The sequence below is a fragment of the Lissotriton vulgaris genome, chromosome 6 (genome assembly GCF_964263255.1).
Source record: "Lissotriton vulgaris chromosome 6, aLisVul1.2, whole genome shotgun sequence".
Classification (NCBI taxonomy): Eukaryota; Metazoa; Chordata; class Amphibia; order Caudata; family Salamandridae; genus Lissotriton; species Lissotriton vulgaris.
Genome location: NC_141694.1, coordinates 308,991,691 through 309,280,048, shown reverse-complemented (window position 1 = coordinate 309,280,048; position 288,358 = coordinate 308,991,691). Strand labels below are relative to the sequence as shown.

Genomic DNA, 288,358 nt, shown 5'->3' with positions numbered 1-288,358 from the left:
GTCACAGTCAACTCACCAAACATTCTTCCATATACTGCTTGAACCTGTCCTCAAAGCCTGATCCTTCATTTTGCTCAATAATAGACACTCTCCTAACTACCACACACTACACTACACAAACCACATTTTTTTCAAAAAACAGTATAATTTTCTTTTTTTTAAGTCCAGGCCTTCTCACTCAGGCAGCAGAGTAGCAGGTTGTCTTGCAACAGAGCAGCACAGCAGTCCTTCTGAGTTTTCCACAGGTCCAGAGGTGTACTGAAGAGTTGGGTCTGAGGATCCACTATTTATCCTTAGCCAGCAATGAAGCAGGAGAATGTTCTAGAGGGTTACACCTCCAGGGGTGTTTGGAATTCTACTTCCTCCCTGCCCTGGACCCAGCTTGTCTGGTGGTACAAAAGACTAGTGTGAAACCCTTTGGAGTGTGCCGTGTCTTTGAGATGTGCAAGTGTGTTAGGTGACAGCTGCACCCCCCTATCAAGTCAGAGATGGCCCATCCATCCAGCCCACATTATTGACCTTTTGAATGATGTCATGCCAAGTTAGATTCTCTTACGTCCAGTGGAGCACAATGAGCATATGTGGATTACTTCTCTTAAGTTTCACATTTTCCCTCGCAAACTTTGCGTTTCCTATTCCTATATTTGAAAGCTTCTGATCTGCTTCCATAATGGCATTAGCAGTGCCCTGCAGGCTGGCCAACGGTGCACACAGCTGAAGGACCCACTTTGCAAGACCTGCACCCCGACGCATCCCTCTCACAAACTCTAGTACGCCTTCCTGGCCCTACCACACCCACAAAACCACACCAAGGCCGGACTGGCCTCTAGGGTAATCGAGGCAGTGCCAGACAGGCTGCTCGTACAAGTCAGTGAGTGTGACTTCTTTGGGGTACCCCCCACCCCTCTGCTCTTACCTGAACCGGCAGCGCCTGATACAGTCTATTGCAGAATAGAAGTGCACAGATGGCACTAAAGCACAAGACTTTTCAATACCTCACAGGTTTATTTTTCATATGTAAGCGGATGTAACAAACAGCAGTTTGACAAAACGTTTGAACACAGAAAAGGTGGACTAGCTTTAGCATCCACAACAAGCTCACGGCAAACATGCAGAGATGATGCATATTTTTTCTGTGTCGCTGATGATTAGCTCTTAGAGGGAGAGCTAAGAATAGCTGGCTTCCCATGTGTGTAGGACGCAGCTGCTCCAAAGAGGCGGAATCTGCTCTGCCTAAGGTGAGAGAATCAGACATTAAATGGAATGAGAAAAGGGAAAAGATGCCTCAGCTGTCGCCACTGGATTGCAGCTATGTTTCTCGTTCAGATCTAAGATAGCAAACAGGGCTGGACTGGGAACCAAAACCGGCTCTGGCAAACTGCTCATTACCCCCCCTGGGGAGGCGGGGTGTGGCTGAGCTGTTTACTAGGGCCAGTTTCAGACGATTTTGTTACAGGGTGCCGATATTGCCGACCCCAGTAACAAGAACGGCCCCCCCAGGGACCCAAAACCGGCACCCACCCTGGCGGCCCACCAGGGAAACACCCAGTGCCCACTACGGCCAGTCTGGCCCTGATAGCAAATAGCCATGGACACTGGAATTATGTAATAGTGCAGCTGCAGCAATGTTTGCATAATTATAGATTTACAGCATTTGCCACATAATCCATCATCGTCTGCATAATCTGCCCAAACAATTCAAAAGTTACTAAAAATGCAGTGACACGTGGTGCCATGCACTGAAAGGCCCTTTGCAAAGCTGGACTGGTCACCTTTTTGATGCTCATTACTATATTTGTATTATTGGGTGCAACCAATGCCCAGACAGTGTTACCAAGTAAAAAAAAATATGAAATAATGAAGTAATACTATTACAAAATGTGTCACATAATGCCACTTAATTTGCCTTTCTGTGCTGCATAATCTACTGAACCCTACCACATAATTGGCCCTCTCCTGCCACATAATTCAAATTGCCCTGCAAATAGCTTCCATTCTGCACACTTCTGACCACTGCTCAGGTGCAGATTTTGAATTCCTCCTCACTTTCATCATCACTGTATTTTCACAGGCCTTGCACATGAATGCTATTGACAAAAAAAAGTGTTTTCAGTTTTGAATGGTTTAATACAGATTAAATAGAAAACCAATCATTCTAAAAATCAAAAAAGAGAGGTAGAAGTGGGAAACATCTTCAAAGAGAAATACCGGACCTGTTCATAATTTTAAGAGATAATGTAAGACTCCATTTATTTAAATAAACTGCAGAGTTGGGTTTGTGGAAAATAAGCAAGAAATCTCGGTGATACCTGAGAAGCACCGGTACTTAATACATGTTAAAAGCGCTGAACTGGAAAACTGCAGCAATTTTATGATGGCTGCCAAAGTGCTGTTTGAAGAAAAAAAACAGCATAATTTGTGTCTTAAGATGATTCACTCGAACAAAATTGATTTGTAAAATCTCTCATTACAGAAATTCTCGCCTCCTCATATAAATAAATGCCTTCGAGTAACGTCCAACATAGCACCAATCATAGCGAAGGGCACATCATTTTACATTTCTAGAGAAAAAGGGTACAATTGTGCAAGTTTACATACCTTTATATAGGCACAGGCGTATATTAAAGTGTACCAGGCACATAAAACTCGATTTACAGAACCGGCAATGCAGGTCTGTGATTGTGGAATCAATCCAGGCCCTGAACCACAGTGACAGGCTTGAAGCGCCAGCTAGTCAAAGTGCATTAAAAGCATTGGACTGCAAAACTGTGGCAATTTTTAGAAGAGGTGGAACGCGCTACTTGGAAAACAGCCCTAATTTGTGTCATGTCATTCTCAGTCAAATTTGATTTGTGGGAAATAGTAATCTACAGCAGTACTCTTTTAGGTACTCTCACATGACTTTTCAAATCAGCCTGAAATGTGCAAGTCCCTATTGGTGAAAGTGCAAAGAGGGGACACTCCTGTAAGGTTCTTCTTCTCCCCCACAGGATACACAGAGTCATGTGTAGTGAAGCACTCACGTTTATTTAATCACAACACTTTGTATAATTGAGCTAAGGGCGCCGAGCGTCTAACTGCCTCCAGCTCCGGTCGCCAACTGCCGTTTCTGTCCTTCGCGCCTTCTCTCCTGTCCTGGTGCGCATGCGCGCCTATCTGCTCTAGCCTACGGCGTTACGCGTCATCGCGTATGCGCCCGTAGACTAGAGCGCATACCACATATCTCCCCCCTTTAATGAAACAAAGTTATAACATTTCCCCCTCTTGAGAGTGTCCTCCAGCCGTGAACATTGTCTAAGTGGGGCACCGGGGGACGGCACCAGGCTAGTGTCCATCCATCACAAAGTCACTATAACGAGAGGGCACTACAATTGCCCTTCCGCTGCGGGTGTGTCTTACCGGCATGTTCTCTCTCGCCTCTGTCTCTTCTTGGGACACCCCAGCTTCTCTCACTTCTGTTCTCCTCTCTGCATTCGCTTGCACTCCTCCTCCATCGGTCGGCCTGGCTCCCAGGACAATCGCTTCACTGTCCTCACCTGCACCTTCTCCTTGGTTGTCTATGCCGTGATCTGAATGGGTTGTAACCTCCGGGTGATCCATGTCTCTTCCTACTTCCTCTGCTTTGGGCCAGACTAATATTTTATTGACTCTGGCCATGCGCTCTTGTGACCAGACTTTGCCATCACTGAGGAGGGCCGCTCTGCCACGCACTTCCCTAACTTGTAGTGGCTGGCTGAATTTGCTTTCGCCCTTCTTTTGTAGAGTGAGGAGTTTGATCCTAACCCACTCCCCTTCTTCCAGCGCCGTTTCTTTCGTGCTACGTCGCTTGTCGTAGTGCGCTGCATAGATCTTCTGGGCCTTCTCTAGATTGTGCTGCACCACCGCTGGGGACCACTTGCTGGTGAGGGTCTTCTCCCTCCATGCTACGTTGTCCCGGGTGAAGGGGTGCCGTCCTCTTATCACTTGGAACGGACTATACCCCACCACCGAGGGTGTTATCCGATAGGCCCATAGCATGTTCATTACTTCCACCTCCCAGTCTTTTCCTTGCGATATGGCAGCCTGGATGGAGCCCATGAGCACCCTGTTGAACCTTTCGACCTGGCCGTTGCAAGAGGGATGGTACACAGCAGTGTGTTTCCCTACTATTCCGTTTCTCTTCATGTATCTCCCCCACTTGTCCGACACAAACTGCGGTCCATTATCGCTGAGGATGGTTTTGGGTATTCCCTCTCTGAGGAACACCGAGGTTAGAAACTTCAAGATCGTGTCCGTGTCCATTGACTCTTGTATGTCCACTTCTGGCCACTTAGAGTACTTGTCTATTAACACACAGATGTACTTATTCACACCTCTACTGTCCAGAACGGGCCCCAGAATGTCTATGGCCACATCCTCCCATGGGCCCTGCGGGGTGTCGAACTTCCCCAGTGCTGGTCGGAGTGGGCGGAGCACCTTGTCCGCTCCTTGGCATTGCCCACACTCCCGCACTTGTCTCTCGATGTGGGCATCCATTCCTGGCCACCAGTACATCTGTTTGACCAATGCCTTGGTTTTCACTATGCCCAGATGCCCCTCGTGAAGCAACTTCAGCAGTCGAGGTATTATTGTCACTGGGGGAACCACTCTCTCTCCTCTGTACAAGAATATCCCGGAGTCACTCAGGGACAATTCTTCTCTTATCTCATAAAAACGTCGGACCCCCTCCGTTAGCTTCTTCTTGTCCGGCCATCCCGACGTGAGATGTTTCTTTACTTCCTTCTTCACTTCATCGAGCTCATAAGCCGCCTGCCATTCCTGCGCACTGATCGATGTCTTGTGGTCCTCCATGCTGGCAACCATCTCCTCTGTGTCCGGTGCCTCTCCCGGCGCCTCTTCCATGGCTGATGCCCGACTGAGGTAGTCAGCTACCTTGTTCTGCGTGCCAGGAAGATATTCCACATCGTACGTATAATCAAGCAGCTTCAGGGTCATTTTCGCTATTCTCGGGGTGGCAGTGTCATGGCCCGATGACGTCAACACTTTGATGAGTGGCTTGTGGTCCGTTTGGAGCCTGAATCTCGTGCCCCATAAGAACTGACGAAACTTGTTCAACGCCCATGTGACAGCCAGCATCTCCTTTTCAATTACGCTGTACCTCTGTTCCGTCGGGGACAGCGCCCGGGATGCGAAGCTGATGGTTTCTTTGGTTCCGTCCTCTCTTTCCTGCGCCAACACAGCCCCCAAGCCCTTGTCGCTCGCATCGGTTGTCACAATGGTCTTGCCCGTGGGGGCGTACCCCTGCAATGGGATGGCATGGCTGATACAGTCTTTAATGGACTCAAATTCGGACTGGGCCTCCCTGTCCCATTCGAATTTTGTGTTGTGCCTAATTAGTTCTCTCATCCTGTACGCTCTTGTGGCAAAATGTCTGACAAACTTACTGTAATACTCGGCCATTCCAAGGAATGACCGCACCTCCTCTTTAGTTGTTGGGGCCTTGGCGTCTTTTATCGCCTTCACATTCTGCTCCTTCGGCGAGATGCCATGCGTTCCTATCTCGTGCCCTAGGTAGGTCACTGAGCGAGACCCAATTCTGCACTTGCTCCATTCCGCCGTCATTCCTTTGCTTTGCAGCACTCCTAGCACTTGATGTAGTTTCTTGTCGTGCTCACCCTTGTCGGAGCCCATCACTAGGATGTCGTCTTGGAAATATTGCACTCCCGAGATGTCTTTAAACAACCTGTGCATCAACTTCTGGAAAACGGCCGCAGCGGATGCCAGGCCAAAGGGCATTCTCTTGAATTGGAAGCATCCAAAGGGCGTTATGAAGGCTGTGTACTTCCTGCTCGACCGGTGCAATTCTATCTGGTAGTATGCAGACGTGAGGTCTATGGTAGAAAAATGGTTGATGCCTTTTGTCCTTGCTAGCATCTCCTCTATCCTGGGGAGCGGGAACCTTTCCACGATGAGATTTTTGTTGAGCTCCCTCAGGTCCACGCAGAGCCTGACCTTTCCATTGGGCTTTTTAACTACCACCAAGGGCGATAGCCATTCCGCACTGTCCACTGGCTCGATGATATCTAGTTCTTCTAACTTCCGTAGTTCCTGGCGCACCGCTTCACTCGTGGATATCGGTATGTTCCGGACCTTATGCACTACTGGTACTGCTCCCTCCTTAAGAACCATTTTATGCACAAACTTGTCTAGTTTGCCTACCGTGCCCTCGAACACTTTGGGGTATGCTGCCTTCCAGTCTTCCTCCTTCGAGAGGGGCCATTCGTCCGTTAGTAAAATCTGTTCTTTCCCTCCGGGATTGAGTATGATGCCCAGATCACCTGCGTCTCTCCATCCGAGTACCGATGGGCCCTTCTCCGCTACATACAGGGTGCACGTGGCCACCCGTCCTCTGAATTCGAACTCCAAGTCCCTGCATCCTACCAGTGGGATGGAATTTTCGGTATACGAGATGGGTCTGATGTCCGGTGGCCACAGGTCGGGTCCTATGACTGGTGCGAAGTCCTCTTCCCATATCGACCTTTGCACGATGGTCCATGGGGATCCTGAATCCACGGCTACATGTACCTTGACGCCCCCGATGAGCATGTCGGTGCGGGGCTTATCCCTGCGCTTCCCGGATACATCCAGCACTTGATCCTCAATGCACAGCACCAGGTCATCCTCCTCTGGTTCTTCCTCTTCACTCACGTTGGCCGTGGCTGCGTCGATGCACTTGACCGTGGATTTCGACCCTTTCTTCCGACAGACCTTTTCGAAGTGACCAGTCAACCCGCAGAATGAGCACCTGGCGCGAAACGCGGGGCAACGCCTGTCCTGGGCCGTGTGCGCTGCACTGCCACATCTGTAGCATGCGAATTTCGTCCCCTGGTTGGGGCGAGACATCTGCTTCCCAGACCCTCTTGTGTCCTTCCTCGGGTCTCCGTATGCACTTTTGGGCTTGCTGGATTGTGGTGCCTCGTCGATCTTGTTGATCATTTGTCTCGGCCCGCTTTCCCTCTTTGCCGCGTCTGCGCCTCTCTTCGACATTTCTGCCTTCTTGACCATCGCCACTACTTCTTTCAGGGTTGTCTCATTCATCGCCCATAGCTTGTCTTGGACTGCTCTGCTGGTGGTGTGCATTACAATTTGATCTTTGATGTATTCATCCTGCAGGTTTCCGTACCTACACGTGATTGCAAGCCGGCGAAGAGCTGCCACATAGTCATCAATGGATTCTCCTGCCTCTTGTTTTCTCTGTTGGAAGTTATAGCGGTCTATCGAGACGCAAACTGCAGGGCGGTAGTGGCTGTCCAGGTCGTCCAATGCATTCACAAAGACATCCGTCTCCGCTGCACCCCTTTCCTTGGGCACCAGGTTCTTAAACACCCTTACCCCTTCTGGGCCTAAGTTGTGGAGCAACAGTCTCTTCTTCCTTTCGGGTTTGTATTCACCTTCACTCTCGTCTTCCAGAGCCTCAATGTAATTGAGGAAATATTCTTTCCAGTCTTCCCATTTTAATTGGGGTTCACCAGGTCTGGTTAAGAACGGGACGGGCGCCATTAGGGCTGACGCTTGGTTCGCCATACTGGCTTCACCTCTAGGTCTTCCTTCCTGGGCCCTGTGGGTAGGCTCACCGGACGCTCCTGCGTTCTCTGCCGTGTCACCTTGACCCCTCGGGCTACCTGGGGTATTGTCCCTCGTAGTGGGCGCTGTCTGTGCTGCCTTCCCCCCTTCCTCTAGCTTGGGGGAGTCTCCCTTGGTTGCCAGGTTGATGCCTGAGGGCTCCTGGGGTCTTGGGTCGCACTAACCTGCCTTGGAAGGCTGTGGTTCTGTTCCTTGCTGTGCTGCTGCGCTGCTGCCACGCCCTTGCTCTTCCTAGTGGGGCCAGTGCCTTGTTGGGGTTTTTTTTTTTTTTTTTTCTATTCCAGTACACTGCACCTGGTGGAGTCCAGATCCCACCTTCGTCGCCACTGTAAGGTTCTTCTTCTCCCCCACAGGATACACAGAATCATGTGTAGTGAAGCACTCACGTTTATTTAATCACAACACTTTGTATAATTGAGCTAAGGGCGCCGAGCGTCTAACTGCCTCCAGCTCCGGTCGCCAACTGCCGTTTCTGTCCTTCGCGCCTTCTCTCCTGTCCTGGTGCGCATGCGCGCCTATCTGCTCTAGCCTACGGCGTTACGCGTCATCGCGTACGCGCCCGTAGACTAGAGCGCATACCACAACTCCTTTCGATTTGTACCAACTGCATATTATTATTCCCTGAATATTCCTATTTTATTCCATTTCAGATATTTTGGGGGCACTTCACCAGGGGCAGCTCCTCCATTAAGGGGAAGGAGCGTCATCCCACTGATTGAAATGCCCCCTGCCCCCTATGAACCCGAGATGAAAAATGAAATGGCAATACAGTGAATGTATTACCATTTTTTTTTCATTAACTCTGTCCCAAGCCGAGCTTCAGGACGGGGGCAGGGCAGTGTCATGTTGTCTAAATGACCCACACAGAGACTGGTGGGTGATAAGTTTGTTCTTCAGTCTTCTGGTATCTCTGTGCCTACGTGCACGCCTGTTCCCTCTGCCCTCGTGTCCAGTAATGCCCGCCCCACTCCCTGACCGGAAGTGGTGTCCGGTCTCTGTCCCCTTCCTAGATCCGAGTGCAGGGTCCTAGTGCCCCTGACCCAGGTGACTACATCTCCCCCTTTGTCATGAAAAGAATGCGTGGAGAGAGAGCAATAGATCTAATGTATGTGTCGAGAAGTAAAAGGGAAGATGAGAAAGAGAGAGAGAGATGGAAAATGGGAGGAATGGAGAGACATGTTGTAATGTCGGGATGCAGTCTAGTGGTTGGGGTGGAGCTAAGGGGAGGAGCAGGAACAGGAGGAGCAAAGGGGACGAGCTTAGGGGCAGTGAGAGTAGGGACGAGGAATGGATAAGACGTGTTGAATAAAGGCTCTTGTATGACAATATATTGTCTATGTCTTTGTAGCAGGAAGACACAACAGCTGGCGACGAGGGTGGGATCTCGCGCTCTTGCCGTCGCGCGGATCCCCAGGAGCCAAGTGACCGTCCCGTGAGGCACATGTGCAAAGTCGCCGTCGCAACAAGTGTACCCAGAGCGAAGACCGCCGCCGGAACCAGAGCGGGCAGTCTCGCCGTCTATGTGCTGCTGCTCCGTAGTCGGAAGCTACGTGGAGCGTGAATGCAAAGCGCTACCGAGCGCTGAAAGAAAGTGCTCACCCCGACGTGACTGCGAAGCGCTGCCGAGCGCTGAAAGAAAGTGCTCACCCCAGATGCGTGACTAATTGCGGGAGAGGTAGCGACGTCGGGAGCCCACCCCGGTCCTACCTGTGCGAAGGAGATCCTGCGTGAGAGGAAGCTATGGAGAGTGAAGGCCCCAGCACCCGGCGTGAGTCTCATCTGCCCGATGAGTGTCTAGAACCGGCCGATGACTGAAGTGCAGAGGAGGGAGCCAAAATCTCGTGGGAAACGAGATTTCAAGCACGGCGGCCATTTTGGAGTCAGGCTGTCCCCACCAATCCCCTATCGAGGCCTAGAAGCGGCCATTTTGGAGTCAGGCAACCTCCAGTTTGATGAAACAAGCATTGGGAACTGAAAACCAGCATTGGCACCTGTAATGAAACAAGCATTAGCAAATGCAAGAAGTATAAAAGAAAACAAGCACATACAAGTGCAAGAGGTAGATAGAAGTAACAAGTGGACACAAATAAGCACAAGCAAATGCGAGAGGTGCACAAATGCAAACAAGCACCTGCTGATGCAAGCATCAGAAACCAGCAAACAAGCACAAGATAAGGCAAGAGGTGAAACGAGCACAAGTAAATGCAAGAGAACAGAATGAACAAACACGAGCAACCACAAAACAAGCATTGATAAAGACAAGAAGAGAGAGTACAACAAGCATTGGTAAACGTGAGAGAACAAACACTGGTATATGTAAAGCAACAAGCATTGGCAAATGCAAAAGGCCAAACACTGGTAAAGGTAAAGGAGCAATCATTGGCAAGGGTAAACGAACAAGCACTGGCCAATACAGGAAGTGTGATGGAATAAGCCTAAGCAAATGCAAGAAATGTAATCAAGTAAGCATGAGCAAATGCAAGAAGTGCAACAGAACAAGCATAAGTTAATGCAAGCTGAGTAACTAAACAAGCATAAGCAAATGCAAGATACAAGTAAGGACAACGGTAAACGCAAACAAGCACTAATAGAAGTGACCAGAAGAAAAAGGAACAAAAAGTGTCATTAAACACAACAAGCACTGGCAAATGCAAGAGATACACTGAAAACAAGCACAAGCAAGCACATGTTTCAAGTATAAACAAGACCGAGCAAATGCTAGCCTCGACGTAAACAAGCACAAGTCCACACAAATCTCGAATGAAACTAACACAAGCAAATACAGATCCTGAACGTAACAAACACGAGCAAAAGCAAGTACCGAAGTAAACTTCCAGCACCACACGAAGATAAATGATCAACAGTAAGAAGAGCCCCAAATTACCTGCAGCTAGCAGGCCACCCTAACAAAAGTGGGAAGGTGCTGAGCCAAGCGTCATGTATGGACCAGCTGAGTGGTGTCCATTTCGAAATCAGGAAATCCAAGCTTAACTCATTGAAGCCTACCGAGACAGTCGTGCTAAGGGCGGACAGAATACAGTAGTCACCCAGGAGTGGTGAACCTGCCCAAAATCAAAAGAGACGGCTAGACACAGGATCTCGGCCGAAGAAAGTCAGTAAACAAGACGGGAAGCAAAGCGAACAATTCTGCGACGGTAGCAGACGAAAACACTCCTCCCTCATGGCGGTGGTAAAAGCAACCCACCGGCCCAATCCTTGCATTGAAGTACCACCCCCAGTGACACAGACTGACAGTCAGAGCTTGGGTCCCGAATGGAACCGGTGGCTGGATTCACTGGATGAACGAAGAGATGGAAAATATCTGATACTACTCCTCCAGCTAGTAGGTAATGAGGGCCGACGCTTAGTCAGAACATTTCCTGAAAAGGACACAGAGACCTATGAGAGACTACAAGAGAAGCTACATGTGCATTTCTACGCACAGACAGACGTGGATCATGATCGCATTACCTTCAACACAGCACGGCAGGAACCAGGAGAACCACTGCCAAAATTCATCAACCGCTTGCAGAGGCTGGTACAATGCTGCCATTTCAACACACTTACAAATGAGGAAGCAGTTCGGCTCCGGATAATCGAAGGCTGTTCAAGGTCTACCACAAAGCGCAAGATCCTTCGAGGGCATTGGTCGCTAAAAGAAATCATCAGGAAGGCCGAAGTTGGAGCGCGGGTCAAAGCAAGAGACGGATCAAGGGAACTGCACCCGAATGCAAGACACCAAGATACCCGGAAAGAGACATCCCTCATGTCCGGGAATAAAGCTCAAGTAACAAACAAAACCAGAAAGAGGGAGGGTGAAGGCAGACCAGAGATAAGACAGCGGGAGTGGCAAAGTCATGAATACTCCTACAGAGACATGGAATACTCTGAGTCAACGATACGAAAGACAACCTCAAGGAGTTGTTCACCATCAAGGAGTCATTCAAAGTATGGCACAAACTATTCTTAAGAGGACGAAGCGTCAAGTAGGACAGATCATACCCATGGACACGATGACAGCCTGCACAACAAGTGGGTGAGAAAGACAAACTATAGACGATTGGACCAATCATGTCAACACTGGAATTCGGTGCACAAACAACCCCGAGCATCCCACTATTCGCCAAACTCTGTAGATGAGTCCGAGGAGACATCAAGCAGTGGGACACATCACCCCCATGGCATGGATGCCAGTGCACCAAACAAACGAGAAGAAGCAGCAGCAAACCACATAAGGGGGAGTGATTCACTCAGACACCGGAGAGGCAAAGACAAACGCACGCATGACACCCGAGACAACGAGGAAACTGAGAGGAGGCCATTATCATTATACAAGAGAGGCAGAGACGAAGTACCCTGGGATCAAACACCAGCAATAAGCATGTGGCTATCAAACAACTTCTCCAGTGAGATAGCACCGAAGCCACTGCAAGAAAGGTACCTAGAGAAACATCCCAAATAAAACTCCGGCGCTACGAGCAACCTGTCACAGTCTACCTGTGTCAGAAATATATCATTCAAGACACACCCAAAGGAACGTTCTCGAAGGAAATCAGCAAAAGACTCGTCCGATTCAGAAAGCATGTCTGCTCGATCCCTCTGGTCGACCAAGTCATGGTTCCGACAACATCCATGGCCTCAATCACCCGAACACACCATCGAACCAAAGGATATTCTTCCCATCAAGGGCAAAACATCGCACACCAATGTCTCCGAAGACAACATCACATCACAAGACAACCTGTCATGTCAGTCACAGGTATGTCGAGACATAAAGAATATACCGTCACCTCTGATGGGGTCAGCGAGGCTGACTCAAAGGGCCTACCGCATGAAAACAGGTACAAGGGACATTACACACCGGATGAGAAAGGACTATCCAGTCACTCCGCAAGAAAAACTTGACGTGTTCACAGAGACAAATCATCATCAGCGGAGAGGGAAACAGGCACGTGTTCAGACAGTCAAAGGATTCACCAGTCCCAAACGCGAGTGGGAGTGGGTGAATCAACCAGCAGCAGCAAATGAGTCCCCGGACCAAACCCAGATGATCTTTCCAAACGGTGTATCACCATCTGGTATGCATGACGTTGGAAAGGAGGACAGTGCTGCCCTCGACTGGAGAAGACAAAAGGAAGTAAAAGTATATGCCGGTGCTTGGAAGAGAACCAGAACAACATCCTCCCATGAAGGAGATCAAGCGTCAATCGAACAAGAGCCCCAAAGGAAGACAGACTGCCGCCATCACGCAGAGCCCTTCATGGTCACCTCACAAAGGGCAATCGTGATCGCCCCGGAGACTGAAGATGAGTGGATAACCCAGAACCCTATCGGAAACCGCCATGAATCTGGGAACAAGAGGATCACACGAGACATTTCGCAACTTCAAAGATGCGTCCATGTAGTCACAGAGACTTTTGTCAAGGCCAGAGAAAGCAACACCATGGAACTGGATATGTGTCTTCATAGCTTAAACGGGCGGCCTGCAGACCCGCGTGGCTGATCGAGGAACGCTAAGTTTATTTTGTTAACAAGGGGGGAGATGTAATGTCGGGATGCAGTCTAGTGGTTGGGGTGGAGCTAAGGGGAGGAGCAGGAACAGGAGGAGCAAAGGGGACGAGCTTAGGGGTAGTGAGAGTAGGGATGAGGAATGGATAAGACGTGTTGAATAAAGGCTCCTGTATGACAATATAGTGTCTGTGTCGTTTGTAGCAGGAAGACACGACACATGTCTTCATCCCCATCCCTACATTTCTTCAATTAGTCTTTTTGTCCTTTTGCCCATTCTTTTTGGACAAGTCCCTTCTTTTCCTCCCGGTGACTCCTCCTCTTGTCCTTCACTCATTCACTCATTTTCCTTCATTGTCCATTGCTCTGCTTCTCTCCTGTGCACCGGTGTTCTCTGCCACAGTGTCCTCTCCGTCTTCATCGATGGTCCTCACTCCTTTGAAGTGAGAACCGTTTCTTGTTCTTCGGTAGGGGCCCGACTCCGCTGTGATCATTGGCCCCTTGACCTCTGTTATTGTGTGTTGGTCCCTTGAGAATGGACTGTCAGACTTTCTCCATTGCCGCTGACGCACCACCAGTTGGTCCCCTTGCTTGAGGTGCATTGGAGTGGCATGTCACCTGGCGTCCACGTATGCTTTCATCTTCTCCTTTGCCTCCTGGGCCCTGACAGCAATGCTGCTGTTTTCTGGTGGCCTCTTCACTTCTAACTGTGGTAGTCTCGTTCTGCTTGACCTTCCCAGCACTAATTCAGCTGGACATCGTCCAGTGGAACTGTGGGGGGTGTTGCTATAATCCCGTAGTATTTGACAGAGCGCCTGTCCTATGGGGATCTACGCCAGCTTTGCTCGTTGCACCGCCTTCTTTATGTTGCCCATGAATCTCTCCACCATACCATTCGCTTGTGGCCACAAAAGCGTAATTTTCCTGTGATGAATGCCTAGGTAGATCCTGAATTATTTGAACTCCTCCCCTGAAAATGGAGGACCGTTGTCTGTCTTTAGTGTCTCTGGTGATCCCCAGGCTGCAAATATGTCATCTAGTATCTGTAATGTCGCAGTTGCTGATGTCGAGGAGATGTGGCGTACTATGGGGAACCTCGAATATTCCTCAATGATCACGAGCAGATAGTTGTCCGTGTCTAGTGGCCCGTAGAATTCTGCTGCTAACGTTGTCCATACTGCCTTTGGAAGTTCTGACTTTTGTAATGGTTCCGGCTTTGCTGGCTGGCCTCTTCTTTGACAGATGTCGCAGCTCAGGATGGTGTCTTCCACCATACCTTCTCCCATAGCATCTTCTTTGTTGTGACCATGCCTCTGTGTGACTCATGTGCTAAGCTAACAGTCTGTAGACATAGTCCTCTTGGTATTACTATCCTTGTCCCTTGCATTAGTATACCATTTTCAGTCTCTGATAGTTTGTCATGTATCTTTTTGAATGCTATAATTTCCTCCTTGTTGACTCCGACTCCCATTGCGCAGTGGTTGTTGATGTGTCTCCATCTCTGCTGTCTTGTTGCTTTCCCTGCTTGCAGTGTGTCATCCTTTGCTGTCTCCTGCTTGAGTTCAGCCAGTGTTATTGGCCCCGGCGTGTTCTGTCTTAGTACAAAGTTGAGATATTCTTCTGCCATTGAGGTCTTCTCTGGTGCCCGTGGTAAGGGGGGCCGAAACATGTAGTCAGCCGGGTTGTGTTCTTTGCTCAGCTTGTGCACTATCTTGATTTCGTAGCCCATCAGTCTTACGCCTCAACGGGCAATGCGAGGTGGCATCTTTGCATTCGGATTGTCATACATTGTCACCAGGGCCTGATGGTCAGTTACGATGGTGAATGGTTTGCAATAAATAAACATGTGATAGTGCTTGCGCGCCCATACCACCGCTAAGCTCTCTTTTTCAGGTTGGGAGAATGCTCTTTCAATGTCAGACAGACTTTTTCTTGCATACGCAACAAGTTTTCTTGGTGAGTCCCTACCAGGCAGGTGTTATGCTAGAATTGCCCCGGGCTAGCGTCTACGGTCAGCTCGGGGCATAGCAACAGATCGAAATAGGCAAGGTGATCTACTGCCATCACGGCCTGTCTGATGGCTTCAAATGCCCAACTGCACTCTTGTGACCAGATGAACTTCTGACCCTGCTTTGTTAGGTCCCACAGTGGTGTGCTCACTATGGCGAAGTCCGTTATGTAGCGGGCACAGCAGCTGGCAAGACCAAGAAACAACCTCACTTCTGCAACATCTATTGGAGGATTTGCCTTTTTTGAGGACTCTACCTTGCTCGGGTCCGGCCTCATTCTTTTCTAGGAGAAGATGTGCCCAAAGAATACCAGTGCACTTCTTCCGAGCTCACGTTTGTCAGCGTTCAATGTTAGTCCTGCTTGTTCCAGCTGCAGGCATACTTCACGTAGGGCACTGTCATGCGCTTCATTGGACCGACCAAACACCAGGATGTTGTAGCTGTAGATTATCACTTTCCTTATTGTTTCCCGAAATATCTCTGCAGCGGATGATATGCTGAACCTCAGAAGCTTGTAGCGGCACAGGCCCATGTGCGTGGAGAACATTACAATGTACCTTGATTGCACGTCGAACTCCAGTTGATGGTACCCTTTGCACATGTCCAGCTTCAAGAATAAGCATGCACCAGTGAGGTAGCTTATTATGTCGTTTAGGTTTTGGATCCTCCTGTCCACGCATATACGAATCTTTGAGGTGTTCTTTTTCAGAACCGCCACTATTGGAGACACCCAGAGAGTTGGTCCTTCAGCAGGCTCAATGATGTCCTGTGCCAGTAGACTCTTATTTCCTCTTCAACCTGAGGTTGTAGATTTATGGGCACTTATCGGTGATGCTTTGCCACAGGTTTGACTGCTTCGTTGATGTGCAATGTTATTTGTTTCCCTTTTAGTTTTCCTAGGCCTCGTAGTATGGCTGGATGTTCTTATAGAATGTTCCATTCCTCTGACATGTGGTATGTCATGGCCAGAAGGCCCATTACCTGTGCCGTGACATTGCTTAGCAGGCATGGTGTGGGGATGTCTCCCCGTGGCACATGTACCTCTTCTCTGCATGACCTGTCCTTGTACATCAGTGTTTCTGTGAACTTCCCCATGTTTCCAACAGGCTTCTTCGAGCCCCAGGTGAAAACATCAACGGTATATGGTGATAGTGGCAGTCTTATCTTCATCGCTTCATACTCCAATGTGCACGGGATGTTGCACGTGGCCCCACTATCAAGCACGAAACGTGTGCTGTGGCCTCCTACTTCAATCTCCACTGTTGCTGTTTTCTTGATCTGTTGCTTCTCCTCAGTGTTAATGTGCTCTGGCCTTCGATCTTCTGTTGGTGCATCTTACATCAGATACAGTCGTTCCGCTCTTTCTGATGCAACTGTTCCTTCGGATTAATCTGAGGAGTTGCAATTTGCCGTCTCCATGTGCTTGGCATACCTGCTCGTTACTGCTCGTGGTCTTGCCGGTCTTCCTCGCTGACTTTTGATCGGTCCACTCATGCAAGCACTCAAAAAGTGATTGTCCCTGTTGCACTTACTGCATTTCTGGCCCATTGCCGGGCATGGACCGATGTGTGGGAAGTCAAGGCCTCACCAGTAGCACGTTCTTTCCTGTTTGTTCGTTGGCAGTGACGGTGTGCTGTCTTTTTTCTTGTTGCTTTCCATTACGTGGTTCGCTTGTTCCGCGCTTCTATCTTTACCTAGCTCCATCTGTTTGGCATGTTTTGTTGCTCTTGCTTCTGCTCGGGCCATTGTCAGTATCTTTTCCAGTATCGTTGGTTCCTTCAAAATACGTGTGTGGAACTTCACAGACTGGCAACCTTCAATGATGAGCAGTCATATCGCTTGTTCATTGTCAAACTTTTCAAACTCGCAATTTGTTACTAGCTTTCGCAGTCTTGTTGCAAAATCGTCAAGGGACTCCTCTGCTCGTTGACATGTGGTGTTAAATGTGTACCTCTCAAAGTCAATGTTTCCTTGCGGGTCGCACTTCTCTGTGAGGCACTGTATCAATCCCTTGTATGTCGCTATTTTATCACTGGGAAATGTTGTGAGCAGATCCTCCACTTCATTTTCTACGAAGTTTAAAAAGAGGTCAACGTGTTTTGCCTCTGCTATGTCCGTGGCGCGCATGTAGCGTTCGAATTGCCGAATCCAGCGTTCTCACCTGATGACTCTCTATGGTTCCGATAGGCTGAATGGTAGTGGTCTGCAAAATATTGCCTGTGCGCTGGTCTTGTCACTTTAGTTTGCCATCTTCCTTCTTTTCTGTGTCTTTCCTTCTTTTTTTTGTTATGCTTTGTTCCTTCTTTCCTCTTTGTGTTGCAATGTTCCTTTAGTTCTTTATTTTCTCCTTGTCCTATGACTTTTTGTTAATATATGACCTCAAACTGGCCGCCTGACCCTCTCCAGCCTCTCATTGGCTGTCCCGCCTGACTCTAAGATGCCCTCCGGGACTTCTGTGGGCAAGATTTGCTATCTATTGCACTGCCTGACTAAAAAACGGCAGAAGGGCCTTCCTCAGCTCTTCATTGGCTGTCCCGCCTGACTTTAAGATGGCCACCGAGCTCTCGCGAGATTTCGGGTTTAATCTCAATGGGGGAGGCTCGGGCTCTTGTTTAGTCAGGGGGTGACTTTTCCACGATCGGTGCCCGTTTTTGCACTTCACTCACCTCACTCTCCTTGATGCGGCCGGGGTGGGCTCCTGATGTTGCCGTAGATGCTGCACACGGACCAGGGTGGGCTCCTGGCTTCGTTTCCTTTGCGATCGGGGTGGGGTCCCGATTTTGCGTCTTCTTTCTTTGGGGCCCGATGGACCAGGGTATGCTCCTGGGTTCATCTTCTTCAGTGGTCGGATGCACTCCCGACGTCGTCTCGTCGATCGGCGGACCAGGGTGGGCTCGTGGCTCCGTGTGGAGGTAGTGGACGAGGCACGCTTCGTGTCGCTTCTGGTGGTGACTCCTGATCCCACCTGCTCATCGCCATTTGTCGTGTTGTCTGAATGACCCACAGCGAGACTGGTAGGTGATAAGTTTGTTCTTTATCCTTCTGGTATCTCTGTGCCTGCATGCACGTCTGTTCCCTCTGCCCTTGTGTCCAGTAATACCCGCCCCACTCCCTGACCAGAAGTGGTGTCCGATCTCTGTCCCCTCCCGAGGTCTGAGTTCAGGGTCCTAGTGCCCCTGACCCAGGTCACTACAGGCAGCTGCTGACTGGCAGCAGGAAAAAGAAGTTATGGGCACTGTACGTATGTTTAAAGTGAGAATGTCCCTTTGGCCAGCCGTCTTGTGATGGCCAGCCAGACATGCACACTTTAAGCCTCTTGAGACCGAGCAAAGGCATCTAGAGCTCTTTGGTTTGCTGAGAGAGTCTGCTCCATCCAATCTTGGTGCTGCTCTCATGCTGCATGAGAGTAGTGCCAGGATGGATTAATGGGAGTTACCTGGGGCCCGGAGTGAGGAACAGTGGACGGGAGCAGGGATGCCCCGCAAGGTAAGTTAGTTTTCTTTTCTTCTTTTAATGTTTTGAATCTATTTAATGTATATGCACTAAATCGACGACATGCATTACATTACCATTTTAAAGGTATGATAATATAAAGCATGTTGACAAATTTGTTGATGTAATTTGCATTGGCACCCACCTCCTATTTGCCTGCCTCACCACACCTCGTTAGTGGCAGCGCCACTGCAATTCAAAAAGACATGTAAGAATATGCACAAGTGTACTACAGGGATACTTTGTCAACTACTCCCAAAATACCTTTGTGAGTATGCCCCAACTACACTAACGTGCTACTGTGGTAGAAAAGGAGATCGAAATCAAAGTAAAAAAATTATTAATGGAAATTACTGATGCAAGTATGCAACTGTAAAGACACATCACCATTTTCAGGCTTATTCATAAAGGTAAACCTACATGTGTAGATGTACTACTAGTATATCTACTCCTACTCTTTTGAGTACTTATACTACTTTGGGTTGTTCACAAAATCTGAGTGTAAAGATACTCCAAAGTGCGGACATACTTGTCCGCACTTTGGAGTAGTATGTTCTGAAACAGGGAGTGGAACAACAATTATGAGTGTAAAGTTACTTCTGCCAAAAAGGAACAGTAGTAAGAAGATTATTTCTAATAGTTAAAACATATTGGTAAGCTTAATCTGAAGTCAAAACAAGTATCTAAAAATAAACTTTTTTATTTTAACATTTTAATAACCTTTTTTTAATTAAAAAATGAATACATATTTTATTCAAATTATTCAATTAATGTTGTACATCAATTTTAATTATTAATGCATAATAATACATAATATTGACCCTTTAGATGGTTTTTATAATTTATGTTTAAGAACAATAGTAATTTAATATAATAAAAATAATTAAATTTTACATTTAAATTAATCCTGTAATTTTTATTTTATTTTATTCCTACAGTTAAACATATACAGCTAATATTTATATTCAATATTATCATATTTTTACTAATTTGGGTAAAGTTTAATGAACTTCAATTTTCTTTTTTCTTTTTTAAACTCTTTATTATTTTCAGTTATACAAACGTAACATCAGCATCTACGAAGTCTGTGCAATTTACAGATTGGATCCATTTTAGTCACAATACCATGCAGTATGATCACACAAGTCATTATCTATAAGGGCATAGCCTGTTAATGATAAGACGAATACAGGACAGAATGTCTGACAGTACCTATCTCAATAGCAATCAACTCCAAGTTCTTTCACCCCTTCCATGTTAACATTCCTGTCTCACTATAAATATATATTTGTTCTGCTGCATCCCCAGTCCTGCAATAGGAAGCAATGTTAGGCAGCCACATTATTATCCCCACTACATACTACCCGTCACACGTTCCCTACTCCACTGTTTCCTGCTGTCCGTTATTCAGTCCGTTGTAGTCTCTTTAAGGTAGATCTCTCGGGTTGGAGATCAAGTAGCACGTTAATGGGGCCCATATATCCCTGGGTCTGGAGTCCAAGGGCAAAAGTTTGGCGTAAGGCGCTCCTGACAGTATACCAGGTAGGCCATCCAATCCTTAAACTGTGGTGCCCGTCCCCTACACCACCGGCAGGCCACCCTTCTCTTTGCCATTAGGAGTGCCAATGCGAGCAAATTTACGATGTTCTGCTCGTAAGGGCTTGACATATCCCAGCAGGGCCATAAGCGGAGAAGGTTCAACAGGTGTATCAATCATTAATTGCAAAGCATGAAACACTTGATCCCAGTATGCTCTCACTTCGGGGCACTACCATGCCAGGTGTAAAAAGTCGGCACCTTCACCCCGACACCTGTCACATTTATCAGACTCTCTCAACTTATATTTACACATCTTGGCCGGGGTATAATACAGCCTGTGTAGGAATTTATAATGCAATATACGGAGCCTACTGCTAGCCGACACCCGCTCAGTCTGCATACAACAAAACTCCCAGTGCTCATCAGTTAGGGAAAACCCAAGCTCTTCACCCCATCTTGTGCGTGACAGTGTAGCTGGCATTTCACTCTGTGTGTTTACTGTCCTATATATCAGTGAGACGAGCCGCTTAGCCGTAGCAATCTCTAATATTAGCTGTGGTGGTTCCAATGCCTGTGGTTCCACTGGGAAATCAGGAGTGAGTGATCAAATCCCTTGCCTAAGTCTAATATACAAGAAGAAATCGAGAGGTGTCTTCTGAACATTCTGAAACATATGGTCAACAGTGCGGAATTGGCCATTATGATATCAATCCCCCCAGGTTTGGATATGAGCTCGCTGTTGAAGATTATGAAATACTGCCTTCTGTAGCAATGGCATGTTTGGGTGGTAAGTGATAGGTAACAATGGCGAATATAACATGGGGACATCAAGTATTCGCCCCATTCGCTGCCATAGTGCAACCGTGCATGTGAGGGCGTTGGGCGTTCTATCTCTTTTAACAATTGGCATATATAAGGCACCTTCTATTGGAGTGGGGTGCCCAAGCCAGTGTTCCGCTGCCACCTGAGGCATATATTGCGTTTGCTTCACCCAAAACAAAGCATAGTGGGCTTGTGCACTCGTGAAGTACAGCTCAAAATTCGGTATGCCAAACTCTCCTTGCGAGTAAGGACGAGTCATTACATTCCGCCCCAGAAAAGGCGTATCTGTTCCGACTTCAAGGTCTTGAAAAAATGAGCACCCGGGTAAAACGGGATATTTACAAACAGATATAGCATCTGGGGGAGCACCACCATTTTTATCAAGGACGTTCGGCCTGCCATGGAGAGGGGTAGTGCTATCCACCGCGTGACGCAGTCCGTTAGTCGAGTCATAGCTGTCCCATAGTTCAACCTCATGAGTTCATCTCTATCTCTGGTGATTCGTATCCCTAGGTACTTCAGTTCCTCACACTATTCTAAGGGGTAGTCCAGCGGGAATCGCGCAGTTGCAGCCGTCAGCGAGAAGAGGCTTGACTTTCCCCAGTTAATTTGGATCCCTGATAGTTGCCCAAACACTATAAATTCTCTAAGGATTGGTTTCAGGTTTTGCTGTGGATCTCAGATGTAAAGAGTAATATCGTCTGCATTGAGGGAAATAAGAATTTGGCGCAAGTTGCATCATAAAGCCTTGTCATTGTGGTGTTGTCGCAGTTTCGCTGCCAGCGGCTCCACTGCAATAGGAAAGGGTAACGGGGAGAGGGGGCACCCCTGCCGGGACCCCCTAGTGATGTAAACGACTGCGATGTGTGCCCATTTACCAGCACCTTGGCAACTGGCAGGCAATATAGTAGTTTGATCCACAAGAGGAATAGGGGTGGGAAGGCCATATATAGCATTACTCCGAAGATATAATCCCACTCTATGGAGTCAAACGCCTTGGTGGCGTCTAAAAAAACGTGGCTTAAAGGAGGTCTGGTGAAACATTATTCAAAACAGCAAAGAGCGTTCTCAGGTTATGGGAGGTGGCCCTCCTGGGCACGAAGCCCGATTGGTCAGGGAGAATCAACTTCTCCATCAGCAAGCTCAGGTGAGTCGCAACCAGCTTGGCCAGTATTTTGGCATCACAGTTAAGGAGTGATAGCGTTCTATAGGAATCGCACTGCTCAGGCGCCTTCCCAGATTTCAGTAATGATATAATGAGGGCCTCCCTCATAGTAGCCGGTAGGCGACCAACTTCCAGCGATTCCCCATACACTTCCCTAAGGATAGGGGCCATCAAGTCTATGAAAGTTTTGTAGAATTCAATAGGAATTCCATCTGTACCAGTGGCCTTCCTGGATTGCACACCCATGATCGCTTCCCTTACTTCATCCAGCTCGAAAGGCGCACCCAAAAAGGCTCTTTGTACGTCACTCAGCCATCCCAGTGCCACGTCACCAAGGAACCCCTCCAGGTCCATGTCAGTCATCCCATTTGTAGTATAAAGCTTTGAATAATGGCATTAAGTATGTTGGTTGTGTCTTGGCAAACTACCCCTCCAAATCCTCCACTTCCACTACATAATTAGAGCAGCATGGTTTCTTCACCTTATGCGCCAGTATCTTACCCGGCCTATCTCCCTCTCCATAATTTCTGTCCACCCAGTATTTCCTTCTAAATTGCGCTTCCCTCTGTGCTTCATCCATATACTCAGTGAGCTTATCCCTAAATTTAGCTTGTGTCTGACCAGCCGGGTTCATGGCAAGCTCCGTTTCCAGCTCCTTAAGTTCCATTTCTAGTTTCCACAATGTATGTAGTATGTCCTTCAGGACTCTGGCATCTTTCGATATACAGTATCCCCGGATCGTGACCTTAAATGCCTCCCATATTAGCTCAACACTATTGACAGAATCCTTATTCCGCTAAAAAAACTCTTGTATCTCTACACGCAATTCCTCCCTCCTGGAAGACTATGTCAAGTAGGATAGGAGCGTGAAGTTGCCACTGACTGCGCAGTGTGTTAAAGTCAGAGGAAGAGAGTGCAAGCAGCACTGGGGCATGATTTAAGTAGAATCTAGCTAGATGTTGTACTTTATTTATTGTAGGGGCCAACCCTCGGGACACCAAAAGGTAATCTAACCTTGCCCTGTGAAGTGTGTAACCTCTAGCCCATTCGGATGAGTATATCTCCAAGCATCTATCAACTGATAGGCAGCAATGATGTCTTGTATCACTGCTTGCACTTTGGTGGATGGTGTGGTGCAGGATGCGATCTGTCCAGTCTAGGATAGCAGATAACATTGAAGTCACCCCCCAAACGACATGAGTAGAGTCCACCTCAAATATCTTGGCCCACAGTGCATTAAGAAAACCTGGGTCATCCGTATTCGGCCCATAGCAGCACGCCAGTGTAACAACCCTGGCCCTAGCCGTTCCCATGCCAGAAAGTATCGACCCTGCGGGTCCTATGTGGCTCCCACCAGGCAAAAGGGCACCTGCTTCCTAATTAGAATCACAGTACCTCTAGCATATGTGGAATAAGAGGAAAAAATTCAGTGGCCTGCCCACTTACTGGCAAAGCTGTGTGGAGTGAAGTGAGTCTCCTGTAACATGGCTATGTGCACATTATAGTTAAGAGAAAGGGGTAACCCTGTGTCCCTCAGAACCTGGGTATTTATGGTTTACAAGAAAAGTGGTTCTGTTGGGTCGGACCAGTTACTTTTGCAAACATTCAATTAATGAGAACAAGAACTCTCTGATACAAGTCCAAAAAATTGAGAAATAAATAAATGCTCAAAAACTTTAAGTCATGTATTCAATCAGTTGTATTAAAGGTTTTCAAACATTTGGTATCTGAATTGTAATCATTCTTAGATAACATTCAATGCTTGTAGTGACTGTCAAATAAATAGTGACTTTTGGTGAAGGGTGCTCAGTGAATGGCAAAATATACAGTGCAATCTATGTACAAGTATATACAAATTTCTTCATTGGCCAGATAATGCTTTTGAACCAAGGATTCCTAAGTTTCTATCCGGATCCTGGTCTTTCTGGGCCTGTGGTGTTCGTCGACGTTTCGACCCTAATGCGCCCCGGTTGGTGGTCGCGGCGGGTCTTTCTCAAGACGGAGGGACAGTTTATGGGACAGACCGGAGACCTTCAGCCTGAGACCGGTGTGGCAAAAATGCCAGTCAGCTCTTGAAAAGAAAGTTGCTTGCAGGATAAACGGAGGTGCTTCATTCCTCTCGCTTGAGCGCTGAATCTCGACGAACAGTTTTTTGCATTTGTCACCCCGAGTGAGACGGGTATGCTCAGACGTGAGTCCCGTGCTCTCCATGCCACTGGAATCAAGCTCTCCAGGCTGATGGGGGCTTAAAGCCAGAAACCGGTCCTTGGATGCTTGTTTCCAGTCCAGGGAGGACCTGGCTTGGTAGTTCGGCTGGACTGTTCCCATGGGGCACAGGGTCAAGACTGATTTGCATACGGCTGGGTTCAAACCGGAATGGCATGGTGAGCAAAAAAACGATGGATTTAGGCCCAGATCTCTGTACTGGGGTGAATGTGTGACATTGTTCTGCATTCTGTCCATCACCTGTTGTTTTTTGCATTTGTCACCCCGAGTGAGACAGGTATGCTCAGACGTGAGTCCCGTGCTCTCCATGCCACTGGAATCAAGCTATCCAGGCTGATGAGGGCTGAAAGCCCAAAACCGGTCCTTGGATGCTTGTTTCCAGTCCAGGGAGGACCTGGCTTGGCAGTTCGGGCTGGACTGTTCCCATGGGGCACAGGGTCAAGACTGATTTGCATATGGCTGGGTTCAAACTGGAATGGCATGGCGAGCAAAAAAACGATGGATTTAGGCCCAGATCTCTGTACTGGGGTGAATGTATGGCATTGTTCTGCATTCTGTCCATCACCTGTTGTTTTTTGGGAACGGAGACAGGCACCGCCAAGACGAGCTAAAAGAAAAGTGTGATTGCAATAGCGTACTCAGAGCCCCAGGGTGCTATCCCAAAATGAGAAATATGCTGTCTCAGCAGCCGTGGCCTGTAGGCCTCGAGAGTATAGATTGGAGGGGGGGCGTGGCTGAACTGAGCTGCAAGATGGCTGCTCGCTAGTGTGGCTCTGCCGGCCGAGCACACAATCCTCCAATTATCTGGTGCCCAACTACGTATCCGAAGCTAAGAATAACCAGAGAGACGTTGGAACGTGAGAGGAATACATAGCAGAGTCCTCAGGGGCGACAGGCCGTGATCTGCACACAAAAAACCGCTGTGGAACTGCCATACTGGCTCGCGACTGCAGAATAGAAAATGGCGCCGGCCGAGTAACAGCGACACATGGAGGTAATCAACTATCCGTGACGGAGCTGCACCCGGAGCTCGCTGAACCGGGAGGCAAGAGCGCCGATGGCCACAGACTGAGGCAGCGAGTGAGGATCTGGAAGTCTAACGCTGTGAAGCCAATCCAGCATTGCACGGACAGGTGAGTGAGTGAGCGGCGGAGCCACCCATGCGGCCCTGTGATCTCCGAGGGACAGGAGGGGACCAGCGGCGCAGCGAGACAGAGACTGCCCGAGCCTAATATAAACATCCCTCACCGACAAGAGCATACTCACTCTGGCCCGAGCTCAGGAGGCTCCACCAGACACAAGCTTGTGAGCCCTGGGAGACTTAAGGGAGACTAATAAGGCGGACTCAAGCATTTCCCCACAGATTAGAGCATTCACCGCAAGTGAGCGCCACCGCAGGTACGGGCCGCGCAGGGAGTGCTACACTGCAGTGGGGACAGGGAGTATCAACAGGGGTAGCGCACACGAGCAGGAGGGACACCAAGACCAGCTGCAATGGCCATGCACTAGCCACCCCAGCGCAACCCCATACCGCTAGGCCAAGAGTGGCAAAGGGACGCCCTCGCTCTACCAACAGCAGCAACGTTGAGTAGGCCTGGATATCTCCACCGAATGCCGAGGTGACGCCCCGACAACACTCGCTGCCTGCCTGAGGGGCCCATCAAGCTGCACGGTCTGACCAACATAAGCCGAGAAGGACAGGGACGGAACTCCCCCACTAGCGCTGCACCATCACAGCAGGAAAGACACTGAGCAAATCTGCTCCCCAGCCACATCGGCCTGCGTGGCGCATCAGCAGAGGAACACAGGTCGGTCGGTCCTCCTCTTCCTCCTCATCGTCATAATCATCATCTCCGGCACAGAAATCAAAGCCCTTTGTAGCTTGCACAGGCCTGAAAGGAGGAGATATTGTGAATGCTGTTACTTGTATAAGCGCGGGGCACCCACCATTGAAACGCAATGCAATACTCCAGAACATAGTGACAATGCAACTCCCAGACACGAATGCGACAGAACACCAGAACAAGTGACTACGCTCCAAGGAGGGTGGAAAGCCCAATGGACGGCCCCGAGATCGGGCGAGCTGGTGGATCGGGCCCTGAGGTCATATCCACCATAGACAGACGTTACCGGAGGACAGCCAGCATGGGAAAACCGGAAAACAAAGAGGCCAAAATCAATTTTGAGAAACTCTTTCAGGTTGCCAGATATCGACTCAACCCCAATTACGGTGCTGCCAGAAACAAAGATGGATCCGGAACAGGACGAATACATAAAAAGCATGTTCCGAGAGGTAAAGGTCAGCCGTAGAGCGATAGATGCCAAATTTGAATCCCTGGCGCTGCAACTGGACCATGTCACACAAAAGGTGGATAAACAGGAATCTAGAATTGACACCCTGGAAACTAGAGTCTCTGACTCGGACGACCGGCAAGTTGAGACGCAAGAGCAACCACTCAGGATGGACAAAGTGCTGGATGTCATCAAGGCACGTAATGAAGACCTGGAGGCTAGGTCATGGAGGAATAACGTCCGAATAACGGGCAACCCTAAGTCAACCAACATGGAACAATTTGTAGAGGGACTCCTGAGAGATCGGTTTGGTCCCGACTTGTCGTCGATGTCCCTGGTGGAAAAAGCGCATAGAACGCTGGGACCCAGACCCTCACCTGGTGCACAACCTAGAACAATCCTAGCTCGATTACTCAACAACAGGGACAGGGACACCATATTGAGACTGACCTGGGAGAAAGGTGACTTGAGACATCAAGGCAACAACGTTTCATTCTACCCGGATTTCACCCAAGCAGTACAAGCAGCAAGGCAAGAATTTATCACAGCAAAGAAACTGTTCCAAAAAGCTGGTTAAAGATATGCAATGTTATACCCTGCAAAGCTTAGAGTGCACACTGGGGGAAAACCAATGATTTTCACCGAAACCAGCACGGCACTAAAGTTTGCCAAGCAGACGGCAAGACAGCAACATGGCAGAGATGTTGCAGCTGCGAGAACATCCGGTAGTCAACTGAGCGACAAAGACTAAACACTGGCCGCTGCACGAACTATCACTCACTGGGGTGGGGTGGTGGTGGGGGGGGGGGGGGGAAGAGAGGCACTCCCAGTACCGAATACCAACTGAAGCTCAAGGTTTGATTTGATTTAAACTGTTCGATTGAGTAGGCTTAATGCTCGGCCACCCTGTCACCATAAGGACTGGGCAGTATGCCGGCAACTCCATGCCCCTACGGGATGATTCTCACTGACCGAACATCACCTAGGTCAACACTTGCAAAGGGGGAGGGTTCTGCGGAATATACAACCTGATTGGGGGGTTGGTGTGGGTGGGTGAGTAGGTGAGTAGGGAAAGTTCAAGTTCTTAGTTGGCAAGTTCAGTACACCATAGATCTGTCAGACAGCTCTCCCAAGCCGGAGAATGCAGCATCCCATATGAGCACCATAAGTTAAGTCACAGGTGTATTACAAGACATGATGGGAGCGGACATCAGGGTCTTGCTGCCTCTATACTGGTATCCAAAGACATACATATTGCCTAAGCGCCACGTCTCTCAATGTCTAAGCTAACATGTACCACTTGGAACGTTCGTGGTTTCAATGAACACCGTAAAGTAAGGCTAGTCCAGGCATATCTAACTAGATCTATGTCGGATATAGGTCTCCTACAGGAGACACACCTGAAGGACGAAGCCTGAAGAACAGGTGGGGCAAAGTCCTCACATCCAGCGTCTCAAACTATTCTCGTGGGGTGGCCATAATGGTTAAGAAAGGTATACCGTGGCAGACACACAAAACATTATGTGATCCAGAGTAGATATATAATACTTGAGGGATCACTATACAATCGATCGGTCACAATAGCAAATGTGTACGGACCCAACACAGATGACCCCCTCTTCTTCCAAAACATCTCGCATAAGATTCAGTCACGGGGTACTGCGGCGCTATTGTGGAGAGACTTCAGAGCTGTGATGTCGCTCTCTGAGGACAGGGAGGGAATATCCCGCTCACACCACCCTAGAGCCATGGCAGTATTAGAGGGGATATTACAAGATCACCATCTGGTAGACTCATGGCGCACGCTGCATCCTGCGCAACGGGAAAGCACGTGCATAACACAACAGCATCAGTCATGGTCCAGATTGGACTCCTGGCTCACAACTAAAGATCTACATGGGTAGTAGATGGACAACACCAAGCACGCACCCTATGAGACCACGCTCCGGTGACGCGGACTCTGGCTGTCCCCAAACTTTATATACAGTCATTTGTATGGCGGCTCCCGCCTAATGCATTATTAGACACCTGCTTCAGGGAGACCCTTCAAACGCAGATTACAGATTATTTAAAGCAAAACACAGGGTTGGTAGATAGCAGGGGAACCTTATGGGAGGGCGTTCAGAGTGTTGATACGGGGGCACTGTATAGCTGGACAATCCGGGGTGCTTCGAGACATTAGGGGATGCTTGCATCAATCTATTGGAAGCGAAGATACTTAGAAGCACAGAATTATTGCACACCTACCCCCACGATCCTAGCTGACATCAGAGCAAAGCGCACTGACTACCAAGAAGAGGCAGATCGGAAAACCAAATTTTGACACAAACATACTAAGGCGAGCCGTTAAGGGTAAGGGGACAGGCCGGACACTGGCAAACATGCTCCGAACCCCTAGAGGGTCCACTTTCATTACTGAGCTCACCGCTCCGGATTACTCCGTGGTGCACACCCCGCCCGACATATTCGACACCATGACAGACTTTTATCAAAAAAACTCTATACCTCCCGGTCTCACCCGCCAGCTCAGGTTTTGCAAGAATACCTCAACTCTGTGAAGTTATTATGGTTTAGCAGAGCTTACCGAGAATACATGGACTTTGCTTACACTTTTGAGGATGTGAGGCGTGCCATCAGATAAAGCACCTGGTGACGATGTCCTAACGGCCACATTTTATAATGAATACTCCGACCTCCTGGCGCCACAACTTCCAGCTGTGTATAACGAAGCCGCAGAGACTGGCATTTTGCCAGACTCCATGCGGGAGGCACTCATAACTATATTAAAGCCTGATAAGAACCCAACAATATGCGACTCTTATAGGCCACTCTCACTTATCAACCTTCGCTAAGCTTTTGGCGACCCAACTCCAGCCGTTGTTGCCGCTGATAGTCCAGCCAGACCAATCCACTTTTATACCGTGGCGTTCCACCTCTCACAACCTCAGAACTCTGTTCACGCTCATACACTACCTTGCCCCTCATGTGCCTGCAGTGGCAGCGTAATTAGATGGCACGAAGCCATTTGAATCCTTGGAGTGGGGGTTCTTGTTCGCGCTTCCACCTCGACTTGGCATGAGCCCGCTATTCATTAGACAGATACAACTGCTCTATACCAAACCAAAGCCGCGGCTAAGGGTGAACGGCCTAGTCTCTGACCCGATATCTATTACAAGAGGCACACAACAAGGATGCCCTTTGTCACCGCTACTATTTGCAATAGCCACTGAGCTGCTGGCGGCCAGAATCAGGCAACATCACACATGTAAGGGTATCGGATTCACCACACGGGCACTCACTGTGTCAATGTACGCAGACAATATCACCCTGTACACGGTAAACCCAAAAGATAATTTCGCGCCTATGACACGAAGTGGTGGGGTACGGTGGCCTGTCGGGAGTGGAGGTAAATTGGGGCAAATCTGTAATTATCCCCATGACATCCGGAACACAACCCTTTGAAAAGGACTACCCCATTGGCTGGGCAAATGGGCCAACGCGATATCTGGGCATTTGGGTGAGCAACGACTTACAAGCAATCTGGACGTGCAATTGTGGAAAAGTAACAGACTGGATAAAGGACAGGGTGAAGCGGTGTAACAATCTCCCTGTGTCTTTAATGGGCCACATAGCAGTGGCCAAAAAGGTCATCCTGCCTAAGCTGCTATATATTTTCTAAATGTTCCTATCCCCCTCACGGAACTATTTAAAAAAAAAAACTGTTTTTTAATGATAGAACTGATCTGGGCAGGGAGACTACCAAGGGTAGCTTGGTAAATACTCACGCTACCACAGGCGCAGGGCTGACTGGCAGCCCTAGATTTCGCCCTTTATGCCTACTGTGCGCAAGCAAATTTTCTGCACTATGGGATGCACCTACCTCCTTCCAGCCCCACGTTGCAATCGAAGTGGACCCAGCAGCTCCCATTCCACTTAGAACAGCCATCTACAAACCCTTCAAGCGTCTATTCAATGAGGTGGACACTGTGGAGGCGCTGTGGAGGGCATGGGGAGGGCTATGTAAGTGTGCCAACATACCCGTTCTATATGCTCCCTCCATGCCATTAGCGGATAACCCACTGATCCCCCCCGCTAATGGACCACAAGATGCGTGAGCACGCCCAACTGCACACTATACTAACCGGCCAGGACATATATCCCGGGGATAGCTTTCTTACACTACTACAGATGTGCGGGCCCAAGCCTCCATCAGCACTAGACAAGCTGCTCTAATATCAGGTAAGAGCGGCCTGCAGACACACCTTTGTGACATTACCCGAGCCGCCCCCGCAGCTGTCCATGCTAGAAAACATACTCTCTGTATAATCAGGCCGCAAACTGATCACGCAACTGTACACTATCACACAACAAGATCACCCTATCACCGTCTCGTCATCTCGCGCAGCGTAGGAAGCAGACCTGGGTGAAAGCCTTACAGAGGAGCAGTGGAATTTCAGCTGCAGGCAGCTGGAGCAGCTGACCCCAAATTATCGGCTTCGGCTAATACATTTTAAATACATACAAGTCTCTACAGGACCCCCATGAAATTACAAAGGATGGTATTGCGCACGGAGGACCACTGTTGGAAATGTGGGGCTCCACAGGCATCATTCATACATCTATCATGGCAGTGCAAGCACACAGCAGCTTTCTGGACTAGAATGCTACACTACATTGGTATCATAACGGGTCAAACACTGCCATACACGCCTCTGGTGGCACTACTGAGTGTTCTACCCAGGCCCGGTTCTAGAGGGTGGGCCAGGACCACCCAAACATGAGCCTGGCCCACCCAAACATGAGCCTTGGACCGAGGCTTGATGTGAGCCGTTTTTTTGCCCCAATCGGTGTTCGGGCTGGTTCTCCTGATCGGAATTTAAGAGGCTGCAGCAGCCTCTGCGCAGCCCAGCACAGATTATTGCGGCCCATTGTCACATGTAATGGGCCAAATCCAGCATTCCCATCATGCGGTGGGAGCTTCCGCCCTGGCCTTAGGGCACAGGTATTCAAACGGTGGTGCGCGCCTCCCTGGGAGTCCATGACTGCATTCCCAGGGGGGCACAACTGCGTCTGCAAGGAAGGAATTGTAAATGAAGATAGCCTGGAAGCGTCGATGTTTATCTGGTGAGTTCACAGGCTGTCTTCTTTTATATGCAGAAGTTAAACAGCATAAAAAGTTTGCACCTGTAATCCTGAGTGTTTCCTGGAGCACTGTCAGGGAGTAGGGAGACTGGGCTCAAGGGTAAACACAATATGCTAATAACTATGTAATTTTTTCATTTTCATCATATATAAAAAACGCGCACACACAGTAAATGAAAAAACAAAGAAACTGAAACGAATTTTGGGGAAATATACTCTTCTACATTATAAACCTCAGTTATCTAAAGCAATCACTGCAGATTTCTGTGTGACCAGAGAGTCGCCGATTTGAAACCGGGTTTTCACAGTGGGAAATAGTAACTAGTGTAGTTATAAAGCTACACATTCCATGCCAGTGGTAAAAAGCACTCTGCTGACATCAGATAAAGCATGTATTAGCTCCTCGGCTGCTTTTATGTGTGTTGCTTAACCAGTTGCATACGGTTCAGCGTCATGAGAGGCCTATTAAAGCCAGGGTCACTGGAATTAGGCAGCAGGGAAGGACCAAATCATGTGGCAGGGTTGACTAAATTATTTGGCATGAAAAGGAAAATTATGTGGGGTTATACAGAACAAAATTATGTGGGGTTATACAGAACATATTGTCATACATTTGCTTTGTTACATTGTCCTTTTTACATTTGGTAAAAACTATCTGGGCATTGGTTTCACCTCATTAATGCTGGTATAATACCCAAATATAGCAAAAAGCAAAAGAAAGGTGACCAGTCAAGCTTTGCGAGGGGCGTTTCACAGAGAGATGAGAGCACCTTTACTGCAAAAAGTTGGGGGCAGCACGTTGGAGCTCATTATTTCTAAAAGGGAGGAGTTGGGTCCTAATGGCAAGAGCTTCCTACGTTGGAACCTAGTTCAGGTCCTCCTGTCAGCTCAACTCAAAATCACTTAATAGTCCAGTGCCTACAATAAAAAAAAATATATCATAAATTAATATGAACTTGTGTTTTTGTAATGTAAATGGTGCTTATTTAAAGTTTTCCAATGCCCTTGGGCCGGGTCCTCCCTACATAAAACCAAAAAAGGGGTGGATAACCTGTTTCCAGATTGAAGTGATAGCCATGGTTGGTAAATTGTGAAAGAGGCAGAGGAGGTAGAGGGCTACTTAGGGCCTCAGCTATCATTAGTGCAGAAAGTGCAATTCCATTGAGGCCCAGGAGTGCGAGGGGCTCACAAGAACCAAATTATGGAGAGAACAGTTTTTTTGTCAATTTCTGTTATTGTTTGATGATTTTCCCTATCATAAGTTTCACATTTAATGTGGATTATGAGCTACAAAAAAGTATCCATTATATGATCTCAAAAGCTCTGTGTGGTGATGTCTTCTTTAAGAAGAGAACTTTCTGATGTTTGTGTGACATCATGAAAGATTCTTTTGCAAGCAGTTGAAGCTGAGGGTCACTGAAAGCTGTATCTGAATAAATACTTCTTCAATTTTACCAAGTTTTAAGTGTGATTACTACACTTTCCATGGCGACGAGGACAACTGGATCGCTGCGCAGGGGGCGGTGTACACAGTGACCTTCACCCCTGGATTTTAGCGGTAAACGGAGAGAATTCAGAAGAATTGTATTGAAAACCGTGAGTTTGAAATTTATTCTGTGGTGCTTTTATTGGATAATTCAGCAACTAATCTGATTAAAAGCAAAAGAAGAAGCTAATTTTCTTGAAGAAATCAGCTAAATAATTTAAATGACTTTAGTTTTGGATCCTAACCATTGTTTGTGCATCCTGACTTACATAAGGATTATTCAACTTAATATACTCATTTAAACAACTGATGGCTTTATCCAAGACTTTTTACAAAATATATGACAATTGTATTTCAAAGCGCATATTTGGAAATCCTGTTTGATTTCTGTAGTGTTGAAGAAAGGTCACAAACGCAGGAAGCTTGTGAACAAGTTTATTAGGCTCAAGAGCAGCACAGCGACAGCTAAGAGTACAGCATCCAACTGACAAAACTCTCAGCATTCTCCTCAAGCCTCGGAACTCCCAACACTAAAGGTTCCAACAACCAGTGCCCAGAGGGCACAAACACAGAATACTACATTATCCTCATTTCTGCAAACAAAAGGAAGAAAAACAAAGAGTTAAGAAAAAGACAGGAAGAAACAAAGAACTAAAAGAAAAGCAAGAAATAGGGAAAAAAGAAACACAAAAGAAGAAGAGAAACCAGACAAAACACGTAACAGGAGAAGCACCACACAAAACAGGATGTAGGAAAAAGAACCCCACAAAGCAGGACAGGAAAAGGAAAGAACTATCTGAACCCGACAGGAATCCTGGGTACCCTCACACTCCTGCGAAGTGTGGGCGACAGATCTCCAATAGCAGGTTTGCTTCCAGAAATGGCGGATTCAGAGGAGGCAACTTTAACTTTGACAACCTTACAGACATTCCACCAATGGTTGTTGTTAACCTGCACAGCATTCCCACAGACCTTGTTGACAACAAACGGTTCAGAGAATTTACTCCTGCCTTTGGTGACATGAGCAGGATTCTTAATGCGAACAACATCACCAACACAGAAGCCATGAGACACCACCCTTTTCCTCTCATCAAAATGGCTTTTCTGTCTAGCCTGGGCTTTGTTAACGTTCTCTCTCACAAGACCATCAATGCCATCTATGACATCCATCTTGACCCACTTGGACATCCAACCTGGACAAATCTTAGTCGACGGTTTCCTCCCTCTTAGAAGCTCAAAAGGGGAAAAACCAGTGGAAGAATGTGCAGTGGTGCGGTAAAACCATAGCATGGAGCGAACAGCGTTCTCCAACACACACTTACTGGCAATGGCCCATTGGACACAGTTATTCAACACACGGTTCATTCTCTCGACAAGGCCATTGGACTGGGGATGGTACAGAGAACTCTTCTTGTGAGAGACTCCACTTTGGGTAAGGAAAGACTCAAAATCAGAACTAACAAACTGTACCCCATTATCGGTCATTATACATGAAGGGAAACCCTCTCTAAGGAAAATATCCTTCAGGAACAAAATGACATTAGCGGAGGAGGGCTCATGGATGAACCGAACCTCTGGCCACTTTGAATAGTAATCAATGGCCACGATGGCAAATCGTGAGGTGGAAGGTAAAAGGTTAAAGGGCCCGACCAAGTCAACTCCAATTTTTTCCCAAGCTCTTTCTGGGAGTTGAACTGGTTCCAGGGGAGGCGTCCTCACTTTTAGACTTTTGTCGGAACTGTTGCATATGACACAACCATCAATCATCGAATCAACACAAGCATCCATTTGCGGCCACCAAAAGACATCTCGCAACCTGCGTTTAGTGAAAGTTTTCCCTAAGTGACCCTCATGAGCACCATCCATGAGACGTGCCCTCAAACTCTCCGGAGGAATCAGCCTACCACATCGCAAAAGAATACCATCCTCTACGGTGAGTTCTTCAGCAATCTTAACATACGTCTGAAATGGTCCAGAGACATACTTTTCCCTCGGCCAACCAGACTTCAAAAATTCAATGACACGAGCAAGGATAACATCCTTTGCCAATTCTCCTTTCCACTCAGATTCATTCACAGCACACATGCCTTCCAAGTCCAATGCCGCAACAAAACAATCTTCTTGATCATCTTCTCTCTCAACCTCGGAGTCATTCCCAGAGATAGGAAAACGTGAGAAATAGTCTGCCCTGACATTTTTTGCACCAGGCAGATAAGTAATGTCAAAATCGTACTGTAGAAGCTTGGTTGACAACCTTGCAATTCTAGGGGAGTGCTCTTTAATCTTTTCACCAGACAAAATTGAGACCAAGGGACTATGATCAGTGCGTATAGTGAAATGACTGCCCCAGAGAAAAGAGTTGAATTTTCTGACCGCCCACCAGCAGGCTAATAACTCTTTCTCGATGACCGAGAAATTCATTTCTGCACCACGCAAAACTCTTGATGCATAAGCTATGGTATTGTCGACCTGACCATTCTTCTGGGTGAGCACAGCCCCAAGACCAAACCCGCTGGCATCAACAGTCACCACACATTCCTTATTGGGATCAAAAGCTCTGAGAACACTGTCACTCACTAGCTGAGACTTGATCCAACGAAAAATTTCATCACAATTCTCATCCCACACAAAAGGTACATTTTTCTTGAGCATGTTGGTTAAGGGTTGAATTTTTGATGCGTAACCCTTGATGAACCTAGAGTAGAATTCACTCAACCCTATGAAAGATTTCAAACCAGGTTTATCCAAAGGAGGAGAGGCATCAACAATGGCTTTAACTAACCCTGGACGTGGTTCAACCCCCTTGTGAGAAACTACATGCCCAAGGAATTCCATTTTCTCTTTAAGGAAAACACATTTCTCCCTTTTGAGAACAACGCCTTTACTTTGCATAATGCCTAACACCTGACCCAAAGAGACGTCATGTTCCCCTTTGCTTTGCCCAAAAATTAAGACATCGTCTTGGAAAACGATCACTCCGGGAGTGTCCTTGAACATCTGACTCATCAACCTCTGGAAAACTGCTGCCGCAGAGGCAAGGCCAAAGGGCATTCTACAGTATTGGAAGCTGCCAAAAGGCGAAACGAAAGCAGTTAGGTGCCTAGAAGACTCACTCAACACCACCTGGTGGTAAGCAGATGCTAAATCCAACTTAGTGAACCACCTAGCACCCCTAGTTAGAGACAATAAATCTGTGATCTTGGGCAAAGGGTGCGAGTCAACCCAGATATTTCTGTTTAAGCTGCGTAAGTCGACACAGACGCGTAAATCTCCATTCCTTTTCTTTGCAACAACAAGGGGAGACAACCACAACGATGACTCGATGGGTTCAATAATACCCTTTTTGCACAAATCCATGAGTTCCTTTTCAAGACTGTCCCTGACACTAAAAGGGACACCCCTTACCTTATGCTTGACTGGAATGGCCCCTTCCTTAACTCTGATCTCGTGTTCGAAACCTCTAATTGTTCCAAGGCCTTTACTAAAGACTGAGGGAAACTTAATTGCCAAACTCACCACATAGTCATCAGTTTCTACAACTGCCAAACTCTCAGGAATTAAAACATCCTCTTCCATTCCCACCTGTTCTCTTGCACCAGGTCTTAAAATTAACCGAAACAAACCACCATGGAACCACCCCAAAATGTTAAGACCCTTGCAAGCCACATAAACTTTCCCAAAGATTTTCCTCCCCCTGAACTGAATGATATCCTCAAAATACCCATCCAAAGCTATTCTGCGCCCCTCAAAGGACAAAGGAGCTCTGTCGGGAGGTTCAAGTTTTCTTCCTGGCCAAGTCTCATTAAATAGTTCTTGGGTGATCATAGTGACCCTTGCTCCTGAGTCTACTAATAAAGAAATTACTTTGTCACCCACACCGAAATTTTCGTAAGGATCAACACAATCCGCAGGGTCACCCACAATGACCCCATCATCACGCACAGCTATGACCATGTCTTTGTCGACTTTGGTAGACACATCAATGGAAACTTCGCCCTCATGAACCACAACAACCATATCTCCCACCCTCGTCGCCATCATTTCTGTAGTGTTGAAGAAAGGTCACAAACGCAGGAAGCTTGTGAACAAGTTTATTAGGCTCAAGAGCAGCACAGCGACAGCTAAGAGTACAGCATCCAACTGACAAAACTCTCAGCATTCTCCTCAAGCCTCGGAACTCCCAACACTAAAGGTTCCAACAACCAGTGCCCAGAGGGCACAAACACAGAATACTACAATTAGCTTTTGAAATTTACTGTGTCACTGCGCACATTTAAGCACTGTAATGCTCTGTAATGCTGATAGAAGATAAATGTTGCGCGTAGAAGAGCCAGCATATTGATACACATTGCGTCTAAAGAAAACTGTTAATCCTAGCCCGGTGTGCTTCCAATTGAATGTAAACACCATGGCTATTTGAGCGTGAAGGAGCGCATGCAATTCAGCGCATATTGTGTTCTTTTGAAAGTAATCATCGCGTGTGGCCGAGCGTGAGGGAAGCTCGTGCTGGGAGCGCTTGCCGACTGGATAATTAAAAAACAACATCGCGTGCTACCAAGCCTGAAGGCAGCGCTCGTGCAGACAGCGCCGGCAGTGCGCACTATTTAAAGACATCGTGTCACAGTTTAATTAATGATCAAAAGCTCATGCAGGCAGCGCCGGCAGTGCGCACTATTTAATTAATGGTCAAAAGCGATTGAGTATTACACTGTTGTTTTTCATTTTAATACGCGCAGACCAACATTTTACACTACATGTAATGCTAAGTAAAGCATTAAATTGTTAAACGTCTGTCATCATTACCTGAGGCTGCATTGTTCTAAGAAGAGTCATTTCCTGTTCCTGTTCTGACATACTAGAAAGAAAAGGAGGACTAAAGCTTGATGCCTGCCTGATACTTTTGCAAGGAAATAAAAACAAAAAGAGGACTAACTCGCTTTTCCTACAGTAAAAGGAGGAATATACAAAGGAGATTTTGATGTTCTGGACTAGAATAATTATTATTCTAGATAGTTATTTTAAATTGTTATTTTAGATAGTTATTTTGAATTGTTATTTTAATTCATTATTTTAACTTATTATAGTAGTTTGTTGTGTTAATTATTTGTGGTAATTTATTATTTTAAATTTATTACAGGTATGTCAGATCAGGGGATGTCAGCACCACCCACCTTTTTACCAATTCCAGGTGAACCATCTATTCCCTGGAAAAGGTGGAAAAATATATTTTTTACTTATTTGTTAGCGATTGGTGGGGATAAATATGGTCCCTTAAGGAGACAGGCCATTTTATTACATCACTTGGGAACTGAAGGTAGAAGATTTTATGATGATCTACCTGAAATTTCCTTGGGAGTTGGGAATGGACATCCAATTAATGTTTATGACATGTCTCTCATGATGTTAGAAAAGCATTTCACTCCTAAACTAAATGTAGTTTTTGAACGACATATGTTTTTCTGTCGCACTCAATCACAAGATGAGGATATAATAAACTATGTAGCTGCTTTACGAGGTTTAGCGGTAACTTGTGATTTTCAGGGTTTAATGGATTCTTTAATTCGTGATCAAATTGTTAGGTGCACGAAAAACAAAAAAATCAGAGAAAGACTTTTATCTTTGGATCCAACTCTTGATGAAGCTATTCAGATCGCAAGAAGCATGGAGAATACTGATGTTTGGTTAAAAGAAATTGATGTTGGAAAATCAAGCAACAAAGACGTTGTTGCGGTCGATGTTGAGGAAGTGAAGGACAAGAAAGAAATTAAGATACTTGATAATAAGGCCAGTACAAATAAGTTGCCTGAGAAAAGGACAATTATTTGTTATAGGTGTGGTGGACCAGGGCATATTGCCACAAGTCCAACCTGTGGAGCAAGGAATTCGATTTGTAGAACTTGTGGAAGGAGGGGACATTTGGCTAAAATGTGTAGAACAAAATTGCGTCCTGCACAACAATCTAATGTTAAAGTAGTAGAAAACCTTGGTGTGGTACATGAAGATGTGATTGTTGCAATTGATGAATGTGATATTTTTAATGAAACTAGTAATGACAATGTAGTTGGGTGTAATAATATTGATGGTACCAATGGTGTTGTGGTAAAAAGAGAAAGCACTGACAAGCTTGAAAAACCACATTGTGATATTATGATTGGAAAATGTATGGTAAATGTCCTAGTTGATTCTGGAAGTTTATTCACTATTATTTGTAAAATGGTTTTCATTGAACAAATAAAGGGGCGAATAACTGACCTACTACGATCTGATATAAAAGCAGTTGGATATGGAGGAAAAACTATCAATATCATTGGAATGTTGTGGAGTAATATTACATTTAAGGGGAATGCTGTTCATGGGAGAGTATACATATCTGAAGATGGTTCCAATTTGTTAGGTTGGCGGCACCAAAAGGACTTAAATATAATTCTCAATCAAAATAGTCAAGAACCTGTGATGGTCGTAGAAAGAGTGTGTGAGATTGAGACAGAGTGGAGTGAAAAAGTCATGTCTGGATTCCCAAATGTTTTTACAGACAAATTGGGTTTGTTGAAGGGTTTCACACATCGCATAATTTTGAAGAAAAATGTGGTGCCAGTGGTACATAAAGTTAGGCCTATTCCTTTACTTATGAGGGAACCTCTTCAACAAGAACTGAATAAATTGTTGGAAAATAAGATCATTGAGCCAATAGAAGCATCATAATGGCTTGCCCCCATTGTAGTTGCCCCCAAGGAGGGTAATAAAATTCGTTTGTGCATTGATCTCAGAGACCTGAACAAAAATATCTGGGTGGATCGGCAACCCCTACCCAATATTGGGGAAATGTTGAGTGGAATGAGTGGTGGCAAGGTTTTTTAGTGCTAGATATGTCAGCTGCCTACCACCAAGTAAATTTACATCCAGACTCGAGAGCCTTAACATCTTTTGTAACTCCGCTGGGTGCTTTCAGATATTGCCGCATGCCTTTCGGATTGGCTTCTGCTTCTGCAGTTTTCCAAAGGATTATGCACAATATTTTTAAGGGGATGGATAAGATCTTGTGTTTTCAAGATGATATTCTTGTAGTGGGTGAGTCCTTTGAAAAACATGATGAGCTTCTAAATGAAGTATTAAGAAGGATTGATGAACATGGCATGACCATAAAGAAAGAAAAGTGTCAATTAAGGAAAGAACAAGTGAACTATTTAGGACACAAGATATATGGTAAGGGCATCAAGCCAAAGAATAGCATTGTAAAAGCTATTGTTGAAGCTCAGAGGCCTGTAGACAAGGATTTGCTAAGGTCATTTCTGGGTTTGGCAGAGTACTGCTCAAAATTTGTGTCTAATTTTTCTGATCTGGTTGAGCCGATGAGGGCATTGTTGAAAAAAGGTATTGAATTTGAGTGGAATCAAGCTTGTGAAGAGGCGTTTAAGAGGGTCAAAGATTCTTTGATTTGTGCTCCTGTGTTGTGTCATTTTGATATTCGTAGAAAAACTGTGTTGACGACAGATGCTAGTAATGTAGGTTTGGGTGCAGTCTTGACACAGTATGCTGATGGAGAGGAGAAAATAATAGGATATGCATCGCGTCGTCTACAAGGTGCTGAGAAATCTTATTCAGCAATAGAAAAGGAAGCATTGGGATGTTGTTGGGCAATGCATCATTTCAAGTTTTATCTTTGGGGTTTGCCTTTTATGCTCAGAACTGATCATAAGCCACTATTGTATATATTTAAAGGTGGTAAAGGTCTGGAAGGAAATGTGACTCCTCGAATTTCTAGATGGCTATTATCGGTCATGGACATGAACTTTACAATTGATTTTGTAAGAGGAAAAAAAAATATTGTAGCAGACTGTTTGTCTCGCATGCCGATTGTGGATGAGGAAAAGATTTCTTCTTTTGTTGAAGTTGATTTTATGCCAGATGGAAATGGAGTGGCCTTGAGTAGTGAGGAGTGGTGTGTGGCTTTGGAAGGTGATGAGTTGTATGGAAATTTAAAGAGTGCTATAACTAATGGATGGAGAAATATGTCAGATTTGGATGAAGATCTGAAACTATATGTTAAGGTGAAAGATCAGTTAAGTATCCACTCTGGGAAGGTATTAAGATGCAATAGGGTTGTACCGCCAAAGATGTTGAGACCAAGATTGATTAAACTGGTGCATGAGGGTCATTTTGGCAGGAGTATGTGTAAGAGAAGATTGAGGCAAAGTTTCTGGTGGCCAGAAATGGACAAAGAAGTAGAAATGGTGATTAAAGACTGTTATGCTTGTAGTAACAGTGACAAGTGCAAAGTTATACGTGAGCCACCCTTGGGATGCGTGAAGGTTCCTGACCGCCCATGGGAGAAATTAGTCTTGGATTTTTTGGGTCCTGTGGAAAGATTGGGTTCTAGGAGCAGATTCTTGATTGTCTTAGTAGATTATCATAGTAAGTGGTTCACCATTAAGCCAGTTGAGAATATCACAGCAACAAAAGTAATTGAGTTTTTAAAGGAAGTATTCATGGAAGAAGGGATTCCGAGAACACTGGTTACTGACAATGGAGTGCAATTGGTGTCTAGCATGATGAAAAGATTCCTTGATGATTTTGGGATTGAACATGTTCAAGTAGCACTGTTCAGACCACAGGCTAACGGCCTTGTTGAAAGGGTCAATAGGATTGTAATGGACAATATCCAGTTATCTCTGGCAAACGGTCTAGCTTGGAGGGAAGAATTAAACAAGATGATGTGGGCTCATCGGGTAACTTCTCATTCTGTTACGGGAATTTCTCCTTTCATTGCATTGAAAGGGAGAGAACCAGCCACTAAAGAATCACCAATTTGGCTAAGGAGGAAAGATCAAGTTTGGGTAGATCGTGAGTGCATGGCTGAAAGGATGGAAGATTCTCATGCTAGGAACAAAGAAAGTTATGATAAAAGAAAAGGAGTGAAAGTTGTGGGAATTGAGAATGGTGATTGGGTTGTTGTGAAGAAGTCTGGATTTGTTAAAAAAGGAGAAAGTAAATATTCTCAACCTCAAAAAGTAATTAGGGTCATGGGGTCTGTTGCAAAATTAGACAATGGAAAAATCTGGAGTTTGGGAAGTATATGTAAAATTAATCCTCGGTAATCCTCAAATTGTATCTTGAACATCTGTTTTATCAAATTGTATGCAATGTTGTTAGTAACATCTATTATTATAATTTAGGAAGTTGTGTATTTTATTTATATTTTATTATGAGGGGGAGATGTGTGGTGATGTCTTCTTTAAGAAGAGAACTTTCTGATGTTTGTGTGACATCATGAAAGATTCTTTTGCAAGCAGTTGAAGCTGAGGGTCACTGAAAGCTGTATCTGAATAAATACTTCTTCAATTTTACCAAGTTTTAAGTGTGATTACTACTCTCTGCCTTTGCGCTCAGCCCTGCCTCTCCTGTTTCCCGATCCTTGGAATAAAGTTTTTCAGGGGTTCCCGACTTGAAAACATTTTGCTTTGGGGGGCTCCGTGCAAAAAAGCTTGAACACCTCTGTTAGAACCGGCTGTCTCTAGTTCGCAGAGGTATGTACTTCTGACAAATAGGGACACACCTTTTCTAGTCAGGGCAAGGGGATCACACCCTTTGATAACCCCTGCTCACCCCCTTGGTAGCTTGGCAGAGCAGACAGGCTTATCTCAGAGGCTGTGTGTTAAACATTTATGACCACATACAGTAATAACGTGAATACACTACAAATGGACACGACACAGTAGTATTATAAAAATAAGGATTTTTATGTAAGGTTTAGCACAAGACCAAATAACGACAAAAATATACACAATCTTAATAAATACTCTTGGAAGGGGAAATAATAGTTCACGTGTAGTTTCTTCTTTAGCACAAAGTCTTTAGTAACAAAAGCAACTCTTCTTCTTTAGGACACAGTTCTTGGCAACAATGTAACCCACACAGGAGTCACACGACGTCGAGGTAAAGTTAATCCAAAGGGTTCGGCGACGACCGCGAGGAGCGCTACGTCGAGCCCGGAGCCACACGGACCCCTCAACAACACAGTACCTTAGGAAAAGGAAGCACACGATGATCAGCGGCGTCGAGCAATCTGGCGTCGCGTCTTCGGTGTCGATCAGGCTTCAGTAGTCGTCGATGTCGATGATGCTGTTGCAAGAGTGAGCAGCGCTCACGGCGTCGAGAGGGCATGAAGTCGATGCGATCAGCAGCGGTGCAGACACGAGGTCCCTTGGAGCTGGAGCCGAACTCACTACTCACTGGCGTTGCTACTGGCGTCGATCAGGCCCGGCGGCCGGCGTCGAGGAAGCGGGACACTGGAGCCGTTACTCACGATGTCGAGCTGGATTCGGCGACGTCCGTCGGCGTCGAGGTTGCTGGTTTCTTTCAGAAGTGCTGGATTCACAGGTTCCAGCAAATAGCACTTTTAGCAGATGAAGTCCTTTAGCCCTGTGACTTCAACAGGAGACTGGCACTCTTCCAGTCCAGATTTTCTTAGCAAAGCTTGAGAGTACACACACAGTTCCTCTCTCCTGGTTCCTTGGCAAAAATAAAGAAGCAATGCAGGATTCCCCCCAGCAAACAGCACACTGGCAGAAGGTGTAGGCAAGTCCTTTTATCAGCAGGCTTCTTGTCCTTGGTTCAGGTTTCCTTGTCAGAAGTGATCTAAATTCTTGGTTATGGGGTCCTTCTCTTATACCCCTTTTTGGCTTTGATCCCTTTGTCCATGCAGGGGGATTTCCCAACATCCTGGGTCTGTAGTGGGTGGAGCCAGGCAGCGGCACCTGGCCTATTCACTGAGCAGGGCTGGGTCCTCAGACGCCCAGCAGGAGGTGGAGCCAGCATTGTCACTGGCAGGAGCAGAGCTATCGGCCTCCTGGTAGGAGGTGGGGCTAAGATCGTCCATGGCAGGCACAGAGCCATCAATCGCATGGCAGGAGGTGGAGCCAGCATTGTATCCGGCAGGGCAGGCTATCAGCAACTACTCTCCCCCTACCCTCAACGCAAATGTCCCACTCATTCCACACTGACTCAGCAGATCTCTGGAGCCACCCAGCTCCTGTCACACACACACCAAACCAGCAGAAACCAGAAATAGTTAGACAAGAAAATAGCCACTTTCTAAAAGTGCTATTTTCAAACCCAGAGTCCAAAAACCATCCACACCAATGGATGCGTGATTAAACCCCGAGTTCAGGGATACCAAACTCGACATTGCACCATGCTCCCCGAGCCCGCTAGGATTATAGCATTAATAATCCGGGCAGCCCATTCTAACTAATGGAGAGCAGGTTACCTCGCAATAGTGAGAAACGAATATGGCTGTAATTCACTATTAGGACATGCCAACTTGGTCAGGCCTGTCCTACCTTATGCTTACAACGCACCCTGCCCATGGGCCTACCATAGGGGTGACTAACATTAAGTTAAGGGAAGGTTTAGGGCATGGCAAGTAGGTGTACTTGCGCAGTCAGCGTGACAGTACTAGACTGCACGTGGGTCTGGCAATGGCAGACCCTCAGACATACTTTTACTAGGCCGCTCTTGTGGGTGGCACAACATGTGGTGCGAGCCCACGAGCAGCATTTGCATTTACACGCCCTGGCACTCCTGGTGCACTAGACTAGGGATTGACAGTAAAGCAAATAAGCCAAACATGGAATTCAATCAATACAGTAACTTAACATAGGGAGCATTTGCACGGTGGCACTGATCAGCAGTGGCACAGTGCCCAAAGCATATACCAGCAAAAACATCGTAAAACAGTGGAGGCAAACAGAAAAAATGGAGGAGAGACTCAAGCCAATGATGTCGGGTCTAACAACCTCTGTCTTAGGGTATGACAGTGAGACCTCACTCGGGAGATGCTGCTACCTTGGGCCAGAGTTTTCACTCCTCTTGGAACAGGAAGTGATGGGAGCAATAAACAGGGTTTTGCTCCCTCCCTCCTCGCAGTGGATGGCTGGCCCGACTTCAATTCATGCTGGCCAGGCAAGGCATCCTCACTGCTCTACCAACCTCCCATCTCAAACTCAGAATTGAACCAGAAACCAACCCCGCCTTACCTGTCTCTTTGAGATGTGGCATTTAATGTATAGACTGTCAGCAGATGCCCTTGGCAGCGAGTTTCCTGGGCCCTAGTGCCACCACTGTGCAACTTTTAAGTTATCTCAGTCAAAGGAGGCACACCACAGAAACTGTTATAGTTTTTTTGAGAGACCAAATGTTTGATCATGTACTCCTTCCTTGTTAAAAACATAAAGCCCTTTCAATCAAAACCAGCGAAACTGAAAATGTTTACGCCTGTAGGTTATTTTTTCAGATAGCACACCCATTAACTGCTTCCTGCTGGGGTGTATGGATATAACCAGGGCCACTGGAATTATGCAGCATTGGGGAGGGAGCCTGGCTGCTTGCATCCTGAGCAGGAGCCGAGAAGACATGGGAACCGGTAAGCTACATTTAAAAAATATATATATTATTAAATTAACCCCCCCGCGTGACCCCCCTGTCCCCTCTGCCTCCCCCCGCGAGTCATGCCCGCCGCGATTAACTCAGTAGCCCACCCGAATGCACCAATGGCCCACCCAAATAAAAATTCCTGGAGCCGGGCCTGGTTCTACCTCACATACCACCAAAGCTGCGGAAACTCCCGGCCATGTTACTACTGCTGGCTAGGAGACAGGTCGTGATGCTCTGGGGGTCGGGTCGGCTCGCCTCCCCACGGTGAGGGACTGGGTTCAGGTGGTGGCTTACTGTAAAACTCAATTGACAGAATATTGGTAACTGATGCCGGTGCGCTCCTGCCCCAGGGAGATATGGGACCCATTTGTGAGTTGGCTGGGCTTAGTGGATTTAACTGCAGTATAGACAAAGGTAATCACGAGCCAGACAGACCCATATTAAACTGTGTACCAGGAGTCGGTAGCTTGGCCTAAATGTGAATGTGAAGCAGGTGTTCTACCTGCTGTTCTATGCACGGAGACCCACCGCTAAAAGGGGCATGTCATGTATTGCTTTATCATAACGAATTCAATACAAAGCGAATGGTGAAATGCTCATGTTAAACAGAATCGGATGCTACTTTTTACACAATACTATGACGGATCGACTTGTAACGCAGAATTGTGTAATGCCATTGTTTGTAACCTTATCCAAAATGCCAATAAAAAATAAAAAAAGAGTGTGGATTGGAAGTTCAACTAGCCGACCATTTGAGACAAATGAAACAACTAACTGGAGTTCAACCACTCCTGCACCAATCAGCAAGCTCCTTTGCCAGCAGTACTACTGAGAAAGAAAATCTAGCCAAAGGCATGCACGGGGGCTTGGGGTAGCCACACGTGTAGGGTCCAGACATAGAGCAAGTGTTTTAGGGTCTACCAAGAGCTTTTCGAGCAAAGGCATGAACAGGACCTGCTTCTAGCTAGCATGCACCGAAGACAACGAGCTATTACATACTGTTGAGTGCGCAGAATTTTTATTGGTTTATCCTCCCCCTCAAACTCCCCGAGGAGAATACTTGGAGTTAATAAATCCAGCTTTAAGACGGATTTGAGGTTACTAAGAAGTTTGGCCACTTCTGAATCTCTTTTAGGTAAAAACGTTGTTAACAGTGCAGTTGTACAACAAGGAATCTGTGTCAAAGTGATTAGCAGTGTGATCCATGGCAGTGGGTTGGAAATTAGTTTGAATGTATAATTTCTTTGTTTGTATCTGGTTTAATTTAGTGATGGGGTTTTATTTTTTAAATAACCAACTTTTATTTGGGTTAGTATTATGGAGCAGTTTACACCAATAATCTTGCAACATCATCACTTTTCATGTGAGACAATAGAATTGAACAATCAGTCATAATTAAGAATATCCTCATATCAGACACCCATGATAGGCCCACCAAACACCCCATATCTCATGTTTTTATGGGCAACCTCTTGCTTCGTAAATGTTTTCTCCTGGCATGCACAACAGTCAACTCCCTTCCTCAAGACTGCTAGAGAATGGGGCTCTGGTTGCTTCCAAGTTTAGACGATGTCCCGTTTGCCCACTAAGGAGGTCCTTGCAGACCGTGGCACCCCCATCCTCCTCCAGGAGACCAAGCAGAGCCATCAGAGGACCCAAATCAATATGGAAGCCCAGCACCTTCGAGATCTTGTGTTCCACCCACCTCTAAAAGGATGATAGTGCCAGGCTGGACCGGACCATATGGAAGAAGTCAGTTGCTGGAGGGAACACCTTGCACATGTGCCCAAGCCACAAGGCACATCTGCTGTATTTGTTGGGGGTCCGATACGTCGTGAGAAGATAGCGGATTTGAACCATCCAAAGCAGCAAGAAAACTGATAAATCTCTCAGGTCCATTTATAGGTAGATGGAGAGCTACTAGTAATTCGCAAAGCACTTGTTGGTTAAGTTATGATAGCACAGGCATTGAAGCAGCAGCAGAGCATTAAGGTCCAGTTGGAAATGGACATGTGCATTTGTGATCTCTTAGTGCACTACAGGCCTGGAGAAAGCACACAAAGGTTCAGAGTCGGACAGCAGCGTCAGAACCGGTTAAGAGTTTGTGTTGGTAAGGAAAGGACCTCTGGTTGACCATGGAGCCAGAATGGAAGTATGAACCAGTGATGGAATGGGCCCAAGAGCCGGTCAGCTGGTACCAAGGGAGGGTCCACCAGCTGAAATTCAACTGAAGCTCCTTGCAACCGCAAGGAGCATGGGGGCCAAAGTGGCACCAGTGAGAGCTGGAAGTGCATGAAAGATGTGCATCAAGGTTTCCTTAAAGAGGGAAATTTGCTGCAGCGTCCAGGACGGCCTGGGGAATTAGGGACATGCAGGACCAACTGCTGAACCAGATTGGAGTTTGAAGACACTTGTGGTTTATGATTTTTCACTTGTACTCATGCACATTCTCGCCTCATTTTTTTTTTTTAAGTTTTGAAAACCTTTATTGAGAAACAATTTGCACTTCAAGTTACAGTACGTACAGGCAGAAGGTCCACAATCACAAAGAGAAACATATTTGCTACATACATCACAAGGGCCATCATATACAGGAAACCCACGGCATTGCACAGAGGGAGAAATTCGGAGGTAGAGCAGGGAGGGATGCCCGCGGGAGACACCACACAAACGGGAGAGCACACAAACATTCTCACCTGATGGTGTGGAGTCTTGTCTTCTTGCGCTTATAGTGTGTCTATTTTATTGCTCTGGGCTAGTTTCTTGACAAGACTGTGAAAGGCCCCCAACCTGAAGAATGAGGGACATTATGTTTTAAATGTGACCTTTTATGTTTGGTGACAGAGTTTTGCCTCATGCTCCCAGATTCCTTTGGGTGCATGAAGGGGCACTTATTGGACAACTTTGAGTCATGAACGGAGCTTAAACATGAACGGCACAGGTTGTGCGGTTGACCTAGAGCTTGAATCAGGTAATTGTTTGATGAAATTTAGCAATCATTGGAAAACCGACAAAGATGAGAGCGGAGGTCTGGCTCTACAAAGGGCACAGACAGAAAGAAACTGATAGGAGTACACATGGGTGGTTCTTAGATGCAGCTCTGCTCTTTCACCTCTGGGGCAGTACAGAGTCATTGTGGAGCCACATGGTACCATCTATTGACGTAAGGGAGCATTAATGAACAAGTTCTTCCAGCACTAGTCTGGTGCCTGGTGTTATAAGTATCCATCTTAATCACAACTTCAACAATGAACTTTAGCCTCATGTTTTTCTTACCGCCTAATGATGGAGCGTGGAAACGATGCATGGGGAGGCCTCTTAACATAGGTTCAATGAATGTGATCACTTTAGATATCTGCCAACACCTTTAGAGTTAGAAGTAGTTTCTCAATTAAATCTTTTAGGTAGCATTCCATCAGCTAGTGGTGGCTCTCAGTGGTTGCAACTCCGAAGTTCTGCTCCTTACGTTACCTCTATATTGAGGAATAAATGTTCTTGAAGTTAACTGGAGTCCTGCGTCTTTTTTGCCATTCCTACCCCTGCCACCCATAAACTCCTGTTTTACTCCCCCTCCCCACCCCCTTCACAGAGATGCCCAAGAAGGCCGATATTGTCCATACAGCACTGGTCCTCCAAATAAGTGATTTGCAGATCTTGAAACTTTATGTCTATTCTCAAACCATCAAGACGTCAGTATGTTCAGACACCACATATTCAATGTACCAATCCTGCACTTGACATCTGTTGCTGTCCCTCGTAACTTCTGAAGGTCTTGTCAAATATTGAAGCTATTTTGTATCACTTTTTGCCAGCTCAGCTTCTGAGACAAGTGCCTTGACTTCTTTGGAAACAGCATGGGATGTTCCAGATTCCCCTGCAATCCCTCTTGATGGTGGCAAAGTTCCTGAATTGAGTCAATGGTGAGAATTGACAGCCATTAATGATCTGATTGTCATACCAGGTTTGTAACATGAAGAGTTTTAACCCAACGTATCCCCTAAAGCTACAGAAGCTACTACTCTGCAAGAAATCGATGACTCCATTGCTTCACTTGTTATATTCCTGAGGTAGGCCCATGTAGCGAAGCAGTTATTCCTTACATTGCCCTCGCAAATAACATTTCCAGCTGTGAACTTGTGTACACATTTTCACGCACAACAATATTTAATTAGTTTCTCTAACTAAACATATATTTAAATCTAGCTTCGTACATTATCACAACGTCCTGAACATCATGTTCAAGGTCTTGTTTCATACTACATACAAATGTCATCACTATTGTCATCCACGGGGCAATTTAAATTTCCATAACATCACTAATCCATTCGTACATTGTAAAGCTGATTTCTAATAGAAAAGTTGAAAATCCCGATAGTTTAGTAGAGGAGGTACTTCCATTGGCAACAAGGTCCTTGCATGCTGAGACATCACCACGTAGCAACACAACATATTATGAGGGGTGTCCAGTTCATGACCAAGACGAGGTCCTTCATTCTATCCCATCAGGTAATAGGGTTGTATCATCCCATGGGGGGATTATTGGCTCTACATCTACACACACTATAGTACACTTGGAGTGGGATTAGCATAGGAGTACGCTAGATTAATGCCTTGTTAATATACCTGCATATATACATTGTTTAGCACCATGGTGGAACTATATCTACTATTTATGCTTTTGGTGCTTGTAATCACTTATCTCCTTCTGTCTACTAATCATTGCAGCACACTTATTTTATGCAAGAATAACCTTGGTTCAATAAATATTATTGAAAACGTCCCACTGTGTATACTCTGTATATTTCTCGGAGAAGAAGTAAGCACAAGTGACTGAGCTGAAGGTTTTGTACTGTTTCCAAGATCCCTGAGGGGTCAGGGTTGTCATGTTGAATGGTTGCCAGAAACTATTAGCTCCCTGGTAGGTGGGGGCTTACAGTGGCCCTGTGAGCTAGCTACTCTATATGCCAACATATTCTGCAGGGTGTCAGGAATCAATATTGACACCAAGCCCTTAGTCTATGTTGTCCAAACAATGCGCTGGTCCCACGAATTGGTAGGACCTACACGACCAACAGCCCCTCATGGTGCGGAACCACCATCATCAAGAGCCCATTCCTCAAATGAATGAGTTTCTGTGGCAGTGCAGATGACAGTTCTGCTGCCCCCGAGTCCTGGTTCAGCAGGTGCTAGCCATCTGCCCAGCGGAGCCACCTCCGCTAGGGTGGAGGAGTGTTTCCCCGCCGCCAGCATCTAAAAAACGCGAAGAATAAAAGTATAATAAAAGGGGTTTAAAATACGTTTTATTTGTCTTGTGCCAAGGCTTGAGGGCTGTGCCAGGGGGATGACAGGCTGGAGGGGGTGTGTTGGACACTACTATTCATTGCGCATGTGGGTTTGGCTAGCTGTCTCAGCTGCACTGCCAGGTTGGAGAGAGCATGCACAGGCTCCCAGTCTGTATAGGAACACAAATCCTCAGCACTCAGGCGAATCCTGAAGCTGCTCTCATGTATGAGCAGCTTCAGGATTGGCCGCAGGGCAGCCTGGGAGGCTGTGCCCGTCTACCTGCAGTGGAGGGAAGAGCGCCATCCTGGAGTGCGGAAGGTATTTTATTGGTCTCAGCCCCCTCCCACTCCTGCCCCTCTTCCCTGACATGAGCCACGTCTGTATCTGCCAACCAGACTATCTTGATGACAGTAACTACTTAGTCCTCTACAGTGTCACCACTGTGTAGGGCCAAAAGACCCCCAATGTTTCCAGAAGCCAGCTGGTTCCCTTTTCGGTATAACGGTGTGAAACAGGTTGGGGTCAATTATAGTGATGTATTCAGGAGCAGTCAGAAGGGGAAATATGAATGGTGGCTGCCCTAAGGAGATTCTTAATCACAGACTATGTGGAAACTCGCACATGTGATGAGATGTGTATTGCTCTGATGGAGCAAGGATTCGCACGTTAAGCAACTTGCTTGTACTCATGAACCTCAAATACCATTAATAAAATAACCAACATGTTCGTTTTACTAATTTTGCACCTTTTTTATTATAATGGGGCGACCGAGTGAAGCTTGCTTATGTGTTTATTAACCTTAATACGCTTGCATATTAAAATGGCCGCTGCTACGCAGAAATGTAGACTGCGCATGCATTCGTCATACCCATGCGACTTATTCAATGTCTTGAAGGGAAAATAATTGCACATTCGCAATAAAGCTAAAATGGCTGCTCTGTGTTCTCACATGCTCAAAGCTTGCATTGCTGCTTTCGCTAAGCTGTTTGTTCTGCATAATCTTAATGCTATAGTTTATTATAAAGTAATGGGAGTAGTATAGAAATTCATGGTATACAGTGAAATCATTTATTCTATGTTTTAAAACTGTTTCTTTTCCATTTCATGTACACTTCGAAACTTGGCCCGTTGTATTATGCTGTAACCCATTTTGAATGAAACTGCGTCTGCGCGAGATCTGCGAGTCTCCAGAGCAGATGACCTTTGAATCGCCGCTAAGGAGCTAATTGACTGAGAAGATGCTCCTGGGAAACTCACCTCACGAACTCTAAACAAATACAATGTATTTGTAAATAGAATATTTATTGTTATACGAAAAGAATATGTCATGAGAACCTGGAATTTAAGGGGCGGGTACAGAAATGGAATATTAAGCCTGAGAGTCATAAATGTCGGTGGTGTGATGACCTAACCTCCTCCTTTGTCCAATCAAAATTGGGAATCCTTACACTTGCAACATTGGGGGGTGGTACACTGACCCGAAAAACAGTATAACTAGCCTAGGTTTAGCTAGAGAATTTGTCGGACTTGTCCAAATAGCTGACCTGTCACTGACCCAACACCCTCAATAGGTGACTGAAAGAAGAGAGCTGCGAAGCAATTTGCTGGAAGGTTCGAGAAAAACCCATTCGGGGTTTTGGGAATTGAAAGTGCTGGCGAAGCACTTTGCTGGGAGGTTCGAGAACCCAATCGGGGTTTTGTCCGATTCCTTGCAGAGAGGGATTAGCGCAGGCGTTGCAACCGAAGCTGCAGGTGTTTGGTCGTACCCTTTGGTGAACCCAGTCCTGATCCAAATTTTGGGGTTATCCTGTCCATGAGCTGCACCTGCTCGCCTGCTGGCACCTAAGTCCTTGAGGGTTCTTCCCGTCTTTTCCAACTGACCCGTGGCCAGGGTTGGTCTTCACTCTATCCTAGGTAAATATAAAGTCTGTATAGATGATTTTGCTGGTCTGTAATTGCATTCCTAAATTCGCGAATATAGCAAAGTTTAATTGCATATGCTCCTTTTGTGGTAAATATTTGATTTACCGTCCTAATTTCTATGCAGGTAAGTACTTTAACAAAAATAACTCAATCGGAAAGAAAGAGGCAGAGTCCGTGGTGTTAGAGTTCTTAGGGGTTTATTCCTTAAAAAGGAATGGTCATGGTACCAGATCGGATATCATGTTCCTGCCACCACTGGGGTGCAGGAAGGGATAGAGCAATATTTTATTGACAATACATAGCTTATATACTTAAATCATATAATAGAAACCAATACAGTAGGCGTAACAGCTGAGAGAAACAAGATAACAGCATACACGTGGTAGTGATACGTAATTAGAAGGCGTGAACTAGGCGTGAACATAGAGGCATGTGTTAGAAACGTCATATGTAAGTGTCACGAGTAGGTGGGTACAAAGCAGAATTTGGCAATGTCAGCAGAAATCTGAGGCCTGGATGCGCGCGCAGCTGCATGACGTGTGATTGACGTGAAACTGGAGGGTGCAAGGGACTTGACATTTACACTGGCGGAAAGAGACAGAAGTCTGGCATGTCAGATCAACTCGTACCTCTATCATATCTGGTATCTGATGTTTAGGAACCATATTATCTGGAAGGAAAAGGTCTCTGGGGCAGAAGCTATTCTATACTGACTGAGTGCGTGTATAAGCGTCTAAGTGTCTGCATGAGATGCGGGGGGGCATGGGCCTACCATGGTAACAGAGGCTATGAATTACTTGCACGGAGACAGTGAGGCCGGGCCCTTTGCTCTGCAGCTGGGGGGATGTTTACTTAAACTAGTAGGTAGGAATGCATTTTCGAGGAGCGGAACAGATAATTCGAAGGTTGAATTCAGTCTTGGCAGGCAGCAGGCTGAGCTAAGCGCCGTTAGCCGCACAGGAAGTAAGGCAGAGGTCACGGGTACAGAGACAGCCCAGGCTGAGGCGTTCAGAGTTGGAAGGCAGGAAAAAGGCTCGATGGCAGAATTCAGGGCCTACTTCGCCAGAGCTGAAAAACGTGTAAAGTACACCACAAAAAGACGTTGGCATAGCATACTTAGGAACGGAATATTCAACCCATTCAAGGTGGGTCTGAAAGAGGACATGTTAACGTTGGACGCAAATGTATTTGCGTCTTCATAGCTGGCACAGGAGGGAAGTTACATGCACTTTAAGCTGGTACATGGAGACGGTGGGGTACACGTTAGGGAACATTACTTGACCATAACATTTATATTTCCTCATTCCCTCCTTGTTCCCTACGGACCCTTCATGATATATCGATCCTCATGAATCGATCAGTCTGTTCTTGTAACATCATTTGCTCTTCTTTCTTCTTTTCGCGTTTTGAGTGAAAACTGGAATGTGCAATGCACGATGTGGCGCACAGACCACAAATCGCTGGCCCACACTGTAGGCACAGGCAGCAACTGAATACTATGACAAGGGCAATGCCTAGGAAGGATAGGATCTTCCATCCCCAAGCGGTCAACGTTGTCCAGAACCAACCGGACCAAGTCCAGGTGCCTGGATTCTGATGTATCAAACTTGCAATTTTATGAAGACGTGTAATAGCTTGGTATACCGTTGGCGCGTTTTCTGGAATGAAAACACAGCAACTTGACCCGATGACCTTACAAGCTCCGCCTCTATCTGCCAAGATGACGTCAATAACAAGACGATTCTGAAGAACAACAACCCGCATGGCGGACTGCTCCTCTGTTAAGTTGCCTAGAGCGGAGGCAGTTTCATTCACTACTGCTTCAAGTGTTCTAGTTAATCTGCGTATTAGTTTACTATTTTGGACGGGGCCTGTGAAGAAAAAGCATCCTTTATTGAAGTCTGTGTATTGCTCCCATGCCGTTTCAGTATAGTCGACAATCGGGAGATCTCTTCGGAGTCTATTCTTTACTAGATTTGTATTTCTGTGATAATCAGGAGGCGCTAGAAAAACAGGTGGCAGAAGGAATGCAATGTAACAGGTACCATCCCAATCTGGAGGTAGGCGTATGTATGCGGTATGGCCACAAACAAAGTAGGAATGACGAGTAGCTCTAAAGGAAGACTTGCCTTGATCACTGAATTCGACCACAGTAGTACATTTACTATGACCTAAGTGTACTGAACCCTTCTTTCTGACACATAAATCACCAGTGACTGGTAATACTGACATAGCAGGGAGAACTGGTGCAGCTTCGGATTCGACAGTAAGAATCATAAGGTTAATTGTATAATTACCTAATCCATATACTTCATTTTCTAGATCAGTTCCTATTCTAATGGGAAGTCCCTTCTTGTCAGGGTAACAGGCATTAAGCAGAACTAAGTTCAAGTTTCCCCAAACCCAGTTTCCTTTGAAAACAGCAATATCAGGATCTAAGGAATTAATTATTCTAAACCATGCACCACAGGAGCCATTGTGAGTGAACGGGTACGGAAAGAGAGGCAGAACTCCCTTGTATTTCTGATAGGGAGGGAGTCGGCCACATATCCAACAGTTTGTAGCATTGTTAGTCTGATGGGAGTGATGTAACATACTAATGAATGTATTGTTGCGCAGCGCAAGTCTGTAAGATAGCTCATGGGGAGGTAATTCACTAAAAGAATGTTCGGCAGTGACATTGTAAGCAGATTGTTCACGCTTGAAGATAGGGTAATATATGGGAAGCAATATACTGGCAACAATAATCAGAAGACTTAGAAAAAACATAATCAATAATGTCACTATACAGTGACTGCGGAGTGATTTACAATATGTACGTTTCTTGAGTTGTCTCTCTATCTCGATCTAGGGGATACATGTCAGAAACTATTTAACCGATTCACCTAGGGGAGGACTTAAACAATTAAACTGTCTGACTTGCTAGATCGAAGTTTTGTTCGATACTCCTCTTGGGGAGTTTTCTCTCTTTCTGGAACTTTGAAGTCTTTAGTATCGAGGCAGTCCTTTGAGGGGGTGGACGAGTCAGTTTCTGGCAACAGTTCATTACATTTTTTAATATGACTCGTGTGGATCCACCCCTTTTGGCCTTCCACTTTGATGGCGGTCCTCGTGGTAAGAAGGACGATCTTTGGCTCTTTCCAGCGGGGCTCCAGCTGGCTTTTCCTGTCGAAGTTGCGAATTAACACTGTATCTCCGGGACGGACATCGTGTGGCTTTACATCAGTGTTGTCGGGAAAGGCTGCAGCAACCTGTGAACGACATGATTGGAGTGCAGACATCAAGGAGGCAAGGTAATCTGTCAGCATGTTACAATCAACATCGGTTATTTTCTTAGGCATGGGCGTCCCCCACATATTCGGTGGTCTGCCAAAGACCACTTCATACGGGGATAGTCCTGATCTCGAATGGGGGACCATTCTCATATAGAACAGTGCAACGGGCAGGGCGACTATCCAGTCGACCCCTTTCTCTTTACAGATTTTAGCAAGGCGGGTTTTTAGTGTCTGGTTGTGCCTTTCTACAAGGCCAGCGGCCTCGGGATGTCGGACACAATGGAATCTCCACTGATATCCTAGCAGGAGGGAAACCGGTTTCATGAGCTCGGATGGGAATGGCTGTCCGTTATCTGGGTACACGATACGAGGCAAGCCGTACCGTGGGAAGAATTCTCGAACCAGCTGCCTGGCAGTGGTCGGAGCAGTGTAATCTGGGACTGGATATGCTTCGGTCCAACGGGAAAGTGCACAAACAACTACGAGGACGTACTTGAATCCTCGACAACGGTCCATCTGGATATAATCCATCTGGAGGACTTCAAAAGGGTGATCGGGAGGATGGAATCCACCTTGCTCTACAGGGACGCTTTTACCTGGATTGAACTGACAACAGATCATGCAAGTACGCACTTTCTGTTTTGCTGCTGCTCGTAAGTGTTTGTTGTACCAGAGATTCTGTAAACTGTCTAACATAGATTTTTCTCCTAGATGTGCTGGACTATGTGCTGTATTTATTATGACTTGAACCATAGAGTCGGGGAGAAACCATGTAGATTTTCCCTTCGTCATCCAACCTTGATCTGTTTGAATCCCTCCTAGTTCAGTCCATTTCTTTATTTCATCTGCAGTAGCATGTGTCTGAATATCGATTACATCTAGTGTGGGATCCCTAACTGTCATACAATGTGTCGGTACTATGATCTTTGTCACGTCAGTTGTCTGGGTGTGAGTCAATGCTGTATGTTTTGCTGTTTGATCTGCCAGATCGTTACCCTGGGAAACAGAATCTGTAACTTTAGTATGTGCTTTACACTTCATGATGGATATGCCTGAAGGCAGATGTATTGCTTCTAACAGTGCTTGAATGAGGGGACCGTGTTGGATCTTGGCACCGTGAGAGGTCAAAAAACCTCGTTCTTGCCATAACACTCCGAAGTCGTGCACGACTCCGAAAGCATAACGGGAATCAGTGTATATGTTAACATTCTTGTTCTTGGCTAGTATACAGGCTCGGGTCAGAGCAACGAGCTCCGCCGCTTGAGCAGACAGTGTATCAATACGATATGTTTCTTTTACTTCAGTTTCAGAGGTCACTGCATACGCGGCCACTAATTCTCCTGTACTTGTTCTCATACATGAACCATCCACGTAAAGTGTCAGGTCTGGATTTGTCAATGGAACATCTGTTAAGTCTCGTCGGGGCTTTGTTACTGCATTAATGATCTCTATACAATCATGCGGGGCTGGATCTGTCATAATCGAAGGTAACAATGTTGCGGGGTTCAGAATGCTGCAGCGTCTGATTTCTATGTGTGGCTGGAATAGCGTCAATTCATAACCTGTCAGTCGTGCTATAGTCAAGTGTTGAGTCTGAGTTCTGTTTAAAAGAACCTCTACAGAATGTGGAACTTGTACTGTTAATGGATGTCCTAAAACAATTGAGTCGCTCTGTCTGATTGCTAGAGCTGTTGCTGCTACTGACTTCAAGCACGCAGGGAGTGCCTGGGCTACTGAATCCAATGTACTTGAAAAATAAGCGCAAGGCTTATGTGATCCTGCTTGATCTTGAGTGAGGACAGACAACGCTGTACCATCACGTTCTGTAACAAAAAGTGTAAAAGGTTTGCTGTAACATGGTGTTGCTAAAACTGGTGCTTGGCATAAAGCTTTCTTTAATTCCTCAAAGGCCTGTGTATGTTCCTGAGTCCAAGGAAGGACAGTCTAAGTCGCTGCCTCCTGTGTTGTCAACTGAATGAGTGGTTTAGCTAGAAATGCATACTGAGGAATCCATTGTCTGCAGTACGAGGTGAGGCCTATAAAGGCCCGCACTTCCTTTTGTGTCTGGGGTCGTGGCATATTTACAATTAACTGGATACGGTCAGGAGTGAGCTGTCTCCCCACTTTGGACAGCAAGTGACCCAAGTACACAACTTGCTGAACACAGAATTGTAGCTTCGAAGGAGACACCTTGTGTCCCTTGTCGGCCAGGAAATGTAAAACTGTCAGTGATGCTTGTTCACATTCGGGTTCACTTCGTGCGGTGATCAGCAGATCATCGACGTATTGCAGTAAGGCGGTGTTAACTGGCATTTGAATACAATCAAGTTGTCTTTTCAGTGCTTGACTATAGATGCTGGGGCTTTCTGTGAATCCTTGAGGTGCGCGTGAAAATTTGAAACTTCGTCCATTTAAACTGAATCCGAAGAGATATTGGCTCTCTGGATCAATGGGCACACTGAAGAAGGCGTTCTTGAGGTCAATTACAGTAAAGAACGTTGCTTCTGAATCAATAGCAGTCAATAGGGAAGAGATGTCGGGAACCACAGGGTACTGTGGAACGATGCATTTATTCAGTTCTCGTAAATCAATCACCAGCCGATATACTGGCGGTGCATTGGGATCAGTACGTTTAAGAATCGGAATGATAGGGGAATTACATATATTTGAGTCGGTCTCTACGACCACTCCTTGGGCAATGAGCTCTTCAATGATTTCCAGTAAAGCCACTACAGCATCGGGTGGTAACTTGTATTGTCTGATTCGGGGTAAAACAACACCTGGCTTGAGTGTAACACGGTATGGTGTAATGTGCATGCAGCCTACATCGGTTGGGCCTTGTGCCCACAGGTGTTCTGGTACATTTTTCAATCTGACATCAAACTCTCATAATACATAGTGACCCTTAAAGTCACGCAAGAAAAGTCTAACTCCTTCCGGAGAACAACATATCACAGCTCCTAGAGCCTTCAATGTTTTGATACCTAACAGATTTTCTGGACATGATTTCGTAAGTAACAAGTCTGTAACACGTGATAATGGACCCACAGCCAGGGGGACGGGTTCCGATACCTCATTTACAATAGGCTGTCCTGAAAAACCAAGGGAAACATTCTGTAAGCCTGAGAGGGGTGCCCCTGGGACTTCATTATGACTGATTGTTGTGCGGCTTGCCCCTGTGTCAATTAAAAACTTTCTGTCTTTTCCCAATACTTGACTGTGTACATAAGGACCCTCTTGATCTACAGGAACCTCAATAAGAGGCAAGCCAACCTCCCTCTCTAGGCTGTTTCATGTGTATCGCTGATAATCGGGATAATCAGATTGGGCATACTGGCACATCTGCCGTGATACTTGCTGCGTCGCGGCAATGGGCTGTGGCTGTGACTGTGATACCGCTGCGTTTTGTCCTGTATGTGGTGGAGCATGCATAGGTTGTGAATTCTGTGAAGTCTGTTGCTGGACCTGGTCTTGTCTAGACGGATGCGGTCTTTCTTTAGTTTTACCTGTTGCTATATTGTGTTTCAGGACCGGGCATTCATGTACGTAGTGACCTGGCTGCTTGCAATAGTTGCATGTCCCTTTAACGGGAGCTGCTGCATTTCCTGTCTGGGTCGTACCCTTTCTTTGGCCGTCGGCTGGAACCGACTGGGCCACTAACATTTTCATTTTCGTGTCTTTCATGCGTCTCTGTTCATGATCCTGTTCTTCTCTGATTCTGTTCTGGTGGTACTGTAACATCTGTAACATCTGGGATGGCGTGTTTGCTTGCTATGTACTCTCAACCTTATATACACGGTTCTTAACTGATGTCAAGGAATTCTCGACTAATTTCGTCACAAAAAGATGCGGGTACGACTCGCTACCTGGTTTTAGGCCACTATTAATAATAAAACATTTCTCGAATCTTGAATAGAAGTCACTAGTATCTTCATCGTGTTTCTGTTTGCAGGCTGAGATTCCGTCCCAGTCTTCCTTTTTAGTGGTCAGTAATCTTGGCAGAACCTGTACTATCAAACCTGGTAATGCTTTAGCTTTCTCCCCAAGGCCTAGCCCTGGAGTACGAAGTTTTTCCTCGTCTTCTATTTCTGTCCATATAATCTTTTTGTCTCCCACCTCCCATTCTCTTTCCTTGAGTTTCTCGTAGATGCCTGTGGGCAACAATACCTTTAATAATTTCATAACATCAGCATATGTGTAATCTCCCATCAGTAACATGTCTTTAAGTTCTCTATGAAAACCTGCAGGGTCTTTATCGTGACAGGGTAATAGTTTCTTCATCTCCAATAGTTCTAACTTGGTCAGAGGTGCGTATACATACACACGTTTCAAGGTATTATCGGTACCCATAACTGGATGTACTTCTCGTAAAGGGTTCTGTCTTTCAAGACGCTCCATATGATACATTTTTCTTTCTGGGGGCGGAGCGGGAACATATTGTGGGCCTAAGAAAGTGTTATATCTGTGCCGTTGTTCTAGAATTATTTGTATTAACTTGGTACTTAGGCCTCTCCATCTATCCATGAGTAGTGCTTCTAATGTATCGTGTAAGGGACCTGGATCAGAATGTTTATTTCTGTATAACGTGAGGAGGTGCTGAATCATATATATACCTGCTAATTTCTGCTCGTCTGGGGATAGGTTCAGAAATGTCTGCGCTACTGTGTCATCATTGTATATATTAGGATTGTCAGCCCATAGTACTGCTGACCGGGCTAGTTCTTGTTCATCCATAGAATTGAGTACATGGTACCCCATTCGTTCTCGAAGCATTTTATCAGTGTCTTGAAACAGATATTCAGGAGAATTCGGTTTTGATATGCCAGAGAGAAAAACTGTCTTGCTTTCTGGACGAATGCCTTTCCTAAGGTAAGTTCCCTTACCTACATACGCTATCGTATCTGTAGTCGTTTCTGGTTCTTCAGATCCTTCCTCCTCCTCCTCGGAGGCATTTTCTTTTTCTTTTTCGTGCATTTCTATTACTGCTTTTCTTATTTTCTTGTACATACTAGCTATACAATTCACTTTATCATGTTTTCCTTCGGATATATTTTGACCCCACCTGTTTAGTGCTTCCATTTCATCCTGGTCTGTCTCTGGCCTGTCTCGGTCTCTTATTAAGCAATTTATGAAAAAACGTAATATATATGCTTGAGTGTCAACTTTCTGATGTGCCAGGGCCTCATTAATACTTTCAGGATTTTCCCCAGTCTGGACAAAATGATATATTCTATCTAGATGATCAGTCATCCCTGAGAATAACACTAGGTAATCTGTAGCTTGTCGCAAGCGTAGTGATGCTATCAACATTCTATCGTCTTTGCCGGGTACTGGTTCGTATCTGCAAACTGGAAGTTGTTCTTTGAGTATGTCGAGACGGGGTGATTGGAGCGTAGGGTGCTTCTGCATGTCCCTAAGGTGTAATCTGTGTGTTGCTGGCGGGGTCTGGTAACCCCCGGTCGCACCTCCTGAGGCGGAGGCTTGGGCATTATCCCTCTGTGGAGTCTGTATATGTACTTGAACTTGTCTCTTAGTAGGATCAGGCTGAAACGGATTTGGTATCTTAACCTTAGGTGTGGGAAGTGGTGGGGGTGGAGGGACGACAGGCTGTCGGACGGGGGAACTTTGTTGCGGTAATGGCGGGATATGGTCTGGAGGCGGGTTGCCGTCCCCGTCACCGTCAGTAGGCGGGGCGCGTGAATTGGTGTAAGCGGGTGCTACATCATCTAGATAGGAATTCAGAAATATGTCTTTAGTAGTCCTGTGAGTTACTTTAGTTGGAACCAATGGTGGCGGCAGATCTTTCGGTATTTCTGAAGTGGCTTCAGGCGAACCCTCGGCCACTAAGTACATGCCATTTACAAGATTGTTTCGTGCGCGGTCTACTTGTTCTGCTTTTACTCGTATTCCTTCAGTAACTAATTCGTTTTCTCGGACTTTGTCCGATGCCTCTCTAAGTCTGTCTTTTCTTCGTAGTTCTTTCTCGGCTCGTTTATGTGATTCTTTACGCCATAATTCTATGGCATCTTTCTGGGATTGTCTGGCTTTCTTTCTCCATAGTGCTTCTTCTACTTTCAGGATGCACTCAGCATCCCACGTTCCTGTAACGGGCCATCTGTGTCTTTCTTCTAGATGCTTAGTATAATCGGCCCATAAATCTAGATACAATATGGCGTCTATGCCATGCTTATGGTACATGAAATTTCCAGGCGTGTCCCTAGGGGGGATAGGAATTTCTTCCTCTAGTATCCCTTTCCTAGTTCCTATCTGCTTTAACTTATTGAAAAACGGCATCTTGTTTACTTAATACTGTATACTCAATCCTTGCTACTTAACTCTGAACACAACTAATTACACAAAAACACAATAATGCACATTAAACAATCACTCATACCACGACATTAATCACATGAAAAACATTTTGAACATATATCTCTACCCTAGATACTGGATGTACTGCTAAACAGCACAGATACACTGTCGAAGACAGTGCAAGAACTTGAATAACTGATATACTGCTAAACAGTACAGATACACTGTCTAAAACAGTGCAGACCGTGTTTGTGTACCCAAACCCGTCTTTACCGGATACATAATAATGCACCCGTCTAGATACGTCCCAGCAATGGTACTCACCGGGAAGCACGGAATCGGAAGGCCTCGGAAAACTCGACTGGACTGGACCGGACTCGACTCGACACGTGGATACTTCGGAAAACTGGTGGGCCTCTTGACACCTCGGACCTTGCTTCTTTCGGCTAGGCTCTGGTCGGGATCCTCCGCACTCCTCACCGCCTCGTCTGGGTGCTGATCGCAGTCTCCGTCACCTCCGTGGGCCAGAGGGAGAAACAGGAAATCCTGCGGGTACGCGTAGTTCCGTCTTGACTTATGGCAGGGGGCAAAGCTTGCAACGCACCAACCGGCGCGTGCTGTGGGGGAGGGGTCCCTGTTCGGGCGCCAAAATAATGTGGTAGATATTTGATTTACCGTCCTAATTTCTATGCAGGTAAGTACTTTAACAAAAATAACTCAATCGGAAAGAAAGAGGCAGAGTCCGTGGTGTTAGAGTTCTTAGGGGTTTATTCCTTAAAAAGGAATGGTCATGGTACCAGATCGGATATCATGTTCCTGCCACCACTGGGGTGCAGGAAGGGATAGAGCAATATTTTATTGACAATACATAGCTTATATACTTAAATCATATAATAGAAACCAATACAGTAGGCGTAACAGCTGAGAGAAACAAGATAACAGCATACACATGGTAGTGATACGTAATTAGAAGGCGTGAACTAGGCGTGAACATAGAGGCGTGTGTTAGAAACGTCATATGCAAGTGTCACGAGTAGGTGGGTACAAAGCAGAATTTGGCAATGTCAGCAGAAATCTGAGGCCTGGATGCGCGCGCAGCTGCATGACGTGTGATTGACGTGAAACTGGAGGGTGCAAGGGACTTGACATTTACACTGGCGGAAAGAGACAGAAGTCTGGCATGTCAGATCAACTCGTACCTCTATCATATCTGGTATCTGATGTTTAGGAACCATATTATCTGGAAGGAAAAGGTCTCTGGGGCAGAAGCTATTCTATACTGACTGTGAGTGCGTGTATAAGCGTCTAAGTGTCTGCATGAGATGCGGGGGGGCATGGGCCTACCATGGTAACAGAGGCTATGAATTACTTGCACGGAGACAGTGAGGCCGGGCCCTTTGCTCTGCAGCTGGGGGGATGTTTACTTAAACTAGTAGGTAGGAATGCATTTTCGAGGAGCGGAACAGATAATTCGAAGGTTGAATTCAGTCTTGGCAGGCAGCAGGCTGAGCTAAACGCCGTTAGCCGCACAGGAAGTAAGGCAGAGGTCACGGGTACAGAGACAGCCCAGGCTGAGGCGTTCAGAGTTGGAAGGCAGGAAAAAGGCTCGATGGCAGAATTCAGGGCCTACTTCGCCAGAGCTGAAAAAAGTGTAAAGTACACCACAAAAAGACGTTGGCATAGCATACTTAGGAACGGAATATTCAACCCATTCAAGGTGGGTCTGAAAGAGGACATGTTAACGTTGGACGCAAATGTATTTGCGTCTTCATAGCTGGCACAGGAGGGAAGTTACATGCACTTTAAGCTGGTACATGGAGACGGTGGGGTACATGTTAGGGAACATTACTTGACCATAAAATTTATATTTCCTCACTTTTCTCTCCTATCCCGTGGTAAATGAAATATTCATGTATTGCTGACCTTAGCATGTTCCATTTTTCAACCCACCTTTAGTCAATGCTAAATCGTTCTCTATTTTAGTATATGTTCCTTTTCTAACCCTCCCTTTTAGGAGCTAAGCTGAATTTAATACTATGTTCCAAATCTTACCTACCCTATAGTTCTGAGTTAAAATTAAATCTTTAATTGCAATAAGTTCTTCTTTAAACTACCATTTTTAATTGTGAAAGTCTTTGGGTTTAGCATATTCCTTTTCTTTACCCTCCTTTAATCAAAAGCTACGAAAGATTGTGATCTAAAATTAGCATGTTACTTGTTCTTACCTTCCCTTTAAAGTTAAGTTCTTAAATGCTTAGTAAACTCTATCTCTTGCATAGCTATACGTTGTTCATGATTTTGATTATTGATAGTTAAATCTGTTTTAACCTTATGCTCATGACATATGATGATGAAGATGATTAGATAAAACTTTGAACCTACCCAGAGTCTGTGGTTATTTCATTTTACAAATGTCATAAATGTTCTTGAATAGCTAATTTATAACTCAACTCCCTGATCCTATGTGTTTTTGATTCCTAGTATCTACATTGCTAGGTTAACAGTTATAGGAATTAGTAGTATAAAATCTCAAGTTATACTGATAGTAGACTGTGAGTTACCTAAGTGATGTTAAGGTGTGTATGAAAATTATTGGCTCAGGTGAGTGTGTAAAAAATTCCTAGCTGGGTGACCTGCGCGCTCTATCAGTATATTTTTCTGGTAAGCAGAGGGATGGTTAGGGATTGGTTAAAGTTAGGTAGTTAGTTAGTAGGTTAAAATTCATATTTTATTGATCGATCAAATGTGCTATGTTTGAAATGTTTATTTTGATGCTGCTATATTGAAGTTTATGTACTAACTAAAATTGTGCGTACCTGTTATATGTTTTGTCTGGAATCCCCGGGGGCAGAATAGCGGGTGGTAATAGAAACCACATCGCAGTGAAGTCAGTGGCTCGAGGAAAATTAGTGCATGGTTGGGCAGAACTGGAAGCACTAATTAGGGTTTTCTGTACGAATTACTGAATAAGTGATAGCAATGAGTTCACTAGCAAAACTTCTATTGTGATATAACCTAGTAAGGGTCACACGGAAGGAGTAGCAGGTTTGTCTGCGCTTGATTGATAGCAAAAGGGTTCACTGGTGAAACTTTAGACTTAGTATATATCCCAGAGTGGATGAGTCAAGGGAGTAGCAGGTTCTCTAATACTTGTTTGAAGGATAGGCAGAAGGGATCTATACACAGTATATGAAAAGTAGACTGAAGAGGTTTACTTGCAGTGAAATAAGACTTTCCTTTCTAGATACTCGAGTACAGTGGCAAATGTTTTACGTTGTAAATTAAATAAAGCACTTGCACTTTAAAAGAAAGAAATTGAATTTCAGTTACCTTGTGAAGGAGGGAGCCAGTTGCGGAGCTGCGCTGACATCACTCAGTGCTGCACTGATATTGGTCGAAACAGCGGGCGTGTAGCTGAGATAGTATTGTAAAGGAGGGGTGAGCGCATGAGCGTGAGAACTTGACTCACGGGGAAAAGCCGCGCATTCATTGGTTGAAATTTACTTGCAACCACACTGGTGATTGGTTGTCGTGAAAAACAAGACGAGCTAGTATTGTAATGATTTTGTAAAAAAAGGAAAACTTGTAGAAAGTATATGTGGTATCCAACTTTCCCAGAAATTAGAGCTGATCCCACATACCAGGGGTTTGCAAGAGAACAAGCGATACGAGGTAGACCTCGCAAAATGTACGGAAGCAAGAGAAAAATGACTTTCGTAGACAAAGTAAAAAATTATTTCCAGAAAGACAAGCCGATTAAAACTAGAGAAGGAGTTATTATTCCACCACCAAACACTCCTGCATCTTTCATGATGTTTGACAAAGGTTACCATTCTTGTGTATGCTAAACAATGGAGCAATGCACTTCCCAAATCATATAATGTCCAATAAGGAAGCCCAATCAGTGTCTTCTTTGAAAAAGACTTTATTCAGGTTCATCAGACAAAGTAAGCAAACATCAGCCAACGAGTTTCATTCGATTTCCGAACTTCGTCAGGGCGTATGTAATGTATCCCAATCGACATATATTTAGTGCATGTACGAGATCCAAGGTCATCATGTGCAAATATGCAGTCAGCATGCCAGGGCGGCCTCCATGTTAAGGGCTCTCAATCAACACCATTTCTTGTGTATGGTTAGAGAACTGGGTGGAATATACCAAAGATGATCGAATTTTAGCATTCCCTTTAGAAGGTACCTTTAACGGAAGAATTTTGTTCAACTTGAGAACCCGAATGAATGATTTACATCCCAGACCTAGATTGACACAATAGGAGGCATTACAGGAATGGGAAATAGAAGCTTTTCAGCGGGACAGACCAAGAATTGACAAAGGGTTAAGTAAGTTTTACCCAAAAGTTAAAAGAGAAACCAAAGAAAAAAAGAATGAAAGAATGGAGACAGAATATGCTAGTGGAAGGACTGTACCCAGTCCTAATGGTAGAGGAGCCTGTAGGAGGTAAAAGAACTGAGAAAACTAGACATTTAATGTATACTGGTGATTCCGATGATGATTACCTGGAGGATTTATTAATGAAAAATCCACCACCGCATAGTGAAAAAACGAGAATAGTAAACCCAAATAACCCCATTCTTTAGGCCTCCCTGTAATGAGGGGTCAAGCACATTGAATCAGACTGCTCCGTTTTTTAAGCCACTTTTAATTCCGCAAGTGATTCATGAAACCTCCATCGAGAGGGTATTAGAAGAAAGAGAGAAGGAAGCTTTAAATAAACAGAGAAGTGATTTAATTCAGAAGATATCCCAGTTAAATACAAGTCCTGAGGCTTTGACAATTCCAGTAACCATTGGCAGAGTTGTTCTATTGTATGGAGATAAACAAGCTAGTCCAAAAGCTCCAGTTATAACTACATCAGTAGTACAGCCAAGAAAAGAACCCATGATAGTAGATTATCAGGCAAGTGAATGTGAATCAGTGATCTCCTTAATGGATTTACCAATACGAGAGCCTGAAAGTGGTTCCATGAGAAAAACCACACCCATACCCGCAAAGGAAGTACAGATAGAGACTTCATCAGGTACAAGAAGTGCCACTGTAGTAACTCCTGAAGAAATAGAGAGATGGACCCAAGAAATAGAGAGAACAAAAATGCAGCCCAAGCCATTAGACCTATATAAATTAAGAATTGAATTAGAAGAATTGATGTCAGGAAATGTGAGATTAGAAAGATTAAATACCCTTAGTGAAGACGAATTGCTGTTTGTCTGTAAAAGCATCACTAGAAATACAAGGGTGTTTCACGAAAAATTAATGGATATGGCGGCTAGCATGGGAATTGACATTGGCAAATCGAAAGTGTTGCAGAAACCGTATTGAGTAGAATTTTCTGACAAAGATTTGGAAAACATGAATGTGTCAGGGAAGAAGGTCCAGATCAGAGAACTGATGAATGTAATGCAGAAATGGGGTGAACTAGAGAAATGGAAAGCAAGATGCGCAAAGATAAAGGAGGAAGTGCGATCAAGACAATTGGCTTTAGAATATGTCTTAAGAGGCAGAAAAGGTAGAAAAATGATGTCCCATGCGAGAAGTGCCAGGTGGAGGATATGTACATGTACCATGGTCCAGACAAGATATTGTATCATTTACAAATGACTTCCCAAAATTACGAGAGAAACCTGTAGAATGGTACAGACAGGTCGAGAGATTTGTGAAAGTTTCAAAATGCCTCCTGAAAGATTAAGATGGTTTCTTTGACATTGTAGTGCCTGTAGATCTGTGGACATAATGTAAAATTGCTGTTGATTGGCCAAATAAGGGAATACCCTAGAGACCCAAAGACAGGTGCTCCTTCCGAAGAGGTCATGAGAAAGTACAATCAGGTGATGTTGTACCTAAAAGGAAAGGTGCCTGCAAAAGAGACAGACTGGACCCGAATAGATAGAACTAATCAGAATCGAGATGAGACAGTACATTCATATTATAAGCGTCTGTTACAAGTGTTCAAAACGTAAAGTGGCCTGGATAATATTGAAATAAAAGACATGCCCCACTACATTTATCGATTTGTGTTAGGGTTAAGGCCTGAGATTTCACAGTGGATCAAAGACAATAAAATCTGTTGGCAAGCAAAACCAATTGATGAAGTTCTTAAATATGCTAAATACTGTGAAGATGAGCTAGAAAAGAGTTAAAAGAAAAAGTCCTGTGGGCACAGGTTAAATTAGCAAAGCACCAAGAACAGCAGTTAAGCAGTTAAGCAAAATGACCAATACTCAGAATCAGAGCCCTGGGAGTGGGGGAAAACGGAGGGTAAAAATGAGCAGAGAAGAGGCCAGGAAAAAGTTCCCCTGCCATGGGTGCGGAAAGATGTGGCAGTGGAGGGACGAGTGTAAGGCTGTGCAGAATAATAATGTACAAGTTCATGATTTAAATCCACAGGCGCAGAATGAGGTACCGCGGAGGATCCAGCAACAGGTAAAACAGAATCAGTGGCCTTGTGCACCTAGGCCAAAATTTAGGAGCAAAGCACAGCAGGGTGAAGACACTGAAGTTTGAGAAGGAAGGGAGGATAGAAATGCAGCAACTTTGCAATTTCTGTTAAATGATACATTCCTCTGTGACAAACCGTACTGACGGTGCCTGAGAGGGGGACGAGGAGTGCGTGCTTGGCGCCTCTTTGCCGGTGGACCAGTCAGGGCCATACATTGAAGGAAAGGTTGAAAGAAATGAGGTCACCTTCACCTTTCTGTTGGACACTGGTGCCATCCGTTCTACTGTGAGAACAGCAGGCGTTCCATAACCTACCCCTCTCGGGAGAAGAGATCCAAGTAGTGGGCGTTTCTAATCAATTAATTGGCACCCCAGTTACAGAACCTATGGAAATTACAATAGGGAATTTCAAAGAAATGCATAGATTCGTTGTTTGCAATTCAAGTCCTGTTAACTTACTAGGACGAGATTTGCTGTGCAAAATGAACTGTACCATCTTTTGCACTCCAAATTGTGTCGAAATTCAGACCCCAGATGAAGACAGAATATATAAATTAATGCTGTTAAGACCAGACTCAGAAATTAAAAGACTGACAATACAAGGCTTACCTGAAGAGCTCCAACAGACACTGAAACCAGAGGTATGGGATTTTACTGGAAAAGATGTAGGATTAATGGCAAATGTTGACCCAATTAAAATTACCATAAAAAAAGATGCAGTTTACCCGAATACTCGACAGTATAAAATGAGTGCAGAAGTAAAAGCAGGGGTTGCTATTGAAATAAAAAGGTTGTTGGAAGCAGATATCATACAAGAGGTGTTGAGCAGTCCTTGTAATTCGCCCTTAATTGGAATAAAAGATACCAAGTGGTAAGTACAGGGTAGTACAGGACCTGCGCAAGGTTAATAACATTGTTGATCCTTGCTGTCCTATTGTGCCAAACCCTGCAGTGATCTTGTACCAAATACCATGGAATGCTGGATGGTTTACTGTCATTGATTTATGCCATGCATTCTTTTCAATTCCATTGCATCCAGACAGCAAATTTATTTTCTCATTTGAATTTGACAGTCATGTTTACGTCTGGAATCGTGTTCCTCAGGGGTACACAGAGTCCTTCGATTTTCAATCAAATTCTGAAAAAATGCCTTGACTCCTTGGTATTGCCTGGAAAATAAGTCCTGGTGCAATACGTAGACGACCTCTTGGTGGTGTCTAAAAGTAGGAGAGACTGTCGTTGACACCATTGCCTTACTGAACCATTTAGGTGAAGGAGGACATAAAGTGTCGCCAGACAAACTACAGTTCTGTACCTCCTCAGAGAAATATCTGGGGCACCAGATAGAGATAGATATCAGGAAGGTTACCACAGAAAGTATTAGAATAATTCGAAACATGGAACTGCCCAATACCCAGAAAGAAATCAGAATGTTTCTTGGAGTTGTAGGATACTGTAGGCAGTGGATTGTGGGATTTGCAGTCCTAGCAAGTCCATTGATAAAAATGACAAAGAAAGAAGCTAAAGACCCAGTGGAGTGGGATGACGAAAGCATGTCAGCTTTTACGAAATTACGGGAATGTCTGTGTACAGCTCTCGCATTAGGAATGCCTGACTATTCAAAGGAGTTTGCACTGTTTTGTGACACACAAGATAATTGTGCACTTTCAGTCCTGACCCATATTCATGGTTTGACTAGACGTCCAGTAGCATATTTTTCCTCTACTTTGGATCCAGTGGCTGCTGGATTACCTGGATGTCTGAAAGCAGGAGCTGCACCTTGCATGAGTCTTGAACAAAGTGAATCCATTATTATGGGACATCCTGTAACTGTCTATGTTCCACATGCAGTTGTAATTTTATTGACCAGAACCAAAACTCAGTATCTCACACCTAGTTGGCTAACTATGAGGGAATTCTTGTAGGTGCAGGAAATGTAACCATTGCCCGGTGTAATATTTTGAATCCAGCTACCCTATTATCAAATTCTCTCACAGCAGAAGTGAAAGGGGAAGTTGAGCATGACTGCCTTGATCTGACTGAGTATAGCACAAAACCACGCCCATACATAAAAGAAGTGCCCCTAACTGATGAAGATTACGAGCTGTTTGTAGATGGCTCATGCATGAGACATGAGGACGGAGGCTTAAGCGCTGCTTATGAAGTATGCACTTTGGGAGGTCCAGTGGAAGCATCCTATTTACATGGAGTCAAGTCTGCACAAATAGCTGAATTGGTTGCATGGGCAAAAGCCTGTAAATTTGGAAGGAACATGAAAATAACCATATACACTGATAGCCAGTATGGTTATGGCGTTTTGCAAGACTTTGGCCACTTATGGTTGCAAAGGGAGTTCCTGACTTCTTCAGGCACTCCTATCAGAAATGGAAATTTTGTGAAAGAATTACTGGAAGCAATCCAGTTACCAAAAGAATTGGCAGTGGTCAAGTGTGCTGCTCACAAATCTGGTAATGACAAAGTGACAGCAGGTAATCGATATGCTGACCAATTGGTCCAACATTGTGCAAAATACAAATTAATAAAACTGTGACTATTAATAAAAAGATGGGAGTAAACGGAAACAGGTGACAACTTCTGATGCTTGAAGGAATAAAAACATGGGAAGAAGTAAGATTTACTGAATGCAGCAGACCCAAAGGAAAGGGGAAGATGGAGAAAACGTGGTTGTCAGAGAAGGAATGAAGATGGTGTCATTGTTTACCTTGATGGTATGCCTGTGTTGCCAGACTGTCTGCTTGCTCCCATGGCTAGATTGATACATGGAGACACACATTTAGGAAGAGATGCTAGGATACGCTTCTTTAGACAGACATGGTTCAACTCGAAATTCAGGAACATAGCAGAGGCACTCTGCCAAAGGTGCCTGGTTTGTCAACAATTCAATCCCGGAAAGAAAACTATAGTTTTGCCAGGAAAGGCAGAAGGCCCTTTCATATGATTACAACTTGACTTCATTCAGTTACCCCCTTGTCGAGGAATGAAATATGTCCTCGTCATTGTCTGCCTATTTTCAAAGTGGGTGGAAGCTTACCCTGCTCGCATAAATGATAGCATCACTGTAGCCAAACTGTTACTTAGGGAACTAATACCACGGTACGGATTTCCAGTCACAATTGAATCAGACAGAGGTGGGCATTTCCATAGCGAAATAAGACAAACCTGTGAAGCATTCAAAATTACGCAAAAACTGCCCTGTGCATATCGTCCAGAGGCTTCTGGAGTGGTAGAACAACTGAATGGCACTATCAAGTCAAGTTTGGGAAAAATGTGTGAATCTACTCAAATGGAATGGCCAGATGCTTTGCCACTTGTTTTGATGGGACTCAGAAGTATTCCAGACCGGAACACAGGCTTCAGTCCCCATGAAATACTGATGGGAAGAGCAATGCGGCAAGCATGGGTGCCAGGATACAAACTGATAAGCATATCTGATGATTTGGTACTAGAATACTGCAAGCAACTGGGTGACCAAGTGCGTTCTGTCTCTCACCAGATTGGGGAAGATGCCGTCGCCAGACCAACAACTCCAGCACATGACTTGAACCCAGGTGATTGGGTCGTAATAAAGAAACATACTCGGAAGAGTTGCCTTTCACCGAAGTGGGGAAAACCAAGACAAGTAATCCTGGTTACCACAACAGCTGTGAAGTGTGCAGGTGTGCCATGGTGGATCCATGCCAGCCATACGAAGAAAGTGACTGAACCTGAAGAAACTGAGGCTGAAGGTTGTGCAGCTGAGGGGTCTCAAGAAATTGGTCCTGAAGTAGCTGAAGAAAAACAAACGAGCTCCAGTCAACATGATTGGGTCCCAATAATCGACCTGACTCTAGATCCAATAAGAACAAGAAGACAAACCTATTTAGATAGAGAGTGGGATAGTGAGGACGAGACAGGAATAGAAGAAGACAATCAGATCATCGAAATCCAAATCAAATCTGATCATGAGGAAGACCAGATAGGGAGAGAACAGATTATTAACACAGCTCCAAAAACTCCAGAGCCTGAAAAGGGACAGATAGAAATTAGAGCAGAAGTTCAAGCGGAAGAAAATCAAAAGTTCGAAGTGCTTGAACAGGATCAGATAGAACTAGATAAATGTACAAAACAAAGCCAAATCAAGCATACACCTGAACAAGGCCAAGTTAGCAACCAGGCAGAAGAAGCTGAAATAAGACCTGGAACTAGTCAGATAGGAAAAGAAAAAGAAGACAATGGAGTAGATGTGCCACAACTGAACGAGAATAAAAGAGCACTTGAAGAAGGCCAAAACACAGTGCCAGTTAAACGATTCAGTAAAGGCGATAAAATACCTAGATTTGTCAAAAGACTAAGACTATCGACGAACAACTTGAGCAAGAAAATCAAGACTCCAGTAAAACTGATTAGTCTGTGATAAAAGCGAAGAGAAGAAGTGCCTGAATAAAAAGACTGAATAACAAGTATCAGAGTCCTTAATGGATTTATCTGGTGCTGGAGGACTTTGAAAACCTTGAAATAAGTGACAAAAGTGAAGAAGAATTGATTACTGATCAGACTGACGAAGAAGTGAAAGCAACCTGAAAGTTGCCCTGAGTAAGCAACCTGTGCAAAGTTACAAAGAGGGGTTGAAGCTTCTTTTGAGTCAAAATGTCTGATTTCTCTGTGAATGGAAGACAGACAAAATTGTTGTAAAACATGCTGCAAAGTATGTTTATGTAGTATAGCATTAGTACTTATACTATGGATAGGACTAACAATAACTATTCCTTACATGATGAGTGAAGATACTAATTTGTACCCTACTAAATCAGTGACAAAGGACACAGAAGAGCTGCAAACGAAAAATACACCTCAAAGAGTAGAAACACAAGAGAAAGCACTTAGCCTTAGACAAACTAGAATGGACGTAGATGCACCAGATGAGGAAGGATTGCATTATCATAGAATCAAGAATAGAACTCATTTAAATGTATTTGCAAACCTTTTAGTACATTACGCAGAAGCAATGGAGATAGAAGACTGTTACGTCTGTATGAAGCTACCTACTTCAGTAGCTGAAGGTGTGACCTACCAACACTTGCCACTAACATAGAATTTCCTGTAGTATTTTAGCTAGTTTATTCTATAAGAGAGGACCTTTACAGTATTATTACTCTAATTCAGATGTGATATTTTCTGACCTTCCTATACGTGGAAATCTAAATCCTGTACATACTAAGAGTGATGTAACACGTTATATGGGTGAATACTTTCTAACTATAGGTACAACAGATTTAGGTGAAGCACACAGAGATCATTTAACATGTTCATTACACGAACAAGAGAAAATGTTTCTAAATATGGCAGAGAAAAGAAGAGAAAGTTTCCAAAGAAAAGCAAATGACAAAAGGCAGAAAACTCCTAAATGGGCTGAAAATATAGGGAGCACTTCAAATGGTGAAGCGAATGCTGCTATGTTGCTCGATTTTGAAAAGAAGGGGAAACTTTGTCTTCACAGAGAAAAGACTAGTTACTATAATAACATATTCATTGGTTCCAGTGTATGCAAACACAATTACAAGGTAATTGGAGGTTGGGGTTTCAAAAATGGGTCAGAACCTGTGTTTCCCGGAATCTATTATATATGTGGGAACATGGCTTATTTCAAATTACCAGATCATTGGTATGGAAGCTGTTATTTTGGTATTGTCTTTCCAAAGATATACCATGTAAATGAAGTCACTGGAAGCAATGAAAACACTAATGGATTAATACGTAGTAAAAGAGAAAGTGTTGGAGAAATAATAGGTGATATATTTAGTGCACTGATACCTACTGTGGGAGTGGCTCTGAATACACACAGAATTTGCAAATTGTCAACAGTAGTAGATCGGTTATCAACTGACACTGCTGGAGGTTTCCTGATGGTCAATACCGAATTGGTTGCGATCAGATCTATGGTTTTACAAAATCGACTTGCTCCTGACACCCTATTGGCAAAAGAGGGCGGAGTCTATAGAATGTTGAAAGCGCAACATTGTTGCATGTATATTCCAGACAAAAGTGTTGAAATTAAGAAGTATGTGAAAAACATCACTAATTTGGAAAGAGAGCTCAAACCACTCGAGGTTGATAGTGCCTGGAAGATACTTCCTGATGGTCTCTCCTCTGTAGGTAGCTGGTTTTCTAATCTAGGTAAAAGTCTTGTGAGTAAAATACTGATGCCAATAGCGGGAATAGGTTTATTAGTGTTCATTATAATTTGCTGCAAATGTCGAAAACACAAAAAGAAATATAATGTCAATAGGAGAGGGATAAAAAGAAATGTTGAAGAACTCGAACTAGAAGAAATGAAAAATCCAATTTATAAAAGGGTGAAAAATTCTCATCCTAATAAAGATGCTGAGAAAAATAGAAAGTTTGAAGAGATTGAAATGGGTGAAATGTGGAAAGCTGGCATCTGGTTCCATTAATAGTGATGATAGTAAATATCATCAAAGAGGGGATTGATGGAGCAAGGATTCGCACGTTAAGCGACTTGCTTGTACTCATGAACCTCGAATGACGTTTATAAAATAACCAACATGTTAGTTTTACTAATTTTGCACCTTTTTCATTATACGGGGCGACCGAGTGAAGCTTGCTTATGTGTTTATTAACCTTAATACGCTTGCATATTAAAATGGCCGCAGCTACGCTGGAATTTAGACTGCGCATGCGTCAGTCATACCCATGTGACGCATTCAATGTCTTGGAGGAAAAATAATTGCACATGCGCAATAAAGCTAAAATGGCTGCTCTGTGTTCTCACATGCTCAAAACTTGCATTGCTGCTTTCACTAAGCTGTTTGTTCTGTATAATCTTAAAGCTATAGTTTATTATAAAGTAATAGGGGAAGTATAGAAATTCATGGTATACAGTGAAATCATTTATTCTATGTTTTAAAACTGTTTCTTTTCCATTTCATGTACCCTTCGAAACTTGGCCTGTTGTATTATGCTGTACCCCATTTTGAATGAAACTGCGTCTGTGCGAGATCTGCGAATCTCCAGAGCAGATGACCTTTGAATCGCCGCCGAGGTGCCGATTGAATGAGAAGATGCTCCTGGGAACCCCACCTCGCGAACTCTAAACGAATACAATGTATTTGTAAATAGAACATTTATTGTTATACGAAAAGAATATGTCATGAGAACCTGGAATTTAAGGGGCGGGTACAGAAATTTAATATTAAGCCTGAGAAAGTCTAAAATTTAGGTGGTGCGATGACCTAACCTCCTCCTTTGCCCAATCAAAATTGGGGATCCTTACACTTGCAACATTGGGGGGTGGTACACTGACCCGAAAAACAGTATAACTAGCGTAGGTTTAGCTAGAGAATTTGTCCGACTTGTTCGAATAGCTGACCTGTCACTGACCCAAAGCACTAAATAGGTGACTGAAAGCAGAGAGCTGCACAGCACTTTGCTAGAAGGTTCAAGAAAAACCCATTCAGGGTTTTGGGAATTGAAAGTGCTGGCGAAGCACTTTGCTGGGAGGTTCGAGAACCCAATCGGGGTTTTGTCCGATTCCTTGCAGAGAGGGAGTAGCGCAGGCGTTGCAACTGAAGCTGCGGGTATTTGGTCGTACTCTTTGGTGAACCCGGTCCTGATCCAAATTCTGGGGTTATCCTGTTCTGATTGTCCATGAGCTGCACCTGCTCGCCTACTGGCACCTAAGTCCTTGAGGGTTCTTCCAGTCTTTTCCAACTGACCCGTGGCCAGGGTTGGTCTTCACTCTATCCTAGGTAAATATAAAGTCTGTATAGGTGATTTTGCTTGTCTATAATTGCATTCCTAAATTCTCGAATATTGTAAAGCTTAATTGCATATGTTCTTTTTCTCCCCTATCCTTAGGTAAATGAAATATTCATGTATTGCTGACCTTCGCATGTTCCATTTTTCAACCCACCTTTAGTCAATGCTAAATCGTTCTCTATTTTAGTATATGTTCCTTTTCTTACCCTCCCTTTTAGGAGATAAGCTGAATTTAATAGTATGTTCCAAATCTTACCTACCCTATAGCTTTGAGTTAAAATTAAATCTTGAATTGCAATAAGTTCTTCTTTAAACTACCATTTTTAATTGTGAAAGTCTTTGGGTTTAGCATGTTTCTTTTCTTTACCCTCCTTTACCCTCCTTTAATCAAAAGCTACGAAAGATTGTGATCTAAAATTAGCATGTTCATTGTTCTTACCTTGCCTTTCAAGTTAAGTTCTTAAATGCTTAGTATACTCTATCTCTTGCATAGCTATACGTTGTTCATGATTTTGATTATTGATAGTTTAATCGGTTTTAACCTTATGCTCATGACATATGATGAAGATGATAGGGATTCTTTCACGGACTCACCAGCGCCTTGGAGCCTCGTGTTTCTGCTGCTGACCTACAACGCCTTGCCAGACCCGCGGTGCGGGTCCCGCTGCGTTAGTGTGACTGTCTTCAACCAGGAGGAGAAGGGGGAGCCTGTCCTGCAATCACCAGCAACCCTTGGACACCGGCAGGGCTGCGAGCTGCCTAACAGGGACTCCAGTGACCAGGAGTCCCTGCGTGCACCACCTGTGGCCGCTCTCCCTGCGGCACCGCCCCTGACAAGCGGAGCCAAAAGTGAGTGTTTTCCCTTGCCTTGTGGGATTCTTTCACAGACTCACCAGCGCCTTGGAGCCTCGTGTTTCTGCTGCTGACCTACAACGCCTTGCCGGACCCGCTGCGCGGGTCCCGCTGCGTTAGTGTGACTGTCTTCAACCAGGAGGAGAAGGGCGAGCCTGTCCTGCAATCACCAGCAACCCTTGGACACCGGCAGGGCTGCGAGCTGCCTAACAGGGACTCCAGTGACCAGGAGTCCCTGCGTGCACCACCTGTGGCCGCTCTCCCTGCCGGCACCGCCCCTGACAAGCAGAGCCAAAAGTGAGTGTTTTCCCTTGCCTTGTGGGATTCTTTCACGGACTCACCAGCGCCTTGGAGCCTCGTGTTTCTGCTGCTGACCTACAACGCCTTGCCGGACCCGCTGCGCGGGTCCCGCTGCGTTAGTGTGACTGTCTTCAACCAGGAGGAGAAGGGGGAGCCTGTCCTGCAATCACCAGCAACCCTTGGACACCGGCAGGGCTGCGAGCTGCCTAACAGGGACTCCAGTGACCAGGAGTCCCTGCGTGCTCCACCTGTGGCCGCTCTCCCTGCCGGCATCGCCCCCTGCCCTCCCCTATATCTATCAGGTAGGGCACCCGCGGCGCGGGAGCGACCGGGGCGAAGACCGGGCAAAGAGCGGGCCATTTGAGGCCGTTCGAGGACTGAGTGGACTGGGCTGGGCCAGCCCCCTAAGCCGCTATATACGGGCCCGTCCTGTAATCACAAGGTAATATGTCATCCCGGGAGTATAAGGAGAGGGCTGCTAAAACTAAATTAAAAAACGGAACCTTAGATGATTTTATTACTAAAACCCATTCCGCTATAGACAATGAGATTGCCAAAATGCAGCGTCGAGTGTCATCTGAACTGGACGCTGCAAGGAGGCTGTCACATGAGATAGCTGCGGCCAAAAAATCCTCCTTAGGTGCCTTTGCCTTTGCCAAAACCCCCGACCGTTCCACTGCCCAGCCACTAAAATTGCTTGAAACAATTGCAGACATTCATCAGCCAACTGTTCCTACTATACTGACACTAGGTGAGACCCCACCATCAACTTCATCGGCCCCTAATCCTTCAATGACACCTATGTCTGGAGTAATAGAGGAATTGAATGAGTGTAAAAAAGATGTGCCGGTATCGGCGTTAACAAAGCAGGCTGGGGGAACGCCTGAAAAGAGACAGCAAGGGCCAAACACCAAAAGGAAGCGTGGTAACCAAACATCTTACGCCAGGAAAAAAGTAAAGGTTGCAAAATCCCAATTGTCCACCAAATTGCCATCCCCATCTCCAGCAACCATCACACAACCTCTTGACTTTATATCAGAGGTTGCGGTGGATTCGCTGGAGATAATCTAAGAGAAGGATAAACTGACGATAGTAAAGGAGAATAATGAAACACCACTTTGTGTCATAAACGGGGAAGACGTTGAATTTTTGACCGTAGTGTGGGAAACGCTTAAAAAGCTTTTAAAACCCTTTGAGGACAGATTATCACAGATAGGATCCCAACTTTCCAACATTGATAAGAGCATCTCACAATCAGGGAAAAAACACCCCGGTAAGGAAGATAAAGACCTAATGGTCGGCATCGAGAAACTTATAAAAAGTTTATGGAACCCCCTGATGGAGAAAACTCAAATAATAAATTCAAAATTAGACCAATTGGAGTTCATAACATCTAAGAACACCGCTCTATTGGAAAACCTGGTAGGAAGTAAAAAAATACCAGCTACCACTGTTGGCAAGACTAATAATGATAACACCAGTTCAGGGAAAAAGGGCCCTAAGCCCAACCTGATATCCCAACCCCTATCTAGCGGCACCCTCTCTTTAGCACCGACTTCAACAATAAAAACCAAGCAGGGGAACGCGTTGGGCACTAAGCCAAGTAACACGCCGGTGGTAACCACACCGGTTACTAAATCTGCACCGGCCCAGATTAATAAGGAAGTAAAAGAAACTCCGAAGAGTAAACCTCAGGCTTCCAGCAAAACCCCATTGCAAGGCAGAGAGATCTATGTAAATATACCCCCGGAGTGTGCCCCTTACATGGCAATCCTGACAGGTGTACCATTAATCCCAGAGAACAAATATGAGAAAAATGAGGACCTCCTAAATAAAACAAAATTTTGGCTAAATACAAATAGGCCACTGACTGAGGATACAGTCACAAAAATCCTAAGTGTTCGGAGGGTCCCCTGGGTTGGTCCAAGTAAAAAAGACCTGGAGGGTGATTGTATTTTGATAAATTTTAGAGATAACTGGGTCAAGGATATTATTTGTAGCAAGGCCAGGTTTGGGAGGATGGGGGACATTCAGTGTATAGGTCTTGAATATTTTTATCCCAATCTCTATCAGTCTTTCCCTGATCAAAATTCCTCCCGCCAAGGACATGGCATAAATGGTAGATACCAAACGGGTTGGGCACATAATCCAAATACGAATTATGGCCCGCATCACCTTTATACTCCTTGGCACGAGACAGCCAATTTCATGGGGCCACCAAGTATGGGAAATTTTATACAAGTCCCTTATAACCCGCGAAGACCAAGGTTCAGGGGCACAGAATATCCTGGCTGGTTCCCAAATAATAATAATAATTATAATAACAACATCCCACTGAGGAATCGCTTTGACCCTTTAATGAACCTAGATGAGGTAGATTGACTGCCATCCAGGTCTAAGGCCATAGAACCATCAGTAAAAACTGGGGGAATAAAAGAAGACCAAGGGTTATGCATTAACGATGGTAACTTAGTGCGGGCAACTCCGGAAGGTGAAAATGCGACTGTTGGACACTCACAGATAGGGTCTGTTGCTGTGCCAATGGTCAACACAGACAAGGGCCATGAACAGAATAGGTTATCATAGCTTAACCCAAATACCACTGTTGTAGGAGATGATTCGGGAAATAGTCATGGAACACAAGGGTCTTCATCTTCATCTTCATTAATATCCCTATTGTCCTGGAATATCTTTGGAATAACAAATAAGCTAGAGGATGAGATTTGGTTAGATTTTGTGGATTCTCATGAAATCCTGTGTTTACAAGATACATGGTCTAGGACCACCTGTGACATCGAGGGCTTTCAATCACTTGCTGTCCCGGCTGTCCCATCTACATCAGGAAGGGCAAAAGGTGGAATATTGACTGCATTGTCTACAAAACTACAGGATCTCAAAATCTCGACACTGGTAGAAACAAACTGGTATCAAGTGTTGTTATTGGAACACCTTTTCCCTGAAGCAGTGTTATTAACTGGTACTATAACATCTTTAATGGACATGATACCTCAATAATTCAAGATTTGGAGTATGCTTTGGGTAAAGTCAGCTGTAGGCACCCTTCTTCTCCGCTCATTTGGGTTGGTGATTTTAATTGTACACTTTGCAATCATGCAGGATCGAATGTATGTGGTTTAGAGGATTTGAATGCCCAGCCTCTAAACCATTTTAGGCACACACCGCAGGGGGATGCCCTGAATAATATCATAACTAATGATTTGTGTGTAGTAGACCCCTGGTCTCCCCCAGATACCCTGCATCTACCGACTTTTCAGGGCTTGAGGGGTGAAATGAGTACAATTGATTTTGTTTTGGTATCAAGTACCTTTCTTAAGTACGTGGATAAGTTGGAGGTGGTAGCAAATCCCACCAGTGATCATAATCCTTTAATTCTATCGATTTGGGTTCCGACACATGAATCACCAAGGTCCTGTGAACAATCTATTCAATATAACAAAAATCAGGGTGTTACTCTGAAATGGGGGAAGATAAATGTGTCCCAGTTGCAAGATGATATTACTGCTAACTGTAAAGCTGAAATAGATATATGTCTAGCAGGATCTGATTCACATAAGGTCATAGGAAGTTTTGAGAAGTTGTGTTGCCATATAGGACAGTGCCTAAAAAAGCCTAAAGGGAAGGGTGGCCAAAGGGCCTTTAGATGGTTTGATTCTGTGTGCTCTGCCACACACAGATCACTAAAATTAGCTTTGTCTCAAAAGCCAAGAAATAAAGAGCTTGTAAAGATCAGTAGGAAAGCTTATAGAGACGCTATTACAAAAAGAAAGCAAGACCTGAAAGATATGGCCTGGGATGATCTTGAAAAGGCAGCAGAACTGAAAGATAGCAGGCTATTTTGGGAGGTCATAAATCGCCCCCTTTTTAAGAGTAATAACAGTGAAGCTATAGCTATGCAGGTCACCGCCGAACAATGGGTTCAACACTATAGTAAGATTTTTAATCCCAAATCCTATTTAACAATGCCAAGCGTTGAGGGGACAGGGGGCGTGGTGCTACCATCTCCCTCGGCTTTGACCCTCAGCTCTTCAATTACATTGACTGAGATTGAGGAAGCCCTAGGGAAAGGAGCATCATTAAAAGCCCCAGGCCCTGATGCTGTCCCTCTGGATCTTTTTAAATCTAATACCAGTCTGTGGGCACCCATTTTATTAAATGTTTTTAAAGCTGTAGTGGTTGGCCGCATCCCTGGCACATGGAAAGAGGCAACTGTAGTGCCAATCTTTAAGAAGGGTAACAGATCTGATCCTCGTTACCGTCCGATTTCTTTAATAGACGCTGCCTGTAAAATCCTCGGCAGAGTAATCCTGGTGAGATTGGAAAGTTGGGCAGATTCTGTTGGATTGATAGTTGATTCCCAATATGGTTTCAGGCATGGAAAGGGGACAAATGAGCAGTGCCTCAATTTGGCACTGATCTTGGGCAAGTATATGAAGGCCAAAAAATCCGCTATTCACCTGGCCTTCATGGACTTGACAAGCGCTTTCGATACTGTCTGCAGGAGCAAGTTGTGGAAGATGATGAGTGATATGGGCTTTGAGGAACCTCTGGTGACCTTGCTCCGTAGGTTACATGAAGCTACAAATGTGTCCATCAGATTTGGCTCTGGAGGGGAATTAACGAAACCAATACCTTCTACGGAAGGAGTGCGTCAAGGATGTATCTTGGCGCCTTTCCTCTTCTTGGTTTATACAAATGGACTAGAACAGTACCTACTAAACCAGGGCTGTGATTTCCCAAAAATTAATGGTAAAAGCATTCCTATGCTTTCATATGCGGACGATACTGTCCTAATGACATTAACATGCAACAGCATGCAAATGTGTTTAAATGCATTTAACAAATTCATGCTTGACTTAGATTTAAAGGTAAACTTCGAAAAATCCTTTGTAATGTCCTGTGGCCCAAAGGGGTCGTCTATTAGGAAGTTCGAGGTAAACAACCGCATAATTGGGAAAGTGGATAATTTTAATTATCTTGGTAATCTGTTTGATAGTAAACTAAGCTGGACACCGGTAATGAAGGTCCGAGCTCAGAACATGACAAGGGCGATAGAGGGTATCTTCCGCTTCTGTAGTAAATTGGGGCAAAAGCACATCATGCATCTCAGAACCCTTTACACCTCAAAGTGCTTATCTGTTGCCACCTATGGGGCAGGGGTGTGGGGGACTGAAATGCCTGCCGCAATACAGGTGGTGGAAAATAACTTCATAAAAAGGGTCTTGTCAGTTCCTAAAAGCACCTCAAACACCTTCTGTCATGACGAAATTGGTATGGTTAGCGTATCCGATACAATCCGTATGTCCCCTTTACTGTTATGGGGTAAAATCTGGCAATCTGAAGACCTGCAATTAACAAAAGAAATCATTACTGACTGCATGGCTTTAGAAAATTCCAAACAGATCCCCTGGTTATCTTATGTCTGCAATATGTTGAACAAAATCGAACTTGGTTCTTATTTCCACAGCCCCGGGAAAATCAAGGGGAACTATAAGATAGACATAAAGATAAAGTATTTGAAGTCAGCGAATCAGCCTCCTATGGATATAATTGACACTGGAACTACTTATGCTTGTAAACCACAGCCGCCGTTTTATTTAACATTCACCCTTCATGTGCAATGGCGATTTCTTTTAACACGGTTTAGGCTGGAGATTCTTCACCTTTTACTTGCTTTTCCTAAACAAGGGGGTTGGGGTGAGAGACTGTCCCCTTGTCCTTGTAACAACAAGGATAGGCAGAGTACCTTACATCTGGTTCTCTTTTGCTCCCTGTACAAAGAGCCAAGACTCCGGTTTATTAAAACAATTTTGAAGGGTAGGCAACCTTGCACTTACAAGGAAGGTTATGAATATTTGCTATCCTTATCTTCTGTGGAAATCTGTTGTGCAATGTTAAATTTTATCAGAATCTCCCTAAAGATTAGAAAGAATTATGGGTAGCACCACAGGTATAGAATTTTTGTAAAAATCTTATACTGTAAAGCTTTTTTTGAATCTCTGTCATTGTTATTATTATGTCTCTTTTAAAAAATCTTTTTTTTTTGTTTAAATGTGTTTTCAAATTAGTTTTTTAGTACAAATGTGCTCCTATTTGAAAGGCGATATGATTGTATGTTCAATACTTTTATGATTCATTTTATGTATCGAATAAAGTTTTTGAATACGAATACGATTAGATAAAACTTTGAACCTACCCAGAGTCTGTGGTTATTTCATTTTACAAATGTCATAAATGTTCTTGAATACCTAATTTATAACTCAACTCCCTGATCCTATGTGTTTTTGATTCCTAGTATCTACATTGCTAGGTTAACAGATGTAGGAATTAGTAGTATAAAATCTCAAGATATACTGATAGTAGAGCGTGAGTTACCCAAGTGATGTTAAGGTGTGTATGAAAATTATGTGCCCAGTTGAGTATTAGTAAAAATTTCCTAGCTGGGTGACCCGCACGCTCTTTCAGCTCTGGTACAGGGAACCACAACTCTGAGAACGGAAAGCCACACCTAAGCTTAGAATCTCTGAACACTAGTGGATCACAGAAGCAGGGGTCTAGGTCTATTCGGAGATAAGGGGGTTCCATAAAGATTGGCATAAAGGGGTGACTCCTAGAATTTAGTAAGGGGGGGGGGGGGGGGAGGATACATAGGAGATAAGTGATGCACGTTCTCGTTCCTTTTGCCAAGTATCTGGTAAGAAGACTCTTATTTTGTATTCTGTGTTTTGGCTATTAGTCGGCTCGTTCATTTTATGAACGAGATAAACAAGCTAAATGGGTTACAATCAGATCCAGTCCTTAGGAATTAAGCTGAGTGGAAGACAAAAGGTTCGGGTGTGTGTGGAAAGGGAGTAGGCTGATGAGGAGTGGATATATTACTTTTAGTTAATGGTGGTATTTCTTAATTTTTTGCTCCGCCTTGCACATTTCCTTCTTATCTCGAGTAGACGGCATGAATGGGCGATATAGTAACTCAATTTTTATGTATATGGTCAATAAAAACACACATCTCCGAGCCTGCAGTCCGAATAAGGCGCTGATGGATTTCAGTAAATGAGCTGTTTAAACAGACGCTGCGCTCGGTTTTCCCTCTTATCTTGTTGACTGAAAACAGTTTTAATTGCAAGAAAAGGCTGAAAACACTAGTTATAAAGAGTTAGAAAAAAAAAACGGAACACAAACTTGTTTAACAGGCTTTAATTAAACTTTTTTGGGGAAAAGCAGTAATTCAAGCGCTGTAAACACACAAAAAAAGACCTTAACAATTATTCTGGTAAAGTTTAGTGCTAGAAAACCATTAAGTACATGCAACAAAATTATGATTGAAAATTAGCGGGAAACAGAAAACAGTGGCATTTAATTATTTTCAAGCATACAGCGTTTTGATATCGTGTCTCAGCCGATGACTTACTACCCCATCTAGCTCCAAGATTGGGGCATTGCAAGCATAAACACACTGCTCATTTGTTTCTGAGCTAGATATATATCCAACTTCGCTGTATTCACTTTAACAGCTTTTAACATAATTTAATTACACGTGTCCTGGAATTTACAAAGTAAGTTTTATCATGATCTTTTAATAACTTTACAAAAATCCACCCCATCTGTCAGAAAAGTGGAGAATGACTAAGCTGAAGTCATTGACCCGGGTTAAATCTGCCGCATGATTACCTTCACGGATTTACGTGCTTCGAACTCTCGCTGCTGCCGGGAAGGACGTCAGAACACATTACAATCTATTTCCAAGTCTTCATATTTCATCTCAGCTCTGCTGCTAGAAGGATTCTCCGCTTTTTCAGATGAAAGGCTCGCAGAAATCCTGCCTTCCAGTAGAATTGTTGGCAAATCGTTCAGGAAAATCCATTTCCGATAAGTAGAGGGTTGGGCAGGTAGCATGCGCCTCGGATAAGGACACCACGGCGGGACCCATGCTTGCAGGTAAGCACACTTCACCCATTCTGATTAGCACTCTTGATTAACATAGTCTATAAACATTTTTTTTTTACAAAAGAATGTAAAGCAATAACTCAGAGGATTAGAGCTGCACCTTTAGGAAACATACTGAGATGCCTGCTTGAAGTCATCACGAGAATCCAAATCTCAGGTAATTCTTAAGGATGAAGCCAGGGAGCAAAACACTTAGCTGTGCTAGATACTAAGGGAAATATGTATGAAATGATTTTTTAATTGCAAATCGCAAAAAATAGCGCTTGCGATAAAAAATTCGCAAATCCCGATGTATGAGACATTCGCATCGCAAACTAAGAATTCGCAAATATAGCGATTCCTTTTACTGCAAAACGAAAAATCTGCAAATATCCTTGCAAATTCTTGAGTTGTGTGATTTTCTGTTTGCGAAATTCGCAAAATGGAATTCACATTTTAAGAAATCACAAAGAAATGTAGGAGAGAAAAAAACCGCAATTTGCAAAAATGGCAAATTTGCAAAATAAGAAATCGCAATTAACACCAAATGCATGCAGGTGGTAACCAGGTGCAAGGTACTTAAACCAGCCCACAATGCAACTGATCCTTCCACAATGGCAGCACTATATGTGATAGCCAGGAGGCTGCGTATTCGGGCTCTTGCACAGGAGAATGAGACAAGAACGTATCTTCAGCCTGCGCATCACTGTTCCAGCAGACTGAAGAGGACATCCATGACAAGTACAGGCTGCACCCACAGACCATGCTGGACCTGATTGAGGAGCTGAAACCCTATTTGGAACACCCAACACGCAGGACCCAAACAATTCCCACCCATGTGCAGGTCCTGTGCTCCCTGCACCTCCTGGCCTCAGGGAGTTTTCAAGGGGTCATAGCAGAGGTTGGCGGGGTCTCACAGAGTGCCCTGTCACACTTTTTCCATGCCTTTATAGATGCCATGCTACAGAGGCTATCACATCACATATACTTCCTCAGCACCCAACAGGCATTACAGCAAACAAAACTTGACTTCTACCAGATTGCACGTTTCCCCCACGTCATTGGCTGCATTGATGGGACCCATGTGGCCATCACACCCCCATCAGTAACTGAAGGTCTACAGAAACCGTACATGCTACCATTCCCTGAATGTACAGATTGTGTGCAATGCTAAGTATATCATCAATGACATTGTACTTAAATACCCTGCAGTATACACTACTGTTTCATCTTTAGACATAGTGGGATACACAGACATCTGAGTGCTGGAGAGTTTGGAGAGGGACACCTGCTAGGTAAATACATGGCACACATCCATCCATCCACTACATCTTCTGGAGGGGAGGGGGGGTGCTAACAGCGACTCACCTATTGTGGCTATCCCTGCAGGAGACAGTGCCTATGCAGTGCGGGACTTCCTGACCTCGTACCTGGATCCAGCCAATGCAAGAAATAGGAGATACTACAGGGTACACAGATCTACGTGCTGCGCCATAGAGCGTACGTTTGGAATCCTAAAGAGCCGGTTCCGGCGCCTGCATAAAAGCGGAGGAGCACTGCAATAAAGCTCTGACACCTGCTGTAAAATCGTTGCAAGCTGTGCAATGCTCCATAACATGGCTAGGAGGAAAGGCACCACAATTGACGTGACCGATACAGATACATCGGATGACGATTGGCCTGCTCTACCTGGCAGACCAACATCAGGAGTTGGGGCAGCTGCCAGACGGACTGAGATCACACAGAACTACCTCTAGGTGAGTAAGGATGACATGAGGCAAAATAATGATTTAAATCAGTGCTGTGTTTATTCATAGTTCAAGCACATTGACTGTTGCTGTACCCAGCACGTTATGTCCACAGTGTAGGTAGTTCCTCAAAAAGTGTTCAATATGTATTAATGGGTTGCATCACCCATTGACGCAACTGTTTAAGTGTGAAGTTCACCTCCTTCGGTGACAGATTGGTGCTGGTCGGTCTCCAGGCTGAGTGCCCTCCGTTGGGTACCCAGGTACTGCACCCTATCTGCCACTGCGCCTTCTTGCATCTGGCAATGTAGGTGTGTTGCTACTCCTACTTGATGTCTCCTCACTCTCCCTAGAGACCATGAGTGCTGTGCCACCTGTGTTTGCCGTCTGCATCTGCTCAACTGCACTGGTGACCTGCGCTAGGCCTCTTGTAATGTCGTGGCAGCAGTGCGACATTTCCACCTGCATGGTAATGCTGCGACAGGTCAAGTTGCTGGTGGTGGTGCACAGGCGGTTCACCAGACTTGCGTTGGCATGCTGGGCAACCCTGTCCCTGGCGTCTTGGTCATGCTTCAATGTGTAACACAGGTCACGTGTGGCAAATGCCATGGCCATGATGCCCTCCCCCATGTAGCTGATTTTTGTTAAGTCTGCTGAGCTGCCTATTAATAGAGCGCAATGATATCTGATGAGGGCGCTGTACCTGCAAAGGCTGTTTTCTTCATCTGTGGCAGTGCTGGTCCTGGGCCTTGACCTGCGTGTTTCCGTTCATGGCACACTCATTTGTGGGGTTTCCTGCCCACGCATGTGTGACACACCCTGCCTGGCCTCTCTTTGCTCACTCTCCTCCCCTGTGGCCTCACATATGTGCGTTACCTGCGCATGATTGGTGTGTGCTCTGTCTCTTCACTTGAGTCCCCACCATCAGCCTGGTCCTCAGGATTTCCAAACTTATCTCCCTCTACACTGCCATCAAGTGTCCTGGATTGTGCTGTGGATGTAAAGGGGAATACATGAGTTTGTGTCATTGTCTGCATTTTGCACTCAAAGTTTCTACAATTTGTCTTGGCTAACTTCTGACACTCTCTTATTCCCTTATCACTGATTCACGTTGCATTTAATTTCCTATGTCTCATGGACACACTATCATACATCTGACTACGTCTCCCATGATGCATTGCTGGGTGTGCTGTAAGAAGTGGACCGGAGTGACATGTGTATGTCAGCCACACCACCGACGCTCTCAGGCAGGAGGGTTGACTTCACCAGTTCCTCATGGGGTGTTGGGTCTGCTGCTGTGGATGATCGTCCCCCGGTCTTGTTGGACTCCTTCAGTCTGGCTGCCACCCTCTCCTTCGACCTTTGCCGCATATCATACCACCTCTTTCGCAGTTCTTCCACAGTGCGATGAGTCACACCCACAGCATTTACTTTTTCCTGAATGTCCAGCCAGATCTTTCTTTTCCTTGACTCAGGAACTCGCAGTGCCTTTTTCCCCAAAGAGGAGCTCCTGGCTGCACACCATCTCCTCAATGAGCACCTCCTGCTCATTGTCGGAGAATTTTTGTTTCCTCTTCCTTTTTTCTCCCTCCTTGCCCTCATGTTGCTTCTGGGACTCCATTGGGGTTGTTCCTCTGCTGTGCTGACTCTTCACACACTCCAAACAGCCTCTGACTGTGGTTCAGGCAATCCGGTGCAGCAAATCACTCCCACTTGCTGGTTGTGATTTCATCAGGCTGCACCTGTATTGCGATTCCGTTTTTTGCGATTTCTTAATTTACGAATTTCACAATTAAGGAATCGCAAATCATAATTGAGACTTTTTTGCGATTTTTAAGAAATCGATAATAGTTAGCGATTTTTCAAATACATCCCAATTTGCGAATCTAAAAAAAAAAAACACTTCACCAAAATGTTTTCAATTAAAAAAACACAGCATGCCATAGCAGAGCGCTGTCTTAGCATCACCAGGATAACCACACAAGAAAGACAATTTAGATAAGGAAACTACAGGATTTCTGCAGCAAAGCTGAAAACATTCAAAGTACCTTCCTAGCACTTTGGAAAGGCAACCATGTCGCTTTGACTACTTTTGGTGCAGCTGAACCAAGAGGCAAAAGAGAATATGATATAATTATTTTGATGAATGTACGCGCTCCTTACGCAAACACACGCTTAACATTTTTGATCTGCTAAAAGAGGAGTTTAGATGGGCTTTTCTGAACAGAAACTTGGATGAACCAGGTCTCCTGTACTGACCTTCATTTTGCCATTCCCAAGTCCAATGTATATCAGCATCTATAAAGAGTGGGAAGGAGAGGGGGCAGGGTCGCAATGGTCTATACCAGCATATAATTGTAAAACCTTCAATCCCGAGGGGATCATAAGGGGGCGGAAGAGTTAGGCTTCAGCATATCTATTGATGGTCAACACCGCTTCTCTGGGGTATTGATTGGATGCTACCAACTTAAGTGTCGCATTTGCTCATTGCATGATGGCTCTGCTTGACTGGTTGAAAGCTAATAGCCTGCAGTGTAACCCAGATAAGACTAAAATATTACTATTTGGGCAGGATACCCTTCCAGGAGGGGCAGGAGCTTGGTTTAAAATGTTCTCTCACCACCCCCTACTGTTAGTATCACTGACATTTTGCGCCTCCTCAACCATCCTGCCCAATTAGGGCAATGAAGGGAAAAAACCACAGTACCTCCCGGAGAATATTCGCAGAAAGGTTTTGGCCGAAAAACCCCGGCACGGAATATTCAGAATACATTTTACTAGAACAGGGATCCCTTTCTGTTAAACCCCCTGAATGAACAACATTTTAGTAACATCTGAAATGTTTCCTAGCCACACTCTTGAGATTATGGTTTCCTTAGAGCATCCTCTTTCAATGTCCCTTTTAGGGAGATGGCATGAAATAACTTCTTCAAAGTCTTAACTAGAAAAGATTTCCTTGGTTAATATGACGCTCTTAGTCAACATCTTCTTTATTCACAACTAGTTGGGAATGCTGCTGCCATAGTCCGGTTCATAACAGACCACCAAAAGAGGTTGCAGCTTTAAACGGAATGAAGACTGAACATGTGGGTATGTCTGTGTGCCTATCAGACTCCACAAATCACACGCATTTCTCATCAACTGTTCCAAGACACTTTGAACATGCTTCTTCAGACTTGTCAGCCAATGAACAACATATGCGTACAGGAGGTCTGTAGTGTGATTTTATGGCCGTGGGAGAGCTAGAGTAATAATACAAGGATCGGTAAATGGAATAAATTACAAGTTAAATGACCCAGCAGATGCCGACAAATAATGCTTACCAAGCTTAAAGAAAAAACAAATTGTGAAGAACTTCATGGACAAGAAAGAAATTCCCAATAGGAGTGTAGTGGATAATGCCTACACAAAGCATGATTTTACTCCAATGTGGCTGCCTTACAAATTATTGAGCTGGTATATGCAGCTGAAAAACCACCAATTCTCAGTTGGCCCTGATTGAATGAGCACAACGTGTGTGTGGAACCTGTATGACTTACATTTCCTAACTGCAAAAATACAGCTATAAGAAATGTCACCTGTTAATAGTTGTGTTAGCTTTCTTGTCATCAGGGAAAAGGAGGACCAGAAAAAATAATGCATCTCAGAGGATCACAATTCCTTTCTTGCCAAGCAAAAACCCCAACAAGACAACTTTAGATTCTTCCAATACAGCTCGGCCTCATGGATAACACTGCAATAAAGCATTTCTGGGTGGGGCAGGGAATGGAGGGTGGTTTCTTGGGTCTGGCAGTTGTCACTTAGGAATGCGCCAAATGCAATTCGCATCAACCTCCTACTGCCACTCACGACCATCAGTAAGTATATTGTGAGTCTCATGAACAAGCATTAAAAGCTACTCCCCAAGCAAATGGTTTTTGGTTATCCGCTGGCTATGTTTGTTCTTTTGGATTAGTGAACAGCCTTACGATTGCCTATTTCATGGTCTATAAATGCACAGTGGAACACATGGATCTGTGGGGACATCACTTGAGCTGCAGTTACACCTAAAAGGTTCACTGAGCTACATTCGTTGGGCACTCGTACATGGCTAGAGTCGCAAGGGTGTCACATGGAGGAGTCAAAGAAACATTACATAAGCAGTTCCTTGTTGTGGAAAGGTGGCTGACAGCGAGACCCAATGGTACCCCCAAGTTACAGCTGATCTTTTTAAGGGAGAAATTAACAGGAGTGCCCTCAAGTTGGGTCTAACCGCTTCTTTCCAGGAAATAATGAGTCGGAGAACCTCCGGGATCTTTATAGACTATTGTCCAAAAATCGCAGATACAGCGCTTTGTGTCTATCAAGTACATTTTGGCAGCATAATATTAAGAATTTAATTATCTGACACATCAAAAGAACAGTAAAGAAAACCTCTAATCGGAGGAAAAGAACTTAAGAAATGGCAGCAGTGATGGCATTAGGCAAAGCTGCTTGCTATTCTTTGACAGCATGCAATCTAAAGAGCCCAGAATTCCCAAGAGCACAGCAAAACACGCAGAGCCTCTCAGTGAAGATTTATCCAATTGAATATATTCCTATTCTTCGAATATGGATGCAATAAAAAACACAACGCTGGTGGATAAATGGTTTTCCACTACTCAGACGCTTTAATTGATTTAACACAATAAGGCAACAAGCAATTTAATTATGGTACTCCGCATAGTGTAAAGTATGTGATAGATGGAGAAAATGAAAATATTAGAATGTGCATTTGTCAAAATTTCACAATTCCAACTGAATGTAATATTTTTCCTTTTAAAAGGCCAAAGGGAAATTTCAATCGAATTGCTGGTTACAATAAAAGGCATACAAAGCGACCAAGTTTACAAGTCATTTGCCAGTTACCTGATGAGTCGAATTCATAAAAGAGGAACACAATCATTTTGGTTTTCCCGGTTTTCTGAATACATTTATCACAAAAACTGGGTGAGATAAATATAAATACTCATATTCCAGATTTAGGTTTACATTAGGATATCCTACCTTAAAAAAAAATCTGTGAAAATGCAGCTTGGCATTAAAGTGCATTCTCTCAAAACTTCAAGTGCTGTTACACTCTTGAATGTTGTTACAGATTAACTTCTTTCCATAAACTGCTGCAGTGCTACAAAACATTTTCTTTCTGTTGCAGCCTTCCATCTTTCTTCGATCCTTAACAGTTTTACATGAATAACTGATCAGTGTGTAGAAGACGATAGGTCTCTAGCAGAGCTGCGGTTAAAGCATTTGGACACAATGCTGTGCAATTTATTTGCAAACAAGATCCAACATGAACACTGTACAAAACTCATGGAGTTCAAACTGGTGCTTCCCAATTCCAATCGCCTGGAGGTATTTCAATCTGTAAGGGCAAGATAAGAGGTTAAACTACCATGTTACCAGACTCGCTTTTACATGAAGTTACAGTGAACTTTTTAATAAAATAAATAATTCAATTATTACTCATTAAAGAATAAAAAACCAATTTGAATTGAAAACATTTTTATAAAGCACCATTACTAACAAGTGGTGTCACCAGGCTGTGTAGATCAGGCAATTCTGTTTTTTTAATTTAAAGATTCATTTAGAGACATGAAGGTCGGTAGCTTTGGTCTGAGCACGTGATGGAGGTGTGTCCAATGAATCATGAAGGTGGTAAGTTGTAACTTTAGATGAGTCTGCTACAGTTGCCTGGTTGTGTTAAATGCTAGCAGATTGTAAGCTCTGATGAGCGTGGAAGAACCATAGGCAATGAACTGGAACGCAGCAGTCAATAGTGCAGCAGGTGCGGTGGCACAGGGTCCCAGGGTGTTTGGTGCCCATAGCACATCAATTATATATGGGATAAAGTACCCACCTGCTACACAATGGATATTGCAACTCACCAAGGTGTTCCGGGACAAAATAGAGGAATGCGGCCACAGGCCAAAATCCTTTAAAAGGTCCATTTGTGGTAAAAATTTACAGTGGGCGCATGGGGAAAACACAAAGTTCTAGAAAGCGAGAGGCTGCTATGTGGGACGATTGCGTTTTTGCACGAAAATGCCCAAAATGTATGCAGAGATGCATTTCCAGCAAAAATGTAGTACTAAACGGGTTTACGTTTTATGTAACTACATGTAGTTTCATAGCCAGAAATTCTGAGTATGTATGCAAATTTCCATCTCTCAAAATTATAATGTGTTTTATATCAGCATTATTTTGCTTTGCTATACTGCTCATGACAGGTGTGGTTAACGGGCCCAAAGCTTTTCAATATATAAACCACAGAGAATGAGCGGCTGAATCCTCCTAGCGTTCAACCTGCTGAGACACGAGCCTACAGCTTGTACAGAATACTCTTTGTTAAGGAGTTAACTAGAAAGGGCTTACCTAAATGTGGATGTTTGTTATTTCAGACATTTTAATTAACCAGCCTGGGTTCATGTGCATGCTCAAAATGTATGCGCATAGATGTATACTTGGTTTTCTCTATGGTGACAAGAAAATTAGACCTGGCTAGTTATTCACAGCTGGCCATGTTACATACTGTTTTAATTGGCTATTGTATTTAACTATGAGTCGATACAATGTGATACAATTAGATATATGCAGGCAAGTACATGGCATATTTGTATTATTGGCGCTCATAAAAGTTTATCATACTTTCAACCGGTTCAACTAACCACTACCAAATACAGGGGATGGGAAAAGGGACTATAATACTTTTTCCTCTCCAAATGTTGCTGTCGCTGTGACTGAAGCAGTAGAGGGCTGCTACAGGACATCTCTTCCCACAGTGCTGGCAGACAGCCAACTACATTTGCCTGCTGTCTGGCGAAGTCCCTTGAAGGATAAGCAAATGACTGAGCCAAAGACCAGCTTACCATTTGCAACTCCAGACAAAAGACCCTGCAAAATCACACTGCCTTATATACGACCATAAATCCGCCCAACTGACAAACTACTACTTCACTGTCTTTATAAGCTCCCTAACTACTTCAAATATGCAACATCTAAGGCGGGCCGGACATTATTCCTTCTCTGTACCTTCCACTGCCACACTGGGCCAGCTGTCCATGTTACTCTCTACAGTTACAATTGATCCTTTCCTCTCTTGGAAGTAGCAGTCAGGAGCCATGTGCACGATTGGTGCAGAAGTTGTTTGCTCACCTGCCCTTTCATTATTCCAGGGCTGCCTACTGAAAGAAACCGGGTTTCCTCACTTCCACCTATCAATCAGCTAACAAGCCTGCCCACTTACCAAAGCAGAGCTGCCTCCCAACCCGTTGGTCTCGAATACAGATGGAGACATTGTGCTACCGAAGAATCTGTTGGTACTCTGGGCCTTGGCTGACTTATATAAAACCCCTCATTGTAAGCCTGTAACCAACAAAACTAACACCCTTTCAAAGTATAACTTGCATTGTCTTAGCAATTTAAACAACCACACAGAATTTTTTTTAGTACAATCTGTCCAGATTGCTCCACTTGCTTCGCTCCAAACTACTTACAACCCCCCTCCCCTCACCCCAGTTAATCACCTCCTTCCAATCAGCAAGATAACTTGGGGAGTTCAAAGTTTGCTGCTGTAAAATGCGGTGATCTGCAGGTCGGAAGTTTGAATCCCAGCAGACAGCTGATCATTCCATTCTTAAGAAGTCGTTATCATTGAATTTGATTAAAATGGAGTTCTAACACCTGGTATTCGCAACACTTAAAAAAGCAACAGTGGGGCATTATGAGTTATGTTAAAAAAAAAAGAAAGAGAAAAAAAAAAAGCTATCTTGCAATTGAAAAACCATGAAGATTACTCCCATATTCTACGCCCTTAGAGTAAAAAGACTGCATAGAATGAAAGAGAGCAGGCTTAAAGGTTGAACGCATAGTTAATATCGACTATACTGTCACAGGGGCATTTATTTTTGTTGATATTTGTAATGTTTCACAACCCTCGATGCAGCTTCACATGGTTATGATGTACTGAATGAATTGGAGTGTATGACAGAAGTGTAAGGGGCTAGGATTATGCTTCCGTTTACCCAGGTACCTTGCTTATTTCTGTAGGCTAACAAAGATTAGGTGTTCGACAATCATACATTTCTGTTGCTCACAATGCAAAGCTTGAGAAGGCTGTTTCTATTCCGTAGCAGTGTGTTAAGGTAGTTTGAGATCTGCACGCAAGCTGACCCTGTACAAGTTCCGTGGTATGAAACACTCCAGGCAGCAAGAGGGCCCGGGCTAAGATGCTGAAAGGCTGGTGGGGAGAGATGCCGAAAAGCAGATATCCGCGCTGAGGCCTACTGGAATACTGATATGTGGGGAGCATTACATGGCTGCAAATATCAGTCTAAACTGAAATGTCACGCTGTAACCCGGATGAATAACAGTCAATGAGCTGTACTAAAAGGTTAGAGGTGTGTGATTAAGCAATGTTGATGTATTTAGCTTTCCCCCACATTTCATTTTTAGTTGTTGACACAACATTCTGACGATTTTACAAGAACATGAAACAATAACTTGTAACATAACATTCGATACCCCTAGCTGTCGGTCACTAATTCTGGAGATCGAGTGGGGCTCTTCTTCATCACCGGCATATGTCCCTCTGCCTTCTCCTTTTGGAGTATCGCCATCTTTTCTCTGTCCCACTCGTAATCATGTCCCCTATGTAAAAACCCTTGTAGTTCTAACTCTTCTCTGATCCTATTTCCCCATACCTTCAACTCCCAAAAGTGTCCTCCATAATATATGAAAGGGTCTGTCACTCCACTCCCATTACACCCACTTAATTTGAACAGTGAATGTGGTCTATCCTTTCGCAGTTTCAACAACTCAACCAGCACTGCCAATATGTCCTCCAAGTTTTAACCTAGATATTTTGCTGCACCATCTGTGATGCTTCAAGCCCATTGATGTCTCACAGGAGACCCCTTTATCTTTGCCCAACCACTAAAGCCATCGCTGGGCTTTTTGTATTTTCTTCTGCACTTGTAATATTCTTCTTCTCATTTCTTCTATTCTCCTCAGCTTGACTTTTCATCTCAACCTCCTGAACTTCCCGGTTTACTCACCCTTCTACGGCATCCTAAATCGTGTCACCATCAGCGTGGCCAATAAGACCCAGCTCATCGTGCTTTCAGATACGTCTTTTTAAAGTCTCTTCTCTGACTCAGAGAGGACCTACTCGCCATAATCACAAACTTGTTCCAAGCTACTGCACACTGGAATGTCTCATTGAGGACTTATAAATGGTAGCTCTTTTCTCCTAAGATTCTGCACTGACCTTTTTGCACAAGTGTGCTCCAATGTCCTTCCCTTATTTACTGCAAAGAATGCCAACCTTACGCTTCTCACTTTAATAAATCCTTATGCATCAAAAAAACGAATGCCACATTAGCCATCCTCTCCTGTCTTCCTGTACGCAATGACACAGAACAATGAACTGCATTCTACTAACCTCATCAGGGGCAACATATATTCGTGCTCACCCTACTCTATCCACACCTGTTCCGACAACAACTTTTCTCCATCTGTGGTCTACAGGCTCGAACAGTGTGGCATCAGCTAACTGACCCACAGGCAAGCCTTCTACGGGTCTAGACCATTCATTTGACACCACCATATTCCTTACTTACCATGCTGCTGTGTGGTATTCTATCCAACACTTCCCTCTAATATCCTGACAGGCTGCATCCTGTCAGAGATGCTTTAGTCCTCCCTGCTGACCCGCCTTCTGCTGCAGAACAGTCTACAATACCAGGACCTAGATTGCTCCAGCCGGTATTTTCTTTGCAACCATATGGTTGCCCTGTATGGTCATTCCATTGTGTTGCTTTATGAAAATTCTTGGCTAGAACGTGCATTCAAAGCAATAGCTTGACTACGATCCGGTATCCCCAATGTTACAGAGAGCAACTGAAGTACCTGCTGAGATGGTTTCGCTTTGAAAGATCACAGAACTGAGGGGCTCATCCCACCAAGCAGGGGGGAAGTAATTGATGGCTCTGGAAGGCATTAGGCAAAACACTGAGAAAAAAATAGTAAGTAGTCTGCAGTGATCAGCAATTAATTCCATGCAGGATCCGAGTGGAGGAAACAGAGCTCAGATGATTAATTACTTTCTCTGTTTTGTCTGATCATCTGCCCAGACATAACACTACAGCACAAGGCTACATGAGTCATTGAAACAAACAATGCTCCACCTATCCAAGGCGCACTTAATCCATATAAACATTCTTACAAGGATAAGCATTTGCAATGTAACAGGTCTCACATTTTTTTTTAGAGTTAGAGCTATTGGTGTAAATGACAATGTATTTTACCTATGTGTTTTGGTTTGGAGTTTAGTGGCACAGCTGCAGCACTGTCTAGAGGACTAAGAATGGGGAATTACCACTGGGAACAGAGACACAGCAGCAGCACTGTTTAGAGGAGATAGAATGAGGAATTGCTGACAGTACCAGAGAAGAAGCTAACAGCACTGTGTAGGGGACGCAGAATGAGGAATTACTAACAGGAAGGAAGAAGTAGCTGCAGCACTGTCTAGAGGACTAAGAATTAGGAATTACCAATTAGACCAGAGATGCAGCTAGCAGCCTGTGTAGAGGACTTAGAATGAGGAATTACAGATTCGTCCAGAGAAGCAGCTGGCAGCACAATGTAGAAAACTAAGAATGAGGAATTTCCACTGGGCACAAACACAGCTTCAGCTCTGCCTAGAGGACGTCAAAAGAGGAATTACAGATGAGATCAGAGAAGCAGCTGTAAGCATACCTACAAGCTATAAGTATTTAGGCATGCAGCACCATTTTTTTTAAAACCTATATCTAGATACTACATCTTTCTTCGAGGCAGCGCATGCATTGCCTAGGCGAGACGAACAAGTTAATTACCTTTGTTAACGGTTCATGTGTAAGAGACAGATTAGTTATGAATTCCTCACCTTAGAATTACACACTGGTGTCAGACTGGATCCGGAGAATTTTTCTTGAGCAGTACCCCTGCACATCTGTAGGTGGCGTCTATCGTGCGTTTGTCGTCGGAATGACGTAGCGGTATCTACTTAGACGCCATCCCTGCGCGCTGATGTCAGTTCTTTACACGACATTCCACGCCAGTAGCGCAGAGCCATGCAAGACACTGACCACTGGTGCACAAAACTAGGGCCCTTTAGGGAAGTCCCTTACCCTAGAAGTCAGTTCACAGAACGGGGAGGATGGGTGGGGCAGTGAGGTAATTATAACTAATCTATGTCTCTTACAGACATATTATTACCAAATATAAGTAACGTTCATCTGAAAGAGAGTTATGGATTCCACACCTTAGAATAGATACCTCAGCAATACCAACCCCGGAGGTGGGTTTCCGAACTAAGTTCACACCAGAAAGTCTTGGAGAACTGAACGGCCAAATGGGCAGTCTCTCCGGACTTGGCTGTCCAGGCAGTAGTTTTTGGTAAACGTGTGCAATGAAGCCCACGTAGCTACCTGGCAGATGTCATGAAGGGGGACTCCACGTCCCAAAGCAGTAGTAGCTGCCGTCACCTTGGTGGAATAGGCACGCAACCCCAATGGAGGTTCCTTTTTTGCGAAGGAATAGCAGATTTTTATGCAAACAACGAACCATCGAGAGATGGTTCGTTTTTGCACGGCCCGACCTTTCTTGGCGCCCACATAGCCAACAAAGAGCTGGTCATCCACCCGGAATTGTTTTGTGCGATCCATACATAATGAAATAGCACGGTTTGGATCCAGACGGTTGAGCCTCTCCTCCTCTTTAGAAGAGTGCAGAGGCAGGAAAAAGGTGGTCAAAGTGACGGTCTGTCATACGTGGAAAGAGGTAACCACTTTTGGAAGGAAAGAAGGCCTAGTGCGAAGGACAACTTTGTCCGGAGGAACAGCCAGGAAAGGAGGTTTGAAAGAAAGAACCTGAAGCTCACTCACCCTGCGAGCAGAGGTGATGGTGACCAGAAAGGCAGTTTTAAGGGTCAGAAGTCTGAGAGGACAGTTATGTAGCAGCTCGAAAGGAGCGCACATAAGGTAGGTCAGAACCAGGTTCAAGTCCCAATGGGGCATTACGAAAGAAATTGGAGGAAACAAGTGAGTAATGCCCTTAAGGAAGGGATTTACAATCAGGGACTTGAAATGAGAATGCTGATCAGGAGGAGTGCCCAGAGCAGAGCCCTGCTGGGCCAAAGAAAGAATGAAGAGGAGAACCTCTTAAAGGGGAGCAGAAAGGGATCCATAGCCTTTGCTGTGCAATATGCCACAAACTTGTTCCATCTACAGGCGTATACAGTTTTGCTGGAGGAACGCCTGGCTGCCAAGATAACGTTAGAGACTTTGTGAGGAAGGTCAAAAGCTGTCAACTGTCGCCACTCAATCTCCAAGCAAGGAGGTGGAGGCTGGACAGGTTCGGGTGGACGACCGTCCCCTGCTGCTGCCACAGAAGATCCTCCTGAAGGGTCAATCTGATCAGAGGATCGATGGCCATGTGCAAGAGCTCGGCATACCAGACTCTTCGTGCCCAGTCTGGGGCCACAAGAATGACTTGGGCCCAGTCACGCTTGATCTTCTTCATCACTCTGGATAGAAGTGGTATAGGCAGAAAGGCATATGGAAGACCGCAACTCCACTTGCGACGAAAAGGGGCACAGTGCAAGTGCCACCTTCGAAATTCCAACGCGCAGAACTGCTGACATGCGCGCTCTCTTCAGTGGCAAATAGATGTAACCAAGGCTCTCCCTACCACTGAAAGAGACCTTGCACCACCTCAGAGTGAAGACTCCATTCGTGATCCATCATGCACCGGCGGCTGAGTTAGTAATTTCTGGCGTTCAGAGAACCTGCAGGTGCTGACCCACCAGGGACATGCCCTGATGTTCCAGCCACTTCCATTGACAAAGTGCTTCCTGACATAGGGTCGACGATCCCAGCCCGCCCGGTTTGTTGCAGTGCTCCATGGCCGTGGTGTTGTCTGTGAACACCTGCACTACTCTCCCTTCGACAAAGGAAGGAATGCCTTCAGTGCAAGACGGATCGCCAGAAGCTCCAGAAGGTTGATGTGGAGCCTGGACCCTGCCGGAGACACTGAGCCTCTGATCTCCGCCTCTCCCATGTGGCCGACGCACCCCTAGGAACACTGGCTGGCGAAAGGAGCGGGACCTGCCGTTGACCCAATCCTGGTTCGTTAGCCACCACTGCAATTGATGAGATCTGGACGCAATTGGAAAGATTCCCCTGATGCTGTGCCCACTGGAACTTAAGGTCCCACTGCAGAGCCCGCATATGACACCTGGCATAGTCCACCAGCAGGATGCATGAGGCCCAGTAGCCTCAGGGTCATTCCAACCGAAACCCGGGATAGAGGTTGAAAGATCGGAATCATAGCTCGAATATCCCGGACTTGCTGCTCGGGAGGATAAGTCAGAAACTGCGCTGTGTCCAGAACCACTTCGATGAAAAGGAGCTTCTGAGAAGGAATCCGGTGTAACTTCGGCACGTTTATGGTGAACCCAAACAAATGCAGGAGGTCGGCCTTATCAAAACAGGGAAAGGAACCTGCCCAGAGGTTTAGATGGAAGGCCTACAATAGGTCCAAAAGACTACACATCACTCTGAACCCTAAAAGGATATATCTCACAGATACATTACAACATACATTTTATCAAAACAGTTTATTATAAATTATTGCGATTCATTTTTTCTTATTTTCATTTAGCATTTCATAGTTATGGACAAATATATTCAACAATGACAATTATAAATATACAATAAAAGGTAGAGTAGGAGAGTTTTTTTTCTAAACAAGGCCCATATTCCCACAGTTCATGTCACCAACACACACACACACAATCATTCATGGTCATTCACACTTTGCTTCACACAGTTGCCATAGATGTATAGGATGGACGTGGGACAGATGGCATGAAGTCCCACAGAAGGATTTTTTTGGGGTTCCAAAGGTGGAACAAACACTGACGCGCGTTTCGGTGTATGGCCACGGGCGGGCTACACCTTCATCAGGGCGGAGGTGAAGAGGAGGGAGACGAGGGCCACAGATGGAAGGATGTTCTCTTAGAATGGGGGGATAGAATGTAGGGCGAGCGTGGGTCCCCTGCTCGCTAGAGGGTCTAATCCAATGAGAGGTATGGCATGGTGGATCTTGAGCGACTTCAAAAAGTAGAGAGTCCACAGGAATGGGTTCATATTCAGAGTTCAAAAGAAAGGGTTAATGCGCTTCAGGGGAGCGGATCTGTTGATCTGTGCAGATGAGCTGCAACCACGGCCATCACCTTCGTGACCACCAGAGGGGCGCTCGTAAGGCCAAAGGGGAGCACGGTGAACTGAAAGTGCTTGTGGCCTACCGTGAACCGTAGGTAACGCCGATGGGCCGGCAGGATGGGGATATAAAAATAAGCGTCCTGCAAGTCCAATGCTACCATCAGTCTCCAGGGTCGAGGGCAGAGAGGACCTGAGCCAGTGTCAACATTTTGAACTTCTCCTTCCGGAGGAAGCGGTTGACGTTCGAGACCCAAGATAGGACGCTGGCCCTTTTCCTTCATGATTCAGAAAAGGGGGTGGTGAGGAACAGAGTGTCTGAATTAAGCAGACCACTCTTACCCAGTCCAAAGATCAGGGCTTGATCCATCACCGTTATTTATCTCACTGCACCATCCCAGCTCAGAACCCGGCTATATGCAAATCAGTCTGTCCCTGGCCCAGTGCATCATGGGAACAGGGCAGACTAAACTACCAAGCCAATTCATCACCACCCCCTTTTCTGAATCATTTTGTCCACCATAAGCGTGGAAGGGTATACTCCGATATGAGTCCCTTGCTCATTGCACCATCAGGATTCAAGCAAGCCAGGCCGAAGACGGCTGAAATGCCAGAAACCGGTCCCCGGAAGCTTGTTTCCTTCCCAGTTTAAGAATTGGCTTGGTAGTCTGGTCTGCCCTGTTCCCATGATGCACTGGGCCAGGGACAGACTAATTTGCATGTAGCCAGGTCCTGAGCTGGGATGGTGCAGTGAGCAAAAAACGGTGATGTATCAAGCCCTGATCTTTGGACTGGGTAAGAGTGGTCTGCTTAATTCAGACACTCTGTTCATCACCACCCCCTTTTCTGAATCATTTTGTCCACCATAAGCGTGGAAGGGTATACTCAGATGTGAGTCCCTTGCTCATTGCACCATCAGGATTCAAGCAAGCCGGGCCGAAGACGGCTGAAATGCCAGAAACCGGTCCCCGGAAGCTTGTTTCCTTCCCAGTTTAAGAATTGGCTTGGTAGTCTGGTCTGCCCTGTTCCCATGATGCACTGGGCCAGGGACAGACTAATTTGCATGTAGCCAGGTTCTGAGCTGGGATGGTGCAGTGAGCTAAAAAACGGTGATGGATCAAGCCCTGATCTTGGACTGGGTAAGAGTGGTCTGCTTAATTCAGACACTGTTCATCACCACCCCCTTTTCTGAATCCTTTTCCTTCATGGGCACCAGAAGGTAGTGCCAATAATCAACCACGACAAACTTCTGGGTCAGGAAATCGCTCGATGGCTCCCTTGGCCAAGAGCTGTAACTTCAAGTTGGAGAAGGGCCAGGTGATCCCCCGACATGCGATGAAATTGAGCTGGCATGGATGGAGGGGTACTCTCGAAGGGGAGGGAGAAGCCCCTTTCGGACGAGCTGCAAAACCCACCTGTCCGACATGATGTTGAGCCAGTGGGGGGAGTTGTTGGGGAAGCCTGCGGCCCACTGGAGATTGGTGGCCCTGAAAGGTCAAACTAGGCGGGCTTGGAGGCTGCTGCAGAGGGGGTGCTGGTGGACTGGCCCACCTGCTGGCTAACAAACCCAGGACAGTGGGTCCTACTTCCCCGGCCGCACAGAGGCTGGACAGCTTGCGCAGACCTGAGGCTCTGGGTGGAACATGGTGGGGCACCCCTTCCGTAGCCATGAAAGGAGTGGAAAGAAGACTGCGCAGGGCGAGGTGGAAGCGAGGTCCAAGGATCTGGCCGTAGCACTGGAGTCCTTAAATTGCTCAAGTGTTGTCTGCTTTGTCACCGTACATGTCCAAAAGTGTAGCTTGAACATCACCCGAAAAGCCAGTCGACCTAACCAAGGCGTAGCGTCTAAGGGCTACTGTCGTTGAAATTGTCCTGCCAAGCGAGTCAGTGGTGTCCAGCCCACATCGGATGGCCAACTTTGCTACATCTCTCCCTTTGGCCACTAAACGGGAGAGCATCAACCGGGCCTCCTCCGGGCATTGTGGTAGCACCTGCGCGACCGTGTTCCACACAGAGTGGGAGAAACAGCTCAAGAAACATGCCGTGTTCACCGACCGCAGTCCTAAGCTGGAGGAAGAAGACATTTTGTTCCCAAGATGGTCCAGCTCCTGGGATTCCCTTTCAGGTGGTGCGGTAGGGAATGCGCCCTTGGAAGTAGAGGCTTGGACCACCAAGCGCTCAGGGGTCGGATGTATGGAGAGGAAATTGGCGTCGCCCAGGGTCAGGCGGTGGAGTCGGGCAATCATCTTGTCCACAGGAGCCCCCGTGTTGGGCTAGGACCAAGTGACCAAAAAGATGTCCGTGGGGCCTCATTCAAGGGCAGCAGGGGCTCAGAAGAGGCCACTGTCGGTTGAAACACCTCGGTCAGGACGTTAGTCATAACCTCCACTGTAGTAAGCTCGAGGTTTAAGGCCTCAGCCGCCCTACGCAACGCCACTGCGTATGATGCACCCTCCTTCGTAGCCATGGTAGGGGGAGAAAGCATGCCAAGGTCTGGAGAAGTGTTCAGACCTCTGGCCTCACCAAACTCCTCTCTCCTGTCCGTTTCTTCCAACTGGTCAGCCAGAGGAGCCACAGACCCCTCCCAGTCCTCCTCACCCACCTTCGGTAGCCACTCAGGGCGATAGGGGAGACCAGGGGTACAAAAGTACAGGTCGGCGCCGGTCCCGACGTCAGTCTGGCTCCGTGTCCACATTGAGGGGGAGGCCGGTGTCGACATCGGCTGGAGACACAACCGGAGTCAGAGTGGGCGGAGGTGTCGCCAATGGATTCTGCGCCAGAGGAAGTGTCACGAGGTCGACCTGCCCTGATCCGGATCTGGGCCTGGATCCCTGGGGGCCCTGCGGCACTGGAGCCAAAGCCGCTGGTAGAGCCCCCAGCCGAGTCTGTGGTGTCCGAAGGAGCACCGGTGGATTCAGGCTGCCCAAAAAATAGAATGGAGGTTGGGCAGGGGTCGCTCCGGCTCCCGGAAATGGATGGAGGCTCGGAGTTGACACCAGGCTGGGCGGGCAGAGCCGGACGACTACCATCTGCATCACGAACGGCGACAGATGGGGAGAACGCAAAGAGCAAAGGGGCATCATCACCTTCTTTTTGTGCTTCGACTTACATGAAGACAAAGACTTAGACGAGGAATAGTGGTGATGGCTTAGCGACCGATCCCACAACCTCTTTCCACCGGGACCTCTGGTGGCGCAGAGCCGTCTGCCGGGCCTCCAGACGCTTCGGGACTGCTCCCACAAAGCCTTCAGGGCCATGGCCCGGCAGTTGGAGCACGACTTTGGGTTGTGGTTGCACTCCAGGCACACAAGATGGGGGTCCATCACCGACATCAGCTTGTTGGCAGGAGTCAAGGATTGAAACCAGTCCACTGAGATGACATCCCTGTGCACCAGGAGTCATAACAACTCAAAAGATGTCGACAAAAAATTGCAAAAATAGAGTCAAAAAGTGACTTGAGGGGCGTAGCCAAGATGGTGGCTTGGTAGGGAGCAGTTTTGTTTTCCTCCGGCACCGCCACACAAAAGCATTGTTCCCGCACCTCTCTCCTGCAGTCGTGAGTAGTGTGCTGGTTCCGTTTGGCACCCGGGAGTCACCGAGCATCAGCAGGGAAAGTTCCAGCTCAATGAATCGCTGGGAAGCAGCTCTGTGATGTCTAGGGCCTTGCAGAGCTGCAGTCCCACGAGTCCTCGATCGAGGTGGGTCCCCGAGTTGGTGTCAGCGGGGACTGGTGACAGAGTTTGGTGAAGCGATGGGGCGCTGAAAGAGCGGCAGCTGTGGCGTCCATCCTCTTGCTAGTGTCGGCCGCTAAGAGATGCACTGCAGGAGGTTGCCTCCACCATTACGTGGCCTCTGCCATTACGCGGCTGGGAGTCTTAGGAGCGGCGCTCTGAGCTCGCGCCTCCCGCGACGGTGCTGAGGAGGGCATTAAGAGGAAGCCTGCAGGGGAGCGATCAGTGCAGGACGCTCTGCCTCCTGTGTGACGCCCTGGACGGAGGCATCCCTGACGCAGGGAGAGTGCTGGCTGCCCCATCCCGATCTGTCGGCCGCCATTTTGCATGGCAGACGAGTGTGCGCGGCAGTGGCATGCCTTGGTGTCTGTACCTCTAGTAGAGCGGGGATCCTTGCCCTGGGAACACGGGAAGAGTGGGGCTCTGGTACCTAGTAGAGCACAGGATTCGCACCTGGGATGAGAGGATCCTGTGGCCTGGAGCCTGTTGAGTGCTGCACCCCTTCAGAGTAGGCTGGCACAGAAGAGCCAGAAGAGCCTGAACCTCGTATCTGTCTACAACCCTGGTGGAAGTGACTGGTCGCTGTTGGTCCTTAGGGCGTGCCTTTGCTTTTGTGGTGTCACGCTTGTTTGGTGGACTGCTGTTGGTGCCTTTAGCGCAGCTGCCTCCTGCTCGGATGCCCTTTCCTCTGCTGACGTGTGGAAACCCTCCTGGGGCATTGAAGCCCGTGAGACTAGAGGAGCATGGCGACGGCCCCACTGGAAAGAGAAGGCTCTGAAAGACATGCTTTTGAAGCGAACAGCAGCATCCTCTACGGGCGGTGAGAAAACGCAAAGTCTGTGTGACGGCTAGGATGCCCCGGCCACTAAAGCGTTCTTAGAGCAGTTTGTGGCCATTAAAGAGGACATACAAGACTTTAAGGACCAGCTTGCCGTGGATTTGCGTGAAGTGCGGAGGGATGTGGACAGCCTTGGGAAGCACGTGGCCATGTTGGAGGAGCACAATGTTAGCATCGAAGAGGATCTCCATCAACTACAGCAAGACATGCTGCACCTGGGGGGACAGCACTTGGACTTGCAGGAGCACGCCGAGGACCTCGAGAACCGGTCTCGCAGGAAACAACGTAAGGATCCGGGGTGTGCCATGGAAGGAAGAAGGTGATGACCTGCGGGGCTATGTAGAGGCACAGTTTTGTCAGGTTTTGGAGGAGCCGGAGACTACGGACATCCAAATGGATCCTGTGCACACAGTGGTTCTCCCGCATGGTGTCAACTCCCCGCCACCGAACATCCTCGCCTGTATCCATGACTTCCAGCACAAGGAGCGTATTGTGCGAAAGGCGAGGAACACACAGCCCCTACACTTCAGAGGTCAGTCCCCGGCTATTCTCCAGGATTTAGCGGCCTCAATGCTTATTAAATGATGCAAATTCAAGGTGGCGACGACGTATCTCAGGGAGCAGGGGATACCCTACGCATGGGGTCACCCCATTCGCATCATATTTAAGCATAAAGACAAACTGCTTCAGCTCTGCTCCCTGGCAGAGGCCACAGATTCTTGGATTGGAGGGTGCCACTGCAACACCAGCAGATGAACAGCCAAGAACTCTGAATCACCGTTGCACGACAGGTTGGCAGAAAGTGGGAAAGGGGATCGTGGCGCAGAAACCGGACCAAGCTGCGCAGAACAAGGAACGTGGAGCAGTCCTTACATCGTTGATGCAAGTGACGGAGCGACCGGACGTACCATGAGGTATTTTGTGACGGACAAAGATGGTCACCTTGTTGGCTGCCAGAGGGCTGTTCTGGTCTGTTGTTGTTAAGGACCTCTCTGCTGGCGGGTAGGCATGAACTTAGCCTGCTTTGGGCTGGGTAGCTGCCTTGCGCCATGTCCCTTTGAGACTGTGTTGGTCTGGACTTTTGTCCGTTTTGTATGTAAATTTTTTGGATGGCGAATTTGTTACTCTTCATTGGGGGAGGGGGGGTCTCGTGGTTGTTGGGGGAATTCTTTTGGGGATTCCGCACCAGCCAACGTATCCGTGTTATTTTATGACTGTGCTAGATACCTTTCCAATCACAGTGCGAAGTGACATCATTATGACTCTGCATCACCTATAATCGGGGTTACACACGTGGGATGGGAAGAGATCTTAAAATCGTAAGCCTCAATGTCAGGGGTTTGAACAACCCGGTGAAGAGGGGTGCTGTTTTGTCACTCTTGGACAGTGTCGAAGGGGATACAAGTCTCCTCCAGGAGACTCTTCTCCTCTCTAAAGATACTATGCGGATGCGTGATAAGACGCTTCCCACAGCAGTACTTGTCTGCTGGCCCATCTAAACTGAATGGTGTAGCTGTCCTGTTTGGGACCTGCTTCTTGGGCAAGTTTCTAGCGCCTGTGGCGGAAATAAAGGGTTGTTTATTAGCCATTAGAATACATTGGGAGGAAATTCATCTTACTGTGGCGTCCCTCTATGCTCCGAATACAGAGGAGTTCTTCCTTCTCTCCCCCTTCGCAGATGTCCTTGCTTTCCCAGATGCAGCGCTCTTGATAGGTGGGGATTTGAATCTTGTTATGGACGCCGCACTTGATAGGTCGGAGCAGCACACACAACAATCGGGGCACTGAATGGTTAATGGGTTAATTGATGTATGGCGCTCTCAGCATCCTGGCGAACAGGACTACACGTATTACTCTGCAGCACACAAAACCTATGCACGATTGGACCACTTTCTCTCCACAGCTTCCCTCTTTCCTTATCTCCACACTACCACGATAGAACCTCGCTCTCTCTCTCTCAGATAACGCTCTTATCGCTACACACCTTCCAGCGCAGCGTGCACAGGAACTTCCCCCTAGCTGGCGCCTCAGAGTCCCTGTAACACTCTGAAGAGACTGTGCAAAACGCCTCAGGCGGGTAATAAAGGATTATCTAGTGCTTAATGATGTGGGCTCCTCCTCCTTGTCTTCTGTCTAGGAAGCGCTTAAGTTCATGGCCAGAGGGGAATTGAATGCCATCTCGGTGGTTCATAACACTCTCCGCAAAGAGAAGTGTGGGGCGTTAGAAAAAGAGGTCCTAGAGCTTTAGTCTATCCACAAACGAACGGGGCTCCAAAGGTCTGGAGGGCATTGGAAAATCACTGGCGTATGTTTAAACATCTAGATCGGGCTGAATACGCTCTTAAGATTTCGTCATAGGTTCTTCCTTAGTAGTGACAAATGTGGAAGGATGTTAGCACATAGATGGAGAGCGAAAACGCAAACCTCACTCATACAGTCAATTTGTGACCAAAAGGGGGAAGAGCAGGTTTAGGATGATCGCATTCTGGATGCACTCCGATCATTTTATAGTGCTCTATACTCTGAGCAGGACCCTCCGGCGCTAGATCAGAGTGAATATTTAAGTCACAGTGGGATCACACCTCCTGCTGAGGCTGCGGCCGATAGGCATGATATGGCCATTGGCATAGAGAAGGTTATCTCAGCAATTTCCAAGTTGAAGGTTGTTAAGTCCCCGGAATCCGATGGATTTTCGGCTACTTTTTATTCGGAGCTCGCTACCTTTTTAACAAAGTTGTTTAACTCTTTCTTGGAGACGGGTAGGGTGACCCCCTCCAAGTCAGAGGCGGCGATCTCAGTCATTCTTAAGCCTAGTAAAGATGCGCTGGAGTGTGGTTCTTATAGACCCATTTCCCTTCTTAATCTCAACGCGAAGATTTTTGCTGGTATACTGGCAGCTCCCTCGATCCCCTTAAGCCGGATCTCATCAAACCCTGACCAATCTGGTTTTATCCCTTCTAGGCAGGGCATCGATAATACGAAACAACTCATCCCCCTCCTAGACAGTACTCGGCGTTCAAAGAGATAGGCCTTCTTGTTAGCCATTGACGAAGAGAAGGCATTTGACAGAGTGGGGTGGGTCTACCACTTTGAAAGTCTGCGTTGCTTTGGGTTTGGAGAGAATTTTATCAACTTGATTCGTTACATCTATTACGCTCCCAGGGCTTATGTACGAGTCAATGGTAGTAGGTCACACTCCTTTCCAGTTGCCAGGGGGACGCGACAGGGGGCCCCCTTATCCCCACTTTTATTCGCGCTCTATCTCTGGCTCAGCGGATTAGGGCGGACTCTCGCATAGTAGGGATGAAATTGGCACGGATATACATTAAATTAGTCTGTACACAGATGACGTGATTCTCTCTTATGCATCCGCAGAACACCCTGCCAGCGCTGTTGGCGGAGCTCACTTCTTTCAGCAATGTATCAGGCTTTAAGGTTAACCTGGCGAAATCGGTTATCTTAAATCTAGGTATTCCCCCCAATGCTATGATGGTGATGCAACTACAATTTCCGTTTCAGTGGACGAACCAGGACATATTATATCTTGGTATTCGGCTGGCTACTACCATTGCCCGCACGGTCACGCTTAACTCCACAGGGCTTCTAGAGCAGACGACCAGAGCGCTGGACGCTTGGTCCCACCTCCGCCTAGCGCCTCCGCCTAGTGTGGTTTGGGCGGTGAAAAGGACCATACTTCCTCGCATCCTCTATATTTTTCAATTGCATCCAATATCTCTCCCACCTCAGCAGATCAAACAATTGCAGGTTCTCACCAATAAGTTTATACTGAGTGGGAAGAAGTAGCTTCTTCCGTTTGCCCAGATGGTTTGCTCGAAAGCACAAGGTGGGGTGGGATTGCCTCTGATCAGGTGCAAAGCTTCCAGCCTCCGCTACATAGTGGAGTGGAACAGGTCCATGTCCAGTAAGCTCTGGAACTTTATGGACCAATTGGTTTGCATAAATTAATATTTGGAGGGAACTATGGTTACCCCGCAAACATAGGGCTTGGGGCTTTTATTCCTCACCGGTCACAGCGCCGACACTTCGGACATGGGCGCTTAAGAGGGGCTGGACCTCTTTCCCCTCGCCGATGACGCCCATTGTAGATAATTCGGATTTCCCACCGGGTCAAGGCTCCGCGATCTTTCACCGATGGCAGGAAGCTGGCTGTAAAAGAGTCTGATCCCTATTTGACACGGAGGGGTTGATCCCGTTTGGTTAGCTCTGACAGGATTATGGCATTTTAACTACTGACAAATTCTATCGGCAGCTTTCTCACTGGGTGACAATGTCCTCTAACTATGCCCAAATGTCTAAACCCCTTACCACATTTGAAAGATGGTTGGTCCGTAAAACCGATGATCGTCGCCTTATCTCTGAATTGTATACTATGATAGTATCAGACCCAACTCCCAAGCGTATAAAGGCGCAGGTGCGATGGGAAATGGAATTGGGTAGGCCTCTATCGTTCAAGGAATGGGAGCGCATCTGATACCGCACTCACCATACAGCACACTACACAGCGGGCGTGGAATCTGCCTTTAAGCTTTTTTCCCTACTGGTATAATACACTTGTCCGCATCCAGAGTTGGAATAAGAGCAAGACAGACCTCTTTTGGAGGAGATGTGGGATGTCGGGAACTTTAGCACACTTGTAGTCGCATTGTCCGAAACTACAGCGTAGGTCTGAGGTCCTCGATAAAATCGATATGGTATTCACCATCGCACTGCCCAGAGCACCAGAGTACACACTCCTTGGCCTTTCTCATCCCAAAGTTTTCCTGTTAAAATCCTTGCGGGGTAGACAGATAGCCCCAGCGCTATTGGCAGCTAGGCAGGTGATACTAGCTCTGTGGAGAACAACCTCAGAACCTGAACTGTTTTCCTGGGTACAAAGGTTATGGCACCTCTTAGCAATGAAACGCATGTCTATGAGTGGTGGGCGAGGGAAAAGACTATGCTAAATTATGGGCGCCCTTTTTAGACTTGCTGACGAGATATATGAGGGAAGTTACTTTTCCAAAGTATTTGCAAATTCTTCAATTAAAACCACTGGGCCAGAAGTCAACAGACCAATCTTGGGCAGCGTACCCTGTCAAACACTTCATGCAATTCTGTTTGAAGTCTGTATTTTCTCAAAGAGGCACGGCTGGTGCGGAGAGGGTGGAGGGTGAGTAGGGTGGGTTGGGAGGGATCTTGTTTATTCATCTGTTTTGTGGTCAGGAGGTGTTTTTCCTTTTGTTTGAAAATCTGGAAACCACCACATGCTTAAGAAACAGCCCTGCTCAATACGCAGCCTGCCGCCGTGTTGTTGGCTTTTAACGCTGTGTACTTTACTATATGCTTGCTCTGACGGCGTGACGATGTAGGCAGGAAGCTGTGTCTGCTAGCTAAGTCTTACGATAATAAAAAGGATTGATTCCTAAAAAGTGACTTGAGGTACCGCTATCTGGATCCGCACTGGCTAGCGCGGAAAAAAAAAACCAACCACAACGACGAATGCGGAGTCGACCGACGCGCAGGGATACTGCTGAAGAAAAATTCTCCAGATCCAGTCTGACGCCTGGTGGTAATTCTAAGGTGAGGAATCCATAATGAATTGCCTCTTTCAGATCTAAAAAGCATGTCCTCCTTCTTTCCTTCATAGTAGTCAGATAAGAGCTTTTCCTTAGTTACTGTTTTGTTTGTGCTATGTGGCAGTAGTATGCACATATCTTAGTAAGTGGCTATTATCGTTGATAGTAGGGATTACATAAGCAGTCTTTTGTAGCCAAAAACACACATGGTACTCAAGTGATAGCAGTGCTAGCAGTGATCTGCGGGTCACTTAGCTGATCTCAGAGTTAGGTGTGAAATGAATGGATGCTCTGCGGACAAGTGGAGCAACAGGGACCGCTCTGACAGGCAGCAATGGAGTGTGACTTGCTAGGAGAGTTGTACACAGAACACACTGCTCTTCTCCTCTTATCTCGTAAGTCTCTTCCAAAGCGAGATGATGGGGGTGAAGAGCCAACGTTTATAGCATGCATGGGGATTATTATAGGCCCACTGTGCACAACAAAGTAGGGACAGTGCAACACCTAACTTGAGAATTCCAGAGAGACTCAGAAGATTGCAGCACTATTGGTAGGTACTTAGTGCGATTGGTATGGGCGAGGTTACTTTTGGTGGGGTACAACTGTTTAGGCCCTCCATATTCAACAGGAGAACGTGTAAAGCCAATAACACAGATTTAGTGTGTATTGCTCAGTAAAGAGAATTAGAAGACCGCCTCATAAGCCAGTATAAATGGTCATTACACCAGAACAATATGGACGGTGCCCATAGATGGGACTCAAGACAAGAGTCTGATGAGTAACTCTTTCTCTCCATTGATGAGGTGTTTGCAGGTGCTATTCACTCATCCCTGCAGAAGGCATGTTCAGCAGCCTTGTGCCCCAGAGCAGACAAATCCTCATACTTGCGACTAACTGTTGCATGAAATCCCCAGTAGGGGAAGATCCTGGACCTTTTGGCTATTTGACCCTTTGAACGTTCAAAGGGATAAAAGAAAGGTGGAAGCCAAAAGCTAAGACTTTTCTCTTTCACCTGCTGCCAAGAATGCCGTAGACAAGTGGTTCATAACCTTTTGTCTTCTGTGGACCCCCACTAAGTCATTACTGGAACCTGGGACTCCCACTGAATCATTACTGGAATCTGGGACCCCAGCAAGTCGTTACTAGAAGGAGGAGACACCAGCTTAAGCATTTTCCCTGATTTGAAATTAAACTATACCTACAAATACAGAAACAAGCATTCAAACAAATAAACACATGATGAAATATTTTATTTAGTTAACAAGCAAATCTAAATAAAATAAATCTGTTTTAATTTTAGTGGGAAGGATGGAGCATTTCTAAATTCAATTGAAGTCACTCCTCATCCATACTATATTCTGTTTGATGCACTTGCTCTGCTAACATTAATCAATCGGAGCATACACCTTTTCAGAATGTTTAAAAAGTTTAATTTTAAATGTTGCTTCTTTATATATACTTCATTAATCAATCTGCTAATATTAATTTAACTTCCTGAGCAGTAGCGGACCCCCCTGAGTAGGCTTCGAGGACCCACAGGGGTCCCTCGACCACAGGTTAAGAACCACTGCCTTAATCAGGCTTGTCCTTAAAAAACTACAGCTTCATAGAAACTTAGCTGGATGTAAAACACCATAGAAATACCCTGTTGAGCCTTAATCAGAGTACCTCGATGACTGAATATTCAGAAGTGTTAGAAGATTAATTGAGACAGGGTCTCAGACCACTGTGGTGACCAGAGGTAGAGCCAAGCTTCCCAGGATGGATACCAACCCTGTAGAAGAGGTCAAGGGAGTTAAGGAGCCCATCAATGTGCTAGACCCAGATAGTAGATATCGCCAGCAGTCCTCCGAATGGACGCAGGAGGCCAAGGTTGCTTAAGTGAGCAGAATGATCAGAAAACCACTGGACAAAGAGGGTAGGGGATGCCTTGCAGCCAAATGTGCAACATCATTTCTGGAGGGGAAAAAACTTGCGCTAGTCACAGAAATCAACAGGAAGACGGTGAAACAGATTACTAAATTAGTGAAAGACCATAAAAAAACGTGGATATTGTGGGTCCACTGATGAAAATTCATGATATGACGGTGAAGACTAGGAAACATGCGAACATAATATCATCAGATACTCAGTTTGGCTGGGCCCAAATGGTGATAGGTTTCCTCTGAAATGCAAACCATGCTCTGACCTTGGTGAGGCAGCGCTCCCTCCTGAAATGGCCACTGCAGAAGCAGGGCCTCCGGCCGAAGGAGGTCTCTTCAGAGATCACTTCATTAAGGACTTGGCAGGGTTCACTACACTACAGTCCATGTAATGAGTCTTCGGCCAAAAGGTTTTAGGACGGCGAGTAAAGGCAGTTGGTTCTTTACCATCTGTACGAGCACTCCAACCTCCCGAAGACTGCACACCAGAAGGTACTTTCATTGGTAGGACCAAAAGAAGGTTAGAGTTTGAGGGGTTTTCCCGCCCAGAGGCATGAGCAGAAGTCTAGGAACATTCCAAGTGGGTGCTAATGCGCGAAGGGTTTAAACCAGTAAGGACGACCTCCCCCGCCCCCAACAAAGGTGGGGAAAGATTACACCTTTTCATACACAAATGGAAGCAGATAACAGGATGTATGGGTCCTCCAGACTATCACGCTTCAGAAAAGAATTGTTCAGAATACCATGGTGGAAACCCGTTACCCTTACCTTTTCAAAGGAGAAGCCATCCTCCTAGACTACACAAAGTGCAGTCGTTCCACAAGAATGACATAGTATTGATATTTTTCCTCTGGAGGAGTTTCTTCTACAACATTTTTTTGGGTGGCAAAGAAGAATCAAGGCCACTGACCAGAAATCAATTTGAGGGATTTCAGTCAGTGGTTGGTTTACTGGCATTTCAAAATTGAAGGTATTCATCTTTTCATAAAGTTCTGTTTCCGAACTGGATGGTCAACCTGGACCTGAAAGACTCATCTTGCAAGCTCCATTTTCGTACCACAAAGGTTTGTCCAATTCTTGTGGAAGCATCAGGTGTACAAGTTTGAGGTCTTACCATTCAGTCTCTCTTTTGCACAGTCTCGTTTCACAAAGGTTTTGAGACCGTTGTGGTGATGCTAAGAGCCAGAGGTAGCAGGTTTACTGTCAACCTCAACAATGTCCTGCTTGTGAAGCAAGACCCAATACGTCTAGGATATTAACTCAACATGGCGATAGGGTTGTTGGAGGATACCAGCTTTGTCATCAATACATAGAAGTCGGAACTGACCCCATCCCAAAAGAATGTTCTTGGTTTTGTCAGATAGGACGAGATTTCTCATTGAGACAGTTGGCCTGGCCAGAAGAACTGTTACCGTCCTCAATACAATTAATCTTCTCGGACCGTCTGCATTTTAGGGCACTGCAGAGATGGAAGGATTCACATCTGCAAATCACACTAGTTGGTACTAAAAGCAATATTCCAACCAACTGTCTGGGGGATTACAGGAGACACTGGCATAACCCAGACCTTTCAGAGCAATCTACTGGTTTCATAAGGAAAGCATGGTCAAACACTACTGTTAAACGATATACCTACACATAGCGGAGATGGTCACCTTGGTGTGTGGAACAGAGTTTGGATTCCATGGGAGCAAATGCATTACATATTGTGCATTTTCTGTCAGACTTGGCCCATTCAGGATTGGCGTATCACACAATTTATGCTTGTGGGTCAGCAATCATTGCAGGATATGTACCTATTCATAGAATACCTGTGGAACTACATCTAATGGTCTGTAGACTGCTAAAGGGTGTACGGCTAGCTGACACACCGGAGCGCTGATGCAATACGTTGTGGGATGCAAATGTGCTGCTGAGGTTTCTGGAGTCCTAGCAGGATAATGAGATTTTTGTCCAGAAGAGAAATTTGAGTTAAGTTGCCGATGTTACTAGTTTATCTCATGTCAAGCCAGAGGTCAGGGCACTAAACATATCTTCTAGAATTGTGTTTTTTACGGTATCTCGAAGAACCAAAACGATATTGGTTCAGTAACTAGCAGTTTTGGATAGTCTGAAATTGTGTGCGATAGACTGCATTGAAGTCTCTAAAAAAATCAATGAAGAACTGAGGCCAGTGTGTGCAAATAAACTGTTGATTATTTTAAGAAACCATACAAATCTATTTCACCTCCTACAATGGCAAGAATGGTCAATTGGATCATGAATGAAGAAGATATGGATACTTCACATTTTACTTTTGGGAGCCGCTTGGAAGACTTCTGAATGAGGTAGACTGGTCTTCAGATTTTTAAACACTACACAAAACACAGAGATATACATGTTCCATGGCATCAATGTAGGTTGTTTTGGTTCCAAGAGTAACTAGTTTCTGTAAATGACAACAATAAACTATGCTTAGGACAAAGACCCTCACCCACCCTCAGGTGGCATGCTTCATCACAGGATCTCCGAGAACCAATAACCTACACTGGTCTCAGAGACCATGTGCATCTCTTTGTACTTTGTAGAACTAATGGGGATTGATGCACATTTGGACTCTTAAACCTTCCCCTTAGAATGTAGAAATGGTCTTCAGATTAAACATTAAAAAAGTATCTCAGCCTCCGATCCAGTCGTGCAAGTTTCCTAGATATGATGAAGGAAGGTTTCAATTCTATGAAGGACACAGAAGTGAGGATTATCTCACCACGAACGTCAGGGAGGACTCCCACCCAAAATGTTTACGCCAGCCTACATTGGATAGTAGTATAGGTCAGCTTATTAATTTCAGTTAATGCAGGTACTGGCGAGGCTGTTTAAGTTTGAATTTCTTTATGAAGGTAGAAAGGTTGCTTTCTCGACTATTTTTCATCTTTGGAATGGAGCTACAGCAGGACTGTTAACGGACAGTATGGAAAATTAGAAGCTGGACAAAGGAGCATAAGAAAGAGGACATGCTTTTCCTTGGAGGCTTTTTATATAAACGAAGGGAGCCCAGAATTGGTGGAGAATTGTTGGTTGTTTCACGTACTCATGGGAGTCCTAGTCACTGTGTTACAGTGTTATGTGTGGGCTGCTGAGCCAATAAAACAGAGAAAATAATGGATAATGCTTAGCCAAGTGTCCTTAATTGAAATGAAAATTTCCATTACTATGGTTAGGAACTTACACATTCCTCCCCTTTAACAAAAAACACATACATGGATGTGCCCCAATGACAGTGGCGCAATAATATATAACAAGAACCCAGATTATTTCTTTCATGGGAAATACTGCAAATAACATTGCACTGAACAAATAATATCACCATACCACTTAAAAGCTCTGTGTATGTACTGTTATAGAATGGTCACTTATTCAACACCTATATGCTACCCATGTGATCCCGTAAACAGTAAAAAAATAAAACACCTGCACCTCATGTAGAAGCACCCTGCCCGATAAGGATTCTATCTTGGGGTGCCCTTTCGCTACAGCCTTTCTCTCCCTTAGTTCTACTTTTTAATGCATCTCGGTAGGGGAATTCCATCAAACCCTTAAACTTGCTAACCCATGTACAAGCCAGTTTGGGTGACTAGTTTACCTTAAACTTACCCGTCAGAAGGAATATTCAAATGTAAGATTCCAAATCTTGAAGGGGTTATCCCACATTGGGGCATCCGATACAGTCGCATTGCCTGAATAATTTAGAAACTATGCTGCCTTTTCGGTACCTTGGCCTAGTGACAACCTTTTTTTTATTGGTTCAATAATTCACATCCTCTTCAGATTCTAGTTTGGTTTTACCCGATCCTTGCAGTGTCTCAGCTCAGAGTAGCACTCATAAGACAAATGGATGGACTAGCCAAGAGGTCCCTGCCACCATCGCGCGTTCCCAGCAGTCGTGAAGAGACTGAGGCAGTGTTCTCCCAATTCGCACAAAAGACCTTGCGCCACCTCCGGATGTAACTTGCATTCCTAATTCGCAAAGCATCTACCGCTTAAATCGTCCGCTCTGGCATCCGCGTCACGCCGAGATGCGCAAAGCCTCCTGGCATAAGGTCCACAAACCCACTCTGCTCTGCTTGTTATATGATCACATGGGGATGGTGCTACCTCGGAGTACTTGCACCAGCTTCCCTTTGATAAATACCAGGAAGGCTTTCAACGCCAAGCGGATGTCTCTCAGCTCCAGAAAGTTGATATGAAGCCAGGCCTCTGAGGAAGGCCAGATTTCACTGATCTCCACCTCTTCCAGATGGCCTATTCAACTCCGGAGCAATACATCAGTTACCACTGTGAGCTCTGGGTGTGGTAAGAGGAGTCCGCCACTGACCCAATTTCAGTATGGCAGCCACCACTGCAGATCTTTAACAGTCCCCTCTGAAATATGGACCAGATGGGAAGGATTCTCCAGGTGTTGCGCCCACGACAAAGCCTGCATATGCCATCTGGCATGCTTGCCCAGTTGGATATAGAAGGCCATCAGTCCCACAAGCCTTGGAGTCATCCTCAGTGAGATCCAGGACTGATTTTGAAAAACCAGTTCATAGCTCAGCTATCCTGGACTCCTTCTCCGGTGACAGGCACAAAACTGTGCTGTGTTTCGAATGTCTTAGATGAAGGGGAGCATCTGTGAAGGAGTCAGGCGTGAATTGGCAGGTTGATAGTGAACCTAAGCGATGTTAGGAGGTTCAAGGTAGTATGGAGGTAGTACCTGTAATGAGCAAGTCTTTAACAGCTAGTCATAAGGGACAGACTGGAACCCCTGCCTCCAAAGACATGCCGCAACCAAAGCTAACTCTCTCCTTAACACCTGAGGGTTGCTGGTAAGGCCAAAGGGAAGCACAGTGAACTGAAGGTTAGTAGCCTACTGCGAAACACAGTAACGCCTGTGGGTCTGCAGGACGGGGTTGTGAAAATAAGTATCCTGCAGGTCCCTGGGTCCTTCCAGTCTCCAGGGTTAAGAGCAGACAGGACCTGGGCCAGGGTGACAATCTAAAACTTATCCTTTTTCAGAAAGGCATTGAGAGGCCAAAGGTCTTATATACGATGGAGACCCCTAACCTTTTTCAGCACCAGGAAGTAGGAGGAATAACAATCATGAGCACCTTCTGGTGTCTGGACCTTCTCTATGTCACCTATTGCCACAAGAGCCTGCACTTCCTGCTGCAAAAAGGACAGATGACCCTCCGTCAGCTGTTCTGAGGATAGTGGTAGGTGCAGCAGTTTCCCAAGACTTGGTAAAGCCTAACCACTCTGAACAATATATAGTGCCCAACCGTTTGTAGTGATTGCCTGCCACTCTGGCAGCAAGTGTTTGATCGTGCCACCTACAAGGGGGCGGTGTGCCTACAAGGGCAAGCTAAAAAGGCTAAGAGGGGAGACCAGCTGGGGGAGTGGAAGACTGGGCTGACCACTGTCCCTGTTGCCCTCTCCAGTGGGTAACGCCAACGCAGCCACAAAAGGGCAGTGTTGTTGTCTCTATGGGGTTGCTCACAGTATTGGGAGCAGCTACAAAATTCACGTAGGGCAAGTCTGCTGCTTTGGCTGGCATGCCCAAGGAGCAAAATGTTGCCATGCTATCTTTAAAGTGCTCTTGAGTAGTCTGACCTCTCTTCAAACAGTTGGGAACCATGGGATTGCATGTCCATAACATTTACATCACATAACATTTGAAAAGGGATTAAGGAGCAAGCCACAAGACGAGTCTGTCCGGGTGGAATCTGGAAGACCTGATCCTTTCTAATTAGCCCGGACGGTGTGGAGGGCCATAGCTCCGGTGGTCAAAAGAATTTGAACCGGTATATCCGTGTAACCAATGAGACGGTGGTCCTTCGTTGATGGTTCCCTTGGTGCCGGTCAAAGCATTAAATAGGACTTGTTAAAAGACCATTAAGGGATGGGTTGTTTGGCCCCCATATTGAGTACGTACATTGCGGTTTACTGAAGAGCAACCAGCCTTGTGATTAGGAGAGACACATATCCTCCCATAGCTCACCAAGTAATGGATTAACTCTTGGGGAGATTCAAGAATAGTATTTGTTAGCCTGATGAAAGTGGTGAAGCATTAAATGCCACCGAAACGAGTCGCTTCTGTTTTCAAATGAACACCCCTTACAACACCCGGTTTGAATAAAGCTGCCACGTTTAAATATCTTGAAATAACATCTTGCTTGGACAAAGGAAAAAATATATTATGTATACATTAAATGTGATACATTAGTCATATGCATTTGAAGTACCCCTAAAGTGCAGCAGGTTGTTGGTTTGGGGCTTTGACAAAACTTTGTAGTTCTCCCTTTTTCGCAAATGAACTGTTTTTAATATGTGTTTTTAATATCGTGTATGGAGTATATACTGAAAGAGTATATATATATATATATATATATGAATAAAAAGGTGTATTTTTGATATACAGCTAATACAATTATATGACTTTTATATTGCGCTCTAGGTTTCTAATTGGTGCTGGTGAAAGATTTATGAGTGGAAGTAGTGTGATTGGGGTGTATGTTTTCAAAAAAAGAGCCCAAAGGGATCATTTTATTTGACTTTAATGTCTATAAGATTGGCCTGAACGTCTTAAGAAGAACCAGCTGAACACATCCAAGCATGTCTGAGAATGGCTGAGCTAGTGCCAATATCCCTTCTGATGGAGCCAGTAGTATCCAGATCACAGCAGATGGTGAACTTGGCTGCATTACAATCAATCCTGCATGGCCTGAGAAAGAATCGCACAGGTCTTTGCCAACACTATGGGCAACATTTGGGTCACCAAGTCCCGCAAGCATGTGAATTATAACCTAAAAGGCAGCTGGCATTAATGGATTTAACAACCAAAATGGTAGAGGAGATCCCTCTTACTAAAGGTCTCTATTCTCTTCAATTCCATGTCAGGAGTCGCCATATTTGGGTTCACTCTGCAGCTGAAAGCCTGCATCACAAAGCTTTCAGGAGTCTGGTGCTGAGTGAGGAAAAGCAGGGTTGCCTGGAGCAGGGCAATGATGTCTGGCGACGCACAGACAGTTTGGCTTAGCTACCCCATGAGTATCTCTGAGAGCCTCAATAAATGGGAGAAAAGCATCAGAATTCAACTCGTCAGGCTGCAACATGTTAGTCAGAATATTGATTTTAACCTCCTGAGCATAAAGGTGAAGATAAAGGACCTCCGCTGCTCTTTATAGAAGCATTGCAAAGGTGGTGCTTTCTTCTAAAGTAGGGCTGGGGGTTGAGGGGGTGGGTCTCAGTCAGAAGGGTGATAAAAGGGTTGAAGCTCAGAAAGAGAAGCATGCGGTCTCAATCAAGGTCTAAGCGGCGCAGTTTCTGCATTCAACAAGACCATGGGTTCGCTGTCACTGCCTGGAGTAGACAGCATCGGTGGGTCACATTCCGGCATGGGTTATGGGGCTGGGGAGGAAACGGGTACCGAAGTCAGTCTACAGCCCTGAACAGATGCATAGCAACCACCTGGAGCAGAGGTCAAACCCGCCAGTGGAAGCCCAAATGGAAAGCCTCTCAGCTCGGAGCCTTAAAATGCCAAAAGGGTGCAGCATAGCATTGTGGAAAATCCTCCATTTGCTGCAGTATTGCTGCCAGGTCTGGAAATTCAGTGACGCAGGATCAGGATCGGCATTGACTTCCAAGTAAACAGACTTCCGAAGTATAACCTGGAGGCAAGATGATGCCCTTACGCTAACGCGAGGGCAGAAGAGTGGCAAGAACATGGCAGAGTCCCTCTTGGACTTCATGTTCTTCTTTCCCAAGGAGTTAGAGAGCAAATAAAGCCAGTCACTGCAGCGACCTAGACAATTGGATAGGCACTCATACCTTTAGACCTCGACTGATCCTGGTGGGGGTGCCTTGCGGTACTTCATCACTAACAGCTTAGCTTCCCATCTTGAATGGCCTTCAGGTGCATCAAGGTGCAACCACTGCAGGCCCAAGAGTGATGATCTGACCCTAGGCACCACAGCCAAACCACATGTGGGTCTGTCACAGACATTTGTTTGTGACATTCCCCGCAGGGTTTAAACGCTGTAGACTTGGGACATTTTGTACAATCGGAAGTTTGTGACTATTGGCATAGAAGGAAAGGAACCGATATATAGGCCCCCGCATGTCCCATGAGGAGGAGCAGCAGCAGCAGTGTGGCGCTGCCAGCGCCACCTGTCGGCCTACAGGGACACTCCTGAAAACATTACAGATATGGTCTGCTAGTTGGGGGAAGTATTCTTAAGGTGAGGAATCTGAAGTTAAAAGTCTCCATCAGAATCATCACACACCCAGTGCATCTTACAGAAGAGTTCTGGGCCTCAATGCTACAACCGTGTCTACCACAAATCTATGTTTACAAAATGCAGTTTGAATGTCCAAAGGGGAAGAAAGAACTCTGTGTTGAGTGAAACCGATGCATCTATTTTAGGGGGTGTGTATAACTAGGACCATGGCACAAACTGCATGAAGACTATCCTGCAACCAACCAGCACAGTGCTTAAACTGCCTACAGTTTTTCACCTTTAGGATAAAAAGCTCTAGCTCCTTTTACAGTCAAAAAGGTCCTAATACAAAGGTTTAATGTGCTAATACTGCAGTTGAAATTTCGACATGCAAAAATATTCATTTATCCACCGTTCAACAAACAAGATTTCCTCAAGGCAAGTATAGGTATGTATACTTTATATATACTTAACTCCATAAGTTCTTACATTGAGGCGATTTTGGGGATGATAATTTGTTCCTGCTGTAGTGGTTTAACATCTCGAACCACACACAATTCATTATCACATTTAGGTTAAAGTAGTTTATATCTCGTCATATTTCCCATCAGCAATATATTTTAGCATCACAGCATTTACCTTCACTCATAGATACATCGGATTGCGGCTCCTTCAATGATGTTTCTAATTCTTCACAAGTTTCATTTTGTAAGTCACTGGTTTCCATCACATGTGAGGTGTCAACAGCTTCATCAGTCTTATTTTCTGAATTACTGCTAGTTTTCAAAGAAAGATTCACATCAATAGTGTTACTTTCTAATGTCTTTTTTCCCACTGGTAACTTTGCATCCAAATTTTCTGAAGTTTTACTTTCAGATTTTATTTTTCTCATCTTCAGTGCAGAGTTTAAATCTTCCAAAGTTTTACTTTCAATAATACCATGCTCCTTCTTTAGTGAAGTGTCCAAATCTTCAAATCTTTTACTTTCAGTGTTGGCTTGTGCCATGTCACACAAATAAACATCAATTGGTCCTTTTGAGCTCTTAATATGCACTTGTATGCAATTCTGTAAAATTCAAATATGTATTAAGTTAATGGGGTGTCAAAGGAAGTATTATTTCTAAATAAATTAGACATATTACATCAAAAGTACAGTTATGCGGTGTACATATAAAATAATTAATAGCAAGGAAGTTCAAAGTTAGGTTTACTAACAAATGCCTTTTTGCCCAGATTTTTCAATTCAGGATTAGTGATACTTTTTTCTGAGCGCCAATCCAAAAAACAACACATTCAACAGCATAAAAATATGTTAGGACAACAAAGTGCTGGGTTTACCTACAACCTGCTCCCACCTTTAACAATAACCATTACAAACATAATAGCGAATAGCTGGGGAATCGCAGCCCATTGAATAACCCTTTCTTAAATTTTAATTGTGGTGATAAAAGCCCAACAAATCGAAGACTGCACACACCTAAGAGAGAACCCCTTTTGAGAAATGTAATATGAAACCGAAATCAAAAACAGTTGTTTTAGCCACGGTCATAGACGTTAGGAAAAAAGTGGTTAACAAATTTCAGTTGGCACTTGTAACTAGTACCTTGGTTACGATCTGGCCTGAAACAGAAATGACTAAACAAAAAGGGGTACCCCAGAAAGTGAAAATTTCTAAATCAGGGAGAAAATTGCAATTGAGTACAAAACATTTAGGAAATTCAATACTAAGTGGACCTTGGAGATTTCTCCATCAATGTAACATATGCCAGATGCTTATACTGTACAACATTTTTTTTATTCAACACAATAAATATATTTTACTTTTTTCATCATTGTTTTTTTAATACTTAAATTTCATTTTAATATTAAAAACTTGAATACAGTGCTTATCATTTCATTCCTTTGGTGTTATGTTATAACCTAATCCTATCCACACTTTCACATTCATTCACTATTTATCTGGCAAAATTAATATAATACAAAAATGATAATAAATGATAAACACAATTCAGATTGTAACGTAACATGAAATGTATAACAATTTAGTAGGGATAAGGTTTCATCAATAGGAATATGAGCTCGGTTTCAATCGAGGAAAACACTCAATGTAATCATGGCTAAGATTAGCTGTGTCCTACCCGCATTTCAGCTTTGAGCCTTCATCAGGAATCCATGTATGGTGTGAATCCTTGTAACTGGAGCTTGACAATATAACCTCAAAGAGAAGGACCGAACCCATTGCATAATATAAATGGTCTGTAGACCAAAAAAGATGGTTTTCTAATAATCCAGTCATGATTAAAAGAAGAAATGCAGTAATATCTAAATTGTTTAAGTTCACAACCATCCAATTGTGGGTGCTCCTTTCTCTGCCAAAAGTTATGTGATTTACTGGTCAGCAGCTTGCCGGTCCCAAGTTTTCAGGCTGTCTCAGAGTACCCTTCTTGACAGCAGGGGGCCACGCCAGTACCGCATATAGCGTCCAGTTCAGTGGTCCAATTTGCGATGTTTTGTACTAAACTGAAACAGAAATGAGCCACCACCTTTTCTTGTTTATCCCTGGTGTTATCTTCTTTGGCTCCCTGAACAATGCCCAATCCCTGTTCCTGCCTCACTATTAAAAATATCTTTATTCAAGTGTTCACATCTTTCAGGGTAGCAGAATGCAAATGCTACTTACCAGTATGCATCTGTTCTTGGCATGTAGGGCTGCTGACATTCATATCTGTGCATAGATCGCCACCTAGTGTTGGGTCCGGATGATTGCACATTGTTGTCCTGGAAGAGTCTTCGAAGTATCACGAGATAGGTGGCTCCTCCCCTGGACTACAGTGCGCATGGGCATCGCCTCCATCCCCAGATTGTTTTTAGCCATTGGCAGAGATGGAGTGAAGAATGTGAGTGATGACCATGCTATGAGCATATGTATGTATATGAATGAATTCTGCAGCTGCTACAGGCGCCGGGGAGGAGGGTGGGCGATATGAATGTCAGCAGCCCTACATGCCAAGAACAGATGCATACTGGTAAGTAGCATTTGCAGTTCGAGGCATGTGGGCTGCTGAATTCATATCTGTGCATAGAATACATAGCAGTCCCTCCATTATCGGCGGCCGCCCGTGCCAGCTGCAGCAGTCTGAAAAAGCGTTTTTAGAACAGCCTGACCAACAGCTGCCTGCTGTTTGGAATGCACGTCTACACAGTAGTGTTTAGTGAAAGTATGTGTGGTAGACCATGTGGCTGCTCTACAGATATCTTCTAAGGGAATGTTACCTAGGAAAACCATTGAGGCCCCCAACTTCCTGGTTGAGTGGGCCCTCGGTGGGATAGTGAGAGTGCGCTTAGCTTTAGCGTAACAGATCTGAAAGCACTTTACTATCCACCTAGCAATCCCTGCTTTAGAGATAGCGTTTCCCTTGTGGTGAGTGGCAAAAGCAACAAAAAGCTGCTTGGTTTTGCGAAAATCCTTTGTCCTGTCTACATAATACATCAAGGCCCTCTTAACATCAAGGGTGTGGAGCATGCGCTCCGCCAGTGTCTCCGGGTTTTGGAAAAACACCGGCAATTCAATTGTCTGGTTTAAGTGGAATTGGGATACCACTTTGGGTAGGAATTTAGGGTTAGTGCGGAGCACCACCCTGTTAGCATGTACCTGGAAGTAAGGTTCTTGGATGGTGAGCGCCTGCAGCTCGCTAACCCTCCGTAGCGATGTAATTGCTACTAAGAACGCAACCTTCCAAGTCAGAAACTGAAGCTCACAAGAGTGCAGTGGCTCAAAGGGAGGACCCATCAGTCTCGTAAGAACCACATTGAGGTTCCATTCTGGAGCTGGTGGGGTCCTTGGTGGAATGACCCTTTTGAGTCCTTCCAGAAAGGCCTTGATAGCAGGGACCTTGAAGAGTGACAGGTGTTGCCTATTCTGGAGGTATGCTGCCATAGCAGACAGGTGAATGCGGATGGAAGAGTATGCCAGATTGCATTGATACAGGTGGAAAAGGTAGCAAATGATGTTTTGAATGGAAGCATCTAGAGGGTCAATATTGTGGTTAGCACAGTAGATGACAAACCTCTTCCATTTAGCCGCATAACAAGCTCTGGTAGTGGGCTTCCTTGCCTCCCGAATGATGTTCATGCAATCGGGAGGAAGATTGAGGTAGCCAAACTCTAGGACTTCAGGAGCCAGATCGCCAGGTTGAGCTGTTGCGGATCTGGGTGCTGAATGTCGCCATGGCTCTGCGTCAGAAGGCTGGGAGTGAGATGAAGCCTTTGATGCGGCACCACGGACAGTTCTAGAAACGTGGTGTACCATGGTTGGCGAGCCCACGTTGGAGCAACCAGGATGAGAGTCATCGAGTGCTGCCTGAGCTTGCGTGCCACCAGCGGTATCAGAGGTGCTGGGGGAAAAGCGTACGCAAATTTGCCTGACCAGTTCATCCACATCGCATTGCCCTGTGATTGGGGGTGTGGGAATCTGGCGGCGAAGCTTCAGCATTTTGCGTTCTCCTTTGTGGCGAACAGGTCTATCTCTGGATGACCCCACCTTTGGAAGTACGGTTGGAGTACTGATGGATGTATCTCTCACTCGTGCATCTGATGGCTGTGCCTGCTGAGCAGATCCGCCATTTGATTGTCCTTGCCCGGGAGATGCTCTGCCATGAGGAAGATGTTCCTCTGAATGGCCCACTTCCACATGCTCCGAGCCAGATGAGACAGCTGTGGAGAGTGTGTGCCTCCCTGCTTCTGGATGTAGTACATGGCCGTCATGTTGTCCGTCCGGATCTGTGGGACAGGCTCTTGGAATGGTCGGCCCTTGCAAAGGTTGTGTGGATTCCACCAATGCAGAGAGTTGTATGCCCGACCGCTCACCAACACTAGGTCTGTCAGTTGCCCATGAGCCTGAGTCCACTGACGTGCAAGGCACTCCTGAAGCGGACGCATATGTAGTCTCGCGTGCGGGACAATGGAGATGCAGGAGGCCATCATGCCTATCAACTGCATGAACACCTTCGCTGGAAGCGAGTGTTGGGGTCTGAATCGTTGGATCAGCGCCTGGATACTGGCGATTCTCACTGAATTTGGCTGCGCGGTGGCTGCCAGAGTGTTGATCGTCGCACCCAGGTACTGTCGCACGTGGGTGGGCTGTAGATGGGACTTTGGGTAGTTCAGAGAGAATCCCAGATCGTGCAGGAGATGAATGGTGCGTGACACGTGGTCGACGCACTGCTGTTCTGTCCTTGCTTGAATGAGCCAGTCGTCCAGGTAGGGAAAGACGTGGACGTGCTGGCGACGGAGATGCGCTGCCACAGTCGCTAGGCACTTGGTGAACACTCTCGGTGCCGTGGTGACCCCGAACGGCAGAACCTTGAACTGGTAATGCTGGTCTAAGATCGTGAATCTGAGGTACTTCCTGTGGGAAGGATGCAGGGGGATATGAAAATAGGCATCTTTCAGATCCAGCGTAGCCAGGAAGTCCCCTGTTGAAGCAGGGGAAGCACCTGCTGCAACGTGAGCATATGGAAGTGCTCCGAGAGGATGTACCAGTTCAGGGGCCTGAGGTCCAGGATCGGCCTGAGGGATCCGTCCTTTTTGGGAATCAGAAAATACAGGGAGTAAACCCCTGTTCCCCGCTCTTGCAATGGAACGAGCTCTATTGCCCCTTTTTGCAGCATGACTAGAACTTCTTGCTGCAACAAGGTCAAGTGCTCGCCTGACATAGGACGGCTCCTTGGGGGTATGTCCGGTGGAATGGACGTAAGCTCTAGACAGTACCCGTACTGGATAATAGACCTCACCCACCTGTCCGTGGTGATGGTCTTCCACGCCGGCAGGAACTGCTGGAGTCTCCCCCCGACCGGTGTTGCATGGTCGGGGGGCAGTGACAAGACGTCACTGTTTGTTGGTGGTGGTGGACCTGGAACTATTGTTTCCACGTCCCCTGCCCTTGACATTATTGCCTCTGTAACCACCTCAACCCTTGTTGTTATACGAGGCTTGGGTGTTACTCTTGTAATATTGGGTTGACTGGGACGCCTGTCCCCTTGAGGTGCCTCTGGAGTTTGAGCGGCGAAAGGAACCACTCCGAAACTGCTGACTTTGTAGAGCCCCCATAGACTTGGCAGTTTCCGTATCTTTTTTCATTTTCTCCAGTGTGGCATCCACCTCAGGGCCAAACAGGTGGTCAGGATTCACCGTTTGATTGAGGATCGTAGTTTGGATGTCGGGTTTGAACCCCGAAATTCTAAGCCAGGCATGGCGTCGAAGCAGCACACTGGTATTGATAGCCCTGGAGGCTGTGTCTGCCACATCCAGTGCACATTTGATGGATGCATTCGTAATGAGTTTACCCTCCTGAATGAGCATCTCTCCCGCCTCCTTGTATTGGTCAGGCAAGTGTTGCAGTATGGCCTCTAATGTGTCATAATGAGCCCTATCATAACGTGCTAGTAAGGCTTGGGTGTTAGATATTCTCCAGATATTAGCTGCCTGTGCAGCAATTCGTTTGCCTGAGGCCTCAAAGATCTTGGACTCTTTGTCTGGGGGAGGAGCGTCACCAGTAGTTTGAGAGTTCGCCCTCTTCCGAGCGTTGGAAACAACCAAGGAGTCCAATGGCAAGTGTCCCTTAATATATGTGGAATCCGTGGGCGCTGCCTTATATTTCTTGTCGATGCGAGGGTTGACCACACGCGCTCGGGTGGGCTCCTTGAAAACCTCCGTTGCATGTTTCAGCACCCCCTTAAGCATCGGTAGTGTTTTGACAGACTTTTCGGCTACCGAGAAGGTGTCGAACAAGAAGTCCACATCCACGGGGTCCGAGTGCAGCTCGACGTCGTGGTTAGCAGCAGCTCTCTCTATCAGAGCATTGAAGGCCGCCGAGTCCTCAGACGGGGACGTCTTGGCCGCGAAAAGTTGTGTCCTGAGCCGACTGCGGGTCCTCCGTGCCGCCTCCGGCGGACCACGGTACGTGCTCCTCCTCCGGATCTGAGTACGCCGCATTGTTGTACTCGTCACCTTCCTCGTCCGCATCGGCTGCTGCGGAATGCGTCGGCGAGTTTCCCAGGGTTTGCGGGGACACAGGTTCCACCAAAGCCGGAGAGTCCTCGGAGTCCCTTTTGTTTTTGAGAGGAATCTTAAAGGGTTCCAACGTCGGCTCCGTCGTGATCTTCCGTTTGAGGAGCGACAGTTTTCCGGTGTTGGCGTCGATTATTACCGCATGATGTTCCTCCTCCGCAAGCGGCTGGAGACGCAGCTTCGACACCGCCAAGGCAGCCTTCGGCGTTAACACCTCCCTCGAGGGTCCGCCCTGTTTCGGTGCGAAGGCCTTCGGCGCCGACTTGGGCGGCAGGGTGAAACGGATAGGCGTTTGCTCCCTCGCAGGCTTAGGCGTCAGCTTAGGCGCACTGGCGTCCTGTGCGGGAACCACACTGGCCTTTCGAATCCGCTGCAAGGATTCCGCTACCTTCTTTGTCCAGGCCGGAGAGGGCTGGGCCGGTTCGAGCGACCCCTCATCTTAGAGAGCCTGTTCGCCGGCAGGCACAGTCTTCGGGGCCGACGCCCCATGCCTATGCGCGTCGTCGCCCTGACGCTTCTTCGAAGCAGCCTTCGGGTCCGCGACCCCTTTCGGCGCCGACGCAGCCGCGTCGGAAGACTTCGCCTTCGGCGCCGACCCCGAGGGCTTCGGGTCGGCCATTTTGGCGTGGCTCTTCAAGTCGGCCATTTTGGTTTTCTTGGAAGTTGACACCTCCAGAACCTTCTTCACCTGCGCCACTTTCAGTTTCGGTTTCGCATCCGAGGATGTGTGACCAGTTGGCTTCACTTTCGTTTTCTTCGACGTAAGTGATTGTTCATAAGTGTCCGTGACCGGGCCCGGAGGCGGGGACGTAGGACTCATAATTAGATCTTGGGTAAGGCCCGAAGGCGATCCCTCGACCTGGGCCGTATGAAGGGGAACAACCCCTGAGTCAGTTTGGGGATGCTCTTCCTCCGAGCTATCACCCATCGTGGTAAAAGTCTGATCGTCGTCCCCTACCTCGTCGGTGACTTCGGCAAAGTTCTCCTCACCCACGTCGTAGGCCTCACCCTCGGATGCGGGATTAGAGTCCGAACCTTGCACGTCGTCTTCTTCCTCGACATATTCCTGGAAAATGTCGTCAGGCGGGGGCGCCGTGGCCGATAACCTAGCCTGGAGCCTATTGGCCCGACGAATCTTTAAAGTCTTCTTGCTCCTGAATTTCGAACACGCCATGCAGGTGTCCTCGCGATGATCCGGCGACAAGCAGGTATTGCACACCGGGTGCACGTCGAGGTGCGAGTATTTAGAGTGACACAACGGGCACTTTTTAAACGGAGTTCGCTCCATAGCAAGAGTGTAGTACAGGCCCGACCGCGCCGAAAGCACGTGGAAGGGCAGCAAGAGATCGGAGCTGAGAGTCAGATAGAAACCCGTACGCAACTATACCGACGCCCAGCCTAAAGACCTTTTGGTCTCGAGTAGAAGTTGAACAACTATCGGTTCCGACAGAGGGAACCGAAACACATCCGAACCCAATGGCGGAAAAAAACAATCTGGGGATGGAGGCGATGCCCATGCGCACTGTAGTCCAGGGGAGGAGCCACCTATCTCGTGATACTTCGAAGACTCTTCCAGGACAACAATGTGCAATCATCCGGACCCAACACTAGGTGGCGATCTATGCACAGATATGAATTCAGCAGCCCACATGCCTCGAACAAGATGTTCTTACTCATCAAAAACTATATAATTTTTTCCAGTTAAAAATCACTTTTGAAACCTTGTGGAGATATTTAGGGTTATAAATTGTTTCTAATGTTGCTTCTTTTATTAGCACAGATCAAAATTAAATATTTAGTTACAAAAAAGATCACAATATGTAAAATTGTCTCATACAATAGCTAGACAGGAGTTGATAAGATCATTCAAGTCCTGATATTGAATGACGTTAGTAGGTTAAATCGAAGATTATCATCAATTGACCAATAAAACCATTATCAGTTGTAGAAAAGTGATAGTTGAATAGTTAATCACTCTGATGTCCACTTCAATAAATGACTTTTTTTATATTTCCTCCTAATATGAAGGAAGGCTGAGCATACACAGGTTAAGTGTTCAATAGAATTAACCTTATAACTACAGAACCTGCAAAGATTAGATGGCAAACACTGGGTTCCAAGTTCCCTCAAACTGGAATATTTGGATATAGAGTAGTCAAGACCTTAAATACTTCTTTTTCCAAGCCGGCTTCAGTGACGAGATCAGATAATGCTGTTTAGAGTTGGAATAGGTTTCCAAAATATAGCTGCCATATCTGGAAGACTGGAGAAAGTGGAGTTTAATTTGCTATTTCTCTTCAGGTCATTCTTCACTTTATATTAATGATTTGAACAAGAGGTACAAGTTAGCTTGTTAAATGGCAGCAGATTGTTCTCAACAATTCTATTTTGAACCTCGGAGGCTTGGGTCTAAATGGGAGGCTATGGATTAAGACATTTCCTCAAATATGAGCACTATAACACAATTATACTTTGCTTTTAAGCAGGTGCAAATATAATGTAAAAGGGTACCCGCCTAAAGGGTGACTAAAGAGGGAAGTGAGAGCTCTAAACATAGCTTCCTCTGGAATGATAAATATAGTAAACCTCTAAAGCCATGCAAGTAAATGTTAATTAAAGTATTGTTTAAAATAACGGAGGCATATAAGAGGACTGGAATGAGTTTGGCTTCTGTAACATACACTGATTGGTCTAAAGGCCCGCTCCATGTAGATGTTTCTAAATCTGTGAAGAGAAGAGAATTCACCACCACGTTCACTTTGTGTCTTCTTTGCAATATGGACACCCCATGCTAATTTGTTGCCCACAGTCAGACCCAGGTATTTAGAATTCGTTAATTGCTCAATAAAAATTCTGTTGACTTCCCATTCTACTTTTAAGCTTTTCTTAGATTTTACAAAATGAAAGGATTTACATTTTTCCTAAATGCTTCCCAAAGTCATTTGTCTTAGCAGTTGGTATTGTAAACCGGCTGACAAAGAAAAGAGGATATAATCTGCTTATGCTAGATATGAATTTGGCTTCAAACAAAAAAACAAAGCTTGTGGCGAGACCAATTGGAATCCCATTTAGTTATCACACTATAAAGGATTGGACTCTTTTAATCATTAGGTATATTTCCTTCTTCGTAAAACTTAGATACATGTTCATATAAATTGGCAGACAGGTCTTATCGCAAACACAACAAGATAATGGACGGAGTGCTGACACTTTTTAAACACTCACTTTGTTCAAGAGATCTGGGTTAAATCCATCGCTCTTTTGCTAACCATGCCACCTCAGTTTGGACTCGGCCATATGCAAATCGGTCTTGACCCTGCTCCCCATGGTACAATTCGAGCCTGAACTTCTAGGCCAGGTCCTCCCTTGACCGGAAACAGGCATCTTGGGACGGGTTTTGGGGTATCATCCCTCATCAGCCAGGCTAACTTGAATCCAGTGGCACAGCGAGCAAGGGATCAATGTTTGCGCATAACCGTGGCCACGGAGGGCAAACATAGCAAACAACAAGATGATGGACAGAGTGCTGAAACTTTTCAAACACTCACACCCAGCCGATGGATTTAACCCAGATCTGTAACTAGGGGTGAATGTGACAGTATTTAGCATTCTGTCCATCATCTATTTATGGTGCTATTGACTGATCTTATCACCGAGACTGGAAATATACAATTTGTTAATAAGCAATTGCCATTTGTTAAAAAGGACATGGGAATCTAAGGCTGTTTAATGAGAGCCCGTTCCATGGCCCACTACATTTAAAAATAAATTGTAATTAAGAGTCTTTTGACCTAACAGCGGAGGACAAATGAGCCCACAATTCTTGACGGGATATCTCTAAATTCCTTTTACTATGTTATACCGTTTATTCTCCTCTTTAATCCGTTTATCTCATTCAGAGGATGACTTATTCCTCTGGAGTAGCCTCACCTGTTTTCAATGTAGTCTTTTTGGCGTCTGTTTTGAATTATTGTTTATCCACCATTGAACTCTTCCTTTAATTGAAATATTTTTGTAAATAGAACATTGAAAACTACATTCAAGATCAGTTCTGATACTTTAATCCAGTCGAACACGGTATTACATTGCAATACGTCTGTATTGTGACATTTTGTGATAAAGCTTTGGCTTTTTTTTTTTCAAAACCATTTTTATTAGAGGGTCAAGCAAATGCAGGCACAGCCCTCCACAATCAGGAGGAGACTGTCAACAGCAAGTATAAAAAGGCCCATTTATGGCATAGCATCGAACCCCTCGTATACAGCAATTTTCAAAATATTCAGAACACACAGCCACCCACCAACCCCCCAGAACTCCCCCCAATCCCCAACTACTGCCCACCCCTTATCCCACCCTAACCCTGTGCACGTGATCATTAAGCAACCAGAATAGAAGAGGGACATATGTGGGGTCGGCCAGCGGCCTAAGGTGCAGGGTCCACATCCTGAGGCAATGCATCGTCCATGTCCATGGGAGGGTCAAGGGGGAGGCCCCTATAGTCCGCCCACCGCTTCCATATTTTGAAATGCTTGCGGGGGCACCCCCGAGCCTCAAAAACAGGCTGCTCCAGTCCCATGATGAAGTCCAGGCCTGCCTTCCATGCACTAAGGGGAGGGGCTCGTTCGCTTTTCCAGGCCTGCGCCAGGTCCCTCTTTGCCACCACCAGTCCCAACAGCAGCAGGTGGCGCTTGTAGACGTTGCCCCCAATGTTTTCCAATACATGCAAAAGGCCCAACCGGGGTGTACGGGGCAAGTCCCATCCCAGCACTTCAGACAGGCAACCCCAAACCCCAGCCCAAAACCGAGTCAACCGCTCACAAGACCATACAGTATGAAGGAGGGTGCCCCTCTCTGAACCACACCGCAGACACTCCGGGTTGGCAATCAGACCCGCCCGCCACAGTCGCTCCCTCGTAAAATAAGCTCGGTGCAGATATTTAAATTGTATAAAGCGGAGGCGGACTGCAATGGCCGTCCCCCGGGGGGATTCCAGGGCTTCGCGCCAATCGTCTTCGTCCAAGGGGCCGACATCGGCTTCCCATAGGGCCTTCAGTGTCAGGAGTGAGGGGGAGCAGTGCGTGACCAGGGATCGGTAGATCTGGGAGACTTTTTTATCACCTAAGTCACCCATAAACAGCTTCGCTTCTATGGGACTGAAGTCTGGGAGCTGCTCCAGCCCCACCAAGCTAGGAGTAAGGGCGTGGCGGAATTGGAGGTAGCGAAAGAATTGGGACCTGGGCATGTCGAACTCAGTGCTGAGCTCCTGAAAGGATTTAAGAGTGGTGCCGGAGAGAACATGCCCCAGGGACGAAATCCCGATTGTGTCCCAGCCGTCAAAGCCCTGCAGCGACGCCAGCGCTGGCAGCAGGCCGTTACGCCACAGCGGAGTCTCCGCCGTAAGTTTGCCCCACCACCCCATGCGGTGTAGAGCCCTCCGCCAAACACTAACTGGGTCACGCGGGGGAGCAGCCGCCTCCTCCTGGCCGAGTACAGCAGAGTGTGGAGAGAGGCGCCGTCCATCAGAATGTGCTCCAGGGCATAGGCCGGGTCACCACGGTCCCCATACCACCACTCGTTGAGCACCAGGAGATGGGAGGCCTGATAGTAGGACAGCATATCCGCGGTAGCCAAGCCACCGCAGTAGGTAGAGAGGAAACACGTACGGAGCGCCACTCTAGAGGCACCTCCAGCCCACAAGAACCTGCCTAACACCGAGTCAACACTGCGAAACCACTGCGGGTCAATCGGGTATGGATGGTTCTGCAGCTGGTAAAGAAGACGAGGCAAGGCCACCATTTTGAAGATGGCCGACCGGCCATATATGTTAAGGGGCATACGTGTCCACGTTTTGATGTCCAGCTGGACCCGGTCCCAGACCGGCTGAATGTTCCGGCCCCATGCCACCGTAGGCGAGGCAGAGAGAAAGACTCCCAAGTACTTCACCCCCTCCACTGCCATCCGAAGGGAGGCTGCCCATGGAAAGTCCATCGCGCCATCACCCAGCACCCAGAGAGTCGATTTGCGCGGGTTAAGATAGAGTCCCGACGCCTGGCCGAAGCCCTGCATCAACTCTAGAACCCGGGGGCCAGTAACTCGGAGGTCGGTTATAAAGAAGAGCACGTCGTCTGCATATAAAGCAATGCGGTCAGTGTGGTCCGAGCCCCAGACGAAGCCCCGATACAGCGCGTCAGCGCGGACCCTAGCCGCCAGCGGCTCCATGGCCAGCGCAAATAGGTAGGGAGAGAGTGGACACCCCTGACGTGTGCCTCGGGTAACCGGGAATCGCGCCGAGGCCGCCCCCGATATCCGCACCGAGGCAGTAACCTCCGTGTAGAGCAAGCGGACGTAGGAGATGAAGGTCGGGCCAAGGTTCAACAGCGGTAGAAGAGTGAATAGGAAGGTCCAACTGACGGAGTCAAAGGCGCTGTCTATGTCGGCCAGCAACAACGCCGCCTGGTCCTCCGAGGCACCGATAGCATCAATCGCCGCCTGCGCCCGCCGAATGTTGTGCCGCGTCGCCCGGCGCGGCATAAAGCCAGCTTGATCAGGATGCACGAGGGCAGTGATGTGTGGAAGCAGGCGGTTCGCGAGTGCTTTGGCCAAGAGCTTGGCCTCGAAATTAATAAGGGAGATAGGTCGGTAGGAGTCGTGGCGGTCCGGGGGTCGCCCCGGCTTCTGGAACACAACGATCTCAGCATGCCGCCAGTCCGGCGGGAGGCGGCCCTGCCCACGCGCTGCCTCCAGTGCACGCAAGTAATGCGGCCATAGCTGCAGATGGAATTTGATAGAACTCACTGGGGAAGCCGCTTGGTCCAGGCGCTTTGCCCACATTCAATTGACCTAGCGCATCTCCAAGTTCCTCCGCCGTCAGGGGGAGGTCAAGAGCGTCCCGCACCTCATCTGGCACCGCAGCCGGGGGGACCGAGGCAAGATAGTCGGCGATGGCAGCGGGAGCAAGAGCCTCCCGGGAGGCGTACTGACCCCTATAGTAATGCGCAAAGCTTGCGGCCAGAGTAGCCGGGTCCGTGATAGCCACACCCGCAGCGTCGACAAGGCCTGGGAGCGTAAGAGGCTGCAAGGTTTGTTGACATAGACGATGAAGCATCTTGCACGATTTGTCGCCCCACTGATATACCCGGCTACGGGTGGCCAGCCACGCTTGTCGAGCCTCATTCAATAGGATTGCAGAGTGCGTCTGCTGCGCCTGCAGGAGTTGTCGCAGGGAGATGTCATCCGCCGCAGTTCTGTGGCGCGCCTCCAGTTCCTCCACCCGGTCCGCCGCCGCGGCTATGCCCTCTAACCGCGCCCGGCGAGCACCATGCTAGATCGACACCCCGCAGCGTGGGTTTCATGGCCTCCCAAACTGTCACCGCGTCCACCCCCACATCAAGGTTATCCTGCCAGTACTGGGCAATAGCGCCACGAATATGCTGGAAGTAGTCGGGTCGCTGCAGATGCCACGTGGACATTCGCCATCGGAAGGGCTGGCGCGGTCTATGTAGGTCTATCTGGACCGCCACCGGGGAATGGTCGGAGAGCCCGCGAGGCCGAATCGCCGCCCCTTTCACTCTGGCAAGGTAGGCCCGTGGGACGAAGACATAATCTAGGCGCGAAAGGGAGCCATGAACCGCTGAGACGTAAGTGTACTCTCGGCGCTCCGCGTGTAAATGCCGCCATACATCAGCCCAACCCAACACATCCAACATAGCGCCCAGACGCGTAGGAGTGGGGACAGGCGCCACTCCAAGACTCCGCTGCCGGTCCACAGCCACAGTCACTACATCATTCCAATCGCCGCCAATCACCGCCAAAGAATCGGGGAGTTCAGCCCATAAAGCGAATAACCGTTCAGCCAGAGACCATTGCAGAGGGGGGGGGAGCATACACACACCCAAACACCACCGGCTCCACACCAACTCTCCCCTGGATGAACACGAAGCGCCCCTGGGGGTCCAGCCACTGGCGCTCGTGTGTGTACGCCAGGCGCCTATGAACAAGAATAGCCACCCCCCTGGAGCCCCTGGCAAACCCGGCATGGAACACCTGGTGGAAACCAAAGCGCTGGAGACTTAGGGCCTTCGTACCAAGCATGTGCGTTTCTTGGAGCATGAGCACGTCTGCAAGATCCCTTTTGGCCCAGCGTAGCACCGCCCCCCGTTTTATCTTATCCAAGAGACCCCGGACATTCCAGCTAAGAATGTGCATAGCGGCGCCAGAAGGCGCCAAGCAAGGGACGTCAGCCATCATCTCGATACAGCAAACCCCACACACCCCAGCCCCCGGCCCAGGCCCCAACCCCCACAGTAGCATAGGTCAGAAAGATCACGTGCACCCCAACGAACGGTACCCCAATTCCCACATCCCCCACACAGCCAACCCCCCCGACACACCACCAAACCAACCCCGTCCCCCCACCCCCACCCCAATACCTCAAGAAACAATGAAGTACCTGTCGCGGCATACGGTAGTCAAGGCACAAAACAGAGCACCAAAAGTTAGGCATACCAATGGATCCCACTTACCCCTCAAGTACTAACCAAGCACACACCCCAAAACACGAACCTCCCCAACCCCAACAGCAGGAGGCAGCCCACCAAACATGCCCACCCCCCCCCCCACCTCCATCAATAAGCATTAGCAATAACATCGCATATATAGTGCATTGGTCCACATGAGTCCCGCTAAGGCCCGTAAAGGCCAAGTAATACTGCACCAGATCCAGCCTGGATCGTTGAACAGCGCTCCGCCGTGTCAGCAGGTGACCCCAAGTGAGAAGTAGAAGGGTCGGCCGTTGGAAGTCACGACCCCCGCCAGAATGATCTGTCTCCGGCTGCGTGTCGCCCAAAAGAGGGTCCCGAGACAGGGATCTCCGCCTCGATCGGGACTTGCGGTGCCGCTTCCCTTTGGCCGGCTGTTCGCCCCGCTCCTGAGAAGAACTGCGGGAAGAGCCGGCGTGGAGCCCCGGCTGAGCATGTGGGCGAAGCCGGACCGCCTCGTCGGTCCAAGCAAAGACGGCTTCCGGGGTATCAAAGAAGTGGGTCCTTGAGTTGAAAATGACCCGAAGGCGGGCCGGGTACAGCAGGGAGTACTGGAGTTTCAGGCCCCGGAGTCTGGCCTTGGCCGCCAGAAAGGAGTGTCGCTGCTGTTGAACCAACTTTGTATAGTCAGGGAAAATCATGATTTTGCAATTATCGAACTGCAGGGTGTCCTTGAGCCTCGCCTCCCGGAGGATGACATCTCTGTCGTGGTAGTTCAGGATCCGGGCTATGATCGGGCGAGGCCGCTCTCCAGCCGGAGGCTTCTGTGTCAGGGCCCGATGGGCTCGTTCCACCACAAAACAGTTCGATAGGACGTCCGGGGGCAGCCAGCTCTCCAGCCACCGGAAAGGAAGACGTCCATAGGCCCCTTCTCGCACCCCTCCGGAAAGCCCACAAAGCGGAGGTTGTTTCGCCGTGCCCGCCCTTCGGCGTCCTCCACCCGGAGCGCTAGGCCCCGCTGCGTCTGTTCCAGATCGGCGACCCTCTTCTTCAGGGCACCCACATCGCCTTCCACCGTCGTGACCCGGGTTTCTGTCTCTGTGATGCGGGCCACCGCATTGCGGAGGTCCTGGCGCAGCAACATCACGTCGGCGCCCACCGCGCCGATCTTCGCGTCCAGCATGTCCCGGGATTGCGTGATGGCCGTGAGCAACGCTGCATTGTCCGGGCCGGCCGTCTGGCTCCCCCCGGCCGCTCCGGCACCATTCCCCGGGCCAGCAAACCTGTCCATAGGCCCCGTCGTGGCCGCGGTGTGGCCGCCTCTGCCCCTCGTCATGGCCGCCGACGGGGTGGGCCGATGGAAAGAATCCGCTACGGGTCACTGGAGGGACGGCTACCGGTGCAGGCCGTCCCACGTCGTCGGGAGAGAAAGCAGACCCTGGAGCGAGGGAGGGGACTCCTCCGTCCACCGAGGCGCCGGGGCCACCAGGCCAGGGTCCACCGCCGGATCCTCCGTCCCCAGGCCCGTCGCAGCCCCGCTAGAGACAAGACGGGGCAATCAGGATATGCTGGAGGTCCCCTCCATCGACGAGCCGGGACCACTCTCTGCCGGGCACGGTCACGAGCCCCTGACTCCGGCTCCAGTGACTCCGCCCCGACAGCGCGGGCCAATTTGACTGAGGCCCCGCCGGTCCCGTGGCGCCACCAGCGGGAGGATGAAAAATCGAGGCCCCTGCTCGCCACGCGGCAAGTAGGCCCAGAATGGGCGGCCCTCGATGGTCGCGCCAGCGGGCGCCCAGAGCTCAATGAAGCACACCACCGGGATCCTCTGGACTCCAGGAAACTCCTGCACTAGCTGAAATGGGGGAAGAAGAGGTAGGGCCAGGATAAGTTATCGGATAATGAACGGGCTGGCAGGAGCTCTACAGAGCCGCGTCCGCCATCTTCGCCCTCGAAGCCACGCCCCCCCAAGCTTTGGCATTTTAACAAAACCATTTTTGTGTTTAGAGCACTATTCCCCTTTATTGATTTTTTGGTTTAACAGAGAGGAACTCACATTTGTACTTCTCAATTTGTTGTGAAGGTTGGTGATTCAATCTTAAAAGGATTGATTGGGATTATGAATGCTCTCACATCTTTGGACTATATTAAAGTTGTCAGACATGCAAAAAATTAAGGAGTAGTCAATTATACTCTTTGAATTCAATGTGAAATGTTAGTTGAGCAGGTTGCTCCCCTGGGGTTCATTCGTTCAGAATTTTCAATTATCTAGCTCAAAGAGTAATTTAGATTGTTTACTAGACGTAGCATGTTTTTTTCTGGTCATTCCGGTATTAAAGGACAGTCAATTTAAAACAGATTTCAGGGAGCTCTTCACTTGGACGTCCTTTTGTGTTTTTCCTTGCCTACACTTCAAATGTCTCAATTTGAGATTTAAAAAGGATTAAGCTTTCACAATGTAATTGAATAAGAATTCATTGAGGGTGTTATCAATAGAATCTAGGACGATCAATCCAAACAATCTTCTAGGAACATATTCCTAGAAAGTTTTTAGTCTCGCTGAGGATCTACTATTATTTTTCTTACTCTAACCCTCAGTAAGTTATGCACCACATCACATCACTGCTCTTACTGATATTAATATACTAGTTAGCAAAGTTTGGTTCAGTTGGCATGAAGCGTATAGGCACGTAAACCATTCAACTAACTAATAGTAAGGATAAGATATAGATGGGGGAGTGGGACAAACTGTGTCTGTAGGAGTAAACATGGTATTGAACAGTTCCTACCAGGAGATGATTTACGGCGGTTACATGGTCATCAGGGCCCGACAAATCCACTCGACCACTCGCATTTGTGAGGTAAATTTTATGAGGTCGAGCTATTTTTAGGTCCTACTCGCCCTTTCTGGCGAGTAGGAAAACAAACTAACTTTTGTCCTCAGTGTTTGAAAACGGAACAAATGTGACAAGATAACAAGTTTAAATGTTTTTTATTGCTCACAAAGCAAATGGGCAATAAAGATGCCTATAAACCTGGTTATCTTGTCACATTTGTCCCGCTTTCAGAGACAGAGGTCAAGTAGGTTACTGTTAGGTTGAGGAGTTTTTTTTAAAGTACTAGACCTGCAGGACTAGTACAATTTTTCAGATTTTTCGAGCCCTGGTCATACATTACACAGTGATTGGATCAATATCACAGGTGACAGGCCTCACTATGCATTTCTATACCTGTACCACGGAGACCATAATTTTCCTCATTTTTTCACACACCCTCTACTTTTCTATACCACTTCTTCCACTCGCTGACACCAGTCTGTTTTTTTCCCATTCTATTGCGGACGGGGGAGGGGTGCCCCCCCAGCGCCTGGCGATATTTCATTATGAGACACCCGCTGCCAGACAAAGCCTAGTGTGTTTGGGCCATTTGCAGGAGCCACCTGGCATCCATCGAGACCTCCATCCCAGTTACCCTTGCCATTATCGTCCTAATTCTTTGCAAGAATGGACTGATCTTGGGACATTCCCATAGGATATGAAAAAAAGAACCCTCCTGCTAACAGACTCCGAAACATAGAGCTGTTTGTATCCTTCCCCATTTATGAAGGAGTGTGCGTGGATAGAAGGAGCGATGGAGTACCTTAAGTTGTATCAGTCGGAATCGTGTGCAAATTGTGATTTCTCTAGGACTTTGGAGGGCCTCCGTCAAACTGACATCCTCTATATTACCCAGTTCATCTACCCAGGTGTTACATAGGGGAAACCAGGGGATCTGGTGCATTGTTTATGAGTTTAAGGTATATTGTGTATGTTCTTTTTCGAGGATGGGGTCGACTAGCAACCTGTCCTCTAAAGGAGAGTAGTCTGGGATGGACGTACCTCCTATGCGTCATTGCAAGGCGTGTGTATCTCAGGTAGGGGAATCTCTGGTTTGATGCCAGGCTATATTCTTGCTGTAGGTCATAAAAGGAGAGAGGTGAACCATTTCTCGACAAGTCCCCGAGATGTTCAACACCTATTGTCTGCCAACCCCTGAACCCCTCCAGTGTAAGTGTTGCCACTTACAGCAGCCGGTACCCCAGCCACAAGGGTGTCATGCCAGTCAACCTTCCCTGCAATCTTAGAAACCTGCTAGCCTCAGTCCAACATGTGACCATGGCTGGCAGGTGTACTGGCCATTCTGGGTGCGGCTTGCGGGCGTAGAAGAGTGGCTCATAACTCCCGCCCAGCAGTGCATCTCTATCTACTCTGTACGCTGGCTCTCCTTTGTCCGCATACGCCCATTCGTTTAAAACCAGAAGTTGCGATGCCCAGTAATATAGCTTGATGTCTGGGACGGCTAGGCCGCCCCCATAGATCCCTCTCTGCAGCTTGTGTAATGTTATCCTAGGCGTGCCTCCCTGCCATAGCAGTGTACAGAGCTCTCACACCACGCATTTGAAGAAGGTTGGTGGAACCGGGTACGGAGTGTTCTGCAGGATGTAGAGGTGGGGTGGTAGGGTCATCTTGTATAGGGCGGCTGTGCCCATGAGGGAAAATGGCAAGGTGTTTCAATGTAGTATATCTGAGTGGAGCCTGTTTAACTGGGGGTGAGGTTTCTCTGGAGGAACAAATGATTATCTCTGGTTATTTGAATGCCCAGGCATTTAAAGCAGTCTACTGTGATTTGGGCCTCGCACCTCCCTGGCAGTTTCAGAGAGGGGCCAGACAACGGGAATACTATCGACTTGGTCCAATTTATGCTGTAACCCAAATAGCTACCGAATAACTCAAAGAAATGTAGGACATTTGCTATGGAGTAATATGGTTGTGAAAGATAAAGAATTATGTTGTCCGGGTACAGGGAGATGTGCTCCTCCCATCCCCCTGGAGCTGTGAAACCTTGGATTAGTGCATCCGTCCTGATCCAATGCGCCAATGGCTCCAGCACACGGTCAAACAACAATGGTGATAAGGGGCAACGTTGTCTGATGCCTCTTTGCAGCTGGGAGGGTTTGGATAGTGAACAATTGACGCTCACTCAGGCCAGCGGGCCCTACCAGAGCAGTCTTACTCATTCACAAAACTTAGGGCTGAATCCCAGCCTCCAAAGTACGGCAAATAAGTAGGGCCATTCTATACTATCCAAGGCCATCACAGCGTCTAGCGCCATCAATGTTGTCGGGTGAGGTGAAAGATTTTTTTGTGAGGTGTAGGACGCCATAGAGAGGTCATAGGTTATGGCGAATGCTTCTATTGAGCATGAAGCCCGATTAGTCTACATGGATGATGGTGGAAATGACTGCCACAAATCTATTGGCTAGTGTTTTCGCCAGCAACTTTGCCTCCATGTTTAATAACGAGATTGGCCTGTAGAAACTGCCTAGAACTGGGGGTTTACCGGACTTATGTAGGACTACGAATGTGGCTGTACCATGGTCAGTTGTTAGTTGACCCTCCTCCCTGGATTCCACAAGCATACTTTTCAATGGTGGGATTATTTTAGAGGTTAAGCTTTTGTAAAGTCAGACAGGTAGTCTGTTTGGACCGGATGCTTTCCCTGATTTTAGGGACCCAATGGCCGTTGATAATCCTTTGCAATAGCTCTTGAAGCGTTTGCTTACCAGCGAGCATAAGTTTCCATAATCGGTACCGAAGGGCTCCGCTATTTCTGTGTTGGACGTTTGAAGTGTCCCCGTTGCGTCCCTTATATTGGCCACCCAGGATCGCTCCCTATCCCTTTCTTCAAGCCAGGCTAGTAGCTAAGAAGCCTTGTCGCCCATGTTGTATAATCTGTGTTGCGTTGCTCGGGCGTACGCCTGTGCCTCATTTTCAGCTAGGGCACATAGTTCCTGTTGGGCTAGGGCTACTGCCTTCTTCTCTATTTCATAGGTCACCTATTCTAATGTCTTCATTTAAAAAAAAACTTTTTTCTCCACCCCCAATCAGTGCCTGGGCTCGGCCTCTCAGCACGTATTTGAAGGCCGCCCATAAAATCTGGTGAGATTTGACTGATCCTAGGTTTTCTTGGAAGTACAGTTCTGTCTCTTCACAAAGTTTATTTCATAAAGCTGGATCTTTTAATTACCAGAGGTCAATTCTCAGGTATGCTACTCTGCTAAAGTTCGGTCCTCGGAAAGTGGCGCCCACCGGGGAATAGTCTGATATGCCCATTGCCATATGTGTCAGTTGTGTCAAGCCCCCTACTTTGTCATGGTGTGTAAGTAATCAATTCTTGAGAAGGACTCCTGTTGCACCGAATTGTATGTGAATTGTTGTTTCTGAGGGTTGTGAGCCCTCCAGAGGTCAGTTAGGCCCATGGACGTCAGAAATTTCAGAAAAATTGGTTCCCTCCTTTGGCTTGCCTACTCACGGGAACGTTCTAGCTTGGGATCCACCACGATGTGGACGTCTCCGTCAACTAAGAGGGTACCTGTAGGAAGGCCCATCAGAAGTTTGCCAATTTTTGAGAGGATGATTGAGTGCAGTCTCGGTGGTATGTAAATCAAGCAGAATGCAAGCAGGTGCCCCCCGCCCCATCTACCTCCTACGGCTACGCAGCAGCCAGCATCATCATATCAAGTTTTGTTTATGGTAAAATGCAATGTATTACGCATCAAAATGCACTCCCTGCGGGCGTCAGTCAAATACCCCAAATGAGCTACTGTTGCAGGGATTCTGCTCAGACACAGAACTGTGCACAGAGACCCAGGACCTCAGTGAATTGTGGTGGACCCAAAAACTCACCTCAGTACCTAAAACCCCTAACCGAGTAGCATCAGTGTCACATTAGCTCTTCGTCCTATAGCAAAGTAACCAATGATTAGACAACCCAGAACATGCGACTTAGGTTATACTCAGGAATGGTGGGAATCAAGAACACTCTTTTGTTTGTTATTCTCATACTAGTCCACAATAGGATTAAAGAGAGACACGGGAAAGGTTAAAATATTTATTTTAACGACGTGCTCGAAGATGCAGTATCTTTGCCAACATAAGCAGACATGATTAGAAATAATATGAACAGCATTGTTACAATTCCATAAAACACAAAAGGAGAAATCATTTTACAATGATGGTGAAATAGTGCCTAGTGTAACACCATCCCTAGCTAGGACATTTGTTTTATAAAATAGAGAAGGTTTTAGGCTTGTGTGGGGGACCCCATACCTCCAAGATCAGCAAGAGTGAATCACATCAGGATCTGCAAAAGCTCTGTCTCTCTAGAAAACAGAATTCTTCCAAGTGCCTGAAATCATGCTTACAGTGCAATATTAAAGGCACCAGAATCTCAGTAGACTGCAGCTGCATGTATATTATGTCTAAAGCGGGAGCCGAACAGCCCAAACAGCTACCTTGTTATGATAACCTTGGAGGCATTAGCACTTACTGTGCAGACTAGGGTTGCGATGTAAGTCTAGGGATGCCGAAAACAAGCCATTCTCATGTGAAGTATTTCACGCAGCCTAACTTACAACAACGGTACAAAAAGGGGGTGGTGATGGACGGAGCATCTGAATCAATCAAACACTCACACCCAGTCAAAAGATCTGGGTTTAATCCATCACCGTTCTTTAGCCCACTCTGCCACCACAGTTCAGACATGGCTATATGCAAATCAGTCTGAGCCTGAACTGCCAAGCCTGGTCTTCCCTGGACCGGAAACAAGCTTCCGAGGACCGGTTTCTGGCATTCCTGCCGTCTTCAGCCTGGCTTGCTTGAATCCAGTGGCAAAGTGAGCAAGGGACTCACGTCTGAGCATACCCTGCCACACGGAATCTGCAATGCAGCATCAGTTGTGGAGGGCAAATGTTCCTTTGCAAGACTGTCACAGGTCTTTTGTAGATTCTGGAAAACAGCACAATGTTCATCTACATCAAAGGAAGCGGCAGACGCCGCCTGGTCTAGACCATCAAGGTCCGGAGCAAACATTTTGATGTCTAAGAGCATTTCGCATGGAGTCCGCCCTCCCAGAGACCTTCTATGGAGAATATTAAGTGCACGCTGAATGCTATTGAGGTAGGCTAGCCAGTTCCGGCCTGTACCTAAACCCCTAGCTGTCAAGGATTGCTTTAAGTCACGGTTCATCCGCTCCACAACACTATTGACCTCAGGCCTCTATGGAGCCGAAAATTTGACTTGGACCCCCAATGAACGCATGACATCCTTGTACGCCTTAGAGGTAAACGCCGGACCCTGGTCCGAGTGGAAGGTACCACATGCAAAAATTCCCACAAAGACACGCAAATCCATTATGACAGTTAGAGAATCAGTAGTCCTTTGGGTCCACACACCACACAAAGCGCGTGAAAGAATAAACTGCAACGAAGATGTACTTCCTGCTCAGTATCAGAGGAGAAAGGACTGCAGTGATTAAAGTAAACACAGTAAAGCAGTTTATTAGATATATAAAACTGTCTGGGGCGGGCGTGCAGCAGTTGAAGGTTTAATCTGCTGGCAAATGTCACAATGAAGGGCATAATCACGCGTTTGTTTGTGCAATCCGCACCACCAGTAACGCTGTTGTAAAAGTGATACAGTTGCAGAGACGCCGGCATGAGCGGATGCCATAGCCTCATGAGCGGCTGTTATCAGTGTGAACCTGCGGTCTGCGTTGGGAATCAATCTGTCACCAACGTCGTTAATTCTCACATAAGGAACTTTATCAGGACTTAAGTGATAAAGAGTATTTGGAAGGGAAACTTATAGCTTAATTACTTCCCTTCTCTGTTACAGCAATAGCTGCCAAGATGTCATCATTAATCTTACTTTTGGAACGTGTAACTGCTGCAATTACATATCTCGCTACTGCGGTCTTTGCTGCTTCATCAGCAAGACTATTGCCAACAGCATGAACTCCAAGAGTATGAATCACAAACACGAGTGGCAGCCATTCTTTAAGCTCAGCCACTCGAACCCAGATCATTTTGTGCTTTATCGTACTACCTTTGGAATCACGATATTCATTTTGAGTCCAAAAGAACAAATTGTCATTGTATGACTGAACACAGAGTCACTTACGATAAGAGTAGTCCCACTAGGATCAGCGTACTCCAATGAGAGCATTACAGTCCCATAACATCTGTGTATGCACGACATCAGACTTGAATTTTCCATTCATCATAGTACCAACCACTATTGCGCAGGCCGAAGAATAGGCATACTTTGAATCCGTTGCCGGCTGCGCCCAACCGTCAGTGTAAATGATACAATGGAAATCCTCCAGCTGACGCATAGTCAGAGGAGCGGGATGAATGAATTCATAATGCAAATACTTCTGAGTCTGCAAAGAGGATTAAAAAATGAATGTGACATCCGGAGATGTCAAGGACGTAGCCCATTGTATCCACCTTGGGTGCAAAGCTTTTGAATTTGGTACACTGGCTTTCGTCACTGCCTCCAAGGCAGGATACAGAGTAACAACAAATATACGTTTCCCCTGCGACAGTGCACGTTCGTTCCAAATCGCCATTTGCACTGCTGTCAAAACTTTTTCCACAGTGGAAAACCGAAGTTCAGCCGAAGTGTACAAGTGTGACTTGTAATCGATAGGGACTGTGTCACCCTCATTAAAAGTCCGGTACGTGAAACCCACTGCCCCAGGTACGATTCTGATCACCAGGTTGGTTTGGTTATCAAGAGTCAGTAAGAATTTATTCTAAAAGATCAGCCTGCAAAGATTGCAAGATGGCTGAATGAGCAGGCAGCCAGCACGATTTGTTGAAAGTTGGTTGTACCAAAGCATAAAGAGGCTTGATATACTGAGCATATTCGGTAATGTAAGTACGCCCGAAATGTAAAAAGCCAAGTAAAGACTGTAGTTTCTTCAGTGTTGTAGGAGTGCGCAGTTGTGCGCATTTCTCCAAGAAGTGAGGTGCTAAACCTCGACCTTCATGGTTGAGCCCATAGCCCAGGAACAACACTGTGTGCTCTGCAATGTGAGACTTTGCAAAGTAAAATTTGTAGCCAAAGTCCGCAAATCGACAATTATGCTGTCAACTCGACACAGATGCGGCCATAATTCGTAGTCTGAGATAAATGTCATCCGCATACGAACATGCGTCCAGGTCAAGTCTCTCCAAAAAAGACTATGCAGGCAGCAAAGATGCCTGTACTGTTCTTATAGCCCATAGCCAATCTTCTGAAAGGTCTTTGCCGCCTCAGGTAAAAGCGGTCCATTGATTACTAATAGAGTACAGGTTATGGCTGAAAAAGCCATTGGATAGGTCAAGCGCGGTTTTAAACCTTTTACGCACAAGACTATATACAAGAGCAAAACTGTGTGTGTTCTGTACCGTGCAGGTCCGACAGTGAGAGTTTAACCCCTTCGATGCTCATGACTAGCTCAGCTCGTCATGAGGCACGGTTGAGCTGTGCTCATGACGAGCTGAGCTCGTCATGAACAATGGTAAATCGGGGAATGCAGCACAGGAGGAAAATATCTCTAGCAGCCAAGGTGTTAAGTGCCGGTAATCCAGTACTAAATGATATGAGCCAACAGGCTTGGTCGCAGTAAAAAGAGGGTTAGTCATCGGAGACACACACACGTTTCAAGTACACCTTGATATTCCAATTGTTCAAGGATTTCCGCCACGGGAGCTTTCGCTTCATGTCGCATAGGATATTGGGGTTGAGGCTGTGGCATAGACCGCAATGGTAACTCATGTCTGGGGGAAAATGTGTCCCATCCACATGGAGTACGGTACAACGCCGGTGCAAGCACCTTAGCCTACTCTTCTGCAAAATTCAGGGCCTGCTCCTTTGGCACTGTGTGCACGAAAGCAGGGAGGATCACCTCCTCCCGTTGCGGAGCTGACAGAACGAAGCTGGGGGCCAATCAGCCAAAATGTCATAGGTAGCAGTCAGATTCTCCCAAAATACCCCTTGTGTGTGACGTTGTACCTCACCTTCAATTAAAAGGAGTATTTCATAAAGTCTTTCAAGGGGAGCCACTCTAGTTTCAGCCATCTCAACCACAACGAAGGTGTCAGTTGCTGTCTCCTTCAGAAATGGACGCAATGCTTCCCGCACTATGGTAATTTCCGCCGCTCTATCGAGTAGAGTCAGCGCCCACGTCAGGTTCCAAAGCTGGGTTCTGACTATCCGTGGCATACCTCGCTGTTAAAGCAGCAACTTTCTTTTTATGAAACTGGGGTCTTTGACGTGGATAGTCGTCCTGCTTGCCTTTACTGTACGTCTTGCGGGGCTGCTCACTACCTTGTTGTGCCCCCCAACCTCTGCTGCCGTCTCCTCCACCGGTGGGTAAGACCGATGTATCCTGCAAAGAGCAAGGAGAAAGTTGATCAGGAACCTGAAAACAACCAGGTGACTTAATAGTAGCGCGGTCACGCAATTCATAAGTGCGCTCAGTAGACTGTAGTATTGGGGAAGCAGGTCGGGACCCCTGTTGCTGTTTACTGTTTTTTAACCTTATTCCAATTCTGCTTTGGAACAAAAGGCCGGTCATCCTTATCAGATTTTGCTGCCGAAGTTTGCTTTTGCGCTTTTTTAGCAAAAGGCTTAACACCCAAAATATTACGGCCAGTGGTCTGATAAACCGCCGAAATAATTTTCGCTAACTGACGGGGTTTTTCGGCATCGGGGACATCGCGCAAAGCATTAGACACCTGGAAGCCTACCGCATCCCCTTTGACATTTGCAAGGACGAGATCGGAAACTACATCAAATGAGTCTCATTCCCAACTCATCCGCCGCCTCCGGTCCATGTTAGTCCTGAACACGTTTAATGACAGAGAGCAGGAGAGCCATGGACGGAGTGCCGAAGCACTTAGCATAAACTGCCGCAAAGATCATACCCCAAGTATTACAATCAGTCACTTCCGGCACCAAGTCTTTCTGCAAACTAATTGTCAGAATCCTGTGTTTCTCCACAGGAGTTGTATTTGGAAATACCGCTTCCAGTTGGTCAAATTTCTCAGCAAGCCAAAAAGACATATCCTTTTCCTGGGGGCGTTTGCCCATAACTGCATTAACCATGACGGGACTAAGCTTCATCCTGCCTGGTCCAACCGGATGCGATGCTACTCCAGGGGTCCTGCCTTGGATGTTGCGGGATATAAATTGAACCAAGGTCCTTATAACCCCTACAGTAGAGCTATAAAGTGGCCACAATTCAGCAACGCGAACCACCGCGGCACGGGGGTGTGGGGTAAATCCAGCCAAAACAGGCCAAGACGCGCCTGGCACGGACAAGGAACCTATTCGAACCGCCGTTAAAGAGTAGGGTAGGGTGCCATTAAACCAAACTTGGTGCTGCCAAGCCGAAACCTGAATCTCCTGAGTCCTATATGGAGTATACTCCATAGGCACAGCAGTGTGAGTGTAAACCTGAAATGTCTTACTATCTGCATTCACCGTAGGAAATGTAACCCATGAGTAGAAAAACTCAAACGGGTACGCTGCGTCAGCACTCACCACAAAAACAACTGCCGTGCCCTCCAAGGGGACGGCATAAGTCTGCAAATGTTTGCGGACCGCTATCCGGCTATGCTGGGGTATTTCAACATAAAAACAATGGAGGAGTGCCCCCTGGAAAGAAAAGAAAAATACAAAGAAGGATTTCTTCTGTATCTAGAGCTTAAGGCTCGGGTTTGCATTAAGTGCCCCAACCCTATACCGGACAGTGTTAGTCCTTGTAGAAGACCCCTCACTCACCAACCTGGTTGGTGACATGCTTCATCATGGGGTCCCACCCCATAGGCAGAATGCCCATAGGGTGTGCTACGACACCTGGTTACAGTGGAGCAGGTTTTATTATATGTGCAGAAAAAATATTGTGATAAGTGTATTAAAAAGGGCCAAGACTACTCACTCCAAGACTTTATTCTTGAGTGCTTGGACCCTATTAAAAACAATGTGGCACCTATGCCTATTTAGGAAGGCTTCGGTGTCTCGAGAAGTGAGAGAATTTAAAAATAGCGAAGTGTGCTATGTGAGTTAATTAAAAATAGGTCTACATGTTTCAACCATTTAAAAAAAATTCTTAGGTTTTCGTCAGGACCTTGTGTTTGAGCGGGGTGGTCCGCACACGCTAAGGCGCGTCCAGCCCTCGTTCAATATAAAGAACACAAATTGTGTTCTTGTGTAAAAGGGTGTTTGTTCCCGAATCAGGAAAAAACCTGTGGAAGAAAAACGTATAGGGTGGGGTTAACGTACTGGGGGAGACATAACAAGGGTACACGGTAAACAAATAGTACGCTTGGTGGGTTCACCAAAGATAAGGTGACAGAGGAACACCTTATATATCAGGTCGTACCCGTGGTCTATCAGTAGTGATAGACGGTGGTGCTCAAACGGTATTTATTCGAGCCTAGGTGTGTTTGAAAGGGAAAAAACAAACAACATTATATAATGTGCCGTTTCCCCAGGAAAAGTGAGGAGGAGGCGTGGGAGAGCAATCGCTACTAAAACGCGGTATCCAAGGATACTCAGGCACTGCTGGAGGTGATCGACAACTAAGGAAAAGTGCCGCAATTATGCAGGTTATTATCTAAGTGAAAGTTTCAGAAGAGTGAGCATCTTGCTCAGCTTACACTAGAAGCGGTAACTATCGCTTCATGGGCATCCGGTAATCCAAGACGGCAAGTATCCGTCACCTGCCAAGTTAGAAAAGTAACGGGCAAAAATACAGTTACGTTCCGCCCCAATTAGGTACAGCCAGTGTCGGACAGACGTATCTAACCGCATGATCTGTTATCCTGCAGTAGTTTCTAAAAGCACTTACTTGCGGCTTCTGCTCGTCTTGAGTACAAACCTACTTGGTTGCTACTCACGAATGCCCCGTGGAGTGTTCACTTGGATCAGCAGTATCAAGAAGTAGGCTCTGCATTACTTCCTGGATGGGCGTGGTGCTGGTCCGGGGATTTTTGGGCGGGCCAATCAGGGCACAGAGGCCGATCAGTGGCTTCCGCTGTGACGGTTGCTGTAGCAACCGCTTTGGTGGATGGACGAGGAAGGGCCTTTAAAGAGACCTGGTCAGTTCAATCCATTAGGTTTTTCAACATAAGAAAAAGGAACAGAACCAGTGCAAATGGACAAGGGGTCAGTCCAAAAGCTGGAGGCAAGCAATGGGAATTCACGATTATATCTGGACATCAAAGTATATTAATTGTGCAAAAAAAGGGGGGAGTTCGTTTGGAAAGTCACCCTAAGACTGTATGCCATGGAAGATTGTCATTCAATCCAGTCTTGTGCGTTGCAAGTCTATAAACCCACCTTTGTTCTTTTTCAAAAAGACGTTGGGTTATGTTGGCTCCTTGTTTTGTTTGCTCAATTATAGTCCATAATATTTCATCTGGGTTGTGCCCTACCGACAAATAATGTTCGGTAAGTTTTGTGTTGGCCTTTTTACATCGGATGGTGCTCCTATGCTCGCCAATCCGTGTTTTTATTTTTCTGCTGGTCATTCCTACATATCGTAGGTTGCAGGGGCAAGTCAGCATATACACGACGTTTTCACTGTTGCAGTTCGTGTGCCCTCTGATAGTCCAGGTTTTATTGGGTTCCAGTTGTAGGGTCTTGGTGTTGTAGGTGAAAGGGCATACACTACAGTTGCCGCATTTGTAGTGGCCAGTCACTTTTGGTAGACCCCATGTGTTGAGAACTGTCTCATTTTCTACCACAACTGTTCTAGGTCTGGTATTTACCACCGCATCTCTGATACTTCGTGCCCTCCTGTATGAAAAAAGGGGCTTTTCCCACCTTAGGTTGCCTGTATTGAGGATGCTCCAGTGTTTTCCTATTATCTTCGTTGCCTCGTTGGAGATGGTATTATACGTGGTAACACATGTTAGGGGCGTTTCCTCAGCCGTCCTTGTTGAATTCTCCAACAGAGCAGCTCGATGTTGGTTTCGGGCTCGTTTTTGGCTTTTCTGTAAGATCTTGTCGGGGTATCCCCGGTTTTTCAGTTTGGTAGTCAGATCTTGAGCCTGTTGTTTATAATCATTGAGGTCACTGCAGTTTCTGCGGAGCCGTAGGTATTGTCCATACGGTAAGTTCTCCCGCAGTGGTCTCAGGTGGAAACTCTCGAACCGAAGGAGGTTGTTTTTAGCAGTGGGTTTATAGTGGGTGACAGTTGACAGTTTCCCATTGACTTTTGTTATGGTGAGGCCCAGGAAGACCAAGGAGTTAAGGTCTTTCACATAAGTGAACTTTAAGTGGTCGTCCAGTGTGTTGATCCAATTGAAGACACGGAAAGGTTAAAATATTTATTTTAACGACATGCTCGAAGATGCAGTATCTTTGCTAACATAAGATTAGAAATAATATGATCAGCATTTTTACAATTCCATAAAACACAAAAGAAGAAATCATATTGCAATGATGGTGAACACTGGTCTTATAGTGCCTAGTGTAACACCCTCCCTAGCTAGGAACTATGTTTTATAAAATATAAAAGGTCTCTTAGGCTTGTGTGGGGGACCCTATACCTCCAAGATCAGCCAGAGTGAATCACATCAGGATCTGCAAAAGCTCTCTGTATCTCTAGAAAACAAAATTCTTCCAAGTGCCTGAAATCATACCTACAGTGCAATATTAAAGGCACCAGAATCTCAGTAGACTGCAGCTGCATGTATTTTATGTCTAAAGCGGGATCCGATCAGCCCGAACAACAGCTACCTTGTTATGATAACCTTGGAGGCTCTAGCACGCACTGTGCAGATTAGGGTCGGAATGCAAGTCTAAGGATGCCGAAAACAAGCCATTCTCATGTGAAGTATTTCACGCAGTCTAACTTACAACAACAGCTATATGCAGTGTTGTGTGCAAAAAGCAGCAAAAGGTAAAATGGCGTTTAAACTTCTAATAAGCCTATGCTAACATAGTAATCTGCGCAAACAAGGCCCAGCCCTCACTACACTACTAGTTTGTATCCGAAGCGATCTAGGGCCCTGCAGTGGTTCCCTTTCAGGTGTGTCTCTTGTAGCATTAATATGTCTGGGGCATGCCGCTTGATATACTGTAGGACAAGTGTGCGTTTGATTTTGTTCCGCAGCCCATTTACATTCCAGGTCCAGGCTCGAATACCGGTAGTTTCACCTATTGTCCCAATTGTGGGGGTTTGCGGTTGTGAGGCTCCCCTCTCCCTTCGTTCGTGCATCCTATAGCAACTATTTCAGTCTTGAGAAACGGTTAGAATACTAACAACTAAATTAAACAGTTTCCCCAACTCCCCTTCCCTGTATCCCTGCTTGGTGAGTTGAAAACCCTCCACTTCCCCAACTTGCAGAGTGCATGTCGCCCGAACTGTGCTTTGATAATTATTGCTGAGGGGTAGTAGACTAGCAGCCAGCATTGATGGAATTATTTTGTTGTCGGAGGCGGTAATACCCAAATTCTTTCCCATGAGAAAATGTCTGTTAACAGTTATAATATGTATGAAGACATTCTGCGCGAGGAGTCTTGAGTCTATGTTTCACCGGTTTACACTTCACTGCTGAGCCATCCCTATTATGTCTCTGTTCATATTACCTTCCCCCTGTCTCCCCTCCACCCCCGAACAGAAAGCAAGAAGGAAAAAAAGACTTTGAATAGCAGTACTGGTCTCCTCCTAATGTGACTTATCTGAGTTCTGCAGCTGGACGGAGCTTTCAGGCGGGGACCCAGTATCTCGCCTCATTTGAGTTTTTTTCCTTCATTGATGGTGACCGGGCTTTGTCTCTTTTCCTCCCGACTGTCCACCAGCCTTCCAGCCAGTCCCATGCTTCTTCTGGCGTTGTGAAAAAGTATGATTCCCCCTACGAACGAACCTTGAGCGTCGCTGAAAATCACATCATGTACTTCACATTTTGCTACGAGGGTCCGTTTCACTGCGTCGAAGTCACTGGACTTGGAGGGTGAAGTTGGAGAAAAATCGGATGGTGGCATTATCGTACTGCAAATCGCCAAGTGTGCGCGATGCCTGCAGGATCACATCACGGTCTCTATAGTTAGGCAGGCTATGATTGCGCGGGGGAGCTCTAGGATGCGGGCAGGTGTTCGTTCCACTGAAAAAAAGGCAGGCAGGCACTTGGGCTTAAGCTTGTTAAGGATTAAGTCTTCTAGAAAGAGGTCCACTGATTGTCCCTCCATGCCCACCGAGACACGCACCACCCGCATGTTGTTGCAGCGCGCTCTGCCTTCCTGATCCTCCGGCCTGGTCAGGATTTCTGATTGAGTTTTAGTTCGCGATGACACATGTTCCTACAGACGCTTAGTTGTGGACTGTAGGCCCCTTATACTTATTTCAGCTGTCAACATCTTGTCTGCGAGCTTCCGAATGTCTGCCCTAAGTAAGTGGACTTCCTCCGTAACTGAGGCGAGTTTTGGTTCCAGGGAGCCCCTTAGGTCTCGGATTGCCAGCATTATGTCTTTTAGTGAAGGGTCTGGGGTTTGTTCTTCTCCGGCTGGCGTTGTGATTCCAGTCGCATCTCCGTCACACCCGACCACCACAGTATACTTGTCAATTTGATTGGCTTGACCCCGTACCCTTATTGCGGACCATCGTTGGTGATGCCAATTGTCGCCAGCAGCCAGTCGGCTGATGTGTTGTGTGTCCGCTCACCCAGCCAGACACCACAGCAGCTGTGCGCGGGGACCAGGCGACGTGCATCAGCCGCCTCACGGGGTTGACCCTGCTCCCCTCATCACTGGTTGCCCTTTGGAGTTTGCGATTTGAGTAGGCTGTTGACTGTCCTGCTGGTTTGTTGGCTCCAAGCTGGGAGAAGTATGGTGGTAGGTGCACTACTTATGGTGGAGGGCCTCCGCTCTCAGTGCTGCCTTGCGCTAGAGTATTGTATGGCTGCCCAGTCAGCCTGCCCCCCCCCTCCAGCAACGTCCTGCCGGGAATGGGAGGAGCACGGAAGTAGCACCATCACAGCCAATGTCACATTCATACAGCATGCAACTCACTCCCTAATGTGCGGCGTTAGCCCGAGCCCAAACTCAAGGAAGGCTATATGTGGACTGTGGTTGATGTGAGCACAGGTTGGGGGAGGAGTATTAACAGCTTTAAGTAGTGGCAAGCAACTTCTGGGTCAAGGTAGGGGGCTGCTACTGCCAGCGCTTACTTGCGTGTCAGATTATGCACCGTTTACCCGCCCGGCAAGGTCTCATCAGCTTCTTGTGTGGCGTTCCCACGGTGTGACCTCAGCGTCCCAGGGCCTGCCCGCACCCTCTTGAGGTAGGGTAAATGTAAATGTACCGTATTTTCCAGCGTATAAGACGACCCGGCGTATAAGACGACCCCCTACTTTGCCTGAAAAATTTTAGGTTTTGTGCTATACTCGCCGTATAAGACGACCCCCACTTCCAGCGCAGTCCAACGCAGTCCTGCATAGCCATTCCGAGAATGTACCGGTATTTTGAACTTACCGTATTAGTCTAGTCCTCCTCCCTGTGGGTGAGCAGTAAGGCTTTATCAGTGGACAGTGTTACCTAAGCGTTTATTTTACAAACTCAAAGACTGAACTCAAACAAATTGGTTGTATAAACAATCTTGCTTTACTCGCAATATTTTTATTTAGAACCATATGAAAAACTGTCACTTCTGAATATACCGGTACGGTACGGTAAACATAAATTAGTGCATGAAACAGTGCAAGTGGATTAAACTTCCCATAACTTTCCATAAATCCAAGGGATTTCTACAGGATTTACAACGTTCCCTTTAAAAGCCTTCAAAATCCTCCTCTTCGTCATCTGATCTCATAAGTAAGTCAATGAGATCTTGTGGTACATCTGTAAGGCAGTCATCGTATGGATCTGGTACCAATTCCGTATCAGATGATGTGGTCTCTTCTTCGGCATCCTCTTCACCTTCCCACAAATAGTCGTCCTCCATACCATCTAATGAATTTGATATGCCACACTTCTTGAAAGACTTTATTACAGTTTCTGCATCAATGTCGTTCCAGGCCTTTATAACAAAGGTGCACAAAACATCCAACTGTGGAGCACGCATGTTTCCTCCTTTTGTGAATGTTTTTTCACCGCTAACCATCCACTCATTCCACTGTTCTCGGATGCGATCTTTAAATGGCTTGTTTAGGCACACATCCAGTGGCTGTACCAACGATGTCAATCCTCCAGGTATAACTGCAGCATCTGTTTTTATTCTTGCCAGCCTTTGCTTGGTGCTTGGAGTTAAATGAGCCCTGAACATATCCCACACCAGTAGACTACGTCTTTGTAGAAGTCCACCTACTCCATACATTATCAAGCCATAGCTTTACCCCTTCTTCATCCATCCATCCTTTCTCATTCACATGCACAAAACCACCAACAGGGAACTTGAGTTTCGGCATTGTTTTTCTTTTGAAAATAACCATTGGTCTCAGCTTTGCGCCATCAGCTGTGCATGCTAGTACCACTGTGAAACTGGACTTCTCATGTCCTGTTGTTTTTATTAAAATTGTCTTTTCGCCTTTTTGATGGACAGTTTTGTTGGCAATCATATCGAAATTCATTGGAGTTTTATCCATATTTCCGATGCTACTTAGCGCATAGCCATGTTCATTGCGCAGCCTAATAACGTAGCGATGGAAGCTATGCATTTTGGCATCAAGATCCGCAGGTAATTTCTGGGCAATTTTTGTCTTTTGCCGCAATACCAGATTATGCCTTCCCATGAATCTGGTACACCAGGATACAGTGGCCTTAAATCTGTGGCTGAGATCTGGATTAGATTTGGCCCACTGAAGTGCAACCAATCGGATTTTATTTCGGGTCACGACATAACCGCTTTGCCGATGCTCGGCCACCATGTCTGCTACATGCTTTTCGAGTTCTGGCCAATGTGGGGTGCCTCTTCTTAATGCACACTTGCCCCTTGGCATACTCCGTAATGCTTTCTCATTTGCTCTCCAGGCCCGAACCATCTTTTCTGTCACTCCATATTGTCTTGCAGCAGCACAGTTATGTTCCGTGGCAAAATCCACAACTTTAAGTTTGTAACTGGCTTCATATTTCCTTCTTCTTGCCACTCCTGGAGCCTTGCTGGGTTCTTGACTGCCAGCCATTTGCACTGGATGCGCTGCTGGAGCCTTGCCGGGTTCTTCACTGTCTGCCATTTGCACTGGATATGCTGCTGGAGCCTTGCCGGGTTCTTGACTGTCAGCCATTTGCACTGGATGTACTGGTGCTGTACAGTATGAACAGGTGCAGAGACTGTCTTCAACACCACACGTACGGTACGGCAAATACGGTATCTGCTCACCAGACTGCCTTTCCTCTTCGCAACAACCAGCCAATCACGGCAAGTGCTCTACTGCCTTCGGTAACATTCGGGAACATTCTACAGTCCCCTTTCTATGCCCACGCCCATGTCAAGGAGAGAGGGGCGCGTGCCAAAACGTGCCAAACGTGTCAACACACCGGGCGCTGCCATCTTCGGCGCTGGCTGCCCGTTACCATATACCGTATTTCGGACGTCCTGCTGCCTCGTCCTGCTGCCTCGTCTGCCTGGCGATGTGCAAGCGGTTGGAGGCGCGTGTACAGCGGCAGTCGAGGTAAGACTCATGGCGCCATTTGCTCGCTTGTGAAGCGGTTTGACACCTTCGAGTGAAGTCCTTGCTATGAAAAAAACGCTCGCTTTCGATACTTCATGGCGCGGGGCCTGGGTGTGGACGTTGCCAGGGCCGGTGGCTGTATTTTTTAACATAAGGTGTGTTTCTTGTTACATACGGTATTTCCTATTGTGAAGCGGTCTGACACCTTCGAGTGAAGTCCTCGCTATGAAAAAAAAACACTCGCTTTCGATACTTTCACAATTCATGGCGCGGGGGCTGGGTGTGGACGTTGCCAGTGCCGGTGGCTGTATTTTTTAACATAAGGTGTGTTGTTTCTTGTTATTTCCTATTGTGAAGCGGTCTGACACCTTCGAGTGAAGTCCTCGCTATGAAAAAGCGCATGAAAACATACCATAACATTTTGTACCCGGCGTATAAGACGACCCCCGACTTTCCAGAAAATTTTAAGGGGTTAAAAAGTCGTCTTATACGCCGGAAAATACGGTAAATGTATAGGCATTTATATAGCGCACTACTTACCCGTAGGGTCCCAAGGCGCTTCGACCGCTGCGAAACCCTTCCTGGCTTCCCTGAGAGATGGTCCCTTAATGGGTATCTCCAGGGTGAGACCAGGCACCCCGGCGGTCTGGTGGGGCCGTTAGTGAAGATGAGGCAAGCTAATGCCCAGAGTTGCCAAGTGTGATCGCTGATCAGAGTGGGCACCGAGGCGAGAGAATTATCGAGTCCGCTGACCCTGGTCCAGAAACCTGCCGCGCCGGGAATCGAACCCTGGTCCCGGGCCGTCCTCTGCTCTCGGGTCTGCCGCCTCTAACCAGTGAGCCACACTACTTCCCAGGGTGTTTCCCAGGGTTAGCAGGTCACTGGATTAAGGGCCACTGCAGTCTATAATTGTAAGTCTGTGAGGGGGAGGCTTTACGCCACAAGGTGAGCGGCAAAAAAACTCTATGCTCTGCCCTGGCAAGTAGGCGGCGCCATGTTGTATGGGAGTGGCGCTCCGGCCTTTCTCTCCGTCGAGCTTCGATTCCGCTGGGCTCCGTTCCAACGTCAGAAAATGGCTCTCGCTTCCTGCCTTCTTCCGGTCAAATGTAGTCTTGTATATCAGACTGTCGGATTTCTCAGGACTTTAGCTGACTACTAGGGCAGCTCGGTCAATTTGCAGCCATCTTCGCCGGCTGCTAGCCACGCCCCCTTTGAACATATTGTTAAAAAAATAGAATCCGAAATCCTGGTAGTTAAGAGTGGTTTCAGTTGCCGAGTGTGGACCTTTTACAAATTTTATATGTGGTTGGTAGTTGGATCTTTTGTGGTTAGTCAAGAGACGTAAGGGAAGCAGAGCAACCTGAAAATGCTCCTGTCCCACCATTGCCACAATCAAGCCACCAGGGTCAAAGGTAGACTAGACTTGGGCGAGGGAGAGTATTCTGAATTTCTCCTCCCAGAGGAAGTTGTTGAGGGGGGCAGATCTAGAACATGTTGTAGACCTATGTTCTTCTTGGGCACCAGAAAGTAGCAGGAATAACAACCACTTCCTACTTCTGGAGCTGGCATCCACACAACAGCTCATATAGCTGAAAGGGTTTGCACTTACTGCCACAAAACAGAGAGATGGTCCTCCATCAGTCGCTGGGTGGACGGTGCGGCAGGAATGAAAGGAAATGTAAGGCATAACCTTTGCAGGCAATCTGCAGGACCCCACCTGCATGACAGAACTGCTTCCCAAAACCAAAAGAATCGGTGGAACACCTTGGTCACAGTTGTTCAGCCAACTTCAAAAGCAAGAGCGAGGCAGTTGGCATTGTTCAAGCGCTTCATCAGGGGAGTGGGAATGGCGTGAAGGAGGGAACTCTTTGACTTCTTGGGGTTTTTGTGCTTATTGGAGGACGTGGAACATGATGGAGACCGGCCTTGAGTACAGGTCTGCTGACTCCAGAAACTTAATTGAGCATTGGAGCTGCCTTCTTGTGCTTGGCAACAAAGTTCTGCCTTGTGTTCGCTTATAGCCTTCAGGTTCATCAACTTGCAGTCTCCCCAGGTCTTGAAGTCATGGGCCGACGAAGTTGTGGACCAACCCCAGATACTAAAATACCTGATGGAAGATCTGTCAGACATTTACTTGAGGTAGTCCGTACAGGGTTTAAAACTGGTCGGCTTAAAGGGTGACATTCCTTGGACACTGAAAACAACATTTTGCGAAGAAAATCAACGTCAGGGTCTCTGAGGGATGAGATGAAGCTCCGGATCTGCGTCTGGTTGCATGGAAAGAAAGGAACGGACCTCAGCGCTCAGGAGTGGTGCCTATATAGGCCCGCACATCACTTCTGGAGTGGAACTGCCATATGCAAATCAGTCTTGACTCTGTGCCTCATGGGAACAGTTCAGACCGAACTACCAGGCCAGGTCCTCCCTGGAACGGAAACAAGCATATGGCTGCGTCCAAACTGGGGTGGTGAAGTTGACGAAAGAACTATGGATTTAACCCAGATCTTTTGACTGGGGGAGAATGTTTGCTTTGGCAGCATTCCGTCCATCATTTGTTTGCTGTAACACTTTTCATCTTAAGTGGGATGGATATGCCCAGATGTGGGTCCCTTGCTCACTGTGCTACTGGATTCAAGCTAATTCAGAAAAGGGGGTGGTGATGAACAGAGTGTCTGAATTCAGCAGACCACTCTTACCCAGTCCAAAGATCAGGGCTTGATCCATCACAGTTTTTTAGCTCACTGCACCATCCCAGCTCAGAACCTGGCTACATGCAAATTAGTCTGTTCCTGTCCCAGTGCATGATGGGAACAGGGCAAACCAAACTACCAAGCCAATTCTTATACTGGGAAGGAAACAAGCTTCCGGGGACCGGTTTCTGGCATTTCAGCCGTCGTCGGCCCGGCTTGCTTGAATCCTGATGGTGCAATGAGCAAGGTACTCACATCTGAGTATACCCTTCCACGCTTATGGTGGACAAAATGATTCAGAAAAGGGGGTGGTGATGAACAGAGTGTCTGAATTAAGCAGACCACTCTTACCCAGTCCAAAGATCAGGGCTTGATCCATCACCGTTTTTTAGCTCACTGCACCATCCCAGCTCAGAACCTGGCTACATGCAAATTAGTCTGTTCCTGTCCCAGTGCATGATGGGAACAGGGCAAACCAAACTACCAAGCCTATTCTTATACTGGGAAGGAAACAAGCCTCCGGGGACCGGTTTCTGGCACTTCAGCCGTCGTCGGCCCGGCTTGCTTGAATCCTGATGGTGCAATGAGCAAGGGACTCACACCTGAGTATACCCTTCCACGCTGGATTCAAGCTAGCCTGGCTGATGAAGGGTGACATACACTGAAACCGGTCCCAGGATGCTTGTTTCTGGTCCAGGGAGGACCTGGCCTGGCAGTTCAGTCTGGACTGTTCCCATGGGGCCAAGATATGGAACGCCCTTCCTCTTAACATGCGGCTAATGGACAATGATTTCTAAACTTAGATATTTGACAACAAAAAATTCATTTGACCCAGTCAAATGTACTGGTGTAATCTGTGTTGCATTTCTAACAATGGGACGTCCAAGAGTAGCCATGAACTCTGTAAATGTGCATTAGATAAGATAAGCTTCTCCTTTATTCATGCGAAATGTCTTCATAGAGTTTATTTCCTCATGAGTTTGCCTGGCTCACACTGTAACAATGATAGCCTTTTAGCTCTGTGGCTTACTGTACCTACTGTTGAACCCAAAAAGGAACAACTGCATCCCTTTAGCACAAGACCGGAGGATAGTGTAGTAGAACGTCCGAAAGTTTACTAAGGGAGGTGGTATGGGATAGTCTAAGAACTCAATAAATCAAACAGCAGACATATGTTAATATCAACCAACCAAAGACTACTGATGAAATGCAGATGGTAAACACATGGCACACAGTTATACCTCAGGGAAATCACTGTGCTGGAGAGTTAGCCTGTACTAAATATAGGCTACTATCAGACCAGCCACCTTCTGAAGTAGTGCTTTGTGGGGGTTCGGGCTTTAGGTGCCCATATGAAAGCACATATTCAAGGTGGCAGCCATCTCCATTCCGGAGCACAGAGCAGGGGGTGACCAGTCATGAATGCATGATCTGGGGTGGCCATCCTTCCCTGAGCTACAATTGATCTAGGATTGGTTCATTCTGCAAAGCTAATCATCAACCCATCTCTTATATGAAATGTTTCCCAACTGCAAGAGTGCCTTTTGTATTCCTTCTCAACTGTCAATGTGTTTCCTCCCTCAAGCAGGAAAAGAGTGGTGTTGCAGTAAAATACCCATCAGGGACATCCAAAATGAAGGCATAAAAGTGGCAGAAGCTTCTTTAATCAGAAAGTTCAGAACCGGTTGGGCAATACACCTCTGGCAAGAATGGAGCATGGAGGGGGAAAAGGACTGTCCCTATACTTCAAAAGGAGAATTATTTCCATCTGACAATGTACGCTACTACCCACACTTGAAGCAACTAACACTAGCTTAACAAATTGGACATCCTTCTACCAACAAATGTTCTACTTAGCATGGAGACAACAGTCCTTCCAACAGGGCGAAAACTAGAGTTTACCAATCCCAGCATTTTTGATTGGTTAAACTGCTCGTATGATGTATTACACAAAGAGATAACAAAAGAGGAATAACTGAACCAGCAAGATAAAAGTTACGATTGTTACATAAAGGCTCAATACTAGGAAACAATGTGTACATGCCACTAAAAACGAAAACAAACATTTTTTAAATAAATCCATGCACAGGATATCCATAACAGATTCATGGGCAGTACCTGATAAATAGAACACATGTACAAAGCTACGCAGACAGATATGAAGTGCTTGTTCGTACTTTTATGGGATATGGGGAGGGAAGAACAGGAGTCACATACCATTCTCCAACTGATACGGTCCATGTGCGTGGTGCAAAATCAGGTTAAATGGTTTTACTCAACTTTTAACAGAATGATTAGGAAACCCCTATTGGCACTGCAAACAAAGTGGGAGGGGGCCCTAGGCACGGATAGATCAGATCGAGAATAGGAGAAAATGCTGGCCTATCCACAGAAGGTCAGGTGCAATATGGGTCTTAAATATATTCAAGTCAATTATCTTCAGAAAACATATCAGACGCCCAAGAACCTCACTGCCCTTGTTGTTCACTTGATGAAGCAGATTTCAGTGATATGACCTGGTCTTGTGCATATGCCCAGGAGTTCTGTGGATCGGTGGTTCCGAGGTTAAATGGAAGGCTTCACCATACTATGACTTGCACTCTGGAGGGGTTTATCCTGGGATCCTTTTCCAGGCCGAAAAAGAAGAAACTGAGGAACAGGCTCATAGATGTGGCCACATAATAATAATAATAATAATAATAATAATAATAATAATAATAATAATCCACATTTGTAAAGCGCGAACCATCACCAGCTAGGGTCTCTAGGCGCTGGGGGCCGTCAGGAAGATTAAGCAAGCTATTGCCCAGAGTCACATGGTGCTGGGCTAATCAGCCGCCGGCCCCGGGGATCGAACCGTGATCCCCAGATTCCGGAGTCAGACACCCTGGCCGCATACTGGTAAAAAGGCAACTTGTCATGACTTGGTAGTCAGTAGGGGGCTCGTGGTTTCCAGGTGAAAAGCTGCAGTTGAGGAATTGGCTATGGCGGAAGAATGAACGCTTCAGAAAAAGAAAATCGGCAGGTAAAGAGGTGACCCCATAGCTCCTCTTGGGTCAGAGGTCCTGGAAGCCTTTGAAAATCCTGAGGGAGGTACGGGGTCATCAGCCAATACACCTCACTTCATAATGCTGACCTCACAATGAGGGGGGTGGGCTTATTCTCCAATCTCTCATTCATGCGCAACCCGAAATGGACGCAGGATGAGGAATTGTTTTGACTGTTTTGTTACTGTTCATGCTTGCAGATCTATTCTGAACTTTAGCCACAAGGAACACTGGACATGAATGTCTTGACGCCATGTCAAAGGCGAAGGGGGGGGGGGGCCCTCTCTGAGCTCTAATACCAAAACTGAACTGTAGCATGGAGATATCACATTCTGGGGGTTGATTTACATATGTATCCCACTTATAGGCTTGGTGGACTGGGATTTAAAGCTAAGCGGACAGATAGTGTGAACCGAGCTGCAGGGCAGTGGTGGAACATTTTAGATAGGACAGCCTAGTATTGCAAGAAGCAAGTAATAAAAAGCTCAATCCTGCAAGTATAATCAGTGGCTGCCACACCGGGCAGCCCTCTACAGCCCAGTGAGCTGACAGAAGTCAGACAAAAAAAAGAAAGTGTGCCCCTCCAGAAAACAGAGCTCCGCTCTGCACCTTAATCTGTTTCTATGCAGGCCTTACATGCACATACATGCTTGACATATGTGTTGAAGTCAAAGATGAAAAATAAGCACAGACTTTCCAAATGGCAAACTCAGGGCAAGGGTGCATGCGCTTCAGAGCATGTAGGGGACCTTTTCCATTAGGGGTTAGCTCGGCGGTATAAGCTGAGCTAACCACAACGCCAGTCAAAACCTAATGCTTTGAATTGCTGTTAAATTACATCCATAATTGGTCACATCCACTTTCAAATCAGCTATTTACAATGGGTTCTAATGACAGAATTCATGTATAACATCCCAAGAATGAACCAAAGATGAAAGTCGAATGGTCTCAGTCAGAGCAAGAGAGTATCAACATAGTACGTAATATGCGATAAGCAGTGAGGAACAAAATCTCAAACTTTAACAAGCATTTGCAATGCAATAGGTCTCGCATTAGGAAAGTTTGAGCTATTGGTATTGTAAATGACAAATCTTGTATTAATGTTTTGTTTTAAAAAATAGCAAAAGTAATAGCTTTGTCATTTACAATGGCAAGAGTTATAACTTTCGCAAATGTGACACCTATAGCATTTGTAATGCAAGTTGTGTTGTATTTACCTGACATACATGTATTGATATACAAATAACAATGGCTTTTAATTTTTTTTAATAATGAATACTTAAAAAAAGTTATTGTAATTTATAATGGCAATAGCTTAAACTTTCGTAAATAACTTTTGTGAAGATAATGTTCACTGTATTTTATTGTGACGAAAATCCAAGAACAGAAGTGAAATATTAACATATTTCTGTCACATTTGTAATAAAGCTTGAAACATTGAGAGAACATATTTGAACCAGTTGTTGTTGAATGGTTGCACATATTGATGCTGTGGTGGCGCTGAGTGATGGTGTGATGGCGAACCAGTGATGCTGTAGCGTTCAGTGATGCTGTGGTAGCACATAGTGATATTGTGGTGCCCCTGAGTGATGCTGTGGTGGTGCTGAGTGATGCTGTATGCTATGCTATGTTTCGTTTTGCCATCCTAGGTTTTGTTTTTTTTATGCTATGCTATGCTATGTTTTGCTATCCTATGCTTTGATTTTTTATGCAATGCTATGCTTTGTTGTGCTATGCTATGTTTTGTTTTGCTATCCTACGCTTTGTTGTGCTATGCTATGTTTTGTTTTGCTATCCTACGCTTTGTTGTGCTATGCTACGTTTTGTTTTGCTATCCTACGCTTTGTTTTGTTATGCTATGTTTCGCTATCCTATGCTTTTTTGTGAGAAACTGTGATTGAGGGAGGGTGAGAGGGTTGTGAGGGTGAGTGGGTGTGAGGGTGTGTGAGGGTGAGGAGGTTTGAAGGTGAGGGTTGAGGGTGTGTGAGGGTGAGAGGGTGACAGGGGGTGAGGGGTGTGGGGGCGTGTGAGGGTGAGGGGTGTGGGGGCGTGTGAGGGTGAGGGGTGTGGGGGTGTGTGAGGGTGAGGGGTGTGGGGGTGGGTGAGGGGGGTGAGTGTGTGAGGGTGAGGGGCTGTGAGGGTGGGTGAGGGTGAGTGAGGGGGTGTGAGGGTGAGGGTCTGTGAGGGTGAGGGGGTGTGAGGGTGAGGGGGTGTGAGGGTGAGGGGGTGTGAGGGTGAGGTGGGGTGAGGGGGTGTGAGGGTGTGAGGGTGTGATAGTGAGGGCGTGTGAGGGTGAGCCCCCGAGAGAGACCTATTCTTGCAGAACGAACTTCTGCACTTATGCTGTGTATCTTCAGAAACCTGCTCATTGCGTGCCTCTGTAAAGAAATGTGTATTGTGTGCCGTGCATCATGTTGTGGATACCCTCGCCTCATAGGTTGTGTGTGTATACCTGGGAGAAGCCCGTACATTGCATACCCCCAGGGGACAGCTGCACATAACGTAATCTCCCTAGAAGATCTACACGTTGTGCGATCGGAGAGACGTCTGAATATACTGTATTCGTAACTATTGTGTGCTTGTAGGTGTAATCTGTTGGTGTGTGTGTACCACAGGAGAGATGGACATGTTTTGCATCCTAAGACAAACCTGCACGTTGGACATTACCTGAAGGTGACAGAGCGCTGTACAATAGGGCTAGTTACGTTACAAGAGAAAAGTGGTACACAATAGAACATTACAAAGACTAAAGATGAAGGGTACACAAATACAAAATCCAACACAGCACACAGGGGTGAGGAATGTACAGGAACAAATACAAATTTACAATTAAGAGCAAACGTTCAAGCGGGCCTGTAGAATGCTTGAAGGTCTAACAAGGTTGCCAGTGGGCCCCATGCAAGGTTGGTATATTCAGGCAAACACGCTGCATGCTGGAATCTGCGGGAGACAACAAAACTAAAAGGGGCACTAAAAAATCACAAAGAGCTGAGCTGTAATAACAGACAATGCCGGACCAGTTGTTGGTGTCACACACCACACGGGTGATTTGGAAGCTGGGTGCTATTATTCTTCCAGTGAAGGCGGGGGAGGGGTGTCTTGTGTATTTTATTTGGCAGCTTTTTTTTAGTGTGCCAGATCGAGGCTGTCCTGTTGCTGGCATACAAATTGAATGTGTTTCCTTTGCATTCTGTGCTATATATAGTCCTTCTAACAATGCTTTATATATCGGTTCTGAATTGGGCAATTTTTAATACCCCCTCTGAAATAGCCTATTCAGCTCTAGGTATCACCACATTCTACTCAGTGGAGTGGAACAGCTGCCATGGGCCCTAACGCAAGCAGAGCAAACGCCCCAGCCACACCCCTGAATGGATCTTAAAAAAACAGCAATTGGGGTACCCTCCTACCCTGGTATGCTATGCCTGTACATGTTGCCCCGCTGCTTGCTAGCCACTGCTTCGCCTTCTCAACTTAAAGAAGAAGAGGTCAAAGCTGCTGAGCGCACAATACATGTTGGACACGTTCAACAGGTCTGAACTTCTTGTCAAATATTGTGCATTCTGGTACTTGTAGTTTATTGAATGGCCTACAATGTCAAATCACGGTTGGCTAATGTGGATCACCTGACCTCCAGATATTGCGAGCAAAAAAGCTTCATCAGAATAATCCAGTCTGTACTTCGCTAAAACCATCACCAGTAATCCAATTAGAGAGGCGAGCATACAGCACAGTGAGCCTTAGCCGAGGTCACACTTTGAGCGCGAGGTCAGCACCTGAGGCAATGAAACTATCATGGCAGCCATCTAACGCTGTGGCCTCAACAAAGAGGCCTTTCTGTGTGCCCACATCTGCGCATGCATTCAATTTAACCAGCATTCTGTGAAGGAAACCAGGGTACAATGGATTTTGTGGGGGAAGGGACGCCCATTCTAAAACGCAAGTTATAAAGACTGTCTTGCGTGCAATGTAAATTCTGTGCACTTTTTCTTATTGGATTCAGTGGGCCATTCAAGGCGCTATGCAGGTACACGTATTTCACGTTCGAAGGATTATAACAACATTGACCAAACCTTGGTGGGAAGGAGTCGGAGTTTCTCGCTTGGCCTGTGTGTAAAGGTCACTAGGGCACAGTTTGTTTTCTTTTGGGTAAACAGTGACTATTTGTTTCTGCGCTGCCCTCAAATTAACCAAACCACAGCATATTCACAGCGCCTCCAAAATAACAGGATAGAAACATTTTTCAAACAACCTGAATGGCAGGGGTGTAAAAGGAGGCGAGAAAGGAGGAGAGAGGAGAGAAGAGGGGAGGCAAAGTGGCAGGAAGAAGAGAGAGGGCATGAAGGGATCGAAGGCAAGGGAAAGAAAGGGAAGATGGACGAGATTAAGAGGAGCCACAGATGGACTTTACAACAAGGCAGTGCTGGGAGGGGGGCTGGGCACGAAGGAAGGAGAAATGAGAGTCACGGCCTGGCGGCCGTGAAGTGTGACGCAGTGGGCGGGAAAGCAGATCTCTTTGAAGCAGGCAGGAGCAAATGGTAAGGGGAGGAGAAATGCTGCTGGAAGGCTCGGGCAAGCTCATGCACGAGGACGTGCACTTCTGGAAATCCCCTTTGCTTTGGAGAGCTTAGTTTAGCTCTTGGTTTCACCCCAATAGGGCTCGCCTATTATATCCCTGCGGGATATTAATAGGCAGTAGCCTATGGTTCAACAATATTTCAGCCTATTAACTCAGTAACAGTAATTGAAAGGCAAAATCAAAATTTGTTTTAAAAGTTTGCATCACTTTAGAGTGAGAAAAATAATGCTATTGTTTGTATTTTAACGTGGGGAGTAGTTATTTTAACGTGGTGAGAAGTTATGACCTAACAGGAAGGATAATATTATCTAGGCATTGGGAGCGGTTTAATTCCAAGATATTATGGTTGAGGGGAAAATGAAAACATCAATGTGATGCATTTGGTCTCATTGCGATATCTTAGACCACAGTTTTAACTGAGGGTTTCTAGAGTGTTTGCTTTAATAAACGTTCTTAGTGTGAACAATAAGCCCTTTGGTAGGATCACTTTCAACCACTATCCACAAACAAACTAACATTTCATCAACCGTAGGTATTAAAATTTACAAATAGAAAATCTTTTACCTCTTTTGGAGCAGGTACTTCCAGTTTGGTTTCTTCTGGAGCTTTGATTGCAATGACTATTTGCTCGCTGAATGCTTGTACGCCAAGAATATCTTGATATGTTACATAAGCTAGAGTTCGGTAGTTAAGGATTGACATACCCAAAAAGCATGCAGAACATTTTCCAATTTCTTTGCATAAATTGGATTTCGTTTTTCATTACTATAGAGGAAACCCTGTTACGTTAGAGACTACAAGAGGAGGAATGAAAAATACTTGCTCTAAAATACATGTTTAAGAGTTACAACTCTGCCAGTTTAAAAATATTTACTAAAAATTGGAACATGGTTCTGTGGGTTGGTCACCCTAAAAGGATATTTTGCATTTTCTTTACGATCTGTCATTTCAAATAATTGCCGAGCACAATTTTTGATTAATTCGTCAAGAGCTTCCTCCATTGCTGATAAATCTGTTAAATCTTTGGGTGTAGCCTTTGGTACATTCGCAGCAAGATAACTGGCCTCAGAGCCTCTAAAACAAAAAAACTAATTTAACACAAAAAGAGCTTATGTCTACAAACACCACACCGTTGGCGGATTTCATTGAACTTAAAATTGAAATTACAACACATCCAATGAACACCACAAGAGCTGAATAAGAAGTAATCAACAATAGGTTACATTTAATAAGTTATTTTTAAACTGTCCATTAATGAGAATAAAGAAGGTTGTGTTAGGGGATAAATAGTCAAGTAATTTGGCATCACTTACAAACCCACACAGCACACCAAGTCATTCCACAAATTACCATATTATGCTTAGATTCAGAGACCGAGCAGTAGTGACACAAGACGTGCTATCATTTATTTGCTTTAGATTTTATTGAAAGGTTTAACTACGCATTGCAAGAGGAACAGTGCACAGAAACTAATATAGTCATTTAAGAAACTGCAAATAAAGATGAAATCGACTAAATATCGCAGGAAAAGAACTAGTGCCCACAGCAATAAATCTATTGTAAAAGAATTAACGGTTTGACAACTAACCAGACTACAAAGAGGACACACACTAAAAGAGTAAGGAAAAGTAGAATACAGGTTTTACATGTTTTGACACTATACAGAAGTTCCATGCATACAATTCACAGAAATCATCCAATATATATTAAATTCGACCCCAGTGATTTAAAATACATTATCTGTTCAGATCTACATATTAACAAAATATCTTTAGGCCTATTCTGTATATTAAGGGTGGTCTCTGACTTCCAACGTCTGAAGATCAATTTTTCTATCTACAGTTAGGTTAACATAATGGGAGGGTTTCTCCTTGTGATAGAGTTTCCCTATATGCTATTGTATAAAAAATGTTATGTACTTAATTTGTTTATGTAGCTATTGGCTGGCTGACAAAGGAAGACCGAAGTATTAAGGTGATACAGTAACTTGGTATTTTTCCACTTGCTTCCATACCACTATTTTATCCAGTCTTTACTGCAATGAGATGGACTCAATTTAATATATATTTCTTAAATAAGTTTACCAATTTTTTTTATAAGATGGAAGCTAGTTGCTAGGCAACATGACATTGACGCGAGTAGAAACACTCCAAGTCTTATACTTGTAAGCTAACTATTTTCTAATTTTGTGCTTACATTACAGTAATTCAGGAGTTTCAAAAATGGCACTTGTTAAATTTAAATTAAAGGATATCCTCCGTAATGTGTAAATATTTTTCCACAGGGCACTAGTACATGTTACCAAGCAAATTATTTTTTTTGTTTGAGGAGGTAGCTTATCCGTACTAGGTAAGAAATATAAATTAAATAAACCCTCTGAGCCCCTTTCAGTATTACATCAGCCTGGCACTGCAGCTGTATCTTCCTAAAACAGAACGGCAAGTTTTCAGGAAGGCTTTATAACAGTGTATAAGAGAAGGGAATTCAAAACATTCCGCTTAGTATGAATGAATATTAACTTTATTAGATTTGGTCTGAAAATCATAAACTCACTGAATAAAAGCACAAAATCCACAACAAACAGATATTATAACAGTCATAGGAGAAGATACACATGCTCAATCAAAATATAAAGCAAGCGGACGATCATCCAAAGAATAAAAAGTTAAATAACAATTGACCAATATATGCAATCGTTAAATTAGTTCAGGTACAGTGTAAAATGGCACATGAAAATTGTGATAAACAACGCATTTCGGGCGACGGTAAAAGTTGTAAAAACAGAAGGGCAGGTCTCAACTGACAGATTCAAAGGTAAGAGCAGCTGAAGGACAAGCTGATGGTGCAAACTATTTAATTTGGGACATATCAGTACTATGTATGAAGTATCAAGAAGGGAAATTTTATCACAGGTACAGGCAGGAAGCGGTGCAGTTGTCGTCCAACCCCCTTGGAAAACATCAGCTGATGGGGCAGATTTAATCTAAAATAGGTCAATAATCTAAGGGGATAGCTGTATAGCCCCATAAAAAAATGGCACATCGAGCTCTTAATCAAGCCAACAGCCTCTCGTTCTGCTGCCACCCTAGCGTGAAAAGTCTGCTTCAGTCAGGCAAGATCCCCTTTCACTATGTAGTCAGGGTTTAAAAAAATCTCCAGTCTGCCCAACTCAGTAAATCTTCTCGTGATAAAAAAACATCCAGGGTATACGGGACATGTGAACCAAAGTCATACAGTAGAGTCTTTTGAGATTTAGCTCTTCCTTCAGTCAAAGGGATAACCATAAAAGCAGGGCCGAAGGCAAACGAGATCAGAAATGTAACCCCTGCTCCAATTCTTCCTGAACCCACCCCCAATTCTTCCTGTAGTCTCTCACTGGGGATACCTTAGGGGACATTTAAGTGACATCTCATAAAATCATGTTTAGCCACCAGTAAGCGAGCAGATTATACATAGCCCCATATGTCACACCCCAAACTAGCTGCAGGAATGCACTTGGCTTTATAGACTTTGGGAGTCGACTCAACGTGGGTCTGGTCTAGGCGTTTCGAAACCACACTGATACTGCTCGTCACCCTTTAAAAGAGCATGCTATTTTTCTTGAGCAAAAGGTTGACAAGAAAAATGGGAGTCCAGTAGGATGCCCAGATAAGAAAAGGTCTCTACCCTACTGACAGGGTGGCCCTTCACCAAAAATGTTTTGGAGCTAGTATTTCTAGGTCCTATAACCATAACATGGTACTTGGAATAGTTAGTCACGAGGTCAAGTACATCCATGAAAATGACAAAAAGATCTAGGAGGCTCAGTAGAACCTTGGTTGTGCTTGCTAGTAGAACAGCATCATCTGCGTACAAGAATGCGGGCAATGAGTGACCGTTAACGCATGGGACATCAGTCTCAAGTTCTGATAGGGAGGACTTCAAACCATTAATATAGAGAACAAAAGAGAAAGGATACAACTCTGGAGCACCCCTCTATTTAAACTAGAAGACTGGGTACATTCACCATTGGTCCCATCCTGACCGAGGCGGTAAGGCCCTCATGCAGGAAGGTGACCGGGGCCGGCTTGATACCGCCCATTGACCCCAGCACAGACCTGAATTTAGCCCCGTTATCCCCATCAAAGGACGAGCTTAGATCCATGAAGGCAAAGTGGCTGTAGCCCCCCCCCACCCCCACCCCTACCCCTTGAATGTTTTAAGATCAACAGATCGAGATTTAGGTTTCGCTCAACAGTCCCCTGCCCTAAACCTACACTGGATCTCTGATAGTACCCACAGATTACAATGGTTTAAGAGGACCGGCTTATAACTTTCACTTCAATATCCCACAAAGAAATCAGGCCACAGCATGCGGGGACCATCTTAGTCCCCTCTTTAAAAATGGGCACACTCATGGAATGGCACCAACTAGTTGGAAACAAGTACCTGTATGAAGATGTTGCAAGCACTATATGGACACACGGGTTGATGGCAGATTTAAACAGGTACAGCAGAATCCCATCCGGTCCAGGGGCCTTTTCAGAGAGGGACAAGATGGCTTTCCAAACTTCCTCGCACTGAAAGGTGAGCATTTAGTCCTCACAGCCGCTATACTGTGAATCCAAACTCTCTTAAGACCATAAATAGCCACAAAATGATCGAACCAAGCCTCTGGGGTAAAAGTGAGAGTTTGCACCGATGTTTGCTGTAAATGAAGTAGAGGGTGGTTCACTATACCTCCCCAAAAGGCTGCACTGTCCCGCAAGGCACAAGCTCCCAGAAGATTGTCCCAAAGCCCCCCTTTTTTTTTTAAGGCTTTCATTCTCTCATTGCATGCAGGGCGATAAAGGTACCTTGACTTCTTCGTGATCCCGCAGCACTATACGAGCCTGCAAACATTTGTCAAACCATTTATTTGGGGCCACCAAATGTACGGCACTAGGCAGAGAAAAGGCAGCCTTATAAACCCTGTGAAACTAGAAAAATCAGCCAAAATGTTGACATTGGAGGCCTCCTCATCGAGCAAATATGAAAATCATATAGACCGGAGGAAAGCAGCTATAAATTAAAATTGGCAGGAACTACCTTCTCCCCTGATCTTTTAAGCAGACTTATTCCGTATATAAACCATGGGCCTTGGCCGGTTTCACAGACCACCGGAAAATAGCCAACAAAGGGTTATGATAATTTTGTGGGCACCTGCAGCCTCACCTTGAAGGGTCCCCCGACTGCGACCGGATCTGAATAAAAAACCCGACACGACACCCCTGCACCTGCAGCTCCTTGGTGTTGAAATGTCCGACAAACTGTATCCCCGTGTCCAACAACACTCCAACTTCATACTCCAGTTGCTGGCCCCTTCTCCAAGCCTCCGATGCCTAATGTGCACTCTGCCGCCCGAGTGCCGCAGGAGGGGCGCTTTTGGTGACTTTGTGCCTACATTTTGATCCCTGTGCCAGACTCGGAAACCACAGGTACCTACTCGTGACCGGTGCTCTTTAGAGTACTTCCTGTCTCCATAGCACTACATTGGGCCAGACCTCTCCTTTGACCTCTGCACCCAGCCACCACTGCGCTGCTGAGGGTGCACTCACCTTACCTACCTGACAAATGCCCTATGTAAGTTCTACCAACTCGAGACTGAACCACAAAACCGAGTACTTACCTGCAAGTCTCTTTTCATGTTTTCCACCATATGAATACATTGAACTGTATCACTGCCGATCTTTGTCCTTGCAAAGTCTAAAACGGTATTTTGATTGACATGTACAGAAAGCTCTTAAAACTGTAAAGTATTTATTGCATTTAAAAAACCATACTGCATTCTTGAAAAGTATTGCCAGTTTTACAAACTGTATAACTTACCTGCACTAAGTGATTCTTGGTTCTAGTAATAAAATGAAGTAACAACTTTGTATACAAACAATTGGTCTGGATTCAGTCTTTGAGTGTGTAACATCAGTTCTTGCCTGAGTGGGTACAATAAAAGCTCAACAATACCCTCTGATAAGCAGAACTGCTCAGCCCAGCTACTATTAACTTGAGAGTAAGGTATTATCTATTTTAACCTCTGCCATACGTTTGGGGACTAACTGGATTGTGATACCATACCTCTTTTTGGTATAGTATATACAAATCCAGCTTCCTACAATTGGTAAGGAATCGGAGGCTAGATCAAGTTTCTACCAGATAAGGCATTACCCAAGGTAAATAACTTGTCTATCTGATAGAGACATCTAGCGATAGATTCTTTACCTTTGAATAGATACCCAAACAATATCGTCCCCAGAGGAGGGACTTAGGACAAGTTTAAAACAGGAAGTCTTGCAGGACAGTAGTGCTTAGTAAACATGTGCAGGGATGCCCACATTGCTCCCTGAAATGTCGAGGACTGGAACTTCACATTGCAACGCTGTGGTAGCAGCCTTAGCTCTGGTGGAATAAACTCTTACGACTTCAGGAGGCTGCTTCCTCGCCAGAATGTAGAAAGCCTTGATGCAGAGGACAATGCATTGTGAGAGTCCTCTTCTGCACCGCACAACCTTTCTTAGCTTCTGTGTACCCCATGAAGAGTTGGTCGTCCACATGGAGTTCTTTAGTGCGGTCAAAGTAGAACGACAATGATCTTTTTGGATCCAGACAGTGGAGTTGCTCCTCTTTCTTAGAGGGATGCGGAGGAGCAGAGAAAGTGGGCAAGGTGACACATTGCCCCACATGGAAATGTGCTACCACTTTTGGTAGGAAAGAGGCCCTATTGTGAAGGACCACATTGTCAGGGAATAATGTCAGGTAAGGCGGCTTGGATGACAAAGCCTCAAGTTCACTCTCCCTCCTGGCGGATGTGATTTCAACTAAAAAGTCTGTCTTGATGTTAAGCAGCCGGAGGGGGCAGTTGTGCTGAGGTTCAAATGGAGTCCACATTAGGAAAGGAAGAACCAAATTAAGGTCCCACTGAGACATGATGAAAGGGTAAGGTGGGAACATATGGAGAATGCCTTTGAAAAATCGATTTACAGTGGGGGATTTAAAAAAAAAAAAAAAAAAAAAAAAAAGGGGTTTGTCTGGCAGTCACAAAAAGGCAAACAGGGCAGAAAGGTACCCTTTAGAGTGCCCAGAGCAAAGCCCCGTTGGGCAAGTGTTAAAATAAAAAGTAAAATATCAGGTAGGGAAGCAAAAAGAGTGTCAGTAGACTTTTTTTGTACAGTATATTACAAACTTGTTCCATCGGCATGCGTACACCGACATGGTAGAGGGACGCTGGGCTGCCAAAATAATATTACAGACTGCAGGAGGAAGGTTGAATGTTGTCAACTGCAACCACTCAATCTCCACGCAAGAAGGTATGGAGTTTATAGGTTCGGGTGGAGAACCTTCACCTGCTGCTGTGACGGAAAATCCTCCCGAAGTGGTAGCCTGATTGGAGGATCGATGTTCAGTTGGAGAAGCTTGGGATACCAGACTCTGGGCCACAAAGATGACTTGGGCCTGTCAGCCCTGATCTTCTTGAGAACTCTGCGCAGGAGTGTGATGGGCAGAAAGGCATACAGGAGGTTTGAGCTCCACTTGAGAAAAGCCACTCGAAGCGAGAGCCACCTTGGAAACTCCAGTGTGTAAATCTGCTAACATTCACGTTCACAGCAGAGGTGTACAGATCAAACCAATGTGCTCTCTGCTGTTAAAAGAGACCTTGCATCACCTCAGGATGAAGAGGTCATTCATGATCCACTAGACATCGACGGCTAAGTTAGTCTGCTCTGGCTCTCAGCAAACCTGCCAGGTATGGCACTAGCAGGGATATGCCCTGGTGTTCGATCCAGACATGGAGCGAGGAGCAGTCTTGGAGAGGAGGGAGTAGCCCCTTCTGACTATCTGGAAGACCCACTGTCTGATGTAATTTCGAGCCAGTAGTGAAGGTGATGGCAGATCCTGCCGCCCATGATCTTGAAGGGAAAGACTAGGAGGGTTTGGGGACTGGGGCTGCAGGGGAGGCGGTGGACTGACCGGACCTCTGGATGCCTAACCCACTGGGTTGGAACAAGGTGCCCTCTCTGCCACGCAGAGGTTGCTGAACCTGCGAGGTCTTATGACTGGTGTTGGGCTGGCACAGCTGAAAGCCCCTTCCGTAGCCACAAAAGAGGCAAAAGGCAGGCTGCAGAGGAGTGGCAACTGAGAGGCCCAAGGACTTAGCCCTAACCTGAGAGTACTTAAAGTGCTCCAGAGCCATGTCTGCTAAGAGATAGTTGCAATAAAGGGCATGTCCATAAGAGAGACCTGGACATCCCACATAAACCCAGAAGCCCTCAACGAGGCGTGACGTCGAACAGGCACAGTCTATGAAATTGCTCTGCCCAGCGAGTCGGTCGAGACCACAACGGATGGTGAACTTTGCTGCATCTCTTCCATCTGATATCACTTGGGAGAGGATGGCCCGGGCCTCCTCCGGGACATGTGGCAGCACTTGAGCAAACCGTTTCCCATAGGAAGTGGGAATAATGGTCCAATAAGCATGCAGTGCTCACCAATCGCAATGCAAGGATGGTGGAAGAAATAATGTCTTACCCCAACTATCCAGCCACTTGGATTACCTATCCGGGGGGCGGAAGGGTACATACCATGGGAGTTATTAATAGGAGCCTCTGTGCTGGGTTTGGATCAGGTACCCAGGAGGACATCTGTAAGGGTCTCAAAGGGTATCAAGGTTTCCAAAGTGGAGACACCTGGCTGCAAGATCTCTGTCAAGATATTAGTCTCGACCACCATCGAAGGTATCTGAAGGTCCAGGACCTCAGCCGTCCTTCGCACCACCACAGCAAAGGATGCTTCCTCCTCTGTAGCCATGGTAGGGAAAGAAAGAATGCCAGAACCTGGAGAGGTGTACAGTCTACTGGCCTCACCAAACTCCTCACACCAGTCCATTACATGTTAGAGATGGTCTTCTAAAGTGTCCCTTGACACTTTCCAATCTTTTTGCACTCCTAGCCTTTCGGAATAGGGCTCAAGAAACGACCTCAGACCTGGAGGTTCTGTCAGCGCTGGTATTGGCGTCGGTCAACGTGGTACTGGCTCCAGGTCATCAGATATCAGAATGGGGCTGGCACAGGCAGCGCCCAGAGAATCGTTGTCAGTGGAGGTCGCAAAGGCACGACTGGCGCCAGACCGCACCCATTCCCATATCCATGGGGAGACATACGCACAAGAGCAGAACCCAATGGAGCCCCCTCTGACCTTATGGGCTCGAAGGTGCACCAGTCAGGTTAGGCCGCACATATAGGATGCATATGGCAACATAATTATTTTTACACTGGTCAGTGGTCTCTCTGCCTCCAGGTATGGCGTGGAGGGGCAGAGCCGACCAATCACAGGTTCTGTAGAACAAGGCCTAAAAAGTAGAGGCTCCTCGGTTGTGTCGGCCATCGGATGGGGAGAAGTCGAAGCATGCTTTGTCTTCTTCAGTTTCTTATGCCTCCAACCTGACGTCTTCAAGTAGGAGGAGAAAGACTCGGGACTCTCAGAGCAGTGCCCGGGGCTTCCTCTGAACCGGGACCATAAATGAGACCTCCTAGGAGTTGTGCGATGCAGTGCTGAGTACCTGGCCACAAGTAGATTTAGAGACCGCTCTATAAAAGCTTTTGCAGTCCTGGCTCAGAAGTCAGAGCACAACTTCGAGCGTAGTCATGCTCCAGGCACCAGAGGGAAATCAGGTGTCGATCAGTCATCAACATTGCGCGGTGAAAGGCTCTGCATGGTATTAATCAAGAAATCTTCCTAGACATGATGGAAAAAATTCTACACCACAAAAAGGGGTTTGACAAAAAGTTGAAAAAAGCCTGTCAAAAATGACAGAGGGTCGCTCTCTTCATGAATCAGTGCTTGACTGGCACGGAACACAACTGACAGCGCGCAGAAGTGGTGCCTATATAGGTGACGTGGATGTCACTACAGCGCAGACTACACCTCGTGAAGCCGAACATCACCACCTAGCGGTACATAGGGGTATTGCTTGTAGAAATATCTTCCGGATCTAGTCTCATGCCTGGTAAATTCAAAGGTAAGGAATCTGCAGCTAGATTTCTCCATCAGATGTCTGTGTTTACCACACCACACTTTCATTACCTGCACCTTGACAAAGGGCAGCAGGCACAACCATACAGGTGTATGATGACATTTACTGTAAATGTGCATATGTATATAACAATTCTGTGCTAATACTTCATCTTGTAAATGTATCATCTTTGTTTTAATGTATAATGTACCCATCTGTAAGGCACTCAGTCACCCATTTCGATCCAGTTCATGCTGTGATGCATTGTATAGTGTATTGCTTGTATCGCAGACACAAGCTCATAAATTAAACAAACCAAATAATTAACAAGTCACTATAGTAATGTATCATGGAAGGATACACAAATAAATAGAACGTCAAAACAGAAGCCTACAGTAGAAAGCTGGGATTTGGCCACTACCACACCGAACTGAAGCTCACATGGACCAGAAACGAGACTGGAGTATTAAATCCCAATCACTATATAAAATAACTATATTAAGCAGAGCAAAACACAAAAGGGTTGAGGCAAAAAATCCTGCACCTATTACTAATAGTGGCTTCATTTATGGCGATGGTGCTACAACTCCAGGAAGTGCACCCCTTTACACTTCCTATTGGGAAAAGCCCAAACAAACAAGAAGAGATTTGGAGTTAGCACACATCAATTATAGATCTCATTTTAGCTCATTAGGTGATAAACTGTCAAGAATAGTCAATGGAGATAGCAGGCCCAAAGTTCTTTATGGTTGAAAAACTTGTTCTTTATCGAAGCTTGTAAAAGCTTCGAGCACGGATGCCACATAATGCCATCGTCTGCATCGTCGTCATCAAATTAAGATTCCTTGACACTACATTCATTTGTGTAGTAGTTCTTTCTTTACTAAAGGGAAGCCTATAAACAACTCAAACATAATTTCAAGCCCTGAAGAACTCTTGCACGAGACGAAACGTGTTGGCTAAATGAATTGTAAGACCAATGGATTTTAACAATTGAACATTTGTCAATAAAGAACGAGTTTTTCAACAATAAAGAAAACTTTGGACCTGCTATCTCCATTGACTTTATGGACATTTTATGACTAATGAGCTAAAATGAGATCTATAATTGATGTGTGCTAACTCCAAATCTCTTCTTGGAACTATATTAAGCATTTAACACTACTCCTACTACTACTATATATATACCAAATTGATCAAGTTACTTCCATTCGGTGACGCCTTACCTGGGAGAGACTATCTAGCTGCAGATTTCTTACCATAGAATATTCCCCAGGCATCAGACTGGATCTGGAAACCTTTGACGAGCAGTACCCCTGCGCACCAGTAGGTGGTGGGCTCGTTCTTTGCGTGGCATCATTTGCACTGTTAGTGACATGTGTAGTGGCTCTATTGGCAACACACCAGCGCACTGACGTCAGTATCTATTTGCGTCTTTCCACACCATAAGTGAAGAGCCACGAAGAACACGGACTATGGTGCGTAAGCCAGAACCCAAAAAGGGGGAAACCCTTTGCACAATAATCCGATTGCAGAGCTGGGAGGCTCAGTAAGGAGTTCCCAGCTATATACATTCTTTACCAGAGAAGAAGTTACTGAAGATAAGAAACTTGTTCATCTGATAATCACTTCTAGCAGCAGATTCCTTACTTTAGGATTTATGCCCAAGCAATACCTCCTCTGAGTTGGGCCTGCGAAACAGATTCAGACCAGAAAGTCCTGCAGTACCAAACAGGCAAAGTGTGCATCCAGATAGTCTTGACTGTCAAGGAAATAATGCTTAGCAAACTGTGCAATGACACCCACTTTGTAGCCTAGCTGATGTCCAGGCTTGACCGTCAAGGAAATAATGCTTAGCAAAATGTGCAATGACATCCACTTTGTAGCGTAGCTGATGTCCAGGACCGAACTCCCTATGTTAATGCAGTGGTCTCAGCTTTGGCTCAGGTGGTGTGAGCACATAAGCCATCGGGGGGAGGGGTTGCTGCTTGGCCACTTCGGTAGGAGCGAAGCTAGAGTCCAAAGGACCAGCTTGTCATGAAGAAAAGTAAGATGCAGAGGGTGCACTGACAGCGCCTGCAATTTGCGGACCCTCCTAACACCATTTTGGAATCACCATCTTTACTTTCCGAAAGCCCTTCGGGCTCGGATGGACAGGGTAGGCATCTCCATTGGGGGGGGGGGGGGGGGGGGGGGAGGAGAGACGAATAACCAGATATCGATATATGCTGATATCCTGCTGTACTTCCAGGACCTAGAGGGGGATCACTCTACCTTAGCGACCATCTTTGACTGCTTTGAGGCCGTGTCAGGCTTGGCTATCAACCCGGCGAAATCGGTGGGTTTTTACTTTCAAGAGGGGGAGAGGTCCTCCCACATACAATTTGGGGGATATCAGATCCCAATAGCACAGACCACATTCAAGTATTTGGGCATTTATGTTCATGAATGGCCATAGGACCAAATCGAAAGCAATGTCCGGAGAGCCATCAATAGCCTCCGCAGTAGTGTGAACTTCTGGACGTCCTTGCCTCTATCTGTCATGGGTAGGATAGCAGTCTTTAAAATGGTCATGCTCCCCCGTATGCTGTACTACTTTGTAAACCGGCCGGTCCTCCTCCCACAACACAGATTTACTACACTAAATCCGATCCTGATTAACCTTATCTGGGGCTCGGGACAGCGGAGGATAAGCTACAACTGGGTATTAGACAGGGAGGCCTCTGAGTACCGTATCTGCGTGGTTATTACTACGCAAGTCAATTACAATGGTTATCACACTGGGTAGCGGGTAGGGACCTACACGAAATTGACATCACACAGGACCGATTAGCACCGGGAGAGCTGCACTCCCTCCTATTGCCCAGGGGCAGGATCCCCCGAGACTGCCACCCTCTTCTGCGCACTGCCCTGATGTGCTGGCGCAAAGCACTGGCTTACACGTTGAGGACCCAAACTTATGCAGACAACATTCCCCTGTCGGGGCTTCCAACGCCGCTGGGGCGTCTGACAACGCAGGCTGCACCCTTGGACAGAAGCGGGAGTGGACAGAGTGGGCGACCTGTTTGGAGACGACACATTGCTAGATCACGCTTCTTTTGTACAATCCACGGGGGCTCCCTCACGATTATACTTCCTACACGCCACAGTGATGCACTATGTACGACACACATGGGCCCCGCAACGCAACAAACCTACGCAACATGAACTAGTGCACCTTCTCCACTACATGGGGACCGGAGGACACTTAGTGCGGTGGCTATATACTGGGATCAGGGAACATGCCGCTATGCCTCTTGACGCACTCAGACACCTGTACCCTAGACACAGGAGAAGCAATGACGGATGGGGCCTGGAAAACTGTCCTTGAGCATCCCAGAAGGGTGTCCAGCAATGTCAAGTTCAAATTTATACAGGCTGTGGTGGTACATAGGGCATATCTTACCCCCCAAAGGTTACATAAGATGTTCCCTGCTTCTTCCCACTATTGTCCCCGATGCCAGGTGGATTAGGCCAGCCTCCTCCATGATGTGGTCATGCCCACGCTTACGCAGTTACTGGGAGAGGGTCTGCCATATACTACACACTGTCACAACCAAGGAGATACCAGAGGGGGCGCTGCCCTGTCTGATAGGGCACAGGAAACTACCAAAGCAGCATAAAGCCCACTTGAAACTCTTAGACTTGGCACTGTTGGCAGTCAGAGCTTTAACTATGAGGTGGAAGTCTGCCAGGCCCCCAGCTGTAGAGACGTGGCGATCTGATCTGTTAAAATGGGGCAGGGCGGAGGGTGTAGTTCTACGCAGAGAAGAGAAGGGGTTACGAAGATACCCAGAATGGGAGTGGATACTGCTGGAGATAGAGGAAGTGGACCCGACGCCCTCACAGGCGGATACCTCATAACTGAAAGGGCTAGGCGGGAGGTAGTGGGAATGAGGGAGGGGGCAGTGTCCAAGGGACATACAGGTTAGCTAGAAGACTATGAGTAAACTGATCTAGGTGTGATTGCTGTCCTAGGACTTCATGCCGGCGATCATGGTGCCCAATAGACAGACGCCAGGAGAGGTACGGGGCAGGATGAGAGTTGGGTGGTATGGGGACTGGTTATGACCCGATTATGTGAGGCCAATGCTTCCCAAATGATGTTACACCACACGGTAATACATGGACAGACGACAATAGGATAGTTGTTAAATATATTTGATTAGCTTACGGAGTCTGACGCATTGCATTGGTGAGGTTACGAATGAGTTAACAAGTCAGTCGATTGAAGTTTATTAAGGGGAAAATAGGAAAAGACTGTATACGGATAATAATGCATAAATGTAAAATGTGATAACTGATGCAGTCACGAATAAAGAGTTTAAAAAAAAAAAGTATGGCGTGTATGTTTTAGTCCTTCTCGATATAACTACACATTCTACTGACACACGTATATTTGTTTTAAAAGGTATAAGGAACTCCAGTTCAGTTATAGGATGACACAGGTCACCCTAAGCTAGAGGTAACATTTGAACCACACTGGTAAGATCGGAGCCCTATTTTCGTCCTGATGAATGCCACAGACTCACTTAGTGAAAAAACAACACTGGGTGTGGGCTTCCCACAGTAAGGCCAAGCCTCTTTATCACTAAACAACAAAACAGAAGCCAGCACTGCAACTTCTATTTAAAGACCAACTTGAGTTTCTACGCGCAAAGAGTTAAACTAAGTGCGAGTTTGGTTTCCACGAATGAATGTTTCTTTCCCACTAATGTGTACTTTTATGAAAATGTCATTTTTATGAATATTATATTTTGTATTGTTTGTCCTTAATACTTGTTGTGAACTTTTGGTGAACCTTAACCAACGAATATTCTGAAAACTTTAATGAAAAATTAAAGTGATTTATTCTGACAAATTGTCCAAACTCGCACTTAGTTTAAGTCTTTGCGCGTAGAAACTCAGTAGACACTCAAGTTGATCTTTAAATAGAAGTTGCAGTACTGGCTTTTGTTTTGTTGTTTACAGACTCCCTTAGGCCAATGGCAGAAACATGACGACGATAAGGGTGGATTTTAACACCAAATAGTACCCAGCGAACAAATGTACTTGGGTTATTACCATTGGTTTTTAAAATCACTTATTCACTGCCACCCATTTAGATCATTAGAAGTGCCTCCCCGTCTCCAGTTGTAGGACCGCTCTCTATCAAACGTGGTTTTTGAAGAGCGAGGACTGCCAATGATGAAGCACGACACCTGATGGTGTGGGAGGACAGTCCTTTAATTTTTTTTGAGGTGCCTAGCACTTTACTGACTTAGTGCTTTGGAAGGATATAGTTACATTTTGTGAACAACCAATTTTTCAGGGTAGCTTCTTTTGTCTGTGCATGTCTGCAGGCGATTACCATCTTGATGGATGGACACCTGTTTTCCAGAATAACATTGTAGACTATGGGTGGAAGAACAAAAGCTGCCAACTGTCGATGCTCAATTTCCCTCCATGCAAGAAGGTAGAGCATAGACCGTTTGGGGAGTAGAACCCTGTCCTGCTGCTGTAACAGAAGTTCCTCCTAAAGGGGCAGCCTGATCCGAGGACCGATGGAAATGCTCAACAGCTCGGGATACAAGACTCTCCATGCCCAATCTAGAGCCACAAGGTTGACTTGAGCCAGGTTGCTCCTAATCTTCTTGAGAACTCAGAGCAGGAGTGGTAGACTCCACAAGGGATGGATCATTATAAACATCTGTAGGAGATGCACCAGCAAGTACAGTACTCATCACCGTCAAATGGGTGGCATTTGCAGCAGTATTGCGAATTAACTGAAATCCATCCTTCCTCCGACAAACACCCGCCATGGGGTAATGCTTTAATGTTGCTAACAAGCTGTAGAGGAATTTCCTGAATGGTAGCGAGAGGGGTTAGGGAACTACCAAGGACTATTTGTGGCCTACTGTTTAGAATCAGCCAAATGATGTAACTTGATGTGATCAATGGAGACAATACGATTGTCTACAGAACCAGCAAGCAGAGGCAATTTACAGTACCTTGAATGACATGGACTGGCATTGGTGCCGGGTAGGATGGACCAAATTCCTTTTTCACTGTAACCTTTTCTCAAAGGAGATCCCCAAATTGTGGAATCCAGCTGAAAGGCACTGGCTGCTCCTTGGTACCGGTAAAGGTAGATGTCTTCAACTGTTTGCTTGATTGGCTGCCATTGAAAGGTTGGAAATCCTTTAAGATAGAGGAACGATAATTTTCGCCAAAGGATGTGGCTGCCGACATGTCCGGACCGTTCAGGTCTGGAACATACATTTATATGCCAAAAAGGAGTTTGTATGAGGTCCGGCCACCCAGAGATCTTTCAGGGTGATTATGAAGTGCTCTTTGTACCACATATCGGTGATGGATCCAGCTACACTCTGTACTTCTACTCCAGTTGTTAAGGATTACTTTAAGCCACAGCTCATACTCGTCGCTAATAAATTTCCCTCAGGAGGAAAGGGGGAATCCATCAAGGGATGCCATAGAATACCTATACGCTTTCGAGGTAAAAGCAGAGCCCTGTTCCGAGTGGTATGTAGTGCACACGTGTTCAGATAAAGAATTGCAAATCTTTAATAACAGTGTGAGCATCAGCCAAACGTTGTGGCCACACCTAGAGGAACATTGAGCAAGAATCAACTTTAAGTAGGGTAAATTTAAACGCACCATCTGAACTGGGAGGACGACAATGATCCAAATAAATGTGGCTGACAGGTTTGTTTGAAATCAACAGGTGTGTATGCAGTGGGTGTGCCACTGTTGAACTTTACACTTGTTGACAAATGTAAAAACAAGATTTTTTGGGCTCATTGTACAAGCCATGCCACCAATAACATTGCTGTTGTAACGTAATTGTGACCGCCACACCTGCATGTGCAGAAGCAAGACCTTCATGCACAGCTATCACATAGGCTAGCCTGCGGTCTTAGTTGGGAATCGCACGATAACCAACCTTTGGAATCTTAAAGAGAATGTTTGCTTACATTGTATGTATATTTCGCTGGAATGCCCTAGGCAAAGGGGTGCCGTTGCGTGCAGAATTAACGGCAGCAAGTAATTAGTTATTTACAGTCGTATGAGAAAAATAAATCGCAGTAATTGTGGCAGTTGAAACTGTAGATTTGGCTGCTTCATTAGCAAAAGAACTCCCTACAACATGTGTTCTCACACGAGTCTGATGTAACCTATCCTTTAGGTCGGCCACCTTCACCCAAAGTGATTTATGCTTTACAGTGTTACCTTTAGAATCTTTGAATCCATTTTGGCACCAATAATGCAAACTGTCATTAAAAGACAGGGCACAATAAAAAAAAGTCACACACTAAAAGTGTGGGGAATTCAGGATCCATATGTTATAGTTCAAGAAGCAAGGCTTTTATTTCAGCAAACGGCGTAGTGCAGTCCTATAAAGACTGTGCGTACATTTTTTTGTGGTGGAATTATCCATCAAAGAACGGTGGCACATGCCGCTGAACATTGGTGCTTGGTCCCCAAGGCAGGCCGAGCTGAACCATCAGTATAACTATTTATACAGCTAAAGAGGCAAAACATTAATGGCCATGGGATAAGAATGTTCAGATTGAAGAAATTCTTGTATCTCTAAAGACTGGTCAAAAGACGAAATCTACATCAGTAGCTGTCAAGGTTTTGCCCATTTTATCCATCTTGGATGAAGGGCTTTAACATTTGCAATGCTTGTTTTTGTGACAGCTTCTAAGGCTGTAATGGAAACAACAACAATAATGTGTTTCCCTTGTTCAAGGGGCTGTTCTTTAAGTATAGCCATCTGCACTGCAGTCAGTATATTTTTCAGTGGATGCAAAAAGCATTTCCGCATTGGACTATAATGTGATTTATATGCCATCAGCACCATTTCAGCATAATTTAAGGTGATGTATGTAAAGCCAATGGCACCCACGACAATACTGATGACTAGGTTTGTAGTTATTTAAACGTGTATGTAAGTTACGTGTTGCAAGTAAGTCAGATTGTAGTGATCTGAGTAAGTCTTTAGGTTCTGATGTCCAATGCGAACTAGAAAAATCAGGGTGAATTTGTTCATAATGATTTAAGGCGCTGTGCAGAATCAGAAACCAAAGTTCTGCCAAAATGAAGGAATCCTAATAAGGACTGCAGTTTCCTAAGAGTGTTCCGGGGTCGTAGCAGACCACACTTCTCTAGGAAGTGTTGCACAAGGCTTTTTCCCTCATGGGCAAGTTTGTATCCTAGAAATAGGACAGTGAGAAATGGTGCATTAGATTTCTCAACGTTGAACTTGTAGCCGGATCCAGTAAATCCCAATATTATGCGATCTACTCTGGCTAAATATGTGTTCTTAACTCATCATCCATTAGGTAATATCATCTATATAGGACAATGCATCTAGCTCAATATCACATAGAACTCACACAATGGAGCAGCAGACAGTCCTAGACTGTTCTTACACCCCTAGGGGAACAGACTGAAGCGACTTTGAAAGTCCAGTCCTGAGAAAGCAGTCCAAGATCTGCTTTCAGGTGCTACATTCTTGCAGAAAATAAACATTGGAAATACCAAGGTAGTCTTAAATTTTTCACGGACTAGATTATTTATAAGTGCCATACTATGTGTATTTGTATTGCAAATATGCGTGTATGACTATTTAAATGCCTATAGTCGAACTCCATATGATATGAATGATCCAGTTTTAAGAACAGAAAATGCTGATTATTCATTTGGGAGATACAGGGCTCAATTACTTCCTGGTACTCCGATTGTGAGAGTATTTCTCGAGCAAGTGCTGTAGCATCCCATTTTATTGGGTATTGTGGTTGCACTTGTGGTCTGTACCATAGGGGTATAACATGATAAGGAGAGTTCTTATCCCAGCCTACAAGATTGCAATGGCTAGTGCAAGAGCCCATGCTGCAGCATATGCTTGTTTGACCTCATCAGGGACAAGTGCCGAAAAGGATGGTATAACAACATCTTCAGCTTTGGGGGATTGATCAGTTGCTTTCGCTGCCAGAAACTCCTGCAGATTCTGGCGCACTATAGGGACCTCTACCGCACTGTAGAGGAAAGTCATCTCCCATCTCCTGTTCAGAAGTGTTTGTGGCATATTTTTCAAATATCATTGCAACTTTCTTTTTCTGAAATTGGCGCCTTTATCTTTACGTCCGACAAGCATTGTAAGTCTTTTTTCCTTCCTGTCAGTGCTCAGAATGCCCCCTTCTCCTGTAGAAAGACTATCAGAATGTTGATACCCATCATGTGATTTCAATTGTGTGCGATCACGCAAATTATAGCGTCTGTCCTAGGGTTCCGATGGTGGAGAGCCTCCTGGAGACTGTGAGGGTCCCCCTCACGTTATGCAGGACCCGCCTGACTTTTCGGACACGGCGGTCGCCATGGGGCACATCGGAAATAGAGTTGGTAGTCTAATGGGCCGCACGGAAGTAGACAGCCCTCCGCCAATCAGGGAAGAGCAAGGCGGGACCCTGGAGCACAATAAGACTCCGATCGATTCACCCGAGAGTTTGAGGAGGAGAGAAGTGAAGCAGACGAGGAAGGAGGCGACACAGACGAGGAAGGAGGCGACACAGACGAGGAAGAAGTACCCGAGACCGTTACCACCACCGGCGAGGAGCAGCAGCACACCCACGACAGCTCTGGGGCACCGCAAAAGAGTCCAGCACTCCAACCGGGAAAGGAGAGGTTGCGACTTCCAGCCCCACGGCCCAGGAGGGGCGTGGGTTCAGTCAAGTCCCCAAAACCGGGCTCTTTGTGTTTTGGGGTGGTGTGGCCCTTAAAACCCGCCCACCTCAAAGCAAAGTCGCTGTCACCTAGGCACCGCACGTTAGGGAGGCACAAGTGATGGGAGCTCTCTTTTTTTTCTTATTAACTCAGAATGGTGTCCTGACTCTGTTCCTTGTTGTTTTTCTTTCCTTGCCCTGCTCCCGTGGACCCTATTGCCGGCATCTCCACCAGTTGACACGGACTGTGTCCTGCCATTTGTTTTTTCTCAACTTTGACTGCTTTAGTTTCATTCTTTTAAAAAAAAAAAATTATGAGAAATTCCGAAACTAAGAGACTCCAGGTGGAGAAACCCAGAAGAGACGTATTGGAGCATACAAACTGCACTATTTCCGTTAATAAAATTACTACCCGTTACTCCCAGTGACAAGACCTCCAGAGTGCTTTTCTTTCTGTACATTAAGGAGGGATGGACGACCTGACTAGTCCCTTGCTCACAGTGGTGTCAGACGTGGGATTTGGTGTCTGGTGATTGTGACACAACCCCTCACTATGGAGGCAATGATGGCCCAACTAGCAGAAGGACAACGTCACTTACAGTTGATATTCGAGGAGCAGACTAAGATGGCCCAACGAGAGCGCAAAGCCTTACATACCGCGTTAAAAGACCTGGCTTCCCTTATGCCAGCCAACCAACAGGTCCAGGATACGGCTATACTAAGAATCACGGACGCCATAAGAAATGCCCGAGTACACCCCCCTGTTCCTATCACGGTCATGCTAAAATACCAGGAAGGGGGGGGACAGGGGGGACCCAGACTTCTTTGTAAATTTCGAGAGGGTCTTCTCCAAGGCCAGCTGGCCTCCAGAAAGATGGGGTCAATATATAGCCCCTCTGTTGTCCGGCGAGCTACAAGCCGCCTTCCAGGCCGCCAACCCTGCGGCGCCTACCCCTATTCAGAAATAAAAAGGGCCATTCAAGAAAGGCTGGGGTGCGACCAAGAATACTACCGAGCCCGCTTTCGAAGAGATAAATGGTCAGCTGGGGACAACCTACGAGCCCTCTACTATAGGATAAGAGACTTGGGGAATCGTTGGCTCCAACCCTCCACTGTGGCTATGGATGACGTTACAAAAACAATCTAATTAGAGCAATACCTGGAGGTCCTCCCCCCTCATACAAGGTCATGGGTCAAACAGCACCCCCATCTAACGGTGACGGTAGCCAGTGACTTGGCCTGTGCTCATCACAGGTCCCCAGATTTCAGAGCACAACCCAAACAACCCCCCTCCCACGAATCTCCTACGTCCCCAGACAAAAACAGTCACAGACAATCGCCCTCTTCCTGTCCCTACAAGACATGTGTCCCAAACCCCTTTAGGAGCCCAATCGTTACAGGGGCCACAGTGTTTCCACTGTGCAGAGTGGGGGCACATAGCCCATCAGTGTCCTTCCAGACCCCCTCCCCAGTGTCAGCTTTGTTAGACACAGGATGCCACCACACAGTCATCAGTGAGGTACTTCTACCCGAGACACAGGGAAGGAACACATACAGGTCACTGGTGTCCATGGGGAAAATAAATTATACCCCTTGGTAGAGGTTTTATTGACCATAGATGGGGAACCACTCTTGAGAAAGGTAGGGGTGATATCTTTCCTGCCTCAGACCGTCTTCTTAGGAACAGACCATCCCCCTTTTCACAACTACCCATCATCCCTCTCTCTCCCTTCAGCCACGGCCAGGTGGTTAGGAAGCGCCCCATTTGCCCAAACCCCAATAGGGGGGAACCCCCCCGCCAAATGAAAACAATCCTGCAGGGAAGAAAGGGCAAGATACAGTGAGTCCTGTGATGTGTTGTCCGTTCCTATTCTTATTTCCTCAGATGATCCACAGATACAGAGCCAGAGTTTCCGATCTGCACAGCGGGATGACACAACCTTGAACAACGCCTGCGCAGGAGGATGACCCGGGAAAGGTAGGCCCCCTTTTTTGTATTACGGACTATTATACAAAGTAACAAGGGAGACAGGACAAACCAAGGAACAGTAGTACCGAAAGCATTCCGCACATACATACTGAATCTTGCACATAACCAAGCAGGAGGCTGTCACTACGGGAAGGAACACACAATAAAGTACTTGCTCCACAGGTTCAATTGGCCCGGGGTGTACCAAGAGGGGGCAAGGTATTGTGCTTCTTGCGCCCGCTGTCAATTGGTGAACAACCCTGTCCTTCCCAGGGACCTTCCAATTATCGACACTCCATTCCAATGGGTAGGCATGGACCTTGTAGGTCCTCTACTCCCATCAGCACATGGACACCGCCGCATGTTGGTCCTGGTGGATTACACCACCAGGTACCCAGAGGCGATACCCCCTGACTAGTGCAACCACGACAGCTGTAGCCCAGGCCATGGTCTAATTCTTCTCCCATGTATGGTTTCCGCAGGAACTGTTATCTGATCAGGGAACCCAGTTTATGTCCCGACTCATGAAACAAATCTGTGTGTGTTTGGTATCAAGCAGATCCGAACAGCTGTATACCACCCACAAACTGATGGCCTGGTTGAGAGATATAATAGAACGATCAAGACCATGCTGAGGAAGACCATAGAAAAGCCAGGAAGGGACTGGGACAGACAGCTACCCCTGGTGTTATTCGCCATACAGACGCACGAGCAGAAGTCTACTGGGTTTTCTCCATACAAATTGTTGTTCAGGAGACAACCTCATACATTTCTCGATATGACCGTTGAGCAATGGGTTGAGGAAGAGGACGAAGGCAAACCATTGCTGCAATACAGCATGACACTTTAATGTCTCTATGCAAAAAAGTCCATGCAAACATGGACAAGACGAAGTCAAAACATAAGCGCAGGTACGACAAGGATACATAGTTAAAGGAATTTAAAGTAGGAGACCTTGTCCTGATATTATTGCCCTCCACTGAAAAAACTGCTGGCCACATGGCAAGGGCCGTAGAAGGTCCTGGACAAGGTCATACAGGGTGGCCGTGCCTCAAATCCCAAACAGGACAGACCTTCGATGTCAAACTGTTGAAGACTTGGGAGGGACCTTACCAACAACCCCGAGCAAAAACGCCTCCATACACCACGTCACCCTTGACAAGCCCCTGGAAATCCCTTCAATCAACCTGAACCATCAGAATCAGTGCACACATGGCCACACTTGACAGAAGAACAGAGGCAGCAGCTGTTGTCTCTCTGTTCTTCTTTTTTTGATGGCCTATCAGGAATACCAGGACGCATGGACCTGGTCGACCATCATATAGATACAGCCAAAGCAAAACCCATCAGGCTGCGACCGTATCGTATACCTTCAGCCTGAAGACAGGCCGGGTACCAATAAATACAGGCCATGCTAAAAGCAGACATTATAGAACCCTCCCATAGCACATGGTCCACCCCAATTGCTTTAATCCCCAAACCGGATAGATGCATCAGGTTCTGTATAGACTTCCGACAGCTAAACTCCATCTCAAAATTTGACGCGCATCCGATGCCCCGAACTCATGGACAGTCTAGGAAACGCCAGGGTGATGTCCACAACTGATCTTACCAAGGGTTACTGGCAGATTCAGATGTCTCCAGACTCCCGAGAAAAAACTGCTATCTACACACCAAAAGTATGCCATGGTTTACTTGGGCGAAATAATTGTCTACAATCCAGACTGAGAGACACACCTTATCCACTTAAAAAACGGTCTACAAACCCTCAAGAAGGCCGGTCTTACCATCCTCTCCAAGAAGACCACCTTCGGTACAGACCGTATCCGTTATCTCGGGTATGACAATCAGGCAGGGATGATCAAACCTCAAGTGGACAAACTAGAAGCGATAACCAACATCCACAGCTCCACCACAAAGAAGGAAGTGCTATCGTTCCTTGGACTAATAGGGTATTACCGCCAATTCATTCCCCATTTCTCAACCATTGCTAGTCCCCTCACTGACATTTTCACAACAGCTATGTCAGGGAAATCCCTTCATTGGTCACCCTCACAGGAGCATAGTTTCGCCCAACTCAAGAAATCCATGTGTACCACCACTGTCTTTACATGCCCGACTACCAGAAGACCTTTGTACTCCAAACGGATGCATACGGTAGAGGTCTTGGCGCAGTCCTCTCCCAGCCTCAATGGGGTGGGTGGGGGGAGTGTATCCTCGCCCTATTTTGTTTTTGAGCTGCAAATTGTTTCCTAGGGAGACACGCTATGCCACCATTAAACAGGAATGTTTGGCTATCAAATGGGCCATGAATCTCTCCAATACTACCTACTAGGACGACACTTATGCCCCTTGACATGGTTATCTCAGAAAAAAGACTCCAACCATAAAGTACTCCGTTGGTTCCTTGCTATATAGCCCTTCTCCTTTCGCACAATGCACACTCTTGGGAGACTGCAGACGAACATGGACTTCCTTTCCCACTGTTCAACATACGAATTGCCCCCACGTCCATTCCAGGAAGGGAGGCAATGTGAGGGTTCTCCTTATGTAACGCAGGAACCGCCTGACTTTTCTGACATGGCGGCCATCATGGGGTACACCGGAAATAAGAGTCAGCAGTCTAGTGGGCCGCCCGGAAGTAGACAGCCCTCCTCCAAACAGGGAAGAGCAAGGCAGGACCCTAGAGCACAAGAAGATGCTGATCGATTCACCCGAGAGTTCGAGGAGGAGTAGGAGAAGTGAAGTAGACTAGGAAATAGGAGACACAGACGAGGAAGAAGTACCCGAGACCGTTACCACCACCGGCGAGGAGGAGCAACACACAGACAGCTCTGGGAGCACCGCAACTAATCCAGCACTCCAACCGGGAAATGGGAGGCTGCAAATTCCAGCCCCATGGCCCAGGAGGGTCTTGGGTTCAGGCAAGTCCCCCAAACCAGGTTCTTTGCTTCGAGGGGTTGGTGGGTGGGGTTTAAGGGCCATACCACCCCAAAACAGTAAAAGTCCCTGGCTCCTAGGCACCGCACGTTAGAGATGCACCAGTGACAGGAGCACTTTTTTTTTTATTAACTCAGAACGGTGTCCTGACTCTGCTCCTTGTTGTTTTTCTTTCTTTGCCCTGCTCCCGTGGACCCTATTGCTGGCATCTCAACAACCCTCTGACAAAGGAAATTGAAAACCAGGTGGAGACAAGCCCAGCAAGGAGCAACAACAATAGACCACCAGTTCACACGGATTGGGTTTCATTAATTTTTTTTAATGACAAATCCCCAAACAAAGACTCCAGGTGGAGACACCCTAGAGACGTATTGGGGCATACATACTTCACTTTTTCCGTTAATAAAATTACTACCTGTTACTCCCAGTGACAAGACCTCCAGAGTGCTTTTCTTTCCGTACACAAGGGACCGACGACCTGACCAATCCCTTTCTCACAGAGACCTAGCTTTTTCTTTAGTTTTGGGTTAGTCCCATCTATTATTTTTTTCAAGCAAACTCCGGGCTCTGCTTGGCAGTGTCCTCGTCAGAACCAGGCATGCCACGCTGTGGTTTATTGTGACTGGCTCCCAAAGTATTACGACCAATAGAAGAACATTCTCCATCAAGTTGCACAAAACATAGTAAGTTAAACGTCTATACAGTCTAACTAGACCAGTGTTTAATTGCTGTAGCTCATTAATATTGAGGTTTTGTAAGCTGGAAAGGTAGCCCTGTCATTACTAAGGGGAGCCATACTTACACGACTAAGTAACTGCATTAGAGCGTCTCTGAACCAATTTTGATGTTCACATTGAGAAAGAGACATTTCTGAAAGCTGATACGCTCTGTAATTTTGAGGTGGTGCAACATTAGTGTATTCATGAAGGTCTGTATATTGGCAGCCATGGCCCGAAAATTGAACCAAGAATATAAAATCTTCCAAACAATCGGTATTGTGGGTTTCAAACACGCCTGCTTTGCCAAGGGCATTAAAATTTAAATGTACATGGACTGCAGGTTTGAAATGGTCAGCTAAAAGGTATACGCTGGGACGCTGCCATTAATAAAACAGTAATGAGAGTTCAAACACTAATATGGGAAATCCTTTTAAAGGTTCAAACTTGAAAAACCAACAGAAAGGAAAAAGTGGGTGCTTCCTAAACCAGTGTTGAGGATTAATCCCCAACACCCTGGACACTCAGGAGGAGGTGTTAAGGTACAGTGAGCATACACCAGTACTACACAGGAAACCTTTTAAATAAGTACCTGTTCCACTTTGGGCGCCAGGTCGTAGGGATTCTGCTGGTAAAGCAGAACTGTGCCTTGGGATGACTGGACGTCCTGATCTGCTGTACCCCTGCCCAGCCCACATTCATTGGTTATATAGGAAGTGATTTTACCATCTAGAATGTGCCTCGGGATCCAACATTTAATAGCACAGAAATATAGGCAGGCGTCTTCTATTGAGGTTTCACTGTCAGAATACCTTCCATTGCTAGGAGCTTGATCACGTTGGTGGGGTGTTTGATCCAGCGTTTCAGCCTGTCACCACATCCTTTTTGTGAAATTGTACTCCTCTTCCAGATAAGTGGTGGTGGGTTTTCATTTAAGCAGCTGCTTACAGTTTGTCTTATGGATTTGTGGGAGTAATTATCTTTTGTGTGTGTTGGGAAGTTTGGGTTCCTGTTCCATGACTACTCGACCCATACGTAGAACAGTTTAGGCCCAGATCTTCTCTATCGAGGTTCTGCTCGGCAAAAGATTCCAGATCCAGCTAAGGAATATTTTAAGGTAAGGAATCTGCAGCTAAAGTCATAAAATTCTATGTTACCGTATTGGTAAAACAAAAGCAGCCCTCTAGCGTTTATGCATGAAATGATAAAACACTTCCAGGGTGCCAGGACACCCAAAATCATTTTGTACACCAATATACTGAATCAAGAAAATAAACAAATACAATGTGAATGGTAAAACAAGTACATTCCTTAGACTTACACCCACTGGATGAGGTTCTTTGATCTCTTCTGAATGAGGTTGATTCCATCTAGCACGTTAGTGATGTCATACACTCTCCTTTTCCGCACACCTAACGTCTTCGCTACTGCATTCAAATCGACAATACCATCTGGTGCCGCATTGATAACTTCCATAAACCTTTTGGTAAGATGTACTAGTGATACGTCAAAACGAGGTTTTCGCCAACTAGGTTGCTCTATGGAGATGAACAAAACAGTTTATTTCGTTACATCGGGGACAGGAGTTCTGCCTGTTTTACTGAGTCCCTTTTATTTTTCAGTACACACTATTAAGGGGTGCACACACTAAACACTCCTGTGGTGATACACATACCCCTTTTATCCGTATCCTGACACGAGTAACCAACAGTGGCACCAGTATACATACCTACATAGCAAACACCTTGCATCACAAGGCTTTTTACAGAAGAAGAGAAAAAATTTTCTTTCAAGATTTTAATTCAGAATGATTTTTATCATCAGATAGGTTAGTCTAATTGAACCCTAACAACATCTACACTGTGACTAGAAAACTGTCCTGAAGAAGGTGTTTAATTCACGTACTCACCGAAACGCTACGTCGACAACTGTTTTCTGATAATTATGTATTTTTTATGAAATGTTTATTGTTTATACAATTGTATTGAAAAAGTATCCAATGCAAACACATGTTTTTTCCTTTGTTTGGTTCATATGATATTGTTGACTCCAATTGCAATATCTTCCTAAATTGTTAGCTTACCAACCACTAGCATTAGTCATGATAGTTTAAACCGGAGATCTATTCTTCACTGTTGTTGTTAGGGACTCATTTGTTTTGTTTTGCATACCTTGTAACCTCATCACAGTGGAAGAATCAATCAAACCTGTTGGACAGAGGTAGGGAAATGCTATTAAGGCCACCATTCTATGTAGGAACTGGGGTAAATGACCTTGCCAAGCCCAAAAATTCAAAAAAACTAAAAATCCTCAGAGAACTGCCGCTTACCTGGCCGTGCTGTATGAGCACCTCCAGACACTGACAAGTGCACTCGGCAGAAGCGGCTTTTTAAAGCATGTGAAATTGGCGTGCACGCTAAGCACATACCGCGGGCAGCCACTGAGTGCAGGCACATTCAGAAGGAACGGCCTGCTCACACCGATTACCGATATGGACTCTACTGAGCCTGTGCGGGTCGATCATTTATGAAGTGGCATTCATGAAAGAAAGGATGACATGAATGGATCTAACCCTAGCGCTGAGGGGCTGTCGTATATGACGTGGTATTAACCATAAAAATGTTTCAGTGCTCAAGGGGGAGACATAGTTCATAAAAGACCAGCGGGATGGTGTGAATACACTCAAAATCAAAGACAGAAAAATTCTATCTTCACATGATGAGTTAATGAGAAACATAGCGTGTCAGTTGCAGAAAAACACTCACAACTCCATTTATGTGCGTGAAATAGATAGTGAATATATCACTCTTAAGGATATCACATGTGATTGTTGGACAGGGAAATAAATAAAACAATGTAATTACAACACACCTGTAAGGAAACATGGAATCGTTTGACAAAGAGACATATATAAATCTGTGACACATTACTGTTGTAGATGATCTGGGATTCGGCTCATTACAAATAATCTCACAGAGACCGATCTAATTCTAATGACAAGAGGAACACAGTGGCATGCAGTAACCACATTTGTGAATTGCATGACCACACACACAATGTGAATGCATACATATTAAGGGCAGAAAGCAACCTACCCGGACGCATATGAAATCAATCTTATGTATCTATGCTTGTAAAGGGAATCAGGTCTGCATGGTATAAACACAATCATTAAATGACCATACCCCTTTGAACTTCCTTCACTGTAACAAAACCATTGATTAGATACAGAACTATACCGAACATACAAGGTAATACTATCATCCTGATGTCTACAAGGTTTTAAATTAAAAACAGTAAAAAACAAAAAGGTGTCCATGGCTATATCATGTTTGGCGGGGCATTAACAAGTGGGGCTCTGCTTCTAAACCATATAAGTGGATGGTACAAAATCAGTTATTCACTACTGAGACAGGAAAGTTGTGCATCCTGCACACAGTATTCAGTATGCATGGAATTCATCCATTTGCACTTACGTGTGTTAAGGACAGTGTTGATGTCAGTGTTGATGTCCCCACCTCTAATGCCCAGTGCAACTTTCTCAAGCACCACCCATCTAATGGTCTCTGGTGGGTGGTCAAGGGTCTGGAAATGTTTTACAAGAGGTGCGCCAACCGTGCCACATCTAATCCTACTGCAGTGCTGCAGGATACGGGCTTTCACTTTCTGGCCGTCTGTTCTATGTACATGAGCGTGCATGGTCTGTGATCGCATCAATTCCATCAGTGGTATTGCAATTGTTGTGTGTTTTCAGACATATTGTGCGTTGTTTGTAGCTGAACTGCTTTGTCTGTACAGTAAGTTTGCATGCCTTACAGTGGCCGGTAATGAGCGGACCACGTGGTCCCGGATATTCTTGCCCTTCTTGAAAAAATGCATAAAGGATCAGATAGTTCCAGGTTGTCTGAGATACGCTTCTAATGTACCTGTAGTAATGAAATCAAACGTGCTATCAACAAACAATATGTGGTGACACAGATCAGCCTATTCATAAGATCTGTGGTTCGCTGTCAGGATGTCAAAAGGCTCTCCATGGGTTTAAACCCTGCCCTCTTCCTGGCTCGTTTTACCACTCTTTTAGGAGATCCTCATTCCACTAGACTATTCACAAGGCATTCTGACTCCGTGAAGAAGTCCTCTTTGAGTGAACAATTATGGCGGATTCGGAGAAACTGGCCGAAGCGGAGACTGTCCATTAGACTCCTGGGATAGCGGCTGCTGTACCTCGATAAGGTATTTCTCTCCGTGGGTATTCTAAATAGAGTTGTTTGGAGGGAACCATTCTCAGACTTGATTGGGATGTCAAAGAAGTCCATGCTTTTGGGATCATGAATGATTGTGAAGTTGATATCACCGGATCTCCCATTAAGCCATTCAAAAAAATGTCTGCAACTCAGTTGAGCTCCCAATCCATATGAGCAGAACGTCGTCAATGTAGCGGATCCACAAAGTGATGTGTTCCCGGAAAGGATTAGCTGGATGGTAAATCAAAGTATCCTCGAAATGGTCCATATACAGGATCGCTACATCCGGGGCGAAAGCTTGAACCCAAGGCGACCCATTTAATTTGCAGAAAAAAACTCGCCCTTAACGAAAAAAGAAAATTCCTCAGTATTGCGGACTGAAGAAGTTGGATGAAAAAACACGTGGGAACTAGAGCTGGTACTGGTCCTTTTACCAAAGCACTGCCAATCACTTCAAGTGCCGGTCCTTGGGGAATGCTAGTGTAAAAAGACACACTGCCCAATGTGACTAGTAGTGGACAGAAGGGATCAAAAGGCACGTTGTCTACCAAATTGATAGCTTCCATCGTGTCACTCTGAAACGATCAGGTGGTCGCCGCCAATGGTTTAAGAAGAAATCTATGAACTTGCAGAGTGGTTCAAGCAATGATCCACACCCGGAAACTACTGGGCGTCCAGCAGGATGTTCCATATTCTTATGAATCTTAGTCAGGGTGTAAATTGGTGGTAAGCGTGGTTGCTTGTCATTCAGGTAGTTGAACTCCAAATCAGATTGAAACCCCAATGTTTTTTCTTTCCTCTGTGACCTTCAGGATAAGCTTGCTTATTTCCTATGTTGGATCTGTGGTTAGCCGTGTGTAGCTCACCCCATCCCTCAATTGTGAATAGAGGTCCGTTTCGTAGTCAGGGGCACTTTGCACTACTAAGGCCCGCCCTTGTCTGCTGGTTTAATTACAATCAACTTGCTGTCCTTCAGGGAATTGAGAGCCTCCTATTCCCCTTTAGTAATGTTGTATTTCACAAACTGCTTGGTGGAACATACCTTAAGTACATCCCTCAAGACAACACTCTCACAAGTCAATATTTTGTGTCACATTATGTGTATTGATGGCATGAAAGTTGAGGGCACTCAAAGACCAGTATGAGACAATAATACAGACCGCTGGGAATGTTAGAATCGATGCATTTCCATCTTTATGTTGAATTGGTTGGGATGACTGGTTGGTACAAAAGATAGTCTTTTACTTAGCACCTTTTCTTCGTCCTCAGTGAGTGCATAAGATGACTTGTTGATGATTTGACTGCTCACCATGGTTAAACCCGTCGCCGGTTCTGGATCTCCCCGTGATTCTCCGGTTGGAACCAAACCGGTTTCCAATTCTGGCCTCGCGGTCTGCCTCCTTCCCAATTCTGAACTTGTTGTTGCTGGCCCTGGCTCCAATTGTATACTCTCCCTCTGGGTGTTTTTTTTTTATACCATGCATACCAGGTTCCCTTTACAAGCGTAGATACATAGAATTGGTTTCATATGAGCCTGGGTAGGTTGCTTTTTTTTTTTTTAAGTAATTGTTATTCATTTTTTCAACACATACACCCACCTTTACCTGGCACTTGTTCAATGGAAGACACAAATCGAAATACATTGCATGAGTATTCAGTATTCACAGGTGAGATGACATTAATATCTGTAGACCACGCCATCTTATATTACATCCTATTCATCTTCCTTATCAAGGTCTTCCTCAGTATATGCATTTGATGTCATTCCAAATCGCAATGACTCCTCAACCTAGTGCTTCAAGCACGTTCCCGCCCTGCCCTCCCCCTTAACTCCCCCCACCGGTGTGCTCCAAACACCATAAACAAGAATAACCAAGTGTCGTTCTGTGCTAGGGAATATAGGTCCCTGATCTCACTTCAGCCATACTCCCAGTTCTGTCAGTTCCGCCCCGGCTCCCACTCTCCTATGTACTATCTACGTCTTTTGTGGCTCGAAAGAGTCCTGAGAACCCTCCAGCGAGCTTGCGTCCGATTCCGCCTCCGGTTGTGTCAAAAGCGCCACCAATGCCTCCCACGCTTGTGCGGTTTGCATCGCTTTGTCGTTATTCACTCTCCTAGCTTGTTGGATTCTAACTATGCTCTCACTGGATGCCCATTTCGCAAACTCCACCGTCCAACTTGCTTGTGATCTTAGTGCCCTTAAGGTTGCTTTCTGCCATTAATATGTATGCATTCACATTGTGTGTGTCGTCACGCAATTCACAAATGTGGTTACTGCATGCCACTATGTCACCTGACAACTTACCTGCTGTTTTGAGTAAATTGATTACACAACCGTGACACATTAATGCTAGAAAGGGAAACCATTCTTTTTTTTCCTTAAAGGATCCTTAAATAACCACAGCTCATTAAGTGAGCATTTGTGGAGAAAACCTTTGCAGTACTCCATGTTAATACGGAGTACGTCATTTTGGATAGTATGAACCATCGCATAGGACTCATCTGTTAATGTATATACATTTTTGCCACTACAACTTACAACGGTCATCCTGATTTATTCCATTATTCAGATTCATGACCGGTACAACCCTGGATGACATGCAATTTCTAATGCAGAGCCATGGGACACGTTAACTTTATCTGTTAGCCACTTATCGATTCAAGTGGTTATATGCCTCTTAGATCTGTGTACTGGTGCTTACATGTGTTCCTTTCATTCAAAGCCAATTCCTTGTCCTTGCCTTTCACCTCTTTGACGTTGGAGCCTGTGGGCCCCATCTTTTTGAAAACGACCGTCTGATTTTTCAAGCAGCTCTTGAATGGAAAAACATTTTTTGTCTTCCCAACAAACTATTCCCAATTTTAGTACTTCCATCACCAGAATAATGAGACCTTATTAATGAATTGTGGTGTTCCCCCCCCCCCCGTCGTGATGAAGACCCTACTGTAAGAATATATCAACCTACACATGCAAGGGGGTCAAAACATAGACGGTCTTTGAGTGGATAAGTACAGACAACAGAAATTGTCTATGTCACGATGTTACTAGGTCCAAATGTAATATTCGCCTTCATGCGGCTGGATAGGTTTTTATCAGTCCTTTGATGTAATTATTGCACATTGCCTTTCCTTCCCTACAACCCTCAAGTGCACACCTCTTTATTAGCACCATCTTCTCCTTTCCCTCGGAGCACCTGCATTTTATATGAAAATGTACAGACTATTCATGCTGTTTCACTGAATAAATCAGCATACTTAGAATATGACAGATTGCAAAATTTGATTTCTTGGAGATGTTGCATTGAATTGTGTACCACTGCAACCATTTTTTTTGTACTAAGATTTACCCGGGTCTGGTGGTCTTTCGGGTTACCCCATTGTCATACAACTCACAAAAATAATCAATGCATTCTAAACACTAAAATGTTTTGTAGCTATTGTCCTAAAACGTGTGCACCTGCAGAAAGGTGATCTTTACAGACTGTCTAAAATATACATTGATAAAGATCAAAATGTGCACGTGCTAGGATTGGTAGGGAACGAAGGTTCAGCAGAGATATGCAATAAACGTGCTATCACGATATTGGCAATCTGGAACAGAGCTGAAACATTCAGCGAGACAACTTTTTCTTGTACAAATAGAATTAGAGGCAATCTTACAATCCTAATGAGTGTTTGTCAATTACAAAATCAGATGCCAGTATAATGGAAAGTGAGCATGCAGATTAATGTGTTGGCAAATGTGCTCAGATTAGCACATCAATATAAGTAAATTGGTACACTTACAAAGTATATAAGCAATCAGTGTGCACACCATAGGTGTGGAGCTCTGAGTCCACTAAGAAAAAGACATGCATATGATTCAATAAGCAATGTCACATATTTGCTAACTCTTATGAAGATTTACAAATCTCTGAACATTCAAAGGATATAGTGACTCCAAATAAGGATTGTTAAACAAATGGATTACTTTCAGTGTACATATTTCGTTAAAGTTCCTGTGGGTCCTCATTTTCGATCACCTTAAATTCAAAAAAGGTAAACTGTAACCTTAAAAATGTAACTATAAGGATCTTTTAATTTAAACAAAACAAGAGTTCAATGACCTCCCATTCCTCACATGTTAGGCGAGCTTCTTGAAGGATTTCAAACTCAGATTGATGCAGATATTGGAAAATTCCTCTCTGCCTAGTTGGTACTCAAACTGTTGACATTCCAGGTCAAAAGTTTAATTGCGGTTAAAGAAGGAGTGGCCATGAAATGCGATGGGTGAAGATCCACCCACTTTTATTTGTGCAGTCTTGTCAATTTGTCAAATGAGGACTTTTCCCTAGTTTGCTCTCCACCCAGTGAATGAAATAATACAAAATTTCCTTCCACAAGCAGTGCCCCCACCTCCCTCCCATTAACCTGTGCTTGGTGGTAAGCCACCCAATCGAGTTCGCTCCCGCCTCCCTCCGGATGACATATACATATACATACATATACATACATATACATACATACACACATATACATACATATATCCACAGAAAAGAGTTGCCTCTACGGAAATAGTCAGACAAGTAGGTATGAATTTCTTCATTTAATGAAGGTGCAGGCAGCATGCTCATAATTCGAAGCCATAAAATACATTGCAGCCTTACACGTTTCGGGCGAACCACGCCCTTGGTCACAGGCACAGCCAGAGTCTAACACAGATTCACAGTTCCTCTGTTTTAAATAAATGGCAGTCCCGCCCACACTGGAGCTTCAAAGCCTTCTGGTATTTGGAGTTCTTATCGTATTACCCATGTGGGTTTCCGTGTTGCTCACAATTTCGGCTAAAATAATAACATCCTCAGTGGGTTGACTTTCGTCAGTTCACAGGCTGTCTGCCAATATCAAAGCCCTCATTAGAAGCCTGCCAGTACGTGCGCTGACAAACCATCCACTGTCAACAGGATCCGCACATATGCAGCAAGCAGTTTCCACAGCCAGGCGAGCCGTCATTTATCCACAGAAAAGATAGCGAGCCAATGCCAAGATGGGCGGGACTAAGATCTACAAATAACACCTGTGAACATTTTTGAACGTTTCCTCATTCCCCCAGAAGTGCCAAGTCAGTGAACAAGGGATGTTTATTCTGAAACAAGTATGGCAACAAGAGTGCAATATATTGCTGTGAGGACTCGTGACAAACAGCTCCTGCCTTCCAAATAAATAAGGTGGAAACAAAGCAGTGCCTTCAATTGGGAGCTTCTTTTATATGGAATACATACATATACATAGAGAAGTGTGGCTCAATGGTTAGAGCAGCAGACCCTGATGCAGTAGTCTGGCCGGGACCAGGGTTCAATTCCTGCCTTTGGCGGGTCTCGGGCTCAATTTCCTCGGACCTGATAATTCTCGCCTTGGTGCCTATTCTGATCATGAGCCCCACTCTGCACCTCTGGACAATAGCTTGCTTAATCTCTACAACGGCCCCCAACAACGCTGAGGATGCCTGACTTCACCTTGGGGGTGCCCAGGAGTGGGCTCCTCACAGGGAAAGGCCAGGAAGGGTTACTGGGCGGTATTCGTACAAGTACCGAGATGCCTCCGGGTAGTGGTGCGCTATATAAGTGCGCAATTATCATTATATTATATATACATGGCGGATGGCTGGTGTGATTACTGAATAAATCACCGGAAATTTAGCACCAAATCTGAGCTCACTCTCGTTATTCTTGGTTTATTTGCGGAAAAGAATGGTGTTTTCAGTATATATATATATATATATATATATATATATATATATATATATATATATACACATACATACACACACACATATATTACCTACTGGTGGTCGCCAGTAGGTAGTTATAGTTAGGTCCTAGTTTCCATAGGAAATCCACAACATTCTATTTGGAATAACTTTGGCGCCGGTGGACGAATCTTCGCGAATTTCTCCTAGAAAATGGCCTGCTCTGCTACTCTCCTTCCCTGAAAGTTTGGGGGTGATTCGTCAAGTGGGGGCCAAGAAAAAAGGGGGGGTCCCAAAACGTGTTTTACCCAGGCAATTTTCCGTAGGGACCTTTAGCCAGGGCTACAGCTCGAACGGCTGAACGGAATTACACCAAATTTGGCAGAGAGGTAGAGTTCGGTTCGCAGATTGTGCTTTTTGTTAAATGGTATAAATCTGTTCTGTAGTTCCTGAGAAAATCAAAAGTAAAATCATAGCGATATCTAGAGACGAAATACAGCACGCTTACGGAAACCCCGGAGGCAATTTTTTTATATAATGGGGGGCTTGGAAGTGTCCAACAGGAACAAAAGAATGAAAAAAAAAAAGTAATGTCGAGGACAGTGATGCTCCTGCTTTTTATCAGGTCAATAGACATTTCCCATAACACAAAAGTTTATTGCAATAAATGTATAGAATTTTAACTTGAGCAAAATCAGGATGAATTTGTGGGTGTGTACTGTTTGCTGAAAATTCTGGTGCAGCAGTTGATGTGCTTGGTGCAATAGCAGGTGGGTTGTCCTTCAACCTGTGTTGCAGCTCGAGCAAAGTTGTTAGGGTATAAGTTCTTCAAGTGTCGCTCCATATTTGCTGTGCTAAAAGAGTATTTTTGAGATGGATCAACCCTTGAAAGAGTTTGGAAACATTTTCAGGTTACTTTTGGAGCATTAACCTTTCTTTGCACATCTGGAAAAGTAAAAAACTGCCAAATTAGAGCTTCTTTCCATTTCTTTGGAGGTTCTTTAGGAATGAAATATTCCTCTGAAGAATGGCTGGAAGATGAGTCCATTGCTGTTATTATGGTAAACTTCGTTCTATTTGACAAGATTCTCAGAAGAGATGCTTCTTTGTAGAAAGTCAAAGTAGAATTATTAAAATGGGACGGAAGTTTCAACAGCTGTAATAGGAAGTGTTGTGAACCAATCAAATCACTTCCTTTAAAGTCACATGGCTTTGCGTACGGTTACGCTGTTATTACGGTGCTCTTAGGATGAGAGTACACATGACGTTTCACCGCGATTGGTGTAATTGCTTTTAAAAGTAATCTAGGATTATTGGAACTTAAAACGCCATTTTTGCTTTCCTGCTCTGCTTTGCACACGACACGCAATTTTGATATCGTTTAGAGAAGGTTTTGCTTCACATCAGAATAATTAGTTATGCTACATTTCTAGACTGACTCACTAGTTTAGTGTGTATAGTGAGAGCATGGAACATCAAGGTTATCTTGGATACCGTGTCTGTTATTCGGAATGATCCTCGCACGTTCTACCTATAACACATATGCAGCTGTGGCCAAGTCTGATATCGGCGCATTTAATAATGTATTGTGGAGGCATAATTAGACACAGTTGGAGAACATTTGTATCCTGACAGTTTGTACAGAACTCTATGTGATCCACTACTGCTGAGTACCAGAGGTATGGGGCTGTTCACGTAATCCTATGAGACCTTCTGTAGTTATAAACTAACCTGGTAGGTAGGGAGGGTGAAATGTAGGTATATTTTAAACCTGTTTCCCGTTAGCAATACAAGATTCTTTCTCCTTTTGTATTTTATGGAATAGTAACAATGCTGACAACCTTGTTTCTGATAATATGTTTAGTTGTATTATCCAAGGTACTGTGCATGAGATTACGGAGTTAGAAATAAATATTTCAAACTTGCACGTGTCTTTATTTACTCCTTGTTTTGGACTGGTGTAAGACTATAACGAAAGGGTGCTCTTTTTATCTACTTTACTTGTGGTAATCTAAGTCACATGTTCTGGTTTGACTAGTCATTGGTGTTTTTGCTATAGGACAAAGAACCAATTGCTAGTCTGGTAGGGGGTTTGGTTACTAAGGTCGGTTTTGGTACACCGTAATTCATTGAGGTCCTAAGTCTTTATGCACAGTTCTGTGTAGGAGCAGAATTCCTGCAACAGTAGTTACAACAAAAAGGCTCAATAAAGGGCCTCGAGTTTGAATCAGAATATGAAATTGAAGAATAATTGATAACCCCAGCCAAGAAAGGGAGCAAGTGTGCAAATTTACAATGTCTTTGGCTGGGGTACTTGTTACAATAAAAATGTTCGATAAAGGCCTGCACTTTGAATAGGAATATGTAATAGAAGAATAGTTGGTAATCATAGCTAAGGTATGCAGCAAGTAGTTGTGTGTATGTGTGGATGATGTGTTGATTGAGTGGAAGATGAAAAAGGTGAAAAATAAGAAAGGCTGGAGACACAAACTACCCACTGTCTTGTCAGTGAAGAGAATCTTTGGATTTCCAGCCCATTACACAGATAGGGTGTTGGATTCCACAGTGGGAGCAAGAGAAACGAGTAGCACATCCAAGGAAGCAAGCTAGTGAAGTACACATAGTGTGCGGTAGTAAGGACGCAAGAAAGGATGGAAGTGTGCAAATTACCCACTGCTATTGATGGGTAGTAGTTACGAAGAAGGCTGAATAAAGGACCTGCACTTTGAATTAAAGAAGAATAATTTATAAGCCCAGCCAAAAAAGGCAGTAAGTAGGTGTGTGTATTTGTGGATGATGTGTTGATTGAGCGGAAAATGAATACAGTGAAAAATATGAGGCTGCAGAGATGCAAACTTTCCATTTCTTTGTAAGGGAAGTGGGTGTTTAGTTTTCCAGTGTGTGTGTGTGTGTGTGTGTGTGTGTGTGTGTGTGTGTGTGTGTGTGTGTGGGTGTGCGTGTGCATATATATATACACATTGAAAAAACCATAGGTTTCACACCAGTTATAGTTAGCTGGAAATTTTACTGACATAAAACCATTGAAATTCCACATTATACTTAGTTGGACTCACTATAACTTGCGCGTGTAATGCACTGCTGGTGGTATTACTGAATTGGTTGTTGTAACTGGTTTGGATATCTCAATTCTTTTTGAAAATGTTAATTTCCATTTTCGAATAGGTGTTTTAAGGGTTTCATTACACTGAAAGGAGGTCTGTCACTCTGCCACAAAGATGGTGTCATCAGTGATGTCACTGACCATGTCATGAGTGATGTAATATGTGACGTCATCAGCAGTGCATTACACGCGCAAAGTTATAGTGAGTCCAACTAACTATAACGTGGAATTTCAATGGTTTTATGTCAGTAAAATTTCCAGCTAACTATAACTGGTGTGAAACCTATGGTTTTTTTCAGTGAATTTCATAGGTTTTTTAAATGCTAATTCCTAACTATATATAAGGCCCCAAACCTATGTTTTTTTTCTTTGAATTTCAAAATTTGGTTAATAGCAAATGTCTATAGTTAAGAAATGTAATATTTTTGAAAATGATTGAATCCTATATTTTATTTGTATTTTCAACATTTTTTTTTTTTTGACCCTGGAGCGCTCCCGGGGCGCGCCCCGGTGAGCGCCCCGGAGAGCGTAGTAGTTTGAAGCGCCCCGGTGTGCGAACCGGGAAGCGTCCCGTTAGCGCCAATGTCGCAAACGAAAACATGATCGTGACGTATCGCGTAGCCGAGTGATACGCACGGCGTAAGCGCACCCGGAAGCACTCGAACGAATACGCTCGTGCAACGTAAACATCCGACGCGCTTACGCGACGCGACCCGGGGCGCGTCGCGTAAGCGCGTCGGTCATGTGACCTGAAAATAACACTTTTAATTGGTGCAGAACAGTTTTAGTTTCATAATGATGAAATCCCTGGTCTTGTGACCTGAAAATAACACTTCTCATTGGTTCAGGCCTTTTTTTTTCTTCCAAATGATGAAAGACCCCACCTTTTTTCCTTATTCTGACTTTGTCCTTTGACTGAGGAAGACCCGATTGTACCTCTCTGTACCTTTTTTATCTATATAATGGCTTCAGTAGCAGCAGCAGCTGGTGCATCTGCACCACCACCACCACAACCACCAAGAGGACCACCACAAGATTACATTGGTGGTCAACAAGAGGAGGAAGAGGAGGAGGAGGAGGTGAGGAGAAGATGGCTTGAAGAACACAATACCCCATACCAGCAAAGACCACACATTATATGGGAGTTTTTTTCGATCCCAGAGGGGAAGAAAAAAGTAAATGCAGCCGAGGTGACTTGCCTAATCTGTGACATGGAACTTTCTAGGGGGAACCCTAATAAAAAATATTCATTCGGAAACACAATGATTAGACACATGCAGCGCAAGCATCCAATAAACTATTCTTCTGCAGAGATGAGGGAACTGGCCAGAAACCCTCCCCAAACTACAAGCACCACCTCGAAAAGAAAGCAACGCACTCAGTCGGGACAAGAGGCAAGAGAGACGATGCCTTGCATTCAGCCACGGTTTGCGGATTTCCGAATAACCTGTAAACATTGTGGGAAGACCATCTCCTACGGAGAACAGAGCTTAAAGCTCATCGTCCTTGCTGGGGACAACCACAAATGCCCCAATAAACCCTAATTATTTCTTTTCTTTTTTTTTGCTCCAGTTGAGCCATTTTCAATTCCCTGTTTTTTCGTTTCTCCCCATGAAAAATACAAAAAAATATAAAACTGTTCAGAAAACCCCCATAAAAGTTAAAAATGTTTAAAAAAACCAATAAAAAAAATATATAAAACAACAAAAAGGAGAAAAAAAACAGTTTTTAGAACTACCTCCAATTTATAAAAAAAGGCTACATTTTTTAAAAACTCAGTCATTCTTTTTTCCCCATGGTCCGCTCCCCGGTGCGTGTACCGGGCCCTCCCCCCGCGCAAATAAAAAAAAAATTTCACCCCGCTGGCTGGGCCTTTTTATGGCCCCCACATCAAACCTTGGGGGTCAGGGGGGGGGGGTCTATCCCTGCCCCCTTATGGTCATTTCCCTTTTTTTTCTCCACCTCTTGTGTCTCGATCCTACCGAGACACAAGATGGCGGCCGCTCCAGACTGTTTCGAATGTTTACAGACTCCCGAGAGCCAATCAGCCAATCAGCTTTCCGTGCGTGGCGCGTCCCATGAGCGCTCACCGGGGCGCTGCCATAGATCTATATATATTTTTTTTTAACCTAAATTACTCAAAATCCACTGGAGCACATATCTTGAGACATAGCAAAGGCACATCGGGCTACCAGTCCCTATCCCCCCGAAACTGTCAAGGAAGGACCGGAGCTCCGCGAGGCAAATTTGAGGAAACTTTCAGGCAGATTCGTCAACCGGCGCCAAAGTTATTCCAATCTCAAGATTCTAACTATAACTACCTACTGGCGACCGCCAGTAGGATAGAGATAATATATATATTCTAACGCAATGCTTTTTCCCATTAATGAACAATACTTCAAATGAGACGACGGGGTCATAGGATCATGTGTCCATTATTTTTATCATTAATCGATTTAAATGTTAATATATCTTGGTTTCACACGCTGATATGCAAGTTGTGGGGGCACTAACGGGCTTGCATCCTTAAGACAAATTGGATTGTTGTGGTGTAACTTGACATTGTTCATATCATCGAATGCATGCAGTAATCAGGCATTTGTGCTAGATATTAGGAAGGCCTGCACGGCCACTGGCAAACACTGTTTAATATTGCATGTTCTTTAGATGTGTTTATATACGAGGGTGAATACACATATTTCATGTCAAGTTCCCCGCATATCATATGTTACAAGATGGCGCCCATATTTGTAGCCCGAAAACAGTGCATGTAATCCACTAGTCTTTTAACTATGTCTATGATCGCTATGGCGCTAAAACGCGCAATTGATGTGACTTTAAAAGTGTGTCCATGCTACTTGTCGATTATCAGTGAGCAAGGGCACGGACGTGCCCGAAACGCGTCTGATGACTTTTTACCCACACGATGCAGAATAAATACAAGCAGTTGGATATCTAACCTCGCCTTGGCGTGCTGATTGTGTTGTCTGTGTGCCTTTCTGTGCGGCAAGCACCTGTGAAGACGGGCTGGATGTACACATATATATATATATATATATATATATATATATATATATATATATATATATATATATATATATTCACTGGAAAAAAAACTTAGGTTTTAGGCACCTTTATAGTTAGGAATTCGTATTTAAAAACCTTGCAAATTCACTGAAAAAAACCCATACGTTTTAGCCTCGTTATAGTTAGGAATTGGCATTTAAATAAACCTTCACTGAAAAAACCATAGGTTTCACACATGTTCTAGTTAGCTGGATGTTTCACTCACACAAAACCATTGAAATTCCCCCGTTATCGCTAGTTCAGCTAACTATAACTCACGCGCCCGCAATGCACTGCTGATGTCTCAACATATTACATCACTCATGACATGGTCAGTGATATCACTCATGACATCTCAAATTACATCACTGATGACATCATCCAGTGAATGTGTGTTTCTGAATAAATATTTTTTATATGTATATCTCAAGGTCGATGGAAGAATAAATGGGTAAATAACTGTCTAAATGGATTTTTTTTCTAAAATTGATTGTATAACTGACTTATTAAGTGCATCTTAGTGAATACATGTATTAGCAAGTAATGTTTAAATATATAAATATCTGTATCAGTATTTCACTCTGTGTATAAGTGGCTATATGGGTTGGTGAGTAGCTACATGAGTGTGTATATGGGTTATTAGTTGGTTTTTTGAGTATCAGTGTCTGTATGGTTTGATGGGGGTATTACTTAGCGCATAGATGCATGAATGAGTGACTCACTGTTTGTATGTGTTTTGAAGACAGCATGTGTGTAGGACTGTAGGGGTGGATGAGTGTGTTTATGGGTGTGTTAGTGAGTGAATGACTGCCTCAATATTGTCTTTATGGGTAACTACATACGTTTTAAACTAATATAGGTGTGTATTGATGTATATAAGTAAGGATATATGACAGTGACAGATAGGAAGAGTTCCTGTATAAATAAGTATGTGTTTCAATAACTGATTGTTTAAGAGAGTAAGTATGTATACGTTTCTGTAGAAATAAGTGTAGTGGTGTGTGTAGAGCTGTATATGCAAGTAAATGGATGTTTGATAGTTTCTTTGCATGTGCGAGTATATGTGTGAATATCTATGTGTAGGTGTGTAACAGGATGTATAGGTGTATGAGTACATATGATGAGTGAGTACATGTGCGAGTAATTATATAGAACTATTGGTGAATGAGTGGATGTGTATGTAGATTTTGGAATTACTGAATAGGTTGTTCTAACTGGTATTGGTATTTCCATTTTTTGGAAAATTTTAGGTTCTATTTTTGAATATGTGTATCAAAGGTTATATTAGGATGAGAGGAGGTCTGCCACTCTTTCACAAGGATGTGGTCATGAGTGATGTCATCAGTGATGTCATTTGAGATGCCATCAGTGATGTCATTTGAGATGTCATCAGTGATGTCACTGACCATGTCATGAGTGATGTAATATGTGACATCATCAGCAGTGCATTGCGGGCGCGCACGTTATAGTTACCTGAACTAACGATAACGGGGAAATTTCAATGGTTTTGTATGAGTGAAACATCCAGCTAACTATAACATGTGTGAAACCTATGTTTTTTTCCAGTGAATTTCTAAGGTTTTTTTAAAAGCTAATTCCTAACTGTAACGAGGCTAAAACCTATGTTTTTTTGAATATATATATATATATATATATATATATATCTCAAAAGGATTCAAACCACAAAGGAATGAGGCAGCACACCATCTGAAACCGTGAGGAGTTTATTGCTCAAAAACAACGCGTTTCAGCCGTGAAGGCCTTTGTCAAGTTACCCGGAAACGGGTGATGCAGCATTTTGTAAACATCAAATAACATCATCATAGACATGGTAGAGATACTCTCCAGGAAATGCCATCAAGGGTGCTATACAATGATTAACACAAGAGTGAATTATTTACATCTAAAGTGCCTAATGCATAAAAACGTCATATTTTCTAATTAGACAAACAGCAGCTAAAGCGGACCCAGTGATTGGGAAAGTCATGGGAGAATCACCTACCATAACATACAGGCGACCTTAAATAGTCCACAGTTACCACAAGACACAAGACACAACCTATTGGGACATGGCTGCAAAGGAAAGCATGCAAACATACTCCTAATTACAAAACTTTCAAGACACACGATGACAAAGAACGCACGATTAAAAAATTACTTGTACTACAGAATATGTAGTATACCAATTGGAGTGTCCATGTGGTATGCGCTACACAGGTAGTACGAAACACCAATTCAAGAAGCGCATGCTCGAACATCAGAGGGTCATAACAAATTCAGACTTTACATATCCCGTTGCACGTCATTTATACAATTCACACAATAGTGACAAAAACTTACTCAACTTCTGTGGAATTGATAGTTTTCAAACACATACTGGGTGGCGACATGGAAAAACATCTCAGAATTCTATCATCGATTTGAATTCCAGAAGGCCCTTCGGTTTGAACAAAGAGGAGGAATTAAATACACATATTTTGTATGAATTAACTGCCCCATTGACTGCATCTGATATTCTCCACCGCCAACCAGTTGTCTCTGTACCTATGGATGATTTGTCCTTTTAAATTGTAATGTTTGAGTGTGTGAGTGTGTGAGTGTGTGCGAGTGTGTGCGAGTGTGTGCGAGTGTGTGCGAGTGTGTGCGAGTGTGTGCGAGTGTGTGCGAGTGTGTGCGAGTGTGTGCGAGTGTGTGTGAGAGAGAGTGTGTGTGTGTGTGTGTGTGCGAGTGTGTGCGAGTGTGTGTGTGTGTGTGAGAGAGAGAGAGAGAGAGAGAGAGAGAGAGAGAGAGAGAGAGAGAGAGAGAGTGTGTGTGTGTGTGTTTGTGTGTGTGTGAGAGAGAGTGTGTGTGTGTGTGTGTGAGAGTGTGTGTGTGTGAGAGTGTGTGTGTGTGAGAGTGTGTGTGTGTGTGAGAGTGTGTGTGTGTGTGAGAGTGTGTGTGTGTGTGTGTGTGTGTGAGTGTGTGTGTGTGTGAGTGTGTGTGTTTGTGCGTGTGCGTTGATTACATATTTGTGTTCATTTGGGATGATTCCCTTTTTTTCAAGGCACAGGAGTTAGTATGGTAGACTCTCCTGTGGCGATTAATGGTCCATGATTGGAGAACCATCAATAGTGGCGGCCACATAGGCCTTTTACTGGCAACAGGGGAATCTAGCTGATATGACCATGATTTGTCAAGCTCATGTCCTATAATCCCGTATAGGGATGGACCTAAGATCAGCTCAAACTAGGCAGGCACTGGTCATCGTCTAGAAACCCCCACTCAACTGGGCGACTCATCACTTGGTGGGTGCTCCATATTTGTGTTTTTGCTCTCCATTTGGAGGCTATCTGAGCCCAGTAGACCAGTCACATTACCTCGATCCATACTGTTCAGGTGAAGGACATATTTTTATGTCTGAGCAGCCTCGGCATCTTGTCACCAATTCTTTAATTTGAGCATGTCGACACCTGCAACCCTTAAGAGTAGGCGTGCACACCTTTTCTTTCTAACCGAGCGGGCGGCTTTTATCCACACATGGATACATCATGGAGAGCCTAACGGGTGCATACACACACTTTTAAGGGTCTGAAGGGTTGACTTTTAGGTCGAACACAGGCTATATCAGGGGTTTGTTAGTCATACCTGGCTAGTACATACATGGAATTTATTTTGGGTTACATTGCAGCAGTCCAAACTATTGAGTTTTAACGTGACATTGCGGGTTATCTCCAACTGGAATAGACACAGTTTGTTCACTTTATATGAACTGCACCCACCCGGAATGGGTCATCATACATTGTCATTGCCCGGTGCTTTTTGCCGGTATGCACTATGGTCCCGGTTGAAAGCCTAATATGCAGTAAAAAATATGTCAATCCCTTGCAAAGCCCCAGCATGTCGTTCAATTGATTATACAAGGTAAAACATGAAATGTGAGCTACTATTTCCTTTGACTGTTCTGATCAATTGCTTTTTTGCCAAATCAGGAAACATGACCGGTCACCATGTATGAGGCACTTTAAATGTAAATAATTTTTCAGTTTCATTTATCACCTGTACAGCATAAAATAGGCCGTTGATCAAGTGATATCATGCACAAAAATGAAATGTGAGTTATTAGGTTCATCTGACAGCTTCAATTAACTGCTGTTTGTCGAATGTAAAATATGACAATTTTTTATGCATTAGGCACTTTAGATGTAAATAATTCACTCTTGTGTTAATCATTGTATAGCACCCTTGATGGCACTTCCTGAAGAGCATCTCTACCATGTCTAGGATGACATTATTAGATGTTTACAAAATGCTGCATCACCCGTTTCCGAGTAACTTGAGAAAGGCCTTCAAAGGCTGAAATACGTTGTTTTGGAGCAATAAACTCCTCATGGATTTGGATGGTGTGCCGACTCATTTCTTTCTGGTTTGAATCCTTGTGATGTTATTTATGGCTTTCGGTACCACAACAGGCACTAGCAAAAACTTTTCTGATATATATATATACGTCAGAGTGCGTCTCCAACAGGTGGGAACCTTGGAGCTTTGATTTATACGCGGCCTCCCAGCCGCGGGAGATCCACCACACGGAAATTTGGGGCCACGGAGCTCCGAATCACGGAGTCTCAATGTGAAGACATCCATGGAGGATTGACAAGCCAGATGTGCGAGTGGAGGCCCATTGGTGGGCTTGAAACATCTCAGACAGCGGCACATAACTGAAGCACACACCACAAGACCAACGCAGACTAATTAGAGTCGCCCATTGGAGGGCACATACGTTTAAGTGGGAAGTGTGGCCTCTATGCCAAAATGACTGTTGCGCCGCTGAAGAGTGCAATGAGCACGAAACGAGTCTGGTGTGAATCGACAGGCATGCTGTAAACTGGATCTGCCCGCCGATCTGGCTTTTACCTCATGTAGGTTGCTACAGTGGATGTCAGAGTGAGTCTCCAACAGGTGGGAACCTTGGAGCTTTGAATATATATATATATATATATATATATATATATATATATATATATATATATATATATATATATATATATATATATATATTAGTAGCCCGTCCCGACCTTGTCCGGGAGCAATCGGGCTTCCCCGACCCCCGCCCGCCCCGACATTGTCCAGAAGCCCGGGCCCCCACCCAGCCCATTCCCTGCCTGCCCCGACCCCTGCCTGTCCCGACATTGTCCGTGGGTCCCCTTACCTCAGCCGCCGCTCCTCCCCCGCGCTCCTCAGTTTACCGGTCCGCCGCTCCTCGCTCCTCACCGCCGCTGGTCACCGCTCCTCCGGCCTGTCCGCTGCTCCTCACGTCACCGCTCCTCCCCCGCGCCATGTCCGCCGCTACTCGTCGGGCTCCTGGACGCCGCTCCTCCCCGCGCTCCTAACGTGAGCACGCACGTCACGGCCGGCGCTACTTCGGAGGGACTACTTTTTTTTATATGTACATTTTTTAAATAACGTTTTTTTATTTTATTTATATAGCCTATAACCATCTGCACACCCTGACGATTACAACGGTGTATCGGGTGTGTGAATTGGCGCTGTGGTTCCCGAGTTTACCCGCCTCAAAGCCTCAAAGTTCTTCCTTTATTATAGTAGTATAGATATATTCACTGAAAAAACCATAGGTTTGACACCAGTTATAGTTAGCTGGAAATTTTACTGACATAAAAACCATTGAAATTCCCACGTTATAGTTAGTTGGACTCACTATAACTTGCGCGCCTGCAATGCACTGCTGATGACGTCACAATCCTAACTATAACTACCTACTGGCGACCGCCAGAAGGTAATGTAATATATATATATATATATATTCACTTTAAAAACCATAGGTTTCAGGCCTTATATAGTTAGGAATTAGCATTTAAAAAACCTTGCAAATTCACTCAAAAAACCATAGGTTTCAGGCCTTATATATTTAGGGATTAGCTTTAAAAAAAACTTTGAAATTCACTCAAAAAAAGTTTTAGGGGTGTTATAGTTTGCTGGACATTTCACTCATACAAAACCATTGAAATTGCTCCTATATAGTTAGTTGGACTAACTATATTTCGCGCACCCGCAATCCACTGCTGATGATGTCACATATTAGATCAAACATGACATGGTCAGTGACATCACTGATGACATCTCAAATGACATCACTGATGACATCATCCAGTGAATTTGGTTTGCTTCATTATTTAAATATGCATTATATATATAGCGATTTGCATTGAAGAATGAGTGGATATATATAAATAAATATTTGGATGGAGGATTTAGTAGCAGTGTAATTGACTGTTTACTTGACAAATTTATAGTGTCACTAAATATAGTGGATAGAGACCAAACTGTGCGAACATCTATCACTTTGTCAGTTGTTGTGTAAACTGGTTCTCCAGTTGGTTACTAGCTATGTGAAATTCTATATTAGTTATTGATTAGATAACTGAGTATTTGTATGGGAGAGAAAGTGAGTGTGGTTCGTTGGGGGTTGTGTGACTGTCCAAAGATGTGTGAATAGTTGATTCAGTAGATATATGAAGTTAAAATTACATGTTCTAACAGTTTGGGTGAGTGAATCTCTTTAAGGGTGTGGTGATGAGCAAATATATTTCTCAATGGTACATGTCCAACAAACTAGAAAAATAAAAGGCAGTGAATGTGTCAGTTGTTGTATATAAATAAGTATCCATAAGACTCAATGATTATGTGAGTGACTGTATGGATAACTATATACTTGTAATAATGAATTTATAATTCACCAAGTATGACTTACTATCTAAAGGAATAGATGAAGTGGTGTTTGTATAAGTGTGTAGTTAAGCAAGTATGTAAGTATGATCCATTGTTTGCCTAAGTGAGTAGAATGACTTCACATGTGAATAGGATGTGTGCTGTTTAATGTCGATATAGGTGTACAAGTATTTTTGAAAGTGTTCAATTGTTCATGGACAGCATGTATGAGTGAATCTACAGGTAAGTGATTAGATGTGTGCATACATCTATGAATCACTGAGTGGGTTTTTAGATACTTGTATTGCTGTGACAATGGATTCAAATATGATACTCTGTATTTTACAAAGAGTGATGAAAGATTTTACTAGTGTATGAAAAGGTGTATGTGATTGTCACGTGGATGATATCAGTGATGTCATCAGTGATGTCACTGACCATGTCATGAATGAATATGCGACATCATCAGCAGTGCATTGCGGGTGCGCGAAATATAGTTAGTCCAACTAACTATATAGGAGCAATTTCAATGGTTTTGTATGAGTGAAATGTCCAGCAAACTATAACACCCCCAAAACTTTTTTTAGTGAATTTCAAAGGTTTTTTAAAGCAAATTCCTAAATATATAAGGCCTGAAACCTATGGTTTTTTCATTGAATTTGCAAGGTTTTTTAAATGCTAATTCCTAACTATATATGGCCTGAAACCTATGTTTTTTTTCATTGAATTTGCAAGGTTTTTTAAATGCTAATTCCTAACTATATAAGGCCTGAAACCTATCTTTTTTTCAGTAAATTTGAAGTTTTTTGAAAAAAAATAGGTTTCAAGCCAGATATAGTTAGGAATTTGCACTTAAAAAACCTTGCAAAGGTTTTGTAAATGCAAATTCTATTAGCGAATGTTAATATCCTTCTGGTACCACCTGAGCAGCCATCTCATTTCTCAGTAGAACTGAGGCACAAGAGAGCACAAAACAAGAGTGGAAAACGCAAAAAGGGGGCAGGGTAGAGACCCCCTGATCCCCTAGCCCTTCTCAGGTTGTCCCAGAAGGACCCCCAAGGGCAATTTTTTTTTAAAATGCAATCACGGGGTACGCGCACGTACGTGGACCTGTACGCGTACCGTGCGTGCACCCCGCAATTTTTTCGTTTTTTAGGTCTCGCCTGTCGATGCGCATGCGCATCGAGCAAGCGAGACTATTGCGAGTTATCCACTCTTTATCCACACTGCAAGGAATCGTGGCGATTCCTTGCAGTGCCCGTGACTTTTAAGGTCAATGCGCATGCGCATTGAGCTTATGCGCATGCGCATTGACCTTAAAAGCGCGTGCGCGTGCACGTCCGTCTCCTAACAACACACACACACCCTCTCCCCCGCTCCGCCCCCTCCCCGCCATGTCTGCCCCCTTCCCGCCGTCTCGCATTTCTCCTCCCCCCTCCCCTCTCTTCCCTCCTTAAAAACAACGTAATGAAAACCATCGACTTGTTCTTCTTTACTTTCTATGCTTTCGTTTCCATCACAACGGTGCTTCTCTTCTCCTCCCCTCGTCTATGTTTACCCGCTCCGCCCCCTCCCGCCGTGTCGCATTTCTCCTCCCCCCTCCCCTCTCTTCCGTCCGTCCGTCTTGTTTTTTTTTAAATCTTGGCACTGGATATTGCTGATTCACACTGCCTTTCTCCGCCTCTGTAGTTGGTCTTAAGACGTTGCTATCCATTTGCCTTCTGTGGAAGGTATTTGGGAGAGTCTCTCATTCCCGCAAACAAACGATAGAAAGCTGGTAACATGACTAAATAATCTGTATTCCTTGTTTACATTTACCAACCATCTTACAGTGTGATTGTTCTATTGAAACTTCCTTTTAAAACCCGGTGGTTCTTATAGTAGCAAGCAGAGCAAATGGAAGGCACTAAAAGTCAATCCATGTTTTCACTAAAATTAATGTGAGCTATTAAATCTTCTTAATGATGCCAACACGTACATGGAATCTCTAAGCAGTTATTTATAATGGTTAACAAAGTTGTTCCCAAACCTTATTCTTGACACATCTGTGGAAGATGGAAGATCTGCCCGTAATGATCGCTCTTTGACTTGCATTTCTCGTGCTATCTAAGCCATGGATACGTTTGAGATGTCTGCAACTCTCTGTCTGGTTGCCATCCTTCCTGTACAGCATTTTAGGCACGTAGTGCCTCCCTAGTTGTGTGTGCATGCGTCTTTAAACCGTCTTCCTCGTGTAATGCTGTCTGTCCCTGCGTGCTTCTCCCCGCCCCCTTCCTGTTGTGCTAGTCTGTGTTTCTCCATTTTGCAGTCGCCCTCAATCCTGCCCCGTGTGGCCTCTGTGCCCCCCCTGCCCTTCCCCTGTTGTGTTTCTGTCTCTCCCGCCCACCCCGCTTTGCTCCCAACCCCCCTGCTTCACCCCCGCCCTATATTCCCATCCCCTATCTGCTTTAAATAAAAATAAACATTTTGTGCGCTTTGTTTTTTTAGTTACCTTAACTGATTTATATCTGTAACTAAAAACAAAAGTAGCCGCATCATTCTGTAGATGTGCGCACCTAAAAGTGACCAGTGGCTATGTATTCGGTTGTTTTTTTGTACTTCAGCGTGCCGGGTGCATTTCAGCTTTGCTAACAGCCATTGGTAAAACCAACAGTCACATAGGTAAGACTTAGAAGAAATAGTTTTATCTTTAGACAACATAAAAAGTGATATTTATTTTAATGTTGCTATTGCTGTGGTTTCAATTAACTGAACAATAAACGTATTTTTACTGTTATTTTACTGAGACTTATTGGTGTTTACCAAAGCTTGTTATGCACAGAAAACAAGTTTATTCTTTTAGTGAGTGAAAAGCAATTAGAAGAAAGATACGATGTTCGTTTTCAGTCACAGATTGTCCTCATACTGTGACATTAATTCCAGAATCAACGCAGGAGTGGCGGGCGGAGAATTGTCAGAATGCATCTCCATTTATTTTACGCCAGCAAAGTTTTACAAAGTTACATTTTTTTCACAATTTGTTAAGTTGCGGGTTCAAGCTTTCCTTCCTCCATGCCAAGTTTGTATGTGCATTGCGTGATACTTTTCATAGCAAGTTGCCTTATATGGAAGTGTTCTCTCCAAGTTTACCTCTTACGAGATAAATTGTTGAAAATAATGGATTGTCGTAAGTGTCACGACTTGTAAACAAATTTGGCAACAATCTCAAACTGTACAAATTTGTGAAGTGGCAAAACACAAACCTCACCAGGGTTGCAAGAAACGACTTGTACAACGTTCACACCCCTTTTGGGAATACCGCCGTTGTCTAAAGGTAGCGCCACTTTAAAATCATCTGTGAAAGAGATCAAACAATCACAGACACTTATGGCCCTGCTCGTGAGGCTGAATAAGCGTGTGTTGATGGCCACGGAAGGCTGATGCATCAGCGTTTCAGGGGTCAGAGGGGCCATTGTTTGGGTACTTCCTGCCCCAGGGTTTGGGGCTGGTCATGCTTCCTGCCCCAGGGTAGGAGGCTGCATCCGTGGATTGTCTCCGTCGCGGGCCCTCCCCACCCCGTGACGCAAGTGCTAATGTGATGTCTGCAGACCAGCACGAGCCATGAATTCCAGCCACTGAAGTCAGTATTTACGGTACAGAAAACAGCTCATTCATTCACTATCCAGGGGTAGGCGCGGTTAGGTTACGTAGAGTCGCTCAGTGGCTTAGCCAGGGTGTAACGGGCCCTCTGTTAAATGCAGCAATAATCAGGGATCAGTGGGTTTCTCAGCCCCGGTGCCACCCTCACCCTCAACGCCTCACCCTCAATCACCCTCAACCCCTCACCCTCACCCACCTTCACTCACCCTCACCCTCACTCACCCTCACTCACCCACACTCACCCTCACTCACTCACACTCACTCACCCTCACCCACCCTCAACCCCTCATCCTCACTCACTCTCAACCCCTCACCCTCACTCACTCTCAACCCCTCACCCTCACTCACAACCCCTCACCCTCACTCACCCTCAACCCCTCACCCTCACTCACCCTCAACCCCTCACCCTCACTCACCCCCACTCTCAACCCCTCACCCTCACTCACCCCCACTCACCCTCAACCCCTCACCCTCACTCACCCTCAACCCCTCACCCACCCTCAACCCCTCACCCTCAACCCCTCACCCACCCTCAACCCCTCACCCTCAATCCCTCACCCTCACTCACACTCACTCACCCTCACCCTCACCCACCTTCACCCTCACTCACCCTCAACCCCTCACCCTCACTCACCCCCACTCACCCTCAACCCCTCACCCTCAACCCCTCACCCTCCCTCACCCTCACTCACCCTCAACCCCTCACCCTCACTCACCCTCAACCCCTCACCCTCAATCACTCACCCACACTTACCCACACTCACCCCCACTCACCCTCACTCACCCTCACTCACACTCGCCCACCCTCACTCACCCTCACTCACCCTCACCCTCACTCACCCTCACCCTCACCCTCACTCACCCTCAACCCCTCACCCTCACTCACCCTCAACCCCTCACCCACCCTCAACCCCTCACCCTCAACCCCTCACTCACCCTCAATCCCTCACCCTCACCCTCACTCACCCTCAACACCTCACCCTTACTCACCCTCAACCCCTCACCCTCAACCCCTCACTCACCCTCAACACCTCAGCCTCACCCTCACTCACCCTCAACCCCTCACCCTCACTCACCCTCACTCACCCTCAACCTCATGCTAAAGATTTACAAAAAAACCCATAAACAATTCTAAAAGCACTAACTCTAATGCTGCGAGACCTATTGCATTTCTAATGCTTGTTTATTATGCCCTTGGGGGTCCTTCTGGGACCCCCTGAGAAGGGCTAGGGCGTTGGGGGGTCTCTACCCTGCCCCTTTTTGTGTTTTCCACTCTTGTTTTGGGCTCTCTTATGCCTCAGTTCTCCTGATAAACAAGATGGTGGCCAACTCTTCCTGGTTTGGACAGTTTGGAATGTTGACAGTCGACTGCCAGCCAATCAGGATCGCGTTCGTGCACGTAAGGGTACGCGCACGGTAGGCGTACGGTGCGCGGATCTGTAAGCTCATATAGATATATATGTGTTTTTGAACCTAATTTTCATAAAAACCACTGGAGCAAATTTCACCAAACATAGCAAAGGCACATCTGCGTACCAGTCCCTACAATTTTGCCAAGTTTGGCATAATTCCGTACAGCGGTTCGGGCTGTAGACTTGTCAGACCGTCCTATGGAAATTAACATGGGGAAAACAAGTTTTGGGACCCCCCTTTTTTCTCAGCCCCCACTTCACGAAGTCCCCCGAAACTTTCAGGGACGGACCGCAGCGAGACCATTTTAAGGAAAATTACAGGCAGATCCCTCAATCGGCGTCAAAGTTATTCCCCAATAGAATGTTCGGAATTTCCTATGGTAGCCAATACTAATTATATGTACCTACTGGCTATCGCCAGTAAAATATATATGCTAGTCTTCCCGCAGCGGGAGATGCACCACCCGGAAATTTGGGGCCACGGAGCTCCGAATCACGGAGTCTCAATGTGGAGACATCCATGGAGGATTGACAAGCCAGATGTGCGAGTGGAGGCCCATTGGTGGGCCTGAAACATCTCAGACATCTCAGACAGCGGCTCATAACTGAAGCACACACCACAAGACCCACAAACCAACGCAGACTAATTCGAGTCGCCCATTGGAGGGCTCATATGTTTAAGTGGGAGGTGTGGTCTCTATGCCAAAAGGACTTTCGCGCCGCTGAAAAGTGCAATGAGCACGAAACGCTATATATATATATATATATATATATATATATACACATACATACACATATATACACACACACACATATATATACACACACACTCACTCTACTGGGGGTCGCCAGTAGGTAGTTATAGTTAGGACCCATTATCCATAGGAAATCTGCAACATTCTATTCCCAATAACTTTGCTGCCGATTGGCGAATCTTCGAGAAATTTTCAAAAGTTATGGCCCACTCCGGTCTGTTCCCATCCTGAAAGCTTCACAGTGATTTGTCAAGCAGGGGCCGAGAAAAAAGGGGGGGTCCCAAAACAGGTTTTCCCCATGCAATTTCCCATAGGAACCTTTAGTCACAGCTACAGCCTGAACTGCTGAATGGAATTACACCAATTTTGGCAGAAAGGTAGACCTTGGTTCAGAGTCGCGCCTTTTGGTTAAATGGTGTAAATCCGTTCAGTAGTTCCTGAGGAAATCAAAATTAAAATCACATATATATCTATGGCCGTGGAGGATCCGAGGATCGGTAGTACCGAGGCACAAGAAAATAGAAGAAAAAACGTGCAGAACGCAAAAAGGGTCAAGGTAGAAACACCCTGACCCCCCTAGGCCTGCTCAGGGGGTTTCACAAGGACCCCCAAGGCCGAACAAATGTTTATTTTCAACAAAAAAATAATAAAAAAATAAGGCAAAATCCATGCAGGGTGCGCGGATCCTGCAGATAAAAAAAAAAAACACAAAGCGTGGGCGCCCGCACTTCCTGGGGCAATGCTAAAAAAAAAAAAAAAAAAAAAAGGGGGGGGGCTCCAATCACCCCCACACTGCCCCGGGGACAGCCACCCCCCAGGGCAAAGCATTTATAGTTGCGGGGGGCAAAGAAATACCCTGTGGGGGGCTCAAGACCCCCACACGCCCTGGGGACCGTCACCTCCCCGGGGCTATAAATATTTAGATTTGGGGGTACAGTGACGGAACCCCCAGCCCCGGGGACCACGACCCCCCCAGGGCTTTGAAAAGGGGAGGGGACGCGCGGCCCCAACTCCTGGTGCCATTGATGGCCCTGGGGTCCGCACCCCCCAGGTCCGGCTCCTGCAGTGTCTGGGGGTACCTACCCTCGGAACACTGTAGTTTGCTATGGCTCCCGCCCTGCCATAGCAAACTTGATTTGAAATTTAAAAGAGAGAGCAGGAAACGTTCTACCTTTCAAAATTCAAACCAAATATCTTTTTCACACAGGGAGCAACATCTTAGCAGCTCCCCATGTGGAAAAGCAATGCCCGCTCCCGAAGGATGCGGGGAGCCGGCGGGGGGGATTGGGGACCCCCCACGGTCCCCAACGGAGAGGGCCAGCCCGGGGGATGGGGTCCCGGGGCTACAAGTGGCCCAGAAGGGGGGCCATGCAGTCACCTCCCCAAAATAAAAAAAATAAAAACAAAGGCCGATCCCCGGGGGATTGGGTCCCCGGGTCCATAAGTGGCCAGAGGAGTGGGGGCAACGCAGCCCCCCCCCCTTAAAAAAATGGCCATGCCCCGGGGGATGGGGTCCCTAGGGCCGATTAAGGCCTCGGGAGGGGGGCCACACAGCCCCCTTCCCAATTTAAATTAAAAAAATATTAATTAGGGGGCAGGCGTCCCCAGGGCCACAACATTGGAAAAAGGGGGACTACACAGCCCCCCCTTCTACAAAAAAACCGGCATCACGCCAAGGCCACACCCCCTGCTTTCATCACTCTACAAATGCACTCCCTGGCGCGTTTGCAGATGGGCAACTAATTCCCCTTGAATACTGGGGGTCCCTGGGGCCCACCTAGCCCACCAGGAGCCTCCAGTATGCGCCAGGGGGCTGCATTGCAGAGAGGTGTTCTGAGGCCACGCCCCTTTTTACACCTCTCTGCAACGTAGCTCTGTGGCGCTTAGTGGAGGTAGCTGGTGTCCTAGCTGCACCCCAGGGACCCTCAGGATTCAAGGGGAGTTAATTCCCCTTGAATTTTGCACAGTGGTGAAGGGCTGGGGCGGGCCTGAGTTCACATGTGTGCAAACACACACAGTGGTGCGGTTTAAGTTGGGGAATTAATCCCTTGTCAATCCTGAGGGTCCCTGGGGGCCAACTAGCCCACCAGGTATCTCCAGTAAGCGCCACGGAGCTGCGTTGCACAGTGTTGAAAAAAGGGGTGTGGCCTCCGAACATCTCTACAACGCAGCCCCCTAGTGATTTGTCAAGCGGGGGCCGAGAAAAAAGGGGGGGGTCCAAAACATGTTTCCCCCATGCAATTTCCCATAAGAACCTTTAGTCGCAGCTACTCCCCAAAATAAAAAACTAAGGCCAGCCCCGGGGGATGGGGTCCGCGGGGCCATTAGTGGCCAGAGGAGGAGGGCAACTTATCACATGGACTGCTTCAAACCCCTAGCCACTATGCATGAGGTCCTCTAACCACCTACACACTTGTCTTTCACACCTTCGATTCCCCAGTCAGTATCCATACACTTCCAGCAAAAACCCTGTCAATTCCCTTGCACTCCTCTAGTGACCCATTCAGCACCATGTACTAATTCATTCACTGCCCCAAAACCCAATCACTTATAAATGCACCCAGGCACTCTCCTTGCAGTACTCTAGTCATTCAGTCAGTACTTGAGTACTCATCCAGTGACCCGGACAAAAAACTAATTTTCAGTTTCAATATTTTAAAAAACATTTTTATTTCCATTTATAGTAAAAATATATTATTTAATTTAAAAAATAAATGTAAAAATAAACAGTTAAAAAAACTGTAGAAAATCAGTATAAAAAAACACAACTAATATTACATTTAAAAATTATTTAAAAAACCTTTGAAATTCACGGAGAAAACCATAGGTTTCATGGCTGTTATAGTTAGCTGGACATCTCACTCGTACAAAACGATCGAAATTCCTCTGTTATAGTTAGTTCTGCTAACAAGAACTTGCGCGCCCGCAATCCACTGCTGCTGCTGTCACATACTACATCATTCATGACATGGGGAGCAAAGTTGGGATCTAATGTCAAAGAAGCAGTTATTAAAAGATCACCTGGATGATATAATCAGGAAAAAATGGGAGGTCAGTAAATTAGCTAATTGAGTGTGGGGAGGGATGTGGGAAAACTTCTTGCTTGGAAGTCCCGGGCAGACCAAACCAAGAATCTAACTAAAGAGATAACATTAGAATCTGGAGAGTCCTCTTCAGATAACCTAGAAATAGAAAAGGCATTAGAGGTGTTATTTCAGTATCTGTATACAGAAGACCTAGTGGTCTCAGAGCTACAAATTAAGAAATATATTGATGAATTACCGCTTCCTTGCTTAATGGAAAGTCAAACTAGTCTATTGACTCGGAATATAGATCTAGAAGAATTGAAGGCTGTGTTGAAACATCTAATAAAGGGCAGCGCTGCGGGAATGGACGCCATCGTGAATGAATTTTATGTGGCGCTGGTTGAAGAGATCGCCCCGGTTCTGCTGCTAATGTTTGATAGTATTTTCTCAGAAAATAACCCTATCCCAAAGTCATGGGATGAGGCCACAGTTTCTTTAATTCCAAAGCCAAATAAAAACCCAAAGAACTGAGTGTCACATCATCCTATCTTCCTGCTAAACTACGATTATAAAATCTTTGCACAAATTTTAGCAGGGAGGTTGAATATGGTAATGAGCTCTATTGTCCATTTGGATCAAATAGGATTCATTAGGGGTCATCAGCTTCACGAGTTAACACTAACGCAGCAAAGGCTTTTGACCAAGTGAACTGGCCTTTTTTAACATATGGTTGGACAGTTTGAGTTGGGCGATTATTTTATTAGAGCAATTAAAAAGATCTACAATACGCCCATCGCCAGACATATTATCAACGGCAATCTCTCCAAATCAATCAGGCTGGAACAAGGGACGAGGCAGGGGTGTCAGTTATCCCCTTTATTATTTACTAGCAGCCCGTCCAGACGTTGTCCGGGTATGAATTGCTGCCGGCCAGTAGTATATTGTTTTGTAGGATTTCGTTTTGATAGCATTTCTTATCTGTGACAGGCTTGTGAAAACGCTCCGATTCACAGTGCACTGCTGATGCACTTCAGAGTGCGCGTTCAGTAGTGTGTGAACTCGAGTTTCCCTACTTTATTTTTCCTTGCAATATTATATAGTGCGAACTCGACAACATGGCATGAGCACAATTTACATTACAGAAGAACTCATTTGTTTGTGGTAGGCACGGGGAGACAAAGCGATTTGCCTGGAATCACAGAATCTTGAGCTGATGCCGAGATTCAAACGTAGCTCCCCAGTTCTAAAGTTCGCAATTCTAGAATTTGTGGCGGGAGGTGTCTAAAAGTGTATGTCGGTGATAGCCATCAATGAGAGAGACCTGTGCATTTTTCAAATTGGTGGTGAAAAAATATGAGTATGCTGCTGGAGATGTGGGCCGCCGTGCCACCAATGTACTTACCGGGGGGAGGGTAAACACCTATTATTCCACAACTTTCTTTCCGCACACCATCACTCCGCATACTTTCATTACGAAAGTACCATGACTCCGCAAAGCCATTATAACGCATGGCATTACATTTTATATGCTTTTACCACGCATACATTTACAAGGAAATTCGTTCCAAATGCATGAATGGTAAAAGCATGTTTTTTTAAATGTTTGGATAAGGAAAGTATGGGTATAGGGGTATATGTTCTGGGGTACTGAGGTATATGTTTTGGGGTGTTTGGGTATTTTAAGGGTTCAGATATAGTTGAGGTACAGGGGTAGTTTTAGGGTTTAGGGATAGGTATGGGTTTTGGGGGACAGGGGTATTTTTAGGGTTCAGGGCTAGGTTTGGGTTTTGGGGTACAGGGGATTTTTATGGGTCCAGGGCTAGGTTTGGGTTTTGGGGTACAGGGGTATTTTAGGGTTCAGGACTAGTTTTGGGTTTTGGGGTACAGGGGATTTTTATGGGTTCAGGGCTAGGTTTGGGTTTTGGGGTACAGGGGTATTTTAGGGTTCAGGACTAGTTTTGGGGTACAGGAGTATTTTTAGGGGTCAGGGGTAGGTTTGGGTTTTGGGGTACAGGGGTATTTTTAGGGTTCAGGGCTAGGTTTGGGTTTTGGGGTACAGGGGTATTTTAGGGGTCAGGGGTAGGTTTGGGTTTGGGGTACAGGGGTATTTTTAGGGTTCAGGGCTAGGTTTGGGTTTTGGGGTACAGGGGTTTTTTATGGGTTCAGGGCTAGGTTTGGGTTTTGGGGTACAGGGGTAGGTTTGGGTTTTGGGGTACAGGGGTATTTTTAGGGTTCAGGGGTAGGTTTGGGTTTTGGGGTACAGGGGTAGGTTTGGGGTACAGTGGTATTTTTAGGGTTCAGGGGTAGGTTTGAGTTTTGGGGTACAGGGGTATTTTTAGGGTTCAGGGGTAGGTTTGGGTTTTGAGGTACAGGGATATTTATAGGGTTCAGGGCTATGTTTGGGTTTTTGGGTACAGGGGTATTTTTAGGGTTCAGGGGTAGGTTTGGGTTTTGGGGTACAGGGGTTTTTTATGGGTTCAGGGCTAGGTTTGGGTTTTGGGGTACAGGGGTATTTTTAGGGTTCAGGGGTAGGTTTGGGTTTTGGGGTACAGGGGTAGGTTTGGGGTACAGGGGTATTTTTAGGGTTCAGGGGTAGGTTTGGGTTTTGAGGTACAGGGGTATTTTTAGGGTTCAGGGGTAGGTTTGGGTTTTGAGGTACAGGGGTATTTATAGGGTTCAGGGCTGGTTTTGGGGTACAGGGGTATTTTTAGGGTTCAGGGGTAGGTTTGGGTTTTGGGGTACAGGGTTTTTTATGGGTTCAGGGCTAGGTTTGGGTTTTGGGGTACAGGGTATATTTATGGGGTTAAAATGGGTTAATGTTTAAGGGTGTTTGGGTATTTTAAGGAGTAAGGGTGGGTTATGATTATGGGGTGCAGGGGTATTTAAAGGGAGCAGGGGGGACACCCGGAGCTGGTATGTACAGAACCTGGGAAGAAAAAACTATGAAATATTGGGTACAGCGCTCCCTTTTTTTTTCAGTAATCCCGTGCCCCGCACCCGCACACGCCCCCGCCCGCAGCACACGATATGAGACATGGCATGAAGGGCGGAACGAGAGGGCGTGGCTTGGACGCCGGAGGTCCTAAATATACAAACAGAACCTAATCTTGTAAATCCACAGTGTTGGAGTCAAAGTCAGAAAAATACATTTATTGTTCAGTATTTAAAGGTTACATATTTCACTTTGTCGATAGGATTTGGCTGTAGAGGCAAGGAGTAAACCATTTTAGAACAGATATATATGTTTATGCATTTATTCTGACTACAGTATACAATGATGGACTGAGTCAAAGGCCGCAAGGCGACTGAGCAGGATCCTGCTACATGGAACTTTGATCTCTGGTGGTGAGCACTTCTTATCCTGACAACTATTTACGTGTTTTTAGTATCACTGGATTAGAATTCTGACTGGTAAACAATTATGGCGATTGTTCTATTCAAGGTAAGAGGAAAATCAAGCTTCGAGTGAGATTAACGGACATCACCAGTACCTCCAGATCTGTACTGAGCTATTGAGAACTACTTACTTCCTAATGAAGTACTTGAACAAGTCACCAACTCAAAAATTAAGAGACCCACAATAAAAAATGAATTAACTAAAAGATATCCAAGCATTATTCATTTGAAAGATTATTCATTCAGCAACCAGAAAAAACTAGCTACTTACGGTATAAAGACCTGGATCTCCGGTCTTCTTCTGCATCACCGACCGGTGTTATCGGCTAGTGGAAAATAAAAAAATAATCATCAATGTAAACAGTCTACAATCGAGGTTATAAAAGAAACACACCAACTTGTTTATAACACATTATTAATACGTTATCACCGATACAAAAAAAGTCATTTGTCCTCACGGAATCAGAAAAATAAACCAGACTTGAATGTGGATTCTTAAACTCGAGGAGTGCATGAAACATCATTTACCATGACACAAAAAGTAATTACGTCATGTTAGTCCCTATACCTCCACAATAATATAGAAGTTTGATGAGCTAGCCGATTGTGGGAGCAATTATTTAGTGGTCATGTAACCAAAGCATTAACCACTCACAGCCTAAGAAAACTAATTAATACTGGTAGTGGTGAATCCTGCTACCAGGTCTCCTGAAGCAATTCCCATTAGGAGTACTACAGCTCCGATCCTGCGCATATGTATGTTCTTAAGAAGATTGCAGACACGATTGCCCCAGTGGCAACAGAGCTCCTTAATGCCTCCTTTTCTTGTGGGGTCGTGCCACCCAGCTGGAAACAGGCAAGGGTCAAAACCCTTTTAAAAAAACCTGGGCTCCATCCCTTGGACCTGGCCAATTTCCGCCCGATTTCACTGTTACCCGGCCTGAGTAAGATCGCTGAAAAAATGGTGAATCAGCAGCTCTCCGGATTCCTGGAAAACAATCAGCTGCTGAATAATTCTCTAACTGGCTTTCGTCCGGGGCAAGGGACGGATACAGCCCTTATAGTGGTGGCAGAAGAGGCAAGGTGCATCTTAGATTCAGGAGGATCCGCTGTTATGATCCTCCTGGATCTAAGCGCTGCATTCGATACGGTGGATCATAAAATTCTAACGCACCGTCTCGCCAAACTGGCCGTTGCAGGAACGGCCCTTAAGTGGCTTACATACTTTCTGAATAATCGCTCTTTCAGAATCTGGGAAGGTGGTGTGCTGTCTAAATCTACCCCCCTCCAGTGTGGTGTCCCTCAGGGCTCTTCATTGAGCCCTACTTTGTTCAATGTTTATATGGCCCCACTGGAGGAAGTAGTCGCCCCCTTTGGGATTAAAACAGTCACCTATGCGGCCGACATCCAACTAGTCGTCTCGCTAACCCAACAAGAAGGATGTTTGGATAATCTCTCCGCTTGCCTTGTTGAGATACTCCTGGATGTCCAGTTCGTGGCTCAAACTCAATGGAGCGAAAACAGAGATTATGATCCTCGGTCATCATCTTACATCTTTCCCCAAAGCCGCCTGGCCCTCCTGCCTAGGTGAGCTGCCCATACCAAAAGACAAAATTAAAAGCTTAGGGGTGTGGCTTGAGCCCGATCTGACTTTTAAGACCCATGCACAGAAAGTTGCAGGGACCTGCTTCGGACTGCTCCGGTCAGTGTGGAAAGTTCTCCCTCTTTTGCCTCCCCAGTCCAGGACTCTTCTGATTCAGGGGTTAATACTATCGAGACTGGACTACAGTAACGCCCTGTTTCTGGCAGCCCCTGAAGCCACCTTTAACATTCTTCAACGGGTGCAGAATGCAGCAGCCAGGATGCTTGCGGGTACGTTACGAAGATCTTCGGCTAGACCGGCCCTGGGAGCACTCCATTGGCTGCCAATTCGCGAAAGAGTCATCTTTAAAGCGCTTTGCGTCACCCATAGGGCTCTTCAGGGCAAAGGACCTCCGATTCTCAGGAGCCTGATATGCCCGTATAAATCATCCCGGGCTCTCCGGGTCGGACCGTGGTAATCTTGCAAGGGTCCCCAGAGTTATGAAGGCGCGCACAGGGGGTCGCCGTTTTTTCTTAAATGCAGCCAAAAATTGGAACTCCCTCCCCAATTGGATTCGCGCAGAACCCTGTCATCTTAAGTTTCGAAAGGCACTTAAAACAATTCTTTTTCCTAAGGACTCCTAACTATTGGTTTCATCCTCAGTTTGCTTTTTGTTCTATCTGTTAGCGCTGGGACGCTTTCGGGCAGCCATGCGCTTTATAAATCTAATTTCATTTCATTCATTCCAGCTCCTGCAGTATCCAGGGCCCCAATTGGTGTCTTTACCAGGGGTAGGGTTTCCTAAGGAAAGAGGAGGTACCAACTTCATGTCTGCATACTTGAAGCACATGTGGGATAAGTGTGTGGCGTGAACTACAAATTCACGACCCCGTAGCACCTACAAACCAATGGCCTTGTTGTGAGATTCAACAAGACACTGGCATGATCATAGGGCTCCCTAAAAAACTCAAAAAGAGAAGGGATGCCCTCTTCCCATGCCGGCTCTCCGCTTACAGGTAGTGCCTCAGAAGGGAGAAGGGTTTTCCCCCTTTGAACTTCTGTTTGGCCATTCTATGAGGGGACCACTTGAACTTGGAATAGAAGGTTGGGAGAGGCCTCTCCACGACTCTAAACAGGATGTGGTGGTCTATGTACTAGGCCTTCATTCCAGGATGGCAGAGTATGTGGAAAAGGCATCCATAAATCTTGAGTCCGGCCAACAGCTCCAGAAGCTGTGGTATGACCAAAAGGCTGCACTGATGGAGTTCCAATCAGGCCAGAAGGTGTGGGGTTTAGGGCCTGCGGCGCCAAGGGTCCTCCAGGACAGATGGAGTGGCCCTTATCTTGTCCTTCAGAAAAAGAGCGAGGTTACCTACTTGGGAGACCTAGGCACCAGCAGGAACCGCCTGAAACTCTGTCACAGGGATGATGTGTCCATCCTATTGGCCACTGATGAGATCAGGAGACAAAGTGACATCCTCTACTGTACCTTAGATGGGTCAGTTGATGGGGTTATCTATTCAGAAGCTGCCACTGCCCAACAGCATGCTGACTGCAAGCATGTCCAGCAACAGTATGCAGAGCTCTTCTCCCTAACCCCTGGTCAGACCCACTGGTGTACCCATGCTGTGGACACTGGAGACAGTGTACCTGTCATCAATACCAAAATCTATCGACAATCTGACCAAGTTAAGGAGAGCAGCAAATCTGGGGGTGATTGAACCCTCTGAAAAGTCACTGGGCCAGCCCAGTGGTCTTAGTCCTCAAATCTCACCCCCAAATTAAATCAGGTGTTTGTTAAGCGCAAATATTCACCCGTAAGGGTCTCGAGGCGCTGTGGGCGGTGGGGGGGGGGGGGGGGGGAGGGCGAGAGAGAGATGAGGTTCTGTGAGGACTTTAGATGGCTCAATGCTGGCATTAGGACAGATGCTCACCCCCATACCCAGATTTGATGAATTGATAAACTAGGGGTAGCCAAATTCCTCAGCAGCTTGGACTTAATTGCAGGGTCCTGGCAGATTGGCATGGCCCCAGGACCCAAAGGAAAAACGGCCTTCTTCGCACCCGATGGCCATTATCAGTTCACTGTAATGCCCTTTGCTTTGCAGAACGCCCCTGCAACCTTCCGAAGGTTGGTGAATCCAGTTCTTGCTGGATTGGAGAACTTCAGAGCAACATATCTTGATGGCATTGCTCTCTTTAGTTCTTCCAGGAAGGATCACCTGATGCACCTGGGGGAAGGATTTACAATCTCTGCAAACCACAGGCCTAACAATCAAGGCATCTAAATGCCAGATAGGACAGAGCACTGTTGTTTACTTGGACCACCTTGTAGGTGGAGGCCAAATGCAAGCTCTACAGCCCACAGCTCGAGATCCAGAATAATCTGGACTGGTAGGCTCCAACAACCTAAACCCAAGTCAGTGCATTCCTTGGCTTGACTGGGTATTACAGGAGGTTTGTGAAGGCAATTGGGTCCATTGTGACCCCCCCCTTACAGAACTTACCTCAAAGAAGATGCCAAAGAAAGGGTACAGCGAAGTTGGCTGTCAAATGTCAACCTTAAAAGAGGCAATGTGCTCAGCGCCTATTTTCAAGGCTCCAGACGACTCCAAGCAGTTTATCGTGCAGACGGATTCCTCTAAGCTAGGGACAAGAGAGGTCCTATCCCAGACCAATTGTTATGGCCAAGACCAACATGTTGCTTTTGTACGCAGGAGGCTACTGCCCAGGGAATGGCGTTGGAGGCCTTTGCTGTGGTTTGGTCCCTGAAGAAGCATAGACACTACCAGTTATGGACTTACTTCCTTATCCAACCTGACCACAGACCTCTCAGATGGCAAATACAAAAGAAGGGTGAAAATCCCAAACTCCCGAGGTGGTCCATCTCTCTACAAGAATGGACTTTAAAGTGGAACACAGACCTGGGACTGCCCATGCCAATGCATATGGACTTTCCAGGTTCTTCCACTTAGATGAAGACTCTCTTTGGGAAAGGTTTGTATCACCCACTTTCGTTGAGGGTGGGGCCGGAGGAGGAGGAAAGGGGAATTGCAAAGCACCCCATTTGGGATGGTTACAGTCTTAACTTTTTGTCAGATACCTGATGCCAATTTGACTGAGTGTATGCTGGAGTCCTGCAAACGAGGGCTCGGCACTGGTGTACTGTCACAAAACTGTACCTTTGTACCCACAATTGTCACACCTCTTGGCCATATGCAACTCCTTTGTAAAACATACCCCTGGTAGCAAGGGCCTTGTTTGTGACCAAAGAGGGCCCGGGGCTGTAGCATGTATTATGAGGTCTGCAGCATGTATTATACCACCCTCAGAGACCCCTGACCGTAACACCCCCACTCTGCCATTGCCGACAGAGTGCTTTGGTGCAGACCAAACTAAAGATCCGACATAGCACACACCCCTGTGTGCCATGCACACCAACACTGCCCTCTAATAGGCCTTACAGCACTAATGGAAGGGTGCACCATACCATAGGTGAAGGCATAGCTGCAAGAGCAATATGCCCCTACAGTGCCTGTGCCTTTCACAGGCATTGTAGGTACAGGGGAGCCATTTTGAGTACAGGGCTGATGGCTCCTCGCACCGAGCGGCTCCCTCCGAGTGCGCCCGGTCTCCCCCGCTGCCGCTGCCCCTGGTCTCGAGGAGTTTCCTTTCTGGATTGTTTACTATGTGTCTTTGTGACTTTGGTGACTGATTCTGTACTCGTGCCCCGTTATTGCCCCCGTTTCTCTGCCATTCACTGTATTATTGTGCATTTTCTTCTGTTTTTCGCCGCTCTCAGGACCGTTTTCCCGCTAGTTTCACCCCCCGCTACCCGCTCCCTGCCGCTGCTCCCCTGCGGCCCCCCCCTTCTTCCTTCTGTGCCCTTCCCATTCGCAACCCTGCTCCCGCCTCCCAGCTGCTCCTCCCTCCTACTCCACCACTTATGGCGGAGTCCACGCGTACGCGCAGAGTTCACGCGCAGCGAGCGTGCCAAAGGCAAGCCTGTCTGCGCCTGAACCGCGCCCAGTACCAAGACCCCTGGCCCTGGACGAATCCGGCCCACCCGACGGACGTACGACATCACCACCCTCGACGAACTCAACGCCGGTCAGAACCCCGCTTGCCACCGAGCCACCCCGAAGCGCACCCACGGACCCTTCCCCTGCCAAGCCTGCAAATTCACCTGCCTCTGACCCTGCACCGCACCCGCCAAGCCAGGCACCAGCAACGATCACCTCAAGTGCATCCTGCTCAACACCCGCTCCGTCCACAGGCACGCCGTCGAACTCTGGAACCTCCTTGACACAACATTCCAGACGTCGCCTTCCTCACAGAAACATGGATGAACGCCTCCTGAGCCCTCGACATTGCCATAGCCATCCTGGACGGCTACAAGATCGCCCGGAAGGACCGCGACAACCAAACCGGAGGAGGCATTGCCATCATCCACAGAAACACCATCCGAATCACGACCAACTCAGACGACACCCTCACCGAGCACCTCCACTTCCAGATACACACCGACCCAAAGACAACCCTCAGAGGCAACCTCATCTACAGACCCCCGGGACCACGCACACAATTCAGCGAAGCCATCGCAGACTTAATCAGCCCGGACGCCCTTACCTCCTCAGACTACATTCTCCTAGGAGACCTCAACTTCCACTTGGAGAACAACAATGACAGCAGCACCGCCGCCCTCCTGGACAACCTCAGACTCAAACTGGTGAACACCCCCACCCACTACGCCGGCCACACGCTTGACCCCATCCTCTCCTCCAGCAAGCACATCTCCCTCAGCCAATCCACCGGACAGAACACAGCTGCGTCACTTCAACTTCAGGAGAACCACGACTCACCACCACCCGCAAACGGTTCCCCGCAGAAGCAGGAGCAAGATCACCGGCTACCAGCTCACCACCTCCCTCAGCCAGAACCCTCCTACCAACTCGACGGACCCAAACGAAGCAGCCCGCAACCTCACACAGTGGCTCACCAACTGCGCCGATGACCTCACACCACTGAAGAACCTCCCCAGCAGACACGGCAGCAAGAAAGCCTCTTCGTTCACCAACGACCTCGAAAACTCCAAGAAAACCTGCCGCACGCTCGAGAAAGCCTGGCGCCACGACCAGACAACATGACAGACCTCAAGAACGCCACCCGCAAACACCACCAACTGATCCGCACCACCAAAAGGACCACATTCAAAGAACGACTGGACAACAACTCCCACAACAGCAAGATACTCTTCAGCATCGTTAAAGAGCTCTCCAGCCCCAGCGCCTGCAACAACGACATCATACCCTCACAAGACCTCTGCGACGCACTCGCCTCGTTCTTTCACCGCAAGATCGCCGACATACACAACAGCTTCAGCGCACAGACCACGCACCCAACCACCAATCCAGCACCCTCAACCACCACCCTCTGCACCTGGACCTTAGTCAGCACCGAAGATACCACCCGCACAATGAACACCATCCACTCCGGCTCCCCAACCGACCCCTGCCCACACCACATCTTCAACAAAGCCTACGCCATCATCGCACCCCAACTCCGGGACATCATTAACAGCTCCTTCGCATCCGCCACCTTCCCGGAGAGCTGGAAACACGCCGAGCTCAGCACCCTCCTGAAGAAACCCACTGCGGACCCCACGGATCTCAAGAACTACCGCCCCATCTCGCTCCTCCCTTTTCCGGCCAAAGTCATCGAGAAGACCGTCAATAAGCAACTCTCAGCCTTCCACGAGACAAACGGATCCCTCGATCCATCGCAGTCCGGTTTCCGAGCACAGCACAGAGACCGCCCTCATCGCAGCCATAGACGACATCAGGTCCCTGCTCGACAACGGGGAAACAGCTGCCCTCATCCTCCTGGACCCCTCAGCAGTCTTAGACACCGTATGCTACCGCACCCCGATACAGCGCCTCAGCAACATCGGAATCCAAGGAAAGGCTTTGGAATGGATCATCTTGTTCCTCGCCGGCAGAACCCAGAGAGTCCACCTCCCCCCCGTTCCGTTCCACGGCCACCGAAGTCATCTGCGGCATCCCGCAAGGATCCTGGCTCAGCCCCACTCTTCAACGTCTACATGAGCCCCCTCGCAGCCATCGCACACCAACACAACCTAAACATCATCTCCTATGCAGAAGACACCCAGCTGATCCTCTCCCTCACCAAAGACCCCCCCCCCCCCCCCCCCCCCAACGCCAGAGCCAGCCTCCAGGAAGGAATGAAAGACCTCGCGGAATGGATGAAGCTTAGTCTGCTGAAACTGAACTCAGACAAGACGGAAGTCCTCATCCTAGGAACATCCCCATCCGCCTGGGACGACTCCTGGTGGCCCCCTGCCCTGGGCACCGCCCCCAAGCCAACGGACCATGCATGCAACCTGGGCTTCATCCAGGACTCCTCCCTCACGATGACCAAGCAAGTCAACGCCGTCCCGTCATCCTGTTTCAACACCCTGCGCATGCTCCGAAAGATCTTCCGGTGGATCCCCACCGACACCAGGAAGACGGTCACCCAGGCCCTCGTCACCAGCCAACTGGACTATGGAAACACCCTTTACGCTGGCACCACTGCCAAACTACAGAAAAGACTCCAGCGTATACAGAGAGCCTCTGCACGACTCATCCTGGACATCACCCGCCACGGCTACATCTCTCCCCAGCTGAGAGACCTGCACTGGCTCCCAGTCAACCAGAGGATCAAGTTCAGACTCCTCACCCACGCACACAAGGCTCTCCACGACATGGGACCCAAATACCTCAACAACCGCCTCACATTCTACACACCCACCAGCTCCGATCCGCCAGCCTCGCCCTCGCCACCTTCCCACGCATTCGCAGAACCACCGCCGGAAGATCCTTCTCCTACCTGGCGGCCAAGACATGGAACTCCCACCCCACCCACCTACGACTGACCCAGGACAATCTCTCCTTCAGGAAACAGCTCAAGACCTGGCTCTTCAAGCAGTAGCGGACCCCCTTCCCCCTCCCCCTCCCCCTCCCTACCCCAGCTCCTTGAGACCCTTACGGGTGAGTAGTGCGCTTTACAAATTCCCTGATTGATTGATTGATTCATGGTCTGGGAGTTTGTCAACAGCTCTATGATGGCTTTACTAAAGTCTGGGAAGTTTGGTATCAAACTTCCCAGCACATTAACTCCAACACTGTCATCAGTGTAGGTTCGATTAAAAATGCACACAGAGGGAATCTTAGAGAAGCCCACTGAAAAACTAACAACTCTGGTGTGTTTCCCGACTGGCTCCCCAGCCATCTGCAACCACCAGACAGGTTTCTGGACCTCCTAGGTAGAGAGCATTTCTTCGCTCACTGGGTCTGGAAACAAAGCACCTTGTGTCATGCCTCCTGCCCCAAAATGGGTAGGGTCCTCGAAGAGGAAGCTTCAAAGGCATGCCGCCTTTGTTAGTTGGCCCAAACCTTTTGCTGCTATTAGCAACCGGCCCCTTCGGTTCGGAGCCCTATTTTGGGAAGGAGATGCAGCGCAAAAAACTAGCTAGGAAGGGAGGTGTGTCCACCTTTATCAACATCACCCCTCAGGTAGGGGGAGGAGAAGTGAAGCCCACGTCTCACTGGTCCCGCCTCATCTAATAGATGGAGGAACCTCTCCAAACTGGAAGAGAATTATGACCCCCCCTCCCACTGTAGAGTGGCATACTAGGGGTGAAGACACCGCAGGGAAGGGACCCATTGGTCCCAACCTGCTCACCTCTGTAACGCCCCTGAATCTAGTATTTATGGGCACCCCTGAACCGTGCCTCTTCAGATTCGGAGTGACAAGGAGGAACAAAGAACCATGCTGCAGAAGAGGACGATGACAACTGCTTTGGCTCCAACCCCACTGGCCTTTCTCCTGCTCTGAAACTTCTGAGAGCTGAACCCGGTGTGTCCTGCAGCCAACAGCCTCCAAGAACCCCAGAGACCAAGGAGATCTGATCTCCCGAGGACACCGAATTTCTCAAACACCAACCCAAGCCAGAAGGCCAGATTCGCAAGTTCTCAACACTGTGCAGCAGACGCCTACCGCCCGAGTGGCTCAACTCCCCAGCGAGGTCCCCTCCCCACCCCCCCACCCCCACGATAATTACCTGTGATCCACTGTTGGACGACCTCCACCGACTTTCTCCTCAACGCCTTCAGCCTCATCCAAAAGGGTCCCCCACCCCCAAACGTGACCGGACAGAAAAACCCGGACGACACACCTGCACCCGCAGTTCCAGAGTCCTGAGGTGCCCGCACAACAGAGTTCTGTTGTGCAGCAACTCTTCATCTTCTAGTCGTTGGTTCCCTTCGTCCGGTCTTTTGGCTCCAGCAGTCAGCCCTTTTTCTGGACCAACATCCTCCACTGAAATGCACTGGGCTCCCAACACCTACTGAGCACCCTGCAAAGGGCCGCCTCTGCACCACTGGTGGTGTAGACTTGGTGCTAACCTGGGACCCTCTTTAACCTAACTTTAACACTAGGAGCTTGGCTCCTGAGACCAAATGGCATGCCCACGAGTAGCCTCTAACCGGTGCGCCCCAATGGTTAACATTGGAACCCACTCTGCACCCAGCTGCCTTAGTGCTGCTGGTGGTGCCCCTCGAGTGCCTATCTGAACCGTGATTCTACCCCAAAAAACTCTGATTACAAAACTGCCTACTTACCTGTAAACATAACTGTTTTTTCCATAAAAATGAATTGGGGGCGGGGTTTCTCTGAAAATTCTGCTGTGTTAATCTGTCTTGTACTGAACAAAAAGTAAAGTATGGCTTTCACAAAAGTTAGCCTGCTTACACATGTCCTGTGTTGCTTGAATTGTGTTAGGAGTGCGTTTCAGGCCATACCACAAACGTTATCAAGTAATCCAAAAGTAATCTCACAGTAATTTAAAAAAGTGTTTTTGAACATTTTACCAATTGTTTTTCTCACAGCAAAAGTAGTCTAAATGGTCCTTCCAAGCCAGCATTCACTGTTGTGTGAAAAGTAACATTGTATTAAGAGTTTAACTTACCTGCTACTAAGTAAATCTTGGTTCTGGAAGTAATTTTTATACAAACAGTTGGTCTGGATTCAGTCTTTTGAGTATGTGACATCATTTCTTGCCAGGGTGTTCACAACAAATGCTTAACACTATCCTCCTGATAAGCCTCACTGCTCAACGATACTACCACAAAAGAGAGTAAGGTATCTACTTTAGCCTCTGCTATACCTCTGGAGATCCACTGGACTATGTACACACTATACCTTACTTTGGTATGGTATATATAGAGCCAGCTTCATACACACATGCTTTGCAACATGATACAATAAACTTGCACATGCTCCTGGGGGTGAGCAGCCAAAATATCGAGTTTTTATTATCGACCGACACTAATAGTTTTTAATATCATAGGGACAGAATACCTTTGTCAAGAATATTGGTGACCAGAATATCGAACTTAAGGTAAGAAATATCAGTTTTTTTTTATATCAAAGTAATATTGTTAGCAAAATTTTCGTTGTTAATAATATCGAAATTTAGTTAGTGTTCTGTATTTCAGTAAGTACTTTATATGTATGTGTTTAAAATTTTTTGTTATGTATTTTTAAATATATGTATTACATGTTTAAAAATTTAAAAAATGTAAAGTAAATTTTGTGTTTTAGTATCACAGCGGGTTGTGGGCTTATAAGGGAATAGGGTGGGATGTAATTTAATTATAATTCATTATTAGTTTCTATTTATTGTTAATTTATGGTTAATGTTTATGAATGGATTCATTGATAAATTAATGTTATTTTAAATTAATGTTATTTTTATGTGTAGTGGAATGTGGGTTTATAGGGGAATAGGGTGGAAAGTAGTTATAAGTAATTAAATGTTATTAATTGGTATTGATCATTAATTTATTTTTAATTATTAATTGGTCATTTTCATTAGTTTAATAATTGATAATTAAATTATGTTATTTTTTTATGTGTAGTGGGTTTATAGGGTGGGAAGTAATTTATAATTAAGTATTACCTTTATTATTTATATTTATTTATTAATATTATTTTTTGTAATTAATTGATAAATAAATTAAATGTGTTATTTTTATGTGTTGCGGGTTTATAGGGGAATAGAGTGGGAAGTAATTTATTTTCAGTATTAATTTTATTCATTGGTATTAATACTTTATTATTAATTTAAAATTAATTTGTATTAATTAATAAAAACATGGTGGTTTTTATGTGTAGCGTGTTGTGCGTTTATAGGGGAATATAGTGGGAAGTAATTTAATTTTATTTAAGTAAATATGAATTTAATTGCATTGGTATTTATTAATTTTTTTGTTAATTATTATGTTATTTAAAAAAAAAAAAAAATTAATAAGTATGTCATTTTTACCCCTACGCTATCCTACACTTTCCTTACTGTTGCACTGTTTGGAGTTGCAATAGTAATTTTATTCCCTCTGCTATCTCATATTTTTGTATTATTTTAGTTAATGTAGTATGTAATTAATTTTAAAACTACTAAAAAAAATAATAATTTGACATATATATTTTTTTATTTATATTATTTCTTTATGTGTATAGATGTATTTATAATGTATAAGATATTTTAACAATGTATAAGTTATTAAAATAATAAAAATATATTAAGTATATATATTATATGTATGTTTAATAATAATAATAATCCGCATTTGTAAAGCGCAAACAATCCCCCGTAAGGGTCTCCAGGCGCTGGGGGCCGTCAGGAAGGTTAATCAAGCTATTGCCCAGAGTCACATGGTGCTGGGCTAATCTGCCGCCGGGGATGGAACCATGATCCCCAGATTCCAGCATCAGTCGCCCTGGCGCCACACCTCTCCCTAATGTATTTTTACGTTATATATAAATATATTAGTTATAATTGTTAAAATTTTTAACTATGTTTATTTTAAATGATATGTATTTACTTGGTTACTTTTTTTTATTTAAAAAAAAAAAAAAAACGATTTTTAATAACGATATTTTTCTCCCCTCGATATTTTTGTTCTTTCCAAAATGTAGATAGAATGTCGATATTCTTGACTTCGATATTCTTGCGTCGATATTTCTGTAGGTCGATATTTTGACTCAGTATTCTTAGTGACCTGCTCATGGGGAGGCAAAAGCTCAAAAAAGGAAGACAAGGAGCGATCGATTTCCAGCATGACTCAATGCTAAAGATTCATCCCATTGATCGTCCGTGAACATTTGACTATTTAAGAAAGAATTTCCAAAGATATTACCTTAACACTAAGAATACCAGCTTTAGGACTCCTCTGCCTCATCCGCTTGGAGAAACCGTCCTCGGGCATGAAATGTGTGTGGGGTTTTAGTTACTGTTCCCCATACCTTCAGTGGGCCTACAGCATAGTAGTGCAAGAATAGTCCCGGTCAGAATTGCTCGCTAGCCTGCTGTAAGGAGAGCAGAGAGCCGTCTGCATAGTATACAAGAGTGAGGCCAGTCTTATTAACTGCTGATCGAAATTTATTTTTTCCAGGGTAGCATACAGGCATCACAAGAGAACACGGTCTCAGTATATAGGGATACCAAAGCAAGATCTTTGTCACTAATCTTCACCTCACCCAGCGCATTGACCACACGTCTAATATTTAATGCAGCTAGCCTGGAAATACGTTAGGAACGGTATGCACCAGGTCCATAAGAACACCTTTCAAGCGATTTGCCAATATTTTACAGAGAACGTGGAATAGACAAGCGTCTATATGCCTGACAATCCATTGGTTCATTACCCTATTTCAATAGGATAATGACTGCCTCTCTCATCATCTTGGTGAGTTCATCCCACGAGAGAGATTCCCGATATTCCGCCATGAGCTTTTCAGACATTGTCCCTGGGAACGTTTGGCACCACTTTGCCAGGGGGCCATTTGGCCAAGGGGCTTTTGATGTAATCAGATCGGCTACTGCCGCCTTCATTGCAGCCTGCATGACCAGTGTCGCTAGTGACTCATTCTATTTGTGCGATTGTTTACGTCCCAACTATGAACGTAGCACCAGGTAACCATCCACTTCCTGCGGAACAGGCGTTTGACTGTAAAGCATTTTGTCATAATTACAAAGAGCCTCATTGATTTGTAGCTGCATATAGACTGTGACCCACTGCTCGTTCTGCGGTGCAGTAATAGTAACAGAGGCAATTTCATGACAGAGAAACCATGCCAGTAGCATTCTAGGACTATCCTCCTACCAGCAGACACGGTTGAACATTATTGAATTCCTCTTTGTCTGCTTGTTCCATAAAATATCAGCTTTTTCATATTTCTGGCTAGTTGCTGTGTCCCCTGGAGTTGGTCAGGTTTGAAGGGCCCCCAAGTCTCTGTGCTAGTGTTTTAAACTCACTCTCTAGCGTCCTCTTTGTGGTGACGACAGTGGAGATTATTAGCCCTTTCGTAACCACCTTCATTGCTGCCCAGTCTGTACCCCGGACAGCCATGGAATTGTCATTATGTCTGAAATAGTCTAATAACTCTTCCTGAAGCATTTGCATGTGTGCCCTATCTTGCAGCACAACGATCGGTAACCGCCAGGTGGGGATCCGTGCCCTATGTTGCTGGCAGCAGTATCTAAATGCTGTGGTAGTAGTACGAAAGGAAGTACGAAAGGACTTTACTAATGTACGACACGCCCTGAATTCGAGAAGCCTCTTCTCTGTAGTAGGGAGAAGCTACGTCCACCCACACAATACAGCCCTGCCCTGTCAGGACCATTCCAATGCCATCTTATGGCTTGCTGTTGCTCCCCCCCCCTCTGCCCCTGTAGTTCACCATCCATGCTGCAGGTCGGGCACCCACTACGCAGCCATGTCTCAATGGGAAGCTGCGCACATTAAGACACACTTTTAGACCCTGGGTACCGCCTGGTCTAGTGTGGCCAAGATCACAGACAGGTACTCACTGTCTGTTCCCTTTCTGCAGGCTAGAGCAACATGGTCATCTTGAGGACAGACCTCACAGTTCCATGAGCTCGACAGGCACCCACCGTTCTGCTGCCAATGACATCAGCCAGGATAGTCTTTCTCACTTCCCTCTGCAGAGTTAGGTCTCTGGTGATCCTGCAGCAGTGAAAATAGCACAGACGTACCTGGTAGATGGATAATTTATGGATAGTATGGGCCTTGACCTCTGTGAGGAGCATCCTCAAGGCATCTCACTTGGCCACACTTCCTCACAGCTGCACTATAGTGGACCAAACATTTAGATGCCACATTAAACGCCAACAACTTCTGAGCAAAATGTATTCAACAAATGCTAAACAAATGGTCTCCCCCTGAATCTTGATTGGTTGTGCCACCTCGAGAGCATAGAGATCATACACTACTTTTCACCAACGAGACCCGGAATGTGAACGATGCAGTTGACATTTGTGAAGGAACTCAGAGATACAAAATTATCCTTCAAAATCAACCAAACACAAATGCAAGGGCTCATCATTGTTCACAACTCAATGTTAGTGCTGTCAGTATAACTTGCACCACCATATCTTTCAGGTGTCATCACTGATGGAATATATGAGCTCATACACAGAGCATCACTCTGCTGCAAGTGATACTTATGTCAGTTACATACAACTGACTAATTTCAGGTCTTTTTGTATGGTAGTGCACTTTCAGTAAACCACCCTAGGTCTAGGTCAGACAATGGCTATATGCAAATCAGCCTTGACCCTGTGCCTCATGGGAACAGTCCAGCCCGAACTACCAAGCCATGTCTTTCCCAGACCGGAATCAAGCATCCAAGGACCGGTTTCTGGCTATCAGCCTTCTTCAGCCTGGATAGCTTGACTCCAGTGATGTGGAGAGCCTGGGACTCACGCCTGAGCATACCCAGCCCACTCGGGGTGAAAATTGCAAAAACACAGTTGATGGACAGAATGCAGAACAATGTCTTACATTCACCCCAGTACAAAGATCTTGGCCTAAATCCATCGTTTTTTTGCACTCCACACCACCCTAGGCTTTTTTTTTAACCCACGTTAAAATCTAACTATGTTCCTCACATGTAAAATGCACTTTAACCTTTGTTTTTTTCCCTGTGAATTTGTATGTTTTTTACCATAAAGTAATAAATTATTAAAATAGGTTTGCGGTCTACACCCGACATGTGCAATGGGGTATTGGCTGCAGGACCTAGTCCTTTGGCCAGGAAGGCACCCAACTTCTCGTAGGGTGCCAACTCTCGTTATGTGCGAGGCCACACCCGACACCCCGAAAGCAAGCAGCCACCTACAGCCCCTAAATCACATTCTTCCTTTTTATGGTTCTCGGAGACGTTGAGGGGAGGGGGGCCGAGGGGGGGGGCGGTGGGGGGTGTTGCACTGGCTCATGTGGACTCCCGCAGAAGTACACGGGATGTACTGGCTCTCACAGGATTGTGGGGCTCCAAAACATTCTAAATTAGATTTTCGCCAGTAGGTAGTTATAGGTAGGACTTGATTTGTATTAAAAGTGTTTCCGTTGTCGATGTCTTTTGCGCCGTTTGACAAATCTTCACAAATTCCCCCCCAAAATTTGACACTCATGTCAGCTTCTGATTGGAAAGCTTCAGCTGGCCCGGCAGGCAGGAGCAGAGAAGAGGGGGAGGGGGTGGGTTCAAAACGCATTTTCCTATGTTAATTCCCATAGGACCATTGAACAAGGTTACAGCCTGAACAGAATGACACTGAATTTGGGAAAAAGGTAAATTTGGTTACACAGATCACACTTTCACTTATTTGGTGTAAATCCATTCAGTCGTTTTAGAGATATTAACCAGAAAACAAATTTGTAAATATAGGGATATGGTTCTTCCGCGGTTCCAACAGTCCCCGTGCTAAAATCGGATTGGCTGCCAACACTTCAACCATAAAGTGTTGGCAGCCATCTTGGGACTCAGCTGGACTACCCTGACGCCCTAGAACTGGTGGTGGGGTCCCACAGGGACCCAGCTGAGTGTTAATATCAATATTGCTGCATATTTGCAGGTGGATCCGCAGCAAAATAAAAAATGCAGGCTCATAAACATCCTTGTAAGGAAGCCCCCCAGTGGGCCAAATTCCAGCGGCATGCAGGCATTACAAGTCTAAAGGAGAGGGGCAAATGGAGCCGCCCCTTCAAGACTTAATAAAAGCCCCGGGGGCCACCATCTCAACTAGCTATTTATGAAATTAACTGGCACCAGTCATGATTATAACTTTCATCTCGAATATCAAAAGATTTCAATGGATTAGCATACACTACCTCATTTTTTACCAGATAGAATTCTTGATCCCACTATCCACTCCATTCAAATTTGGTGTTCTTTTTCAAAAGATTTCTCGTGAGATATGGTTTTTCTGCACAACTGGGAATTAATCTATTCAAAAATTCAACTAATCCCATGAAAGATCGTAACTGATCTTTGTATTCTGGTACACTGAAATCTTCAATGGCCTTAACCAGGCTTGCTTTTTGTTGGACTCCAAGGGCCTACAAATGATAGCCTAAATAAATCACAATGGGAGTGCTGAATTCACATTTTTGAAGTACCGAGCGTCACCCCTCTGCTTTCTAAAATGAAAGTACCAGATGTAATTTATCATCGCAATGCAACTGATCTTTTCCAAAAACTAGCACATCATCCTGGAAAGCAACAGCACCTTCCAGGTCTTTAAACATACTTTTCACTACCCGTTATAATATGGCCGAAGCTAGCCTGAAGGGAATGCGCTTGAATTGATACAAGCCTTCTGGGGTTATGAAGGAAGCCTTCAGGGGTTATGAAGGAAGCCTTCAGGGGTTATGAAGGAAGTATAATATCTAGTGGTATGCAGAGCCCACATTGAGCAAACTAAAATCCCTACCTCCTTAAAGTGTGGATAGCATCTCTGTGGTATTAGAAAGTGGTCATTATAAGCCTCCTCCCACGGCACAAGTGTTTTTTTTTTTTTAATAGATAAAATTTGGACATAATCTTTCTTCAGTATTACTTGAGCAGGATTGTTGGGATCTAGCAAGATTACCAAATTCTTGGTCGTGCCAACACAGTAAATAAGCATTGACTTTAGCCACGAACACAACGCCTGGGGTTATATTGTTTTTTAGGTCTCGCGACGTATCGATGCGCGCAAGCGCATCGAGCGGATCGAGAATTCAAGTGGCGAAAATCGTCAAACCAAGGGCTTTCAGCCCCGCGGTTTTCATGCAGTTCATGTGAATCACGTGATTAAACATGCACGCGCATCGGAAGCATTTCTCCTGCAGGCTCGCAAAAGGCTCTCCTCCCTCCCCACATTAGTCATCAATCACCCTCCCACAGGCTTCCCCAGCGCTGCCCCGCCCCCTGCTTCACAGCCAGGCCATCTGTTCCCTGCCAGACCTCTCACACCTCCGTCACAGCATGCCTGTGTACTTCAAAGGCTTTCAGTTTCGTCTCCTTTTAAAACTTGTTTAACTTGTTCCCCGCTTGCTTCTCCCCCGCCCCCCCTCCCCCACCACAGCAATGCCGAGGGCTGGTTTCACTTTCAGCACGGAAGACTTGCCTGCTTTGCCAACGCTTGTTTTTAATTTTTTTTATTCAATGCTTGTTTTCTACTTGCATAAACAGAGTGGCTTTACCAAGCATTTAGATTTTTCTTATCATGCCATTGCACACGTTCTCCCAGGCATGCAATATCATGGCTTAGGAGGTGAGGAGTCACCTCCACAGCAAGGGAACCCTGGGGGCCCGCCGTGATTTTTCAGACCCACCCCCTACCTGCCCACTCCTCCCCCCACCCTATACCAGGCAGCGGATGTGCTGAATTGAACACAAAATACTTTCAGCAGCCTCGAAAGTCTGCAACCAGGCAGTGCCCAAGCCAAGCATAGCTGCAGCTGCTGTCCCTGGCTACCCTTAACTGAGGTCCATGGCTCCGCAGGTAAGCTCAAGTCATGCAGCTGCGGTTCCGCCAGGAACAGCCCAACACAATAACAGTAGTTACAGGCTACTGTCCCAAGGCATCTCATTGGCTGCCCTACACCACATTCCATGGAACGCGCCAGTCTGTCTCGCTCGCCCCGCCCCCGCTCGTGGCTCTGCTGTGCAGCTGAACAGCGGCGAGGCCCCCCCTCGCGTGGCTCTAATATTTACCAATGCCTCTTCTGACTCCAGAGAGGAGGAACTCCACACCGAGACGGCGCGCGTCATTACACTTGGGCACGTCTCTCAGATTAATAAACAATCATCTTTTCATCAAAAAAGCCCATCCCAGTCTCTGCCATCAGAATGAAACCCGGATTTACACGTATCCAGTCCTCAAGCCTGCTGTGTTTGTTAAAAACATGTCATGTGTTTTGTTGATACGTTTTTTCTGATCTATTTTGGTATTACGCCGTTTCGTTTCTCAATGCTAAATTGGTTTCTTTGCGTTTTGTTTTATGTTTGTAGTTCACCTCCAAAACAAGTTTATATGTTTTAGTTCGTATTTGATTTTGTCTTTTGGTTGTGCTCTTCTCCTGCGCCAGGCCACATCAAAGGCTCTGTGCCACTTTCACCCACACAGCACCACTTTCAGACACGCAACGCCACTCACACCCACGCAAGCCCACTATCACCCACGCAACGCCACTCACCCACGCAACGCCACTCACCCACGCAACGCCACTCACCCACGCAACGCCACTCACGCAAATCCACTCACACCCACGCAGTGCCACTTTTACCCACACGATTCAGAAAAGGGGGTGGTGATGAACAGAGTGTCTGAATTAAGCAGACCACTCTTACCCAGTCCAAAGATCAGGGCTTGATCCATCACCGTTTTTCAGCTCACTGCACCATCCCAGCTCAGAACTTGGCTATATGCAAATTAGTCTGACCCTGGCCCAGTGCATCATGGGAACAGGGCAGACCAAACTACCAAGCCAATTCTTATACTGGGAAGGAAACAAGCTTCCGTGGACCAGGTAGGGAGCCAGGTTCTGAGCTGGGATGGGGCAGTGAGATAAATAACGGTGATGGATCAAGCCCTGATCTTTGGACTGGGTAAGAGTGGTCTGCTTAATTCAGACACTCTTTTCATCACCACCCCCTTTTCTGAATCGTTTTTGGCCACCATGGGTGTGGCAGGGTATACTCAGACATGAGTCCCTTTCTCACTGCTCCATCAGGATTCAAGCAAGCCGGGCCGAAGAAGGCTGATATGCCAGAAACCGGTCCCCGGTAGCTTGTCTCCTTTCTGGTGAAGAATTGGCTTGGTAGTTTAGTCTGCCCTGTTCCCATGATGCACTGGGCCAGGGACAGACTGATTTGCATATAGCCAGGTTCTGAGCTGGGATGGGGCAGTGAGATAAATAACGGTGATGGATCAAGCCCTGATCTTTGGACTGGGTAAGAGTGGTCTGCTTAATTCAGACACACTGTTCATCACCACCCCCTTTTCTGAATCACTTTTACCCACACAGCACCACTTTCAGACACACAACGTCACTCACACCCACGCAAGCCCACTCTCACCCACGCAACGCCACTCACCCACGCAACGCCACTCACCCACGCAACGCCACTCACCCACGCAACGCCACTCACCCACGCAACGCCACTCACACACGCAACGCCACTCACACACGCAATGCCACTCACACACGCAACGCCACTCACCCACGCAACGCCACTCACTCAAAGCCACTCACACCCACGCAGTGCCACTTTCACCCACACTGTGCAGTGCACAATAGGTCTCGCAGTAGGAAAGTTGGAGCTATTGGTTTTGTAAATGACAAAGCCCTTTATGGTTTTAAAATGAAAACAAAAATAAAAGGCATTGTTATTTGCAATTGTAATAGCTCCAACTTTCCTACTGCGAGACCTATTGGCAACGCCAGTGCTTGTTTAAAGTTCTGCTTCACACTCTCCCACCATCTCGATGGGCTTGCCTCCATTCCCAATAGGCCGGATAACAGAACTCTTCAATTGAATTCCATTACTGCTTCAATTTCTTTCCGCTCAACAAGGTGATTGGAGATCAAGAGTCTGCCATAATTTTTACTTCTAACCTGTTTATCTCTAGCATACATAAAAGTCTTTTCTCAAATTCAAGGATAAACTCCTACTGATTATTACCATTCCGAGCTGAGGAGGAATGCCGCACGGAACGAAGCCGGGGCCGTCCTGTCAGAAGAGTGAAGTCAGCGCTGCAGGGAGTGCACGGAGGATGCAGGGGAAAGAAAATACCGGCCAGACCAACAGGGATCGTAGAGAGTGTTGGTGTCATCGTAGGGTATGACATTTGGGTTTTGGGTGATTGGAAGGCGGCTGTATTGGGCCAGCACAAGTGTACCACGTAGAAGCCCTGTGGCTTCTGGGTATGTCGCAGCGTTAGGCATTGGTGTGAGGCCAATTGAGACAGATTTGCCGACCAGGGTCTTTCCCACATGTGCGTGTGAAATCACCTGAAGAAAGGGTTAAGGAGGAACACTCAGACAGAGCGTTATTTAGTCTCTGCCTTCTCAGGGTATATACTATAGTGCTGCAGCGCCATATACTGGGGGCAAGAATTAAGTTCTTTGAATACGCCTAATACTTGTGTCTGCCACCATCTCTTACCTTCACTTATGTCTCCTCTACGTTTGGTATTCCTGCTAGGAAGGTGATAATGTTATGACTTAAAACCGTGGTGGGTTTTGTTGTATTTTGCCATCCACTAGTAGTTATACTATAGCCTTTACACCCCTCTCACCTGAAAGTTAGCACAGCCATGCAGAATGTAACCCCTCCTCCGTTCTTTTTGCCCACCCCTGGGGAACCAACCCTCAACTGGAACAAATGGAAGAAAGTGTTCCAAAACTATGCGCTGGTGTGTGGATCAAACTTAGGGCTTGAAAGGAAAGTTGCCCTTTTAATGCATTACATAGGCGCAGAAGAACAAGAGGTGTTGGAGCATCTTCCAGATTTTTTTTTTTTTTAAAATACTTTATTGACAGTAGGGCAGAGAAGTTATTCACAGTAACAATTACGATCAATAGGTCTATATCTGTACATAGTCGTATCGAAGCCACGCATAGAAAAAACCCATAGTCCAATGTTTGCGATTAAGTCCACATTATGGAGATGCAGTAAATAAGAGCAACTATTTTGCACAGAGTTTCAATCATAAGTACACCACATCCTGTACCCATTCCCAATTTGCCCATTCACGATATTGCATTCAGTTTTTACCAATTTTTAACTAACAGTAAGAACAGAAATTCTGTAACTTGAAAACGCAACTAACGTCATCGTCGTAGTATAGTGTCGCACCCTTACACAGTTAACTGTTGCACATTGCATAGTGTCCGTACAGTTTATGGCATTAGCAAGTTCCCACTCCACCCCAACATCAAACCTGGGGCAATATACATGTCCGCCCCTTTTTAGTCCTCATCTTCCTCCGACTCTAAGTCGTCACTCTCCGGCAGGGGTGTGCACGGTTCCCCTCTGTATTTATTCCAAGGCATCCACACTTTATTCCATTTTCGGGGGCTGGCCCGCAGTACGTATACCGCCCTCTCCTTCACCATCAGAAGGTCCATATTCCTAATCCACCCATTCACTGTAGGTAATTCCGGAGCACCCCATTTTTGTGCAATGTCTCTCTTGGCCACTGTCATAGCCAACGTGGCCCACAGTTGTTCGTACCTGTTCAGGTCAGTAGGGTCCCAAACGTTTAGCAAACATTTACGGGGCTCAGGTGTAAGTGAGACCTCAAGGGTCTGGGAGACTGTGCGCATAACTTGTCTCCAAACATTTTGGATTAGTGGGCAGTCCCACAGTGTGTGGAGTAGAGTTCCCTCCTCCCCGCACCCTCTCAGGCAGAAGGGGTGTGGCGCCCGTTGAATCTTGTGTAGGAGTGTCCTGGTGTAGTACGTGCGGTGCAGAATTTTAAGCTGTACCAGCCTGAACCTCGCCGATATACCCACTTCTTTTGGTGATGCAAGCGCCTCATTCCATTCTGCGTCGTCCATGTCACCCAGTTCTCCAACCCATCTCTCCCTAAGTTTCTGTGTGGGGTCTGGGAGGTTATTGACTAGCTTTTTGTATGTAAGAGAGGTTGCTTTCTGGTCCATGAAGTCTGTCAGTAACCTGTCTTCTAGTGGGGACGAGTCCGGGAGTGTTGTGCCAGGTGGAATTGCGTGTAGCAGTGCGTGTCGGATTTGTACATATTGATACGTCTCAGTGGGCCCTAGACCATACTGCTGTTGTAATTGGGGGAGCTCTACCACTGATCCCTTGTCCCAAAGGTCGCCCACCACAGAAATACCGATTTGGTCCCAACGTGAGAAACCCCTACTGGATCTCAAGTTCCCTAGCGATTTAGAGTCCCATAACGGCGTCATCAATGTGATTTTTCCCTTCCAACCCAGTCGAGCCTGTGCCGTGTGCCAGAGGGTCGCTGTGTGTAATGTCGGGCCAATCAATTTCCGAACCTGGGGGTGAGTATACAACACCGAGAGCATGCCGTCCGTTCCTAACTGTGACCAGTCTGCCTTGTAAGCGGGGTCTTCCCGCGGGATGTGGATCCAATGATTGATTATTTTAAGTTGTGACGCCCAGTAATACAACTGAAGATTGGGTAATGCAATTCCCCCTTCATACCAGCTTTTTACTAGTTTGTCCTGTGCTATACGGGCTGGGCCGTTATTCCACAGCAGAGCAGACACCAGTGTAGCGACTCGCTGGAAGTAGCGTGGAGCTACCACATAGGGGGTGTTCTCCAGCACGTAAAGAAATCTAGGGAGCGCCATCATTTTATATAGCGCCGCCCGTCCCAGGAGGGTGAGCGGCAGGGTAGCCCAGTATTTAATGTCGGCACGGAGACGCGCCAAAGGCGGCAGCAAGTTTTCGGTGTAGAAGTCCGCCGCGTTAGTGGTGACGAAAATACCCAGGTATTTAAATGAGCCGGTCGTTAATTGCAGGGGGCAGTCGTCCCGCAGTGATGGCTCCGGGCCCCTGAGGACGAAGATTATAGATTTGGACCAGTTCAAGGTGTATCCTGATGCCTTCCCGTGTTCGTCGCACAGGGTCAATAGTGCAGGAATACCCTCATTGGGATTAGTCATGTAGATTAACATATCGTCCGCATACAGGGAGACTTTGTCCTCCCAACCCTCCTCCCAGACAATGCCCCGAAACAGTGGTGTTGCTCTAAGCAGGATAGCCAGTGGCTCCAGTACTAGTGCAAAGAGTAGGGGTGACAGCGGGCACCCTTGTCTTGTCCCGCGGCCCAGGGGGAAGGCTGGCAAAATGCGGCCGTTTGCCACCACTTGCGCCATCGGCGAGCTGTATAGTAGCCGCACCCACGCGATGTATTTCGGGCCAAAGCCCATACGCGCCAGGACAGCAAACAGGTACTCCCATTCCACCAGGTCAAATGCCATTTTGGCATCTAGAGACAGAATGACTGTCTGTTCGGAGAGGAGATGTGTACGTGCCATAACTCCATGTACCCTACGTAGATTGAGTGCCGTGCTTCTATGTGGCATGAATCCCGACTGGTCAGGGTGTATTAGGGTATGTAGGTGTTTGGTCAGGCGACTCGCCAGGAGTTTCGCTAGGATTTTCGCCTCCACGTTGAGCAGAGAGATGGGTCGGTAGGAGGCGCATAGCGTCGGCGGCTTCGCCGGCTTAGGAATGGCGACTATAGTGGCCGTGCGTTGATCCAAAGGGAGCTCCGCCCTGCTCATACTCTCAACATACATATCCAGCAGGGGTTTGCTCAACAATGGAGCCGATGCTTTGTACCACTCCACGGGTATCCCATTGGGTCCCAGCGCTTTGCCAGACTGCAATGACTGTATTGCCAACTGTATTTCGGTTTCTGACAAGTCCGTGTCTAGTTCTTGTTGCGCCTCTTGTGAGAGTGTGGGGATTGCGATGTTGTTGAGTGACGCCGACGCCTCCTGCTCAGAGACTGCCCTAACCAGTGTGTATATGTCCTGATAATGGCGCGCCAGGGTGCGCACTATTTGCTCAGGGTGTGTCAGTAGCTGGCCCTCCTGTGTATAGAGTCTCTGAATACCTCTGTTGCTGCCACCCCGCTTGTCCAACCAGGCCAGCATCTTTCCGGCCTTGTCACCCACATCATATATCCTGTGTGCTGTGCTTGCCAAGTGACCTTTCGTGATCGACGTGAGATGGGCCAGGTGCTGCTGTTGTCTGAGCTGCAACGTATGTGTAGTGTCAGGGGTAGGGTTTGACATGTGTGCGGTATTCGCAGTGTCAAGTGCCAGTTCTAACTGGGCCAGTTCCTGTCTCGAGTCCCGCTTGTGCCCTGTAATAGCCGCTATAGCTGCGCCGCGCAGGACTGTCTTGTATGCCTCCCAGAGTATTGCTGGTGAGGAAACCGTCCCTGCATTTTCTACAAAATAGTGCGCTGTGGCCGTTTTAAGCTTCTTCCGGATAGCGGGGACGGTGAGGTAATTGGGATAAATTGGATAGAGCCTGGCGCGCTTCCTGTCTTTAGACGTAATATGGAGGGACACAGGGGAGTGGTCAGATATACCCCTGGGCAGGATGTCTAGTTTATCTACTGATCCCAGTCCTACCCCCAAAAAGAAAAAGTAGTCTATGCGTGAGAGAGTGTCGTGCGTAGACGAGTAGTGTGTGTATTGAGTCGCTGTGGGGTTCAGGTGACGCCATACATCTGTGAGGCCTAGCGCGGTCAAAAAACCAGGAAGTGCGGAAGTTCCCCTCTGGCGGTCCCGTAAGGGAAAGGTGTCTAACAAGGGGTCTGTTATGGCATTAAAGTCCCCCCCAATGATCATGTCACCTTCAGGGAGGTCAAGAAGGAACTGGCCCAGCGCCGGCAGCGCCGTAGAGTGTAGCGCCGGGGGGATGTATACAGACACCACGTTGAGGGGTTTCCCTTCCCATTGGCCGGACAGCGCCGCAAAGCGACCCTGGTCGTCCGTCTTACAACTTTGAACCATGAAGGAGGAGTTCCTTTTGAGGAGTATCCCAGTGCCCCTGGACCCTGTAGTGAATTCGGCATGCGCCGCCATGGCATACCCCCGCCTGTCGAGCGCTTTGCACGTTGACCCGGCCAGGTGTGTTTCTTGCAGCATCACCAAGTCAGGCCCGTGGCGTTTGATGGATTGTATGACCAGGCCTCTTTTAATTTTATCCCCCAGGCCTCTAACGTTCCAAGTGAGCAGTTTTATAGGGGGCACCCCTGTCATTGGCTGGCCGCCCTCAGCGGGTACATTTCGATCTCGTCGGGCCATCCAGGTAGATATCTAGGGGTATTGGTGTGTGGAGGTGGATTATGACATATGTGCAATGACTTGTGTTAGGGCACCATAAATGTATGGCTCGGTGCGATTCTGCTGCCCATATTAAAGTGACGATGACTAAGAACGTTAACCATAACATTACAACTCCCCCCCCCCCCCTGCCCCCTCCCTGCTCCCCTGCACCACGGACGAACTCCCGCCCGCTTCCCCAACTTTGCAGAGTGCTTTGTCCCATCCCCGTTCATCTTACTTGCTCGTGGGGTTGGTGAGACCCCCTACAGGCACCGGCCAATGCCCGCCCTACTCAGCTCCATCGACATCAAGTCCCCAAGGGCTATAATTTGTTGTCCCACCTGCAGTCTAATCAAATCAGCCCCGCACAGGTTGTCCGGAGTCAAGCGGGTCCCTTTCGAGATCTGATTCCAGTTCCGTTGTCTCCCCCCCATTCGCGGGGCTGTTGGATGGATGATCTGTCGGCCCTCCGTTGCGCTGGTGCTGCCTTTCCCTGTGTGGACGTTGGGGCTGCCCCACTTGTCTCCATCCATCAAGCCATTCTCTAGCTACCTCCGGAGTATCGAAAAACCAAGTTTTTCCTTCAGCCACTATGCGCAATTTGGCGGGGAACAGCATAGAGTATGGTAGGCCCTTGTCTCGCAGCGCCTTCTTCACTTCCGTGAACGATTTCCGTCGTCTAGCCACCTCCGCCGTGTAGTCCGGGAAAAAGGCCAAAGTTGAGTTTTGAATCTTTACCGGTGGGGAGACCCTTGCCGCCTGCAGAATTGCGTCCCTGTCTCGAAAGTTGAACAGTCTAGCCAGCACCGGGCGCGGGGCAGCGCCCGACTTAGCCGCTCCACCCGGGACCCGGTGTGCCCGTTCCACAGAGAAGAATTGTGACAGGCCCTTGGGTTTTAGCTGGGTTTTGATTAGGTTCTCAATGTATAGATCCATTGCGGCTTTACCTTCCGACTCCGGCAGGCCCAGGATTCGGACGTTGTTTCTTCGGGAACGCCCTTCCTGATCGTCGAGTTTCTCTTGTAACTGTTTTGTGACTCTTTCCATGCGTTCCATGGCGACTTGCAGGTCTGAGGTGTCTTCAATGAGCGACTTCGTGACCACCTCCACCTGGGACACTCTTTCCGCCATTTTCTTGAAGTCTGCTCGGAGGAGAGTCACCTCGGAGGAAATGGAGCCCACTGTCGTCTGGACGTCGGTAAGGGTTTTCATGACGTCCTCTAAGGTCACCTTCGGGGTCCCGCCCGTCTCCGGGGCTGTGCCAGCAGAGTGGCGGCCGCCACCCTGGGAGTGCCCAGACTGGTTGTACGCAAATTTATCCAGTTTTGCTTGGGTCGATGTACTCCTCGTGCCTTTGCCCGCCATATTGTTGCGCTAGCGGAGGGAGCAGAAAGTCTCGTTGTAGGAGGTGTGTGGTGTCTCCGGTCTCCAGGCGGTCAATTGCGTGCCCCACTGAGATCGAGGGGTACTGTGTAGTCGTCACAGGGTCCAGGCGAGCTGTTGCTGGTGGCTGTGCTGATCGGCGCACCGGCCTGCAAGGCGGTCCTGTGCAATTCAGTGCTCTGTCTAGTCCTTCCCTGCACGCTCCCTGTAGCGCCTAAATGGTATTTTGCACAGGAGGCACCCTGCGGGGCGCTCCTATATCCTCCCGTGTGACGGTGCAAGTTCGTTAGGATAGGGTTGTCTTAGTAATAGTGCGCCACAGGGGGCGGGTGCCACTGTAAGTCCCACACGGTGCTTTCCTACCGTAAACTGGCCCCCCCGCTAAATCAGAGTGTCATCCAGGTCAATATGTGGCATGGGGGGGCAGCAAATTCCCCGGCGTAGAGTGTGCAGCCCCGCCGCCTGTATGGTTCGCCTGGCCGCCTGACCTTATCAAAATGGCGCCTCCCGGGGATCCGATATTTTTTCGCCGTCACTGGCGACCGTGCTGTCTCCGGACGATACCTGCAGTCATGCTGGGCCCCCACCGCCCTTCCAGTTCATACAGAGGCGGGCGCTGGTCAGGTGGCGTGCGCCGGTACCTCCAGCGATAGGGACGCTTGTGGCCGGGTGTGCCCACTGCACCCCCGCCGATGAGGACGAGCTTCCGCCCGGGCTTACTGGCCACTCCAGGCCGGTGCGTCCAGGCAAGTGCGGGCCGCTGTTTGTCGCCGCAGGATAAAGCAGTTCCCGGCGGCCGATTACCACCGGGGCTCGATCTGGCTGTGCCGCTCGGTTTCCCGAGTCGATGTCGCTCCTTCGAGCGGGCGTAGGAACGGATTATTGTACGGATTTGTGATGCGGGCCGGTTAGCCTTGAGGAGCTCCCGTCTCAAGCTGCCGCCATGCTCGGCAGTTGGCCACGCCCCTCATCTTCCAGATTTGAATGCGAATGATGCGAGGGGGTTGAATGAATTTGAGTTAAGCCTGAAAAAACTAGATATACATTACCTACCGAAGATAAGCACTATTATGGAGCGTTATCATTTTGGGAAGAGAGGGCAAAAAGAAGGTGAGACAATAGAGGAGTTAGTCTCTGAATTGCGTAAACTAGCAGCTACCTGCAAGTTTGGGGGAGCTTGTGAAGAGAGAATCCGTGACCAGTTTGTCTTCACGTGTAAGATTGAACGCATAAGAGAGGAGCTATGGTTAAAAGACGACCAGCCCCTGGGGGAGGTGCTCATAGTAGCGAAGGAACACATGATGCAATGTGTGAATGAAATTAAGCAAGATGGTGAGAGTAAAGTCAAGGCGAATGAAGTGTCAGTGGAAGGTGATAATATACTCGCAGTCAAAGAACTAAAAAAGGAGCAGAAGGAGGCAAGAGAGAGTTGGCGTTTCAAAGGAAACTGTTACCGGTGCGGCAAGCAAGGTCACATGGCAAGTGAAAGGGATTGTCCTGCCCTTAATTCTTTATGCAATAATTGTGGGAAGAGGGGATATTTCAGATAATGTTGCAGAAGTATTAGCAATTACAAAAGACAGGGTAGGGAAAGCTCCATGCGTGTTTGTGATGAAATTGTGTTGCAAGTACAGGGAGAGTCAGTTTGCAGTCCAGAGGATGAAAAAACTGTGGAAGGGACTGGGATGGAAGCAATCAATCATAGCATTTGTATAGCGCACTACTCACCCGGAGGGTCTCAAGGCGCTGGGGGGAAGGGGGGTCTGCTATTGCTCGAACAGCCAGGTCTTGAGTTGTCTCCTGAAGGCGAGATGGTCCTGGGTCAGCCGGAGGTGGGTGGAGAGGGAGTTCCATGTCCTGGCCGCCAGGTAGGAGAAGGATCTTCCTCCGGCGGTGGCTCTTCGGATGCGTGGTACAGCGGCGAGGGCAAGGCTTGTCGAGCGTAGCTGGCGGGTGGGCGTGTAGAAGGTCAAGCGGTCGTTGAGGTACTTGGGGCCCAGGTCGTGGAGGGACTTGGGTGCGTGGGTGAGGAGTCTGAACGTGATTCTCTTGCTGACGGGAAGCCAGTGCAGGTCCCTCAGGTGTCCGGAGATGTGGCTGCATCGGGGGATGTCCAGGATGAGTCGGGCGGAGGCGTTCTGGATGCGTTGGAGTCTTTTCTGTAGCTTGGCTGTGGTTCCGGCGTAGAGGGTGTTTCCGTAGTCCAGTCGGCTTGTGATGAGTGCCTGGGTGACCGTCTTCCTGGTTTCGGTCAGGATCCATTGGAAGATCTTACGGAGCGTGCGTAGGGTGTTGAAGCATGATAAGGAGACAGCGTTGACTTGTCTGGTCATCGAGAGGGAGGAGTCCAGGATGAAGCCCAGGTTGCGTGTGTGGTCTGTTGGCTTGGGTGCGCTGCCTAGGGCCACCAGGTGTCGTCCCAGGCGGAGGGTGATGGTCCCAGGATGAGGACTTCAGTCTTGTCTGAGTTGAGTTTCAGGCAGCTGTTCTTCATCCACTCGGCGACGTCTTTCATCCCTTCGTGTAGGCTAGTTCTGGCGTTGGCGGGGGTCACTGGTGAGGGAGAGGATCAGTTGGGTGTCATCAGCGTAGTAGATGAGGTTGAGGTTGTGTTGGCGTGCGATGGTTGCAAGAAGTCTCATGTAGACGTTGAAGAGGGTGGGGCTGAGTGATGATCTTTGCGGTACGCCGCAGATGACTTCGGTTGCCTCGGATCGAAACGGGGGAGGCGGATTCTGTGTTCTTCCGGCGAGGAACGAGATGATCCATTCCAGGGCCTTCTCTTGGACACCTGTGTTGCTCAGGCGTTGGACTAGGGTGCGGTGGCAGACCGTGTCGAACGCTGCGGAGAGATCCAGGAGGATGAGGGTCGCCGTTTCCCCGTTGTCGAGCAGGGTTCTGAGATAGTCGGTGGCAGCAATGAGGGCGGTCTCGGTGCTGTGGTTGGCTCGGAAAAAAACACAAGTGATGGACAGAATGTAGAGGTTGGCTCGGAAAGCAGACTGCAAAGGGTCAAGGGATCAGTTCGTCTCGAGGAAGGTGGTAAGCTGGCTGTTGACGGTCTTCTCGATGACTTTGGCAGGAAATGGGAGGAGCGAGATGGGGCGAAAGTTCTTGAGATAGGTGGGGTCCGCTGTTGGTTTCTTCAGTAGGGCGCTGAGCTCGGCATGCTTCCAGCTCTTCGGGAAGGTGGAGGTGTCGAAGGAGATGTTGATGATGTCCCGCAGTTGGGGTGCGATGATGGCGTCGGCCTTGTTGAAGACGTGGTGGGGGCAGGGGTCGATCGGAGATTCAGAGTGGATGGTGTTCATCGTGCGGGCTGTGTCTTCGATGGTCACCGTGGTCCAGGTGCGGAGGGTGGCGGTGGGGGGCATTGGTTCGACGGTAGGGTGCGTGGATGGTGCGCCGAAGCTGTTGTGGATGTCGACGATCTTGCGGTGGAAGAACGAGGCTAGAGAGTCGCAGAGGTCTTGAGAAGGAGTGATGTCGTTGTTGCCTGTGCTGGGGTTGGAGAACTCCTTGACGATGCTGAAGAGTTCCTTGCTGTCGTGGGCGTTGTTGTCTAGTCATTCCTTCAGTGTTTTCTTCTTGGTAGTGCGGATGAGCTGGTGGTGCTTGCGGGTGGCTTGTTTGAGGGTGGTCATGTGGTCTGCGGTCTGGTTGAGGATCCAGGCTCTCTCGAGGGTGCGGCAGTTCTTCTTGGAGTCCTTGAGTTCGTTGGTCTACCAGGTGGCATTCTTGCTTCTGGGTCTGCTGGGAGGGTTCTTCAGTGGCGCGAGGTCGTCTGCGCAGTCGGTCAGCCACGGTGTGAGGTTGCGGGCTGCTTCGTTGGGGTCAGTTGTGCTTGCGGGCGGGTTCTGGCTGAGGGAGGTGGTGAGCTGCTCGGCGGTGATCTTGCTCCAGCACCTGTGAGGAACCTGTTGCGGGTGGTGGTGGATCGTTCTTCTGAAGCTGAAGTGGACGCAGCTGTGGTCGGTCTAGTGAAGTCCGGTAGAGTGGCTGAAGGTGATGTGCTTGCTGGATGAGAAGACGGGATCAAGCGTGTGGCCTGCATAGTGAGTGGGGGTGTTGACCAGTTCCTTGAGTCCGAGGTTTGCGAGGTTGTCCAGCAGGGCGGCGGTGTTGCGGTCCTTGTTGTTCTCCAGGTGGAAGTTGAGGTCTCCTAGGAAGATGTCGTCCGCGGAGGTGAGGGCGTGCGGGCTGAGTAAGTCCGTGATGTCTCGCTGAATTGTGTGCGTGGTCCCGGGGGTCTGTAGACGAGCGTGCCTCTGAGGGTTGTCTTTGGGTCGGTGTGTATCTGGAAGTGGAGGTGCTCGGCGGCGGGCAAGCTGTCGCTGGAGTCGGTCGTGATGTGGATGGTGTTCTTGTGTGGTTCACGCGGTCCCTCCGGATGATCTTGTATCCGTCCGGGATGGCGATGTCGGGCGCTGCTGAGGCGTTCATCCAGGTTTCCGTGAGGAAGGAGACGTCTGGTGATGTGGTGTCGAGCAGGTTCCAGAGTTCGATGGCGTGTCTGTGGACGGAGCGGGTGTTGAGCAGGATGCACTTTAGGTGGTTGCCGCAGGTGCTCGGCTTGGCGGGTACGGTGCAGGTCAACTTGCAGGCTTGGCAGGTGAAGGGTCCGTGGGTGCGTTTTGGGGTGGCTCGGCAGCAGGCGGGGGTTCGGCCGGCGTGGAGTGCGTTGAGGGTGGCGGCGTCGTAGGTCCGTCGTGTGGGCAGGCGTCTTCGGGGGCCAGGGGTTCTGGCGCTGGGCGCGGTCCAGGCGCAGACGGGCTTGCCTTTGGCGCACAATCGGCGCACCCGCTGCGCGTTACCGCTGCGCGTCCGTGCAGTCGCCATTTAAGGCTAAGTGGGAGGGAGGAGCAGCTGGGAGGCGGGAGTGGGGAGGACACGGAAAAAGGGGGCATGGCCGAGAGGCGGGCGGCGGGAAGCGGAGAGCGTGGCAGGCGGCAGAACGGGAAAAGGGCACACACTACAAAAGTATTAAACAGAAAATAAGCACTAAATACAACAAGATTAACAGAAAATTAAGCAAAATAAGCTGGTGGGACAGTACAGTGAGGCGGCAGACAGAACGGCAAAAACGAGGCTGGGAGCAGCAGCTGGCACACGAGGGGGCACACACACAGCTGGGGGCCGTGCGGCGCAGGGGTGTCCTGAGAACAGGTCACACTCACCTGCGCCGCGCGGTCGCCCTTTAAGGACAAGTGGGAGGGCGGAGCAGCTGGGAGTGGGGAGGACACGGAAAAAGGGGGCGTTGCCACGAGACCGGCGGCGAAAGCGGAGAGCGGGGCAGGCTGCAGAACAGGAAAAGAGCACACACTACAACAGTATTAAACAGAAAATAAGCACTAAATACTACAAGATTAACAGAAAATTAAGCAAAACAGATGGTGGGACAGTACAGTGAGGCGGCAGCTAGGGAGGCAGACAGAACGGCAAAAATGAGGCTGCGAGCAGCAGCTGGCACACAAGGGAGCACACACAGCTGGGGGCCGTGCGGCGCGGGGGTGTCCTGAGATTCATGTTCCAAGATCACAATTATATCTGCAGTGGAATTTGGGAGAGTGTCTTTAAGTAAAATTAGTCTCAAGAAAAGGGATGCAAGACCAGGAGGGTAAGGGGGCAGCCCATAGGCATGAAAGGTTACTTTTGAGGTACAGTTGGCTACAAAGACAGGGTAACGGCTACTAAGATCTAGGTGTCTAGAAAAGGTGATAACATTCTGGGGTGGCAAGCACAAAAGGAACTAGGCATATATCTTAATCCCAACAAGGGTCCCCAGATACTAGTACAGGAAGTGTGTAGAGCAAGAGTGGGGATAGAGAAAGAGTTTAAAGCGGTCTTTGGGGAGGACCTAGGTTGCCTCAGAAACTATTCCCATAGAATAAAGCTGAAGGAGAATGCCAAGCCCAGAAACCTCCCCATTGCCATACAGGAAGCGGTGAAGGAAGAGTTGGAGAAACTATGCAGATTAAAGGGGATAGAACCAAATGAAGCCACCGTGTGGCTGGCACCAACAGTCGCAGCCAAGAAGATGGATGGGTCTGTTTGGCTATGCATTGATCTTAGGGCGCTGAACAAAGAAGTTATCGTGGACAAGTTTCCACTTCCAAACATCTCACAAATGATGGAAGGCCTGCGTAGGGTTTGAGAGATGGCAGGGCAATGGCGCTCAAACAGTAGTAATGGTAGTAGTAGAGTGGTTAAGGTTTGTGAAAGTAGTCACGGTGCGACCAGTATGTAGGAATACCCTAAACCTCTCAAGGAGCTAAGGATCACAATCCCTAGCATTGAAACAAAATACAACAGGTACTGTGCACACTTGTTTACGAATAAACAGTAATGGTACTGAGCAATTGGCAGAAACAGAAGATGACACCGGTTGTGTAATATACACGTTATGTGAACATTTTCTTCATGAACATATCGCCAGCCGACACGTGCTTCGTCAAGAGGAGGATACCTCACAACCTGCATATCACACAACCTGTGTCATCTTGTCTTTCTGCCAATTGCTCAGTACCATTACGGTTTATTTGTACACGTGAGCACAGTACCAGTTGTATCTCACAAATGATGTGCATACTGGATGGAGCAAAGATATTTACCATACTAGACTTGGCCTAAGCCTATCACCAGGTTAAACTCCACCCTGACTACCAAGAACTCACGGCGTTCATCACGCCCATAGGGGCGTTAAATAATTTAAGCAGATGCCGTTCCGGCTGGTCTCTGCCGCGGCAGTGTTCCAAAGTGTGAGAAGTTGGCCTGATATATGATGCTCACTAGTTCTAGTGATCACCTTGTATCAGTCCAAACAACCCTTATGGTGATTGGTTGTAAGTCAACCTTATAGACCAGCTATCCTAATGGTAGCATGGACAAAGCAGTCTTAAGCTAAACTCCTTTGGCATGTGAAGCCAGCTGTTTTACCACATATAACCCCTTGAATACCAGATGAAAGGACACCACACAGGTTGCGATGAAAATAAACAATATTTGTATTAATAACAAACACCTCTGAGCTCTTTATGAGATCAGAGGGCTAAGCACATGACAAGACTCTTAGGAAAAATACGTTTAATTTGCACGAATTACAATGGTGCCCTAGGGGCACGTCAAACCATATACTAAGTAAGTGGGTTGAGAAAGTCGATTAAAGGAATAGAGCTAGTCAGAGGCTGTAGGATCGCTGGGACTACACTACCCTAACCTTAGGTAAGTAATAGGAGGCCCACGGGACGCGTGTGCAGAGTGTGAACTCACACGCGGGATGCGTAACAAAGTCATGGACAGTACAGTTTACGAAAAAGGTGAGTACGGACAGTTCTGACTAGTTAGGACTAAAACGACTGTGAAACTGGACACTAGAAGAGTCAATCTACCCTTGAGCACCAAAATGCTCTTGTTACCTCACCCACGGGCTGCGGGTGCATAGGTGTGAAAGTGCGTCGGGTTTCTGCGTTGAAGTCAATGGAGCCTTGAAGAAAAGATGCTGCAGGCGACCAGGAGGAAGCTGTCTGGAGTGATCCAAGGGTGGATCAAGGAAGATGAAGACCTGAAAGCAGAGGGGACAATGTTCACAGTCACTAGCCAGTGACTGGAGTGGAACCAGGAAGGAACCAGATGCTGTTGTCGCGATCAGGTGAAGAGTGGACGCTTGACTCTGCAGCCAAGTGGACCAGGAGGTGTCTTCGACGACCAGGATGGAGGCACAAGCTGTCCCACGCAGGCTCTCGCTGTCGGCGGTGTTGGTTCCGGATTCGGCGTCAACAGGCCTTGGCAAAGGCAACCCACGCGGCGAGAGGAAAAGGCGTCTGGTGCGGACCAGGAGGGTCCGGGGTGCTTCTCCTTTGCAGGGAAGCAAGAGCCAGTCTGGAGCAACTAGACCAGCGGTGTGGATTTCAAGGATCGTCGTCTAGGAGGCCACTAGCCGGCCGGCAAGTGACCAGACAACGCGTCGAGCAGCAATCAAGCAAAAAGGGCCCCACACAGATCTTGTGGATGCTGGAGGGCTGATCTTCTGTGCAGGGGCTGCTCTGGGCTGGGGCTCCTCAATCCCCAAAGCACTTCGTCGAGGATGCCTCTGAAGTTGTGCTGGAAGCGAAGAGCAGTTTCTTGAAGTTCAAGTTCAGGAATTTATATAGCGCACTACTCACCCGGAGGGTCTCAAGGCGCTTGGGGAGGGGGTTCATAATTTATCGAATAGCCAGGTTTTAAGTTCTTTTCTGAAGGAGAGGTGGTTCTGTGTAAGACGGAGGTGAGTGGGGAGTGAGTTCCAGGTCTTAGCCGACAGGTAGGAGAAGGATCTGCCTCCCATGGTGGATCTTTGGATACGCGGAACTGCGGCGAGGGCTTGATTGGCGGATCTGAGTTGGCGGGAGGGAGTGTAGAAGGACAGCCGGGTGTTGAAGCATTCGGGTCCTAGTTTGTAGAGGGCCTTGTGTGCGTGGGTGAGGAGACGGAACGTTATTCTTTTGTTGACGAGGAGCCAGTGAAGGTCTTTCAGGTGGCCGGTGATGTGATCTTGGCGAGGGATGTCTAAAATGAGTCTCGCTGATGCGTTTTGGATGCGTTGGAGTTTTTTCTGTAGTTTGGTAGGGATTCCGGCATAGGGGGTGTTTCCGTAGTCCAGACGACTCGTGACCAGTTATGTTATGTTATGTTATATTATATTGTGTCTTTTATAGCGCTCGGCTACTCAAAAGAGTGTCCCGGCGCTTTATTGACAACCTAGGAAGACAAACACAACACAACAGATTAAAAGAAAGCAGGGTCAACAGAACACGAAAAGAGACTAGGAGGCAAAAAGCCAGGTTTTCAGGCCCTTCCTAAAAGCCAGCAGATTTGAGGTGCTGCGTAACGTCAGGGGCAGAGTGTTCCAAAGCGGAGGGGCCTGGAGCATAAATGAGCAACCTCCAATACGGGCCCTCCTCACACGTGGAACAATGGCAAGGAACTTCTACTCTGACCTTAAAGAGCGGGTAGGACGATAGGAAACTAGCCTCTTCTGAAGGTATTTTGCCCCAGTGGCGTAGAAGGCCTTGTGAGCAAGGGTTAGAGCTTTAAAAACTACCTGCTGTCGGATAGGCAGCCAATGGAGCAACTGCAAAAGGCCAGAGACTTTGACTCGCCTATGCAGGCCAAAAATGGCACGTGCTGCAGCGTTCTGGACCACCTGCATCCGTTGCAGGAGATATTCGGGCAGGCCAAGATATAGGACGTTGGAATAGTCCAGTCTTGACCCGATCAGGGCCTGTACCGTAATCCTCCTGTGGTCCTCGGAGAGCAACGGAAAAAACTTCCGAAGCATGCGGAGAAGCCCAAAGCAGGTGCCAGTGAGGGTAAGGATCTGAGATCTTAAAGTCAGACCGTTGTCAATTTTAACCCCCAGATTCTTAGCTGACTGAGACGACCGCCCCGGAGGAGACATGTCGGCAGGCCACCATACCTGCCAGTCCGGATCGGATTGACAACCGAAGAAGAGCACCTCCGATTTGTCTGAGTTGCACTTGAGGCTGTTCAGTTGGAGCCATTTGAACACAGCCCCAAGGCACTCACGGACACTCTCTCCATCAAAATCCTCTCCTTTCCGGCAGGTAAAGAGCAGCTGGGTGTCATCTGCGTAGGATAAGATCTGGGCCCCGAAGGACTCGGCCAGAGCCGCCAGAGGGGTCATAAAGATATTAAAGAGAGTCGGGCTCAGTACAGAGCCCTGTGGAACTCCGACTCCCAATGGCGGCATCTCGGCAGAGCTAGAGGAGGCCCAGACCGTCTGTCGGCGGTCAGCCAAAAAAGATGTAAACCAGCTGAGCACCGTCCCCCTCAGACCGATCTCATGAAGTCTGACGAGCAGATCCTCTTGGGGGACGGTGTCAAAGGCCGCCGACAAGTCAAGCATGATAAGCATGGCTCTACCACCCAAGTCTAGCGTCTCCTTGATGGCCTCCGACACCTCCAGCAGCGCCGTCTCCGTACTAAGATTGGGACGAAAGCCCGATTGGGTGGAATGGAGCAGGTCGTGTGATTCCAGGAAATTGGAAAGCACGTTATGCACGTGCTTCTCCACGGTCTTGGCCAAAGCGGGGAGAAGAGAGATAGGCCTGTAATTGGCCAAAACCTCGGGGCCAAGCCGGACTTCTTAATAAGGGGGATAACCATCACTTGCTTCCAGGCCAAAGGGACCACACCCTGGCTCAGAGAGAGATTCAAAAGGGGCTTGACCAGCGGATTTACGACTGCCGCCATCTTCGCCAAAGATTTGGCCGGGCATGGATTGAGCGGTTATCCAGATTTAAGGTTGGCCAGAAGAGTCAGGGACGAAGCCATTGAAATAGGCGGGAAGTCAGATATAGGCGGGAAGTCAGATAAGACTGGCCCTAAAGGAACCGATGGAATTAGACCAGCCTTAGAACAAGGGGAGGCACCAGCCGGCCTCGGCGGAAAGGAGTCTTGTATAGGCTTGATCTTTGTCGTAAAGAAGCATGCAAGATCCGATGCCCACGACTCTGTGGGAGCAGTCTGAGCCGCGTTCGACCGTGGGGCAGTAAATTCCCCAACGATCGAGAAGATCTCTTTGCAAGAGTTAGAAGCATCCTCAATCCTCCTAGCAAAGTAGCTCTTTTTCTCAAGGAAAATATCTCGGTGGTATGCTTTAACCACGGTTCTGTATTCAAGTCTAGCGGCTGGACTATACTGCGCTCGCCAGGCCCTTTCTGCCACCTTGCACTGCCTGCGAGAAGCAAGCAGCGCACCAGTGAACCAAGGAGCAGAAACCCGTTTGGGCAGTGAATGGGGGGGTCCTCAAAGGGGCCAGGTCATTCACCCTGTCCACAAACCAGGCCTGTAAGGACTCCAGGTCCCTCTCCAAAACCCCTGTAAGAGGGCAGGGATGTTCACAGAGTGCCTGTGACAACATTTCAGCAGTCACCCGGTGAAATGCCCTAGACGCCGATCCGAGCTGCCTGGGGGCACTACTCGGGGGTTTCTTCCTGGCTGGTATATAAAAGTAAACCAGACGATGGTCAGTCCATAGAACCGGCAGAAGTGCCGTCACCTCTAAAGGGGAGGAAGAAAAGACCTGGTCTAAAGTATGGCCTTTGTCATGCGTTGGTCCAAAGAGGAAAGGGACTAAGCCCAGAGGAGCCGTGATATCAGATAGTTTAATCACGTCTGGGTCCAAAGCATCGTCCATGTGAAAGTTAAAGTCACCAGCCAAGATGCAATGGTCCGCTCTCAAGGCCAACGCTGACATAGCAGACTGGAGCTCTTCGAAAAAAGTACCTGCTGGACCGGGGGGTCTGTATACTAACAGTCCTTTCACTGACTGATAAGGAGCCAAAGATAGAGAGAAGGCAAGGGATTCAGACCCTTCGATAGCCTCAGTAGGAATGATAGAACATCCAACGGAATTCCTCACCACGAGTGCTACGCCGCCGCCCCTTCCTTCCGATCTATCCTGCCTATAGATGCTATATTCTGGCGGGATCGCAGAGGCGATATCCGGGTTGGAAGAAACTCCGAGCCAGGTCTCAGTAAGCATCAGGCACACTGGTTTTTCCGTGGTCAAGAGGTCAAAGAGCTCCTGAGCGTGGCTGCGCACTGACCTGGTGTTTCATAGCATACAAAGATGCTTCACCGAAGTCACCTCCCGGTGAGGGGGTGTCCGAGGAAAGATGCCTGGCGACCAGCCACAGCCCGGGCATCTACTCTTGCCTCTATGGCGACGAGGGAATACCTTAAAGCTACCGTACAATACCTTTTGTAGGGACCGTAGTTGCGAAGATGTATAGCGGGCCATAGTGGCTCCAGGGGACATTGGTCAGCCGAAACCAGGCCACCCGCCGCTCCGTCCGCCTCCGGGACGCTGACTGGCACGACTCCGGCACAGCAAAGGCACGCCCGCTGCGCTGGTCCGCTGCGCGGAGGAGCGAGCTTTAAATAGGAGTCCCTGTGGACATCCGGAGCACTACACCGCTCACTATTGCAGTTCCTGGTATTCACCCCACTCCAAGATGGCGCCCGTTCCTACCCCACCACCCGGAACCGGGAACCGGACCCGCAAAATGCGGTGGAAAACAATTAACGTGCAGGTAAGGGGGCCCTAGAAGCTGTCAGCTAAAAACAGGGTTTAAGAAAACATAGTGCGTGGGTGACAGTTTTTCTTGTCTCGGGGGGGATCCACCGGAAGATTTTTTTGAGCATACGAAGTACGTTGAAGCAGGAGGATGAGACGCGTTGACTTGTCTGGTCATCGAGAGTAAGGAGTCTAGGATGAAGCCAAGGTTGCGTGCGTGGTCTGTGGGTATGGGTGCTGAGCCGAAGGCCACCATGGGTCGCCCCAAGCAGTGGGGGATGATCCTAGGATGAGCACCTCCGTTTTGTCTGAGTTAAGTTTTAGGCGGCTGTTTTTCATCCATTCGGCTACTTCTTTCATGCCTTCGTGAAGATTGGTTTTGGAGGTGATAGGGTCTTTGGTGATGGAAAGGATCAGCTGGGTGTCGTCAGCGTAGGAGATGATGTTAAGGTTGTGTTGGCGCGCGATGGATGAGAGTGGACTCATGTAAACATTGAAGAGGGTGGGACTGAGTGATGATCCTTGTGGTACACCGCAGATGACTTCGGTGGCCTCTGATTTGAATGGGGAAGTCAGACTCTCTGAGTTCTCCTAGATAGGAACGAGGTGATCCATTCCAAGGCTTTTCCCTGTATGCCGATGTTGCTGAGGCGTTGAATGAGGGTGCTGTGACAGACTATGTCGAAGACGGCGGAGAGGTCGAGTAGAAAGATGGCCGGTCCCACGTGTCTCGTCGCACCCACGGATCTCAGCTGTGCTGCAGATGTGAGTTGAGGTCGGAGAGGTCTGGAAGTCCGGGTCTCGTCGGGCTCTGAAGTCTGGATCCACCAGGGAAGACGACAAAGTGAACCACTGGAACGCTTGATGGTGCCTGCTTGTGCAGGGTGGTCACTCCTTGGCCACAAGGGAGATTTTCTTCAGTCTTCTGTGGAGCAGAAAGTCGAAGTCCAGAGTTTCTTTGTAGTTTCAATTCAGGATAATTTAGTTTGGAATGGGACCAGCTCCTACCTTTATTCTCCTAAAGGGGGCTGTACTATCACTAGGTCCATCCTATGGGTGGGACCAGGAAGGGGGGTGGTTACACCCCCTATCCTTTGTCCGGTTTCGCGCCAGAGCTGGGGCTGGAGTGCCCCAGCAACTGGTTTGAACCGGTGTATGCACAGGGACACCTTGTGTACCCCAGGCATGTCTCATTCCTTTCAGGCCTGTCCTTCCCAATACACAAAATCCTGTCTGGGGTGGTGCTAGCACCTCCCAAGGCAGGAAACCCTTTGTCCAGGCCTCCCTCGCTGGAAGGACTCCCAGCAGCAGGAGGTCAGACTTGGGTCTGTGGTGGCAGCATCCATTTTGTGATGCTGAGGCTCGAGTTAACTTTAACCGGGGTTCACAGTTACATACATGTTGTGTCCCTCTAAAAGGGTGGAATGCTACCCCCGTCGCCAGAATTGGCGAGGGGGTAGTATTCCAATTCGTATGACACCTTACTCGGCATGTTTTGATAATGCTATGCCAAAGTTAGCAATAACCGCAAGGATTATAATGCACTTAAGAGTATATGGTATAGCGTTATCATGGAAACAGCTAAAGGACTTGGTTCCGAAAGTTACAGACAGGCTCAGCTTATGCCAGAGCACTATCTCACATAATTCCAAGCACTCCAGGATTGTTAAGGCCTGCCATAGGAGTGATTTATAGGAGTATATGTGTCCATTTTAGGTTTAGATATAGGTATACTATATCTAAAGCAAAGGGCGATTACACCACCTTGCCACAGCTGATTGATCAGATTTGGATGGCCAGCCAGGGGTGGCATAATACATGCTGCAGCCCCTGGTAGGCCTTGGGTTCACTTATGCCCTGGGTACCTATGGTACACTGTACAAGGACTTACAAGAGTGACCCAATACCAATTGGTAAATGCACCTAAAGTACATGGATGTCAATTTAGAGAGAGAACAGCTAGGCTGTGGGTATGATTAGCAGGCCCACAGCCACGGAAAGTTGTAAACCAGTGAAGCAAAAAGCAAAAATCTGGGGTGACCATAGGATTGCAGACCCTACCCTCCTACACAAAGGATAATGAGTAACTTGCTCAAAGGCATTCCTGTGGTCATGTGCTACCAGGATGACGTGCTGATTTTCGAAGAATGAGGAACAACATGAATTCAGGTTGAGAAAAATACTGGAGAGATTCAAAGAACAGGGACTCACAGTAAAGAAAGAAAAATGCAAAATTTGCTGTGCCGAAATAGAATTCCTGGGTCATAAAGGCAGGGGGATTTCGTCCGAAGGCAGAGCTAGAAAACGCTATCATCAACCTCTCTCCATCTAAGAACAAAGATTAGATAAAATCATTCATGGAGATGATAGAGTATTATAGCAATTTTGTACAAAACTTTGCTAGACGCACATATACCATACGCAACCTACTTAAGAAAGGGGTAGTCTTCGATTGGAGTGAGGAGTGCTAGAAGGAATTTGAAGACACAAAAAGGGCCCTGGCAGAAGCTCTGAGTCTCAAATCTTTTATACCAAGGAGGAAGACTGTGCTGACCACCGACAAGTTTGAAAGGACTGGGAGCAGTCCTCACGCAGATGGGTGAAGGCGGCGAGGAGACAATAGCGTTTGCTTCAAGATCGCTCGGCAAGGCCCAGGTAAATTATTTGGTGATTGAGAAGGAAGCACTAGCGGTACATTGGGCCATGAGCAAATTCAGAGACTTTGTGTGGGGAACGAGATTTCACCTGAGGACAGACCACAAGCCCTTGGTTGAAGTATTCAGCAGGAAAGGACTGGACTCCATTTCAAGCAGGATAAGACGTTGGGTGGTGAACCTCCAAAAGCACACGTTCGATGTCGAATACGTACCAGGGGCTAGAAACCTAGCAGCCGACTGTCTTTCACGCCTGGTGAGGGAGTCGAACAAAGATCTGATCGGCACAGAAGAGGAGGATGAGGATGATCGGGAGATACAGTCGGAAAACGTGTGTGTTGTTACCCAAGGATCCATTGAAGAAGAAAGCTGGAAAGAGACTAAGAAACTATGTACTACTAAAAGGAGGTGTACGTGAAAACTAAAGAAGGTTGGAAAGACAAAGACAAACAAGAAGAGGCACTAAGACTGTTCTGGATGGTCAGAAACAAATTATCAGTCACCGACGACTGTCTCTTCAGGGGCACAAGGTTGGTTCCACCTGAGATCTTAAGAAACCGCCTAGTCAACCTGGCCCATGAAGGGCACTTGGGGATTACCAAAACTAAGCAAAGGTTGCGTTCAGACTACTGGTTGCCCAGTATGGACACTGAGATCGAGAGGGAAGTAAGAGACTGCATACCATGTTCTACCAGTGACAAGGTTCTAAAACACCACACACCTTCAATGCAGTGCATGCCACTCCCTGTAGGTCCATGGGTGGACATGGTGTTAGATATAGTGGTCCACTAACCGGTGAACATAGGACACCTTACATCCTGGTGCTTGTAGATCTGTACTCAGGGTGGCTGAAAGTAAAATGTGTGTTGGAGGTCACAACTAAGGTGATAATTGATTTCTTACAAGAAGTGTTCCTCGGGGAAGGGTTGCCTAGTACCTTATTAGCTGACAATGGTGTGCAACTCTGCGCTAAAGAAATGCAAGATTTCCTAGAAAGCAGTGGGATTGCACACAAGAAATGTGCGCTATATCACCCTGATACTAATGGGATGGTCGAACGATTTAATAAAACCATCAAGGAAGGGATCCAGCTAGCAAGGGCTAGTGGAATGAGTTGGAAAAAGATGAGGTAGTGAAACGCCCCTCACCAAAACACAGGTGTCGCCCCTTTTGAACTATAGAGAGCGAGAAGACCAAACTCAAGGCTAGTACCACGGTGGATGGGGTCACTGTAGGGCGTCACAGTGGCGTGAGAGGGAATTCAAATCTGTGAGGGACAGGAAAAACAGGTTTGATAAACTGCACTCAGTTAAAGAGATTAAGTTTAAAGTTGGTGATGTGGTCAAGATTAAAGCACCCACAGGCAGAGCAAATTGGTCAGAGTTCTCTAGACCCACAAAGATTGTGAAAATATTTAATAATGCTGTCAAAACACAAGAAAGGAAAGATTTGGAGAGGGTGGTGAGGTACACTGCTCCCTCAGCACATGATGACAACAGAACAAGGAGCGAGCGTGAATCACACTCTAAGGGAGACCCATCCGAGCGGTTCGGGACGGGCCAACCTTACTCGTAGGTCGAGCTGCAGGGAGGTTATCCGCCCTAAGTATTTGGAGCATTATGTCACCAAGTGAAGTACACCTTGTTGTTTATGTTCTGTGTAACTTTATCCTGTCACCAAGTGAGTTACACTTTGTTGGTTATGCTCTGTATATCTTTATTCTCAATTTTGTAGGGAGGGGGATGGGTGGTATCCTCCGCCCTAGGGAGGGCCTTTACCCTCTTCCCCACCCCCTGTTAGGCTGGCACTTGGTTGACACCACTGTGATATCATTTAGAATGTCACAGCAGTGACCATTCGGAGGAGAGCGCCCTGTGTGAGAGGAACGATCTTACTGCGGCCAGCTGTGTCTTGAGTCTTCTATCTGGAAACCTTCACCTTAATAAAAAGACTCTAGTTTGCGCCAACCTGGTCTCCAGTTTCCCGATTGAGGTTGGATTTCTCACTGTGGTTATGCTCTTTTTTTTTTTTTAAAGATTGGAGGCATGAATAAAGAATTATCTTTAAACCTCAGCTATTGGAAAATATGAATTATTGAAGTTGTGCATGGAAGACTATGAACTTGTGCTAAATTATCATGTATAACATTTAATACCATTTAAAAATGAGTGTTGAACCATTGCAATTATTTATTACAAACCACTTTAAAATGCTTTAGCATGCATGGCACTGAATTAAATATGGCGGGGGCACTTTAATGTGGCATGAATGTGCGAAACACTTTTATAATAGCCAAAAAAGAGGTGTGCGCATTGTAGGTCGATATGCAGCATTTTCCAGTTCTTTCAGCATGTAAGCCCCCAATTAAGGACGGCGACAGCATGTTCTGCATACAACATGGTGAAGTGAAGCACAATGTCACAAATCTAGGCTGCGCGTGGGGAGCTCGCATTGAAAGCCATAAATACCTCGCTCAAGAGTTCGTGACACGAGGAATGCCTTGAACCTTTGCTTGAGAGAAAAGTGCTTTAATTACAGTACCTTTTTCTGGCATATTTGAACACTGTTGAGAGCCCCAGGGTCTTGGAGGCAATAGATTAACACTGCCTTTGGCACTCTACTAAGAACAGACCTGCAGGGGATTCTCTGACTGGTATTAATAAAACCGGGTACAGGAATCACACATGGATCTCTCGCTCATCCTGCTGTGTTAACGTGTTGCCAATATAAATTCGGATATCTCCAGGTAAGAGTTTATTTAAGCTACAGCATGACTTATCAATACATGCTGCAACCACCACATCCCAGTTAAACAGCCTTTATTAAGCTTCTTTATTCCCTTAACATTCCTTAACTATGTTAACACACAACACTCCATAGTCGAGTCCCAACACTCCTCTATTCTTAAGATCTTCCCTTATATGGCATTGTCTTCCTTTTGGGAGTACTTTCTCTTACTAACCCGACACTTTCACACCTCACCAAATGAAACTAAAGAACATTCTGCTTAGCCGTCTCTTACCACAAAATCACTGCCTTAAGGAAAACAGAAGGTACCATAACATTCTCAATGGTTGAACAGTGTGTGCCATTTACATAGGATCGAAACTGCCAAGCTTCATAAAGGCGAAATTAGATCTTTTAACTGATTTGGTCACTCTACGAGGTTATTTGTACAGACGTCAGTCCACACTATGGGGCAGATTTACAAGCCCCTTGCGACACTTTTACGCCGACGTTGCGTCGCTTTTGTGACGCAGCGGCGGCGTAAACAATGCGCCACGTTGCGACTTATTTACAGCGTGACGCATCTAGGCAGATGCGTCACGTTGTAAAGCCCTGCGCCACATGAAATCTGCGTCAGGTTTCATGTTGGCGTTCTGTCGCAGGGTGGGCGTTCCCTCGTATCAAAACCCCGTAAAACTGACGCAGTGAAATCGACAAGATTTCACTGAGTCAATTTTACGACACTGCTGCGTCAAACCCTTACGCCTGTTTGAGGCAGGCGTAAGGAATGACGTACCGGTTATGTATGGGTGGCCCCTATGCATTGCAGGAGTTGCGTTGTGCTTGCGACTCCAGTAATGCGTCGCCCATACGCCACAAGATGCGTCACGCATCTTCTCTTCCTTGCACCATGGTGCAGCGCATCTGTGGTGGCGCAAGGAGGAGATTGCATGACGCATCTGTTCTGGGGCATCCCTGCTGATTTGCAGAGATGCGCCAGAACATGTAAATATGCCCCCTAATCTTTATACCCTAACGTAAATGTAAACCACCTTAAATCACACCGAAACCTAGATTTTAACCGTAGATCATCTTTTTCAGAGTCTGACTTTTCGTTCCATATGTGTCATTTTTCCTCCAAGTCACAGTTCATACGTTATACATCACTGCTCATAATTATATTCAAAAACAGGAGAGAACTGGCACTAGTTATTTAGTCAATGGCGTTCTCCTTTGTAAATTGTTTAGAATGTTACCATTTTAAAAGCAAAAATATTGCCAATACTAGTAATCAAATAAATAAAACCGTTTCTTTTAAAGCCGCCCAGAGATGTTCCGTAACGTTGCTATCTAAAGTGAAGAAAGCATCATAGGGGGTCTGATCGTTATTCTCCTATATATTTTAAGTAACAGACGTTCATTTCAATCTATCGCAACTGTATGTCAGTCAGAGAGGCCACCTCGTCACAACTGTAAGAATCACACATCATCACAATAACTTTTTGACAGATTTGGGGACTGTGCAGTTTGTCCACTTCCTTTAACTTTGTAGTTTAATCCTCACTGATGCATTACATTTCAGACTTATTTTGACTTTGCTAACATATGGCCCAAAATAATGGAACTACTAGCAACATAAATAAAAAAATAAATAAACTAACATGTAAAGCAATGAGCGCTGCTGGGTAGCAGAGCACCTCGTACTACAGTGAGCTCGACTACTGTAGTCTAATTTCTCGCTGGATTGCCATACGACTCCAAAGCGTACTAGTAGCGGCGCCGGTAGTAGATATAAGGGGCACAACCCACGTGAAAGGGCCTTATGTCGGACCGCAGGCTGAGCAGCGCACTTACCCGGAACTTCTCTGGATGGGTTCTGGAGGAAGACATGGCCTCGGTGCGCCCGGGTCTCCCGCGCACTTTCCCCCACGCCTGCCCTGGCGTAGATACAAACACTCAGCGGCAGCAAGCCGCCAAAATAGACATAGGACAACCGACAGGCTGACTCTTTTACAGTCCCTGTCAGAGAACCACCAGACACTGGAGCGCGCGCAACGCTACTCAAAAGCTGAGACTACGTGCATCCATGTTAGCAGTAGCAAAGTTATTACTGGGCGTTTAAAGGGCGTGGCCAGTCGGCACCTCCTTGCTGTATTTATTAATTTATTTAAGGCAATTTTATATAGCGCGGACTTCACCCAAAGGTGTCAGAGCTCTTCACAATAGAACCAAGTACGTTACATGAGGAAATGTATTTATTTATGCAATTTTATATAGCGCGGACTTTACCCGAAGGTGTCAGAGCGCTTCACAATAGGAACAGAAAAGATACAAACTGAGAACATTACACGAGCAACAGATTGCAGAGGCATACGTTATGTTACATACGGTAAAGTGATAATTGTGAGCAAACAAGAATACATGAGGTAGTAAAAATTGTGAGAAACCAAAAATACATGAGGTAGACAAGGTAATTGTGACACTTGTGAGCAAACAAAATACATGAGGTAGTAAAAATGTGGTCTACCAAAAATACATGAGGTAGTAAAAAGTGCACAGGAGGAAAAAGTGACAAGTGTGCAGGCTACAAGAGAAAATAGAGTATAATTTGCGGTATAATACTGCAATATATGTTATTTATTTATTTTATTTATTTAATTTGTATGGCGCGTTATAACCACAGGGGTCTCTAAGCGCTGTCTGACCAGAATTACGTGATAGATGTTATATTCACTTGAAACCAGCTGTGCACCTAAGGTCTGCTCCATGCTTGTTTGAATAGTACAGTTTTTAGTTTTTTTCTGAAGGAAAGTAAGTTACTTTCCTTCCTGAGCTCTGGATCCAATTTGTTCCATAAAGCTGGGATCGTGTTGGAGAAAGCACGGCCCCCCACCGTGGTCAATTTAAAGCGGGGCTGAGACAGAAGAGTGGCGTCCGACGAACGCAAAGTCCTACCCGGTATGTAGGGGGATAGTCGGGATTTCAGGTATTTTGGTGCTTTGCCATACAAAGCCTTGTGAGCAATGCACATTCCTTTGAAGATAATTCTCTGGCGAATTGGCAGCCAGTGCAACTCCTGCATCAAGGGAGAGGCATGGGCATTTCTGGGTTTTTTAAATATGTTAGACACTCAAGCACAAGAACAAACGGTTACGTAGGCAAAAGTGGCACTTGTGCAAGTATCAAAGGTAAAAAACATGTGAGAGGAAGCAAACCGTGTGTTACAGGGGCAAAGTGGTGAGTGCAAGTTGCAAGAGGGTACCAAACACAAGTACATGGATAATACTGCAATAAAAGGCAAACACTCTAACCGCAAAAACACACTGGGAAGGCACTTCCATGGACATGAGAAGTAGAAATTATCAGTAGTGGGAGATCTTCCTTCAGATAAAAGAGAGTTACTTTTGGAGGTGTCTCTGGAGGAGGAGAGCTTTGAGGTCCCTTTTAAAGGCCTGGGAGGAGGCGGTGGTCCGGAGCTGAGGCGGGAATGAGTTCCAGATTCTCACTGCGTTGCCTGAAAAGGATTGGGCCATCGTTCTTTCCTTCTTGAAAGTGGGAGGTTCAAGCAGTAGATTCTCCGCATTGCGTGAAGGTCTAGAACCTCCAGAGAGTTTCAGTTTATTCGCCAGGTAGAGAGGAGAAGAGGAGTGCAGGGCTTTGTGGGTGATACAAGCGGTCTTGTAGATAGCTCTAGCCTCAAAGGGAAGCCAGCGGAGGGTAGATAACATCGGTGTGATGTGATCGCTTCTTTTGGCCCCATAAATGAAACGAGTTGCTGAGTGGAAAACAGACTTAAGTGGGGACAAGTGGGATTTGGGGAGGCCAGTAAGAAGAGAATTGCAGTAGTCGAGTCTGGAGAGGACCAGTGCTTGCACCAGGGTTATAAGGTCCCGCTCCGCGAAGAAGCGACGGATTCCCCAAAGAAGGCGCAGTTGGTATCGAGCTGATTTCGCAATGGAATTGATGTGGGGAATTAGATTAAGTTTTTTGTCTAGTATGACACCAAGGGATTTGGCGCTGTCGACAATGATGGGTTTATTGTTTAGTAGATTCATCTGATCCATCCATGATTGAACCGGGGGTGGAGAGAGTGAGGAGGAGAAGAGGAGGAATTCAGTTTTGGAGGGATTCAGAATCAGTTGATGAGTTGACATCCAGTTTTGAATGGAGTCGAGAGTGGAGCTTAGGATGGAGAGATCGTGAGTAGAGGCAATCTTGAGGTAGAGTTGAGTGTCGTCAGCATAAAGATGATAGTGAATCCCGGATTTACTTAGGAGATTTCCCAGTGGTTCTAAATAGAGATTGAACAGTGTGGGAGCAAGTATCGAGCCTTGGGGAACACCTTGACCTACCGCCACAGGAGGTGAAAGACTGTTCGCTATTTTGATCATTTGGGATCTGCCAGAAAGGAAGGATGCAAACCATTTAAGCACAGTGCCCTCCATGCCCATTCTCTGTTGTAGAATATTGAGGAGGGTGTTTTGATTGACAGTGTCAAAGGCTGCGGAAAGGTCAAGGAGAATTAGCAGACAGGACCCCCCTGAATCGTGTATCCTCAACGCGTCATCAACCACTTGCAGTAGGGCTGTTTCAGTGCTGCAGTTTTGGATGAAGCCGGACTGACAGTGGTCTAGAAGATCATTGTCCTTGATATGACAGGAGAGTTGTTTTGCTACACATCTTTCTGTGATCTTCGCCAGAAAGGGAAGGTTAGTGATGGGGCGGAAGTTGTTGAGGTCATTCGCATCAGCAGTGGGTTTTTTCAGAAGAGGGGTGACCTGCCCAGTTTTGAAGGAGGCAGGAAGGGAGCCTTGCCAGAGGGAGAGGTTGATCAGAGTGGTCCAATAGGAGAGGGAATGGGTATAGAAGTCAATGGCAATGGCACTGGGGATAGGGTCAAGAGAATGGTTGGATGGCTTCGTTTCTCGTATGCACTTGAGAAGGGCATCTTCAGATATGGGGTCAAAGCTCTGCCAAATGGCTAAGGATTTGCGCTCCTCTGGAGGGGTAGGATGAGCGACCTGATCCACAAGTGATTTCACTTTTTCATCAAAGAAAATAGCAAAATCCGCTGCTCTCTTTGTAGAATCATCCACCTTGGAGGTTGGGGGAGAGCAGTTAGGCATTTTGATGAGATCGAATAGTTTTTTGGGTCTATTTTTGGCGGAGTCAAGGAGGGTTTTGAAGTGTGTCGCTTTCCCAAGGAAGATGTGCTTGTGGTACTTGGATCTTGCTGAGCGAAGCTTGGCCAAATTGTCGGAGGAGGGCACTTGCCTCCATTGTTTCTCCAGGGATCTTAGCTGCTTCCTTTCCTCATAAAGGGATTTGTTGAACCAAGGTGCTGAGGGAGTGGGCCTTAACCTTTTGCTTTTGAGTGGAGCGACTTTATTAATTTCAGCTGCAAGAACTATGAGGCTTTGAGAGGTGAGTTCGTCAACAACAAAATGTACATACTTACACCCACGTTACAGATACAAACGAGATAGATGAAAAAGTAAAATAAAAAATTGGTGGCAGACAAAACTAAAAAACAATATTAGGATTAGGATCGTAAAGGCATAGATTACATATTTACAACATTGTAAGAACTTCCTTGTTGTATATTCATTTAGTTATTACCTCTCCGTGTATTGCTCCTTTAAGTGTATTGTGTTATTTTAATAGCATGTAGTAGAGCGTGGCATAGAGCGTGGCACTGGCATGTGTAATGTTATTGATTCCCCAGCAATGATGACGCTGCAACCTGGTAGTGTTTAACCGTCTTTATTTAAACACGTCTACCCTTGAAGAGCGCCGCGCCTCAACTGCCAATTAACGGTACTGGGCGCCAAACACTTACACAGCCTGCATAGCCTTGCGCGGGTGCGGCACGTCACGTGACCTACGTGACGTGCATACACTAGTGCGCGCTACTACATATCTCCCCTTTTTTCCCAACATGGAGACAGTTTCTCATTGTCCACAGTTCAGTTCATAGTCTCTGTACTTTGCGGGTTTAACCACCACCCTACCACTGCGGGTCAGTCTTACCGGGGTGTTGGTGTTCTCACATTTGTTACTTCCTTCTGACTCCTGCGCGGCCGCGCCTGCTCCTCCTTCTCTCCGACTTCCTCGGGCCATCCACTCCTGCTCGTGCTCCCTTGTCTCTAGTTCTTGTGCGTCTTCTCCATCCTCCTCAAGCGCTCCTTCCGGAGCCTCCTGCTCTCCCAACTCTGTTACTTCTTCCTCCCAGTCCGTGGTCCTCTGATTCCAGTTCAAGATTTTGTAACACCATGCCATGCGGTCTTGCGACCAGACGTTGCCATCACTCAGTAGGGCCGCCCTGCCCCTTACTTCTTTCACCTGCATGGGCTTGCTGTACTTGCTTTCTCCTTTCCTCTGCGCATTGGCCAACCTCACTCGCACCCACTCTCCTTCCTCTAGTCCAGTGTCCCGTACATTCCGTCTGCGATCATAATGTTTGGTGTAGGTTGCTTGGGCTTTCTCAAGGTTGGCTCGCACCACAGCGGGCGACCATTCGCTGGTGACTGTTTTCTCCTTCCACACTCGATTGTCCTGTGTGAAAGGTTCTCTGCCTCTGAGTATTTGGAACGGGCTGTATCCTGTACTGGTAGGCGTTATCCTGTAAGCCCAGATCATATGCCAGATTTCTGCTTCCCAGTCCTTGTCCTCGGCTATGGCAGCTTGAATTGACCCCATTATCACCCTGTTGAACCGTTCCACTAAGCCGTTTCTGGCTGGGTGATATATCGCTGTGTGCTTGGCTCCTATGCCATTTCTTTTTATGAATCTGTTCCACTTCTCTGATTTAAACTGGGGCCCGTTGTCGCTAAGCACCGTCTTGGGGATGCCTTCCCTCACAAACGTGTCTGCTAGGAACTTGATAATTGCGTCTGTGTCCATGGTCTCTCTTATCATTATCTCTGGCCATTTCGAGTACCTGTCCACAATGACACACACGTACTTTTGCACTCCTTGTATGTCCAGAACAGGGCCCAGGATATCCACGCTCAGTTCTTGCCAAGGGTTCTTTGGTATATCAAACTTGCCCAGCTCAGGTCGGAGGAGTTTTAGGGTCTTATCCGCTCCTTGACACCTGGTGCAGTTCCTGACATGTCTTTCTGCCTTCAAGTCCATTTCCGGCCACCAGTAGTCTTGCCTGGCTCTCAGCCTCAATTTGCAGATCCCAAGGTGTCCCTCGTGGAGTGTGTCCAGTAGCCGGTCGACGAGGTCGGCAGGTGGTATTACTCTCTCGCCCCTGTGTACAAACACTTCCTTGTCACCTATCGATAGTTCTTCTCTGACTTCATAGTAGGGTCTGAGTTCCCTTACGAGTGCTTTCTTCTCGGGCCACCCTTGCGTCACGAACTTCTTCACCTCTTTTAACACTGCATCATTATATGCCTGTTCCCATTCTGTGAGGCTGATGGAAACCTCCTGGTCCTCTGTGAGTGCCACCCACTCCTCTGTTCCTGCCATGTTCTCACCACTGGATTCCATCGCAGCAGCTCTGCTTAGGTAGTCTGCTACACAATTCCTGTTCCCTGGTACATGCTCCACGTCATACCGGAACTCTAGTAGCTTCAACCACATCTTTGATATTCTTGGTGTAGCTTCGGCGTGCCCAATTGACGTCAGCACCTTTAGCAGGGGTTTGTGGTCCGTTCTCAATAGGAACCGTGTGCCCCACAGAAATTGTCTGAACCTCGCAGTGGCCCACACTACTACCAGCATCTCCTTCTCAATTACACTGTACCTTTTCTCAGTGTCCGACAGCGTGCGCGAGGCAAAGCTTATTGTTTCCATCCGTCCTTGGCCTCTGTCCTGCATCAGGACTGCTCCCAGGCCTTTGTCGCTGGCATCCGTGGTCATGACCGTTCTGCCTTGGGGGTCATACCCCTGCAGGGGAATGGCTTCTGTGATCGCTTTCTTGACATCATCGAACTCTGTGTTTCTGCTGATTATCGGAACTCAGTGTTTTCCTTCGTAAGTTGCCTCATATGGTGGGTCCTGGAGGCAAAATGTTGCACGAATTTTCCATAGTACTCGGCCATGCCGAGAAATGATCTTACTTCGTCTTTGCTGATTGGAGGGGGTGCCTCGCGGATCGCCTTGACGTTTTCAGCCTTGGGGGTCACTCCCTCCACGCCTATTTCATGTCCCAGATATGTCACTGACGACATTCCGATGCGGCACTTAGACCATTCCGCGGTGAGACCTTTCCCTTCCAAAATCCGCAACACCTTTCCCAGTTTTGCGTCATGGTCCAGTTTGTCTCGGCCCATTATCAGGATGTCGTCCTGAAAGTACTGGACGCCCGTGCTTTTTTGGAAAAGCTGGTGCATCCATTTTTGGAACACTGCTGCTGCAGACGCCAGCCCGAATGGCATGCGGAGAAATTGGTAACACCCAAACGGGGTGATAAACGACGCGAGGTGGCGGCTCTCCGGATGCAGGGCAATTTGGTGGTAGGCGGAGGTCAAGTCGATGGTGGAATACCATTTGATGCCCCGGGTGCTAGCCAGCATCTCTTCTATTCTTGGCAGGGGAAATCTTTCTACTACAATGTTCTTGTTTAGCTCCCTGAGGTCCACGCACAGCCGGACCTTCCCGTTGGGCTTCTTAACCACCACCAGTGGCGCTAGCCATTCCGCACATGTGATGGGCTGAATGATCCCTTTCTTCTCCAGCTCTTGGAGCTCCTCTCGCACCGCCTCTCGCACTGCGATGGGGATGTTTCTGGCTCGGTGGGCCACGGGTACTGCCTTGTCCTTCAGGATGATCTTATGTGCAAATTTCTCAAGTTTTTCCACCGTGCCTCCGAATACCTTGGGGAATGTCTTCCTCCATCTGTCTTGGTCAGGCCACAATTCATGTTCAGTTAATAAGATCTGCTCCACACCCCCGGGATCCAACTTGATGCCCAGGTCACCCTGGTCCAGCCACCCCAGCACGGATGGTCCCTTTTCCGATATGTAGAGCTTGCAGCAGGCAGATCGGCCTCGGAATTCGAACTTCAGTGGCCGGAATACCGCCATTGGTATGCGGTCCCCGTTGTATGTGACTGGGCGGATATCAAACCTCTCCAGTTCCAGGCCTAGTCGTGGTGCGAACTTCTCCTCCCACACGGCCCTCAGGACGATGGTATACGGCGAACCGGTGTCTGCTATTACGCTAATCGCGATTCCTCCTATGGTCATCTCCAACACCGGCTTCATAGATCTTTTCCCACCCACATTCATGACTTGTCCATCCGCTCCCAGTACCTGGTCGTATATGCCCAGCACCGTGGCTACTTCCTCCTCCGGTGTGTCCTGCGTGTCGCTGTCCTGGCTGATGAGTCTCACCGTGTTCTTGGAGGCTTTCTTTCTTCACACCTTCTCGAAGTGTCCGATTATACCACAGTACATGCATTTGGCCCAGAATGCCCGACATTTCTTATCACGCGCCTCGTGCGTCCAGTTTCCGCACCTGTAGCATGGTTTCCGGTTGGTGCCCACGTGCCTTCCTGGAGGTCCGCCATTACTGCTCCACTTGGCGCCACTCTTTTCCGTTGTCTTTTTTGTCGAGTGGTCCTTACGGGTCTCGTCTTCATCAATCTTATTCACCATGGTGCTGGTTGCCGTCTCCTTCTTTGTTGCATCCGCACACCTCCTCGCCAGCTCTGCTCTTTTGACGATGACCATCACATCCTTCAGGGTGGTTTCTCCACTGGCCCACAACTTGTCTTGCACGGAGGTGCACGTGGTGTGCATTATCACTTGGTCCTTTATGAACTCTTCCTCCCAGTTGTCGTACTTGCACGCGGCCGCCTGCCGTTTTAGTGCCGCCACGTACTCCTCTACCGTCTCTCCTGGGAGCTGTTTTCTTTGTTGAAAATTGAACCTGTCCACGGACACACACACCGCCGGTCTAAAGTGCTCGTTCAGGTCCTCGATTGCGTGAGCGTATACATCATCGTCCGTGCTGTTCCTTTGCTTCGGCACCAGGCTTTTATACACTCTCAAACCTTCCGGGCCTAGGTTCAACAGCAGGATGCGTTTTTTCCTTGATGGTTTGAACGTCTCTTCGCTCTCGTCCTCTAGCACGCCAATAAAGTTGTCGATGTACTCTCTCCAATCCTCCCACTTCATCAGCGGCTCTCCTGGCCTGGGCAGGAATTGCACCGGCGCTGTCGCATATCCTGTTTGGATGCTCATCCTTTCGCTCTTGATCGCGGGCTGGTGGCTCGTTTGGCCCTTGGGGCTTCCTGGCGCACTATCTCGTTCTGCTTTGCATGCGTGGTTCTGGGGACCACCTGTATCAGCCCCCTTGCTCTTTATCAAGGTATCCAGCTCGTTCCTTGGCCGGTGGACGCTACCTCGTGGCTCACTGCTCCACGTGTCTTCCTCAACTTCCCGCCGTTCCGAACTCTGGAGGAGCTTAAGGTTGTTCGGCCCTGCCGCGCTCTTCAGGGTGCTTGCTTGGTTGTTGTCGGGTCACTGGGGGGTAGGGATAGTCAATCCCACCCTCGTCGCCATTGTAATGTTATCGATTCCCCAGCAATGATGACGCTGCAACCTGGTAGTGTTTAACCGTCTTTATTTAAACACGTCTACCCTTGAAGAGCGCCGCGCCTCAACTGCCAATTAACGGTACTGCGCGCCAAACACTTACGCAGCCTGCGTAGCCTTGCGCGGGCGCGGCACGTCATGTGACCTACGTGACGTGCATACACTAGTGCGCGCTACTACAGCATGGAATACTCCTGTGTTCCTTTCCGATTCCACTTCAGGGCGTCATTTGCACTGGTGTCCTGGAGTGGAGGTCGTATGCCGGGCGCTCGCCTGTTTTCCTATTCTACAATACATCTCTCAAACATAATACGTGATCGATATCATTACATTCCTTGAGGGACCTGAAAAGGGATGTATTCATTCATGAAGTGTCTTTGGAAGAGGAGAGATTTGAGGTCAGTTTTGAAAGTCTGGGTAGGGGTGTTGGTATGGAGTAGTGGAGAATAGCTGCCAAGGTTTCAGATTGCTATGTGTGACATTTTCATAATTTCAGTGTAATTATGAGTGACATTTCAACGACTATGAGTGACACTTTCTCTCGAGCAAAATCAAGCAAGGAAGACAATGGAAACGAATATCAGAAGTTACACCCATTTGAACATAGCTGCTAATGTTTCAGATTGCTTATGTGTGACATTTTCATAGATTCAGTGGATTTGGGAAAGACATTTAACAAACAACTAAATGTGTGACAGTTAGAGTGACACAATCTTGCTGCCAAAATCATGCAATGAAGTCCATGAACACAGAAAAATTTCAGAAATCACAATCATTTGAGCAATAAGAAAGTCGAAGTCTGCAGCAGGTGGTTTTAAAACTATTTAATTTCTAAATAATCAGCACCCTCCACCCAAATCTCAGCTTCAGGTGCAGCTGAACCCCATGTAATAAAAGGATGTCTGTGACAAAAGCAGCAACCCACTGAGCTATCTGCATACAATACTTCAGTATAATACAATATGGTGGTAGAATGTCTGTGCAGTAGGCATATTAACCCTCTGTGCTACCTAATGATGAGAGTGAAAACTGTCACTAGATAAAACTGACCTCTCTCCAGCGGGAACATTAATCACCCCACTTATCTCTGACTTAGCAAGTCTCACTGTGCTGGAAAAAAATAAAGGCTTCTTTGTACCTACTGCCACTGTCAAGCATGAATATTGAAGCCTTTGCATTAAGAGATCAGGAAAACTGCTAGTTTAGTTTAAAAAAAACTCGGTGATGGCTCTGCATTAACAGCACACACAGACAACTTTAGTGTACCCATTCTCTTAATGAACATTTTGAAACATGTCAGCAGCGGATTACTAAATTAATATCTGAGTTACCTGGTCTCTTGATAGTCAGAATGATCGACTGAGAGTGAGCCATGCTGCACTGCAGCCTCAACCTGTGCCACCTGCTCTTAAAATTAGACTGACGCTGGTGTTGTGAGTCCGGGTCACAAGTTGGGCTCTGCATGGGCAGGGAACAACAATACATGTCGAGGTCAGGAGGAGGTGAACAAGTGGTCGATTCATGAAACACAGATTCCTCCTCTAACTCTTGGCCATGCAGCAGGGTGTGCAGAGGAACAATAGTGAATTCCTGGGTGCCTTGGTACCCGACTGGCGGGCCAGAAATTGAAACACTCTGTCACAGCCTGGGCCATCCGGTCACGGGTCCTTCCCAACAAACAGTGTGTCCACATGGGAGATGACGCGACCTGGGGAACATCTACATAAAGCCAGTCTGGCACTAGTGTCAACAGCTTTTTGGCAAAAGAAAGAAAGCCTTCCAGGCCATAAATAACAGACCGGGTAATTATTGCATTTGGTAAATAGATGCCTCTGCAGAGTGGAGCTGCTGCGTCTCCTCGATCCCTTGTCCGTGCTCAACCCTCTCGCGTAGAGAGAGAGAGGCTGTCACACCTGCCTTTGCCGTGAAGTTCAGAAAGTGTGTGACTGTGCCGCCCTTGCTGCCAGATTTCTATTATAAAAACCAATATGCTGCACTTTCCAGGAAGTGCTGCGCTTTAGAAATCAAACGAGCACACTATAGGCTTACATGAGGAGCAAGTTTAACCCAGTGCCTGCCACTTTATTTTAACTGTAGCCGCCCGGTAGCAAGTTACGCCTCAGTGTCCTGAACATAATGTCATTAATCATGCGACGGCGCGTGCCAGGGGAATTTCTGTTACACTATAGCAGCTTATAGCTGTAGGCTCGCACCCAAGACTGCTGGAAGCAGTGTGCACAGCGTGCTGCCACACTACAGAGACCAGCTTTAGTTTCTGTAGTTAGTAAGGTGGATGGTTATTTAGCGCGCTGATGAGGCGCTATTATGCATGACTTTGCAATGGAGTGCGGCAATGCGGACCATCACACTGAAATGCGTTAGTCTAACGCCTGATGCATGATACTTGACAGGGTTGGTGGAGGAAGTGAGTTCCAGATTCTAACCACATTGCTTGAGAAGGATTGAGCCATCGATCTTTCCCTTTTGAAGGGGCAGGCTCCAGCAGTAAATTATATATTTGTGAAGGTATAGAGCCTCCAGAGATTTTAAGTTTATTTGCCATGTATCAACGGGAGGAAGTGTACAAGGCTTTGTGGGTGATACAGGCAGTCTTGTAAATTGGAATATAATGTACTTACAGGTCATGTGAGTTGCCTACAGTGGTTGGAAGCACATAGTGTTTCTTTAAATACCCCTCACACACCAAAAGGGCCCTTGGTGTCATGCTTCATTATAGGGGTCTTACCGCCCAGCTGCGGGACGGGCGTGTTATGACCTACGACTACGTGGTGTAGGACTATGTGTGGTATAGGAATGAGTGAGCGGAAGGGTCAGGGGTGAGTGAAAAGTGAGTTTAAAAAATACCTAGCTCCTGTGGACTAGAAAATGTAATATTCCTTAGAGCTGGTATTATTAAAAATGTGGGTCGGAGTTGAACTACTTTAATGAGCAATCCCTCCTGTTTATGTCAACATGTTTTGAAGCTCAAGGCTCCTTTAGGACAGAATACAGATCCCTTCTGTTCTCACTTAACTCTCTGGACAATGTCGGTTAAGTTATGAAAATCAAAGTGATATATGTACAAGTAGTGTATACTATGTGAAAACAGGCAAATTAGTCATGCACAAAATACAATACCCACTAGGTATTCTAAATGGCAATCTGAAAGAGAAACACAACATTAAAACGTAGGGTATGCACTGCATGCCATGTTCAACAATGGTGACCTGAAAAAAGTGATGCATATAGTGCAGGATATACATGTATTCTCCTTGGCCTTAACCTTATAGCATTACACTAGTGATGTGTCCTATAGATGAAAAGTCAATACATGACACACAAACACATAACAAAAAACACACACTCTATATGGCGAGTACCGGGGGTGGTAACTTTGAGGAAATAATCAGCCGCTAGAAACATGAAATTGGCTATACCCTACCCACTCAATCAAGGACACTGCCTCGCCAAGGAATTACCTAGCAGCGGCTCCGTTGAACACGGAGACCGTCCGGCGGGGCCCTTAAATAGTGCCCTCTATTATCCCGAATGCTGCCAAAAAGCAATCAGTCAGTCCGGGGGAACTGAACTGCTCCTAGTGTCCCGGAAACGGATATGTGTGAGAGAGCTTCTTGTTTCATGTTGCAACTTCGAAATTAGTCTGCTAACTTGGTAGTTTTTTTTTTAAAAAGTCATGCGATCACGTAATATGCCCAGAAAGTAACTGCCATTCAATAAATGGGGTTAACCCTATAAGTCAATGGACCTAGGTATCAATTAGTATAAGTAAACACAGTGGTCCTAGACATATTTCAAAAAACACAAATCAATGTTTGAAGTATTATTTACACTTAAAGGAACAAATCCTGTTGGAGATAAGGGGAGATAGAAAGACAATAAACAGCCAGATACATGTATTAGTCATTCATAGTACCCAACATCCTTATTAAAGAATACATCTTTTCATCATTCACAATATTTCAATTTAATTACATTATATATAAAACATATGTACACAATTACAATTGAATAAAATGAAAGAAACTGCCAGATGCAGTAAGTTCGTGAAAAGAAGGTGCTCAAGTGAATTGA

General features: G+C 46.4%; 1 protein-coding gene across 1 annotated transcript; it reads right to left on the bottom strand.

The window, feature by feature from the left end:
• Nucleotides 1-92,225: 92,225 nt before the first annotated feature.
• On the bottom strand, nucleotides 92,226-275,697 carry E2F6 (E2F transcription factor 6). Its single transcript, XM_086926331.1, has 7 exons — nucleotides 275,568-275,697; nucleotides 229,309-229,363; nucleotides 195,270-195,486; nucleotides 169,457-169,609; nucleotides 169,100-169,214; nucleotides 122,829-123,255; nucleotides 92,226-92,986 (listed from the first exon to the last, which is right to left on the bottom strand). Exons 1-7 carry the CDS (start codon nucleotides 275,601-275,603, stop codon nucleotides 92,982-92,984), a joined length of 1,008 nt encoding a protein of 335 aa, XP_086782457.1. The 5' UTR covers nucleotides 275,604-275,697; the 3' UTR covers nucleotides 92,226-92,981.
• Nucleotides 275,698-288,358: the final 12,661 nt, after the last annotated feature.

What these genes read in the sequence shown, in the direction of transcription:
- E2F6 (XM_086926331.1), bottom strand. Translation starts at nt 275,603, where the DNA reads ATGTCTTCCTCCAGAACCCATCCAGAGAAGTTCCGG. An exon ending in CCCATCCAGAGAAGTTCCGG is followed by an intron (nt 229,364 to 275,567) that starts GTAAGTGCGCTG and finishes ATTTTCCACTAG; the next exon opens with CCGATAACACCGGTCGGTGA. An exon ending in AAGTACCTGCTCCAAAAGAG is followed by an intron (nt 123,256 to 169,099) that starts GTAAAAGATTTT and finishes TGAATTTTACAG; the next exon opens with AATTGCATACAAGTGCATAT.